The sequence below is a fragment of the Pinus tabuliformis genome, chromosome 6 (assembly GCF_031772625.1).
Source record: "Pinus tabuliformis cultivar Carrire ecotype Pingquan chromosome 6, CPIR1, whole genome shotgun sequence".
Classification (NCBI taxonomy): domain Eukaryota; kingdom Viridiplantae; phylum Streptophyta; class Pinopsida; order Pinales; family Pinaceae; genus Pinus; species Pinus tabuliformis.
Window position 1 is genome coordinate 748,992,686 of NC_142292.1, and position 288,358 is coordinate 749,281,043.

At 38.9% G+C, this 288,358-nt stretch overlaps 2 protein-coding genes and 1 pseudogene across 5 annotated transcripts; 1 reads left to right on the forward strand and 2 right to left on the reverse strand.

Moving 5' to 3' along the window:
- Nucleotides 1–22,440: 22,440 nt before the first annotated feature.
- Nucleotides 22,441–87,416, reverse strand: LOC149260905 (AP-1 complex subunit sigma-1). Of its 4 annotated transcripts, none has more exons than XM_089421364.1 (9): nt 87,242–87,416; nt 83,497–83,551; nt 76,162–76,285; nt 25,085–25,171; nt 24,833–24,924; nt 23,490–23,598; nt 23,289–23,324; nt 23,042–23,128; nt 22,441–22,912 (listed from the first exon to the last, which is right to left on the reverse strand). In XM_089421364.1, the coding sequence occupies exons 3-9, from the start codon at nt 76,162–76,164 to the stop codon at nt 22,841–22,843; spliced, it is 486 nt and encodes a 161-aa protein (XP_089277490.1). In that variant the 5' UTR covers nt 76,165–76,285; nt 83,497–83,551; nt 87,242–87,416; the 3' UTR covers nt 22,441–22,840. The 4 variants fall into 4 exon arrangements, with proteins under 4 accessions (XP_089277490.1, XP_089277497.1, XP_089277498.1 ...); XM_089421371.1 differs by lacking the exon at nt 83,497–83,551 and adding an exon at nt 85,664–85,778; XM_089421372.1 differs by lacking the exon at nt 83,497–83,551 and having other exon boundaries at nt 76,162–76,268.
- Nucleotides 78,047–78,802, forward strand: LOC149260906 (uncharacterized). Its single transcript, XM_089461439.1, has one exon. It carries the CDS (start codon nt 78,047–78,049, stop codon nt 78,800–78,802), a length of 756 nt encoding a protein of 251 aa, XP_089317565.1.
- A 9,550-nt stretch (nt 87,417–96,966) lies between the features above and the next one.
- On the reverse strand, nt 96,967–208,831 carry LOC149260907 (auxin response factor 19 pseudogene; annotated as a pseudogene).
- Nucleotides 208,832–288,358: the final 79,527 nt, after the last annotated feature.

The following is a 288,358-nucleotide window of genomic DNA, read 5'->3' on the forward strand; positions in this document are numbered from 1 at the left end:
GCTCAAACTCTCCAAGAGTCTTAGCCACATTGAGATCCTTTAGTACCTCTCGTCCTCCTGCAGCAATTTTTACTCCAACCTGAGCCTTTTGTGGGTATCTAGGATGTTGAAGATAGGATGAACCCACTAGTCAAATGGGTCCAATATCTACACGTAAAAATTGATAGTTATTCTTGGATACATGAAAAATACAAAAAAAAAAAAAAAAAAAAAATGTAAACCTCAAAAATAAAAATATTCAAAATGATTTTTTTTTTACTTCCCCATTGTGCGCCTTCAGGAAGCACGAGCTCTGGGTCTCCGCAGAAATCCATCCTGGCATATGGGTAGTATTCGATCATAATGATATGCATGCTTAGCCATTGGAAGAAGATTGGTGTGAAACTCATGGAATATGGGCCTACATGTCTAGACATGAGATCCACCCATTGTCTCATATGTGGAGCCATGGGATCTGGAAGCTCAAGTGAAATATGTTGTGGATGGAGTAATGGAATCTGCTTCAGGGTGAATGAGATAAAAATAGAACCACACCCAAATTTTTTTGATCATCCATATTTCACCTCGGTGACTTGTTCCTTCATTTTTTCCAACATCCCCTCACTCCAGTTGAATATTGTCGGCTCTATGCACTCTAGTGCATATTTCATTTGGGACCTATTAGCCAAATGCAAGGTGGCATTGTTGGCCAATCTAGCAATGATGAATAGGATTGTCCTAAGGAGCAAGCAAACCACATCCTTTATCTCGGTTTTCCCATCATTTATTGGTTGGGATCAAGGTCTATCGTGTGCATAAATATAATCCTTAAAAGTCTCTCCACCCCTTCTTGAACCAGATAGCTAGATAGGAGTGCCTCTCCTCTTTAAACATGCTAAGAAGTATATTTCTTCCACCTTTATGTTGAGCATATGTGCTCCAAGCCTAAAAGTTTGTGCCTGAACATCCCATGCCCGAACAAGATACTCCAATAGTTCCATTTGTTGTCTCATCCCAGGAAGCCAAAAGAATTTAAGAAGCCCACGGTTTCTCAATGCCTGAATGGTGGTTGGATCATTGGAAGCATCCATGTCTTATTATTCGTGTTCTCTTTGTTTCCAAATCAGAGCCATTTCATTTCGATAGATACCTGAAACATGACAAGAAAGATCATTATAATAAATCTCATGCAAAAAACTGAGAGAAATTTGAGTGAAAAGAGTAAAACAAATTTTTGAAATGTGCCCATCTTACCCTACTAAAGGGAGATTGTTCATTGCAATGCTCTCCTCAGTTGAATTTTTACTGGCCCGACACACTTTTCGAAATTGTTGGGGTGTGCTAAAGCTAGGGAGAAAAATTAAATCTCCAAGTCACCCAAAACTTGAAAAAAAAATTGATGAAATGAAAAAATAGAACCGCGAACAGAAAGAGGAAGGTGAGATATCCTACTTGGAAGTGATGACACCGAAAATGATCCACTGGATTGGCTGCAATCAACTACTGAAGATCGGGGGAAAGATGCACTCAGAGCTCACTCACCAAGAGTTAAAATGTAAAATGGTAAAAATGAAATTACTTTTCACCTATTTATGGTCACTTTTATGATTATTTTATTAATATTTTATTATTTTGACCTAAATTTGACATAATTTTACCATGAATTAGATATTTTTAATCTTTTGGTGGTGTTTTGAGTAGATTAATAGTTCTTTGAAGGAATTAATCACATTTTGAGTTGAAACACATAATTTTGATGAAGGAGCATACTTTTATCACTTTTTCGAGCTCTATAAACTTATGAAAAAGGAACCCCCTAGAGTCCTCTTTCAACTCTTTTCAAACTCCCTAAATATGAAAAGATTGCCGAGCACTTGTATTTTTGAACTCGTTAAGGCAAATGAAAAGATGTCTACTCAGTATCATTTTAGCCCTTTTCCAGATTGAGATAGACTATTTGTGAAAAAGGAATACCTTAATCGAACATGGCTCAGAGGTCCTCCTGGGTATCTTTTTATGGCTTTTCAGACTCAAGAGACTATTTACAAAAAGGAACTTTTGGATTTTTCTTTTTCTCCTCTTTTTCAAACTCTCTAAACATGTAAAAGGAGTTGAGTTACATCTTCAATGGACTCAAAAGTATCAAATAGCGATAGGACTAGTCAAACATGATGGGATTGAACCACTCCTTCTCAGGGTTCATTAAAAATACTTATAGGGATTCATATGAAGGATGAACTTACAGATCAAGCATATGTTATCCTCCTCAAGCTTGTCAAAAATAAATAGGTACTAGAAATGGTTGAGGACAATGGGAAAACAGGATACTTCACCTATTAATGGTAGTGAGTCTCTCTTGAACACGACACTCTTTCGCTTCATCTCCGAGGCTGTTGGGTTGGGAAATATGCTTGTATTTTTGGTTCATCACACCATATCAGAGTCTCCCATTCAATTTTGGGTCAATGTTTCCAACTCCATACAGTATTGCTGATATGTTCAATAGAAGTCCTTCAATTGGTATCTGTTGCAATACTCTTAAGCCTACATTTATGTCTTCCATTCCTAAACCAGCTCCACATCAGCACCAATTTGTTTTAATATTGGTACCTGTTTCATGTCATTGATGGTGGATACATCAAGGCCCTCTTGTGATGGGTTGCTTCATGTTGACATCAGCTCATTATCTAGGAAGTTGACTTAGAAACTCCCTTTGGTACCTTGGGGATTGCATACATCAATGGAAATTTTCCTCGCTCTCGGCGACAAGTTCTCATCATTGGCCTTTGACTGGAAGATTTTGTGTGATGTTTGACTTCAGCTCATATATTCATACCATAAGGATTGTACTGCAGTTCCTTGAGATCCATTAGCATCATCGGTGGTTTCTATCACATCTATTAATGGCTTACATCATTGGTCGGTAATGAGATGGTGTCTACCATGTTCCACTTCAACTCATTCATTCGCATGGTTAGACTCGTACATTGGACTATTAAGTGAACGAGATAGAAGACCTCCGATCTAGTTTCATCCATCCAGGCTAAGATTTCGGAATTAATATAAGATTACAAAGTATGATGGCTATGATCATCCAGACAAGTCATACAAGCTTGGGTCATCAGAGGACGATACTTCTTGATCATTTTACATGTAATGTTAGCTTATGTGATGAGCATGGGTATGCCTCCCTCAGCAAATATATCATGATGAAAATATATCGTAACAAATGATGATCTCAACCAATTTTTCTTGATCCAGACTCGTCACAAGGTAAAGCACTTCAGTCATCAACTGTTGCTTCTAACTTTTCACTTTAGGGGGGGAATCTGTTATAGGCCATTTTGTCACATTTGTTCAATAGCCCTACAAATCAGATCAATCAACATTCGTGAACATGTTGTCATCATTCCTTTACAAAGCCCTAAGCATGACCTTTCCAAAAAGTATAATTTTATGGGATTAACTGCTCAAAATCAATGTTTTTAGCCCCAACGCACCCTGTCCCTTTGGACACCTGCATTCAGCGCTGATTTCTCCCTTCTGCACCTACGCTGATTAGCACTAGTTTCTCCCTTTTGCAAGTGTGTCGATTCTAGAAATCCAGGAAAATTAAAAGGATCTCTGAAGCTTCCCCTTCCAAAAGCTTCCAGGGGTTGTTTTAACCATTTATCATGGGTAATAAGCTTGAATCCTATCTGATCCTACCTTGGACACTTCACCTCTTATCCCTTGAGCTCATCCTCCCATCATATGTGGATCTCAAGTCCATAACGGTAAATCCTAAACTACCTTCCTTCTCCTATAAACTTATTGTCATCCATAGCATCAGGGTTTTCTTTTGGAGATTGATCATGCCCTTATATTTCTACCTTGAATCTGAAGGAGTCATTATTTTCATGCATTAGGGTTGACATTGAAGTGTGCTTTGTGACAAGGAAGGGCAAGTCAACTTAGGGTGAACTCTACAATATCAACTTCTATTTGTGGTTGTAAACTCTCTCATATTTATATTAATACAAAGAGTATCATGTTTTCTTATATGTGTTGTGTTATGTTTACATTCATGTATTTCAATGCCTTGTTGATTCATTGAATAGAGTAATTGAATTATGCTACATAAGTGTTGTGGATTCTTTGCTTGTTTTAGTCATGTGTGTAGGTTCTAATTATAGAATTTGAAACTACAATTGGAGCTTATAAGAAAGAGAGAAAGAAAATCTTGCGATGAATTCCAAATAGGATTATTTATCATTCTTCAATTTCTCTAAGGAAAATTCTATGTTTTTTTGTCTTATGTTGTTCTAGACCAGCCCACTAGGTTTAGGGAATTCACCTTTGTCTGCAATCGTAAATTCTGCATGGTAAAAGTCATGACCCATATTATATTGTGAGTAATGCATCATGGGTTGTTATAATAGCTCCATTGTTTAAGGTCAAAGTCATGATTCGAGTCCCCATATGTGCTTGAGACCAAAAGACAAGATGTAAGAAACCCTCCTGGGAATATCTTGAACTTCCCACTAAAATTTCCGAGTTTGTTGAAGTTTGTCGCTAAGGCATTTAGTCAAAAAGTTTGCATGCATATGGTTGTAGGTGCATTCTTTCATATTTTATTTTAAATGAGCACACAACGCCAAATAGACACTATGAAAATACTTTAGATCAACAGTATCTAATTGGTTTTAATTTCAGAGAACATAAATATCATTGATAGAGCTTGCCACAACAATTTTAGAAGAAATATGATGATAAATGACAGTAGTCCTTACACAAACCCTTAAGTTGTAGGATATAAAATCAGTAGATCAATCTGGAAACTCGACCTTCAATGACATAGAACTCAGCCTCTTTGATGATGGAAATCATACTCCCAAATAGTGAATGTAAATCTAGAAATAATACTCCTAAACAAACAACTCAAACTCTAGTATATGATTCAATAATCACCTCTGTAAGTATGCACTTCGTCCCCCAATAGTTTGACAAGCCTCAGAGTCCAAACGGGGAATACCCGTCCTCAAGATGAGAAGATTCTCTCAACCACTACTTATAATGACTCTCAGCCCCTCTAATGACAATCTTCTCAACTTGGCAGTGAAATAACGATTTCATCCTCCTTGATAACTAATCGCGGCTCCATTTTGAATGTTGTCTCGGACACCTAGTATTACAACCCTGAACACACCCCCAATGCAGTAACACTCAGCAGTATGCACAGGTTAGGACCATGAAAATTCAAAGGTAAATTTGCCCTTAAGAATTAGCTCATCTCCTCTAGAGAATGGCCACTCATAATAGAAGGGAATTTGGCATGTATAGAGAATGAGGAATAGCAAAAGACAACTTATAAAATCAATTAATAACACTTCCAAAATTGCTTCCCTTTTTGCAAATACCTTCTCCTTCATCAGCAATGAAGTGCAATGTTGGAACCTGAGTGATTTCGTTCCAATACTAGCTAGGGCGTATAGTTTCAACATTGAAACCAGCAACCAAAATGAGGATTTCCAAAAACCATAGACTGTTTTCTCAATAGATTCTCCAAAAATCTATTTTTCAAGTGAACAAATACAAGAATGAGGAGAAACTCCTCATTTCCTTTTTTTATAACTCATTGACCATTTTGTCACCCTTTTAATTTTTATTTTAATAAAGTGACTTTAGTGGATTTTCTCACTTTATAATTAAAAGTGACTTTTCAGCCTATGACCCATGTCCCATTTTACTCCACTTAGCTTTAATAAGGTTTTCTCCTAGGTGAATTGTGTTCCCTTAATTCATTTTCCCCGCCCTAGCCTATAAGAACTTAATTATACTAGTGGAATCTTCCCCTTAAAGTCTCCTAAGAAGATGAGTACATTACACGAAATAACATGTGGTTATCCCTTCATGCCCTAAATCTATGTCCTTTAGATTATGCCAATTATTTCATGGACTAGACTTTAGAGAGTGGAGAATCTTGACTCATAGTGTAGGTAGTAAGTGATTGGCTATTGGTTATAAAATCTATATAATAGTAACCTCCCCTCTCATTTGGGCAACAGTCTAGAGAGTTTGGTCATGTTCTCTTGATGCACTTCTAAGCCATTTATAAGATCAAAAACAAAACAAATCTTATTTTTTGTTAGACATAATCTTGGGTATGCTCTTCTAGTGTGGTAAGCACAATGTCCAAAATCAAAACCGACTTCCTATTTTCTATAAGAGTTTATAGTTTTATTTTGAATCTAATGAAGCAATGAAATTGTTGATTCTTAAAAATTTCTAGTTTATTAAACTCCTAAACATTACTAAATTCTTTAAACTAACATTTTAATAAAAATTAATTTTAATTTTTTTCTAAATAAAAACTATAAATCATTATTTTAATTTATAAAAATAATACTTTTCATATGTTCTAAAAAAATCTATTAATTTTTATTTTAAAACAAGTTAACATGGTTACTTATATTAATATAAAAAATTATATATTAAAAAATTATATTTAATAAAAACATGTCATTTACTAATAAAAATTTGAAATTCAATGTTCTCCATTGTATATATCTTATAAAGTAAATATATAAATATCTATAAAAACATGTCATTTACTAATAAAAATTTGAAATTCAATGTTCTCCATTGTATGTATCTTATAAAGTAAATATATAAATATCTATAAAAACATAAGACTAGAAAACGATACAAATGCAAAGGTGAATTGTTTATATATATAATTTAATTATTTATTAATAATGAAGGTAATGATTATTAGTTATCATTTGTTTATGTGATATAATTCTTTATTATTATTAAAAAACATGTCATTTAAAATATTTGCTAGCAATTTACAAATAGCTAATACTATATTCTTATTAAATACTTTCGCATCTTAGATAACATCATATGCTTTCAAATAACATTCAACCTTAATTTATATTTGAGACCGCATACCACCCCTTTTGTTGCACTTGAACTTTTTACGTATATATTATTTTCATTAGCAAAGCACATATTTTTATTTTTATAAGTATCTAATTTTATTTTATAATATAAATAAAATAAATTATGTCTAAATGCACAGAGATTTATGTACATACATAATATTTTTAGAAATTAAAAACCCATTACTTCTCATTATAAAGTTTAATTAATAAGATCATTCCAATTTTTTTGGGGTTGGTAATCATATATTTTATATGAAGTAAAAAGTGAGAGGTAAGGGTGCTTGTTCACCTTTATCAATATTAATTTTGATTTATTAAATTCTAATGTTTAATTAGATTTATTAAATTGTAATGTATAATTAATTAGATTGTTTTATTTTATTTATATATTAAAAATATATTGGAAAATTAAAAAAAAATAATAATAATAATAATAAAATTTTAATTCTTATAATTTTCACTTAGAAATATCAATATTATGAAATTAAGTATAAATAATTGGTTGGTTAATTTAATTAGTATAAAAATAATAATGAAAAACAAAAACATTTAAAGTAAAAAGAAAAACAATTTTCAAACACATAACATATCAATTTTATTGAAAACTTTTAAAAATTAACTAACTAGAAAAAATAATAATAATCTAATATTCAAACTTATTAATTTTTATAATAATTACTATAATACATGTTAATTTAAATGATTATTACAAGCATATATATCACTCGCTTTCTAAAACAATTGATATAAAAATAACAATAAATTTCTCACAATCAAACATAGAGTACAAAACCATGACCAAACAATTATATCCAAGTCATTTCCACTTTAGTTAAAAGCTATTGTTAGAGATGCCTTTACACTTGATGGCCTTAGAATAAATGTGGAGGATTCTATTAGTCAAAAATATTATTCTAAGGATGTGGATTGTTAAAGATCCAACTCACATGTGTTAGCTTATTTCTATTAAATCACATGCATCTAAGAATCCATAAAGCCAAAATTTGACGATGTGCCATTATAGGTAGTGAATTAACACTTAGTTTTGATCTAACTCACACTAAGAGACTTGTGTTAATTGAATTAACTCATTTATCACGACTCCAAGGCTATTAAACCCTTATATGGTTCCTCACCCTCATGTATTTTATCAACATAATTTGGTGCTTAGGTGGCTGTCATTGTGGGAAACTAAAAGGAAACAAGGAAATCAATAGTCAAAAAAGGTACTTAAATGTTGAAGAATCTAGGGAAATTAGAGTTAATGAGATTCTTCTTGTTCATGATAACTATTTGTGAGGCATTTTTAACTTTTCCTTATTAGTGCAATCTTCTCTTGATATTATTAGAGTGTGTCTTCTTAATTCATCAAATAGCTACCAAAACAAAAAGACAAGAACACAAGATGTTGGCTTTCTGCCTAGGCCAAAGCCTCTCACTTTTTGAGAGGAAAACCCGCACAAAATTCTTCTTATAGATATTCCAATTGACAAATACCAAGACCGTAACCCTTGACCTATTAGGTCACTCCAAGACCAAGACACCAATCCTCTTCTTTGTCAATGTTGAGATCATCATCATTGCTACACCATTGAGGCCATCACAACTGCACCACTGAGGTCATTATATTTGCACCATTACTATTCCTTCACCTAGATCATTGCTGCAGTCTTCACTGGTATCATCACCATGTCTTCATCGATGCACTGAGATCTTCATCATGACGTTGTCTTCATTAAGATCATTATGTCGAGGTCATGACTGTGTATAGTATGTGGAGAGAGTATTATTATGGGATCACAATTATGCCAACACAGTGTTCAGTATCTTAGATATTGTATCATATCCATCTTTCTTCATAACAAATATGTCAAAACAGTGATCAACACTCAGGTCGTTATCATCGCATCTATACCAAGATAGTGATTGTGTTCTTTCCTTGCAATCGAGACTGTCATCAACGAGGAGGATAAGGCTGTAATTTGCTTTACTGAAATTATCCACAAAATTGCAAAGGTATCCGAGATGTGTCCTCCTGTAATGTGAGCTTTAGACCGTTGTACCCATCCAAGAGAATCTGAGGTTTTGTACTTATCCCAAGTTTCAGAGATGTCCGAAAATTATTTGCCTGTAATGTTGATCTTACACACCTATTTATAGTGGTTAGCCTTGTATATAAGCTGACATGACTTCTTTTTACATCGTTTTGCTCGCTAACTTCTTCAAGAGGATTGTGCATGTATTTGGAGGGTTGATCTGGACACTAAGTTGACTCAAATACATATGATACATGCCCAAGAAGGGTTCTTCCTATATGACATTGACTCTTTTACCTTTAAACATAAATCCTAAGGCTCTCAATGGGAGCCACTAACAAATAAACCTCTTGCTCATGAAACCCATGCAGCAAGGCATAATAATAAAGTCATTTTCTTGTTTACAAAAAACATAATTACCATGTCATGAAGACCGAACCTAGTAACCCTTTCTTCAACACCCCCTCTTAACTAGGCAAGTATTCATAATGGTACTTGGTCACTCTCAATATGAAGATTTTCTCATAAGAAGAATTGGATTGGTAACCCATATGCATAGCATCATAGTAACCAACATTGTTTCCACAGCAAGGCCTTGACTGACAGCTCTATCTCTCATCAAATCAAAGCACAATGTTGGTGAGACCAATGACTATAGACACCTTCATCATTGTCTCTCAAGGTGCAGACCCACCAGGGTGTTCAATGAGTATGACCCGCTAGGAATATTCTTATCTTGGGTTCCCATCCCTCAAATAATATCGATCCTCTTGCATACTCTTATCTTGGATTCCCTACACATCTTGAAAGAGCATTGAATGCCAGATGATTACGCAATCCTCCATTATTTCTTCCAAAGTGAAGACAAGAATGTTGTGTCTATCTCTCCCTCTCAACTAGGGAAGATATGCCCATTCCTTGAAGGAATGTACCCAAGCTCCCTCTTAATCAGGGACTTGTCAGAGCTCCCTCTTAGCTAGGGACTTTCCTATACATCAGCAACTTCTTCGTGGGTCCTTCAGTTGCTTGATCAAATTCTCTTCTTGATGTCATGAAATTCAGTTAAGCTTCTTCCTTGTAGGGGAACAACCATCAATCACTTTCCTCCTTAGTTCATCATGTCATTCCTTTCTTCATGGAAAGTGGCATTTTTGGTACATACCTAGAACCTTCTTCATATGGCTACTTCTTTCTCATCATGCTTCTTTTAGTAATTTTCATCCACCGCATGAATGCGAATTGTACTTGTACTCACAATTCTTGTTCTAGTAGCCATGCATGAACTCATCCAGATATTATTCAAGAAATCAAAACATAATATTAAATCAAATCACACCTTAAAAGATGGCTCTTCATCATGACATATTCCTGTAGGTATCAAAATCCTGCATACATGTTGACACATCTCTCAAAGATATTCATTGTCAAGGGTCTCCATCTTTTCCATCATAGTCTTCATATCTTTTCAAGATATTTCCTAGTCAAGTCCTCTTGGTCTTTTGGATGTTGATCGTCTTCATCAAGGTTGCTTATATCACGGTCTCTTCCTTCCTCACATATTCTATTCCCGGGAGCTTTCAATCAGAGTTTCTTTAAATTATAGTCAACCACCTCATACTTCATACGAGGACTTATTATGTTGATTTCATCTAGTGTGACTTATGCCTTCGTGCATCTTTTTAGAGGAGGAGATCCTTTTTTCTCTTGATCATGCTTCTTAAGATAGAATTAGTGATCCATGTTACCTACAACCATACGACATGACATTATAAATTTAAACACAAGCATGCATACCTCATTTCACCTTTAGGTCATCTAGGCTTCTTTCAGCAGCTTCCTTGATTGAAGTGTCTTCAACCCCTTGATCTGCTTCTCCTCTTATGTCACCATAACATCATCCATGAATTCCACAAGTTGGAGTTCCTGATGAAACACTTGCTTCCTCTCTATATTAGTGAACCCTCTGATGAGGATTCTATCAGACAATCTTGAGGATATTGTATATCCTCATCTGACAGATGTTTTCTTTTTGACTTGATGTATGATGAGCCTTGTCCTGGATGACTTCTTCCTTTCCTGCAATGTCTAACGAGGTTCCCAAGAGCTATATCCTTCATTTTTGACTTCCATGGATTTTTTCCTTCATGATTCCCATGGTGATGTCACGAGATTTTTCTTCTAATGCTTCCATGATGCCACGATGCATCTTATTATCATGGTAATATCTATAACACAATATTTAGGAGCTCATATTAGGACCCTTTTGTGAGGGATACCATCACTCATAGTAGAGATATGTTACTCCCTCTTTCCTTGGCCCTTTTCTTCAACTCCCTCCATCTTTTTGGCGATATGAGCTTTATTTTCATAATATTTCCATAGCACTGTTTTTTCTTTGTTCGAGCACCGAACTTCCTTTTCCTTTCTGCAAATGTTTTAGTTCTTTGACCTTCAACACTTTTACCTTCAAAATTTATTTTCCTATCTAGCATAGAGACCACAAGTTGAATGAGGTAACTTCCTTACCTTACTTATCAGTTAGTGTATCAATGATTGATCATTTTATTATCATCTTTCCTAGATCTCCCAATTGAGATCTCGTGAAGATATTCCTTCATTCTTTGATACCTTCAATCAAGTCTAAATGATATGACTTTGTAACGAATAAAATATATATAAATAATGTAAAATAATGTAAACAATAATAATCGTAAATAATGATTAGTTAATTAGTAGTTAGGTTGAAGAGACATGTCTAAATGAGACATGACTCTTCATGAAGAGACACTTGCCTGATATATAAGCAAGCCTTTCGTTCTCATTTGTAAATCATTATCGTTCATCATTCTTATTCACATATTTAATATATAATATTTGTATCCTCATGGATATATTTATATTCCAAGTCTTTTGGAGTAATTAATTTGTAGAAGGAAATTTGTTCGCTTCATTTGGTATCAGAGCAGTTCAGTCCTCTAGGTTTCTTAACCAGTGCACAAGCTCGTTCTTCGATCCAGGTCCTTGGCTATCGAAATTGGTCAACCTTGTTGCCATACAATTGAAGCATTTTGCTCAGAATTTGGGAGTTTCTCCTTTTCTCCGTTTTTCTAGGCCTCTGGCCATTAAAAAAAAAAAAAAAACCGCTAGTTGGAGGGTCTCCAATTCACTAGTTGACCTTTGGCCATAAAAATAAATAAATAAAAATTTAAAAAAAATATATATATATATAAAGGTAAATAAATTAAATAAGAAGAAGAAGAAAAAGTAAATAAATAAATAAAAGAACATAGAAAAATCAAATTATATTAAAAAAAAAAGATTTAAAATCACGTGGTAGAAGTCCATGGTTTTAGAAACCAACCCATGGTAATTGTTCATGGTATTTAAAAAGTAAAAAAGAAAACAAAGCTTGTGGTTTTAGAAACCCATGGTATGCTAATGTTTTTACTTTTTACGTGGAAAACATTAATAGAGGTTTTAGACACCAACCCATGGTAATTGCCCATGGTATTTAAAAAGTAAGAGAAAAACAAAGGGAACAAAATTTCTTTACGTGAAAGGTAAGTTTTACTTTTTACTTTAAAAGTAGGGTAAACATCGTGACCTTGTCATATGAAAAGACGTGACTTTTAAATTAAGTGGGGTGACATTAAAAAAAGTTATCAAGCGAGTAATTAAGTATATAAAAAAATGGGACCAATTTATTATTAAAAAAAAAGTGAAACTATTATTATTATAAGATAATAAGATTATTTTGAAAAGGGGTCTTAATATAAAGAAATGCATGCATATATAGAAGGCAACATTATAAAGGAGAATTTTTTTTTTAAAGGGTATTCAAGTTTTTTACAATCCACATTAAGGGAGAATATTTGGAAAAAATAAATAAATAAATAAATAAAAATCATACATGAAAGTTAAAAGAAGTGAAGAAAAAGAAAAAATATGGAATCTTTGAGTAATGAACAAAAAAAATCAATCGCAAGAGATATAGAACAATTATTGACAATAATTAAGCGACAGGGTGAGGAGAGAAAGAGAATGGAATCCTTCTTCCATTCTCTACATCCATCATCACTTCTACAGAATGATGTTATCCAGTGTACCGAGAAAGTGCAGCTAAAAGATCAAGAGTGACAAAATAGCCAAAAGTCAACAAAACAAGAAAGTGTTAGAACACAAACATAAAGATCTTGTGGATATGCATTACAAAGAAATAATGGAAAAGGACAAAGAAATTTCTCATCTCAAGGACCCTGTCGAAAAATTGTTGGCGTAAGTGAAGAAGACTAAGGTCACAAAGAAAGAGCTCAAGAAGCACTTATCAGAACAAGAAGAGGAAACCTTGCATTTAAAAAACCTTAATAAAGATTTATTAGAACAAGTAAGAGATCTAAAAGATGAAAATCTTAATATTCAAAACATTGAAAAAAAGTTTGATAAATCAGAAACTGAAGAAATTTTACGACTAAAAAACCATAATCAAAGTCTACTCACTCAAATTAAGAAGCTTAAAGATGATAAGAAAGCATTAAAAGATAAGTTTTAACAATTCACTCAAGAAGAAGCATTGAAATCTCCAGTCATAACAGTCCAAGTTGAAAATAAGGGAACGAATATCGATCCAGTGAATATGACAACTCAAGAAGACAAGTCAGTTGAAGAAACGGCACACTTAGATGTTGCAGTTTAGGTAATGGACATCCCAAGTGAATGTTCCATAACCAATTCAACAACATCTTCGCCAGAAGAAAATCTAAAAACTCCATATCAACATCTGAATCACGAGAGTAGACCAATCAACCATGTTATGTATCAGTACCATTCAGACCAGAAACAACAAATTGATGTTCCAGATAATAATGATATAACCTCAATCCAGTCTTATGCTAACAAGTCATTACAAAATTCCAGTGATCAGAATACTAAATAGAAGATTAATCTGGGATGGTCTGATCCCTTATCAGTGCGACAATTCTGTTTGTCACTAAGAAGATCATATCAACTTGTATCGATGAGGAGGACTATCCCGCGAGAGAAAGACATTCGAAGCCGAAAAAGAGATCAAGCCTTTTTCATCGATAAGCTTTGAGGACAAAGCTTTTTGAGGAAGGAGGCAATGTAACAAATAAAATATATATAAATAATGTAAAATAATGTAAACAATAATAATCGTAAATAATGATTAGTTAATTAGTAGTTAGGTTGAAGAGACATGTCTAAATGATATATGACTCTTCATGAAGAGACACTTGCCTGACATATAAACAAGCCTCTCGTTCTCATTTGTAAATCATTATCATTCATCATTCTTATTCACATATTTAATATATAATATTTGTATCCTCATGGATATATTTATATTCCAAGTCTTTTGGAGTAATTAATTTGTAAAAGGAACTTTGTTCGCTTCATACTTTCTTTACTTTATTTCAGAGAGTATATCTTCTAGCATTTCATATATCTATTTTATGTCTCCTTTCTTGCTACATAGGGATGAGAGGACCTTAAGAGTTTCATCTCATGAATTAGGAGACCTTGATATGTTCATTGGCTTATCTTATGAGGATTATGAGGATTATGACAATCACCATCCTCCTTATTCCAAACAAGGATCTTTGATGACCCATCCAACTTATAGATCTCCTTGCAATTATTAAGTCATTTTACCAAATTGATTAATGAAAATACTTACTTGACATGTGAAGATAAAATCTTCACCTTGATCATGTTGAAGATGCATTGATGCTTCCTTCAGGTGATCTTCGAGTTGATGTGATTTTATTGTATATCCTTGTGGTCTTGTTGTGATGCTCCTTGCTGGTGTAAAATCTTGTAGGTCCTTTCTTGAGTTGACTAGCATGAACAACTAAAATCGCTTTTACAAAGATCTCCTTTGAGACCTTCTAGCATTGTCCAGCACCAAGCACCGAAACTGCTCCAGACTATAATTTATTGAGATCTTTGTGGTATGACAGAGATTGTAATGACACCCAATTTGTGGCTAGCACCGAAACTGTGAGAGGTACTATGTTTTCTTCTTTTGACTGTGATCTGAGTTCTAAGCACTAGCATTGAGACTTCACTTTGACTGAGATTACTTGATCCAGGCACCGAAATTATCCTAAATTGTCTTGCTGGTGTAGCTTGTCTCCTTGATTATATAGACAAAAACCCTTGTTGTTGTAGAATGATCCTTCAATTTTGACAAAGCTCTTCAACTTGCTTTGATGCCCTTCTTAAAGTTGATCCTTAAATGTCTCTTTTTGCTACCCTTTCTTTGACTTCAACACCTTAGCTATGATACCATGTTGAAGAATCTAGGGTAATTAGAGTTCCCTCTCATGAATTCAAAGGAGACCTTGATATGTTCATTGACTTCTCTTATGAGGATTATGACAATCACAATCCTCCTTATTCCATGCAAGGATCTTTGATGACCCATCCAACCTATAGATCTCCTTGCAATTATGAAGTCATTTTACCAAATTGATTAATGAAAATACTTACTTGACATGTGAAGATAAAATCTTCACCTTGATCATGTTGAAGATGCATTGATGCTTCCTCCAGGTGATCTTCGAGTTGATGTGATTTTATTGTATATCCTTGTGGTCTTTTTGTGATGCTCCTTGCTGGTGTAGAATCTTGTAGATCCTTGCTTGAGTTGACTAGCATGAGCAACTGAAATCCCTTTTTCAAAGATCTCCTTTGAGACCTTCTAGCATTGTCCAGCACCAAGCACCAAAACTGCTCTAGACTATAAGTTATTGAGATCTTTGTGGTATGACAGAGATTGTAATGACATCCAATTTGTGGCTAGCACTGAAACTGTGAGAGGTACTGTGTTTTCTTCTTTTGACTGTGATCCGATTTATGAGCACTAGCATTGAGACTTCACTTTGGCTGAGATGACTTGATCCTGGCACTGAAATTACCCTGAATTGTTGTTGTAGACTGTCTCCTGATTCTATAGACAAAAACCCTTGTTGTTGTAAAATGATCCTTCAATTTTGACAAAGCCCTTCAACTTGCTTTGATGCCCTTCTTGAAGCTAATCTTTGAATGTCTCTTTTTGCTGCCCTTTCTTTGACTTCAACACCTTAGCTCTGATACCATGTTGAAGAATCTATGGAAATTAGAGTTAATGAGATTCGTCTTGTTCATGATAACTATTTGTGAGGCATTTTAAACTTTCCTTATTAGTGCAATCTTCTCTTGATATTGTTAGAGTGTGTCTTCTTAGTTCAGCAAATAGCTACCAAAACAAAGAGACAAGAAAACAAGATGTTGGTTTTCTTGCAGGGCCAAAACCTCTCACTCTTTGAGAGGAAAACCCGCACAAAATTATTCTTATAGAGATTCAAATTGACAAATACCAAGACCATGACCCTTGACCTATTAGGCCACTCCAAGACCAAGACACCAATCCTCTTCTTTGTCACAGTTGATATCATCATCATTGATGCACCCTTGAGGCCATCACTACTGCGCCATTGAGGTCATCACAGTTGCACCATTATTGTTCCTTCACCTAGATCATTGTTGCACTCTTCACTAATATCATCACCATGTCTTCATCGATGCACTGAGATATTCATCATGACCTTGTCTTCATTAAGATCATTATGCCAAGATCATGACTGTGTATAGTATGTTGATAGAGTATTATTGTGGGATCACAATTATGTCAAGACAGTGATCAGTGTCTTAGAGAGTGTATCATCTCCATCTTTCTTCATAACAAATATGTCGAGATAGTGATTAGCACTGAGGTCTTTATCATCACATCTATACCAAGATAGTGATTGTGTTCTTTCCTTGTACTCGAGACTGTCATCATTGAGGAGGATAAGGATATAGTTTGCTCACTGAAATTATCCACAAAATTGCAGAGGTATCTGAGATGTGTCCTCCTGTAATGTGGGTTTCAAACCCATGTACCCATCCGAGAGAATCTGAGGTTTTGTACTTATCCGAAGTTTCAGAGATGTCCAAAAATTATTTGCATGTAATGTTGATCTTACACGCCTATTTATAGTAGTTAGCCTTGTATATACATCAACATGAGTGAGGGAACCGTTGTGTCTTTTATTTGAGCCGACGTGATTGTTTTTTACATCATTTTGTTGGCCAACTTCATCAAGAGGAATGTGCTTGTATTTGGAGGGCTGATCTAGACACTAGGTTGACTCAAATACAATTGATACATGCCCAAGAAGGGTTCTTCCTATATGACATTGACTCTTTGACCTTTAAAAATAAATCCTAAGGCTCCCAATGGGAGCCACTAACAAATAAACCTCTTGCTCATGAAACCCATGTAGCAAGGCATAATAATTTTTTTATTTTCTTGTTTACAAAAATCCTAATAACATTGTCATGAAGATCGAACCTAGTTACCCTTTCTTCAACACTAAATTCAATGGAAGATGCTTTCACAATCACAAGCTATGCGTAGTAAAGTTTTAGCATTGAGCATTGGGGACTCGCTAAAAGTACCAAAACTATCAATGGTCACTTATCGAGTCAATGAAAAAAAGTCGCTAATATGACCCCCACCAACATTCAATTCTTATCAACATGTTTGTGATTGTGTTCATGCTTGCAAATGTGTGTTAACACATGCAACAATGATCGATGCCATTGGAAGATGTTTTCACAATCACAAGCTATGCATAGTAAAGTTATATCATTGAGCATTGGAGACTCAATAAAAGGGCCAAAACTATCACCACTTGTTGGGTCAATGAAAGAAAGTCGCTAATATAACCCCCACCCACATTCAATTATTAGTGACATGTTTGTGATTGTGTTCATGCTTGCAAATGTGTGCTAACACATGCAACAATGATTGAGGCCAAGTGCAAATCCTAGGTAACTTTGGCAAAACAAATATCCCCACTTGTAGCATCGACACTTAAAGAAATTGAATCCAATCATGCAAATGGCTCCCTTGTAATGTTAAGTCTAGGTGTGTTAGCCTCATAGTGATAAGAAGTTAATTCCAGAAAAAATCAAAATTAAAACCAAAAATCACTCTTAACATGACATAACTAGGGCACAACAAAACTAGTGGGGTGGAACAAAGCCATGTAAGAACAACATTTAAAGCTACAGATCTCACCTTGAAGTGAAAATGGATTTTACACCACTTGGAAAGTAACTTAATGGTCTTTACAAGAGTCCATCTATGGTGAATTTACGAGAGTCAATCTATTGTGAGGAATTGTTATTGAACATAAGCAGAATGATGAATTGTGGGTCTTTACTAAGGGAATGATGGTGAAGGTGGTAAAATGGCCTCAGGATTTGTTCAAATTGGTCTAACTTACGTTCATCCTTAGTGGTCCATATGTGCCAAACTTGCAACAAGGTGTTGAGATTACCAAATATGCATGGATATCATGAAATCTACTAGTGATGTGTTCTAGATCCATTTGAGCAAGCCCTGTAGGTCACCAACTTAACACCTTTACCATCCTTAGAGGTGAACGCACCACGTTGGCAACAAGGTCTTGAAATTATTCAAATACACTAGGCAATTATGAAAATTTTTAGTGTTGTGTTCTCCATACTAATCCAATAGAGTTGTTAGTCCATGACGATCAAGAAGTTTGAATGAGTTGGTTAGAGCCTAGAAATATATCAAATGATGTCAAGGTTAAATTCATGTGTCAAATCAATTCATACATTTTCATGGCCTTTGCATTGGTTATCACATTCAATTGTTCCACATAAGCCTCAAGCATTCACTCCATTGGTCTAATTGTTGTGAGGGCCACATCCCCAACTCTTCTCGGCCATTGCATTCATCGCCATGTTCAATGGTCCACAATAACCTCAAGGATGCACTAATAACCACTAGACTAGCAATTGTGTGGGCCACGTCCCTTTTTATGAAGATGGTGGAGAGGAAATTGAGGATGACATTCTTGTTTGAAGCTACACATATCACATTAAATGGGCTTAGGTTGATGAGGGTCGAGAGTTTAGATGCTATAGAATGTGTACATACATTTTCGAGCTTTTAAACTAAAGTAGTTCATTGCATTTGGTATTTTTGGTGATAAAAGTAGTCATGTTGGGAGGCCTAAACTTCAAAATATAACTTGAATAATTTGTTGCTTAGTTGAAACAAGCATGGTCTGTAACTATGCTCTCTTGATTAGCAAAACAAAGTTATTGCTTCATCACAAGGTAGTGTCTCTTGAATCTAGCATGCTCGAAGATGGTCAATCTGGAAAACTCTCCAAAAAATAAATAGGCTCCACCACATCAGAGCCCTTTGAGGGATCCAAGAATCTGAATTAATGTTAGATGGTATTCCAACTTGGTCAACACATTTTCCTAGAAAAAAGGTATTCCTTAAAATTTGACATTGAACAAATTTCACTCTATCTAAACTCTAAACCACATTCAAATAAATTTGTTTAAATCTGAATATTACCATTTTTTGTAGATTAGATGTGTGCATGTTCATTTCACAAGTTAAACTTCCATTGCAATCTAAACTGTTAAATCTAGATGCCTAAAAGTTGGCATGTAGCCTGAACTCACCAATGAGGCCCCTCAAATCACGATGAAGAACTTGACTTCCCATAGAACACCTAAAAAATCACTATGGACAGCCCAAACTTTGTTGATTATCGCAACCAGTGACATTTCAGCTTACCCACCCTCTCAACATGTCCAACCTAAACTCAAAATTCATAGTTGTTTGATCTCAACAGTCTGAACTTAACAAGAGAAATTAATCATTCTATAACATGATTAATCAGCATTTACAGGAGTGTAGGCACCAGACAGCCAAGGGATTTTAGCTTTCGTCTTTTGATACAACGGAGTCTGCAACAGCGACCAGTATCTAAAACATGTCCCTTCTCCCTTCAAATGTGGGCATTACTGTAACCTCTTACGCAAATTTTCTGACATGCAACATAGTCATTTTTATTTTATGTTTTATTTAATTTTAGTCTTTTTATAAATGTAAATTTATGTTTAAATTTCTGAGAAATTTTGAAAATACCCCACCACCACAACTAACCAAAAAATAAACCATTCACTTAACAATGAAAACATGCAAGCACTTGCTCAAATGGCACCCCCAAAATCCTCTGTTTAACCTTTATAAGTTAACAATTACACCAGAGGAACATAATATTAAAAAAAAACAAAAACAACTTATGAGTCTCACTTTCTGAAAACACTTTAAAGTTATAGACAATAATATGAACATATTTTCAACTTTTGAACCATATATTTTATATTTTAAGTATATTTTTATTACAATATAAGATTCTCAGATATGTTTAATAAAGCTGTCAAAATTTATCATATATTTTGAAATTTTAGATTATACATATTTTTGAACATAATGGTAAATTTTATGACCTAGATCACGAGAACAGGCCAAAGAAGTTGTTTTTATACTTTTACCTCTTAGTATGATTTGTAGCGATCTTTCTAAATTAATAAACACATCTCCCTAGTTAAAAGGCATTCTTTGTAAGTTGATATCGATTTTCGAAATTTAGTCAATTTGAGTCTCTCTGAAAAAACCATATTTAAATGAATCCGTTGAAATCTAAATATTACAATTTCTGTTTGTTTAGATGTGTGCATGTTCATTTTCACCAAGTAAAATTGCTATTACAATCTAAATTCTTTAACCAGATGTTTGAAATGTGTCATTGCAGCCTAAACTTGCGATTGAAGTGCCTCAAAATCAGGAACCTGAACTCTCCCTAAGATGCCTGAAAAATCACCATCTGCTCCTAAACTTTGTTTATTATTGCAATCGTTGACATTTCAACTTACCTACTTTTCAGCACGTCCAACATGATTAATCAATGTTGCCTGAAAAATCACCATCTGCTCCTAAACTTTGTTTATTATTGTAATCGTTGACATTTCAACTTACCTACTTTTCAGCACGTCCAACATGATTAATCAATGTTGCCTGAAAAATCACCATCTGCTCCTAAACTTTGTTTATTATTGTAATCATTAACATTTCAACTTACCTACTTTTCAGCACATCCAACATTATTAATCAATCGTTGACATTTCAACTTACTTACTTTTCAGCACGTCCAACATGATTAATCAATGTTGCCTGAAAAATCACCATCTGCTCCTAAACTTTGTTTATTATTGTAATCATTGACATTTCAACTTACCTACTTTTCAGCACATCCAACATTATTAATCAATCGTTGACATTTCAACTTACCTACTTTTCAGCACGTCCAACATGATTAATCAATGTTGCCTGAAAAATCACCATCTGCTCCTAAACTTTGTTTATTATTGTAATCATTGACATTTAAACTTACCTACTTTTCAGCACATCCAACATTATTAATTAATGTTTACCTACTTTTCAGCACGTCCAACATGATTAATCAATGTTTATGGCTATGTGGGTACTAGATAGCCATTGAATTTATTTCTCACCCTTTGGAAACCTCAGCCACTGTCTGCATCTAAAACATGTCCATTCTCCCCCACAAAATTTAGACATCAGAGTAATCTCCTATGCAAATTCTCAAGCATCCATTTTTTAACATGCAAGTAGGAACTTTTATTTTAATTTTCATTTAATTTCAGCTTTTTCCAGATAAATGTGTATATAGTTGTGTTAAAGTCCATTAAATATTTAAAAATACCCCCAAAAGAAACACTTCACATTTTCAAATGAAAGTGTAAATACTTGCTCAAATAGCACCCCAAAAATCATTTGTTGAACCTTTATAACCACAATTACACCAGAGGAACACCAAGAAAAACTATGCGTGACCTTGATTTTCTTATCTTAAAACATTCAAAGTTATGGATATGTTTTAAATTTTTGAACTATATATTTTCTATTTTAATATATGTCTATTTTAAATATATGCTTGATCTATAGGTTTAATGGGAGCATGGGATTTTATCACATATATATTTATACAGTAAGAAATTCTATATTATACATTTTTTCAAATATAATAGTAAATTTTATAACTTGATCACCAAGAAGAGACTAGAGAAGCCTCTGTTATACTTCTCCCTCCTTGTATGATTTGTAACATTGCTGCGACTTATACTTTTCCTCGTATGATTTGTAACATTGCTGCAATTTATGACATTCATATAACCAGACTTCATAACTTAATCACCAAGGAGCAAATAGAGAATAATCAATTTTTGTCACATCGATAATAATTTGTACGACTCGGCAAATACTCTTAGCCTCTTCTTAGAGAATAATTTCAAATTTTGGAAGTTAAAGAACAATATTTATGACTTTAAGAGAATAATTTTACGCCTCAAATATTAATTTTTATGACTGGAGAATGATCATAGTTTCTTCATGGAGAGTAATTTCAGATTTTTGGCATTAGAGAACAATTTTATGACTTCAAAGGATAATTTGTGTCTCTTCTTGGTGATCGAAGTCATAAAATTAATAATAATAATGCCATAAGCTGTAGCAATGCTTCAAATCACACTAAGAGGAAAAAGTATTAACAGAGAAATTGTAGACAAGTCACAGAATACAGACTCATTGCAGTAAAATACAGAGACCTAATCAAACTAATTCAAACTGGCTATTGCCTGAGAGCCCAAATAACTAATAATTTGGGATACCTAATGGAATAACTCTGTCCTTCAATGTATTATTATTAAGAACATTAGAGATGAGACCTACCAGATTGTACAAGATATGCCAGGATATATGAGAACTTCATAGATACTCACAATTCTTAAAGGTACAACCGTGATCCAATGAATTGTTTGCAGCTTTAGAGGTAAGAGCTGCCAGATTGTATGAGAAAAACCAGACTAGAAAAAAAAAATCATATAAAAACCACCGCATAAAAGGTTCTAAGAATATTTGACAACATGGTTCTATTTGGTTGCTTGAGCAATGATATTGCTCAAGGAACTAGCCTGTTCTTTTGCACTCTCCACAAGAGAATCCTGCATTAAAACAAAAAATATAATCTTAAAAAAATATGAAAAGAAAGCTTGCATTTAGTACAGGTCAGATCTGCATTCCCTCTGCAAAATAAACACCTAATACTAGAAACAGATGTGAGGACATCACACCTGTGCAGCTATGACACGTGCAACCGTCTTCTTACTTGACTCTTGGAGCTCCCCGGCAATCAGAAGTTCATCTAATATATAATAGGCCTGAAAGTAGTTCGAAATCATATAAAACACCTATTCTTTCCTCCTTACATCAATTGATCTCTACATAAATTTACAAAAAGAAAATTCCTCTCCCAAAATCAGTTCAAGTATCAAGAACAATTGAAACTTCCAATATAAGCCAAGCATAATTATCCCTTACCTTATGAAAATTGAAGATGAGATCTAACTCACAAACCTGCAATTCCATATTGTTAAAAACTGTAGACAAGAAACCCAACTCCAAATAAAACCCAGCAAATCAGAACATTTATGCACTGCAATTCTAACTATATGATGCTTAACAAAACAAATTTGTGACAGCTTCTACTTTGACAATAATTGCTACTTTAAAGTAACTCACACTCCCAAAGTATCGATCAAGTATCTCGACAAAATGATGAATTATCTCAAGGACCTCCAGCTCATTATCATCTGCATCAATGCACATGCAGAAATACAAACTGGCATACCTGTCATCATAATAATATACACAACATTAATCTACAGTGTCATTCACGTAAGAGTTTACCCAGAAGGATGCCATTGCTTCTCTTTCAACTCTTGGAAAGGATGCATCAACGAATTAATGTTTTCCACTAGCCAGATGTGTTATGACAGAATCCAAAGTTCCACCAAGTTTTCCACACACAGGGATGCAGGAGCAGGGAAATGCATCTGGAAGACACGTGGAAGCACCGACCCAACCCCAAACTCTAGGGAGCGTCATAAGGGGGTCGGGGTCTCCAGCATAAGGGGGGCCACCCAAAATACTAAAAAAAATCAAATAAAATAAATGACGACTAAAACATAGATCATTAAATATCTTATACATAACAACGCACTAATAACATATAACATATAATAAATCATAAATGAAACATGTAATTGTATAACATAACATAATAATTACAATTTAAAACTTATCTATCAACGTTGTATTTCTCATTATATTTAGAAAATTCGCAAGACATAGATCTAAGTATTCAGGTCACTGATCTATGAATGGGTCAAATGACAAATGAGCATCACTGCTAAAGGAAAATGCCCCATTACCATCTGTATCTAGCTGCTGCATGATAGCATAAGACCAACCATGGGAATGTCAATATCTGAATTAGAATCATATGCATTCTCGAGAATGTGCAATGGCACACCGACTAACCCAGGTTGTGCCTCATCAGGTCCCTCCTCATCTATGCAATAGTTTTACATTCATGTTATGTTTTATTTTGCTTTTTTAACTTTTCTTCCTCAAAACAGTGGCTTTTGGCCAAAAGAGAGTGTGGGATCATGTCATTTTTTGAGGTAGACTTTCCCTACCATGTGCCCTTGCATCCCCATAAAAAGGGACGTGGAGAACCATCCCCTCTTGAGTACCCACATCCCAGGAGCATGAGGTGTGCACCCCCTACCCTTGGGACTGCATCCCCATGTAACACTGACAAAATCCCTTGCCTGCAAAACTTTTCCAACCATATTGAGGGAGATCCAGTAAAAGGTTGGCGATAATCAAATGCTCTATTCATTAAAAGACTTGCTCTAGAAGTTATAATATATTTGAGTCCCAATGCCCCATTCAGCCTGGCTGGGAAAGGGCATTCAGTATGCTAACTCACTCCTCCCAACCTAATATGAAAAGCAGAAAAAGAGAGACCACCACATCACAATTGTTTGCATCAGTTACCAATATTTCCCCATATATACCTTTTGTATACAACTTTGAAACCTCTCCATTCAATGAAATTGCAGAGCTTTGGACCTCTTGTAAGTATCACTCCGCTAATTTCACGGATTATCTGTACAAAGAAAATGTCACTCATCTCTGAGATGTAGCACAACAAATGGAAAAGGAAAAAGATATAAAATTTTAAATGAAGTTACAAAACAGACAAAAAAAAAATTAGTTCAAATATTAGTCTGACTGTAGACATGCATATAAAAAACATCACTCTTTACCTTGGAACGTTCCTTCTGTGAATAAGGAGAGTACCACTTTGTCAATCTCACTTTGCCCTGCCGGCTGATTAGAAGCACAAAGTGAATCTGGGAAAAAGTTGGAGAAAAGAAGCAACCCATGAATTTTACTGTGCACTCTTAAAATATTATGAAATAGAAAACTTCTAACCAGTGAGAAAAATTATATTATTATTCAACCAAACAATGGCCATGTGAAATCTCAAATATTGCATACATTCATGGAGACTGTTAATAAAGAGGCTAATACATAAAGGGAGGAGAAAAAAAATATGGCTCCGTTCCTTTTGAATTTGTGATACATTCAGCTACAGGCATTATCACTGAGTTGGTTGAATGGAAGCATTAGTCTCCAGCAGAAAGAAGCTTGGAATCACACACTATACGAAGGCACTATCTAGTTATTTCAAAAAGCCTCCATTTTCTGAGGGACTGAAGCCAAAAGCATTACCATTTTAATGGTGGGGATTTGTCACAGTTCACAGGGATATTGCAGAGTCCAGACTAGCATGTGGCATTAATATATTGCAATAATTCCCCACAGAAATGTGTGACACTGATTGCGATGAAAGGTATCATGCAGGTAGGCTTTTAAGACCTGCACTGGTCCACTCTAACCTTATCTATGTTTCCCTAAAGTTTGGGGATAGCAGGACAGGGATACAAGGTTCTAAATCAGCTGAGGCACAACCTCCAATTTTCACAGGAAGAATGAGATGGGAGAGTACAAATTAGTCCAAAATACTGAAGTTAGTATTTAATGATGTAAAAATATATATAGAAATTTATTTTTACAGATACAAAAATATAGAGAATAAAATTTTACAGATCTTACCAAAGATTTTTCAGAACTGGAACAAGGACTGCCTCTTCTAAAGTTTAAACTACAGAAAAAAATAAACCATGTCGCTCTTAAATCAAGTGCATTTTCAATTTCATACTACATTATTTTAGTGGAAGCTTGCACTGAAGTACTTTACAACATTGGTTAGGGTTATGCCAATTTAGAAGTTCTGATCACTCTTTCATCCACATTTTCCTTTTTTTTACCATAGTGAATCAGTAACTTGTTGGAGTAATCTGAGAGAGGCCCAAGATTAAACCTAGCAGCTGTCACTATAATACCAAGAGTATATCCAACAGCCCGTAAGCCAGATATACCACTTTCATTCATATTTTCAACGAACTGTGAAGGAAGTTGGAACTGAAACAAGGGCATTGAAGGTGTGATTTGATTAAAATCTAGTAAGCTTATCCTATAACATTTTGCTAGAGAAGTAATCCCTATACAGACTTTTAAGTTTTATTATGATAATAACCATTTATTATCATATATTCCGTTTTAAATTGAATCGTGAAAAAAAAAGAACCATCCAAATTTAAAACAGAAATATCTTCCACCCTATATATTATCCAAAAAATGATCAAACCCTCTCAAGCTGAATAGAAATATTTAACAAGGTTATAAACACATTTGCATTTATGTGACCTAGAGCACTTGGAAGTGATTCAGCAATAGAAATCTTGTTAATAGGTCTTGACACTGTTGAAATTCCATGGCAAGTGCAATAGAATACAATTTTCTGCCTGATAATTACTTCCTAATGATCTTCAAACAATATTTTTATAAAATCTCAACAGTAAATGCAGTGAAAACAGTTAAGATCGTAGAAAGACAGCCATGCACAGCAGACACAAATTTTCACTCGGAAAACCCAGCTTTGGGAACAAACCCAGCATCTTTTCTCGAGGAGCAATGTCTTTTCAGCAAGGTTTACAAATCAGCAATTTGTCTAGAAATCTGTGCCAATATACACGTTAAAGTACCAGCCAAACCTGGTCAAACCAGTCAAAATACTCAGAAGTCAGTGCTGGTCAAACCTGCAGTCAAATCCTCAGTCAACGCTGGTCAAATATGCTGCCAGACTTGGTCAAATCAGAAGTCATATCGACAGTCAAAGCAGCTGCATAAATCAGTCAATGCTGGTCAAACTCAGCTTCTAAGTGCAGAGAAGAAATGATGAAGAGAAAGAAAAGATAGACCTCAAAAATCAGATTTCTCTTTTTGCTCAGACATGCTCTTGCTTGATCTTCAAATGAGATGTCACAACATCTTATTTATACATGTCCAAGGGTGTGCAACCCAAGGTCCATTCGCTAGCCAACTTGACTTCTTCTTGGGCCGACTTTTCTTAATAATATATAAAACATTACACAATACATCCAGGGCCAACTTGAAGACCATTTAGTCATGCGGGAATAACTTTTGATGCTACACAAAAAAATCAACACTCCCTCTTAGCAAGGGAGGTATTCTCCTTAGCTGAAAACAGATTTCTCCTTGGCTGAAATTTCTCCTCCACTAGAACAGTTCATGAATGAGCTTGCTATGTTGATGTAGTGCTATGTTGCTAGGAAACATGGGTTCGGGAACGAGACGGGGACGATACATCATTTTTTGAAACAGGGTGCGTGGGTTCATCGGGGTTATATTAGAATTTATATATAAATATAATATATGTGAATTTGTATATTTTACAACTTTAAACAAGAAAACTAAAATAATTTATGATTTAAACTTTAAATATTTAAATATGCACATCATTGAGCATTCAACATTCACAATGAAATTTCAAAATTTCTAGTTTGACATCAAGTGCAAATTGGAGTTTACATATTAACAAGAATCATCATATATGTCCATTGTCATACTACATTGAAAATTTGCCTTAAGGCCATCTCCAAATAAGAAGCAGGAAAATTTAAAAAACTAAATAGCTAAAAGTGAAAAATGGCTTCCTCAAGCCATGTCATCAACATCCATGTCATCGGCATCACTCAAATCTTCAATTAGCATGCTCTCCAGGTAGGAATCACTCTCATGTCGAGGCTCCTGCTCATTGATAGCAACTGGAGGTAGCTCAATAAGGCCATCTAGTTGTATCTCCTCGTCCACACACATAGCGTCACTTGCGTATTGGTCCCATCTCTTGAAAGGACACTCCTTGTATCCGGGGTCTTTTTGAGATACGAGACAAAGTGTGCTATGAATGTACACTAAGTTCTCTGCCTTCTTTAAGCCCAATCTACTTCTCTTTACTGAATGGATAAAGGCATAAGTACTCCAATTCCTCTTGCAAGATGAAGAACTAGCTACCTAGAATATTAGGGGAAGCCCATTAAATTAATTAAAATTTTAAAATAAAAACTAAAATGAACCCCAAAGAACCCGATTTTGGGCTTCCAAGTACCCATCATCAGGGTTCTTTGTACCTGTCAAGACAAAAGAACCCAATTTTTTTAATGGAGAACCCAATTCTTCATAAAAGAACCCGGTTCTTATGGGTTCTTCTCAAAAGAACCCATACCCGAATCTGGTACTTGGGGACCGTACCCGAATCTGGTACTTGGGGATGGGAACACGGGATAGGTTCAAGAACCCCACCCCCGGGTTCGCAAACCCGTGCAACATAGATGTAGTGTCTCCTCACGTGCACATCTATTTATATAGAGCTCTAATGTAACGTTAAGAAGCCCCTCACCACAAGAAGCCCCTTCAACATTAGAATAGAATTTTTTATTCCACTGGTGGGTTAAAAACCCCCATTAGATAAACAAATCAAACCTAATCTATAAAAATAGATCACTCCATGCCAAAGTAGGCAATGTGAGTATCGCAAACCATTCACCCCTAGCCATCAGCATAGCCCCAATGGATGAATGTATCATTCTCCCCTAGTTAAATCAGCATGACCCTATGGATGCCAAATCAGCATGGTTCCAATGGAAGAATGTTTGTCCTTGGCCATTCACCCCTAGCCAAATCAACATGGCCCCATGGGTGAATGTATCATTCCCCCACGTCAAATCGGCATGACCCTCTGGGAGAATGTTTGGTAGATGCTGCAATTAAACAAAAACAAAAAAACATCAACACTCCCTCTCTGAGAGGGAGACATTCTACATCACACCAAACTTGTCTCGAAAGCATACAAACTTCCCCCTAAACAGAGGCTTGTTGAGAATGTCTACAATTTGTTTGTCTATAGATATGTAATAAAGCTTCACTGCTCCCTTCTGCACCATGGTCTCAGATGAAGTGATATGTGATCTCAATGTGCTTCGACTTGTCATGAAAAACTTGGATTCTTCAAAACCTTAACAAAGCTATGATTATCACAATAAATCAAGGTCGTCTCTAGCTCCTAATCAAATAGTCGATCCCAAGCTAAAGCAACACCCTGAGATGGTCTTTCTGTCCACTGCACTGTCGACCCAATAAGAATTTGCATATCCCTACAGCCTCACTTCACTGCCTGAGACATATGTCAAACAATATCCAACTGTACCATGCAAGTACCTCAACACATGCTTTGCTACAACCTAATGTACATGCCTTAGCTCAACCATAAATTGGCTCAGGGTATTCACTGCAAAGCAAATATTACCAGGCACATCAAAGATCCAAATCTAAATTTGAAGCAGAATCATTGTTTTACAACCCGGCCGAGTCAACTCCGAAACGGCCGTTTCGAACCGAGCCATTACCAAAATCTTTGACCCGGCCAGCAACCCGGCTCGGTTGACCGAGTCAACTATGACTCGGCCGAGTCATCCAATGACTCGGCCGAGTCATAGTTGACTCGGTCAACCCGGCCGGGTCATGTATTGACTCGGCCGAGTCAATGAAACTACAGCTAGGCAGCGTAAAACATGAAATTTATTCATTTTTTTGTGATTTTTGGTAAAGTTAAAGAACTACAAGTTCTTTTTGAGACAATATTTCAGGATTATGAGAGTTGAGACATAAGATCTTGATAAATTACACCTCAGATTTGAAAGAAGCTTAATGTCTGTACATAAAATGTTTGTATTACCACCAATATTATATTGAGGGCAATAAGAACCACTACAATTACATATTGAAATTCAGATCCTCATTATTCCTTAAGGTGATTTGATTACTCGTTTTCTAATTGCCTCCCTTTAAGAAATGAGTGGATACTATCAATGCCTGTGACTCTGTTCACTGCTTGGCTCAGCATGATGACAGTGAAGTGTATTTCTTGCCTATTTGACTCATATTTCAATAGTGAGCACTAGGAAAAGTCTGTTTGAAACTTTTATCTATATGTCACCTCAAGAGATTGGAATTCTTTTATCGTTCAATAAATTTTGGTAAATATCGAAGGAACCATTTCAATTACATGCTGCACTCAAATACTGCCTTGATGCATCTTTCCATGCACTCTGCAACAAATGATATTGATGCAATTTGGATTAGAATTCCAAGGTTCAGGGAGACACTGATAAAGAACTGAAGTTTATCTTTATAGTTCACACCCATTTATTGGAGACCAAGGCCTGATTACACTATCAAGATATTAATGAAGACTAAAAGTATCAGTCCTCTTCCTCTTAACTTCATCGACAATTCATATATACAATTATATTAATTTCCTAATGACTCATCCCCTTCCTGCTTGCTGCTTGCCCAGCACCAGAATAATTGTCCATCCCCATCAATATTTAAAATTATGTTTTTTTATAAAAAAAATAAATATTTAATGTATTTTTTACAACGACCGAGTCATTGAAATCGAGCCGGCCGAGTCATTACCGAGTCGGAGTCGGAGTCGGAGTCGATCCTCGGCCGAGTCGGAGTCCGAGTCCGAGTTGTAAAACACTGAGCAGAATCACTCAGCTTCTTCAGATTGGTCACCATAGGTGTAGCCATGGACTTGCAATCCATCACACCAAGTCTCCTCAAGGTCTGAACTATGTAATTTCCCTGTCCAAGAAAGATTTCATTTGATTTCTACCACGTCTCCAATCCCAAGCAATAATGCGCCAAGCCAAGATCCTTCATCTTGAACTCTGTGGCCAACTCCCTCTTGCACCCAGCAATGAGCCTCTCTGCCCTAGTAAGAAACAAATCATCAACATACAACACCAAAATCAAAGGATCACCATCAACAAGCATGAAGTAAAGATCAGGTTCCACGTGACTCTTAGTGAAGCCCAAACTCATCAAGTATCCATTAATCATAGAGTACCATGCCCTAGGTGTTTGTTTGAGTTCATACAAAGCCTTCTTCAATCTACTAACATGGAATCCTTCCCATGTATCACAAAGCCCTAAGGATGCAACATGTACACTTCCTCCTCAATCACACCATTGATGAGCGCAGTCTTTACATCCATCTAATGTAACATCCAACCCATAACAGAAGCAAGTGAGAAAATAGTTTTGATGGAAGTATACCTTGCGACTGGAGCAAATGTCTCATCATAGTCCATAACCTCTTTCTGGGAGCACCATCTCACCACAAACCTCGCTTTGTACTTCTTGATGTTGCCATTTATTGCATGCTTGATCTTATAGATCCACTTGGAAGTCACTACAAACTTCCCCTTTGATTTCAGAACTATCTCCCACACATCATTCTTCATAATGGATTGAAACTCCTCCATCATGGCCATCCTTCCAAACCTACTGGCCCACTACCACCTCAAAACTGAAAGGCTCAGAATTAGAGATGTGGCTCATCAATGCCATATAGCTTGCCAACTTTTGTGGCGTCTACTCTCCCTGAAAGTGCCCCTGGGAGCTGCATGCCTTTTTGCAACATGCAAAGTGTCAAGAAGCCATGCCGACCTCTTCTTGGTCACTGCAACATCTCTAGGTGGGACCACTAGCTCTATTGACTCCTCCTGACATTCTGAAGGATGAACAACGGGACTAGAGGGATTTGTACCTGCATCCTTTGGATCCTTTTGCTCCTCACTATCAATATCCATATGAGACTCTCTAGACCTCCTAAAAGCTACCTCCTCATCAAAAGTAACATCTCGACTGACCTCAATCTAACACTGTCCTGGAATGTAGATCTTGTAAGCCTTCAAAGTCTTGTTGTATCCCACAAAATTACCCTTCTTCCCAGAAGCTTCTAACTTCTTCCTCTTCTCCTTGGGCATGTGGATGTATACTGGACAACCAAAGATCCTCAAATGACTGACCTCTGGCTTCACTCCTGTGAATGCCTCCTCAGGAGTCTTGTCCTCCAATATCCAGTGAGGACTCTTATTTTGAACATAAACTATTGTGTTGGATGCCTCTGCCCATAAGAACATGGGTAAATCTTGATCATGAATCATTGCCTTGATAGCCTCCACAATGGACATGTTCTTCCATTCCGCAACCCCATTATTATGAGGGTTGTAAGGAACTATCCACTCCCTCTTGATCCTTTCCTCCTTGCAAAAATCACTAAAGGCCCTGGAAGTATACTCTCCTCCATTATCTGACCTCAAAACCTTGATCTTCTTCCCTATCAAGTTTTCCACCTAAGCTCTAAACTCCTGGGAGTCTGGGACTTGTTGAAGACCTCATCCTTGGTCTTCATGAAATAGATCCACATCTTCCAAGAGAAATCATTGATGAATGTCACATAGTATAAGAATCCACCCAAAGATGGTACTATCATCGATCCGCATACATCTGAATGTACTAGATCCAAGATTCCTTTGGATCTACTATCAATGCTCAAAAAAGATCCCTTGGCACCCTTGCCAAGTGCACAACCCCTGCAAACAACCTCATGTTCTGCTTGGAGTTATGGAAAACCTGTAATTATCCTCCTCGTTACTGGAAAAGCCATGTAATGTAGGTGAGCAAATCATCGATTCCATAACTCACATAAACTGTATTGTCATGTATCAGTGCCTGGGTTGGACATCCCAACAATCTATACAATCCTCCCTCTTGAACACTAATCGTTCCTGCTAAGTCTATGCTTGACCCATTAGGCCATCTGCCATACAAGAACATGACCCACAAATGAAACTATGTAACCCCTATCATCCAATTCTGAAATAGAAAGTAGGTTCTTCTTCAATCCCGGTACAAACAATACATCTCTCATGTGCAGAGAATCTTCAAACTCTAGCTGAAACGATGTTGACCCAATTCCCTTCACTGCATACTTGGTCATATCTCCAAGTTCCACCTGCAATAATGAATCCTTCCCTATCAAATTTGAGAGAGAATCTCATGAACCTGTCATGTGCCTGGAAACACCATTGTCCACCAACCAAATATCACTACTGTTAGTAATAGTGCCTGTAAGAGCAAAGACAAACAAATATTCCTTTCAAAGTTCATCTGCAATCTCATCAAGCTTAGATTCCTTTGTCTTTTTCTATAATAGATGGTCATCATCATCATCATCAACATCAATTGTTGATGCATGCTACTCTCCCTTCCTTTTCTTCTGAGGACACTGTCAAGCATAGTGACCAGACATATGACAATTGAAGCACTTGATCTTTGAAAGATCCTTCTTCTTCTAATCTTGAACAAAAGTTGATCTTCCACCTGTATTCTTCTTATCAAAGTTTCTTCTTCCTTTTCCTTTCCTTGCAAGAGTTGCAAGGGCTTGAGTTTCTTCATCCTGAGGTCTCTGCAAGTCGTTCTAGGACAACAATCTGACCTCCTCTTAAACACAATCAGTTCAAAGTTGATCAAACTTGGGCAGCTCGGCTCGTGTGCAAATAACCTATACAAATGGATCCCGTGAAGAAGGAAATCCATTATCAGTCACTGTGACAAGCTCTGTATCATCAATGGTATTTCAGATGATTGTAAGTTGACCTCTCAATTGAGAGACTCTCACGAAATAAGTGGCAATTGAAACTGATCTGGACATCATGATACTATGGACTTGATGCCTCAAGGCTAATTTCTTGCTAGTGTTTTTACTCTCGAACAATCCCACCAAGGCATCATACATTTCTTTGGCAGCCTTCAACTTAGCAACGTGTGGAATCAAATGGTCTTTTATAGAATCTATCAAGATCCTCTTAGCCTTTGCTTCATTCTTCTTATGCTTGGCTTTCTCCTCATCATCTTGTAGTTCTCAAACATTTCCTTCACATAACTCTGAATCTCATTTTCATCCAAGGCAAGGAGTATTCTGGTCTTCCAAGATCTCAAATTTATAGCACCATCCAACCTGTCTTCTACTCTGAGACTAGGCACCATCTTGACAAAAGATCTGAAGTCTGAATAAGCTGTTGAATACAGTAATCTGAGGCTGAAATCAATGGTTGATCTTCAACGGTACTCTGATCCCATGTTCAAATTCTGGGCAAGTGCAGTAGAATACAAATTTTTCCTGATAATTACTTCCTAATGATTTTCAAACAGTATTTTTATGACACTACTATCATTTAATAAGTATACTCAAAAAATCTCGAGAGTAAATGCATTGAAAACAGTTAAGATCATAGACAAACAGCCATGCACAGTAGACACAAAAATTTTCACTTGGGAAACCCAACCTTGGGAGAAAACCCAGTAACTTTTCTTGATGAGAAATTGTCTTTTCAGCAAGGTTTACAAATCAGCTATTTGTCTAGAAATCTGTGCCAATATACAAGTCAAAATACCAGTCAAACAGCTGCTGGTCAAACCAGTCAAATACTCAGAAGTCAATGCTGGTCAAACATCCTGGTCAAAATGCCTGCAGTCAAAACTGTGGTTGGTCAAACATGTGGTCAAATCCTCGGTCAATACTGGTCAAATCTGCATCCAGACTTGGTCAAATCAGCAATCAAAGCAGCTGTATGAATCAGTCAATGCTGGTCAAACTCAGCCTCTAAGTGCAGCAAAGAAATGACGAATAGAAAGAAAAGATAGACCCCAAAAATCAGATTTCTCCATTTGCTCAGACTTGCTCTTGTTAGATCTTCAAATGAGACGTCACAACATCTTATTTATACACGTCCAAGGGTGTGACAACCCAAGGGACATTTTCCTTCACTGGCTGGACCACTTGACTTCTTCTTGGGCCGACTTGTCTTATTAATATATAAAAAATTACATAATGCATTTAGGGCAGACTTGAAGACCCTTTAGTTGTGCGGAAATACCTCCCGATGCTACACAAAAAAAAACAGACCCCCTACTTTCAATTAAATGTTTTCAAGAAATTTAAAATAGTAAATTAAATGGAAAGTGTGGGGGGATGCCCATGCATCCCAAGAACATAAAACATGTATCTTGTGCATATCTAGTACATTTTCTAACATACTATTCCCTGGCATCCCCGAGTCCCTAATCCAAATTGGATCCTAAAACACTCTCTAAGTTTTCATGACTATTTCAAATTATGCTAAAAGACTCAAGTCTTAGAACAATCAAGCTATCAGAAGGAATCCTCGTGACAGTTGCAATTGTGGCCAGAACAGAGCAACGAGGACCCTCAGTCAAGCACGCAGACCATTGGCCCATGGTACAGCGCAATGGCACAAAACTGGCAAAACCAGAAGCTAATTCAGAAAATAGAGGTGGATTTTGATAAAGCGCTAATCGCATATCGCAGGGCATCCCCCTCAGTGAAGGAAAGCCCCAAAGCGCCTGGACCCAAAATGTTGTGAAATGCGGAAAAGTAACCGTTTCGGTTCCGCAGCGCGGGATTCCCCAAACCGGCAGGATATCGAAAGGCTTCGAGGCAGTAAGCAGTCCCACGCAATGCCATACACCAAGCAACACGCGTCCGGCGGATATGAGAGAAAAACGCCCGCATCGGACGGGTAAACATCATGCAACTTACCTGCCCGATATGAGCGATGACCGTAGGATCTGGGGGGCCTAGATCAACGGCGGAGGCGCATCCCAATAAATGACCGGATTTGATAGGTGATAAAGCAAGATTACAGGGGATTTGAAGTACGACGTGGACGATGAGTTGGCAAAAGAGTCGATTCACGGGCAGTCTTGAAGCAAACGGAATAAACGGCCATTCAAATATGATTCAAAGAATCTGACACTCAATTCGTTAGGAAACAGGTGGCCACCTCCCTGCGAAGCGTTACCCAATGATGATGACGCAGAACAGAGGAAATCGAACAGACAGAGGCAAGGAAACCAAAAGGCCGGGAAGCGGAAACGAACAGTCAAAAGAGCAGACTGGCTTTAAAGCCATGAACTGACAGGAGCAGTAACACCCGGAGGAGTTAGTTAGTAGCAAAAAGCTAAGAGCAGAGAACAAAGAGTAAGAAGCCGAGCTAACCTGAAGGCAGCATCGAGCCAGACAGAGCTAGAGTAGAGTCAAAGAGTCTGTGTACTCCAGAAGGCTTGAGAGGTTCAAGCAAACTCCTCGACAAAGGAAATAGTGCATGATATTAATTTGCAACAAGATGCTCCATTGCCTAATATCAATGTACAGGTTGTCCGCGCTAGAGAATGTTGAAATCAAGAAGCAGGTACAGGAGCTGCTCGAGAAAGGGTTCATAAGGCCTAGCACATCGCCATGTGGATCTCCAATTGTCTTGGTGAGAAAGAAAGATAGCTCATGGAGAATGTGCATTGATTACCGAGCACTGAATAAAATAACGATCAAAAATCGTTATCCCCTTCCTCGCATAGATGATCTATTAGATCAGTTGAAAGAAGCTGTTTACTTTTCCAAGTTAGACTTGCATAGTGGATATCATCAGGTCAAAGTTGTAGAGCAAGATGCATGGAAGACTGCTTTCAAAACAAAGCAAGGATTGTATGAGTGGTTGGTTATGCCTTTTGGCTTAACTAATGCTCCTGCTACTTTCATGAGAGTAATGAATGATGTACTCAGACCTTTTCTTGATGATTTTGTTATTGTATATTTGGATGACATTCTTATATTCAGCAAAACGTGGGAAGAACATTTAAAACATGTTAAGCAGACTCTAGGTGTTTTGAAAAGAGAAAACCTTTATGTTAAACTCTCAAAATGCGAATTTGGCAAAACATATTTGAATTATTTGGGTCATATAGTAGGGGGTGGTGAATTGAAGATAGATCCCTCTAAGGTTGCAGTCATTGTAAACTGGCCTAAGTCCAAATCTGTTACAGAAGTTAGAAGCTTCCTAGGAGTAGGACAATATTGGAGAAAGTTTATTTCTAACTTTCCCTTAATTGCAGCTCCCTTACATGCTTTAACAAGATTAAACAAGGTGTTCCAGTGGGAAGGCAAACAGCAAAAAGCCTTCGACACCTTGAAAGAAAAGATTAGTACAGCACCAATACTAGCACTGCCCGATCTTCAAAGACCATTTGAGATTGAAACAGATGCCAATGACTATGCCATGGGAGCAGTGTTGATGCAGCACTGTAAACCCATATGCTATCATTCTGAGACATTTAATTCTGCAATAGTTAACTATCCCACATATGATAAAGAATTGTATGCATTAATACAGAGTGTGAAAAAGTGGAAACATTATTTATTGGGTAAAGAGACATTTATACACACTGATCATCAACCACTTCAATATTTACACTCCCAAACTAAATTGCAGCAATCAAGACACTATAGGTGGATTCTACAACAGTTTCATCTTGTCATCAGATATAAAAAGGACATACACAATAAAGTTGCAGACATGTTGTCCAGACCAATTATAAATGCATCTACTATACTTAAGCATAGTTCAGTATTGCATGAAAACTACATTGAACAATATGCTCAAGATATAGATTTTAAAGATGTATATGCAACTTTAAGTCAAAGCAAACAAGTAGGAGAATGGGACTATCATGTTAAGGACTAGCTCTTGTATCATTTTGGGAAGTTATGCATTCCACAAACTGAAAGAGTAAAGATAATTCGAGAAGCACACATTTTTCTAATATCAGGGCACTTTGGTGTAAGTAAAACAGTTGCACAGCTGCAAAGATTTTGTTATTGGCCAAAAATGAATGAGACAGATTCTAGATATGTAAGAGGATGTACCATGTGTGCTAAAAGCAAGCCCAGCAATAGAAAACTAGGCTTGTACACTCCACTACCAGTTCCTTCTCATCCTTGGGAAAGTGTTTCCATGGACTTTGTTGGAGGACTGTCCAAATCTAGGAAGGGTCATGACTATTTATATGTTGTTGTGGATAGGTTCAGCAAAATGTGTATTTTAATACCTTGTAACAAACAAATTACAGCGGAACAAACTGCAAAGTTATTCTTTCAGCATGTATGGGTTCATTTTGGATTACCCACTTCCATTATATCTAATCAAGATACCCGATTTGTTGGAAAATTTTGGTCGAGTTTGTGGGAATTGATGGACACCAGACTGAAAAAGAGCACAGCTTTTCATCCACAAACAGATGGCCAAACAAAAGTGGTCATCAAGACAGTGATCCAATTGCTCAGAGGCTATTGCAGCAAGCATCCCAAGCTTTGGGATGAACATTTATGTTATGTGCAGCATGCTTACAACCGAGCTAAAAATTCTTCTACACAAAGATCTACTTTTGAGACCTGTTTTGGTTTCACACCCAGGTCGCCCTTGGATTTTGTCTTCGGCAAAGACATAGCAGTTGATGGACACAGTGATGTGGACAAGGCAACCAAGCTCATTGAACAAATCCAAGAGATTCACCAGGCAGTACAGGAACAGCTGGAAAAGAGACAAGCCAAGTACAAGGCAAGGCATGACAAGCATCGAATGGAGCATAGTTTCCAAGTTGGTGATTAAGTCTAGCTGTATATCAGCAAAAATAAAATGCAAGGTGAAGGTAAGAAGCTGAAGCCAATAAGGTATGGACCTTTCAAAATACTTGAGAAAATTGGTGAGAATGTTTTTTGCCTTGATTTACCAACTTACATGCACATCTACTTAGTTGTTAACGCAAATAGCTTGAGACTATTTGAACCTTCATTAATTGAAGATCTCGAAGAGCAAAGCCAATTGCCTTCTATTGATGATCTGTTACCTGAATATCTTAATGAGTTGCAGGAAGATACAGTTTTGGACAGGAAAGTGAGAACCACACACAGAGGGAATGTTGAGTACCTTAGGATTGGACTCAAAGGTTCAAAGCCAAGCAGTGCGAAATGGATAGAAATTGAGTAAGCGAGGAATCTATACCCTCGATTGATGCTTAAAAGAAAAACCAACTTTTGATGGTCCAAAAGCTTTTTCAGTGGGAAGGTCATGATCTGAATTGGATCCTAAAACACTCTCTAAGTTTTCATGACTGTTTCAAATTATGCTAAAAGACTCAAGTCTTAGAACAATCAAGCTATCAGAAGGAATCCTTGTGATAGTTGCAGTTGTGGGCAGAGCGGAGCAACGAGGACCCTTGGTCGAGCGCGCTAACCGTTGGCCCATGGTAAAGCGCAATGGCACAAAACTGGCAAAACCGGAGGCTAATTCGGGAAATAGAGTTGGATTCTGAAGGAAAGCCCCGAAGCGTATCACAGGGCGTCCCCCTCAGTGAAGGAAAGCCCCAAAGCGCCCGGACCCGAAAACGCTGTGAAATGTGGAAAAGTAACCGTTTCGGTTCCATAGCGCAGGATTCCCCAAATCGGCAAGATATCGGAAGGCTTCGAGGCAGTAAGCAATTTTAACTGAGTCCTGCCCGATGCCATACACCAAGCGACACGCGTCCGGCGGATGAGAGAGAAAACCGCCCGCATCAGACGAATAAACATCATGCAACTTACCTGCCCGATATGAGCGATGACCGTAGGATCTCAAGGGCCCAGATCAACGGCAGAGGCGCATCCCGATAAATGACCAGATTTAACAAGTGATAAAGCAGGATTACAAGGGATTTGAAGTCCGACATGGACGATGAGTTGGCAAAAGAGTCTATTCACGGGCAGTCTTGAAGCAAACAGAATAAACGACCATTCAAATATGATTCAAAGAATCCGACACTTAGTTCGTTAGGAAACATGTGGCCACCTCCCTTCGAAGCGTTACCCAGTGATGATGACGCAGAGCAGAGGAAATCGAACAGACAGAGGCAGGGAAACCAGAAGGCCGGGAAGCGGAAACGAACAGTCAAAAGAGCAAACTGGCTTTAAAGCCATGAATTGACATGAGCAGTAACACTCGGAGGAGTTAGTTAGTAGCAGAAAGCTAAGAGCAGAGAACAAAGAGTAAGAAACCGAGCTGACCTAAAGGTAGCATTGAGCCAGACAGAGCCAGAGTAGAGTCAGAGAGTCTGTGTACTCCAGAAGGCTTGAGAGGTTCAAGCAAACTCCTCAACATAGGCTTGTCATACTACTGTGACCCTTAGAGGTCGAGTTCAGTAAGGAGAGTCTATGTACTCCAGTCCTACTGACTTACATCTGTTAAGTGAGACTCAATTTGAGTTCACTGTTGTAAAACTCTACTTGAAAACATAATAGAGAGGCCACCACTGAAGGTTGGACCAGGAGACGTAGCCCAGGAGCATTGGGTGAACTCCTCATTAAATTTGTTGTGTTTACATGTTTGACTGTTATGTTTTCTCTAACTGCCTCAGTGTCTATGTATTCTAGCAATCTTATCGGTCCATTGCATAAAGTGACATAGGCACATCCATGCACATGAGTCTGTAATACCTTTCATTCTTTGTCCTCGATAGATTCCAGATCAATCCCCAAGAATATGGGGAAGATAGGATATGATCCCAAAACACAAGAACACACTAAGTAGCACTAACAATTCTCAACACTCCTTGAACTTAGCCATAGCCTTGGATTTACCCAATGCCACATGCAACATCATTTGATCCTTTATATAATTAGTTCAACAAGAATCATTTGATTCACAATGTTCTATACACGGCCCAACACAACATCTATCCCTGCAGGTTTGGGTGCTTAAATGTCTTTGGAAAGATATGACTTCAAGATGCTTGATTTGTCAACAACTAGCCACAGAAATTTATGCTTTATGCACATATTAAAAATAGACCGGGAGTTTTTCCCCTGCTGCCTTCCTAGAGGAGGAATTATTCTCCTTCATCTTCCCATATCACCAATGTCTTTTATTTGAGCAATTGAATTCCCTTCAATGATAACAAGAAATTTAGCAAATATTTCTAGCTCTGTTGGACTTAAAACTAACAAGACTCTTTTGCTCGGTAAATTAGCAGTAACTAACACCTAACTGGCCTCACACACCATCTAATTTGGTCTTTATATCTTGCCATAATTAGCGGAACAATGTTGGCTGCATCTTTCAAATTAATCCTACAAAGAAAGCATGAAATTTTCACCATCTCTGGCATCTCCCAATGCACCAATATGATTGCACTCCTAAGAATGGAGTATTCAAGCAGTGTGCACTGTGAATCCACAATAGCAATCAATGTTATAAAAGCCAGAACTGGCCAAAAAATCAGGTTGAAAAACAGATCAATGCAGGTTCGTACAAATTGGAACTAGTCAATTCGGGACAAAACCAGCCAACTCATCAATCTGGTTTAGAAACATGTACAGACCCTAAAGGGGTGACTCAACTGAATTAAGAACCATTCAATGAGGTCTACATGAGGATCAATCAGGATTGGAAATAGCCAATTTGGGACAAAGCCAACCAATTAGTCAGTCTGGTTTAGAAACTGGTTCGAATGTAAGTTGCATTGAAACGGATATGGATACGGGATTTGAAACGGATACGACAAATTTTCAAAAAATCTGGATACGATACGGCAGGAAACAAAACATATATATATAAGAATTTCAGACTACCATTCATCTTTTAGAATCTAGATTCTATAGCTAAAAATACATAATCAATTATCATCTATCATCATCATCAATTCAGCATAAACATTGTCATCATCATTAATGATTATTATAACATTCATTATTCAACATATCATCAAGTTTCTATTTCAAATTTCAATCATGAGCATGACAAGTTACAATGTCATCACCAAAATTAATAATGCACACTACATAGTACAAAGTACAAAATGAACTATGACTGGCAGTCTACTATCGTTATTCATAATTCATATAGTTGTTCAAAAGTTTAAAAATTAAAAGTTAAAACACCATCATAAATTACATTTACATATCATCAAATATGTCTTCATTCCTGTCACGAAGAAGTTCCACATCCTCTGCAAAAGTGGGAGCATTGTTGCCATGTCCACTTGAAGATCCACCTATTGGTGACTCTGCATCAAACAAAGTCATATGAGACCTGGCATTCAATGTCATATCCAAGTCAAGCAACTCTGGTTCCACATCCCATAATTTGGCGACCCAAAATTTGTATTTGTCTCTCTTGAGTGACAGAAGGTGAAGGTTTGAATAAATGTACACTAGTTCCTCAACCTTCTTAAAGCCCAATCTGTTTTGCTTCACTGAATGGATGAAGCCATATGTACTCCAGTTCCTTTCTGCTAAAGAGAAACTAGCAACCTGTGATAAGATCTTGATGCCCAGTTTTTGGATATGTGGAAATTCCCCACCATAGTAGTTCCACCAATCAATTGGACTCATTGCCCTCTTGTCCCGCATACAATCAATATCAGAACCCCAACCTTCTAATCCACAAAATGAGCAAACTATGCACAAATCCGAAGCCCAGTTTCAAGATCTACAAAAAGATTTCTAAAAGCATTTTTAAATCCTTGTGAGACTTATCAGTCTTTGCTTGGTGCGGCTCTTTTTGGATCACTTAGAAACTCTACAGAATAATATTTTGGATTCAATGCATATGTCAAAAAGTACAATGGGGTGGTCATCTTGTTCCACCTTTGGTCAATATATCTTTTACTTCTCTGTAAAAGAATTCATCTGGATCATTCTCCTTGGAATTTATAACCAACCTTATCTTCTCTATCATGGAATCAATGCCCTCAAACACCTCTCCCAAATTAGGCATATTTGTGTCAAACATACGAAGCAAATCCACAATTGTCTTACTAAATGCCAAGAGGTACTCCACCCTATCCACCATTCATCATCAACAACCAACTTTTTCACTGCTTTTGTTCTATCAGATTGGGATTGCCTCCATTGATTCCAAAGAGAACTTCATATACCATTGATTGTAATGCATCTTTCACCTGCATAAGCCTTGTTAAGACTATGATGTGAGAAGCAAAACGAGTCTCGACAACTTGCAAGTGCCAAATTGCCAATGTTTCAATAAATTAAAAATCATAATTTGATTGAATAACTATTATGATTCACGAATCATGACATTTGAGAATCCAATTTACATATTTGAATTTAGAGTCATAGAAATTAGAATTTATGAAATAAACTTTAAAGTTTAGGTACCTTAAGGAGCTCCAACTTCGCAAATTCCCTGTAGATGCCTTGGGACATGTGGTGGTTTGTGATGAAGGCTTGAATTTCTTTTGCCTCTTCAAAAATAACTCGAATCCACTCAATTTGCTTCCCCATCTTGCTCAACATGAGGTTCAATGAATGTACAGCACAAGGGGTCCAAAAGATGTGTTGATATTTGCCTTCAATAATTAGGCTTGCTGCTCTACACACCATTGCATTGTCAGTTATTACCTGGACAACATTTTCTGGCCCCACCAATTCAATTGCTTCAATCAAGATGTCAGCAATGAATTGAGAATCTTTCATCTGCCCCTCACAATCCACTGCCTTCAAAAACATTGCCCCCTTTGGGCTCTGAGCAATCACATTGATCAAAGGCCTATTACTTTGATCTTTCCATCCAAGGTTCAATGAATGTACAGCACAAGGGGTCCAAAAGATGTGTTGATATTTGCTTTCAATAATTAGGCTTGCTACTCTACACACCATTGCATTGTCAGTTATTACCTGGACAACATTTTCTGGCTCCAACAATTCAATTGCTTCAATCAAGATGTCAGCAATGAATTGAAAATCTTTCATCTGCCCCTCACAATCCACTGCCTTCAAAAACATTGCCCCCTTTGGGCTCTGAGCAATCACATTGATCAAAGGCCTATTACTTTGATCTTTCCATCCATCAAAATGATGGACACCCTTGAAATGCGCCATGAATTATGAATGGGGCTTAATTTAGCCTCCAAATCTAACTTTCCAGCAGTCAGCATCGTGGTGCAAACCTTCTCATATCCGGAGCTCTTGAACCCTTTTGGGGCTTCATTCACTGCTTTTATCATCTTTGCCTAGTAAGGAGATCGCACAAGGTTAAAGGGAAAGCCATTTGCATAAATGCATTGACCTATAGCTGCAATTGTCGTCTCTTGAGCATCATTATTAAAACTCCTTTCAATCGGTCCCAAATTAGACCACTTTGAAACAACAATTCCAGGAGAATGAAGTGGAAGCTTTGATGAAGATGCTCCCAACCAGTGTTTTAAAAATCGGCCGTTTCGAAACCGAAACGGCCGAGTTGAACCGAGTTATTGCTGAGGGAATTGACCCGGCCTTTGAAACGGTCTGGTTGACCGAGTCATGTGTGACTCGGTCAACCCGGCCGGTTCCGATATGACTCAGCCGAGTCACAAGGGAACGGCCAGGCACGCATAAACCACAATAAAATATTCATTTTTTTGGTATTTTTGAATTGTTTAATGAAGTTTATGGATCCCAAACTGTTATAATAATATGCTAAATGTTTTTGGGGTCCATTTCCCCCTCCCAAACCCTATTTAAGACACCCAAATGCTCTCATTCACTCACAGCAGTCTTATGCATTTGAGTGAGAGTCTTCTTTGAGAATTAGTGAGCAGTTCTTGAGCTTGTTTTGGAGCAGCAGTGAGGAGTCTTGGAGGAGCATTGTAGCTGGAGTGAGGAGCTTCTTGGGCAGCCATTTGGAGCAGCATTGAGGAGCTGATTCTTGGAGCAAGCTTGAGGAGGCAGTTTGTGCCTGGAGGTATTTTTTTCCACCTCTATAAATCTGTTTTTGCTTAGTAAATTTAGGTGCATATCAAGAAAGCTTAGAGAGTGTTTTTTGTCAAATAAATGAACATTGAATCAATGTTTTTTTTTTTTTTTTCATTTTCAGATTGTTTTCCTAGTCAAAAAATGGCACCTAGAGTAAAAGATCCTGCTTGGGCATATGTTGAAATGGTTGATAGTCAAATGCATTGCAAATTTTGCCATAGGAAAATTAAAGAAGGTCCTGGGGGCATTAATAGGCTGAAACAACACTTGGCAGGGATTAGAGGCCAAATTACCCCATGTACCTCACCAGAAATTGGGGAGATTAGAAAGAATTTGTTGGCCAGCTTTGAGAAATTTAAAAAAGATAAGGCTAGGCAAAAAGAGATACAGGCTGAAATTGGGAGGAAGTGGGAGATACAAAAAATGATGGCTACCAACCCCCACTATGATTTTGAGGGTTCTTCCTCTATCCCTCAAACTGAGGCATCCAACCCTTTCCGTTATGTTCCTCCCTCTTTTGGTTCTGTTCAAGATAAGGGAAAGGGTAGAATGAATTTGAAAAAGGGTGATGTGACTATCAAAAGTTATTTCACTCCCTCCTCTCCATCAGATGCACATGGTCCTGAAGTTAGTAAAGGTCAAATTCAGCCCACTTTAGATGACCATTGGAAGCAAGAATTGAGGGAGACTGCTTGTGAGTACATAGCTAGATGGTGGTATGATGCTGATATCCCCTTTAATGCTGCTCGTTCACCATATTATGAGCCTATGTTTGATGCCATACATGCTGCTGGAAAAGGCTTCAAAGGCCCTACTATGCATGAGCTAAGGGGGTTTTGTTTGCAGAAAGAAATTCAATCCATTAATGAGTATTTGCAAGAGTTCAGGGACTCATGGGCAAGAACAGGGTGTACCATCATGTCAGATGGATGGACTGATCAAAGAAACCGTACCATCATAAACTTTCTTGTCTTCTGCCCACAGGGAACCATGTTTTTAAAATCAGTTGATGCATCTAATAAGGTAAAAGATGGCCACTTGTTGTTTCAGCTATTGGATCAGGTTGTTCAGGAGGTGGGGGTGGCTAATGTTGTTCAAATCATCACAGATAATGCCTCTAACTATGTTCTTGCTGGTAAACTGTTAGAGGAGAAACACAAGACCATCTTTTGGACCCCATGCGCTGCACATTGCATAGACCTCATGCTTGAGGATATTGGAAAATTAGATTGGGTCAAAAACACTGTAGATCATGCCAAAAGCATAACAAAATTTATCTATAATCATACACTGGTTTTGAGTCTCATGAGGAAACACACTGGAGGCAAGGATATTATTAGGCCTGCCATCACTAGATTTGCTACACATTTTTTGACATTGCAATCTATGCTTTCCCAACATAGAAACTTACAAAAGATGTTTTCCAGTGATGAATGGAATCAAAGCAATTGGTCTAACAAACCATCGGAGTCTGATCAGCTGGAGATACATCGACAGGTCACATCCTTCAGCAATGCATCAGGTACCTTTGGGAAGAACCTAGCAAAGATTGCAAGAGAAGCAGATGAGCCAGGTAAACAAAAATTTCAATTTTCAATTTCTTAATGGTTTTACTTTTTTTATTAAAGTTTGTTAAATCATTTATAATTTGAAAGTTAGATATAATTTGTAATTTTGTTGAGCTTCAGCCTTCATCTAACTCATAATTCATTACACTCCTATGTTTTTTGCAGCACAATGGTGGGAGGCCTTTGGTGGCAAGTGCCCTGAATTGCAAAGGTTTGCAATTCGTATTTTGAGTCAAACTTGCAGTGCATCTGGGTGTGAGCGCAATTGGTCTGTCTTTGAGAGGATTCACACAAAGAAGAGAAACCGTTTGGATCAAAAACGGTTGAATGATCTAGTTTATGTCCAATACAACCTTCAGCTCAGACGAAACCAATTGCTGAACAAAAGACCTGATTCAGATCCCATTGTGTTGGAAGACATTGATCCAACATCAAATTGGGTAGTGGAGAGTCGTCCGCCAGAGTTTGATCCTGATGAGGATCTTGATGTAGATATAGATATGGAGACATCAGTTGAACTTGAACCTGTTGTTCAACTTCAGCCTGTTCAGTTGAATGCAGATCCCAATCCACCAGCCTCAGTCTCACAGCCAGCAAGGACTCCAGTTGTAGGTGCTTCCTCTGCTCAGCCACGACAGAAGCGCAGCCACATATCTACTCTATCTCAGCTTGCATCTGCTGCACACCCTGCTAGTGGTACTGGTACCACTTCTACAGTTGCAGTTGGAGACGATGATGATGAGGAGGAGCCATGGGGCCCCCTGTCTGACTCTGATGATGATGATCCAGAGATTGGTCGAGATGATCTTGGCTCCTCTGGCAATAGCTACTAGCCAGTAGTACTAGTATTGCAGTCTGGTCACCATCACAGTTTACTTTTGTTGTACAGGCCATTTCTAGCCTCCTTGGTTATTTGTATTTTGTTTTGAGTCTTTGATCATGTATGACAGTTGACTATGTATTGCCATTGGGTACCATTTTGATATAGTGGATTGGTTCATGAGCCTACTTTGATCATATGTTGTCTTCTATCTATATTATAATGCTGTGTGTTTGGAAACATGAATGAAAATCTTTAAAATTATGTTTAAAATATTTAAAATTATGTTTTTTAATAATAAAAAATAAATATTTAATGTATTTTTTACAACGACCGAGTCATTGAAATCAAGCCGGCCGAGTCATTACCGTTTCGGAGTCGGAGTCGAGAGTCGATCCTCGATCGAGTCGGAGTCGGAGTCGGAGTTTTAAAACATTGCTCCCAACCTTGTTGGGTGTTTTAATTGAGAGGCAGGATTTTCCTCATCTGCCTCGTCTTGTTCTTTCTGATATTTTGCAAATTTTTCCTTGCTTAAACCATTTCCATCTGTCCTATTCTCTTTAGGTGGGCCACGACATATTCGAACCCCATTGCCTTTTAACCCAAGTAAATGTGCTTTAACCCGTGTGTATGATCCCTTATACTCCTTTTTACACACTGCAAACCCATGCCAATGACCCCCCTCATTGGATCTTCCCAACAGTAGTTGCATATTTCCAAAGTGGTGACTTTGGATCAACTTTAGATTCAATTCATGTTCCACTTCCTCTGCCTCGCGAATGGCTAAAATCGAAGTTGCCATGAATGATGATGATGATGTAAATGAAACTACAAAATAAAATTGACAAATATGTATTTCAAAACAAGTTACAAACTTACAAGCCTTGGAAAAGAACAATCATTATTAGTAATTTAAAACCAGCGATTGGACTTGTGTATATATTACATAAATTCGACGCCAGTTGAAGACGAGATGGTGATAATTCTATTAAAAATCCTAACACCTTTGTATGAAATTTTTGTTGATATGACATTTGAGGACATGGTTATATCTACTATAGTGCTTTCCTATTTGAATTGTTATTATACTCTATTCATGCTAACTGTGGACACCATTCAAAAGCAATGTCCATGCTTGGATAGTAATCTATTTGAGCTTCTAAAACTGTAATTACAGTAATTTGAGAAATCTTGATGTCAATCAGTAATGGAGGCAGCGTAACAGGAGATCTAATTGGAGTAGGCCTCACAACGATTTTGGGTGTCACAAAAGACAACTTCACAAACCTAATACTATTATTGGTTTTATACAAATTGAGTTCCTTGTTTCCTTTGCCACTTACTTCTTGGCTTGTTTCCTAAAGAAAATAGTAAAGAAGTTATAGCAGGTGACACAGACAACCTATTTATTGGCTCTGATGAGACACAGGTAAAACGATCAATGAAAATCTGAGGTGTAACAAGAAAAAATTGTTAGTACAAGGGAGCAATGTAACATGAAATCTAATTGGAGCAAGCCTCATGACATTTTTGGTGCCACTAAACACATCTACACAATCCCCAACACTATTGTTGGTTTCCTACATTCTGAATTCTGTGTTTTCTTTGTTGCTTCTCGTCTAGTTGGCTAAAGAAAATGACAAAGAAGCTATAGCAGCTGACACAAATTATTGTTTGGTCTTGATGAGGTCAAAATTAAAATTCATTGATGAGAATCCCAACTCTAATAAGAAAAAATTGTTAGTACAAATAATGATGAATGTATTGTTGTACAAAAGAGCTACCGTGCAAAGCTTTTAAATGAGTCACAATGGCACTCACACTGCACAGTCAACGGCTCAGCTCCCGAGTCACAATGTCACTCACACTACACAATCGACAGCTCAGCTCCTGAGTCACAATGGCACTCACACTACACAATTGGCGGCTCGGCTCCTAAGTCACAATGGCACTCACATTTGGCGGCTCGACTCTTGAGTCACAATGGCACTCACTTCAGCGAAAATCGCACTCACTCCAGTCGGCGGCGACGAAAATGGCACTCACTCCGGCAACAAGTCATAAAAGGTGTAATAGGTTAGGTTCCAGCTCAGTAAAATTTTCAATATGAAAACCAAAATAAAAAATTGTTTCCAACGGCCATAAATTGGGATACGTTTTCCTTAAAGGCAAAGCAAATCGCAATACGTTCTCCTATGAGGCGAATACGATTCAGAAAACTGCAAAAATTATTAACTTTTAACTGAAATGGGACGTTTTTCCCCAAAAATGCCTAAAAATCGTTTTGAATGCCTACCTATCGTTTTCAAAAAACAAAAACACCCCAAATATGTATCCAAGCAATTTTTCTGGCGTTTCGTACCAGTGTCCAAATTCGAAACAAAGAATGGCGTTTTTTGGGTGTTAGGTAGGCATTTCCGACAACTTAGGTTTGAACCCTATGGAGTGTGAACTGGTTGGTTTCAATAACACTAAGCTAAAATTGCCTCAGTAAACAACTCAAACTTGACAAAGACTTAATCAAAACTCCAACAAAGAGTTTTGAATGACCTATACTTTTGTTCTTTGATTATTCTTTTTATAGCGATGCTCAACCAGTTTTAGGCTCAAGCCCGCAAACGTATCAAACATTAAAAACTTGCAAGCACTCATAAGTCAAACATCTTAGTGTTCAATTTTGATACCTTCTTTAAGCTCCCATTTCAATTCCTCCAATCTAAACCTCATTAGCATGACAACTTTTTAAACCTATGCTTTTCTTCTCCAACATAGCATTGCTTCCTTGACCATCACTTCCTTAGCATCACACAAATGAAGCATAATTGAATTAGAAGTTCATTTTTTGTTTTTTCCAAACTATTTAGAACCAAAAAATAGCAAGAATATTACTTGAAATAGCTAATTAGACTAGATCCTCTAATCTTGAGGGTTTTATTAAGAATGCCCAAGGATCTGAGCCATTTGCAGTGCTTATATTGCATCATGCACTTCCTCTTCTACTTGGAGCTAGTGGGTTAAGGAAAATATATCTACTAAGTGGTGGTTATAGTTACAATATTGTAACTACTACATGTGGCCAGCTAAAATCCAACCATAATACTAGGAAAATTTCAGTCATTTTCAGCATCTCCTAGCATAACAAGATCTTTGTATTACCACTCATGGACCCTAAGTTGTTGGAATCACGATTGCCATTACACCAAAACCTGCAAGTGTTAGTCAACAATCATATCAATAGAGATAAGGATCTATGAGAGGCAATTAATCCATGTCGCAAAACACACATGGAGCGTTGGTTTATTCAATGTCCAACAATCTCCCCATAGTACGAGCTGAATGTGTATTGAACTCGTGACCTGCGCTCTAATACCACTTGTTGGAATAATGATTATCGTTACACCAATACCCATAGGTGTTAGTCAACAATCACATCATCAAAGGTAAGGACCCATGAGAGGCAATTAGTCCATTTCAAGAAACATGTGGGGAGCTTTGGTTTATCCAATGTACAACAGTCGTTGCAAAATCATATGAAGTTTTGCAATCTTTCTGAATTAGGAAAAAACATCTGGGTGCCCAATTATGTTGCCTTCCTCAAGATCCTCCTTGAGCTCTTCAATCTAAACCTCATATTATTAAGGTAGAGCATATCATTTCATAAACCTTTAATTGGAATCGATATTTTGTTTACAGAGAACTATTGAGTACCATTGATGGTCCTGGGAGCTTATCGAGCCAATGAGAGTGGATTGTTATCATTGTCCCTATTACTACAAAATCTAGCACTCCAGTACAAAGCCTCACAATGTACTCTAGATTGAAATCAACAATGGGAGAGTTACCAGTGTCACCTCAACAACCACTGCCCTATTTTCTATTATTGGATGCAATCCCCATAAGGGATGTTGCCCAAGCAAATCTTAGGGATTAAGTACCCAAGTGGTCGTAGGCCAAATACCCCCTAAGGGTTCTACTACAAGATTCACCCAAGGACAAGTGTTCAATGGTTAGGGTTCTAGGTGAATTAAGGTATAAATTCAAGAGAGCTAGTTCAAAGGTTCTTATGCCTAAATCTAGATGGCTTAGTTAGCCCAAAAGAGCCTCAAATAGGTACCTAAACACATGCAATCAAGAACATATACTTTGTTGTTATAAACTAGGGTTTTAATCAACAATTTACAGCATGCAAAAATTATATAAGAGAAATAGGAAAACAGCCCCAGAATATATGATAAACGAGTGTAGAAAATTAGGATTGATCAATGAGTAAAACAGAGAGGAATTTACAACAATTTTCAGTAATTGGAAAGAAATTTAACAGCCAATTTTCAATAGTTGGAAAGAAATTTAACAACAATAAAAACCCTAGACGTCAGCCCTAATTAATGGCTGAAAAATGGATGTAAAATGATACTTTTGCTTTTCCAAATGAATGCCTACAAATTAGAATGCCTACAAAGTCTAATCCTACAACAATATGATCCAAAGCAAATAATGCTAAAAATGATGATTTTGTTGTAACATAACCCTAATTTACTCTATAATTACGTAAAATATAAAAATTTAGGGTTTTATTTTTCTTTTACAAAATTGGCACAAGAGATAGGACTAGTGCCTTTCTCAATCAAGGGCTAATGAAACCTACGAGCAAATAAATCATGGAAGAGGACCAATGGAAGTGATTTCAAGGAGAGAGAGAAAGACAAACCTATGTTTCTCAATTCCTTAAACCCTAATGTCCCTCTATATTCTTAGGAGATTAAAAGGAAGGAAGCTACACCTAGGTTCCTCAAAGGAAACTTAATGAATATCTTGATCAAGGAAATGTTAGAGCCATAAAACATCAACAACACTTTGGTGAAAATTTCATTAATCCCTAATCCTTCAACAAGTACAAGACGGAAGAAATACTTACATAAAATTATCATATATCATCATGGAATCACCCATAATCATCCAAGAGATAGAACCATCCAACAAGGTATCCTCCCCAAAAAGTTCACTACATTAGTGCTCCATAGCACACAAGAGCTAGTGCACATTGATCTCCAAGTGTGTGACAATGATCCAAGGAGATTTTGACTTCCCTCTATTAATATGAGGGCAAACATATATATGAGGAAAACCAAGTCAAATTTCTCCTGATTTAGTCCAAAAGCCCTAAAGTAATATTAAACTATGATTTCAAGTTGGATAGTCACAAGTCGACCCCCAAAGATAGCTAACTCGATGATAAACATAAACCTAAGCCTCATTTAGCCCACACATGTGGACTAAAATCCCTCCAATGGTAACACCATCATCCAAAATATTTGTGTCTCATCATAACGTGCAAATGATGGTTCAAAGTGGGGCATCGCATACCAAAGATCACATCTCGTCAAAATGGTGTCCAATCATCAAGCAAGACTCCCTCGTCAACAAGTCATTCTCAAAACCTATCCATGCCATCAATCTAAGCACCATAAAGGGGATGCCATGGAGCTAGGGCACGACATCATCATGTAGAGTAGTGTACCATCCTTTCCAAAGGGGTTCCAAGTCGCCTTCGTCATTAAATTTCCTCAAAAACAGGGCAACATCCATCAACTATGTGCAATTCTAGCCTGGGGCCATTATGTCAGCTCTAGGATACATCAACTCTCTAAGCAACGTCCTAACTCTAGAGTGCAGCATTTCAAGACTTGAAGGGAGAAAGGAGAGTCATCAATTGTGTTGAAGGTCTCAAAAGGCCAATGCTCCTCAATAAATGGTCAATGTCCTATGTCAATGTGCCCAGTGGAGTCATCAAGTGGGGCTAAACATCCACTTTGAAGTGTTAGAGAAGCATCATACAATCCCTCAAGGGATGGTAGTTGTATGTGGGAGCAAAGATCTAGAAACATACTCCCAGAATCAAGTGAGATCAACATCATAGATGCACAAACCATAAGAGCATTTGAATGGGGCATATTTGTGTTAAAGGCATCTAAGTACTTTACACAAGCATCTCCATCAAATGTCTTTCAAGCTTAACACTTGTAAACAAGTTACCTTGCTTAGGCAAGGGAGGGTCATCACAAGGCCCTATTAGACGCTTCCAACCCTAAGGGGAGCAACAGTTCATGGCTCAACTAATCAATCAGCAGGTGCAAATGATCAATGACCTATTTTTACCAGCCCTCTTGTGCATCTTTTCCATCATTAATTTTCACATATATAGCTTGGATTACAAGCTTCCATTGACTCATCATTGACCCCTTAAACATGAAGCGTTTCCTTGCTCATCAGGGTTGGGATATTCAAATTTCCTTTCATTTAGATAGCTCATGCATTAACAAGGAAAGGGTGAGGGCTAATGAGGTGGGTAGAGCTTAGGCTAGCCTTTTGTCCACAAACTTTCATTTATCAATACCAATTTTTTGCATTTTAAGATATGGCTCATGCTTTTTCTTTTCTTTCTATTGCATCGACCTCTTAGGGAAAAGTTTCCAAGCCCCTACTCAAGGATGAGGAAAACATGGAACCAACATTGGTGACAGATAGCAATCAACCCAAAGATGGGATGTGGATACATGGAGAAGATGGAAGGTGTTAAGTATGGATTACCATGGACACGCAACATCAATCAAAGCCTCCTATTTGTACCCCTCATAGACAATGAAATAAATACCTCAAGGAAGGTCAACACTAGACTAGCGAGAAGTGATAACTACCCAGGTGAAGCAAGGGAACAAGTGCACAGTCATAAGAAAGTCTATCATCAAATTCAACCTATGATCCATACTAGAATGCCCTTATACATTAAATGAAAGCACTTGAATACAAAAATGGTTAGTGTACCACATATTTTGATGATTGACATTCATTAGATGAGCAAGCTAGATGAAGAAAGCATTGAACAGAGAGTGGATGAGAAGCATCTAAGACTAGTTGCCAATGGATCATGACAGAGCTGCAGGCTGGCAAGCTAAAACATTAGGAGAAAAAAATTCTCTTAGGGATCAATCAAAAACCATTGTAGTTGTTAAGTTGTGCTAGGAAGTCATAAACGACAACTGCGACATGATGTCCTACCTCTTGATAGGTGGTGAATGTTCAATAATCAAAGTATTTGGAAGCATAGTGCAAGATTTTCTTGCATCCCAAAGATAGCAAGCATATCAATTTGAATCATTAAATGGAATAGACCATTGGACCTTGAGCATGCTATCGACAATGACAGATTGGATAGGTCATTTGCAATGTGTATATACCTAATTTGTCTCACATCATGAGCTTCCTCTTTCACTTGAAACTAGAGGGTTTGACAGAATTTGTTTGTTAGATGTAGTTAGAATTATTTCTTGAGTTTCCAATGAGGAGGTCAATAAGGTTGTGAATGCAGTACAAAAGAAATATTCTTTAGCATCTCTAAGAGTAATAAAGATGTTGACTTAACGATGTCCTAGAGCCCAACACTCCACTTTCAACCATATGGTTAAATGGTGACTCAGCATTCATACTTAAACCTCCAACCAAATAAAGAAGTTTTAGAATTTTGCCAAGATCTTTCTTGGTTCCAGGCATTTCATCATTACACTTTCACAAATTACTTGAATGTGGCCTACCCCTCCTCCCCGTCACCTTTTAGGTACATATTTGAAAGGTGCGGGAAGGTTAAGTTGTAACACCCACTCAAGTGCTTCTTTTATTAAAGTAAGATTCTAAAATTCATTGTTACAAATTTATGTAGTCAGGGTTGACATTTATAATATAATATAACAATAGTGCCTTAGTATTCTAGTAGTTTCAGGTAATTCGAGTATAAGTACCCAACAAGGGATGATATGAATTTGGCAAAAAAACCAATGTTTTCCACTCAAAACATACACATAATCTCAACATCTCAACATAAATTTGACCTCAATTATTGGCACAACATTCACCATAAAACAAGAACGAATGAATCAAAGCAATAGCCAAATGCTTCATATAGAGAATTTCTTAATTTTCTCAACAACCCTTGATATTTCAAAAATTCAACAAGTTATTGGAATCAATAAGGCTAGGTGGGTTCATATGCACCACGATTGTTTCTTTGCATCATAATATTTGTTGAGTTGGCAAAAAGACAATAATATAAAATATTTAGTTGGGTTTCATCTCCATAACCTTTATGATTTCCATACACATCTCTTAATAATTGGAACAAACATTCATAAATCTACAAGAAGATTTGTGTAAAGGAAAAACTCTCTCTAAACAAGTCCCACACATAGGAACATTTTTTATGGTTATTTTTGCATATTAAAAGTCAAAAACTTTACGCTATCCTTTAGCTCCAATGTAGCTAAATTTGAGAAAAGGACTCTTCGGTGATGCAATGTGGAAGCCATTTTGGAAGTTACTGACATTTTTTAATCATAAATTGCATTAGAGATCACTACACATGAGAATAATTTGCAATATGAATGACCACAAACAATTTTTTTTAAAAACAACCATGCGTTTATTGTAACGAGGTCAATAACGTTTGATAGTTTGTGATGGTCTTCCTTGTGAATTTTTTAAGGCAATATGAAAAACTATAGGTGATGATCATTGCTCTATGTCCAAGGATGCCTTTGCTTCAGGCACCCTAAGGACATCTTTCAATCAAGCTCTTATCAAGCAAAGATACAGTTTGGCTGTGGTGACCCATTACTCTTCCCAATGTCTCCTATTCGATATTGGTTCAAGTGCTGACCCTCTAGAGGCACGAAGTAGCTTCAACAAATGTCAAACAAGAACAAATAAGAAGGAAAATTTATTCTAGACAAAACGACTTGCACATGGGAAGCCATGGAATGGACCAAAGAGACAAGTCAAATTATTCATTTCTTCAAATTGATTTCAACAAATTTTGTGATAGAGTTGATTGGTCCTTCAGTTTAGACATGCTTCAGTGCTACAATTTTGGCTCTAGATGCATTGCCATGGCTAACACACTTTTCTCCAATGCTTCAACATTTGTTATTATGAATAATGCTTCACAACTCACATCCAACTTCATCATTCAACTAGGCAAAGCTTCCCACTTGCCTCCTATTTGTATGTTCTTGCTACTAATGCCTTGGGCTATTTGTTGGAAGAAATCTAGGGTCAAGGAAGAATTTGAGGTATATCTCTTCCCAACGAATCAGAGATGGTTAACAACCACTTTGTTGATAACTCCCTTTTGTTGGTTCTGATGGATCAAGGGTAAATTAGGCTACAATGGATTGTTTAGAAGAGGATTTTGCTAGGAAGTTTGAAACTGACTTCACAAATGTTTCCAACCTTTCCTCAAGCACCTTACTAGTGCATGCATGGCTACTAGAATGTGGAGCCACATAGCATATGACAAGGGTACGTGAGTTGTTTGACAAACTATCCAAGTGGGACTCAAAACTGCATGTAGAGTTTGGTGTTGATTCCAAACATGCAATGAAAAGGGTTGGAACAGTGGTATTCCAGGTTGAGCAAAGACGTAGGCTAGAAGTGAAGGACGTGCTACGGGTGCCAAAATTGAGGTGGAGTTTTCTCTCAATCTCTATGATAGAGACGAAGGGGTTTTGTGTAGTGTTCCAAGATGGACAAGCACTAATCAAACCCAGGACATCTAGCTCTAATGAAGAATGTGTCATCGGAGTTAAAGAGAGCAACCTATATAGGCTAAAGGACTAGCCTATTCAAGCAATGGCAAGGAGCAGAGCAATGACAAAGAACAAGGACCGTGAAGCTCCAAAGGTTGAGAAGTTCAAAGGGAGTTAGCCTTCAGGTTCAAGTGGAGAGGAGCAGTCAACAAGTTCCTCCAAGTCTATCAAGAAGGTCTCTTAATTTTAGATGACCTTACAAGATGTTCAAGAGCACAAGGCTTCTAGGAACCAGACCAAAGGCAATAGGACTTTGAGGATGTTTCCAAACTAGGTGGCAAGAAAGGCTTCCAAGTCATAGGGAGCATCCATTGCCCTAGCATCAAATTCAATTTCAAGGGATCGAAGATCGATCTAGGGCCTAATCTGCTAGATCGGATCCAAGGTATATTGTATTCTGTTATTTTCTCAACTGGGAGATTATCCTAGTACAAGAGCCCAAGTAAGTTTTGAATATTACTTGATTGGACAAAATCTATTTCTATCATTGTGATTAAGAATGGTTGTGTGAAATTTGCTTCTACTAATTAAGTTAAGAATCTAGTTGTGCTTTCATTTAGTAGATCTATAATCTGCTAGGTCAGTGAATTGTCGAGTGCTAGGTAAGGAAAATCAACATTTATGCTGGAATTTTTATGGATCTAGGATCCCAGATTTGCATATTTTGCAATTCTAGTTTTGAGCCAAGGATCAAGTGCATCATTGTGTGAAAGAAACTAGAGTGCATTTGACCATATTGATTCCAAGAAAATAAAAGGAATATTATCTAGAAAATCAGAAGATCTTGCTTATGTTCGTAGCAACTTGCAACTGGATTTAAACAATGTGGCTAAAGGTTCATCCCATTCTTCTACTCTATTGTTGAAGCTTGTTCTAAATACATCAGGGGATGGAGATGATCTTGATATTGACAGTGATAGAACTAGGCTTGAATCTAGTAGTGATCATGCTTTTAGTGGCCTCATTGCCTCAAGTGCTCTCGAGTCTTGATGATATAGATATTTTTTATGTAACAAGTACACCATGGGAACATCAAGAATAAAACTTGTGTTCTTGTTCTAGTTTTCTTTCTAGATGCTCAATTTAGTAGAAAAATTAATGTTATGTTTCATGGACAAGTTTTTAAATCTTGTACACGATGAAATGTTTTTGAAATATATGTTTAATCATGTTGGCATGTTAATTCATTTCTATCCTATCTAGTTAATGAGGTTATTGAATTTTGTTCATATATTTTTTCATTTTCAAATTTTATAAATTGTCAAGACTCAAACTTAATGCCAAATTTTATTACCACACTTTTGACTATCGAATTTTTGTCGAACTTCAAGTTCGTCGAACTCAAACTTGAACTTAGTACTTAGAACAGCACACACCAACCTTGGTGTGATCTTGGTGTTTTCTTTCACCTTCAGGGGCTCATCTTGATTTTCAACCATATACTGACACAAATTCCAACCTATTCTTGCAAGATGTTTGATGTAACTTTGGTTTGATTTGCATCCACGCACAAGGGGAGATTTATGTTTTTTTGAGATGATATAGTGGCTGCAATGGCTCTTTGATTTCACTTAGCATTGCACCTTCATTTCTAAAGTAGGGCACGAAGAATAAGCTTGATATTCATGAGTAATAGGTTTCATTTATCCTATGTTCTCTTTGGCATTTTGGGATCATGCCTTATTCGTTAAGCCCCTTGACTTGAGAATCACTAGTTCAACATACATTCTCAAAAAAATTGTAATACATTCAAATTGAGGAAATTCTATAGTATGTGGCAGAAATGTAAATTTTTTGTTCCATCTCGTCACAGATAGTCATCCCCTTGATTCACCTAGTAGGTACATCAAGTAAATATTCTAGAGTTCTCTTGCAGCCCACAAGGGAGCCAAATTGTTACCACTTGAAAATGCATGTCTTATTTCGCATTTGCATAATTATTCTTCTCTTTCCAAGCACAAAAGAAGATTCTTGGAGTTCAGTGATAGTTATAGTTTGTGGGGAGATTTAGAGAACACGCACCTTGTTCTATCTTATCTTGCTAAAGCACCATTCATCATCCAAAGCCAAGACCAAAGGTGTGGAGTATTTTTGGCTGCATGTAGCCTTTCTCGGAGGCATAACACTTGACACATGTCAGGAAGAATGGTTACATGGCTTGTATGACCATTTGTTGGATCATTGGAGTGTCGTATTCCTAGGTTTAAGACAAGGCTTGAGATAACATTGATGATTGATATGAACAAAAAAAGGGGTCCTTAGAAAATGAAGGCCCTTCCACGAGAGGTGTCCAAATTCAGGTTATGGTGAGGCCAAACACATCCCAAAAGAGGAAACACCCACATTTTAGGAGTTTGAAAGCATGATATGTGGCAAGGGGAGAGCCTAAAGCACAAACATGCCTCTAAGAAAGGTGCCACGTCAGGCTAGCAACGTTTGAATAGTCAAAAACATTCCTTGGTAAGATTACACTTTATTGAGGCATAATCCACATATTTGGAGGCATATTTCACCTTTTAAATATTTGAAGTAAGATTACCTTGTTTAAGTCATGTTCTACATATTTCAAGGAAAGCCATTTGCATGAAGAGATGCCATGCGGCATTGTTGACATGGTCTAGCCCTCAAACAAAGAACAAATGCATAGTTTAAGAGACATAAAAATGACAAGTGGCAAGTGGTCCTATTCAAAGGGAAAATAAGTGCCAAGTAAAAGTTAGACCTATAAGTTAAGTGAATGCCAAATGGAACATAATTATTACTTGAGTAGGTGTTTTATGGTTTGAACTTTGAAGGCTCTCCACGAAGTGCACTAGGGTTAAAGAGGCCCTAACCACCTAAGAAGGTGGCCTAGGGGGTGCACTCTAGGTGAGAGAACAAAGCTTAAGGATTAAATATCATTTTCTCCACTCTAAAACCTAAAAAGATTAAACCATAATTTAGGAAGGCTAAAATTCTATAAATAGAGGACAATTCCATTTGTTGAAGGCATGGTTGGAAGATATGAAGTTCCCCTACAAGCACTTAGTTGAATATCTTGGTAGCATTGGAAGAAGGATGAGTTCAAGTTGAGGTTTCTTCATCTCTTAATTCTTTCATGGATTATTAAGAATTTTGCTAAAATTGCCATTTGTTTCTTAAGGGAATAATATTTGTAAGAGGGCAATTTTGTCCCAAAAGAAAAGATTGAGTTTGAGATTGTTATACCCTCCCTAATCCTTAAAGAAATCTTGAACTATTAAAGGATCTTGTTGTTGTCATTTCTAGCGTTCAGAGAAATGCTACCTTATTTATTTATTGGTTGCACATTATTGTTGGTTGTGATTTCATAGTTGCGATGGTGTGTCTTATTGAAGGGCTCTCATTTGTTCTTGCATAATCTGAAATATATTTGAGACTAATTATAGCACATTTATGATAGCTTGAGTATGTCTTCTTGCTCAAAATCAAACCCTCTTGTTCATTGATCTTAACTCCATAACCCAAATGAAAAGAAATTGGTCTTGGTATATTTTAACATTCATTTCATTCTAAATAAAATCTCATAGAACAATCATTTATATGGTTCCCCCCTTGTCCTACAGATGAACCAACCTTAAGTGAGTGGAAGAATTGTTGAAGCTGCAATGGCCAACCTTCTTAACTTCCCTTATGGTTGCACTTTGTTAAAGGACTTTGTAACATTTGAAGTGCAACTTTGAGAGGTAACAAATCAAAGGTCTAAGATACAACTAAGGAGCTTAAGTTTCACATGCACCCCACATCATATGAAGAAACACGTCCCTGGCATAGTGTCAACACTTATGGAGTAATTAAAAGCTAATACTTCCTCTCTAAAAGCAAAGAAGGAAAGTGTTTTCACCAACACTAATATTTTCCCTCCAAATCTCATCCAAACCAGTGTTGTTAAAAGCGCGATTAAATCGCGCTTTTTTCCCTAAGCCGATTTAATCGCGCGTTTTATGGGAAAAAAGCGGCTAAAAAAAATTTTCCCGATTTTTTCGAAAAAAACGCGCTTTTTTGAAAAAATCGCGCTTTTTTCGAAAAAAGCGCGCTTTTTTCCGAAAAAAGCTCTGGGTTGCCAGGACAACGCGATTTTATAAAAAAAAATTGGTTTTTCATTTGGTCATTTGGGTTTTTTCATGCAATTTTTTTGGAAAGAAACAAATAATTTTTGAGCGGGGCAGCTTAATGATTAATTCTAGGCCCTAGTATGGATATGCTATTCATGGTAATGTTAAATTCTTAAAGTAAAAGTGACATTCTCCTTAATCTTCATTTTCATCCTTTTACTTAAATTTTTAACATTACCATGAAATGACTCAGGATGTTTGAGAGTGGTTCCAGCCTCATTGGATTTCATATGGAGAAAGTAGAATTTTAGATTTCATTTAAAATCCAGCAGACTTATCAGTTTTTCAGGATTTCAGGATTGGGAGATTGTAATGTTTCCAGGTGACACCACCTGCTCGGGCTACCCCTGCCACCAGTAGAGGACGTGGTCTACCTCCTATAGCTCCTACTTCTAGTTCTTCAGCTTCTAGAGCACATCAGACTCCACTGCCATCTCCACCAGCACAGGCACCAGCATCTATATCTAGAGGGAAAGGGAAAATTGTGGCATTTTCTCGCAAGAGGGGCAGAGGAAATCAATAGGATTAGACCTCATTTTATTGTATATGACATTATGACATGATGAGATACATTATCATATTTTTTGTTGATATTTTGAGGCTGAGTTGGGACTCAGGAGTCAGGACCTACTATTCAGGACATGATTCAATGTTATGTGTGATTTTAGCACTAGAAATGATATTAAACATCTTATATATTAGTTTTTTTATCATATTTATGTGTCAATGTATTTATTTTATGTTGTAGATGGTTTAGATATTAAAAAAATTGAAAAAAAATGAAAAAAAATGAATATTTTTGTACCAAACGCTTTTTTCCCTTTTTTTCCGCTTTTTTCCCGCTTTTTCCGATTTTTTCCGCTTTATTCCCGGCGCCGATTTAATCCCGCTCGCGCTTTTAACAACATTGATCCAAACCTACCATCTACAAAATTGAATCTATCACAATCTTAAAATCAATCACCGACACTTCGAAAGGAACCATCATCAAAACATCATTCTCCTTTGTCAAGGCATTCCACCACACTTCCCCAACATAACTAGAAAGCTCACAAATGGAAAAGTAGCTAATGCAATATGGTTGACGTTTATCCTAAGAGGTACATTGTCCCTCAATGAAGATCTAGGCATCCTACAATCTTCGAGTAAACCATCTAGGCTTCTTGCAAGCTCAATTTGAGGGTAAGGATGTATCCTTCCTTTGGCTCTCCTTACCCACCCCCAAAGCTAACTCTTCTCTTATTTTTGAATCAAATTTTAGAGCAACAACCTCCTTACTTCCTTGAATCACTGAAGTAGATATATGTGATCTAGAGGGCCACACATCCTCATCAAAGTTCACATCTTCCCTCACCACAGTCTTCTGTCATGTTGGAATGTAGATCCTATCAGATTTAGAATTCCCACTATATCAAATAAAACAATATAGCATCATAGCATCTCAAACCTTCCCTCTACTAGTGGCTTGACCAACGGGGAATCTAAATGAACATGACCATGGACCATCAACAACCTACTAAATTCCAACATCCATCATATCAATTTCATGGGCCAAAATCTTCAAACAGCACATCAAGAGTTATTCAATACTTCTTGCAAGTGGATCAAAACTATCACAATCACAAAGATAAAAATTTACACAAATCTCAACCATCCTAAAATACCACAATTATAGTGCAGACAATAGACCACACAAGGCCTCCAACAAACTGTAAACATGGGTATCATGCCCATGCACCTCAAAACATCTAGCAACTTAAGAAAAACCTTCAACACAATCAACTCCCTCTTTTCGAGATCCTCTAATAAGTAGAGGCAAAGCCTCATCAAGATCTCAGATCATCGAGAAGGTGATCTCAGTTAGGATACTCACTCATCTACACCTACTACAATCATTGTACTCCCAATTGCTTCCCTCTACTACTTGACCTTCCCCTTTTTCTCTAGACATTTGTTAACATAATGTCCCTTCTAGTAACACCTAAAACATTTCACATTACTCAAATCCTTCTTTACGTTCACTTGATTCTTCCTACAGAAAGTTATCTAAAAGCTTCTCAAAAGTTGGCAATTTCTCGCTAACACAAACACACTAGGTGAAGGGTTTAAGATGAGGCAAAACCATTCAAAGAAATCAACACCAACTCCTCATCATCCAATTTTTTTTCAATGGCAGCCAATTCATCTTTCAATTATGTGATAATTTCGAAGTGACTAACCATTGTATCTATGTCATTCGTACAGATGATTGAAAGCTTGTTCTTCAAGAACATCTTCCTAGAGACACTCACACTTTGGTATAATGCAACCAAAACATCATACATCTCGTTACCAGTCTTCTTCTCTGCAATGTGAGTGATCAAATGATCCCTCACCAAATCAAGAACGATTCTCTTTGCATTGGTCTCCCTAGTATGTTTGGTGAATGATTTCTAGTAGGTGTGGCAATTTTCGTCTCAACATGCTCTCAAAGGTCAACCTCTTCCAATAACATTTACAACCTGCATTTCCAAGGTGTAAAATTGCAAGTACCTTCCAACCTGTCCCACTCTTTAAAGACCAAGAGTAATCATACCTGCAAAATCTAAAGTAACAGTCAGCAAAAATAACAACAAAACAACTAGGTTATCCTCCTAGGGCTCAAGCACTTCAACCCCAGCACACCTAAGGTTTCACGCATTACAACTTGTGGTAGGTCAAGCACCTCTCACAAATATGAAACAACTAAAATACCCAACTGCCTCTTCACCTGAAAGTAATCTAAATCAAATCAGCTCTAATACCATCTATAAATTTTGAGAAATACCATGCTAAATGCAAATTCAGAAATTTCACCAACACCTTGAGGTTCCCCAAATGTATTTCTTGTGAACTATCAACCATAGGGCTGAATCTGAAATATAAATCACAGCAATGTTCCAAATACATAAGGCAGCCTAAGAAAAGAAACACTGCACAATTGTACTTAAAAGAAACTATGTTTCCAGCATGTAGGGCACAATCCCCAACATATAACAAATCTAAAAATAACTTATAAGCAAGTTTGTTACAGCCTCAAATTGGCCCACTTAGCTTCTACGCACTTGTCAAATCACTCAACAAAGCCTGCTAACTGTTCATGATAAATCAGCATACCAAACAGCCATAGAAACTTATGGACATATGGCAAGTAATGCAAAACAGAGATTTCAACTTTTAACTACAGGTTTCCCAAACCTTAACCTCTAAACATTGTGAATTTCAGCCATAGGACTATTATGAAACATAATTATAACAGAAGCAACAGCAGATAGTATTTCAACACTTGGCAACCCCAATACAACAGGCAATTCAAGAGATAAGATATCAATGTGTTCCAATAAGTTTCATCCCTCTAGCGCAAACTCATCATGTATATAACAGATCTGAAAAACACTTATAAGTTATAACAGCTGTAAATGCAATGATAAATCTGCCCTCACGTCTTCAATTATAATGTTAGACCATTTAAGGTATACCCTTAAATTCTGTCAAATCAGCAAGACATGAGTACTATAAATTATAAAACCATGAAGAAGTAGATGGCTAAAATCAAATCTATAAATTATGCAAGTATCGGACAGGTTGAAGGTTCATTAATATGCATAGAGATGAAGTTCATCTACATACCAGAGCCTTATCCAAAGGTTAGTACAATCCTTTACCTTTCCAAAACCCTAGCTAGGAAAATAATAAAACTTTAGCTCACACCAAGGAGCTCCAACAAGCTAGCATCACACAAGCATGTCCTCCAAGGAAAGATGTCTCCTCTTCTTCAGTTCAACACGTACAACCTAGCATTTCTCCTCAAGACCCTAATATCCAAATATCCAACAGATAAAACCCTAACCATAGCATTCAGGATGCTTCAAGAAGCTCCAAGAAATCTTAGCAACTCTAAGAGAAGAGACATAAAGTACAAAAAAACATCCAGGAGATAAAGAGAGTAAGCTCCCAACAAAGATGTCTCTTTCAATTTCATAACTTCTCCTAGAATTTCATCATGAACCCTAACACCTTACTCCAAGAAGACCAGTACAAAGAGAAGAGTACAATTTACGATGATGTGAAAGGACTCTCTTCGTCCTCTATATATATGAGAGGTAAGGAGGGCTAACAATATATATGTGGGCTGCAACCCTTACAAGCAACCTACAAGGCCACAAGTAGTTTGACATATGTGGAGCACTACCCTCCAAGGGTAGACATGTCAAGCTTGAAGGTGATTCCATCCACAAGCAAGGCTCCAAATGAAGGGTGCTCCATGAGTTGTGTTTACTGCTCCTCCTATTAGACTCTAATGACTCCAAAAAAAACTCTTAAGACACGTACTCTATTGTGTCCACTCCCCCTACATGAATGTTGTCACAATGCAAGTGTCCCCAACTTAACTCCATGCAAGCATCCAAGCTACCCCATATTGTTTAGGGCCCAAGGCCCTTCTCCATGATGCCAAACACTCCTCCAAAATAAGGCAATCTCTAAGCAAGCAACCTCCTCCATGTGGCCAACATGTAGAATGTTGTTTGTCTAAAGATTTTTACTTCTCTAAGGAAGAATTCCATGCAAGCATCCACTAAATAAGCCATCTCCAATGTGCAATCCATCACAAACATCCAGGGGTTGATCATACACCATGTACCTCAAATCACATGAAGCATCCCACAAACATCATGTAAATTGTTTCGTAGTAAACTCCAGAAGCTAGCATGAAGTATACTTCATATATATAGAATAATAAAGTTACAAGTATATACAACATCTTATTACAAATTGGTAAAAGATAGTCCTTCAAGCTTATCACAAGCTATGACTCTCTAAGGAACCCAAACCCTAGCTAGGGTATCCAATATCAAAAGCAAATTGTAATTAGTAATACAAATGCCTAGCAAGGCATCCCACCAAACTATTTAGCCACATCAAAGTCTACACAACAAGCTAGTATCAACACCAATAGGTCCACCCTTGATTTTTCTCCAAGCTCACCTCACACTAACTCTCCAAACAAAGTGCCCCAAATCTTCTCTAGGGTTTCTTTGCCACAAACCCTAGGTCATCCTCACATTTAAGTCTCCCCTATTTCCTTCATAAACCCTAGTGCCTTCCTCCCATGCATAGAGACTAGTACAAAGTTTCAAAGAAAGCTCATTTTCAAACACAACAATCTAATCACCTTTCACATGCTTTTTGTATGATGACACAACTAAAGTCTCTCTCCTCCATTTTATAGAATAGGTGAGGGAGGCCAACAATATTAAAGTGGACTAGGTCCACAATCAACTTGATCTAATCCACAAGATAAGGTCTCCAAGTGACGCACTCCTCTCTAATGTGTACACATGCCAAGATAAGGCTCCTTGAGTGGTGCAGTCTCCAACCATAAGCTCCACGTGTCAAGCACTCCTCATCACAAGGCTCCTCACTCTCCAAGACAAGCATCTGATGCTCTAACGCTCCTCAACAACATGTGTCCTAGGTCCACAAACAACCAAGCAATGTGACCTCAACCCAAGCATCCTCAAGTCAAGCACTCATCCACCTAAAGCCTAACATTTTTCCTCCAAGGTATCAATGCCACATAACCATGCAAACCACAGTCCTTATCAACAGAAGGGCCATGTGAAAGATATCAATGCCACATAAGATGACCACCTCGTTCAAGGAGCATGTCACATCTAGCACCAGGTCCAACATCAAGCAACCACCTATAGAAGACTCTTCAACTACTATCAACAAAAAGGTCGAAGATAGAAATAAGGGGTTGGGATTTCACCATGCACACCACATCACATGAAGGCACGCCTAGCATGGTGTAAACACTTTTGAAATAACCAAAAGCTCACACTAGTGAACCAATGCCCAGTTGACAAAAGCACCTATGCTTTTAAGAAATAAAACACAAGAACAACATGTATACTTCTTTAAAAAGTAACTATTTTATAAGTTATCTTTGGGAAGCACGTTAAATTGCTCACTTATATGTTAATAACTTCATCTTTGTAACAAGCAAATAGAGCTACACACAAACTTAAGCTTTAGGGGCACATGATGCCTAAAGGCATGTCACCATACAAAACTCTATGATGATTGGAAAAATTCACAAAAATATTTGCTTCATACTCCTCAATATTTCCTCCTAAGAGGTCATAGTTTCAAATCCAGAGGGAGGTAAAGTATGTACACCTCCAAAGACTATTAATCAAATCATTGTGTAGAAGGGGGTCCTTTGTCCCACAAACAAGGGGGTCTCATACCGCAATGTGGTGTTTGGCTTAGCAGTGACCTTGAAATTAGAATACTATTATTATTATTATCTATTATTCTCTAATAATGGAAGTTCCATTTCAAGCCCAATGTTGGAATTATCAATGTGTCTATACATTAGCCATTGGTTATGTATCATTATGTACTTGTAGATATGGCTATATCCATATTCTTTACTCTTTTATTGTATTACTAGGTTTGGTTAAGGCCAACTTAGTCAAACTAGATATGCAAGCTCAAGAACCCTCTTTGTGTGTGTGCCCTTATTATGTGAGCCCATAACCCCTCTTAGGAGGATGCCTCACTTGAGTTGTGTATAAAATGCACAACACAAGCTCTGCTTTGTATCATCTCATCTAGAGAACTTCTTGTTCTAATACACACTATGTTATAAGCAGAAGGGCACTTATATTTTGGCACTTTTCTCTTGTGATGGGTATTTTTTTAGCACACTTGTGCATTTTTTGTTTCAATGCACTTGTGTTAGGCTTTTACACTCTCTCGATTCTCTAGAGTAACCATAGGCTACTCAATTTAATATACATAGTGTTATAAGATCAAGGGGACTTATATTTTAGTGTCTTTCTCTTGTGATTGGCATTTTCTCTTGGGCACACTTCAAGATTTTTAAGTTCAAAATGCTTAGTTTTGGCTTTTGCACTTTCTCTATAGCGCACTTGTGACGAGGCAATTTCAAAAAGTGGGAGAAATTTAGTTCCAACAATTCTCTTGTTGACCCTTGTAAATCTCATCATGGTATTAAAGCAGATATAAACCTTACTATTCTCTAGGCTAGTCTAAAAACTCTTAGCTAGTGGCATCATATCTCATGGTACAAAACTACAATTTTCCCATATCATCATTTTTTAAGGTTCTAGAAGTATAAACCTGATGTTGGTGCACCTAATGCATCTACCTTATCGAGCACATTTCATTATGCACTTTCCATATTTATTCAAGTATAAACCCTAATTTTTTTTTTGGATCTTATAAAGGTCTTGGAGCACCTAATGGATCCATCTTATTATGCACATTTCATTATGAACTTTGAGTGTTGATTCTCCTCTACTTCAAAAGAATGGATTGCTACTTTAGAAGCTACCAAGCATGTGACAAAACACCAACACCTTTTCTCTAATTATCAACATCCACACAACAACAAGAAAGTGATTATCATTGATTACTCAACTCTGCCAATTTCAGGATGTGGCAATGTTCTCATTAACATTGCCACATTTGGGGAAGTCAATGTTCTAGGAGCATGACATAATCTTTTGTCTATTTACCACATCACTCACACCAATAAAATGGTGGAATTTTGGCTAGATCAATAAGCATTAAAAGACATTGATGATGGTCTTAAATTGGTCACCTCCAGAAATTGTGATGAATATGACCATATGTACAAGTCATGGAAGCCTAGTTGTCCTTCAACATGAATAAAGATTTGTTGCTACAAGTTGTGGCACCAACATTTGGTTTATAGGAACTCTGGGTCCTTACCACATGAGTCATTTAGAGAGAGTTGATGAACTTCCATAAATTGAACCACCTAGCAGTCTCTGTGAGGGATGTATACAAGAGGAACAACACCATGATTTCGTTCTTGAAGTAAGCCATGGATCTCAACTTCTTGCAATAGTTCATACTAGCATTTGCAAGCCTCTAACCACTCAATCTCTTTAGCGAGTTGTGTACTTCCTTACTTTTACTAATGATTTTTCTCGCCCTACTTGGATATATATTGTTAAATTCAAAATGACGTTTTAAAAAAATTCAAGGATTGGTTGCAGAGAAGTTTATACCAACAATACCACAAAACATTTCTCAAAGATCACGAGATCTCTTATAGCATGAGACTTGTTATCGCAAAATCTAGTAGGCCTAGTGCAAAGCCTCACTAGGCAACCTAGGTCTTATGGCAACAAAGAGATTAGCCACCATTGTCACCTCAGTGGCTTCTCTTCAGCTATTTAGTGGTGGATGTTATCCCCACAAGGGAGGCTTCCCTAAAGAAATCATCCAATGAGATCTTCAAGAAACAAGACTCAAGGGTGTTATAAGATCTAATGGTTATGAAGGTATTTGAAAGGCCTTGATGGCCATGATAAGAGATACAAGAAATCAAACACACTTTCCACCAACCCCAATGGACTAGAAGAGGCTACTATAAACTAGGTTTTTTTTTATATGCAAGACAACAACATGCAAAGGCATATAGCAACCAAGGGGTAAGCCAAGTGGACGAAATGGGCAAGACTTCAAGGAAGATGGCCATAGCCACGGTACCAATGGAAGGAGTTCCAACATCTCTAAGTACTATAATGAGAGAAGGGAGATATCATGGAAGCATAAATTTCCCATTTCCTTGGCCTATTTTTTCCACCCCTGTAGTGCGCCTTTTATGTTAATGATTTATCTTTCTTTGTTGCATAGCTTAGGAGGCCCAAAAAGATGCAGCACTTTCTCTCATTAAGCGTTGGGACATTCAGAGTTCCTTTATTCAGATAGAGCATGAAATGTTGAGGAACTAGGTGATGGTTAATGAGGGGGGTAGAGCTCATGCTAGGTTTTTTCCCACGTGCTTATCATGTCACGACCATCTATTGCATTTTTCTTTTCCTTTATTTGTGGCTTCATATGCTTTTATCCTTCTTTTAGTTGCATCAAACTCTTAGGGCTAATTTCTAGGCCCTGACTCAGGGATAAGGATATAGGGTGCTAGTACAAATGAAAATCAAACCAAAGAATGGATGTGGACAATAAGAGAAACATGGAAAGTGCTAAGCATGTGTTACTTTGAGGCACGCTATGTCAATCACTACCTCCTATTAGTGCCCTTCCTAAAGGAAGGACCTGAGGAGAGATCACAATGGAGTAGGGGCAAAGGATAACCTCTAGAGTTAAGCATGAGAATAAGGGTACAATCAAGAGTAGTCAACCATCCAACTTGGCCTATGATCCATATCATTATCCCCAAAACATTAAATGAAAGCACATGAATAGAACAATGTTTAATGTACCTTATGATAGATGACCCACCTTCCTTTCAAAAAGCATGCCAGATGGGAGAGAGCATTAACCAAAGCATAGATGGAGAGTTCTAATGTAAAGCTATCTATGGGCCATCATAGGGCTGCTAGCTAGCTAGTTGACAAATGGGAAGAAAATTTTTCTCCAATGGGTTACCCACTTTTGGTGGGTAATAAGACTCTTTCGAAAGTAGAATAAAGCTATTTTGGAAATGGTTTAATGTATGCTTCAAGGCAAGAAAATGGAACCTAAATTATGGGGAGAAGAAGTTGTCTACACAACTCATATCATCAACCAAATTCTCGCTTCTACATTTATAGGTATGACACCATATGAAAAATGGTATGGCTCCAAATTCTTAGTTTCGCATTCTAGAATTTTTGGATCAAGTGCATGGACCCATATTCTCAAGGGTAAGTGAATTAGATTAGAACCCAAGACTAAGTGTTGTATTCTTGTAGGTTAAAAATTTCAAAAGCATATCATCTATATTATCCCTCCACCCATCAAGTGATAAAACAAAGAAATGTAGTATTTGATGAAGTCTTTTCTCACAATACAGTAGGATCTTTCCCACTGCTTTCTACAAATGTTTTGTAAATAATTTTTGTCGATCTCTCTCTGCCAAACTCTAAAGATGATTCTATTCTTATGATGCTTCCTCAAGCACTCTATCCCCAATAAAAAGTCAGACAACCACTGATGGTGAAACTCTTTCTAACTTACCTAAAGTCTCTTCTATAATGATTGTGCTTCTGAATGCTCCTCTAGTTGTGCAACTCAATAATGTTGAAGATACTCCTCCATTTACTGTAGAAAGGCCAAGCCCTATTTCCAAAAGAGCATTCTCAAATCTTTAAGAATTTGTCACTTTCCTTTCTAAAGATAAACTTGGTTCTCATAGGCATTTACCTACTACATAGGTTCTCCTCGCCAAGGTAAACATCAACAAAGACCCTTTTACTTATAACCAAGACCAAAAACTCCTCTGAATGGCAGCCAATTATTGTTGATGAGAATGAGGTTTTGATCAAAAAACAAACAAAGGTGTTGGATCATTTACCTAAGGGTAAGACTATTGATAGTTGTAAATGGGTCTATAACACCAAATATGGCGTTAACAAACAAATTGACAAAGCATGAGGCCAGTCTTGTAATGGTAGGTTTCTCACGAAATGAAGGTTTTGACTACAATAAAAACCTTTTCTATGTTTGCTAGGATGAAATCTATCTATATGATTCTAGCTATAGTTGTTTCATCGAGATGGGTGGTTCATTAGATGGGTGTTAAAAGAAAAAAATGTTTCATGGTGATCTTTGGTAAGAAATCTTTACGCAACAACCACCAACCTCTATTGAAGAAGGTCTAATGCCATCAGCCTACCAACTTAAGAAATCTTTATATGTACTAAAGCATCTTCTATAATGATTGTGCCTCCTAATCCTCCTCTAGCTGTGCAACTCAATAATGTTGAAGATATTCCTTCATCTACTCGAGAAAGGCCAAGCCCTATTTCCAAAAGGGCTTTCTCAAGTCTTTTAGAATTTGCCACTTTCCTTCCTAAAGATGACCTTGGTTTTCATAGGCACTTACCTACTACATCGGTTCTCCTCACCAAGGTAAACATCAACAAAGACCCTTCTACTTATAATCAAGGCCAAAAACTCCTTTGAATGGCAAACAACTATTGTTGATGAGAATGAGGTTTTGATCAAGAAACAGACAAAGGTGTTGGATCATTTACCTAAGGGTAAGACTATTTAGTATTGATAGTGGTAAATGGGTCTCTAACACCAAATACGGCGTTGACAAACAAATTGACAAAGCATGAGGTCAGGCTTGTAATGGTAGGTTTCTCACAAAAAGAAGGTTTTCTACGTTTGCTAGGATGAACTCTATCTATATGATTCTAGTTGTAGTTGTTTCATCGAGATGGGTGGTTCATTAGATGGGTGTTAAAAAAAATGTTTCATGGTGATCTTTAGTAAGAAATCTTTATGCAGCAACCACTAACCTCTATTCAAGAAGGTTTAACGCCATCAACCTACCAACTTAAGAAATCTTTATACGGACTAAAGCAAGGATCCATAACTTCTTTTCAACTATGGATTCCCTCATTGCTAGAGTGATCCTAATCTCTACATTTGTCGTCAAGATAATCTAATCATTATTATGTGTGCACAATGTGGATGATCTAATTCAAAACAATACCTTGACCTCCCAAGTTAGAGAACTAAAGCAAAGGCTTCAGAAGTCATTTAAAATCATTGATCTTGGTCTACTTCACTACTTTTTAGTCATTTAGATTACTCAGTGAACCTTTGCGATGTCTCTCTCAATCCCACTTTATTCTGAATTTGTAGCAATGCTTTAAGATGGAGGATTGTACACTGATTATCAACCCTCTTGTCACTAGGATAAGATCTTAGGCAAATTGTCCCTCTATTATATGCTACTATCTATCACTGTTCAGTGGGCAGTATTCTCTACCTTAATTCCTCTACTATGAGAATGTGTTCTTGGCATTCTACAAGCACCTCATGAGAGACCATGGCAGCGGATTAGTGTATTTTGTGTTATTTGAAGGGCACCACTCATATGGGTATTAACTATGCAACAAGGACCCCTATTCATCTTCAAGGATTCAACGGCACAGTTTGGGCCACTGATCTTGATGGGTGTCATTCCACCTTTGGTTACTTGTTTACTCTTGGTTCTAGACCGATGTTATCGTGCTCTAAGGAGCAACAAACTATGGTTCTATCTTCTATGGAAGTTGAGTATGCCAATGCTCTCCTGGATAGGAAGCACCTTGTTCAAAGATGATTCTTGATTAGTTGGGTCTTCCTCAAAAGGGCCCCACTCCTCTATGTTGTGACAATCAAAGTACCATCAAACTAATTCATAATCTTCTGGATCATCAAAAGTCTAAACATGTTCCACTTTAGATGCACTATATCCATCATCTCTATGCTCTAAGATGTATTGTGCATGCCTTTGTTCTTTCAAACAATCATCTTGCAAATATTTTGACCAAATTCTTATCAAGGCCCACCTTCACTAGATTTTTGCATTGGTTTGGCAGGGGAGACTTTCCATATAAGTGGGGATGATGTCTTGTAATGGAGTCTCTCTATGGCCCCAATTCAGCATAAGGGGGAAGTTGGAATTCCTATACTTGTAATTATGGATAAATCCACATTCTTTGTTCTTTAATTGTGTTTCTTGGTGTGGTTAAGGCCAACCTAATCAAACTTGGTATGTAGATTCAAATACCCTCTTGGAGCATTTGCCCTTATTATGGTATCCTATAACCCTTCTTAGGAGGAAGTCTCACTCAAATATCACTAGATGAGATGATAAAAATGAGAGATTGAAATATGTATATGTGTTATTAGGTATGCCTAATGCCAACCTAGTCAAACTTGATATGTTGACTCAATAACCTTATTGGAGCATTCTCCCTTGTTACGTGGACTTATAACCCTTCTTGGGTCCTCACTTGAGTTATATACAATTTCACAGCTCAAGCTCTCATTTGTATCATAGAATCTAGTGATCTTCTTGAGCTAATATACAGAGAGTTATAGGCCCAACAACACTTATCTTTTGGTGTTTTTCTCTTAGGCATACTTGCATTTCTGTTTTCAGCACACTTGAGCTTGGCTTTTTCACCCTATAGTGCACTAGAACCATCTCTCTCTAGTGAAATTGTAAGGTGCCTATTTTAAAAATTAGGTGAGAATTGATTCCATCAATTCTCTTGTTAACCCTTATAAATCTCAACACCCAAAGAACACGTAATTTTGTAAAACCATTATCAAAGTGTCAAAGATGTTTAATTGAGCATCATGATGTCACATAGTTTGTGACCTCCTCCAAATGGTGTAAAAGATAGGCAGCAACTTATGTATTCTCTCCAGTCCCTAAAGGGGAGTTTGCTGGGCAGTACCACGACCTGAGGAATGACATGCTGTCATGCACAAATATGGCAGTACCGTGATCATACAGAATATTGTGGCAAGTAGCTGACATGGGAAGATAAAATGAATGTTTGAGCTATCAAACTTTTAGCTACAGGCTGACCTGCATATTTTTGTGCATTGATCAAATAATTGTTTTCATATCAACATCTCCTGTATCAAGCAGTAATACACATTACAATGTACACAGAAAAGATGGATGGATGTTTGACAACTATCAAAAAGTGATGACAAGAATAGTAGAAGGCATGGTGCTATAGAAGAAGACAAAAGCACAAGCTATGTCACCAGGTTGGGGAAAAGTAAGATTAGTGATGATAATATGAAACAGCAAACGAAGTAGTCCAGAACTGGTGAATACTTAAAAATCTGTCAACACATATCCATATAAATGATGTAGCAGAAATACTTACGATTTAACATGTTATACTGCGAGAATTATCTGAATTACCGATACTGTTGAAAATGTAGCGAGCAAGGTCTTCTGGCTTGTGTGCCTTAGCCAGTGAAGACCTCGAATTCTCCTCATGAGTTAGACTGCAGTTAGGATGAGATATTTCCAGTTTATTGGAATAAACATCAAGTTAACATGTGTAGAGTTGAATCTTCAGTTATGTACGAGTCTTCACCAGTTTGACTACCAAACGAGGTGGCAGTTAGCAGTTCAGTTAGAGCAAATTAGTCTTCAGTCTTGATTGAAGGAAGGATGAGTTAACAACTCTAGTGTTGATTGGATAGAAAAATAGTGTTACTCTCAGTTAACTTGTCAATTACAACTCTAGTTTCTAAATTGAGCTAGGCCCCTTGCAAGCTCGAATTGGATCTATAAAGAGAAAGACGAAGACACAGGAAATCATAGTTTTGTGCACATGGTTGTGAGACAAGACAGCTCACGAGTTTTGTGAGAGGAGCCTTGTTTGTGGAGAATGCGGAGAGCTTGTGTCCTAAGGAATAGGAGATCACAAGTGCTCAAGGATTTAGGAGATTGATTGCGTGCAGATTTGAGAAAGCTTGTGTCCTAAGAAGTAGGAGCCACAAGTGTGCTAGGATTTAGGAGCAGGAATCAAGGGTTTGCAGGGCAAGTCCAAGCTAGTTCAGCGAGAGAACAAGTGTGTTCTCAAAGAGACAGATTGCTTTGTAATAGATTCAACTGCTCCAAGACAATCAATAAAGTCACATCAAGCAAGCAGGTTTTCCCTGTTGGGTTTCCTGAGAAAAGTGTGTCAATAATTTGTGCATGTGTTTTTATCTCTATGTTTTTATTTCGCTGCTTATAAGTTGTTAAGAAACTCTGTATCATGGTGAAAGTCGACTATTGCAGTTTTCAGTTATTCATCTAAGTAGTTGCAGAGTCTCATGGAAATTTAACAGATACAGGCTAACTAATTATATTTCAGCATGTCATCTGTTCCTTACAAGCTTTCTACTAATAGTGCATCAAACAACCATCTGAGAACAGTTTTGAAAGTTACAAAAGCACAGGCTATGTCACAACATTGAAGAAAAGTGAGATTAGTGAGGATATTATGAAACAGCAAAAAAAGTAGTCCAGACTCCAAAGCTGGTGCATATTTAAAAATGCGTCAACATGTATCCATATAGACAACGTAGCAGAAATACTCAAGATTTAACATGTTATACAGTGGGAATTATTCGAATTACTCACTGATACAGGCAAACTAATAATATTTCAGCATATATTTCTGTTTCCTTGGTACTTACAAGCTTTCTACTAATAATGCATCAATCAACCATCTGAGAACAGTTTTGAAAGTTGGCAAATTATACTACTGGGAACACTTTTATATAGAAGTTACAGATCAATTACTAAAATAGGGTCAGCAAATTGCTCAGCAGCAGGATGGTAGGCTTCTTTCACCAGAGGGTGATAATAATATTACAACATCCTTAAATACCAATTATAAAGATTAACAATCTACCCTTGCAATAAGATCAAAGAAAAGACTTACCATCGTCACAAAGATCCTCCGCTCTCAATACAGGGGTATCCACAATGCAATGAGCTAGAATGCAAGTTCACTTTCTGTAAGGTTGAGATATTCTCAGAAGTCCATGCCTGTCACTCGCAGAGATCTACAAGAGATGTCAGAAAATATCACATGGAAATACAAGACAAACTACCAAAACTAAGATGAAAGTATCAAAAGCGTAGGCACCTGTAAGTGAAGAGAGGTCTAAAAAGGTTTTTTTTTATATAGATCTAGTTTGAACTTTGAACTTAATGTGAGTTAATTTTCTAAAATGTATTACCTGGTTAGCCACTGTTCCAATGAATGGTTTAGTTAATTTCATCCATTTTAACCTTTTGTTCTAAAAAGATTCGGGCTCAGGCTACCCTTTTGAAAAAGCACAAAATGTTTAAATTTATGATTGCAATTGACTGCAGAGAGTCATATATGTACATCTAGAAATATAAGAGACGCAGTGCCAAGCCCTTGCTTCGTTTGCTAGTTTTCATTTTAATATGAAAAATAAGGTAACAGCAAACAATAAGAAGATGATGCCAAAAAAAATTAACGCGATGCCCTAGAAAAAAACATGTCCTAGATGCAATGCCACAATATTTCATTATTTGACTATTCCAAAATGTCAAGAGCCAATAATAAATAGCATAATACAACAGAAACCATAAAAAGTGAACAGAAATGAAAGAATAACAACCTCCAAAAGTAACAATTATTTGGAGGCTCCACACAAAGTTGAAAGCATTATGGATGGGATGAATGTGTCTTGTCATTCACTGCAGGTTTGAGGAAACCAATAAGTTTACAAAAATAGGTTGACAAGACTATATTTTACTAAATATAAATATAACAGGAATTCGGAGTTGATCTGTGATTTGGCATTCTTAAATGCATTATGAATATAACCACAAGCAATTAACTTCAAAAATGTAATATCCTCTTAAGATTAAATTGCCCAAGGGAGGACGCAGTAGCCTATTTAACCCTGTAGGCTATAGTCATTTGAAAAGGGGGAATCATTATTTAATGTTACTTAAGTAACATTAGATAATGATAGTTGATTTGGGGCAAATGGAGGGAAACTTGTTATCCACTCAAAATTGAAATGAGGGAAAAACCCCAAAAGGAATTTATAAAAAGGAGAAGGTAAGGAGAAGGGAGATTCATTATGATCATCATGGATTATTGATCTTTCCGATTTTGGGCTGAGGCTCTTGGAGGGTTTTAAGACCACATTTTTCTGATTGATTTCAGTGGTGAAAGATTCCACCCTAGCCAAACCTCCTAACTTTATTACTACAGGACCAAACTCTGCTTAGCATAACCATTTGAGGTAGCAAAAAGGGCTGGACTTAATCCTCTGTGGCAGCAAATTACTCTCCTAGGCAGCAGAGCTTTCCCCATACTGCAGATTGTTTTTCTAGGGGAGTGAAGGCCCTCCTGGAGACTGCGAGTTGATTTTATGTGGCAGCAAAAGTTTCTGAGGCAGCATTCATCCACTTTGTGGCAGCAGACTGTCTTCTCTGCAGCTGGAACAAGCCCTGTAGGAGAGTGAACCAGTCTCTGTGGCAGCGAGGATGAAAGAAGGGCAACAATTCAGTGATCTGTGGTAGCGAGGAACAGAAGCTGGACTGAGGCCGCAGAAGAGCAGCATCAGGTTGAGTTCTGGGCAGCAGTCAGTCTATGTGGGTCATGTTCACAGGTGCGGCTGATTGAGGCTGAGGCAGCGAAGGTCGACTAAGGTATGAAAGCAGTAAATTAGGTACACAGCACAGTCCAACAGCAAATCTGAACGGTATCAGTGTCCTAAAGTGAAGTTTGTGTGATCATTTGTTGAGTAACAGAACGGTAGATAGTCTCATCTGTAACCATGGAAACTAATTTGTGTTGTAGCCCTATTTGGGAATCTGTGGAACTCGTGCTGCATAATTTATTGACCAAGTTAGCCCTAAATTACAGTGATTGCTTATGGTTGTTTGAGACAGGGTTGTGGGAAGCCCTGGAGGTGCCAAAGGGCTCAAAAATGCAGACCTTCCAACGAAAGCTTAAGGCCCTCAAACTCGGAATCAAAATATGGAATAGAGAAGACTTTGGGAACATCATTGAAGTAAAGCGCAAACTAGAGGAAGAGATGGAGAAGGTTCAAGTTCAGATCATTCAAGAAGGGAGATTTGAAGCCTTAGCGTTAGAAGGTCGCCTAATAAACCAACTTGAAGAGCGACGTCAGCAGGAAGAATCCTTGTGGTGCCAAAAATCTCGGATTCAATGGATGCATGAGGGAGAACGAAACTCTAAGTTCTTCCACCAATCTATGATTAGTCATTGCCAGAACTATCGCATTACATCTCCCACCTCTAGTGAAGGAAATTGTCTAGAAAACCACCATGATATGGAGCAAGAATTGATCTCCTTCTTTTCGAATCTACTAGCAATAGACGTGCAAGATAGATCGGAGGGCACAGAACGGGTCACTCAATGCAGCCCCCGATTAGTGACAGATGAACATAATGCGGCCCTAATGCGCCAAATATCAGCCGAAGAAGTGGAATTCGTAGTTAAAGATATGCCTGGAAATAAAGCCCATGCCCCTTATGGGTTAACCTTTGAATTCTTCAAGGCGTGTTGATCCTTCCTGGGGGGCCAAAATAGTTGATCTAGTAGAAGAATCTAGGCAAAATCGACAAATATGGTCTGCTTTGAATGCTACATTTCTTATTCTTGTTCTGAAATCCAATGCTATCAAAGACCCAAGTGGCTTTCATACCATAGACCTCTACAATGTGATCTACAAGATTCTCTCCACTTTGCTCGTTTGTCGCCTGAAGCCTATCCTACATCAAATCATCAGCCCGGAGCAATCTGGCTTCATGGAGGGCAGACAAATCCTTGATGGCATTGTGTCTGCCCATGAAATTATCCATTCCCTTAGGAGTAGTAAGCGGCCTAGCACGCTGGTGAAATTGGACGTTTCTAAAGCCTACGACCGCCTAAGCTGGCAGTTTTTACTATTAGTCTTGAAGGCGTTTGGCTTTGCAAAGGATTGAATCCATTGGATCCATTCTATGATCTCCACTCCATTTTTTTTAATTCTTCAGATCTTTGGTACCTTCAAATCTTCGCGGGCACTACGGCAAGGAGACCCCATCTCCCCATTCCTATTCATCAATTTTGTGAAAGGATTGGGATGCTTAATCGGTACTGCGGCACAAGGAAATGAGTTGAAGGGTCTTCACCACCCAGGTACAGATGTAACCACGACTCATTAGCAGTTTGTAGATGACAATTTGTCGTATAGAAAACCTTTTGTCCAAGAAGCAGTCGCATTGGATGGGATTGTAGCTGAATTCCAAGCAGCCTCGGGTATGATCATAAACAAAGACAAGTCTCATCTTTATTTTTTCCATACTTCAAATCCTGTGCAAAATAATCTTGCCAAAATCTTGGGATTTTCAATTGATCCTCTCCCACCAAAATACCTTGGTGTTCCTCTAGTTGTTAATCCCTTGCATATAGCATGCTCAAAGGACATTTATAATAAGCCCCTGAAAAAGTTGTCCAATTGGACCTTCCGTGTGCTTAACTTAGTTGGACAAACCACCCTCATCAAAGCAGTCCTCCAAGTTATCCTAGTATACCAACTATCGGTCCTCCCAGCCCCCAAAAGCATTTATAAAGACCTAGTTCAATCTATCGCAAGTTCCTGTGGCAAGAAGCTAATCTAGAAAAATAGAAATGGTCTCTAATGGGCATGGGATAAGCTCTACCACCTGAAGGCTCTTGGTGGCTTGGGCTTGCAGGATCCAGAGGATCTAAATGCGGTGATTGGTGCCAAGCTCTGGTGGCGATGGATACAAGGAGGCACAGAACAATGGAAAAAAATTTGGACCCAAAAATATGGACAGGGTAGATCTCAAACTTCTCTTCTCCAAGATCCCTCCACGCCTACAGGATCTGCCATCTAGAATTTGGCTAGCCGAAACAGCTGTCTCATTCGTGATCACTTTTTTTGAGAAGTCAGGAATGGTTATACTACTCCTTTTCTAGAAGGAATCATGGCAGCAACTGCCACGCCTAGACCAAAACGATACCCTGCAAGGATTAAAGGAGATGCTGGACCAGCAGAATCTTAGGACAGTGGCGAACTTCTGGAAGGATGACCCTAACCAATCGGAATGGCGTGCCTGGAAAACAGATCGAGACTGGCAGTTGGAGGGACCTCCTAAGAGCTAGGCATCCCTGAATTAGATGCTTCTAGAGAGATGCATCCCTATTTGTCAAGCCCTGGACAAGCTCAAATGGGGTTACAAGTCCTGGGCTCGTTCTCAATTAAAGAGGCCTATCTTATAAAGGCCAACATCCATGACCTGCCACAACGAACTCTTAGGGAAAAAGTTCGGAAATGGAAGTTATGGCCAAAAGTCTCCCACTTTTTATGGTTGGTTGGACATAAGCGTATTCTAACATGGGATTGACTGATCAAAAAAGGTTTTGTCGGTCTGTCTCAATGCCCGTCATGTAAGCAACAAGAAGAAACAATGCATCACCTGTTGAGCGCCTGCCTAATTGTGGAAGTGGTTTGTTTAGAGGTTGGCAATTTGTTCGGACCATTGGAGTGGGCTTACGATGATCTGCTTTCCACAATTGTCAATTGGCGACGATCACGCTTCAAGAATCCTATTGTTAACAAAGCTTGGGCTTCCTCCTCTAGAATATTTGGAATGAACAAAACAGAGTTATTTTCCACAATCAAATCCCCTCCAACTTTTCTATATGGAAAACTGTAAAATAAAATCTTCATAAAACCATTCTAGCAAAAAAATGGGGTGACGAGGATTGGAAGGCGAGTCTAATTGAAGCAGCGATTCTCTCCTCTCTCAACTTGTCCCCCGAGATGACATTCCAGCATTCCACAATTGTGAGAGACACCCCAGCTACCTCGCCATCCGTCTTTACAAAGCCCCCTTTGGGTTTCACAAAAATCAATTTTGATGGGTCCTCTAAAGGCAACCTAGGCCTGGCTGGATTCGGAGGGGTGATCTATGACTCCCAAAGCTCCCCAATAAGCATATTTGCAGGGTACTATGGCGCCACAACGAACAATGTCGTAGAGATAACTGGCCTGGAGAAAGTCCTCCTCCTTGCTCAAAGCCTTGGTTTCTCTAAGATTCAAATATCAGGAGATTCGAAAATTATCATTCATATGGCACAAAAGCTCGTTGATGGGTCCCCTCCCTCTAAGTTGGTGCATAGATGGAGATTGGAGTCACAACTAGCCAAGATAAAGACCCTCATCAACAGTTTCTCATATGTTATTACAACGCACTCGTTGAGGTCAGGTAACGAGGTTGCAGACTGGTTGGCAAATTGGGGTACAATGGCAAGACAACAGGACATTGTCACATGTTGGCACTCAACTTTGAGCTCAACTGACCTTGATCCTGGTGAGAAGGTCGCCCTCTCCCAGTTAATTAATGAAGACAAAGCTTCCCCCGATGAGGGTGGGCAAACATGTGGCCAACTGGCCTCGAGGTTCTCCCCACAAGGCACGCAACGGGTAGCTTCATGATTATAACCAATGTAATAAGACGGGGCATCTATCATCCGAATAATACAAAAGCATTCATGGTTGATATAATGAGGTGCGGGGTTAACGGCAAGGGTGATTAGTCTCGGGCGATGAGTGTGGGTTGCAGGGTGGTGGGTTCAAGCGTCAGTTGCCATGGTTTTCATGCGTACCCACTAGGGATATGGGCTAGTCGGCGAAATGAAACAGTACCTAGTCTTGTTTCAGCGGGTCTCAAGGAGGGTTCCTAGGCCTTCATCTGGGACCCTGGGGCAGTACTGTGAAGAATTTCGGGGTAATGTTTCAGGCTTGGCTCTGAGTGCGAGAGCTCTAGCTATAGAGGACAGCGTGGTGTCTCTTCCGGCCGAGCCCCTGGTGAATTATAGGTATACCTATCTCTTTATCTATGGTCTTTCTATGCAAGTCTACTTCTGGGCGTGTTTGGTTTTTGGCCACTGTTGTATCTCCTTCTGGGTGAGCGGAATTGGATTTGCGTAAGCTTTTGGGTGTGGAATCCTATTGATGCAGTTACTCCTGAGGCTATTCATTGTTTGTGGTGGGGATGTTTTATCGTTGGGCTCTCCGACGGTAAACGCCTTACGCTTTGGGAACCTATTCATATTTTGTCCCTCGTTTATCTTGTCAATCTGAGTGTGTTGTTATCTAATCTCTCTTCAGCCCCGCTTTCCTCTGGTTTATACCTCAAGATGGTCGTCAATCTATTTCGGTCTTGGTTGCGCTCTACTATGTTGGGTGTCTCAGCCTGGGGAATAGGGTGGTCGCAATTATTGAAGTCGAGCCTCTCCTCCTCGGGTGGTGAAATTAGCTTGGGGTTGTTCATTAGTCAAGCCACCCCTGTTCTATGTGAGTCTTGTCTTGCCTTTGGGTGTAGTTCCTTGTATTTGTGGTGGGTCTATGGGTCTCTTGGTCGTGTTTCGGTGGGCAGCTCTTTCTGAGCTGTTGGGATCCCTCCTATGCACTCGTTCAGAATTTATATCCATGCCTCGTCAGAGAGGTCGGCCTCGCCGCAGAGGAGGGTAGCAAGGCCCTGTAGTGCACCAAGCCAACAGTCATAGCTCATCCTCGACTAATTTTGCAAGTGAGGAGCGTGAGGGGGAGGTGGCCCATGATCACGGTCGCTCACAAGGTCTTGTGGATGCACCAGCTACGTTGGAATCGCCTACCAAGCAGCTCCGAGAAGTCCAAGCCAACCTAGACATACTCAGGGAACATCGATATGAAGATAGGAACGAGTTGGTGGCGTATATGTACGATATCCAATTCAGCCAAAGTGAGATTCTGGAAAAGTTGGAGAACGTCCGTCGGAGCCAGCGTCGCACCAATGTCCGTTTCCTTGACTTGGAGGCCCAAGTAGAGCATATTGACTTCCACATGGATGAGAGATTGGGCTTATTTGCAGCACCTCTTGTGCTTCCTCCTCAGCCACCTCCGTGATATGATGATTATAGATTCTCCGTCTCTTTTGTCTTCTTTTTGTCTTGTAAGGCTAATCAGCCTACCGGTAATAATGGTTTTATGGACATATCTTTTGCATACTCTGACTCTCCTCACTAAGAAATATGGTCGCAGTGAAGCGAAGGGAGCCATCGAGATACATTTTGTACTATGCTTTTCCATGATAATATAAAAGAGAACTTTTGATCGACAAAAAAATATCTAATTCATCCTTCTGCATGCTTTTGTTAACATATATGCATCAAAATATATAGAAATATATATTATATAAAATAGCGCACCCAATTCACTCCCGACCCAGGAGCTTTTGAAAATGCCGCTCCCCGCTCCCGCTTCCTGCTCCCAAGCAACCTTGGATTGAGAATCCTATTATACTATTTGTGCATTTAATTAAAGATCACTATCGTCTTATAGATTGATGGATATGATTACACTGTTATAAAACACAATTTTGTCATATGTTTCATTGATTCCCTAATTCAGAATTGCATCCCCAAGAGGAATTCCAACAAAGGGACATCACAAAATAATTTATCTTATTCTATAGATGTCTGCTAGCATTTAGTTTTCTTGACTAAGAAACAGAAATATAAAATTGCGGAAGATGAAGTGAAAAGCTTCTCATCTAGTAAAAGAAGATATAACACTTGACACCAAAGTCCATCTAAATTTGTACACACTTGAAATCGGACATAGAATCCAGTTTTATAAGAGAAATTAATCTACATTTAATTCACAATAAAGGTATAGATACTTTAATCTAAAAAATTTATAACATCCACTGTCGACAATAAAGCAGGATCAACATTAAAAATGAAATCATTCTTTATGGACTCTGATAAGCATGTGTGTTTTCAAAAAAATCGGAGTTACAAGCATAATGCCAAACTATTGATATATAGAGAGAGAGTCTAAAACATAAAACATAAAGATAATGTTTAAAAAAACGTGTTTTTATGGTCCATTTAATACTAGCTTAAAAATATGTGTATTTATGGTTCATTTAATAGTAATACTAATTAATATTTAGATCATTTTAAAGGATCTATCTAAACTACAACTGTGTAGAAATTAAAAATTGAGAATTCTTTTTCTATTGATATATGTGAAATATTCTGATAAATATATTGAGAAATCCATCTTAGAAGATTCCATCCAGCACTCATTCTCATCGTTGCAAGTCTATTTATACCCCACTAATGAAGTGTGTAGACCATCAATTTTGCCAGTTTATTCCTATGTGAGTCTCCCCATCCTCTACTTCTCACGTATCACCAGATATGAGTCTTCAAGACTACATTAGGAAGAGAAGAGGATCCACATCATGAGCTCTGTTAGTTGGAACTGCCAGCACTAGTATAACATCTTTGCTGGTGGGGTCTCCCTTGACTCAGCTTCTCACAATTAATTCCATTGTCAGAGGTTGGTTCATTTACTCTTTAGCTACAGTTTAACAAGTTTCACATATTGTTACACTGGGATTTACTCCTGTCCCCTAAACTCATTTTACCGAAGTTAAAATAAACAAGATCAGTCCCCTAAACTCATTTTACCGAAGTTAAAATAAAAAAGATCGGTTTGTTTGTGAGAATGTTGCTGCATTGCAAGTAAATGACAGGGTGGAATAGTAAATTTTGGAAAATGAATTTATGATGTGAAGTATGTTCCCATAAACAGGAATAGGCAGGAACGAGAAACGAGAAACGAAAAATGGGGCTAAAGGGTTTCGACTCTGAACCCCTTTTAAGCCACCAACTTATTGCATTGTTTATTGTTTTTCTCTTATACAAATTGCTGCAAACTAATTACAGAACCCCCAGAAATACAATTCTGAAGATTTCGCATTGATTTGCAGCAATTAAGTCTTGACAGCTTGCAAATCCTGTAAAACGCCTCCATTAGGTAGATCGAAGGCAGATTTGGCCAAACATACGTCATCATTCCCATCGCACAACCCTGTACCTTTTAGAAAACAGAGCCCTATGAACAGATCGCAAATAAATCTCACGAGAAACCCTATATTTTCTGGGCGTTCAGCAGTAAAGTTGCCCAAACGAGGGATTTCTCGAAATTTGACAGGAAGAAACAAATTTCCATTAATTATAACTTTTAGAAGCCATTAGATCTCTACTGTTTTATTATCTACAAATATATTAGGGGAAATTTGGCTCTTTCTGTTGAATTTGGAGGATAAAACAGTAGAGATCTTGTTGGGACTGAAAGTTATAATCAAATGGAGCCCAAATAGTGCAATTAAAGAAAACTCCACAATTTCGCTTTAGTTCCCATCAAAATTCACAGATTCAAACCAGAGAAGACACAAATGAATCCATCAAACTCTGATTATATATCATCAAAACGTAGATTTCTCTCTTATAATCATAAATATGTTACTCCGCATAATGAATGACCCTAAGCATGAAATAGATAGGGCGGATGGACATTTACCTGATAAATTCGTAGACAGTGGAATTGTTCTTCCTCGCAACTCGGAGTAGCACGACTGAATTGATCTGACGCTTCGAGGAACACTATATATCTGTTTTGTGTACTGGTCGCAATTCTGTTTTATTCCATTACATGTGAAAGTAGCAATTGTCCCAAAAGATACAAAGAGAGGCCGATAGAATTATTAAATTAGAATTGTTGAATTTCTCTAAAAGAGATGTTGGTTAAGCCTAACAGATGAGCAAGTTGAGCTGGCTAAAGACCTTCTAATTGTTTTTTCATTATTCTAAAATTATATTGATAATTCATTGGTTTTATTTTCAAAAGCTGGAAGGAATTTGAAGAGCAGGTATAGAATTGCTTTGTGAAATTTAATCCCAAAATCCTTGATTTGTAGATATATACTCAATGAAATGTTAATTGGTTGAAACCCTACACAAATATTTGATATAAGAAAATAAGCCGATGTCCACCATGTCCACCTTTCGAAAAATTTCAACCTTTCAGATAGATGAAATCTTCTAAATTTTATTTTATAGATGTGCCAGAAGTAAATTACATTGATGTTTCAGCGATGCTAAAATTTTGAAGGTCGTAAGGTATTATGTTGAAACAACTCACCCGATGTAAAGCTTGAAGAGCAGTTTAACAAATGACTTTCATCTGATTCTACACAAGTCGCCTCTTCCGAAATTAAAAGTCAACAATAATGCACAAGACTTAAAGAAGCCATTTAATTGTTTTTATTGGCAAATTCCAGGAATGCTGTTAATAAGATTCACAGAAGGCTAAATTCCACAAAAGATTAAATTAAACAAGAAATTAATATAGTCTGAAAAGAGGCATCTCTCCCTAAAACACCAAACTCCAACGAGATTAAATTCTAATTGAAGTTGGTGGGATAAGTTACAGCACAATTCACTTCATGGCAAACCAAAATTAAATCAGTAGTAATGCCCACCTGGCCGATCTTGTAATCAAGTGGCTTCTAACAATGATGTGAGAAAATAATATGAAACAAGCCTGCTAGTGCCATTTGTATCTAGCTGCCAATTCTTGCGCACATCGAAATTCCATTTTACCTTAAGAGTTGTTATGAAAACATAGACGCTCAAAATCAAAATATGGACACACCATTGCCCACAGCTTTCATAATCCACTTCACACTGCCATAATCCGCCTCACACTGTGTTTCACCGGAGACTAAAACCGCAAAATTTCCTAAACTCTCGGCCTTTAGGGTCTCCAAAGCATAAGATCGTTTATTTAAATAAACCTAAAAACCCAAATGAAAGTGTAAAAAACAACCAAAACAAAAGACAATTCAGAGTTGGTCATTTATTATTAAAGGACAAAGAAGGGGAAAAGAAAATTATAAAACAAATATTCCAAAGGTTAAAAGCCACGGATCCAACCGCTGAACCAAGTTTTAGCCACAACCCATTTCGCCTTTCTAACAATTTAAATCAAAATCTTTAATCTCCAGAGCTAATGCTGTAGATCATTCTACAAGTAGACAAATTTATGTAACAATAATTAAAAGAAGAAAAGACCCAGAAAAGAATGATCGAAACCCACCTCAAAGAATTCAATGCCGAACCGAATATGGCAGACTGAAAAACTCTATTGCCGGGTGAGAAAACTTTATGCAGACGCCATTAAAACGAAATCGTCAGTATTCAATGTCAAATCCTTCACTTCCTGTTATAGATCGGAAGGGCCAGACGATTCAAAAAAAGATAAGAAAATAAGGAAAGAATATCAATCGTGCATAATTTTTAGATGGGATTAAAGTTAATCATGGTCTAAACAAGCTCTAATTTCATCGGTAAAATGGTAAAAAATTTGGCATTATTTTAGGGAAACACGGTGGAAATTTTTGAAAATCTAAATTACAGCTATCAAGTTTCCAGATTTTGGGTGCACCAAGGTTCTAAAAAAATCCATTTATACCATAAAAAAAATAATTTAAAAATTGTCATAGTTAAATTTCTTGAAAAAATATTGACCAAAATTCATCATGGCCTTGGTAGACAATGCATTAAAGTTAAATAGGTAGACAATGCCTTAAATGTTTTTTCGGAGGAGGATTAATGTTAAATGGTTTTTTTTTTAATAGGATGGGAAATTAGCAACCTCCCAAGATATATGCAACAGTGTGGACCAATAACCGGTAGACAATGACTTAAATGTTTTTTTCGGAGGAGGATTAATGTTAAATGGTTTTTTTTTTTTTAATGGGATGGGAAATTAGCAACCTCCCAAGATATATGCAACAGCGTGGACCAATAACCACAAGAGATATTGGCTTTTTTAGTGCATTTAATTATGTTGAAATCACCTTTCAATTTTAGAATAAAACTTAAAACCACTTATGGCTAACTAAAAACTCATCTTTCTTAGATTTAAAGAAACAAGTTAATGACCCAAGATCAGAGGCATTTAGCGAGAGTGGAAGTATGCCCCCTTATGGATCACTAATGAGTCATTTCAAATGGCACGGTTTTCCTTGAATAACAATGATGAGTCAATCCGCACTCACAAATAGTAACTAATGATAGTTGTCCTCATTAGTAGTTAACAAGGAATTTTCATTACATTTCCTAGTTTTCACTTGATTTTTGTTAAATCTTAAGGAGATGATAGCATATTTTGTATTCACTTTGTGATAGTGATTGGGTGGAAAGGATGCTACGGATCCACTTGCTATAGAAACAGTTTTTGTTGCCACAACTTTCACAAGTTGTTGATGTTAGAAATACTAAGAGGGGGTGAATAAGTGTTTCATGCCAAATCAAATTTTACTTAGTTTATGCTTTCATCTTCAAAGTTATATGAATCAGCATTTCATTAGTAGCACATTATGCAGTAGATCTAGGCATATTCAGTAAACCATGAACAGCATTAAACATGAGAGCATGTAAACCATAAGAAAGCAACGCGTCAACAACACATAGGAACATCGGAATTTTAGGTGGAAAACCCAACTAAGAAAAAACATTGTTGTTATTGTCTCTTCTTATTATTATTATAAAGAAAATCTTCTTACATCTTGCACTGGCACAAACTCTTACCAATGTGCAGGCTCCTACACGCTGAAGGCTACCACCTCCTCTTGTTTCTCCAGCGACCACTGGAAGGAAATTACTACTCCCTCATCAAATTTATTGGCCACTACCGAAAAGAAGCTATGACTCCCTCACTGAAGGCCCCAACCATCAATACCTCTGTGGACCATGTTTTAGAATATTTCACACTAGATCTAGCTGACTCGAACACAACTCAAAACCTACAAGCCATGTTTCATCCAATTTTCAAACTAGACCCACATACATATTTAAGCTCAATCACTAAATAACTAATTGAATACCAAAACCTCTTTGCCATTAATCATTTATCAACATACAAATCTGCTCAATAAATCATCAAACCATAGTTCATCAATATTGTCAAATACCAAGCCAAACTCTTTGCTCATCAACAATGTCAAATACCAAGCCAAACTCTTTGCTCATCAACGTTGCCAAGTACAAAGCCAATTTTTTTGCTCAAAACAAACATGTTCATCAAGACATCCTTAGCAATCAGCAACAAAACAACCTTCAATAAGGCCAAACCCTCTTTGCAACAATTACAACAACAAGATCCCTCATAAGTCATCCACTGTAGATTTTTCTATAGATACAACAGCTCATGTGATATACTAAAACATAAGACAAGAATCTACTATACTCTTCTCAGCAGAAACAAAAATGATCAATGAAAACAATACGCAGGAGGAAGAATATCAATCGCACATAACACAATATTTCTCTGGGGAAAGCCATTGCTCAAAACCCCAACTATCTATATTGCATTAATGAGAAGAGATGAGAAGAAAATACAATGCCTGTTCACACTAGAACAATCCCTGCACAAGTATGATCTAACTCTCTGCCTTACAAGCTAGCTTAAGCCAACAGATCCAATTTTGTTGCATGTCAAGCCCCTACTTCCTTGCGCAATTCCTGAGAGAATTAGCCCATATTTAATTGGGAAATCTTTCCTCCATAACTGCACAATCCAAACATAGGTCATCAATTGATTGCATGCACCATCTATACAACTCGGAAAATTATACAAGTGATAGTACATTGTCCCAGCACTATAATCTCAAATGGGTCTTTCTATGAATTGAGATGCATGAGTTATTTATGAGTGAACCTTCAATTAGCTGGTGTGGTATTGGGGATGCAGTGGTGCACTACTCCACTACTAGACCTCTACTAGTTCCTCCAACAGTTAGAACTAGTTTAACTGACTATAACTCAATTAGACTAAGTTATCTAATTACAGCTCCACATAACTCAATCTGGACCCTAAAATTTATGGATCACTCTACATGACTCTAAATAGACTTCCAACTCAAAGAATAGAATTACAATTTAATTCAAGGATAAATTAAATTGGAATTTCTTGTTGCTATTTTTAACAGCCATCACAACATTGATCTGAGTCTCAAGACATGTAACAATATGCAAGATTGTTCTCGAGCCTTTATTTTCATACAAGTAGCAACAAACCCAAACCATAAAAAGTCTTTGACCAAATGAACATCAATCTTTTGCAACTAGTACATAAGTAACCAACACATCTCAGACTCATAAACCAATCACTCTTGCACATAATAGCAACATCATGAAGACTTCAATTTGGAATGAGACCTTTATAATAGTCTCGTGTTCATCAAGGACAAATAGCAACATAGGTTTCTAACACAAGCAACCATATAATTATTTTCCATACATTTCATCTCATAGGACACACCAAATTCATGAACCTTTGACCAAGCAAATCCTCTCCCCTTCATACTCAAAATAAGTCAATGAAAAAACCATAACATGGAAAACATCCATCTTCCATTCACTATGAGATCCAAGTGCTCAAGCTACAGCAAGAACGCCAATATGCATGTTGTCACTAGACAGGACAGATGACGACATAGTTGCTTGTTGCCGATTTGCACGCCTTATACCCAGAAGTAGTTGTGATTTTTCATCCCTTATAAAAAGGACAGAGTCACCAGCAAAAAGTCTCTTCGCACTCACAAATACACCCCATCCTGTTGTTAGAAGATGCCTCTTTGGCTTACCACGATAGATATGTCTGAATGTCCATGCATGGTTATGCAAATCCCTGGCCACAAGTTCTTGAGCTGGTAGTTGCATCGTATAATCTAGTGGTTTCTTTCTGCAGGGCTGTTTTCTGCCTTTCCTGTAGACGACATCCTGTAGAAACGCCTGTAGAGTGCGACAGGCGGGAATTTTTTAAGGAACTGAAGAGATCTCGAGAATAAAAGGCAGAAATCGGTGGAGCACCATTGTTTAACTGATCTGGATGGTGGACATGCGCTTCAGTTGACCGCAGTTGAACAAAGAGTGGTGAGAGTTTCAGCCGAGCGTCCCTTGAATTACTACGTGACTTGTGGTGAGGTGGCAAAAAACATGCGCGCTGGCTTTTTCGAACTGAAGTGATGTTATGAACTGCATGTCTTCTATTTGTTAATCAACTGATGCCCTGTTCACTGGAGTTCAACACATCTACCATTGCTTGTGTTTCTCAACTTCCACGTGAATGGCTATCCACGCAAGCTACGTGATTTTTCATGAATGCTAGAGGACTGGATGTCGGGTTAAACTTATTCTATTCGTGGCTTAATTCCACCATCCCATCAATTCATGCAGTTTTCGAATTAAATCTATGCAATAGAAGAATGAGATCAGTCACATACCTCGAAGTTGAATGGCTGCCGTGAGTTGTTGTGGGCTGTCATTGCTGCATGCATTTGATTTTATGGTTGCATGATGGCTTGGTTGCTGATTCATGGTTGGTTTCCTTGTGCAGGTGTCCTCTGGCCCGATGCATGCAACAAGAGTTCATTTCCACGTTCAGATCTGCACCCTCAAACTGCTGCCATTGAATTTTCACAGGACCAGAACTTGTTTTCGCCATTTCTCCCAAACGGTGAAGCGGATTGATCTGAAACTCGGTGAGCATGTTCCTATCATCATTATGCATCTCCCATAGCAAAATCGTGATCAATGGATGCACGGATTTCGAGAAAAATGGAAAATGGCTGAAGATTTCAGAGCTTGATTTCTCGGAAATCGTGCATCGGAATCGGCTGAAACTGCTTGGGTAGGTTACCATCACTCACATGCATATCCCCATGAAACAGGTTTTGAAACGGATGCACGGTTATGGAGAAAATGCAAAAATGGCTGATGGTGATGGAGGCTGATTCCTTGGAAACCGTGCACCGGAATTGGCTGAAACTGCTCAAGCATGTTGTCATCAACCTTGTACAATTCCCCATAAAACGGTTTGTCAAATGGATGCATGGTTTTCAAGTTATGGCAAAAACAATTTTGGCTCTAGGTATTTTTGCTTCAAGGCCTTTGCATGTGTTTGCATGGTATGACAAAATGAATTTTGGCTGTGATGCAAGTATGGAGATGATGGAGGAGGAGTTGGAAGATTGCAGGAGGACTTCTGAACCTTTGAGGAAGATACCATGCTTGCCAAACCACTTTTTGAAATGCATGCCTAGTTTCCCACAACTTCTACAGGAAGTTCCTGTAGAAGCACAACGAGAAGCACAAGGAGGTGAAAAAATGATGGAGAAAGGCAAGGGATGGACACACAAGTGCTTGTAGGCCTAATCAACAGATTCCCACCATCAGATTCACTTTTGAAATTGGATTTGGCTCGTCCAAAGGTTCTACAAGATGTTTCCTGTAGAAATACAGAGCTTCCTGTAGAAGGCACAAGAACAATTACTTTGACCTTGATTTGAGTGCTCCTCCTCTCATGAAACGTCCTTCTTGCAACCTGCAATGTCATTGCTGCAACATGAAATTATTCAATGGAGATTAGCTTTATTTTTCTTTTTCTTTTTCTCTCTTTTTTTTTTTTTGAAAAACAACTAGGGCGCCTCATGGAGGTTTTCACCCTAATTGCCTGCCTTGGGCGCCTCCAAGGGAGGTTTTCACCCAAAGATCTTATTCTCTTTTCTCTTTTTTTTCCAACCCATTGACCGCCTCATGGAGGTTTTCAATCAATGAGCCAATCTAAGGCGCCTCCGAGGAGGTTTTCACCTTAGATTTTTATTTTTCTCTTATTTTCATTTTTTATTTTTTCTTTTTTCTCTTTTTTTTTTTTTTTTTCTAACCTACCCTACTTGAAAAACAAACTCATTTTCAAGTATAAGAATACTTCCAATGGAGCCATGTGCACATCGAGATTAGAGACAAGATGATGTAAAGGCTCGGAATGCATGCTTTGACAACTATCCAACTTTCAGAGACAAAATGATCTGCCTTTGAAAGTACAAAACATAGCTGAGGAGGAGAGTACTGTTGCAACTTAGTGACCTTCTAAAACCATATCTCAATATAGCTTTGATATCCTTGGTCATCTTGCTGATTTGGATCATTCTTCATGTCACCTTCTATCATGACCTTCTGATCTTCCTCTTTTTGTTGATCTTTCTCTTGAATACATGGAAGATTTGATGATAACCATGAGGGAACTCTCTCGATCTCTGATTTAGATCTCTTCTCTTCATCAAGTGCAGCCCATGGTTCTTTGATCTCCTCTTTGGAATCTTCTTTTGCTTTTGGTCCTTCAATGTTGTCAATAGATTCTCTCTTTTGCAACACTCTTCCTGAGCTTTGGTGAACATCATTGAGCTCAAAAGGAGTCATTTGCACATGTTGTGCCTCAGCTTTGCAATTGGGTTGAGCTGCTCCATTGCAGGGTTTTGGAAATGGAGGTACGGGTATTTGAGTGGAGGTGTGAAATTGAGATGGAGATGGATGGCTTTGAGGATGAGCAGGTGGTGGAGGAAAATGAGCGGGATGAGAGTTGTACTGGGGCCTCCACTCCTGATAAGGTGCATTCCACTGAGGCTGTGGCTGAGCATAAGAGTGAAATGAATGAGCAACTGGTAGGGCGTAATATGGATCTGTGAAGGAACAAGGAGGATATGACCAAGGAGGAGGTGTAGACCAGGAAGGATGAGCAGGGGGATCCCAAGAAGGCATGAAAGTGGCTTGATAAGGGTCATAATAGGTCTCGGGTATCCCTTGCAGTTCCTGCTGGTAATATCTAAGTCCATGTGGCCTCCTTTGGTTCATATAATAGAGTGATTCAGTGGCTCCCTTGGCTCTTTGATATGCAGCTTTGATTCTGGGCAAGGAAGGGCACTGATCTGTAGGATGGTATTCTTCACATACAAAACACACTTCTAGGGAGTGCATTGGACATTCGTTCCTAGGATGCTTTTTAAGGCACCTAGGACAAAAAATGACCAAAGCCCTCTTGGCTTCTTCTTGCTTCTTTTGGATCCGCAAGGTATCCAGTTGCATGGCAAGAAACTGCCTCATGTCACTCTTGAAATCTTCGATCTGATTTGCAAATTCATCTTTGGATAAGGGACTGCTCCCAACATTTCTGCTTGTAGCCATTTGCTTCAGAGGAATGTTTCTTCTTCTTCTCCCCTAGAGGTTCTTCAGATATGTCTTGATGTCCACCCAGGGGTTCTTTCATCACAGCCATCAAAGAAGAACGTTGGCTGTGTGAAGCAGTGGGGGTGTTGTGCAATAATTTTTCTAACTTATCTCTACTCCTACAAGGCATGAAATGAAATCTTTTTGGTTGATTTTTGCTTTTTCCTACTTCTACTTGCAAAAATGAAATAGATTGAACTGCAACTAACTATCTTGCGAAAATGAAAATGCGGAATTGAAATGAAAGCAGGAAAGGACTAATCTATTTTGCTCAAATGAAATTGCAGGAATGAAACGCTAGGCTACGCTTGCGAAATTGAAATGCTAATCTATGCTTGCAGAAATGAAATTGCGGAATTGAAATGCTAATCTATGAAAGCAAGAAATGCTAATCTACTTTTGCATAAATGAACTTGCATAATGGAAATGAAATAAACTACTTAGCAGAAGGTTGTAGTAGAAAATAGAAGAATAGCAACAATCACCAATACTCTGCCGCTTCCCCGGCAACGGCGCCAAAAAGATGGTGGGCCCCAGTATTGTAGCAATAATGCTACAACTCCTGGAACTCCCTTCTTTAATTTTATCAACCCGGTAGTTCGTAACAAACTTGGAAGCGACGGTGCTGTATGCACAAGTACTAGCTCTTGGCGCAGCTGTCACTTGGTCAACTGGCACAAGTCCGCTAGGGGCTCAAGCCAACTTCTATGAGCTCTTAGAAGAAGCTTTTTAACTGATGGACGAAAGCTAACTCAAGGGAAGCTAATCTACTTGCGAAAAGAAACTGAAAGCCAAAAAGAAACACAAACCCTAGCAAACCCTAATTCTACCAACTAGTCCTACTGATGCAAAAATGAGAATGCAAACTATGAGAAGAGATGCCATTACTTCTAGGAAGGTAAAATGCATGTGTCTAAGTTATCACTATCTGAAGAAAACATCTTTTTGTATTTTTGATTAAGTTGTTGAAATTATCATGCATGTGCTTCTAACTAGTTTTCCACTGTGCAGGGATGGATCAAGGGATGAAATGCTTTGGGAAAGGTTGGGATGGTACAGAGAGGGTCTAAGGGATCCCCAGTATTCTTTCTGAGAGTTTCACAAAGTCTGGACGACATGCAACCGTGTTCATGAACTTCTACAGGAAGTCTGCAGGGGCTTCTACAGGAAGTTTCTACAGGATGTTCTGTAATTCTTCTACAGGATGTTTACAAATTGGATTTTTGAGGATGGGTGGTTGATGGAAGATGCATGGATGGTTATGGAGGTAGGATGGGGGTCTGAAGTGACCAAGGAACTGATGGATGGAGTGGTGAGATGATGTGGAAGGCTGACTTGCATCAACGAAGGTTTAGGCAATGGAAAAGCAAGAAGGTAGGGTTACGTGGCAAAAGAGCAGATGGGAGATGAAGAAACAGACTTGGTGATGGAGGAGCTGACCTGAACGAGGCTCAGATGAACGAGGAGGTGATGAAGGTGATAGAGATGCCCTGCACAATGCTCATTCGAACGAATCAATGAATTCTTGCAAACAAACCAAGTCCTAGCTAACTTAATCCAACTGTAAATGAAATGAATAAACAGCAGCTTTGTTTGGAAAGAGAACCATATACATCACGTGAGCAAGAACATGCCAAAAGATCTAAATGCATAACAAACTCCTACCAACCTATTACAAACATGAAAAGCTACTTGAACCATCAAAAGAAACCTAAGTAACAAAGCACGAAGTAAATCTAAAGAGCAGATTTTATTTCAAGAACGCAGCAAACACATAAAGATAAACAAGGGAGGTACTGGGCGCTTGAGATGGGCCCAACCCCAAGAGCTACAGCCTCCCAAGATAGATTTAGAGCTGGTGCCAAGCTGGATCCATCTTTATTAATCAAGAAATGAAAAGTTACATCAAAACTGTCCACAAGGAGAGCTTGAGCATGAGCTGAAAGCAAAGCTAATCTATTGCATAAAAATCGAACTACAAAATGACTAACTACTGGTTGAGACAAGTGACTAACCACTAGCTACAAAATGACTACCCACTAGCTAACCAAAATGAGGCCCTAAGCCTTCTTATTTATACAATTTGAGGACCCAACAGTCCTCCTAAAATTTAGGGACTTGGCTGCCCAAGACTTGTAGTTAACAGTAGTCCTACTTGACTTGCTTGGCTGCCCTTGTGCTCATTGATTTGGTGGCCTTTGAACTCCGAGCTGATGGTGGAGAATTCGAGGTAAGGGCCCATAAATGAGGGGGACACCTTCCTACAAATCCTCTAGCTTGTTCTCCCACGAATTTGGCTGCCAAGTGCTCATTAAGACCTTCAATTTTGTCTCCAAATTGACCAAAAAGGCTACACAAAGCACCCATTAGACTTGTTGGCATAATGACTAACCAAATTCACTCTATTAACATAAAAATAATCAAAAACATGCAATAAACAAATGAGAATGGTGGACTAAGCCAAATTAGGAGGTTGAATGAGCCCAAATATTTGTCCATTTTTGGGGCTCATCATCACCCCCCTACTGAAAGTGTTGCTCATCCTCTGAGCGACCAATCTCTCTCCTCATCTTTGATGGCCCTGGTGGCTTCCTTGGCTAATCATCTCGGCCAATTTCTCCTTTGGCTTCCTTCTTTCAAACTTCCTGTAGAACCAGTTCGCTGGCTTCCTGTAGAAACAGTCTCTGTCTTCTTGTAGAACCAGTCCTCTGTCTTCCTGTAGAAACAGTCTGCTAACTTCCTGTAGAACTGTCTTCACTGTTTTGGTCTGCGCGGCTGAGGGTGCCTTTTTCTTGAACTGTGTTGTTGCTCCACTTGTTGTGAAGGATTTTGCTGTTGCATATGAAGATGGTGTTGATCCAGCTGTTGTGATGGCACCTGCTGCTGAGTATACAGATGTTGCTGCTGCTGTTGCTGATTGGAAAGGTGGTGTTGCTGTTGTGGCCACATAATTTGAGGTTGATACAATTCTGACTGTTGGGACTGTGGAATACTGAATTGTAACTGATGTGACTGCAATGCCTGTTGGGCTGAATTCAAAGGCTTGGTTATGTCACTGCTCCCCAGTTTTTGTAAGGTAGCAGCAGCCGTAGGACGATAGTAATCTGGCTGGATGGCTGAGTTTATTATATCAGGTCTCTGATGCATGTTCATCCATTGGAGTAAACCAACACCAGGCATTGTAGGATTTTGAGAATTAACAATACCAGTCTCCTCCCCAAACCACAGTGAAGATCTCTTGATGGCACTCTCTATTTCTGATTCTTCACCCAGCATTCCTGGCTGTCGTGGGCGCTTGGTCCTGAAGAAAGGCGGAGGACAAATGAAAAATGGAGTGGCAACAGGCTCAATCTCCCAGATAGAAACTCGATTCTGCCTTTCACCAGCAGTGGATTCATCCCACCCAACCTGGATATTACGCCACTGTGAGTTTGGCCATTTCATAGAATCAAGATCACTGATCCCTGTAATGGTACCCATATATCTGCGCACGCCTGATTCCTCAGTTTCAGACATCATCCTGAACCGCATGCCAAGTGAAACCTGGGTGCCATAGATTGCTTTGTTGTACTTAGACAGAGGAATGACAAACTCTGAAGGGCTTGCCCTTGGATTGTAGAAAACGGTAAATGGGCTATGGTTTGAAGCAGCATGCGCTGCTACAGCAAGAACGCCAATATGCATGCTGTCACTAGACAGGACAGATGACGACATAGTTGCTTGTTGCCGATTTGCACGCCTTATACCCAGAAGTAGTTGTGATTTTTCATCCCTTATAAAAAGGACAGAGTCACCAGCAAAAAGTCTCTTCGCACTCACAAATACACCCCATCCTGTTGTTAGAAGATGCCTCTTTGGCTGACCACGATAGATATGTCTGAATGTCCATGCATGGTTATGCAAATCCCTGGCCACAAGTTCTTGAGCTGGTAGTTGCATCGTATAATCTAGTGGTTTCTTTTTGCAGGGTTGTTTTCTGCCTTTCCTGTAGACGACATCCTGTAGAAACGCCTGTAGAGTGCGACAGGCGGGAATTTTTTAAGGAACTGAAGAGATCTCGAGAATAAAAGGCAGAAATCAGTGGAGCACCATTGTTTAACTGATCTGGATGGTGGACATGCGCTTCAGTTGACCGCAGTTGAACAAAGAGTGGTGAGAGTTTCAGCCGAGCGTCCCTTGAATTATTGCGTGACTTGTGGTGAGGTGGCAAAAAACATGCGCGCTGGCTTTTTCGAACTGAAGTGATGTTATGAACTGCATGTCTTCTATTCGTTAATCAACTGATGCCCTGTTCACTGGAGTTCAACACATCTACCATTGCTTGTGTTTCTCAACTTCCACGTGAATGGCTATCCACGCAAGCTACGTGATTTTTCATGAATGCTAGAGGACTGGATGTCGGGTTAAACTTATTCTATTCATGGCTTAATTCCACCATCCCATCAATTCATGCAGTTTTCGAATTAAATCTATGCAATAGAAGAATGAGATCAGTCACATACCTCGAAGTTGAATGGCTGTCGTGAGCTGTTGTGGGCTGTCATTGCTGCATGCATTTGATTTTATGGTTGCATGATGGCTTGGTTGCTGATTCATGGCTGGTTTCCTTGTGCAGGTGTCCTCTGGCCAGATGCATGCAACAAGAGTTCATTTCCACGTTCAGATCTGCACCCTCAAACTGCTGCCATTGAATTTTCACAGGACCAGAACTTGTTTTCGCCATTTCTCCCAAACGGTGAAGCGGATTGATCTGAAACTCGGTGAGCATGTTCCTATCATCATTATGCATCTCCCATAGCAAAATCGTGATCAATGGATGCACGGATTTCGAGAAAAATGGAAAATGGCTGAAGATTTCAGAGCTTGATTTCTCGGAAACCGTGCATTGGAATCGGCTGAAACTGCTTGGGTAGGTTACCATCACTCACATGCATATCCCCATGAAACAGGTTTTGAAACGGATGCACGGTTATGGAGAAAATGCAAAAATGGTTGATGGTGATGGAGGCTGATTCCTTGGAAACCGTGCACCGGAATTGGCTGAAACTGCTCAGGCATGTTGTCATCAACCTTGTACAATTCCCCATAAAACGGTTTTTCAAATGGATGCATGGTTTTCAAGTTATGGCAAAAACAAATTTGGCTCTAGGTATTTTTGCTGCAAGGCCTTTGCATGTGTTTGCATGGTATGACAAAATGAATTTTGGCTGTGATGCAGGTATGGAGATGATGGAGGAGGAGTTGGAAGATTGCAGGAGGACTTCTGAACCTTTGAGGAAGCTACCATGCTTGCCAAACCACTTTTTGAAATGCATGCCTAGTTTCCCACAACTTCTACAGGAAGTTCCTGTAGAAGCACAACGAGAAGCACAAGGAGGTGAAAAAATGATGGAGAAAGGCAAGGGATGGACACACAAGTGCTTGTAGGCCTAATCAACAGATTCCCACCATCAGATTCACTTTTGAAATTGGATTTGGCTCGTCCAAAGGTTCTACAGGATGTTTCCTGTAGAAATACAGAGCTTCTTGTAGAAGGCACAAGAACAATTACTTTGACCTTGATTTGAGTGCTCCTCCTCTCATGAAACGTCCTTCTTGCAACTTGCAATGTCATTGCTGCAACATGAAATTATTCAATGGAGATTAGCTTTATTTTTCTTTTTCTTTTTCTCTTTTTTTTTTTTTTTGAAAAACAACTAGGGCGCCTCATGGAGGTTTTCACCCTAATTGCCTGCCTTGGGCGCCTCCAAGGGAGGTTTTCACCCAAAGATCTTATTCTCTTTTCTCTTTTTTTTCCAACCCATTGACCGCCTCATGGAGGTTTTCAATCAATGAGCCAATCTAAGGCGCCTCCGAGGAGGTTTTCACCTTAGATTTTTATTTTTCTCTTATTTTCTTTTTTCTCTTTTTTCTTTTTTTTTTCTAACCTACCCTACTTGAAAAACAAACTCATTTTCAAGTATAAGAATACTTCCAATGGAGCCATGTGCACATCGAGATTAGAGACAAGATGATGTAAAGGCTCGGAATGCATGCTTTGACAACTATCCAACTTTCAGAGACAAAATGATCTGCCTTTGAAAGTACAAAACATAGCTGAGGAGGAGAGTACTGCTGCAACTTAGTGACCTTCTGAAACCATATCTCAATATAGCTTTGATATCCTTGGTCATCTTGCTGATTTGGATCATTCTTCATTTCACCTTCTATCATGACCTTCTGATCTTCCTCTTTTTGTTGATCTTTCTCTTGAATACATGGAAGATTTGATGATAACCATGAGGGAACTCTCTCGATCTCTGATTTAGATCTCTTCTCTTCATCAAGTGCAGCCCATGGTTCTTTGATCTCCTCTTTGGAATCTTCTTTTGCTTTTGGTCCTTCAATGTTGTCAATAGATTCTCTCTTTTGCAACACTCTTCCTGAGCTTTGGTGAACATCATTGAGCTCAAAAGGAGTCATTTGCACATGTTGTGCCTCAGCTTTGCAATTGGGTTGAGCTGCTCCATTGCAGGGTTTTGGAAATGGAGGTACGGGTATTTGAGTGGAGGTGTGAAATTGAGATGGAGATGGATGGCTTTGAGGATGAGCAGGTGGTGGAGGAAAATGAGCGGGATGAGAGTTGTACTGGGGCCTCCACTCCTGATAAGGTGCATTCCACTGAGGCTGTGGCTGAGCATAAGAGTGAAATGAATGAGCAACTGGTAGGGCGTAATATGGATCTGTGAAGGAACAAGGAGGATATGACCAAGGAGGAGGTGTAGACCAGGAAGGATGAGCAGGGGGATCCCAAGAAGGCATGAAAGTGGCTTGATAAGGGTCATAATAGGTCTCGGGTATCCCTTGCAGTTCCTGCTGGTAATATCTAAGTCCATGTGGCCTCCTTTGGTTCATATAATAGAGTGATTCAGTGGCTCCCTTGGCTCTTTGATATGCAGCTTTGATTCTGGGCAAGGAAGGGCACTGATCTGTAGGATGGTATTCTTCACATACAAAACACACTTCTAGGGAGTGCATTGGACATTCGTTCCTAGGATGCTTTTTAAGGCACCTAGGACAAAAAATGACCAAAGCCCTCTTGGCTTCTTCTTGCTTCTTTTGGATCCGCAAGGTATCCAGTTGCATGGCAAGAAACTGCCTCATGTCACTCTTGAAATCTTCGATCTGATTTGCAAATTCATCTTTGGATAAGGGACTGCTCCCAACATTTCTGCTTGTAGCCATTTGCTTCAGAGGAATGTTTCTTCTTCTTCTCCCCTAGAGGTTCTTCAGATATGTCTTGATGTCCACCCAGGGGTTCTTTCATCACAGCCATCAAAGAAGAACGTTGGCTGTGTGAAGCAGTGGGGGTGTTGTGCAATAATTTTTCTAACTTATCTCTACTCCTACAAGGCATGAAATGAAATCTTTTTGGTTGATTTTTGCTTTTTCCTACTTCTACTTGCAAAAATGAAATAGATTGAACTGCAACTAACTATCTTGCGAAAATGAAAATGCGGAATTGAAATGAAAGCAGGAAAGGACTAATCTATTTTGCTCAAATGAAATTGCAGGAATGAAACGCTAGGCTACGCTTGCGAAATTGAAATGCTAATCTATGCTTACAGAAATGAAATTGCGGAATTGAAATGCTAATCTATGAAAGCAAGAAATGCTAATCTACTTTTGCATAAATGAAATTGCATAATGGAAATGAAATAAACTACTTAGCAGAAGGTTGTAGTAGAAAATAGAAGAATAGCAACAATCACCAATACTCTGCCGCTTCCCCGGCAACGGCGCCAAAAAGATGGTGGGCCCCAGTATTGTAGCAATAATGCTACAACTCCTGGAACTCCCTTCTTTAATTTTATCAACCCGGTAGTTCGTAACAAACTTGGAAGCGACGGTGCTGTATGCACAAGTACTAGCTCTTGGCGCAGCTGTCACTTGGTCAGCTGGCACAAGTCCGCTAGGGGCTCAAGCCAACTTCTATCAGCTCTTAGAAAAAGCTTTTTAACTGATGGACGAAAGCTAACTCAAGGGAAGCTAATCTACTTGCGAAAAGAAACTGAAAGCCAAAAAGAAACGCAAACCCTAGCAAACCCTAGCAAACCCTAATTCTACCAACTAGTCCTACTGATGCAAAAATGAGAATGCAAACTATGAGAAGAGATGCCATTACTTCTAGGAAGGTAAAATGCATGTGTCTAAGTTATCACTATCTGAAGAAAACATCTTTTTGTATTTTTGATTAAGTTGTTGAAATTATCATGCATGTGCTTCTAACTAGTTTTCCACTGTGCAGGGATGGATCAAGGGATGAAATGCTTTGGGAAAGGTTGGGATGGTACAGAGAGGGTCTAAGGGATCCCCAGTATTCTTTCTGAGAGTTTCACAAAGTCTGGACGACATGCAACCGTGTTCATGAACTTCTAGAGGAAGTCTGCAGGGGCTTCTACAGGAAGTTTCTACAGGATGTTCTGTAATTCTTCTACAGGATGTTTACGAATTGGATTTTTGAGGATGGGTGGTTGATGGAAGATGCATGGATGGTTATGGAGGTAGGATGGGGGTCTGAAGTGACCAAGGAACTGATGGATGGAGTGGTGAGATGATGTGGAAGGCTGACTTGCATCAACGAAGGTTTAGGCAATGGAAAAGCAAGAAGGTAGGGTTACGTGGCAAAAGAGCAGATGGGAGATGAAGAAACAGACTTGGTGATGAAGGAGCTGACCTGAACGAGGCTCAGATGAACGAGGAGGTGATGAAGGTGATAGTGATGCCCTGCACAATGCTCATTCGAACGAATCAATGAATTCTTGCAAACAAACCAAGTCCTAGCTAACTTAATCCAACTGTAAATGAAATGAATAAACAACAGCTTTGTTTGGAAAGAGAACCATATACATCACGTGAGCAAGAACATGCCAAAAGATCTAAATGCATAACAAACTCCTACCAACATATTACAAACATGAAAAGCTACTTGAACCATCAAAAGAAACCTAAGTAACAAAGCACGAAGTAAATCTAAAGAGCAGATTTTATTTCAAGAACGCAGCAAACACATAAAGATAAACAAGGGAGGTACTGGGCGCTTGAGATGGGCCCAACCCCAAGAGCTACAGCCTCCCAAGATAGATTTAGAGCTGGTGCCAAGCTGGATCCATCTTTATTAATCAAGAAATGAAAAGTTACATCAAAACTGTCCACAAGGAGAGCTTGAGCATGAGCTGAAAGAAAAGCTAATCTATTGCATAAAAATCGAACTACAAAATGACTAACTACTGGTTGAGACAAGTGACTAACCACTAGCTACAAAATGACTACCCACTAGCTAACCAAAATGAGGCCCTAAGCCTTCTTATTTATACAATTTGAGGACCCAACAGTCCTCCTAAAATTTAGGGACTTGGCTGCCCAAGACTTGTAGTTAACAGCAGTCCTACTTGACTTGCTTGGCTGCCCTTGTGCTCATTGATTTGGTGGCCTTTGAACTCCGAGCTGATGGTGGAGAATTCGAGGTAAGGGCCCATAAATGAGGGGGACACCTTCCTACAAATCCTCTAGCTTGTTCTCCCACGAATTTGGCTGCCAAGTGCTCATTAAGACCTTCAATTTTGTCTCCAAATTGACCAAAAAGGCTACACAAAGCACCCATTAGACTTGTTGGCATAATGACTAACCAAATTCACTCTATTAACATAAAAATAATCAAAAACATGCAATAAACAAATGAGAATGGTGGACTAAGCCAAATTAGGAGGTTGAATGAGCCCAAATATTTGTCCATTTTTGGGGCTCATCAGAGGTCTTTTCCTCATTTGGACACTCTCATCTCATCACATCTCTCTCTCTCTCTCTCTCCTGCGCAGAAAAGAGGCTCTTCTCCTACTGCATAGACAAGGACTCTTCTCTCACACATGTGGAAGGAAGACGCAGAATTTAGGGCTGCAACTACAGATCACAAGTTTGACCAGTGTTGACCATTAGACTCTCTCTCAGAACTTTGTTGTAGGTGGAACTAACTCTCCTCATAAGGCCGTACATTTTGGTGAAGGAATCAAGGTATTCCGATGGTCGGTTTGCAAGATATTGTCTGCCCTAGTTTAGGGCTGATCTAGGGTTTGTTGCTGCTGATGTAAATTAGATTTATGTATTATATCTCTCTGCTGAATTATTGAAGATAAAGGAAGATTTGATCAAAAGGTTTACCCATACTGGGGTTTGTCCCTAGCTAGCCACCTCATCTTGTGTCTCTTGTCTTGGCTTGTTTTCTGTCAATCGTTTAATGTTCTATCTGCACTTTACTTAATGTACATATGATTGCTAGTCTGTGGATAATAATAATAAAAAGAAGTAAACTGCTCTAAGCATAGAACATACCATAACTTAACATGGTATCTGAGCTGAGGTGAAGACAAAGCCCGAGCAAGAGCAAGAGCAATCACCGAAGAGAAGATTGGCAAGGCTATCCTAAAAGAACTATGGGGTCCTCAACACTCTTCCCTACCGAAGACAAGCTCTGTGAGAAATCTGACAATCACGGATGGAAGGTGTCTCTCGATCCAACCTTAGAAGATCAAGGAGTGTTGGACCATGTGAGAGGCAATATTGTTGAGCCTCCATCAAATGCACCCGCTGCTGCCAGGAAAAAATGGAAAACCGGTGAAGTCAAAACAAAGAAGATCATCCGGGACTCTATCGACAAGTACTTGGCGGCCTACATCTCCGACCTGAACACCTCCAAGGAAATCTACGATAGACTGGTGAGTTTATTTAAAGTTAATGATGCAAATCAAGTCTTGCTTCTTAGAAATAAGCTGAAGGAAATTAAGAAGGGCAAAGATGAGAATATGCAAGCATACTTCTTAAGAATCACTGAGATCAAGAACAATCTCCTATCTATTGGGGAGATTATTACTAATAGGGAAATGGCACTCATGACTCTTAGAGGATTACCATCCGACTGGTACGTGTTCAGGACTACTCTTCTCAACAATAACATAATTCCTGGATTCGAGGAATTAATGGCAAGATGCATTCAAGAAGAAACAAGGATAGAAGAGCAAGAAATGCCCATGCCTAAAGGTCCTCCTGCTGCCTTTTCTTCTCATGCTAAGAAAAGAAAAAATTCCGGGACTAAATAAAAAAGAAAGGCTGGACCTAAAGGTGGGAGAAAAGGATGATGTTACATTTGCGATAAAGTAGGTCACTATGCAAGGGAATGCCCTGATAGAAGGAACTCTCACCAGGACGACAATCAAAATCCCTCTCATGGCAATCAAAGGAATGGCAGATCTAATGGCCGAGGTAAAAGGAGTGTTGGAAATCAAGGAAGAGGACAACCATTCAAGAAGGCAAGAAATTCCAGGTATGAATCTAACACTGTTGACAATAAGCAGGATGAATATTATCTACCAGCTGCTCTATCTACCTCTGCTCCTCCAGACTTGCTCGGAAATTGGCTTATTGATAGTGGTGCCTCAAGGCGCTTCACTGGTTACAAAGAAGTTCTCCATAATCTGATAGAGAAAGAAACTAACCTGGAAATTGTCCTTGGAGATAATATGAAATATCCTATGAAAGGTGTAGGCAATGTCTCTCTTAAATTGAATCAAGGTAATACAATCCACTTATAGGATGTATTATATGTACCTGACCTCAAAAAGAACCTTCCATCTCGGCAATGGAAGACAAAGGCTACAAGGTGACCTTTAGCAATGGCAAGGTACATGTATGGAAAAATAATGTTAAAGATGCCTTTACTCTTGGGTTTCGTGTTGATTCATTATATCAGGTCGGTGGAAGTCCACTAGTAGTCATGTCTTGTGACACATCTCTTTAGTCTGAACTTTGGCATCAGAGGTTTTCCCACCTTTATTATAAAGCTCTACTCGATGTAAGACAAATGGTGACAGGGATGCCCAAATTCTGAGTAGAGAAAGAAGGTGTATGTTTGGGATGTGCCGAAGGAAAGCTCAAAAGGGGACCATTCCCCTCAAGCCAAAGCAAGACCTCTGATATATTACAGTTGGTTCACTCAGACATATCTGGTATGATGCCTGTGAACTCCTTGGGAGGATATTCATATTACCTTACTTTTACAGATGACTATTCTCGAAAGACTTGGATATACTTCTTGAAAAAGAAGGATGAAGTGTTCTCTTGGTTTCGACACTTCAAAGCCTTGATCGAGAATCAAACCGAAAAGAAGATCAAGATCTTAAGGATTGATAATGGGATTGAATATGAATCTAACAAGTTTCATGACTTTTCTAAAGAGGCTGGCATTAAGAGGGAGACTACTACACCATATACTCCTGAACATAATGGTGTGGCGGAAAGGAAGAACCGTACGATTATGGAAGCTGTCTGTGCCATGCTCCATGATCAAAGACTTCCGAAATTTCTATGGGACAAAGCTACAAACACCATCGTATATGTACAAAGCCGATGCCCTCATCAAGCATTGGGTTCCAAGACTCCTGAAGAAATGTTCACCGGTAAGAAACCTGACGTATCTCATTTTAGAATTTTTGGAAGCCCTGTATATTTTCATGTGCCGAAAGAGAAAAGGAATAAATTGGGTGCATCTAGAAAGAAAGGAATCTTCGTGGGCTATGGTGAAAATACTAAGGGCTATAGAATCTATGTAGCCAGTCAAAGGGAAGTCGTGATTAGTCATGATGTCACCTTTGACAAAGATATGGCTCTCAACCAGGTGAACAATCTTCCTACTTTAAAGAGCTCTTAAGAAGCTCACACTAGGGAACCAAAAGAAAAAGATGATGTAACAATGCCCGATGTGGATGAACCCATGGATCCTATTGATCCAGCTGAGCCTTCCTCTTCTAGTAAGAGGCCCTCTTGGCTTAGGGGACTACTCGATGATGCTAAAGGACACACTGCACCTCGAGGAACCTTCCGTGAAAGTAAGAAACCTAACAGGTATCAGGGATACCTGACCATCATGAGCACGATCATACAAAATGAGCCTTCATCATTCTCAGATGTCGTCAAGCATCAAGTATGGAAGCATGTTATGACCGAAGAATATGAGTCCATTATGAAGAATGATGTCTGGGAAGTAGTTCCCAAACCCCAGGACAAGACAGTTGTCATTTCTAAATGGCTTTACAAGATAAAGCATGCAGCAGATGGAAGTACGAAAAAGTATAAGGCTCATTTTGTCGCTCGTGGCTTCTCCCAGAAGGAAGGTATAGACTATGATGAGATATTTGCACCTGTTGCCAAATATACCACCATCCGCTCGATCATAGCCCTTGCAGCTTCACAAGGATGGAACCTACATCAAATGGATGTCAAGACTGTGTTCTTGCATGGTTCGATCAAAGAAGAGGTCTACGTGGAGCAACCTGAAGGATTTGAGATTTATGATCGAAAATCTCATGTATGCAGGTTGAGGAAAGCTCTCTATGGGCTGAAGCAAGCACCTCGAGCATAGTATGAGAGGATCGATAGCTACTTGATGAAGCTGGGATTCACTAGCAATGAAGTCGATCCTAACCTTTACTTTAAGATTGAAGATGACAAGCCTCTCATACTGGTGCTGTATGTGGATGACCTCTTTCTAACAGGTGTAGACCCTCTCATTCACAAATGCAAGAGGGAGTTGGCTTCTGAATTTGAAATGAAGGACCTAGGACTGATGCACTATTTCCTAGGACTTGAAGTCTGGCATAAGCCAAGGGGAATTTTCCTATCTCAAGGAAAATATGTGGTGAAGATATTGGAAAGATTCGATATGGTGGACTGCAAGCCTGTTACTACCTCAATGGAGCTTGACTTTAAGAAGTTAAGCGGTAGCGTTGCTGGACCTGTTTTACGAAATGCCACCGAGTATCGTCAACTCGTAGGAGCATTAATGTTCTTAGTGAACTCCCGTCCAGATATATGCTTCGCAGTCAACACGTTGAGTCAACATATGGTTGAACCTCACCACATACATTGGATTAGTGCCAAGCATATGTTAAGATATCTTCGTGGCACAATTACTTATGGGTTAAGATACACTATCGGAGATGTGAGACTACTTGGATACAACAATGCTGATTGGGCTGGCAATGTGGTGGACCGTAAGAGCACTTCCGGGTGCTGCTTCTCCTTGGGATTTGCTTCGATATCATAGATGAGCAGGAAGTAGAAGTCGGTGACTTAGAGCACCACCAAAGCAGAGTATATTGCTACTAGCATGGCCTCTTGTGAGGCAGTCTGGTTGCGAAAGCTCTTGAGTGAGCTGTTTGGATTTACGTTGGATACCACCGTGATCCTATGTGACAACCATAGTGGGATTTGTTTGTCAGAGAATCTCGTATTTCATGATCGCTCAAAGCATATCGATATTAATTACCACTATATTCGAGATATGGTGCAACGAGGAGCAATAAGGCTCCAACATATTAGTACAGATGAACCGGTCGCCGACATTCTGACAAAGCCCTAGGGAAGGTAAAATTCCTGACTTTCCAAAAACGACTTGGTGTCGTTCAAAGACCCTCTAATGAGGGTCCTGTATGAAGTATTGAGCCCTAGGAGCTCCGGGGGGGCACGGGGTACTTCTTAAAGCGACATATGACCATAGGGTGACTCACCATCCCCTGGTGGTATACGTGTACAGGGTGAAAGAATCAAAACTTTCCCTGTGACACCCCGTGGCGATTGTGTAGCAGGATGATTAGTTCTCCTGTGAGGTCTGGATGATGTGTTCTCCATGACAATTGTGTAGCAGGATGATTAGTTCTCATGTGAGGTCTGGATGGTTTATTCTCCATGACGATTGTGTAGCAGGATGATTAGTTCTCTTGTGAGGCCTGGATGATGTGTTCTCCATGGTGATTGTGGACAAGATGATTCACTGTCTTGTGGGACGGGATGATTCGCTCTCCTATGGACAGGATTGATTAGTTCTCTTGTCGAGGCGTCCTACCCATGCAGTCTGGGACTCATGGGAAGTACCTCTCATCTTATCAATGAGCAGGGAAATGAGGATAGCGACCATAGTAGTATCGATGGATGCATCGTTGTATCTACCGTACTCCCTATGCTAGGATGACCTTCATTGATCTGGGATCAATGGTACTGGTCTAGGACCAGTGGTAGGAGTTGTACCCACTATGACATTGACTTCGTGTCGGTTGAGGACTGGTCTAGGACCAATGGTACACACTCTGAGACTGACTTTAAGTTAGTGGAGGATGGTATGATACATCCTCGATCATTTCTTCCTCTTCATAGTTTGGACAAAGCAGAGCAGAGCAGAGCATATCAAAACATGGCAGAACAGAACAGAGCAGAGCATGCAGAATAGAGTAGAGTAGAGCAGGGGTCAAGCTATACAGGGTAGTGCATTTGATGGATGAATAGTAGCGACCGACGGATGAACTGCAGATGGAGTTCTGCCTAGTTGAGAGGGAGTGTTAAAATTGGAAACTAGGGCCAAACTCCATGTGGGTCATCTTATTCATGGCTGATAATATTTTTATTAGATTCCTCTCATCGAGAGGTGTAGGATTGATCTAAATATCATCTGATTCCGATAAGTATTTATGGAGATATAAATTTATTTTGATTATGGAATAATTATCAAGCCGATCTACAACTCATGTAGGCTCAGAAGCCCAACAGACGCATCTATTCATCATCAACATTTGTATATAAATACAAGAGGTCTTTTCCTCATTTGAACACTCTCATCTCATCACATCTCTCTCTCTCTCTCTCTCTCTCTCTCTCTCTCTCTCTCTTGTGCAGAAAAGAGGCTCTTCTCCTACTGCGCAGACAGGGACTCTTCTCTCACACGTGTGGAAGGAAGACGCAGAATTTAGGGCTTAAACTACAAATCACAAGTTTGACCAGCAATGACCATCAGACTCTCTCTCAGAACTATGTTGTAGGTGGAACTGACTCTCCCCAGAAGGCCATACATTTTGGTGAAGGAATCAAGGTATCCCGACGGTCGGTTTGCAAGATATTGTCTGCCCTAGTTTAGGGCTAATCTAGGGTTTGTTGCTGCTGATGTAAATCATATTTATGTACTATTTCTCTTTACTTAATTATTGAAGATAAAGGAAGATTTGATCAAAGGGTTTCCCCATATCAGGGTTTGTCCCTGGCTAGCCGCCACATCTTGTGTCTCTTGTCTTGGCTTGTTTTATGTCGATCGTTTGATGTTTTATCTGCACTTTAATTAATGTACATGTGATTGTTAATTTGTGGATAATAATAATAAAAAGAAGTAAACTGTTATAAGCATAGAACATACCATAACTTAACAAATGCACATATGGATGTCCCTAAAGTGAAAGAAATTGATCTTTACACATATTCCTCTAGTGATGACAAACCAAACTCATTTGATAAAAAAACATATAGGTCTCTTCCCTATGTACTTAATGAAAATATGTAGTCATTGAACTACCAATAAGCACATGTGCATCTATGAGTAGATCCCAGCAAACCAGAACCTTTGCCCAATACTTTGCCTGAAAAAGAACTTGGTGCATTCCCTGGAAACATAAACCATACACATTCTAAGTCACCAAGATATGCATCTTTAAACTCAAAAATATAATTAACAGTGTGCTCATTTCGAGAAGAACATAGATCTATGCATACACCCTGCAAAAGGAACCTTCAACAAACACACAATCTATGTATACATCCTTGCTTGATGTCCTGACTTGGCACACCCTCATATAAACCAATATTTGCTCATCAAACGCACACCCTAGTTTATCGAACTCCTTTTCCTTTTATAGCCTCATTTCCTTGTGATTACCAAGGGAAAACCCAAGGATTTGTTGATGGTAATCTTTGACAAGATCAAAAAGACGTTGCACAACCTTCCGCATAAGAATACCTTGGGAAATTCCATGGTTTTCCAAAGGGTTTTTGTTTTTCTTCACTTGCAGGTAGTAAATCTACTTAGCCCTTCGGTAACTGCATTATAACGCACCTCTTACACTAGAGACCTGTGTTACCCTATGCTATAATGCTCCTCTTGCTAGAAACCTACGTTATCATGTTTTCAAGTCCTAAATTCAACCAAACTTTACTCAAACTATTTCCATCATTTGACATGTTTTCTTCATCACCTATAGGACTTGTTCAAACCTTGTCAAGTCTTTATGACACCTCAACAACCTCTTGTTGAAAATGCAGTAAGAAAATCTAGTTTTGACTTTGCCTTGGTCAAAATAGATTAAAATTTGAATTTCCACATCAGCAAACAACTTGGATGATGTTAACTTGTGTGACATGGCTTGTGTCACCCAATTTACTAAGTAAATTCAAGTTGGAGAGGTTAGAGTTAAGTTTTGCATGATTGATTGCTAATTTGTAGCAATCTATTTCAGTTAATTTGAGTTATTGTCAGAAGAACTAGTGGAGGTCAAGTTGTGGAAGTGGAACTTCAACCACACTCAGTGATCAACCAATTCACTGATCAATCAACCCAAAATAATTGTTGCATGCATATAATTCGAGTTACCCTGTTGAGATGGATATTCCAAGGCAGTGTACTATTAGTGGTAGCATATTCCAATGTGTACAAGTGGTGCATGCAGTCAGAGAATGACCTAAAGCAATTACGCAATTCTAGAGTGTGAAATTCGTAAAAAAATTAGGGGCAATTTCGCAAGGGAACAACGCAAGGAAATAGGAGGTTGGAGGGCTTGAAAATTGGCTAAGTGTTGGTCATAGTTAGTTAGTCAGGCAAAGGGATAGATTATACACTTGCAGGGTGTGCTCAAGCTTGAGCAATCATATGTATTTCTTCTCTGTTCTCAGATTAATGCAATGTAGATAACAAGGGGTTTTGAGCAGTTGCTTTCCCCTAGATAAATCTATGTGCATGTGTAATGTTTCCTTTTGCATGTATATGATTCTTGTTCTAGATGGTGAATTTACTCCTGCAGATTAGTAGAGTAGCTTCAAGTCTTGTGATTTAGTAAATTTCATGAGCAGTATTGAATCTACACATTAATTTCTACATGGTATCGGAGTTGGAATCACTATAGAGCATAGATTTCGAAGTTGTCATTGCAGGAGATTCGAATTTGTAGATCAGGGTTGCAGGTTTTCTTCAAGACTGAGAAGATGGCTTTCAATGGACTAAGGCTCAAGTATTCCCTTGAGGGAAGCTCGAATTATATTGCATGGAAGGATCGCATGGAAGCAGTATTGGAGGATAATGGGTTGAAGGAATTCATTGATAATGATATTCTGAAACCAGCAACATCTGATGCTAAGGATCTAGCAGAATGGAAGAAGTGTGTTTCCAAGGTGAGGAGGATCATATTGGAGGGAGTACGAGACCATATTGTCTCAAATCTCCACAATAAAGATACTATGTATGCAATGTGGCAAGCACTGATAGATTTGTTTTAGAATAGTAGTGATCACAAGAAATTGGCACTCAAGGAGAAACTTCGAAATATCAAGATGTAGACGAATGAGACCATTCCATAGTACCTGTGCAGGTTTATACAGTGATGTGATGAACTTGGTCAAGTTGGTGTTACTGTAGTAGAGGATGACTTGGTGATCTTAGCCCTTCTAGGCCTCCACAAGAGCTGGCACAACTACCAAGATTCAGTGAACAAGAGGGAGAAACTACCAAATTGGGAATTCTTGTGGTCCGATTTGGTACAAGAGGAAATAAGGCGAAATACTAGGGACGAGACTTCATCCTATTAAAGAATGTAACTAGGATCGGTCTTCATAAAATGTATTTATCAAAAGAATTTTTATTATTGGTATAGTGACTTATTAAAGCATGGGTTTCATGCTTGGGTCATCATTTTATTAGTCAAAGTCCCAATTGTGAACTCCTAGGATTAATATTGAGTCATTAGAGTCATTGTATATTTTATGAGACCTTTCGTGGGTTTTTGAACGTTGTAAAAAGAGTTAATTTTGAGTCAAAGATGAATTATGTAACCTCTGCACCAAGTCATCCTCAAGGAGATCAAGTCGGCCTCAACTGGGCAATTCGGCCTCACTAAAAAGCCTATATATTGGAGCAGGTCGAATTCATTTGGACACACTCTCTCTCACAAGTTCGATATCCAAGAAAGAGCTGGGAAAAGTGCGAAGTTGAAGAAGGAGGCTAAAAGGAGTGCAAAATTGGTCAAGAAGGAAGGGAAGGACAAAATCGAAGTTTTGGGATCTCCCTCTTTCTCTCATGTGGGCTAATTTAGGAGATCGAAGTCTCTTTGTCAAATTTGAAGCTATTGTTGTTGCCTGAAGCTGCCAAGTCGAAGTTACTGTTGTCAAAATGTTGTTGCTGCTAGGTCGAAGGTTGGATCGAAGAAGGAAAGGTTGACTTGGTGTGGAGGAGGTATGTGTCTAGGTTGAAGAGTCTCAAGCAAAACTATTGAAGGAAGAGATTTTTGACTAGGTTTTCACCTAGGTAGGGGTTTTTCCCTGACAGTGTGCCTACATCTTGTGTCTTGTGTTTTTGTGATCTTCATGCACACATAATTTGGTAATTGCTTGATGAAAGATAATATAACAAATAAGTAAAAGAAGGCAACATAATTCACAAATAATTATGAAGAAAGAGAAATCTAACCCTATTCTTACTAGCATTGATTTCTCAACATGGTATCAGAGCTAAGGTCGGAGAAGATTGAAGATCACTTCATTAGCTTGAAGGAAATGATTACTCCTTTTATGATAAGAATGGGATTCAATATTACAGGAAGATGGATCAAGAATATTGTCTACTACTTATTCAACAAGGTCAAAAGTCAAGGGTTCTTAACTGCACTTACATGATCACTTAATGATGATAATGCATGGATCATTGACAGTGGAGCACCAAGGAATATGATAGGGGAAAGTAAACAACTTCAAATTCTATCAAAGGAAACATCTTCTCATGCAATGGAATTGGGAGACAACAAAAGCTATGTTGTTAGAGGTCTGGGATCAACATCTTTGAAGCTAGAGAATGGAGCAAAACTACATCTCAACAACATACTATATGTTCCAGGTTTGAAAAATAATTTGCTTTCAATTTCTTGCTTAGAAGATAAAGAGGATAGAGTTGATTTTGTTGATGGAAAGGTCTTAGTTTGGGGAAAAGATTCAAGTATTGATAAATCTAGGGTTATTAAATTTCATGAAGGAAGTTTGTATAGAGTCATTACACCACCTCCTCAAGCCCTAGTTCATATGGAAATCAATCCCATTTATCTATGGGATAGAAGATATGGTCATATTCACTACAAGATCATTCCCACTCTTAAACATATAGTTTATGGCATCCTCGATATCGAAGAAGATCACGAAGGAGTTTACAAGGGATACTCTTTGGGAAAACATACAAGAAAACCATTTTCGAATGGTGAAACAACGTCTAAAGAAATATTAGACCTCATACATTCCAATGTGTGTGGGCCCATGTCTGACAAATCACTTGGAGATCATATTTACTATGTAACATTTATTGATGATCACTCTAGAAGGACATGGCTCTACCTTCTCAAGAAAAAAGATGAAGTATTTGAGAAATTTAAGGAGTTTAGATGTGAAGTGGAAACCCTAACAGAAAGGAAAATAAAGACTTTGAGATTCGACAATGGTGGGGAATACACTTCTAAAGAATTGATTGAATATTGTAAAGAAGCAAGAATTAAGAGGGAGCTTATTGTTCCCTATTATCTCGAACAAAATGGAGTGGCCAAAAGAGAGAATACGACAATTGAAGAAGGTGTATGAACAATGCTCCTTGATCAAGGCATACCAAAATTTCTATGGGGAGAAGCAACAATGACAATTGTATATATTCAAAATAGTACCCATAAAATTCTTGAAAATATGACACCCAAGGAACTATTCATAGGGAAGAAGCCAAGTGTGGACCATCTCTAAATCTTTGGGAGTCTCGGTTATATCCACATTCCAAAGGACAAATGAAAGAAGTTAGATTCTACAAGCATCAAGGGGGTGTTTGTTGGCTATAGTCTCTCCTCAAAGGCATATAGGATCTACAACAAGGAAGGGAGACACATTGAAGTTAGCAGGGACATTATATTTGATGAAAATCAAGCCTACAAAAGATCCAAGGACATTCATATTGATTCTGATGATGAAGATCTACCTATATTTGAAGAAGAAGAAGTACAACCCGATAATCCTTCTACAATTCAGGAAGAAGAAGGACCAAGTGAGGCTATTCAACCTGTGATCATACCGAATGCAAGGAAGAGGCCAAATTGGTTAAAATCTACTCTTGAAGATGTTGAAGGACATGGTGCTATGAAAGAAACCTTTATAGAAATCAAAAGGCTAAATGGATATTCTGGATATGCTACAAATATGACAAGACTAATTGAAGTCGAACCATCTACATTTGAACAAGTTTCTCATCAAAAAGTATGGAAGAAAGCTATGCAGGAAGAATATCAATCCATCATGAAGAATGGGGTTTGGGAAATTGTTCCTAGACCTAGTGACAAATATGTTGTCACCTCAGAATGGATCTATAAGATCAAACTTGGTATTGATGGAAGTATATATAAATACAAAGCCATACTTGTTGCAAGGGGTTTCTCTTAAAAGGAAGGCATTGATTATGAAGAAACCTTCGCACCCACTGCAAGGTATACTACCATTGGATATTTGGTTTCATTGGCTACTACAATGGGATGGGATATCCATCAAATGGACGTGAAGACAACATTTATAAATGGGACCATCAATGAGGAAGTATACATTGAGAAATGCAAAGGCTTTGAGGTAAATGAAAAAGATACTCATGTTTGTTGACTCAAGAAGGCCCTATATGGTTTAAAGCAAGCTCCTAGGGCATGGTGTGCAAGATTGAATGCATACCTTCTAAGAATTGGGTTCGTGAAGAGTTCCATTGATCCAAATCTCTACATCAAGGTTGTGAATAATGAGCCTGTAACAACCCTATTGAAAATTCCATGTAATAAAAGTTAATAAAGGCAAAAACAATAACCATGGTTGATGGGACACTTATTCCAAGTTGAATGTTGGGCAAGACATCATAGGGGGTGTTCATTTGGTTTATCATGGCTAAGGAAATTGGCAAAGGCAATGGCTAAAGCTTTGGAAAGGCAAAATGGCATTTTTGGCACATTTATTAATGAAAATAATGGAAATTAGGATAAAAGGGAGGTGAAAGGTCACAAGTTGCATGTGAGGAGGAAATTGAAGGAAAATAATGGAAAATGAAGAAAATAGAGGTCTCATTAATAAAAAGGCTTATGAGGATTAGCTGGTAACATTTTGCCTGTTCAATTTTGGAGCTCTCTCATTACTCTCTCTCTCTCTCACTCTTGGACACTTGGAGTTTTCTTGGAGCACTTGGGCATTGGATCAAGGAAGTCAAGAAGGCAAGAGGAAGCGAATATCAAGCAAGGAGAGGTAAGATCAAGTAGCCATAATAGGACTCTTTGCATGTATTGATTTGCATGTGTGATTTCCTTACTAGATTTGGCATGCATGGTATTGCATGTGGTTCTTTGTTGTTATGGCATGGGTTTTCCAAGGTCTGACAATGTTCTTCAGCCTAACCTTGCCATTTCCTGATAGCCTTAATGAGACGGGTTTTCACACTTCGGTTGAGCTGGATTTCCGGATGGATTCGAAGTTGAGTGGGGTAGATCTTCGAAATTACAAACACATGGCCTAGTGGTCGGTGAACCAGACTGTGGATCACGGTAAAGCCACTGGCCTAGTAACCCCTAAGTTAGACTGTGGGTTGCGGTAAATCCAGGATTGTGTGCCTCGGTGGGCCTAGGAATCCTTGCCGGTGAATGGTGGGATATTCAATAAAGCCAAGAGGTGGATTTCTCTCTATTGGGCCTAATAGTCCTGGGATGGGATGTACAATAAAGCCTGAGAGTGGGTCCTAGTGCAGGAGAACTCCAGTAGCATCCATGCTTGTTTGGTTCTTTTCGATTGGTTATGAGTCCCACATTCATGCTTGGAATATGGCACAGGGGTGATTGGTTGAAGAGAAATTTGGTTCAGCTAATCTATGGCTAGGTGGAACGTGGTAGTCCCATCCTCAGTTGGTTTCTATATTCATTAATGAGAAACTCATTCTGTTGGTTTTTCATGTGTAAATGTATTGGTCTATATGTGGATTCTATGGTTGATGTATTTATGGTATTTTTGTTGCTACTATGTTGGTTATGTATATGTTTTATGACAACAGCTATGTATGGCTCTCATCATGTTTTTACTTGTAAATGAATGGACAATGTATCTATGACCTAATAGATGATAATGCAGCAAATGACATGAGGGAACAATGGTTCTTAGTGATTCTTAGATAAGTACGAGATCACTATGCTTAGATCTATTGTTTACACATGTAGATTCCATGTTTGTGATATGTTTGACGAAATGCCTGTTATGGCTAGTAGGGGTTTGGTAAGGGCTTGTTCAACTAATTGCTTTTGTATCATTGTTTCCCTATTATTTTACTGCTTTGAAGATGTCATTCCATTCTGGGTAGTGACCTAGGATTTGGGCTTGCAAAAGTGACTCAAATCTTGGGGACATTGGCACAAAATTGGACAAAATGGTCCCTGGACATTGTGTTAAAATTGGCAACTAGGGCCAAACTCCATGTGGGTCATATTATTAATGGAAGCTGATATTTTTCTTGGATCCTTCTCATCTAGAGGTGTAGGAGTGATCTAAAGATCATCTGATTCTGATAAGTATTCATGGAGATATGAATTTATTTGTGTTATGGGACAATTAATCAAGGTCGGCCAACAACCAAATAAACCCCATTTGTGCTCAACGTTTTAGTATAAATAGAGGTGGCCTTCAAGTCATTTCAAAACACTTGGGATCTCTTCCTCTCTACTTGTCTTTGGGTTTTAGTAGGAGGAGAGATCCTAAGCGATAACGCTGCCCTAATCCAGAGGGCAGAAACCAGAACTGTCGGAACTGCCAGAACTGCCAGGAATAGTTGGAATTACCGGGAAAAGTCAGAACTGTCGAGAATAGCTGAAATTGCTAGAACTGTCGAGAATAGCTAGAATTGTCAGAATTGTCAGGAATTGCCGGGAATAGTCGGAACTGCGAGAACTACCGAGAATTGCTGGAATTGCCAAGAATAGCTGGAACTGCCGGGAATTGCTGGAACTGCCAAAACTGCCGAGAAAAGCCGGAACTGCCGAAACTACCAAGAAAAGCCAGAATTGCCAGAATTGTCGGGAACTGCTCGGAACTGTCGGAACTACCGGGAACAACCAGAACTACCGGAACTGCCGGGAACAACCGGAACTGTCGGAACTGCCAGGAACTGCCGGAACTACCCGAACTTTCAGGAACTGTCAGAGCATCTATCTCTGAAGGGGAGCAACATGCAAGGGACAACTAACTAACATTGGGACAATTATATGGTACTTAGCAGCATATACACCAAGCATGCAATGTCAAATCTAGCATGCAAGGGACAGCTAGCATGCAACAACAAGCATGTTAAGGACAACAAGCATGCTAGGGACAACAAGCAAGCAAGGTACAACTAGAGCATAGGTCAGTACTAGAACATGGTGTAGTAATGGCACATAATGTAGTATTGTGATGGGTACAATCATGATTAATGAAGCATGATGAGATGCAGCATAGTGATGATGGGTGCAGCATGGTGTAGCACGATGAGGTGTAGCATGATGACGAAATGCAACACAACAATAGGTGAAGGAGTCACCTTGGAGAATCAGTTGAAGCAACATGTCTTCAATTGATCTCATGTAACATCTTCTTAGAGATGATCTATGCTCTTATCTAGATAAGTCAAAGTGTTGACTTTTGTTGTAAACGTACTCTCTCTCTCTCTCTCTGTTGAACTATTGAAGAACATATAAGAAGAATTGATCAAGGGTTTCCCCACATTAGGGTTTGTCCCTGGATAGCGCCACATCTTGTGTCCTCTTGTCTTGGCTTGTCTTCTGCGATTTATGTTTATGTTCTATCTGCACTTTACTTTAATGTTGATGTGATTGCTAATCTGGAAAAGGTATTGAGCTAACTGTGAAAATTGAAATAAATTGCTCTAAGCATAGAAGATACCTAAGTATGAGATCCCTGTGCTTAGATATATTGTTTACAAATGTAGATTCCATGTTTGTGATATGTTTGACAAAATGCCTGTCATGGCTAGTAGGGGTCTGATTAAGGGCTTGTTCAACTAATTACTTTTGTATCATTGTTTCCTTGTTATTTTACTGCTTTGAAGATGTCATTCCATTTACCTAGGATATGGGCCTGCAAAAGTGGCTCAAATCCTGTGGATGTTGGCATGAAATTGGACAAAATGGTCCCTAGACACTATCTTGCAGGCCTGTGAGAGCGTCCAGAGGTCCTTGGACACTGGCATGCCCATAGCATGAGAGCATCCAGAGGTCAAGTGATCAAAAACTTCAGTGGGACCCAGGGGCAAGCTGCCTGAAGTGTTGGCATGGTTCTCAGGGGTCCTGTAGTTGATGTGGAAGTTTTGTATGTTGTGTTTCCATCGATTCCATTTCCTTAAGGTCACATAGGAGGTTGAATCCAATCATAGTAGCCTCTCGTCACATGTTTACCCCGGTTGGTCGGTTACTTGGGTAGATGTGGGAGGAGGGTGTTACAGAGTGGTATCAGAGCATGGTTCACCCCTTGGACTGGATGGTTGTGTGTGTTGGTCATGCATGCATGTCAGTTGCATGTGTGTCTCTTACACTTGCATTCCATGTGTTTGTTTCATTGCATAATGTTGATCATGGTTGTAGTGATGTTGTCATGAGGAACTTGATGTTGTTATTATGGAGTGCATTGTCATGAGTGTATGACTGGTTACATGTTGTTATACGTTGCTTACATGTTGTTATATGTCACTTGGTTGCATTATTGTATGTTTGGTTACTTATATCATTCTTGTAGGTTTGGTTACAAGTATTGTTTGCTTAAGCTTGATTACATGCGTTCATGTGTGTGTGTGGTTGATTACGCATTGCTTAGGCATGTTGATGTTTGCATGTGGCCATGTGTATCGTGGCGTAATGGTTGTTGTCATGCAAAAGGTCATGGTGTGTGTAATCGATATGGTCATGCATTGATGACTGGATTCTAGCTAGAATGATGTTTATGTGTTGATGCACTTATTTGAACATGTATATATGATGTTATGATTATGTTATACACGTGTCACGCTGATTTGGATGATCTTGCAAATGATGTATCCTCCCTAAATTATACTAAGGTACGTTGGTTTATTATGATTTGGTTTATCTGACATAAAATGCCTTGCAGGAAAGAGATCAAATGACTAGCAAGATGGTAGACTACAAAGACTCTCCATATGAATTGGATGAGCAGCGTGGTGGGCACTCTTCTGATTTGGAAAACACATTGAGAAGCTTGAAGGAAGAGATAAGAGTTATAAGGTAGGCAATGACAAGATCATACAAGCACAACAGAAACAAGCAGAGGTTAATGCAATACTCCTTCAAAGTTTGTCAGAACTACAATGACAAGGGCCACTTCGGATCAACCATGGATAGGAGGACAAAACTAATGGGGCATATGGAAATAGGTTTCCTGGTAGACACAGGTCGGATAGAGATAACACGGTGAGAGATTTCAGGTTGTTGGACACTCTGGATAGGAGGGGTGATGAGTATAGGTACTATTCTAGTTTTGGTTCTGACAGGCATCATGATCGTCATTGTTATCATCCTTATAGGAGTGATAGGGGATACTTGCTAGATGAATTTAAGAAAGCAAAGCCACCTACTTTTGATGGAGATGTGAAGAAGTCGGAAGATGGAGAGGCTTGGATACTTGGGATGAACAAATTCTTTGAGTTGTATGAGTACACAGATAACATGAAGGTTATAATTGTTATCTTCAGCTTGAAAGGTAAAGTAGACATTTTTTGGGAAGACGTGAAGCGGGTCAGAGACATCAAGACATACGACTTGAGTTGGCATGAGTTCAAGAGGATTTAAGGAAGAAGTACTTGTCAGAAAGGTACTATGATAACATGGACAAAGATGGGGTCAATGACAGGTGAAGAGTACATGACCAAGCTTCAGGAGCTATTGAGGTATGTATCGTATCTTATAGATGAGAAGGCTAAAGTTCAACAATTTGTTAGTGGTTTTCCATTAGAATTTAGAGATCAGATTGAGTATGATGAGTCTCGATTACTTGAGGAAGTTATTGGGAAATTGAAGCATTGCATTGAACAGTCAAAGCGTAAGAATGAATCTCAGCAAGGATGGAAAGGAAAAGATAAAGGTAAAGGTAAATAACAGCCTAAGAGAGCAAGGCCTCAAAATGCAGAGGAGAAAGAAAATGTGGCACGTCCAAAGAAGTTTAATGCAGCTAGACAAGGACATGGATCATAGTAGCAACATAGAGGTAATGGCATTGTACGATTAGAGTGCTGGACATGTGGTGAGGAACACCTTAGGAGAGATTGTCCGCATAATAAAGGTGGTAGGCCTAAGATTTACAATGCACAGGAGGCGCAGATTGTTGGGGACGTGGGCCAGAGTATTCCTCGTATTTATGCAGTCGTGGACAACAGACAGGCTGAGCACCAGGAATTTATCATTGAGATGGACGGTAAGCTTTATGATCAATTTATTTGTATTTTGATTGACCTTGGATCTAATTATAGCTATGTTAGTCCTAACTTGGTGGATAAGTGTGGTTTGAGTAAGGAATTTCATGCAGAATCTTGGTTAGTGCGTTTGGCTACAAGTATAAAGAAGCGAGTTCATCATTGGGTAAGAGCTTGTGCATTTGATTTGAATGGTATGCCTACTGCAACACATCTGAATGTATTATCGTTGGGATCATACAATATGTTGTTGGGCATGGATTGGTTGTATCTTCATAGGACCAAAGTGGATTGTTAGGACAAATCCATAGGGTGTGTTGATGACAATGGGGAACCAAGAGTCTTATAGGGTAAGAAGAAAGCCACATTAGTTAGGATGGTGACAACTATGCAGGCAAATCATAATCGCAGGAAAGGGTGTTTATTATTTGTAGTGCACATTTCTAGTGACAAGGGTAAGGAAGTTGAGGCCATAGATGTATTGAGCAGGTACCCAGTTCTACAAGAGTTCAAGGATGTATTTCCCGAGGACATCTCATAGTTTCCACCTCACATGGAGGTAGACTTTTCTATTGAGTTAGTGCCAAGGGAAGCTCCAGCATCAAAGGCACCTTACAGGATGAGCACACTAGAGTTGGTTGAGTTGAAGTTGCAGTTAAAGGAAATGTTGGAAAAGGGATGCATTAGACCAAGTGTATCACCTTGGGGCGCACCGGTATCGTTTATGAAGAAGAAATGTGGTATTCTCAGATTGTGCATTGATAACAAATAGTTGAACAAAGTGACCGTCAAGAATAGGTACCCATTATCGAGGATTGATGATTTGTTTGATCAGATGAAGGGAGCAACATTGTTCTCTAAGATAGACTTGAGGTCAGGATACCATCAAGTATGCATCAAAGATGAGGACATTTACAAGACAATTTTCCGGACTAGGTATTGTCATTATGAGTTTGTTGTAGTTCCATTCAGTTTGACTGATGCTCCAACTACATTTATGTGCTTGATGAATAGTGTGTTGTGTTCATATTTGGATAAGTTTGTTATTGTGTTAATTGATGTTATATTGGTATATTCTAAAAATGAGGAAGAGAATGCCGAGCATTTAACAGTAGTGTTGAGGTTGTTGAGAGAGCATCAGTTGTATGCTAAGCTCAACAAGTGTGTTGGGTCCCTATAATACTAGTGATTCCCCCATTACTATTGTCATTGTAGCCCTTATTGTTATTATTGTGCTCCTATTGTCCCCATATTGTTATTAGTGTGCCCCATAGGAACCCACTATTGTTATTGTTGTGCCCTTATATTTTATTGTTATGTCGGCTTTGATTATATTATGACCCCTTAGACTCCTATATATAGAAATGAGGTTTAGTCATTTGTATCATCCAAGAATTGTTCATTTGTGTAATGTAAAGGAGGTTGCCCCCTCAAAGAGGTTGATTTTGAAGTCGTTGACCTATCTTTTCTATCTTTTTGTGAGCTGGTTCATAACATTTGGTATCAAAGCTTTGGATTTTAGGGTTTCACTGCTCCAAACAGGTCATCATGGATTTTTTTTATTTTTATTTTTATATTTTATTTTTTATTTTTTTACGAAATTTCAGAAGCTAAAAAAACTCATCTGAGCCAAAATCTCGATGATCCTCGAGTTTGAATTTGAGATCTTGTCTCGCTATATTTTCGGAGATATGATCTAAGGAAGTTAGGGTTTTTGCAAGCTCCCGAATTACATCCCAAACATGTGACATTGGGAAAATCTTCATAATTTTCTCTCTGAGTATCAGATTGAAATTTTGTAAGAAGTTACAGAAAGAGGACATACTGTAGTTTTATGTGCATCGTTTTCAGGTCCAAAAGTTGAAACAGGGACTCGTGGCACTTCGTACAAGTTCGCTCTACTGAAAAGTGTATAATCAGGCCATCTTGGGATATTGGGAATAACTCTTTCTTGGAGAATCCAATTTCGATTAGACTAGTGGCATTGGAAAGAGGACTCAGAGAGATACCACAGTTCGCAATTTCAGACCTTGGAGATCCGAAATTTTAGAGATACATCAAATTCAATATTGATCTCCTACAAAGTGAAAAAAGGTGTGTAGTTTTTTTTTTTTTTTTGGTGCATAAGTTTGGTTTGAAAAATTAGTTTGAAGGAATTCAAAGGGAATAGTGAAGCATAATTATCATTAATTGATGCCCCGAAGAAAGAAAATGGAAACACCTAGTAAGCAACCTGAAATCTCTAGCATGACTCATGAAGAAGAGGAAGAAATGCAACATGATATATCAAAATTACGAGACCAAGTGCAAAAAAATTCACTCTCACAAAAAGTAACAGAAGCTAAGATGGATGGTTTAAAGAAAGGCATGGAAGCTAAGATGGATGGTGTGGAAGATAAGATGGATGGTTTAAAGAAAGGCATGGAAGCTAAGATGAATGACGTGGAAGCTAAGATGGATGGTTTAAAGAAAGGCGTGGAAGCTAAGATGAATGACGTGGAAGCTAAGTTGGAAGGAAAAATGGAAGATTTGAAGATAGATTTGACAATGTTGCAAAAAGAAATGTTTACTAATGGTGAAAGAGTAGTAAAGAAAACTCATGATGAGAACAAAAGAAATGTTATTCAATATTTCATAGACTCTAACGCTGGATTGAAGACTCACCATGTTCCAAAGATAGATATGAGGAAGTTTGATGGCAAGGGTCCCATAACATGGATACTACAGATGGAGCAATATTTCGATCTCCATAATGTGCAAAACACACAAAAGATACGCATTGTAATTTTATATTTGGAACCAATTCAGTTTGTATGGTATTGATGGCTTTGCCTTCGTAAACAAATTGTCACTTGGGCAATTTTAACGGAAGAAATGATAGCACATTATGAGGATACAAGAAGCAACACCTTTTTTAGCCAATTGATAAATCTCAAACAAAAGGGTTCAATGATGGAGCACATTGAGGACTTCCAAAAATTGAATACAAGGGTAAAAGATATTCCAGAGGAGCATAAGATTGATTTGTTCATATGGACTTTTTTGGATAACATCCAACATGAGGTTTGCCTTTGGGAACTTGATTCATTGGAGAAGGCATTCAGGTTGGCAAGAAAAATGGAAAGCAAAATTATGGCAACCACGAAGCCTACCACTCACAACTATAAAGATGGGAATGTTGTTGCCCCTAGCCTTCCACAACCTACAAGGTTGACACCACAACAATTGGAAGAAAAAAGAGCAAAAGGATTTTGTTACAGTTGTGTAGCAAATACACTAAAGGTCATAAGTGTGCTGAGAAGAAATTATTTTGCATAGATTGTGAAGAGGAGGAAGAAAAGGAACAAGAAATGTCAAAAGAAGAGGATATACACCAGGAACAAACCCTAGATAAAGAAGAAATGAATCCGACCATATTTTATAATGCATTTATTGGAATTACCACTCCTCAAACTATCAAGATAGAAGGACATATCAAGAAGAAAAAGGTAATAATGTTGATTGATTCAGGAAGTACCCATAATTTTATTCATTGTAAGATAGCCAAGGAATTGAATTGCTTCCTATATCCAGCACCAGAGTGTCAAGTGATGGTTGCAAGTGGAGGAACCATAGATTTCTCTGGAAAGTGCCATAATATCAAGCTATCCATGGGATAATATGTATTGAATAGCCCAATGATTTCCATTCCAATGGGTGGTGTTGATGTTGTACTAGGATTAAAATGGCTACAATACTTGGGTACAATAGCTTTTAATTTTCAGAAAATTTTCACGAAATTTTGTTCGGAAGGAAAGTAAGTTGAATTAAGGGGTATCACAGGGAAACTGGGAAACATAATCAACTCTAACGGAATGACAAAGCTTCTAAATAAAGAACAATGAGGCGTAATTGCACAATTATGTTCGCTGGAGGTTCCCACATCGAAATCATCTATTTCTCTAGATCTCCAAAAAGTCTTGGACAATCATTCCAAGGTATTTGAGACTCCCAAAGGCCTCCCACCTATTCGTGATCATGATCATGCTATTCATTTGATTCCAGGAAGTGTTCCTCCAAACATCAGGCCTTACAGATATCCCTATGCCCAAAAGAGTGAAATCGAACGTATGGTTGCAGAAATGCTAGAGCCTGGTATAATTCAACCTAGTCAAAGTTCTTTTTCCGCTCCAGCAATATTGGTGCACAAGAAAGATGGATCATGGCGCATGTGTCCGGATTATAGGGAGCTCAACATGCTCACTATTAAAGATAAATTTCCCATTCCTGTCATTAATGAATTATTGGATGAATTGCATGGATCAATTTACTTCACCAAGTTGGATATTCATTCAGGATATCATCAAATTAGAATGAAGACTGAAGACATTCCGAAAACAACATTTAGAACTCATGAGGGTCATTATGATTTTTTGGTCATGCCTTTTGGCCTTACCAATGCACCTTCTACATTTCAAAGTTTGATGAATTCCATTTTCAAACCCACCCTTAGAAAATTTGTGTTAGTATTTCTTGATGATATACTAATCTACAACAAGTCTTGGAAGGATCATGTTCAACATGTTGACAGGGTGCTCAAACTATTGGAGGAGAAATAATTATATGCAAAAAGCTCCGATTGTTTCTTTGGAGTACAAGAGGTGGAATATCTGGGTCATATTGTACTCATGAAGGTGTTAAGGTAGACCCTAGCAAAATTAAAGCCATTAAGGAATGGAAAATCTTCACATCCATAAAGCATCTACGAGGATTTCTCAAGTTGACAGGGTATTATCACAAGTTTGTTAAGAATTATGGGAGAATAGCAGCACCTCTAACAACATTATTGAAGAAAGATGCATTTTTTCATGGACTCCAAAAGCAACAAAGGCCTTTGAACATCTTAAAGAGGCAATGTGTCAAGCACCGGTCTTAGCTAAACCTGACTTCACAAAAACCTTTATTGTGGAATGTGATGCCTAAGGAAATGGAATTGGTGTTGTTTTAATGCAAGAAGAAAGACCCATTGATTTCGATGTCGTCCAATCAAAGGAAAGTATTTACACAAAGCTATTTATGAGAAGGAAATGTTGGCAATACTACATGCACTTAAGAAATGGCCACCCTACCTAATGGGAAGACATTTCAAGGTAAAAACGGATCATGATAGTCTCAAATACTTTTTAGAACAAAGATTATCTTTAGAAGAGTAGCAAAAAAGGGTCACAAAGATGTTGGGTTATGACTTTGAAATCATCTACAAAAAAGGGATGCAAAATGTTGTGGCAGATGCACTCTCAAGAAAGCATGAGGATGTGGAAGCATTGCTTTGTGCCATTTCTATTCTCCAACTAGATTGGATAAACGAAGTAAGGGATGAATGGAAGAACGACGAAGAAGTGTGGGCACTCATTCAAAAGTTACAATAAGATCTCGGTACATCTGATACATTCAGCTGGAAAAATGATTGATTATGGTACAAAGATCGCTTATACCTATGTAAGAATTCCCAACTCAAACAAAATATTCTTATGGAATTGCACACTTCTCCCTTGGGAGGGCACTCGCTATTTTTAAAAACTTACCACAAGGTTAAGAAGGGATTTTTTGGGGATGGCCTTAAATCGGATATTCAAAAGTTTGTGACGGAATGCTTGGTTTTCCAACAAAATAAATTTGAAACAATTAAGACCTGAGGTCTATTACAACCTTTATTCATTCCAAGCCAACACTAGGAGGAGGTTTCAATGGATTTTATCATAGGTTTACCCAAGTCCGAAGGAAAGAGTGTCATCATGGTGATAGTTGACAAACTTACCAAGTATGCACACTTTTGTGAATTATCTCATCCATTTAAAGCTAGTACAGTTTCTACTGCATTTATGGAAAAGCTTCAAAGCTACATGGAAACCCAAATATTATTGTAAGCGACAGTGATCCCATTTTCACTGGAAATTTTTGGACAGAATTATTTTCTTGTCTCGATATTCAGTTACCTCATAGGTCATCTTATCATCCTCAATCTGATGGGCAAACTGAGATAGTAAACAAATGTTTGGAAGGATATCTTCATTGCTTTGTCTTTGATAAACATACACAATGGGTCAAACTGTTGCCTCTGGTTGAATGGTGGTATAACACTTCCTTCCATACTGCAACAAAACTGACCCCATTTATGACACTTTATGGATATCATCCACCATCCATCACATCATATTTAAGAGAAAATTCTAAGGTTCAAGCAGTTGAAGATTAGCAAAATAGAGCGAAACAACAGGCAGATCAATATCGCAGCGAAAGAAGTTTTGATGTCGGTGACTGGGTATTCCTACGACTACAACCATATAAACAAATGCCCCTGAAGCAAGCTAAGAAGGATAATAAATTATCACCAAAGTATTATGGTCCATACAAGGTGTTGCAAAATATTGGTATTATGGCATACAGATTGGAGCTTCTTGCAGCTTCCCGAGTGCACCTAGTTTTCCATGTTTCATGTCTAAAGAAGGTTATAGGTGATAAGCTCCTAGTTCAAACAATATTGCCAGAAATTGACGAGGAAGGAAAAATCATATTGGAACCTGAAGCAGTGATAGAAACAATAACTCGACAGCTACAAAATTGATCAATTTCGAAGTATCTCATCAAGTGGAAGAACTTACCCATTGAAGATTCCACATGGGAGGATAAGAATTTTATACAGAAGCATCTAGAACTACTCAAGAGTTGAAGACAACACTTTTTTGAAGGAGAGGGGCATGTTAGGTCCCTATAATACTGGTGATTCCCCCATTACTATTGTCATTGTAGCCCTTATTGTTATTATTGTGCCCCTATTGTCCCCATATTGTTATTAGTGTGCCCCATAGAAGCCCATTGTTGTTATTGTTGTGCCCTTATATTATTATTGTTATGTCACCTTTGATTATATTGTGACCCCTTAGACTCCTATATATAGAAAAGAGGTTTAGTCATTTGTATCTTCCAAGAATTGTTCATTTGTATAATGTAAAGGAGGTTGCCCCCTCGAAGAGGCTGATTTTGAAGTCGTTGATGTATCTTTTCTATCTTTTTGTGAGCTAGTTCATAACAAAGTGTAGTTTCTTTCAGGTTGAGGTACACTACTTGGGGCATGTTGTCTCCAAGGAGGGCTTTTCAGTAGATCTAGAAAAGATAAGAGCCATCATGGAGTGGGTAGCTCCTAAGAATGTAGATGAGGTGAGATCTTTCATGGGGTTAGCAAGCTATTATATGAGGTTCATCAAGAACTTCTCACAGATTTCTTATCTTATCACATCATTGTAGAGGATGTTGAAGAAAGTGTAACTAGGTTCAGTCTTCATAAATGTAATTTTGATCTTTGTACTTGTAAAAGAAAAGAAATATTATTTTTGTAAATTATAAAATGAGTTTCTTGCTCATTGCATAGGTCTAGCACATGTTGAAGTGCTATAGGAAAGTCAAAGAGTCAATGCCATTTATAAATAGATCTTCTTGAGCATATGTAAAATAAATATGAGTGAACCTAGTGTCTAGCAACCCTCCAAAGCCAAGCACAATGCTCTTGAAGAATTTGGCTAGAAAATGAATAAGAAAACAGTCATGTCGGCTCAAATAAGATGACACACCTCTTCGTTGGTTCAATTCAGCTAAATATGGAGGACGAACTACTATATATACCCAGCTAGGGTTTGCGCAAAAGATGGGTACAGAACTCAGATGTCTCTAAAATTTCGGATGAGTTATAGGAAGTATAATGGCTCAGAAATCTCAGATAAGTGTAGTAGTTCAGTGTTATGAAGGGAGAACTGTTAAGTTTAGGTATGTTCTATGCTAGAGCAATTTATTTAAATTTTCGCAGTTAGCAATCACATCAGCATTACAATAAACTGCAGATAGAACATAAATATAAAACACAGAAGACAAGCCAAGGCAAGAGGACACAAGATATGGCGCGAGCCAGGGACAAACCCCACAATGTGTGGGGAAACCCTTTGATCAAATCTTCTTTTATCTTCAAAGTTCAGCAGAGAAAGTGAGAGATAATACATTTACAATAGAAGTCAATACATTGACTTTTGATATCGCATGAGATCAGTTGAAGACATATTGCTTCAACTGATTCTCTTAAGTGACTCCTTCACCTATCTTAGTGCAGCATCTCGTCCATTTGTTGCACCTAGCCATGTGACACCATGTTGTATTAACACAGTTTTGAACCTGATGACAGAGCTGCTCTCATCTGCTCTCATCATCATGCTGCTCATTATTTATCCTGCCCACTGTGCTACATCTTCCATCATCATGTTGTTTCATTCATCATCATTCATCACTTAATGAGAGGATTATACACCATGACTGTTCCGAGAGGCTGAGATGATCTTTGTACCTTCATATTAGTGTCACCAAGATCAAGTTTGCAAGATCATCTTCTATACCACCATTCACTGAGTTATGAGAGTTATATCGAGATCAAGTCATGATCCTATAACTATCATAAGACTGTAATTAATAACATATCACAGAGATCATTCCTTACCATCAATATATACATTGGTCACCAAGTATAAGTAATCATATGTACATTAATATCCTTATAGATCTGACTGGGATATCATCATGATCTTATATACTAAAATCTGCCGAGAATGTGCCTCTGTTTACTCATGCGAAGATCTTAGTGATTGTCTGCGTTGGAGGTGTCTTTAATCCGTCTGTCCTTATACACATCCGAGGTGGAGATATACTCTTAAGCACTTGCCCTAATGCGGATCTGCTTTTGGGTTCTATCCCTTCTTGTTTGTGGGTCCTGGCATTCATATTCACATGAAATTCCAGAGATGAAACTTCTCTGTCAGCGTGAACAGGTTTCCTGTGAACAGGTCTTTCTTTTGACTGCATTCTCATTTATCTGAATATTAGTGTTATCATGTACAACGCATATGAGACTCATTGATCTGTGTAATAGTGTCAACATGTACAGCGTGAATATTGACTACGTGAATATCTCTGATGACGGTGTGAACAATGACTATGTGAATATCTCCCATGACTGCATAAACATATTTGTTATGACTGCGTGAAACCAGCGTATAACACCATAGCGTATCCACATCGTATATCATTCACTATGAACAGTGTGTATGTACAGCGTATAAGGTCTCCATGATTTGCATATAAGAAGTCTTCATGATCTGCATAAAATCCTCATCATGAACTGTGTATAGGTTTCCATGAACAGCGTAAGAATGTCTTCCCTTACTGCGGTTAGGAGACTCCATTATAGGACTGCGTTCAGAAGTGTTAGGGCTTCTTGAACAACATGTAGGCTAGGGCATCATCTGCATATAAGCTAGGGCATCATACTTGGCCCAACATACTCTTTAACGTTTCTCCTTCTCCAAAAACCCAAGACGTGGAGAGGAGATCACTTAAAGAGTGTGTCTAAATGACATCAAATCCTCTTATATTTATACTAAAATGAGGGTGATGAATAGACACGTCGGTTGGGCTTCTAGAGCCTACATAAGAGCTGGTCGGCTTGATAATAATTACATAAACAAAATAAATTCATATCTCCATAAATACTTATCGGAATCGGATGATCTTTGGATCAATCCTACACCTCTCGACGAGAGGGATCCAATAAAAATATCAGCTGCCATAAATAAGCCGACCCACATGGAGTTTGGCCCTAGTTGCCAATTTAACAAGAACGATCTTTGTGTTTTTCAGTAATGTCTCATAGTCTTAATGAAGCATTCTCAGTCTCGCCATATGTGTAATACAAATCTCTCAAGTATTACAATCTCGGCATAATCAATGATGGCGAAAATACAATAACGGTCTCGACATACCTATGATGAAGAAGACCTTGGTACAGGAAGAAAAACATAGTCTTGGCATAGTTATGATGATCCCATAGTAACATGCTTTGTCTTGGCATCCATTCTAAATGCTTTCATAATCATGATGTGGACATAGTGACAAGGTAAATATTGGTGCAACTCTCATACATATATGGACCTCATTGATAGAGTGATGATCTCAGTGAGAGTGCAACAATCATCTAGGTGAAGGTGCAACAATGGTACAACTGTAATGGAATAATGATGACCTCGGTGAAGCAATAGTGATGAAGATGATCTTAGCAATGATAAAGAAGAGGATTGGTGTCTTGGTCTTGAAGTGGCCTAATAGCTCAAGGGTCATGGTCTTGGTATTCATCAATTGGAATTTCTATAAGAAGAATTTTGTGCGGGTTTTCCTCTCAAAGAGTGAGAAGTTTTGGCCCTGGTAGAAAGCTAACACCTTGTGTTCTTATCTATTTATTTTGGTAGCTATTTGATGAACTAAAAGAAGACAAACTCTAATAATAACAAGTGAAGTTTGCAATAAGATGAAAAGCTAAAAACACCTCACAAATAGTTATCATGACTAGAAGAATCTCATTAACTCTAATTTCCCTAGATTCTTCAACGTGGTATCAGAGTTATGGTGCTAAAGTCAAATGAAGGGTAGCAAAAAGAGACATTCAAGGATCAACATCAAAGCAAGTTGAAGGGGTTTGTGTTTTCAAAACCTACATCAAGGATTTAAGGATCAGTCTACAACAACAATATACAACAACAAGGGTTTTTGTCTATATAATCAAGGAGATAGTCTACAACAACAAGAAAATTAAGGATAATTTTGGTGTCAGGATCAAGTAATGTCAGTCAAAGTGAAGTCTCAATTCTAGTGCTTAGAACTTAGATCATAGTCAAAAGAAGAAAGTGCGGTACCTCTCACAATTTCGGTGCTAGTCACAAATTGAGTGTCATTACAATCTTTGACATACCACAAAGATCTCAATAACTTATAATCTGGAGTAGTTTCGGTGCTTGGTGTTGTACAATGCTAGAAGGTCTCAAAGGATATCTTTAAAAATGGATTTTAGTTGTTCATGTTAGTCAACTCAAGCAAGGATCTACAAGATTCAAACCAGCAAGGGGCATCACTAAAAGACCACAAGGATATACTATAAAATCACATCAACTCGAAGGTCACCCGGAGGAAGCATCAGTGCATCTTCAACATGATCAAGGTGAAGCTTTTATCTTCACATGTCAAGTAAGTATTTTCATAAATCAATTTGGTAAAATGACTTCATAATTGCAAGGAGATCTATAGTTTGGATGGTGTGGTGTAGGAATATCCTCTCTGTGGACATAGATGATCCCTCTAGCCCAAGAGTGGGTCTAGTCATAAACAAGACAATCTAAATGTAAATTTCATTATATTAGAATCAAATAAGAGGGCCTACCTCTTATAGCGCTAATCCACTTGATGTTGATCTTGCTTCCTTGCTCTAGCTTCCTTCCGTTCAAATACCTGAAACAAACATGATAGCATAAAATCGAATTCAATCTACTTAAAAGGTCAAGGAGTTTTAAGCTATCAAATGTAATATTACACACGACATAGGAAATAAACCATTAGTTGTATTAATATAAACTTCAAAGAGAAATACAACCGAAGCCTTGACATTGGAGATCTCCTTTGTGGTATCCAAGTCCTGCTACATGCCTTTTCAACACTGTGTTCCTCCTCTAGCTTGACATGAAATTGCTTCCAAGATCTAACTCTCTTTCCTCATACTTTAGCTACCAAAGACTAGTCTTTTGTCATCTAAGACTAATCTTCTTCTATCAAAAGCTAAATATTTCAGAATTTTGCAGCTAGTTTGTATATTTTGTGTGTGTAACCAAAAAGGGTAAGAGGAAGTGGTTTATATAGAGAGAAGAGGATAAGAATGAGATCCACTCAAGGGTGAAGAAGGTCTTATCTCCTTGGGAAGGTCCGCTTTTAAGGGGGAAATAACCTTATATGGAGTTCTCGGCCCTCATCCAACCGAACGAACATCCAACACATCGCCACTAGAAGTTTCTAGACGTGAAAATCTGTTTCCTTTTATAAAAACTTTCTAGAAGTAGACCAACGCGATTATTGGGCTAACAGTAGTGCTGATCGGTACGGGTGACAGTGTAAAATTCTACCATTAGTGCGGGTGAGATACTGGGAAAGAGCACTAATCTTAAAAACTGGGTTTTAAGAAGGATTCTTTGGAAATGTTCTCAAGGAGTGGGGACTACTTTCTTCAAACTTCAAGGGATGCAAGAGCATAGGTTTCATGGTGAAAGTATAACACGGTAGTCACTACTAGGGTTTTCCGGGATCAGGAACGGGGAGTGACAGGAGAGTGACAAATTACTGTGTAACAGATGCCCCCTAAAGCATGAAGTCAGAGCTGAGAGCGATGGCTGAAATGCTTTAAGACAGAGCAAGGACTTGGAATACCAGCATCGGAAGACCTGGAACTCAAACATACATGTACATATCTGAAATCTGATAGTCATGCTTGATAAACATGGGAGGCATATACAATACATGAATCCTTTGTATAGGTGCAACTATCCATTAAGAAAAGGATCATGTGCATGGATCCTCGTCATGGACGCAACCATCTGACTTAAGGGATCATATGGAATAGATCCACGACATGGGTGCAGCCATTCACATAGAGAGGATCAAAATGAAAATACCCACAGTATGGTCGCAGCTATTCGACTGAGCAAGATCAAAATGATACCCATGGCATGGTCGCAACCATCCATCTAAAGAATCATGTATATAATCATGAATGACTCATCAATCCTCGTAACCTAGACTTTTGTGATCTAAGCCCAGGGTCTTGCACTCCAACATGACCCGACCAAAATACAAATTCTAACATGTGAATAGACGTGCTGAAGTCGAACATGCTAGAAAATCACTTGATTACTGGCCAATAATGTGAACCATTAACAAGCGTGAGAGAAGCCACCCATAATGCCAATGGCTCTCAAGGTATTATCAGTACAATTCACGAAGTGTGAATAAGCAATTGAATTTGAACACTTGTGAAGTCACTCGATCGAAAGCCAATGATGAGAACTTGTCGTCGAGTGCGAAGAACTTGCCATTGAGGCATGCACGCTCTAAGGTACTGGAAGGGAGTTTATAGATCAAATTCCTGGATAATGAGCTGAAGTCGACAGGAAGTGATCAGTCGAAGGAAGGTCATAATGAACGCTTCATCATCGACACGAAACGGGGAACACAATGAATGAGAGTAATCCAAGATGGTGACAAATGATCAGACAATGTACAGGTAAGAAGACTTCTCTTGAGCATGTGGATGACATGACTCTAGATTTTGGTAGCATTTGACATCATAGGATCAGAGGTCATGGTGACATGGCAGAGATCATATGAGAGGTTTAAAATGGATAACCCAAAACCCAGGGAGGCAAGTGACAGAGTGAGGATGTCCCAAAACCTGACACGAAAAGTAGATGAGTGTCAATGTTCAAGAGTGACATGCTATCTCGAGTGAAGAATACAATTGATGAATACTTCCAATTTGCCCCAACCATTTCTGGCAAGTACCCCAGTTATTTTTAAATAAGCTTGACGGGGATAGCATATGCTTTTAATATAAGTCCATCCTTCGGATGGATCCTACCTAGTAAATTTTAACGAGCCCTAAGAAGGATAAGCTCGGTCTTGTCATAATGACAAGCCCTATGTCGTTTAATCTTTTAACGAGTCAGACAAAGGTGAAACTCAGAATCTTTTTCATGTTTAGTGAGTTTGAAAAAGACATGGAAAAGAAAACTCCAAGGGTCCATTTTCGTAAAGTTGTCTCTCGAACCTGAAAAGGTAGAAAACAATATTCAGGAGAACCTCCTAATCATGATTGACTAAGGTATACCTTTTTCATAGATAGTTTTATCCCAACCCGAAACAGGGGTAAACGTATACTAAGTAAATGATGTTTCACAACCTTTAACGAGTTCAAAATCACAAGAGCTCACCAATCTTTTCATATTTTGAGAGTCAGAAAAGAGCTCAAAGATGACTCCCTGCTTTTATTTTCTTTAACGAGTCTAAAAGGGAAAAATACTCGGCAATCTTTTCAGTTTTGACAAGTCAGAAAAGAGCTTAAAGGTGACTTTTCCTAGAGGAACGAGTGGTATAAAGGATAGCAACTGGTTCCGGAAATTGTGAAACTGCTCAAAAACTAAGAGTTCAAGGGGCTGGCTAGTAAAACTACTCATCACAGCGGTTCCTCAAGAAAAGGTAAAACAACCAAGTGAAAGCATATGATGGGCCAAAGAGATGTTGGCGATGGAATGAAACAACCAAGGCTCATCTAGCATAAATTCGCTGATAAAAATGACAATCACGAGATGTAAATCGAGCATGGGTTCATTTTTACATAAGCTTGAACCATGGGGAACTCTGCTTGAATTCGGTTTCATGTTTACACAAGCTTGAAACGAAAACCTGTGCTTGAGTTAAGTTTGCATGCCCCCAACATAATGACTCAATTCGAGGTACATGCCCCCCAAGCTTTATTTCATTCAACTACGTGGATGGAATGAAGGTTCACTTTCGAGATCCAGGAAAGACTCGACTGGGATTTTACGAGAGCTTAATCAAAGACTCGATTCAGAAAAGGGAGTTGTTTCATTTTAAACAAGGTTGACACAGTAAAAGAACTATCCTCGGACATTTGTTTCTTTTGTTAAGGAGGTAGATACAGGAAGAAACTATCCTCAGACTCCTTGATTCATTTTTTTACGAGCTTGACACAAGACAAGGAACTATGCTCACACCCATTGCTTCATTTTTTAACGAGTTTGACACAAGACAAGGAACTATGTTTTGACACTCTCCTTGATTCATTTTTTAACGAGCTTGACACAAGCCAAGGAACTATGCTCAGACCCCTTGTTTCATTTTTTAACGAGCTTGACACAAGACAAGGAACTATGCTCGTAGCCCTGATCATGGAACATACAAGAACATGTCTCCCAAGAGGTCCTCACTAGACGAGAGAACTACACTCTGGGAGGAATACATGTCCACTGGTACCAACGACAAATCGGGTTCCAATGCCCCCAGTACATAATGTACTATACCATCTGTGTGATCATCAGCAGATGTGGAGAAAGAATGGGTAGCCACATAATTGACCTGTTGTGGGGAAGGAATGGCTTGCAAACAAGAACCAATAGGGGACGATGGTTGCATAGGAGGCACCTGGTGACCAATGACTGACAATTGATAAATGGTCACTATTCTCCATTCGCATGGAAAACAAACCACATAGAAAAGCAAAGAAACAAGAGCTCCCATGACGTAAACATAGTCACGTCCAAGGAGAAGATTGAAATCTAAGGAACCTTGGACTACCATCATGTCTATATAGATGGTCTTTCCTCCTAAAGTAATAGGGAACTTTGGAAGGATCCTTAAGGGCTGACTGGTTCCTCCGTTGAAAGCCAACAAATTCTAGGTGATAGGCACAAGCTGTTCGGAACCCAAAGCTTGACAAGTAGTATAAGACATGATGCTAATAAACACTCCTTCATCTAATATAGTGCCATTTACTACCATATTATAGGCTTGTATTGTGATCTGGAAAGGCACATAAGATGGGAGGAAGAATGCAGTCAATTGACTCCAATCAAAAGAAACGAAAGAACTACTTGGTGGGGGTATCATAGGATTGCCCCCATGCTTTACAAGAATAGGAGAAGGACTCTCCTGAACATCTGGGATAGGAGGGCCACTCTTAGACTCATGAGAATTTGAGGAGACGAGAAGAACATGAGAAGTATGATCACTTCGCTCTTTGGGAACAGAGTGAACAACTGAAGGCGGAGCCAAGTCGACACTCTTTTCGACCAATGGTTGGTTGGGAACAAACACAAGAGAGTCATGCTCAGGAAGAGCAGGATGGGCAAGAGATGAATCCAAGTCAATCTCTTTACCAACTAGGAGAGGGTTAGAAGAAATTCTCTGATAACCAACAGGGAGTTGGGGTTGAGGCTCTGTAAGGTTTTCCAGAACTTTGGAAGCTTTATCCATAAGAGGACAAAGGTGAAGAAGATGCTCTCCTTCACATAACCTACAGGGGAATTTAATTTTTCCCTTCTTCTTATCGTTGCTATTGATGGTGTAGCATTGACATGATATCCAGAGGTCGATGGGGATGGTCGATCCAGATTTTGAGACCATACCTCTAAGACTCTAGGAATACCAGGACAATCTTGAAGGAGATGGTCACCCTTGCATAGCCTGCAAGGGAATTTGACCTTTTGTGGATGATTGGAAGGTGTGTCTACAAGAGGTGCATTTGGAGTAATAGTTGCACGGTTGGCCTCTTGCTTATGTGACTTCTTCTTCTTTGTTTGCTTCTTCTTCTTCTTAGCTTCCTGGTTACTGGATTTCAAACTTTCACCAGGTGAAGTAGAAGAGGAAGGTGAAGAAATAGGGGAAGAAGGTGAGAGGTCAACCTTAGAATTAGCATGATGTGGTTCAAAAGGCTAGACAGGAGTTGGGCCAGTTGGGACCACCGAGGTAAAAAAATAACCAGATAGGTAAACCAATGGTTAACCCAGGGAGGGACAACGTAGCCATATAAGGAGCAGCAACATTTCCAAAAGAAGGAAAAGGACCAGAATTCCCATTCGAGGGGAATCATTGATTGGTAGACTATGGGAATGTTGCCATTGGAATCAACCTTTAAAGAAACGTTAAGGAAGATAACTTTAACCAGGAATGTTGCGTGGGCAGTTAAATTTAAGACACTGAAACAAAGCTTTTCCTTTTCTTATTTTAAAAGTCGAGAAAAGAGCGAAAGGTGACTTTAGTCACTTTCGGAGTTAACGAGCTCGAAAGGACAAGTGCTTGATGATATTTTAAATTTAAAGAGTCAAAAAGACCAAAATGATTGCTGAGGAGAATCTACGCAAAAGGGATTACTAGGTAACCGTGAACTACAGAATACCTTTTGGCGAACCGAAAAACATGAGCAGGCAATCTCCCCGAATGTTATGTTCGGTGTATCACGTTTACAAGGCGGCAAACTCGCTTCCTATGGATAAAGGATTGCAACCTATAGGGGTCTCCCTTTATATACGCGACGGTACGGAGAGCACAAGTTCATACTAGCGATGTCTAATGCCGAAGGGAACGACAACTGTTAGGTTTAAAGACGTCTGAACACGTCTCTAGCCTAGACCACTAAATTTGAGCGTTAAGTTTCAATGCTTCCTTAGGTTAATTCAATCAATTTTGATGGTTGATCTTGAATTAGATTTCAATTCCAAGGTCCTACCGCTTTCATCTGAAAATTCCTATATGCAGCTATATGAGAAAAGAAATCCTTCTTCGATGAAAGTTAACGCTAATTGAGGGATAGAGAATGCACAATCAATGCAACAATCAAAGAATGAAATCTTTCACTAATACATGTCCTAAATGCACTTAATCTTCCCTTAACAACAAAAGAAGTTTCATTTCATTTCCAATGCTTATGATGATGCAATTCTAGCTTCTCAATGACGCTACTAGTGCAATATTTTCACTTAAGTAAACTAGAATGATGTTCTTCTTTTCATAAAATGCAAAAATGAATCTTCCACATAAAGCACTTTAATGAAAATTTTCACAATTCCGAACAAACAAGCATTGCTGAAATCCAAAGCATGATAAATGAAACTAAAAACAACTTCTTCCTTGAATCACACAAATCAAACACACAAATGCTTCAATCGACAAACCAAGCAATGTAATCTATGCTCAAAAAGAGAAAAGAGACACTCGAAATAAGAGAACAAACGAGACTCTTTCACTCATTTAATTGAAAATGAAGCAATGAATATGTTGCGAGTGAAAGATGGATTAAATGAAGCAACAAATCAGAAACTTGACACAATGAGTAAATAAACAAATGAATGGTAATTGACCTAGATGCCCTAGGGTCATAGAAACCATCCAAAAAACTCAAAAAAATCAAGCAACGAAACTTCAAGCCAATCAATCAATCAAAACTAGCAAACAAAGCATTCTAGTCACTTATGGGCGGAAGAAGAGAGTCCGAGGCTCAAGACACACTGGCACTAGAATGGGATAAATTATGATTTTTCTTAACTTGGAGACCGACACGCTTTTTGGGCTGAAACTAGCGCTGATTGGCCCACTTTTTGGGCTAAAATTATGTTAATTAGCACGACCGGCACGCTTTTTGGGCTGAAACTAGCGCTGATAGGCCTGATTGGCGCGACTACTTGGCCAAAAAGAGTGTTGATCGAGGGATTCAAAGAAAAATAAAAAAGAACTTCACACAAAGCCGGACTTAACACATCAAAGGGTGGGCTAGTGCATGTATGCCTTCAAACAGGTCAATACAGATCTAGAAGACCATAAATAAACAAAGTAGGCACACAAGTAGAAAAAACAGAGTGATGAAAAGGAGATGTATTTCCCCAGCGGAGTCACCAATTTGTGGTGTAAGAATATCATCTCTGCAGACATAGACAATCCCTCTAGGCCAAGAGTGGGTCTAACCGCAAACAAGACAATCCAATGTAAATCTCCTTAGATTAGAATCAAATAAGAGGGCCTACCTCTTATAGCGCTAATCCACTTGATGTTGATCTTACTTGCTTGCTCTAGCTTCCTTTCCTTCAAATACCTAAAACAAACATGCAATATTACACACGACATAGGAGATAAACCATTAGTTTTATTAATATAAACTTCAAATAGAAATACCACTGAAGCCTTGACGTTGGAGATCTTCTTTTCGGTATCCAAATCTTGCTACACGCCTTTTTAGCACTCTTTTCCTCCTCTATCTTGACATGAAATGGATTCCAAGCAAATCTATTTCCTCATACTTTAGCTACCAAAGACTAGTCTTTTGTCATCTAAGACTAATCTTCTTCTATCAAAAGCTATAGATTTCAGAAATTTGCAGCTGGTTTGTATATTGTGTGTGTAACCAAAAAGGGCAAGAGGAGTGGTTTATATAGGTAGTGGAGGATAAGAATGAGATCCACTCAAGGGGGAAGAAGGTATTATCTCCTTGGGAAGGTCCACTTTTAAGGGGGAAAGAACCTTATATGCAGTTCCAGACCCTTATCCAACCAAACGAACAACCAACACATCACCACTAGAAGTTTCTAGACGTGAAACTCATTTTCCTTTTATAAAAAGTTTCCCGAAGTAGACCAACACGGGTATTGGGCTAATAGTAGTGCTGATGAGAGTGTAAAATTCCACCATTGGCATGGGTGAGACACTGGGAAAGAGCGTTGATCTTAAAAACTGGGTGTTGAGAAGGATCCTCTGGAAATGTTCTAAAGGGAGTGGGGTCTACTTTCTTCACACTTCAAGGGATGTAAGAGCATAGGTTTCATGGTGAAAGTATAACACAATAGTCACTACTAGTGTTTTCCGGGATCAGGAAAGGGGAGAGACAAGAGAGTGACAAATTACTGTGTAACAAATGGGTCATCAAAAGTACTTGCATAGAATAAGGAGGATTGTGATTGTCATAATTCTCGTAGATAAAAGAAGTCAGTGAACATATCAAGGTATCCTCTGAATTCATGGGAAGGAACTCTTAAGTTCCTCTCATCCTTATGTATCAAGAAAGGAGACATAAAAGAGATATATGAAATGCTAGAAGATATACTCTCTGAAATGAAGAAAATAAGGTCATATCACTTAGAACTGATTAAAGGTATCAAAAGAATGAAGGAATGTCTTCATGAGATCTCAATTGGGAGATTTGGGAAAGATGATAATAAGATAATCATCATTGTTCTAACTGATAGGAAAGGTAACAAATGTCCATGAACACGAAGGTTACCTCATTCAACATTTTGTGCTAGAGAAAGACAAGTTGATGGAAAAAGTATTGAAGGATAAAGGACCCAAACATGTGCAGAAAGAAAATAGAAGTTTGGTCCTCAAACAAGACAGAATAATACAGCGAAGAATATAGAAAAATTACGGAAGCTCGTATCACTAAATAGATGGAGGAAGCTGAAGAAAAGGGCCAAGGAAAGAGGGAGTAACAGATCTCTACTATGATTGAAATGGTATCCCTCACAAAAGGGTCCTACCATAAGCTTTTGTTATAGATATGACCATGATAATTAGATGCATCATGGCATCATGGAAGCATTAGAAACAAGAGCTCGGGACATCACCATGGGAATCATGAAGAAAAAAAATCCATGGCAGTCAAACATGAAGGATATAACTCTTGGGAACCTCATTAGACATTAAAGAAAAGGAAGGAGTCATCCAAGAAAAGACTCATCATACATCAAGTCAAAAAGGAAACATCTGCCAGATAGGAATATGCAAGATCCTCAAGGTTCTCTGATAAGATCCTCATCAGAGGGTTCATTAATCTAGAGAGGAAGCAAGTGTTTCATCAGAAACTCCAACTTATGGAATTCATGGGATGATGGTGTGATGACATGAAGCAAATCAAGGGATTGAAGATCTTTTCAATCAAGGAAGCTGTTGGAAGAAGCCTAGATGACCTAAATGTAAAATAATGTATGTATGCTTGTGTTTAATATTATAATGTCATGTCATATGGTTGCAGGTAACATGGATCATTACTTCTATCTTGAGAAGCATGATCAAGAGAAAAAAAGGATCTCCTCCTCTGAAAGGATGCAAGAAGGCATAAGTCACACTAGATGAAATCAACATAATATGTCCTCATATGAAGTTTGAGGTGGCTGACTACAATTAAGAAACTATGATTGAAAGCTCCTGGGAATGGAATGTGTGAGAAAGGAAAAGATTGTGAGATATGCAACCATGATGAAGGCGATCAACATCCAAAAGACCAAGAATATTTGACTAGGAAATCTCCTGGAAGTATATGAAGACTCTGATAAAAAACTTAAAAGATGAAGACCCTTGATAGTAAGATATCTTTGGGAGATATGTCAACATGTATGCAGGATGATGATACTTACAGGAAGCTATCACGATGAAGAGCCATCTCATAAGATACTGTTTGATTTAATATTATATTTTGATTTCTTGAATAATATCTGGATGAGTTCATGCAAGGCTATTGGAACAAGAATTGAAAGTACAAGTACAACTATCATTCATGTGGTGGATGGAAACTCCTGAAAGAAATATGATGAGGAAGAAGTAGCCATATGACAAAGGTTCTAGAAATGAAGAAGGCCACTTTCCATGAAGAAAGAAATGACATGACGAACTAAGGAGGAAAGTGATCGATGGTTGTTGCCCTACAAGAAAGAAGCTCGACTGAATTTCATGACATCAAGGAGAGAAGTTGATCAAGTAGTTGAAGGACCCACGAAGAAGAAGTTGTTGATGTATAGGAGAATCCCTAATTAAGAGGGAGCTTGGTCAAGTTCTTGGTCAGAGGGAGCTTTGGTAAATTCCTTCAAGGAATGGGCATATCTTCCCTAGTTGAGAGGGAGAGATAGACACAACATTCTTGTCTTCAATTTGGAATAAAGAATGGAGGATTGAGTAATCATCTAGCATTCGATGATGTTTGAGGATGTGTAGGGCATCCAAGACAAGAGTAGGAAAGAGGATTGATAGTATTTGAGGGTTGAGAACCCAAGATAAGAATATTCTTAGAAGGTCATACTCAGTGAACACCTGGGTGGGTATGTACCTTCAAATACAATGATGAAGGTGTCTATAATCATTGGTCTTGCCAACATTGTGCTTTGATATGATGAGAGATAGAGTTGTGAGTCAAGGCCTTGCTGTGGAAACAATGTTGGTTACTATGATGCTATAGAGATGGGTTACTAATCTGATTCTTCTTATGAGAAATTCTTCGGATTGAGAATGACCAAGTACCATTATGAATACCTCCCTAGTTAAGAGGGAGTGTTGAAGAAAGAGTAACTAGGTTCCATCTTCATAAATGTAATTTTGATATTTTTACTTGTAAAAGAAAATAAATATTATTTTTGTAAACTATAAAATGAGTTTCTTGCTCATTTCTTCGATCTAGTACGTGTTGAAGTGCTATAGGAAATTCAAAGAGTCAATTTCATGTATAAAGAGCTCTTCTTGAGCATATGTAAAATAAATATGAGTCAACCTAGTGTCTAACAACCCTCCAAAGACAAGCACAATCCTCTTGAAGAAGTCGGCCAACAAATGAATAAGAAAACAATCATGTCGGCTCAAATAAGATGACACACCTCTTTGTTGGTTCAAGTCGGCTAAATATGGAGGACGAACTACTATATATACCCAACTAGGGTCTGCGCAAAATATGGGTACATAACTCAAATGTCTCTGAAATTTTGGATGAGTTACAGGAAGTACAGTGGCTCAAAAATCTCAGATAAGTGCAGTAGTTCAGTGTTACGAAGGGAGAAGGATCTTTGTGTTTTTCGGTGATGTCTCATAGTCCTAATGAAGCAGTCCCAGTCTTAGCATATGTGTAATACAAATCTCTCAAGTATTACACTCTCAACATAATCAATGATGGAGAAAATACAATAATAGTCTCGGCATACCTATGATGAAGAAGACCTTGGTGTAGGAAGAAAAACACAGTATTGGCATAGTTATGATGATCCCACAGTAACATGCTTTGTCTCGACATGCATTCTAAACGCTCTCATGATCTCGGCATAATGATAATCATGATGTGGACATAGTGACAAGGTAGATCTCGGTGAAACTCTCATACATATAGAGACATCATTGATAGAGTGATGATCTCAGTGAGAGTGCAACAATCATCTAGGTGAAGGTGCAACAATGGTACAACTATAATGCAATAATGATGACCTCGGTGAAGCAGCAATGATGAAGATGATCTCAGCAGTGATAAAGAATAGGATTGGTGTCTTGGTCTCAGAGTGGCCTAATATTTCAAGGGTAATGGTCTTGGTATTCGTTAATTGGAATCTCTATAAGGAGGATTTTGTGCGGGTTTTCCTCTCAAAGAGTGAGAAGTCTTGGCCCTGGTAGAAAGCTAACACCTTGTGTTATTGTCTCTTTGTTTTGGTAGCTACTTGATGAACTAAAATAAGACACACTCTAATAATAACAAGTGAATATTCAAAATATTCCTCACCCATATGGGCTTTCCCCCTCCCTTCATCAACTAGATCATGTGCTGCATCAACTTGACATCCTTCAGTGTCCTCATTAATGGCTCTACTTCTCATTTTTTTCATGCTGAGAGGCGCCTTCGACAAGGATGCCCTCTTTCCCCTCTACTCTTCCTGATATTAATGGAGGGCCTCAGCAGACTCATTGCAATAGCCAAGAGGGATGGTCGATTACATGGGCTGAAAATGAATGACCTCTGCTACCTCACCCATCTACTTTTTGTTGATGATGTCCTCATTTTCCTTGATGACAGCCAGTGGGACTCATCTACTTTCCATGACATCCTCAAACTCTTTGTTATGGCCACTGGATTGGATTTGGATCATAATTAAAATTGAGAAGAGGTTGAAAAAATGGAATCATCATTTCCTCTCAAGAGCAGGGCGCCTTGTCCTCATAAAATCTGTCTTGGAAGCCACCCCTGTATACTAGATGACATTGGCTTGGATCCCTAAAGGAATTCTTGCCCGCATACAAAGGATTTGCTGCAGATTCCTTTGGAATGGATATAAAGAGGGCAAGCCTTATGCATGGGTAGGATGGAAGCAGATCGCTCTACCAAAAAAATGGGGTGGTTGGGGTCTAAAATACCTCTCTATTTTTTCTCATGCATTAGCAGCCAAGATGGGATGGTCCTTGCTAGTTTCATAGAATCTCTGGACCGAAGTCACATATCACAAATATATCTGGCCACACTGGCCACACACAGGGATTTCTATTGTTTGGAAAGCTATACTTCATTCTATGCCCAACATCAGAGTGGGTCTTGCCTGGAAAATCAATGAAGGCATATGGTCTGAATAGGCATGGATCCATGGACGGGTGGGGGCAACATGCATCAACTACCTCCAGAGCTCATACACTTCCTAAACCAGAGGCAAATTAAGGTGATCGACTAGATAACAAACATGGAGAACAACTCCATTTTTAAACAAGCATGGTTATCTGCTCGACACCTGGGCATCCTTGATCACTAGCATCAGAGCTGGGAAGATATATTAATGCCCTAAATGAAGATCATGTATGCATTAAGGAGGGACCTGATGAGCTCATATGGACCTCGACAGAACATGGGAAATACTCACCCAAATCAGGCTACCCAAACCTCCTCTTGGACCAAAACCACTTGTTCTTTTGGACTGGTGGCGAAAGATTTGGAAGCTCAAAGCACCTCCATGATCTAGACTCTTTATGTGGAATGTGCTCACAACAAGACACCTATCAGATAAAATCTTATGTGCAAAACTCACTATGGGCTGCATTGGTGTGTCCTCTGTACACATGTGGAGGAGACTAATGAACACTTATTTTTATTCTGCCCAATGAATGTACAACTGTGGCAACAAGTAATACACCTCCTCTCCAAGCAGGGCAGATGGCACGACCTCTCGATCCCTAAAGCATGGAACAATTGGATTGATGAGCAACATGAAAAAAAGACTTGGTGCTTACCTCTTCTCATATGTTGGACGATCTAGCTGACAAGGAATGATATCATTTTTAAAGGAACACCAGCACGATGGCCGCTCATAACAGCTAAGATCAAATCCGCTTATCATGAAATCCCTGAGGAGCCCCAGACTACTACATCACAATCTCATACCTCTGAGACTATAGATCGATCCATCCTGTGGGCATATTTCGATGGAGTAGCCTAATCTCAAGGATGTGGGGGGGTATCCTACTATACCTAACTGAACAACACCATTTCAAAATACAATTGGGATTGGGGGAGGGAACAAACAACTTTGCAGAATTGATTACTCTAAGGAACCTAATGCATTTTGTGCTGGAACACTCATGCATTAATCTACATATATTTGGAGACTCCAAAATCATCATAAACTGGTTCAACAATATAAATAACTGTCATGCTCATACACTTAGAAACATTCTGGATGAGATTATGGTTTTCAAGGCACAATTTAACTCTATCACTTGTCAACACATTTACAGGGAACATAACGAGGCTGCTAACAAATTATCCAAGGAGGCCTCGACACACCCCAGAGGCTTGTGGATGATTCAGGAACAACTCGGAGTAGAACAATATCAGTATTACCATCGGCCATACATAGACAGAGCATATACTCGAGCGGACAATGCCTAAATTTTGGATTGTTTTTCTATTGTTGATACACAATATCATTTTATGTATATATTTATGTTTTTAAATTTATCTGCATGCTAGACACAATGAACACCCTGTGAGGTGAATATGTACAACTCTTCTTGGTATGGCTTCGGCCAAAACTTATTATTTTTTGAAAGATACTTGAACTGGCCTTGGCCAACAATTTATGCATATGCCACTGGTATCTACTATATGTAATTTTTCAAATTAATGGAAGATTACAATTTTTCCTTGGGAAAAAAAATGAAGATTGGAATAAGAAGAAAAGTTGAAAACACCTCACAAATAATTATCATGACTAGAAGAATCTCATTAACTCTAATTGCCCTAGATTCTTCAACAGAGGAAAGGTAAGAAGTTTGGATAGACGGAAGAGTGTGAGGCCTGTTTTGAGCAGCTAAAGCAGTTGTTAACACATGCTCCAGTGTTAAATATTGCATATCCAGACAAGGAGTTTGTAGTATGCACATATGCTTGCAAGAGAGGATTTGGTGGGGTCCTTATGTAGGATGGATAGGTGGTATGCTACAAGTCGCAAAAACTAAACGAGCATGAGAAAAACTACTCGACGCATGATTTGGAGTTAGTGGTAATCATACATGCATTGAAGATGTGGAGGAACTATCTTCTTAGCAGGAGGTTTGTACTGATGAGTAATCATATTGCGTTGATATTTGTTTGACCATCCAAATATGAATGCCAGACAAGCTAGATGGTTGGCCATGATCAATGAGTTTGACTTCGAGATTAGGTACATCAAAGGCAAGGAGAACAGGGTGGCAAATGATCTTAGTGGACGAGTACAGGTACATCAAAGGAAAGGAGAACAGGGTGGCAAATGCTCTTAGCAGACGGGTACAGGTAAATCACTTAGCAGCTATGAGCTCCTATGGGCAGACTTACATGATAATATCTTGTAGGCATGTTTGCAGGATGTCAGTTTTATGGAGATTATGCACAAGTTGTAGCAGAGTACAGGTGCAGGTACATGTAGTAGTACATGTACATGTATATGTGCAAGTACATGTACATGTAGTGTTACAGGTACATGTACAGGTGCAGGTGCAGGTGCACATGCTATGGACTATTGTCTTACATGAGACAGATTGATTAGATTTAGAGACAGGATATATGTATGAGATAGTTGTGATCTTAATAAGGTAATCTTGAGGGAGTTTCATGCAAAATATTATTCAGGTTACAAAGGCTACCAGAAGACATTGACTACAGTGAAGAAATTTTATTGTTGGCCGAATCTGAAGAAGGATGTAGCAAAGTTTGTGGCTAGGTATTTTGATTGTTAGAGTGTGAAGGCAAAGCGTAAACATCTAGGCAGAATGCTACAACCAATTGTGATTCCATAATGGAAATAGGAGGTCATTTCCCTGCACTTCATCACAAGGTTTCCAAGGATAGTGAGACAACATGATTCCATCATGTTTGTTGTGGACAGGTTGACAAAGCTTGCACACTTCATTCCAGTGAAGTCTAAATTCTCAACTAGCAATGTAGCGCATGTATTCATCAAAGATGTGGTCAAATTGCATGGTGTTCCAAAGAAGATTGTGTCAGACAGGGATGAAAAATTCACTTCCTTGTTTTGGAAGGAGTTATTTGCAGGTTTGGGCATAGAGTTGGTTCAATACAAGTTATCATCCGCAAACGGATGAACAGACAGAGAGGGTCAACCAGATATTGGAGGACATGTTGAGGATGTACATGATGCATCGACATCGAAAGTGGGAATAGTATCTTCCACTAGTAGAGTTCGCTTACAACAATTGGTATTATGAATCTTTGAAGATGAGTCCATTTGAGGCATTGTATGGGTGGAGTCGCAATACTCCCATCAGTTGGAGTGATCCAGTTAACATGGTGTTGATTGGATCGGACATGGAACAAGAAATACAGGCTATAAAGAAGAATCTAAAGGCAGCACAGGATAGGCAGAAGAGCTATGCAGATCAAAACAGGTTGTTCAAGGAGTTATAGGTTGGGGAATAGTTGTACTTGTGCATCAAACCGAATAAGAGCTCCTTACAGATTGGATCATGTGCCAAGATGGAACCACAATTTTGTGTACCCTTTGGTATTGTTGAGAGGATTGCGGCAGTAGCCTATCGACTTGCACTACCTCCGATAATGAAATTCCATGATGTTTTCCATGTGTCATTACTTAAGATGTATGTTAAAGATGCTGATAATGTGATTGATTGGTCTGTATTGCAAGTGGAACCAAATGGATAATTTAAGTCAGAGCCTCAGTGTATATTGCAGAAAAAGGTGCTCATGCTTCGGAATCAAGCAATCAAGCAAGGTAAAGTGCAATGGAAGCACTTTGGGCCCGATGAAGCTACATGGGAGATGGCAGATCAAATGCAGCCTATGTATACTTGTTTGCTAGTTGAGGCAAAGCAGTTTTGGTATGGTGTTTTGGTACATGTCTTTGGTATATGTATGGTGTTATGGTGTTTTGGTACATGCTTTGATGATGTTTTGATATATGTACATATGTATATGGATATAAATACCGCCATGAGCTATGTTATAAATCTCCAATAAGCAGTATAGGTGTCATGTTGTCATGTTATTATGATATCATGTTGTTATGTTGTCATGTGGGTTGACATTCAACAGGGTGATCATTGTGAATACTGCATTGAGCTATGTCATAAAGATCCATGAGTAGTATGTCTTCTTGCCAGTGTATTGATGAGGTATATGTGTGATTGAACACTGAGGACGGTGTCCCCTAAGGGGGGGGGGGGGGTTCTGTAACATCCCTGGTGAAAATTCCATGTAATAAAAGTTAATAAAAGAAAAAACAATAACCACGGTTGATGGGACACTTATTCCAAGCTTAATGTTGGGCAAGACATCCTAGAGGGTGTTCATTTGGTTTATGGTGGCTAAAGAAATTGGCAAAGGCAATGGCTAAGGCTTTGGAAAGGTAAAATGGCATTTTTGGCACATTTATTTATGAAAATAATGGAAATTAGGAGAAAAGGGAGGTGAAAGGTCACAAGTTGCATGTGAGGAGGAAATTGGAGGAAAATAATGGAAAATGAAGAAAATAAATGCTCGATTAATAAAAAGGCTTTTGAGGATCAGTTGGTAACCTTTTGTCAGTTCAGTTTTGGAGTGCTCTCATTATTCTCTCTCTCTCTCATACTCTTAGACACTTGAGTTTTCTTGGAGCACTTGTGATCTAGGTGGATATTGGTGGCCTCTCGCCTATTCCATTTGGACCCCCAACATTGTCTCTTTTAGTTTTTAGTTTCCTTAATTGTAGCATAGTTTACTATTTTTGGCATTTTTTCGGGTCTTGAACTTCCCGAGTCATTTTGAGGCCCTAAAGACATTTTTAGTTAAAACGGAGAGACCATAAAAGTCCCAAACTAGCTTACTAATTTGTTTTAGGCCTCCTCTTTGAGTTCTTCAAAACGCGGTATTATGATAGCCAAATGGAGATTGTATGCCAAAGATATGACCTGGGAAAGTTGATGTACTAATTTACCCAAATGGGGCCCACTGTTTTTGCGCTTCATCTCCTAGGGTTAGGTTTTCGGATGTTTAGGGTTTTCCATTATTTCTCAATAATAAATAGGCCTTTCAACCTTATTGTAACACAACTCATAGGTATGTAGCCACCACATCTCTTCTCTGAGATAAGCTACCATTGCCCGAGCTAGTTTATTTCCATTTTGTTTGTAAGCAAATTTCAGTGATTGATATTAATGAAATGAAGTGTTATTTCTACATCATCTCTATATTCATGGTTATATAGGTGATTTTTCGCGTTCATGTTTAAGTTTGGATCAATGGTATCAGAGTGGTATGTTCTTTCTCGTTTTTCTTTGCATGTCCCCAATGAGGTCGGGATATAAGGAGTTAGGGCTCAAACTAATCGAACCCTTGCAGGACCAACCTTGCAAATCTCGACAGCCTCCCATGGCGGAAGAGAAGAAAGACGAGGGGGCAGGAGATCCTTTCAAAATCTTTCTCGAAGAAGCCCTCGAGCGACAAAGGAACGCGATGATGAACGGGCTACCTAAAGGCGATGCATCTTCTTTTAGCAGCCACTTTGGAAGTGCCACACCCTTTAAGGTATAAGTTAACTTTGAAATCCCCATATTTGAAGGTCATATAGATGCGGACACCATAGATAAATGGTTAAATCTTCTAGAAGGATATTTTTATGTTCATCATCTGTCCAACCAAGAAAAGATTACTTTTTCACTTCTCAAAGTCGCACGCCACGTCAAGGACTGGTGGGAAACTTATTGTGAGAAGAAGTATGAAAGTACACCCTCACTATTTTCAGCTGCACCCACTTGGAATTCGTTCTGGGACGTTGTCAAGGAGAAATACTACCCTGTCAGGAGCTATGGGGATAAACACATAAAGTGGACCACGTTGCGGCAGGGAAGGGACCAAGATGTGTCAGAGTTTACCAATGTTTTTCATACCCTTCGCATGCAGTTGAGTATCAAGGATTTTGAGCGACATTTCGTACTCAAGTACCGTGATTGTCTACATAGGTACATCCATGACGAGATGGAGTTCCTGGACATCTCCTGACTTGGCACGACATACCGATATGCTATCAATATTGAGGAGAAGTTTAAACAAAAGAAGAGAGACTTTGGATCTGCGAATTTGAAGGAAGGGAAAGGCACAGCCAAACATCAGAGCAAAGGACAAAGCCAAGGCGAGGTCTCCATGGACAACCCGTCGAAGCCGCAAGAAAAGAACAACACCTCGAAGATAAAGAAGGACACAGGAAAATGGTGTGAGTTCCATAGGAGATCCACTCATGACACAAATGGGTGTCAGGCCAAGCAGTCATTGGTGGCCGAGATGAAGGCTTCCGAATCAGACACATGTTCCAACTTTGAGTCATAACCCGAAAAGAGGAATGACAAAGAGAAGCAGATTATTGACGCAGAGCATAGTGCTACTATGGCCACCACCAAGATCTAGAAGAATGAGCCTAAATATCCAGAGGAGGGGGAATGCCTCTTCCACTCATAGATGTGGGTGAAGGGTTCTCTACTGTAGTTCATTGTCGACAGCGGGATCTAAAAGAACCTCATTTCAACATAGGTTGTGAAGCGACTGGGTCTATTGACTACAACACATTCGCAGTTGTACACCAATAGGTGGCTTCAACAAAGATGAGATCTTCGCGTCAACCAACAATGCCACCTTCCCTACAACATCAATGCATTCATGAATGAGGTACTGTGTGATGTTGCTCCTCTTGAAGTTTGTGATGTATTATTAGGAAAACCATACTTGCAGAAGTGACATGTTGTATATAAGTCTAGACTTTTCTTTGTGATTATTAGTTTGGGAAATAACTTGTACAGTATACCGGAGGTAGCCTCGCCTACCTTCGTCTCTTTGATCTCTGCAAAGCAATGCAGTAAGATCATTTCACAAACCAAGAATTTTTTTTTCCTTATGATTCACCCTCGAGGAAAGAAGAATATTGTGGCCACAGCTTCCAAACGGGGCTCCTCTGCACAACAACAACAGATGGATATGGTCGTGGAGGAGTACAGGGACATTTTTGCCTCACCTACGGGGGTACCTCCACACTGTCAGGTCAAGTACTCCATCAATTTGACCCTAAGCGCGCCGCTATCCAATGGACCAATCTATCGACGCTCTGTTCTCGAGAACGATGAGATCAAGAGGCATATTCAGGAGTTGTTGCAAAAAGGGCACATAAGGCGAAGATCATCACCTTGTGGGAGCCCAATTGTATTGGTATAGAAGAAGGATGGGACCTGGAGACCCTATATTGACTATCGGGCGCTGAACAAGATCAATGTCTGGAGTAGGTACCCCATCCCACAGATTGATGACCTTTTGGACCAGCTCAAGGGGGTCAAATATTTCAACAAGATCGACTTGAAGTCTGGTTATCACCAGGTGCCTATTGAACCCTCTGATGTGTGGAAGACTGCCTTCAAATCCAAGAAGGGCCTTTTTGAATGGTTTGTCATGTCATTCAGGTTAACGAATGACCCCACAACCTTCATGAGATTGATGGATGAAATATTGCGACCCTTCACCAATGCTTTCATGGTGGTGTATTTAGATGACATCTTAATTTTCAGCCGGAGTTGGGAAGAGCACCTCCACCATATTCGACATGTCCTCCAAACCCTACGACAACACAAGTTGTGTGCCAATTTGGATAAATGCACTTTTGGCATAACCCAAGTTCAATATATGGGGTACATCATTGATGAGCAAGGTGTGCATGTGGACCTAACCAAGATACGAGTCATTCAAGATTGGCCAACCACATCCACTACAGTAGAGCTCCGCATCTTTCTTGGCCTTGCCAATTTCTACCACAGGTTCCTGTTGGGGCTCTCCCATATCACTTGGCCTTTAATTCAAGTCACTAAGGGCGGAGCGAAAGCAAAGTTATTTTGGTCTGAAACCCAACAAAAGGCATTTGCTGAATTGAAGCAACACCTTTGCTCTGCACTAGTGCTCACATTACTAGACCTGCAGCAACCATTTGAGATTGAGACACTTGCCTTCGACTATGCTATTGGTGCAGTTCTTACTCAACAGGGGCATCCCGTGGCTTACCACAGTGAGACACTTTCAGACACAGTCCGAAAGTATCCCACCTATGACAGAGAAATGTATTCCACTGTGCAGGCTTTTCGTCAATGGAAGCATTACATATCGAGGAAGGAAACGGTCATCCACATAGACCATCAGCCCCTGCTTTCATACAGACACAAGGGAAGTTGCAGAATAGTCACCATCAGAAATGGTCCATATACCTGCAACAATTCCATTTGAACATTAAGTACAAGCAGGACAACACCAATAATGTTGCAGACTACCTCAGCCGACCACCATTCATGGTGCTCAACTCTTGTGGGCACGAGACTTCAGGGTGGCCACATCTTTACGAGAGCAATCTAGAATTTGGCAACACATACCAGACACTCTTGGAAGGTAAGCCAGTTCCAAATTTTCACCTCAAGGATGCACTGTTATACCACTTGGGACACATCTGTGTTCCTTCTAGCGAGCGTGCCAAGATGATTTGGGAGGTGCACTACAGTAAGGTCGCTGGAAATTTCGGAGTAGAGAAAATAGTTGCAGTACTGCAGAAGTATTTTTATTGGCAGAACCTTCGTCAGGATTGTGGGAGGTACATTAAATCCTGCACTGCTTGCGCCATTTCCAAACCAACCATCAAGAAGGAAGGCCTATATACTCCTCTTCCTACTCCTAGTCTACTTTGGGAATCCATCTCCATGGATTACATGTCAGGCCTCCCTTCTACTTAGCTTGACAACGACTGCGTTTTCGTGGTTATCGAAATATTCTCAAAGATGGACATTATGGTGGGCTACAAGAAGAGTATCATAGTAGAGGCCACTGCTAAGCTCTTCTTTGAGCGAGTGTGGGTACACTTTGGGATCCCACAATCCATTGTCTCATATCAGGACAACATATTCCTAAATGCAATTTTTTCAAGTCTCTTGTCGATGTTGGATACAAAACTCACTAAGTCCACGACTTTCCATACCCAAACTGATGACCAAATAAGTTGTCAACAGGATGATCGTACACATTCTGCGCATGTACGACTCGAAACATCCATGCACATGGGATGAATGCCTACCCTATGTCCAATAGAGCTACAACAGGGCTCTCCACAATTTAAAGGGCCACAACCGCTTTCAGGTATGGCTGGGATTTCAGCCATTATGTCCCATGGATGTGGCCATACCATTTGCAGCTACTCAGCCAAATTCGGCTCATGTCTAGTCTGAAGCTGACAGGGCTAAAAGCTTCATTGAGTGCATTCAACACATCTTCCAACAGGTCCATGATATATTGGATAGGGCCAATTCTAAGTACAAGCAGTGCCATGATTAACATCAGGTGTCGCACAAGTTTGAGATGGGCGACAAAGTTTGGCTACATTTGCAGAAGGAGCGCCTCGTTGGACCCCACCGCAAGCTTCGCTCGCTCCAATATGGGCCATAGACCATCACCAAGGACATAGGGGACAATGCCTTCGAGCTCAACATTGAATCGTTCCTTGGTCTGCACCCAATGTTCAATCTAGATTGCCTTCAGCCATACTTTCCATCATTGTTGGACACATCCGACATTTCAAAACAACCCACACCAACAAAGCTAAACCCAGACTATATGGAACAAGCCACAATTGATCAGATCATGGACACACAACTCAAGAAGACTCACCAACAGAAGATCCAACTATATCGGGTTGTCAAAGCTAGCCAACTCTTGCACCAAGGAAAGTGGCTCACCAAGGACCAAGTTCAACAGAAGTTTCCCCATCTCATGGAGTAACTCAACACAATGGGGACCATTGCTTCCTAAGGGGGGAGGACTGATCCAGGTGGATATTGGTGGCCACCCACCTATTCCACTTAGGCCCCCAACACTATTTCTTTCAGTTTTTTAGTTTCCTTAATTGTAGCACATTTTAATATTTTTAGCAGTTTTTCGAGTCCTAAACTTCCAGAGCCATTTTGAGGCCCTAAACAACGTTTTTAGAGATAACAGAGAGACTAGAAAAGCCCCGTCTTAATTACGCTTTTTGTTTTTGGCATCATCTTTGAGATATTTGAAATGAGGTATTATTATAGCCAAACAAAGATCGTATGCCAAAGTTACGACCCCCGGAAGTTGATGTACCAATTTACCCAAACATGGCCCACAATTTTGGTGCTTCATCTCTTAGGGTTAGGTTTTTGGATGTTTAGGGTTTTCCATTATTTATCAATACTAAATAGGCCTCTGAGCCTCATTGTAACATAGTTAAGAGGCATGTAGCCGCCACATCTCTTCTCAGAGATAAGCTACCATCGCCGGAGCTAGTTTATTTCCATTCTGTTTGTAAGCATATTTCAGTATTTGATATGAAATGAAGTGTTATTTCTACTGCATCTCTGTATTTATGGTTATATCTGTGAATTGTTGTGTTCTTGTTTAAGTTCGGATCAACTTAGACAATGGATCAAGGAAAGGAAAAAGGCAAGAGGAAGCGAAGATCAAGCAAGGAGAGGCAGGATCAAGTAGCTACAACAAGATTCTTTGCAGGTATTGATTTGCATGTGTGATTTCCTTGCTAGATTTGGCATGCATGGTATTGCATGTGGTTCTTTGTTGTTATGGCATGGTTTTTTTCAGGTGTGACAATGTTCTTCAACCTAGCCTTGCCATTTCTTGATAGCCTTGATGAGATGGGTTTTCATACTTCGGTTGGGTTGGATTGCCCAATGGATTCGAAGCTGAGTGGGGTGGATCTTCGAAATGACAAACACATGGCCTAGTGGTCCTTGAAATGAACTGTGGATCATAGTAAAGCCATTGGCATGGTAGCCCCTAACCCAGATTATGGGTTGCGGTAAATCTAATATTGTGTGCCTCAGTGGGCCTAGGAATCCTTGTCGTGAATGGCAGGATATACGTAAAGCCAAGAGGTGGATTGATCTCCATTGGGCCTAGTAGTCCCGGGATGGGATGTATGGTAAAGCCTGGAGAGTTGGTCTCAATGTAAGGCCTAGTGATTCGTGGATTAGACTATGGATTACGGTAAATCCTGAGAGGCTAGGAGGCACTCAAATTCCTCATGGTGTAGGTGGAGAACTACAGTAACATCCATGCTTGTTTGTTTCTTTTTGGTCAGTTTTGAGTCCCACATTCATGCTTGAAATACGACACGAGGGTGATTAGTTGAAGAGATATTTGGCTCAACCAATTTATGGTCGGGTGGAACGTGGTAGTCCCATCCCCGGTTGGTTTCTATATTCATTAATGAGAAATTCATTCTCTTGGTTTTTCATGTGTAAATGTATTGGTTTATATGTGGATTCTATGGCTGATGTATTTATGGTATTTATATTGCTACTATGATGGTTATGTATATGTTTTATGACACCAGTTATGTATGGCTCTCATCATGTTTTTACTTGTAAATGAATGGACAATGTATTTATGACCTAGTAGATGATAATGCAACAAATGACATAAGGGAACAATGGTTCTTAGCGATTCTCAGATAAGTACGATATCCCTATGTTTAAATCTATTGTTTACACCTGTAGATTACATGTTTGTGATATGTTTGATGAAATGCTTGTCATGGCTAGTAGGGGTCTGGTTAAGGGCTTTTCAACTAGTTGCTTTTGCATAATTGTTTCCATTTTATTTTACTACTTTGAAGATGGCATTCCATTATGGGAAGTGACCTGGGCTCTAGGACTCAAAAAGTGGCTCAAATCCTAGGGACGCTGGCACAAAACTCGACAAAATGGTCCCTGGACACTGGCTTGCAAGCATGTGAAAACATCCAGAGGTCCCTGGATGCTGGCTTACAGGCCTATGAGAGCATCCAGAGGTCCCTGGACGCTGGCATACCCATATCATGAGAGCATCTAGAGGTCAAGTGATCAAAAACTTCAGTGGGACGCAGTGGAAAGGTGCCTGAAGTGTTGGCATGGTTCTTAGGGGTCCTATAGTTGATGTGGAAGTTCTGCATGTTGTGTGTTTATTGATTCCACTTCCTTAAGGTGACATAGGAGGTTGAATCCAATCACAGTAGCCCCTCGTCACATGTTTACCCCGGTTGGCCGGTTACTTGGGTAGAAGTGGGAGGAGCATGTTATAGAGCCAATCATTATTCTATTATACGTGGATGGTCTATTCATTACAGGATTGGAGAGAAGAATACATGAACGCAATAAGATGCTGGAAGCTGAATTTGAGATGAAGGATCTATGACTAATGCACTATTACCTAGGTCTGGAAGTGTGGCAAAATCTTGGGGAGATATATTTGGGGCAAGGAAAGTATGCCATCAACTTGTTGTAGAAATTTGGGATGATGGATTCCAAGCCAATGACTACTCCTATGATCACCAATCTCAAGAAGTTGAGGAGCTCTGACTCAAGTCTCGTGGATCCTACCTCCTATCATTAGTTGGTGTGTTCTCTGATGTATTTGGTAAATACTGGGCTAGATATATGCTTTGCCATGAACATTCTTAGTCAGTTTCAATTGGAGCCTCATCATGATCACTGGATAGTTGCCAAGCATATATTGAGATATAATTGTGGCACGATACATCACTACCTAAAGTACAATATCAAGGAAGTCAAGTTGATTGGCTTCACAGATTCTGATTGGGGTGGCAGTGAGACCGATGGAAGAAGCACTGCCCGTGGATGCTTTAGTTTGGGATCTACCTTGATCTCATGGATGAGTAGAAAGAAAGATCCCGTTGCTTTAAGTAGCGTTGAAGTAGAGTACATGGCTGCATGTGAAGTAGGAAAGGAGGTTGTATGGTTGAGGGAACTTCTGACATATTTGTTCAAGAAGCCTCTAGATCTGACTGTGATAAACTATGATAATCAAAGTTACATCAAGATTTCTATAGATCTCGTGTTTCATGATAGGATGAAGCATATCAAAAATAAGTTCCACTACATTAGAAACTTGGTGCAGGATGGGATCGTGAAGCTACAATATGTCCCAACAGACGATCAGGTAGCTGATATACCAACAAAGTCTCTTCCTAATAAGAAGTTTGAATATCTGAGAAGCATACTTGGTTTAGTTGATATTGTTGATCTTGTTGATGATTATAAAAGTTTGGAATAGATTTGTTGAGGCTTTGTGTGTGAGACACATTGCCTAGGAGGACATTTGGCCGACACTATGTGTTGATGTCTAGTTCTCGAAGTGGGGAGGGTGGCGTTGGTCATGGAGCTTTGACCTCTGATACACACCTAGATCCCTGGTTTGATGGTTAGCAAGTAAGCCTGATGGTACCTAGAGAGGCTGAAAGCTTTAGTCCATCTTAGTCCCACTAAGATAGATTGCCTTGGTCAAGAATCTAGTTTGTGGCATTGCGGTGCGTAAACTATTGATAGACCTTCAATATATTGCACTGGTCAGGAATCTAGTCCATGGCATTGCGGTGCCTAAACTCTTCATAGTTCATATAGTTTGAGATCTTCCGTGCACTTGTTATGAATACCTCCCTAGTTAAGAGGGAGTGTTAAAGAAAGTAACTAGGTTCGATCTTCATAAAATGTATTTATCAAAGGAATTTTTATTATTGTTACAATGACTTATTAAAGCATGGGTTTCATGCTTGGGTCATCATTTTATTAGTCAAAGTCCTCATTGTGGACTCCTAGGATTAATATTGAGTCATTAGATTCATTGTATATTTTATGAGACCTTTCTTCGGCTTTTGAACGATGTAAAAAGAATTATTTTGTAGTCAAAGATGAATTATGTAACCTCCACGCCAAGTCGGCCTCAACTAGGAAATTCGACCTCACCAAAAGGCTATATATTGGAGCAGATCAAATTCATTTGGAGACACTCTCTCTCACAAGTTCGATATCCAAGAAAGAGCTGGAAAAAGTGCAAAGTTGAAGAAGGAGGCTAAAAGGAGTGTGGAATTAGTCAAGAAGGAAGGGAAGGACAAAATCAAAGTTTTGGGATCTCTCTCTCTCTCTATCTCTCTTATGTGGGCTACTTTAGGAGATCGAAATATATTTGTCAAATTTGAAGCTGTTGCTACTGCCTGGAGCTATCAAGTCGAAGTCGCTGGGGTTGAAGTGTTGTTGCTGCTAGGTCGAAGGTTGGATCGAAGAAGGAAACACTAACTTGGTGTGGAGGAGGTATGTGTCTAGGTTGTAGAGTCTCAAGAAAACTATTGAAGGATAATATTTTTGACTAGATTTTCCATTAGATAGGGGTTTTTCCTTGGTAGAGTGCCTACATCTTGTGCCTTGTGTTTTTGTGATATTCACGCACACATAATTTGGTAATTGCTTGATGAAATATAATATGAAAAATAAGTAAAAGAGGCCAACATAGTTCACAAGTAATTATAAAGAGAGAGAAATCTAACCCTAATCCTACTAGCATTGATTTCTCAACACATCCAAGGGCAAGGATGAGGAGAAATGTACCTTGATTAGAAAGGCAAAGAAAGGTAAAGGGAAGAAATCCCAATCCAAAACATAATCTAGTCAAGGGGGCAAGAAGAAAGACTTGTCTGGAATCAAGTGCTTTCATTGTCATGAATTCAGACACTATACCATGAAGTTTCCAAACAAGAAGGCAAGCAAGAAGACCACAGGAGGAGCAACAGGTGAAGCTTTGGCTTCATAGTTCGAGCTTGATTTTACTCTCATCGCATGCATGGAAAGCACAATGATGGGAAGTGTGTGGTATCTTCACAATGGTGCCTTGTTCCATATGACAAGGAACAAATATTTTTTTAGTGATTTGGAGGAGAATGATCTCTAGATGCACATCGGGATGGGAGATGATGGAAGGTACAACGTGACCGGGATTGGTACAGTCACCTTTCAGAGGGATTCAGGATCCCCTCTTAGGCTCAAGGATGTGATGTTTGTTCCGAGTCTAAAGAAGAATCTTGTCTCTGTTGTAGTTTTTGAAGATCATCGCTACGATGTGATCTTCAACAAAGGAAAGGAATTCTTGAGACACATAGCCACAAGACAGGTGAAGCAGATCAAGGTTGGAGTGAAGAACCCCTACAATCTAGATGTGGAGGATTGTGCTATATTGAGCACAAATGCAGAGAAGGTGCAAAGCTGCGATGTCGGTGAACTTTGGCATAGTAGACTTGGCCGTTTGCATCATGGCACTTTGAAGATCATGCAACAGATTACCACAAGCCTCCCCAAAGGAGCACAAGAGAAACAAGGCATGTAAAGGGTGTACCTTGGGGACATACACTAAAGCCACTTTCCATGATCGAGATAGAAGAACACATGTAGTCATTGAAACGATCCATCTGATGTTTTTGGGCCTTTTTCGACAGCCTCCATTGCCAGGCACAAGTATTTTGTCATCTTTATTGATGAATATTCACAGAAGTGCTGGATCTTCTTCACGTGGAATAAGGATGAGACTTTTTCCAAGTTCTCAGAGTTCAAGGCACTAATGGAGAAAGAAATGAGCAAGAAGGTGAAGACTCTGAAGAGTGATAATGGAGGTGAGTTCATGTCGAGTGAGTTTAAAGATTTCTGTGTAAAAGAAGGCATTCAACGAGAGTTGAGAGGAAGAACTGAAGCATTGTTGGAGCAGAATGAATGATGTTGGATGACAAAAGCCTACCTCTATACTTGTGGGCAGAAGCATGCAACAATTTATTTGCAGAACAAGAGTCTTCATTGGATTGTTGGCATGATCACACAAGAGGAGGCTTTCTCGGGGAGGAAGTCAGATGTGCCGCACTTCATGATCTTTGGAGCCTTTGTCTATTGCCATGTCTCCAAAGAATCAAGGAAAAAGCTAGAGTCAATAGTAGAGTTGGGGGTATGGTTGGGTTACACAAAAACTCCCCACAACTACCGTGTGTATTTTCCATCCCTCAGAATGACAATGGTGTGACGATATGTCAAATTTGATGAAGAAAAATCCACATGGTGCTCTCTTGAGAGGGAGCTTTAGATCCCACTAGATGAGGAGCTTTTAGCTCCAAAGGAGGAGCCTTAGAATGTTGTGGAGCAGCCCCAAGTTGAGGAGAAGAGAGTGGAAGCAGCCATTAAAGCAAAAACATCCAGAGAAGGCAGGAAGAGAACCAAAGAAGTTGAGAGATTTGTGAAGGATGTGAGGGAGAATGTGGGTGCTCTTTCAAATCAGCGTAGTCAGAGAAGGTCACTAGATTGCTACACTGGCTACATGACTCTAATGACCGAGCTAGTACCGACTGAGCCATCCTCCATTAAGGAAGTAGTAGAGTAACTTGTATGGGTTGATGCAATGGTGGAGGAGTATGAATCCATTATGAAGAAAAATGTTTGGGAAGTGGTCCCAAGACCAGTAAACAAATCAGTTTTGGGTTCGAGATGGATCTTCAAGGTGAAGTAAGAAGAAAATGAAAACATTGAAAAGTACAAGGATAGATTTGTGGCCAAGGGGTACTCTTAGGTGGATGGGATTGAATATGAGGAGATCTTTGCCCCTATAGCAAGGTACCCATCCATCAGATCAATCCTTGCTTTGGATACGTAGATGGGGCGGAAGATCCACCAGCTGGATGTGAAAACAACATTCCTTAATGGAGTTATTGAGGATGAGGTGTATATCAAGCAACCAGAAGGCTTCAAGACTTTTGATCTAGAGTATCATGTGTGCAGACTCAAGCAAGAATTGTATGGTCTCAAGCAAGCATGCCATGCTTGGTACACCAGGATCAATAACTATCTCATCGAAAGTGAAGCAGATGCAAACCTATATCATATTTTGGTAGAAGGTAAATTGTTGATTATTATTTTATATGTTGATGACTTGATCCTTATTGGTGATGAGCAGCTTATCATATCTTGTAAGGTAAGGAGGACCTTGCAAGAGAGTTCAAGATGAAGGGCATGGATCTCATGCACTACTTTCTTGGATTGGAAGTATGGCAAGGTGATGGGGAATTGTTTGTCTCTCAGGGAAATTATGCCAACAAGATACTTCAGAGGTTCCACATGGACATGTGCAAACCCATGGAGACTCTTCTAGCGACCAACTAGAGGAAAGAGGATGCCACTTCAGGTGAGGAAGTGGATGTGACTGTTTACCAATAGTTGGTGGGTTCACTCATGTATCTTGTGAACACACGACCAGGCATGTGCTATGCAGTCAACCAACTGAGTCAAGCTATGGCTAGGCCAACCAAACTGGTTTGGAGGTCAACAAATCATGTTCTACAGTACCTTAAAGGCATTACCCAGTTTGGAATTTGGTACAGATGGATAGAGGGAGTGAAGTTGTGTGGCTTCACCGATGCAGATTGGGTGGGCAATCTTTTAGACTGGAAGAGTACATCAGGTGGGATTTTCAGTGTTGGGTTCTCAACAATTTCTTGGTACAATAGGAAACAAAGATCAGTGGCACTCAGCTCAGCAAAAGTTGAATACATAGCTACAAGTCAAGCAACATGTGAGACGATCTAGATGAGAAATATACTTGTTGGATTTTTTGGTCAGATGATGGATCCTACTGTGATTTACTGTGATAATAAGAGTTGTATCAAACTCTATGAGAATCCTGCTTTTCATGATCGATCCAAGCATATTGATATCTAGTATCACCATCTACGGGATTGTGTGTAGAGGCGGATTATGTTGTTGCAGTACATTCCAACAGAGGAACAAGATGCAAATATTTTGACAAAGGCCTTGTCAAGAGGGAAGTTTGAGTTCCATAGGTGCAGGATAGGGGTGGTTGATAATCCCTTTCTTGTTGAGAGGGAGTGTTGAAAATGTAGCAAGAAAATCTAGTTTTGACTTTGCCTTGGTCAAACTAGATTAAAATTCGAATTTCCACATCAGCAGACAACTTGGATGATGTTAAACTGTGTGACATGGCTTGTGTCACCTAGTTTACTCAGTAAATTTGAGTTGGAGGAGTTAGAGTTTAGTTCTGCATGATTGATTGCTAATTTGTAGCAATCCATTTCAGTTAATTTGAGTTATTATCAGTTTAACGAGTTCTTACTTATAAAAGAACTAGTGGAGGTCAAGTTGTGGAAGTGGAACTTCAACCACACTCCGTGATCAACTAGTTAATTGATCAATCAACCCAAAATAATTGTTGCATTAGAGAATTCGAGTTACCCAGTTGAGATGGAGATTCCAAGACAATGTACTATTCAATTGTAGAATATTCCAATGTGTACATATGGTGCATGCAGTTAGAGAATGACCTAAGGAAATTACACAATTCTAGAGTGTGAAATTCCTAAAAAATGGGGACAATTTCCCAAGGGAACAACACAAGGAAATTGGAGCTTGGAGGGCTTGAAACTTGGCTAAGTGTTGGCCAGAGTTAGTCAGTTAGGTAGAGGGATAGACTATACACTTGCAGGGTGTGTTCAAGCTTGAGCAATCATATGTATTTCTTCTCTATTCTCTAATTATTGCAATATAGATAGTAAGGGGTTTTGAGCAGTTTCTTTCCCCTAGATAAATCTTTGTGCATGTGTGATGTTTCCTCTTTCATGTCTATGATTCTTGTTCTAGATGGTGAATTTACTTCTGCAGATCAGTAAAGTAGCTTCAAATCTTGTGATTTAATAATTTTCATGAGCAGTATTGAATCCACACATTAATTTCTACACCTTGTACACATCAGTAAAACTTCCTCAACCATTCACATGTGTTACCTTAATTTTCTTCTTTTTCAAGCAATTGCGAACCTTTTCCATCCTCATACAACTGTTCCAGACCCTGTGCAAACTTTTACAACTCGAATGCAAACATCAAGACTCATGCAAATGTTCTGCAATCATTAAGAGTCATCATCCATCCATGACCTAGCCCGACACATCAATATTGCATACTTACCAACAACGCCATAGTGTGACAAGATCAAGTGTCATAGCGTGACAAGATCACGATCCACGTTGACATCCAAGTTGATATAGTGTGATGAGATCACAGTGCAGGTTGACATCAAGGCCAACGCATTAGGCCATAATGCCACAAATCTCCCCCTTTGGACTTGATGTCAACCTCTTGGAAAATACAAAGTCCTTCTCTCCCCCTTTGACATCAAGGGTAAAGGGAAATACTAGGTTGAGAGAAGTACTCCCCTTGAAATACAAAGTTAATGGAGACTGATATTTTGATAGAATCTAATGTTTCTTCTAATCATGCCCCCCCTAAGCATATGTTGGGACTACAATCATCCTTTTTATTCTACCAACACTTCTCTGTCTTCTTGCTAGGTGCAAGAGACTAACCAATTGCTGCCTATTGGTGAACAATGATATGCAATATAAGTAAAAATCTCCTTGGAGAAAATAATGGATGAGGCAAGTACATATGACTGATATGTTATAATTCTATAAGCATGCCTATCACCAACCCTCAACTCATGACTATATTGACTCAAGTAACATTATTTTGTCAAATGACCACACTTTTACAATGCATGTAGGACCCAATCAATGTACCAAAGGATGAAATAACACTGCTACATGTCTATTCACATGTGCTCTCCTTTATGCATAATCAATACAATGAGATATGATAAATAGATGAGAATCCATGAACAATAATACATGATATATGATAGCACATGTCTACTCCTAACACCTCAGCCATAAACAAGGATATCATTTGCAACATATCAATGTAATTTCAATGAGGACCTCACAAGTCATAACAGCAAATAAGACTAATCAACAACATATCCAACAATGAATTAGAAACCACTATCTGCAGCATGACACGATGACAATAGAATAGGTATACTCCTCATCATGAATATGCCAACCAACAATAAGCAAGAAAACAATCATCTGATTTGCAATGAGGCACCATCAACAACTCATGAACTCATTAGAGGTCAGTACACTCTCGTACACACTACAAACATCATATATTTAACAACTATAGAATCCTCAAACTCGTGCAATAACCCAATGTTAGAATTAACAAGTTTCTCTAAGTATTATCTTTTTCTTTTTTGCTAGCAAGGGACCATACTACCAACAATGAATCACGGAAATATTGGAACTATGAGATGCTCCCCCTTAATATGTCATATCTTCTCCTGAACACAATAACTTTAGTAGATGCAACATTAGTACCATAAATCATCTACATCAAAATAATATGTATAAAAATAACACATGGAGTCATCATTGAAGATGAACCATTGAAATAGCACACATGCATCGCTCCCCCTAAGATCATGCACCTTTAATCCTATGGACCCGATTCACTTTTGCGGTCCTTTTAGAAATATGCATCAACTACAATAGACTGCAGTGGGGACTGTCTTCCCCTATTCTAAATCTAAAGAGGAAGAGATTGAATTCTTATTTCTAGTTGGAATTTTGTTTAGTACATATACTTTATCTGCATTTTTTATTGCTTTCGTTATTACTTTTCCAATGTCTTCTTCTATAATTTCGCATCATGTTGAGGTAAATATAACTAAATGTCATTTATCAGTTATTTGACCCACACTCAAAATGTTCTATTTTAGTCCTTCAACCAATAATACAATAGCTGCTTTTGTATTTTTAGCATCAAGATCAACTATACCTTTTCCTGGTATCTTTGTCGGTGCACTGTTACCAAGAATTACTTCATTACCCTTTGATTTATTGAGAGAGATGAATTTTCTCTTATTCCCAAACATGTGATGAGAGAATGCACTATCTATGTATCACTGATCTTCTTCTTATAATGCGCACAAATCAAGGCCACACTTCACTTGTTGTTCTTCATATTCTTGACATGATGAATGTTGATGGATGCATTTTATTCAAGTTTTTTGATAATTGTATTCTTGTCTAGTTTCTTGTCTTGGATGGGTTCTATTTTTTTAATCTAAAGTGTCTAAATGAATTCACTGACTTGGTCCTGCATTCTTTGCTCCACGTCCAAATTCACTGCATGTATACCACCTTACATGACCAGAGAAGGGAACAAGAGAATCATTGTATTTTGCTTTGTGTTTTTACAATCAATAGCTTTATGCCTGTAATCGTCCCTCCCACATTTACCCACTTTAACTGCCCTGCAATGGTAAACATGAGCTGAGTGATTACTATGACATGAGGCAAACTCCAAGTTCAAATGATTGAAGTGGGGCCTACAAACTTAAACCTTTCTGACATCCCTCAGTGACTACAACCACTCAGGAGCCAAATAGCCACCCCAGGTGATCAATCCCTGAGTTGGAACCTTTTTTCTATGACTTTGCATCCCAACCGCACCCTTGACACATTGTGCATGTGGTTATGAGGCTATAACCACACACATAAGGCTGCTTCCATGCGACTGTGACCTAGAAATCCCAATTCTATGCTTGCGGTTCTGAGATGAGAGCCACTTTTCCAGGCTAGTCTCCAAACCACTGCCCAGAACTGCATGTAACCTTCAAGAAACATAATTAAGATGATAATAATGCCAAACATTTAAACTTGAAGCCATAACTTGATCCCGACTTCCTAGTACACATTAGACATTTCGTCAAACATATGGTAAACATATAAGTTACAAGTCATGAATGCATATTTGATCACAAACCATTGTTCCTCATCTGAGAATCACCAAGGACATGTGCCCTCTTTAATTAACTTTAATAACACTTTCTATCTCATGCATTCATCAACCATTTATTACTTATTAGATCATGAACAAGAGCCATAGCTAGAACACATCATAACAACATGCAAATAACCAACATATAATCAGAATAAAGACCATGAAAAATTTGTCATGTAATCAATATAATAACAAGCACATGTGTTCATAAACCATAATGAGGAAAATAACTTGTATTACATATGAAAAGGCCAACCAAGTTACGGACTTCCACATACCACTCGACCATAGATTTGGCTGAACCAAATCTTTCTTTCAGCCAATCACCTTCGTGCCATATTCCAAGCATGAATGTGGGATATCATGGGATAAATCAAGACATAAACAACCAGGGAATCTAGAGGTTAAACCACCTCCATCCTCAACCTATCGTGATCTCGCCTAAATCGGTCCTGAGATAAAAAAAACTAAACCAAACTTGGATGGCTCAGAATTCCTTTACCATCCCTTGAGGAATTTTCCTGTCTCCACCCACCTGTCGAGGGCTTCCCGAGAAAGCCATCTCCACCCCCAATCCCGTGGAATTTTTTTGAGACCACCTCACCCCAATCCAAAATCTTCCGGTAATCCAAGGATCAACCAATAATGAATCCCAACACACCATGGCTATCCAAGAAATGGCAAGGAAAAGCTAAAAACATTGTCAAACCACGCACAACCCACGTCAATGACAACAAATGAACCAAATAAACAAATGGATATACCATGCATTCACATCTCAATTAGGAAATCACACATGCAGCTTGTTAACTGCAAAGTCCTCTTGCTAAAGTTGTTGATCCAACCTTCTCCATGCTTTCCTTTGCTTCCCTTTGCCTTCCCGTGCTTTCCTTTTGCTTGTTTTCTTTCTCATCTCAGAGCTCTCGCTCTCTCTCTCTCTTAGCTATTTCAATCCAAAATGGCCAAAAATATGAAATTTTTTTCTATAATGTATTTTTGTCATTGGTTTTCCTTTTTTCTTCATTTCCCTTCATTTTCCTTCTAATTTCCTTCTCATGCATGCTTTTGTCTCTTCACCTTCCTTTTTGGACCTAAGGGACTATTTACGAAATGGAACATTTGGAGTTTTATTTTTCACCTCTTTTTCAAACTCTCTAAACATGAAAAAGATGCTAAGTTTTACCTTCACTGGAATCATTAAAACATCAAACAACAATGGACTCATCGTTCATGATGAGACCGAACCAATCCTTCTTTGGGTTCATTAAATATTCTTAGAGGGTTCATATGAAGATCAAGCATTTTTTATCCTCCTCAAGCTTGTTAAAAAATAAAGAGGTATTGACCAGTATGGTTAGGGAAAAAGGGAAAATAGGGCACTCCATTTGTTAATGGTAGTGAGTTGATATTGACATGACACTCTTTCATTTCATCTCCGTGGTTATTGGGTTGGGAAATATGCTTGTCTTTTGGTTTATCATACCATTTCAAAGCCCTCGCTTTTGGTTTTGGGTCAATGTTGCCAACTCCATTCAGTGTCACCATTGTGTTCAAGAGAAGTCATTTAGTTAATATCTACTACAATACTCTTAAGCCTTCATTCCATGTCTACCTTTCCTGATCCAGTTCTGTATCAACATCATTTTAATCATTCTATCTCAAATCATCATACTTGTTTCGTGTCGATGACGGGGGATACATGAAGGCCCTCCTGTGATGGGTCACTTCCTGTCGACATCAGCTCATTATCCAGGAAGTTGACTTAGAAACATCACTTGGTACCTTGGTGGTTGCATACATCAAAGAAAAGTTTTCTTGCTCTCGGCGACAGGTTTTCATCATTGGCTTTTGACCGAAATATTCTATCTGGTGTTCGACATCAACTCATTTATTCACACCATACATATTGTACTAGAGTATCTTGAGAACCATTAACATCATTGGTGGTTTTTCTCACATCTGTTAATGACTTACATCACTGGCCAGTAATCAGATGATGTCTTCCATTTTCGACTCCAACTCATCGATTCACATGATTATACTTGTACTTTGATTGGTCGTGTGAACGAGAAAGAAGGCCTCATATCTAGTTTCATCCATCTGAGCTACGTTTTTAGGAGTAGTACAAGATCACAATGTATGATGGCTATGATCATACAGACAATCATCCAGTCATGGATCCACCATCAGTGATCTGTGGACGTATCTTTTGGTCATTTACATGTAATGATTATCTTATGTGTTGACTATGGGTAAGCTTCTCTCTACAAAGTTGTCATGATGTAAATGTATTGTAACATATGATGATCTCGTCAGTTGTTCTTGATCCCGACTTGTCACAAGGTAAAGCACTTCAATCATCAGCTATCATTTCTAACTTTGAGCTTTAGGGGGGAACCTATTATAGGAAATTTTGTCACATCTGGTCAATAGGCCTTCAACTAGATCATCAACATCCTTTAACTTCCTTTTCATCATACTTGCACAAATCCCTAAGCATGGCTCATTCTAAACCCTAAGTTTTTGCCTAAAAGCACCTTGTTTCAGTCATTTTAAGGACCAATCCACCCTGGCCTCTTATTGGACAATGTCGACTACCAGGTTGCCCTGCTCTACACCTGCGTTGATCCCCAATATGTTTCTCAGTGTTGGGGGTGCGCTGATTCTAGAAATTCAGGAAAAAGAGAAAGAATCTCGAAGCTTCCTCTTCCAGAAGCTTCCAGGATCTATTGTAACTATTTACCTCAGATAAAAGTCTTGAATCCTATCCTATCCTACCTTGGAGTTTTCATCCCTTATCCCTTGAGATCATCCTCCCATCAAGAGTGGATCTCAAGCCCAGATTGGTAAAATGATAAGAATTCATGAACTACTTCCTTCACCTATATATTTACTGCCATCCATAGGCAAGGGGTTGGATTTTGGAGAGTGATTCTACCCTTATGCTGTTGATGTGAGAGATATATTCCATGCATTAGGTTGATTAGAGGTGCACTTTGTGACAAGGAAAGTACAAGTCAACTTGGAGGAGTTGTTTTACAAGATCAACACCTATTTTTGGTTGTAACTCACTTCATTTCTATTAATGAAAAGAGTTCTTTGATTTCCTATATATGATGTTATGGTTTCACATATTTCAATACCATGCTGATCTATTTAATAAAGTGATTATATGATGCTACGTAGGTTATGTGGATCATTGGCTTGTGTTATCTGACTGTGCAGGTTCTAATAATAGCTATCAGAGCTAGGATTGGAGCATTCAAGCTAAGGAAGGAGTGAAGCATATGACAAATTCTAGGTAGAATTCATCCCATTATCTATTTACTTTAAGGAAAACATTAGTTCCTTTGTCTTTTTGTTGTTCTAGGTTAGTCCACCAGGCCTAGGGAAGATACTTCTATCCGTAGTCGTAGATTCATCATAAGAGGTAGCTTTTCAAATTAAGTGACACACATTGTCTAGTATGACATACCTACCGCACGATGATCTTTGAGTCACCTATTGATTTAAGAACTCCAACATTGACGTTAATGGCCTTCTATAAGCCCAAAATGAGTGCTTTATATTCCGCTTTGCTATTAGTGCACTTGAATTCCAAGCGACTTGAGATAAGGTGTTTTGTCTGTCACATTTCTACTAAAACACAACCAGCTCCAGAGCCCTCATGTGTCTTTGAACCGTCAAAACAAAAATACAAACATCATATGTACAAGAGCTACACCCTACACTAGTACTTCTAATACTACTATCTATTGTACAAAGGTAATTTGCGCCAGTTGGACTAGGAAGGAGTTCTAACTGTGTGTCTGGTGGGATTAGGGAAGGTCAAGCAAGGTAAGACCCTAGGTCAGTCTCCAATAAGCAATTACCAAAGTTCATATCTATGAAAGCAATAAGTTCATTTTTTACCTTGAAGGGTGTGACAAGGTGCTTCATGTAAGGTATTGTACCTAGATTTGATTATTCCTTCCCTTATATGAAAGCCATAGATGTGACTAGTCGGTAGCAAAATACCCTTGTAATTTGATGGACTGGTCTCTACTCAACAATACATCATAGGCTTCCGAGATGTCCACAATTACTATGTTTATGCACTGGTAAACTCGTTGATAAGATAATAGGAAGATAAGCACATTTTTGAGTTCACTAATAGCATGGAAAAGAATCTTGTCCAACATAATGATTTGTGCACCTGTCTTATCCCATTTCGCATTGATTTTCTTAGCTACAAATAATGGCATTATGTTTACAAATGCACTAGAATCAACTAAGCAATTGTGTACATTGTAATTAAAATTTTTGAATGTCAATAAAAACAAAGAGCAAAGTGTGTTAGCATCTAATGTTAATGCATTAAGAACAGATTCCAGGGGACCAGAAGACTTACCAGATACCTTCTACGAAGAAGCATTGTTATCTGAGGTAGTGTTCAAGAGCTCGGACAAATAGTTCCCACTAGCTCGTGATCCTTGTAAGTTCGAAGAGTGAAATATCAACGTGAGATTTATTCATGTCTTCGACTATGTTATAATCAAGGGCAACAAGGACTGTCAAAGTGTCTGGAGGAGTAACTTGATCTGATACTTCCGGAATAGTAGGCTTAATTCTGTTGTTGGTGGAAGTACTTTTTGCTATAGCAAGGTTTCCAGACTTGCTCTGAGTGTTATGAGCTGAGTTGACAGACGGTGTGATCTTCATTAACAAATGTTATTTCAATTTATACCTCGTCATTTCTTGTTTGGAAACTGGCCCTTGGCTTCTCAACTTATATCGTCTGTTCTGATTTTGAGTCGGGTGCTCACTTAGTCGCAATTCTTCGACATTTTTCTTTTCAACTGTGTATACACAACTGAACCTATTTACTGTGTTTCCAACACTTGTAGTTTCTTTAGCTGCAACAATTTCTTCCTTCTCTTTCGCTGACTGAGTCTGCTAATTTGAAAGTATTGTATCAATGATGTGTGTAGCTAGAGCATTCACGTTGTGATTCCATTGTGGGCATGTATTTTTTGAATGATACTCTTAATGAAACAAACAATATTGGTCCATGCCCATGCTTTCAATGTTCAACATGACGTTTGAGCTTTGTACAGAATTGGCTAGATGATTTCTATTGTTGTCGGAGTTGGAAACCCTTCTCAAGAAGTTGAATTTTGGGGGCTTGTTGCTGACAGTGGTCTCGTTTGACCTCGTTTCAACTCTGCCAACTCATTGGAAAGAGACTTGATGATATAGGTCAAGCTTTCAAGACCGGTATCTTCTTTATCTTAGCCTTATTTAAGGAGTCCTGAGACATTTTTCCTGTTTCCTTGGAGTCCTTTGATGATTCATCATCCACGCTGACTCCATTTATACGGAAGTCCTTTACAACTGCAATGGCATCTTCGTTATTTTCACTAGAGTTCCATTCGCAGTTCTCTTAACAAACTATGCGATGCTTGTCAGTAAGGCAAAAGTGTAATAGTCAATGGTGATGGAGTCATGAGGTTTCTTATCTATAGGAAATATGTTCAATATGTGATTGAACCTTTGATAAAATCTTAACTTTTTCTTTCTTCTCCATCTTCAGATTACCCATCTCTTTCAATAACATGACAGGGTTTTCTCGTCCGTAAACTTTTCAAGGAACACATTTTTAAAGTCCTTCCAGTTCTAGATTGAGTTTAGAGGAAGACTGTGGTACCATACAACTGCTCTACCATCGAAGGTACAAGGGAAAAGTCTACATGCAACATAATTGTAACGTACCTCAAGCATTTGCATATGTAGGTAGAAGTTGTCTAAATGGTCCTCTGCTTTCATAGCTTTGTCAGGGTCATGATCCGAACTTAAACAGGAATGTAACAACTTACATATATAATCATAAACACAGAGATGTAGTAGAAAAACACTTCATTTCATTAATAGAAAAATACTGAATTATGCTTACAAACAGAATGGAAATAAGATAGCTCGGGGGATGGTTGCTTATCTCTGAGAAGAGATGTGGTGGATACATGCCTCTGAGTTGTGTTACAATGAGGCTCAATGACCTATTTATTATTGGAAAACATGAGAAAACCCTAAACAACCAAAACCCTAACCCCAGGAGAGGTAACACCAAGAGTTTGTGGGCCATGTTGGGGTTAGTTGGGCAACCAACTTCCTGGGGTTGTAACTTGGTCATATTATCTCTGTTTGGCACGTACGTTACTTTGTTGGAAATTTCTCATTGCAGGCCCTTGCCTACAATGACAAGTTTACCGCGGATGCCAAAAAAACGCCATTTAGGGGGTCAAAACTGCTCCGAAAGTTCAAGACCCGAAAAACTGCTAAAAATAGTAAATGCTGAAATGAACAAGGAAACAGATGAAACTGACTGGGGGGTCTAGGTGGAATAGGAGGGTGGCCACCAATGTCCACCTGGATCATTCCTCCCCCCATAGGAAGCAATGATCTCCATTGCGTGCAAAGCTCCATGAGGTGAGGAAATTTCTGTTGAACCTGGTCCCTTGTGAACCACTTGCCCTGGTGAAGGAGTTGCCTTGCTTTGACAACTTGATATAACTGTATCCTCTGTTGGCGAGTGTTTTTGATCTGTGTGTCCATGATTCGATCAGTTGTGGCCTATTCCATGTAGTTCGGGTTGAGCTCTGTTGGTGTGAGATGTTCTGCAATGTCAGATGTGTTCAACAATGGTGGAAAGTATGGCCGAAGGCGATCTACATTTAACACTGGGTGCGAACCAAGGAATGGTGGGATGCTGAGATGAAAGGCATTATCATCGACGACCTTGGTGATGGTGTATGACTCATATTGGAACAGGTGAAGCTTGCAGTGGGGTCCATCAAGGTGCTCCTTCTGCAAACATAGCCAAACTTTGTCACCCACTTGGAACTTGTGTGGCACTCGATGTTGATCATGGCGCTGCTTGTACTTAGCATTGGCTCTATCCAATATATCATGGACCTGTTAGCATATTTGTTGAATGCACTCAATGAAGCTGTTAAACCTTTCAACTTCAGACTGAACGTGATCCGAATCTACATGAGTGGCTGCAAATGGTATGGCCACATTAATGGGGCATGATGGGTGAAATCCCAGCCCTACCTAAAAGGGGTTGTGGCATGTTAAGCTGTGGAGAGCTCTGTTGTAGCTGTGTTGGACATAGGGGAGACTTTCATCCCACATGCGTGGATGCTTCGAGTTGTACATGAGCAGAATTTGTACGATCATCCTGTTGACAACCTTTGTTTGGCCATTAGTTTGGGGATGGAAAGTCGTGGACTTAGTAAGTTTTGTATTGAGCATCAACAAGAGAATTGAACAAAATGCACTCAAGAATTTGCTGTCCCGATCTGAGACAATGGACTATGGGATCCCAAAGTGTACCCACACTCGCTCAAAGAAGAGCTTGGTAGTGGCCTCTGCTATGATACTCTTCTTGTAGGCCACCATGATGGCCATCTTAGAGAATTTTTCGACGACAACAAAAACGAAATTGTTGCTATGCTTAGTAGAAGGAAGGCTCGACATGTAATCCATGTAGACAGATTCCCAAGGCCGACTAGGAGTAGGTAGAGGAGTATACATGCCTAGCTTCTTGATGGTTGGTTTGGCAATGATGCATGTGGTGCAGGATCTAATATACTTCCCAACATCCTGACGAAGTTTTGACCAATAAAAATACTTCTACAAATACCACCATTGTTTTCTCTACTCCGAAATGTCCAGTGAACCGACTGTAGTGTGCCTCCCAAATCATCTTGGCACGCTGACTTGAAGGAACACAGATGTGTCAAAGGTGGCATAACAATGCATCATGAAGGTGAAAATTTGAACTTGCTTCCCTTCCAGGAGTGTCTGGTATATGCTGCCAAATTCTAGACTGCTCTTGTAAAGATGCGGCAACCCCGATGTCTCGTGCCCGCAAGAGTCGAGCACAGTGATCAGTGCCATGATCGGTGGTCAACTGAGGCAATCAACGACGTTATTGGTGCTACCCTTCTTATACTTAATGTTCAAATGGAACTGTTGCAGATAGGTGGACCATTTATGATGGCGATTGTTCGTCAACTTCCCTTGTGCTTATATGAACTATAGAGGTTGGTGCTCTGTGTGGATGACTGTTTCCTTCCCCATAATCTAATGCTTCTGTTGATAGCAAGCTTGCACAATGGAATTGTTAAATTGGCAACTAGGGCCAAACTCCATGTGGGTCGGCTTATTTATGGCAGCTGATATTTTTATTAGATCCCTCTCGTCGAGAGGTGTAGGATTGATCCAAAGATCATCCTATTCCGATAAGTATTTATGGAGATATGAATTTATTTTGTTTATATAATTATTATCAAGCCGACCAGCTCTTATGTAGGCTCTAGAAGCCCAAACGTCATGTCTATTCATCATCTACACATTAGTATAAATATAAGAGGATTTGATGTCATTGAGACACAATTCTTGAGTGATCTCCTCCTCTCCACGTCTTGGGTTTTTGGAGAAGGAGTGAGACACCAAGAGAAACACGCATTGGCCCTAAGATGATGCCCTACCAATGCAGTCATGAAAACCTATCACGCAGATCATGGAGACACATAAAACACAGCTAATTGAGGAAGTCTCAACACTGTCCAGACAAGAAGGTTCTATACGCAGAGCTCAAGCCCTAAACACAGTACGCTGTCCAGTCAAGGAGCTTCTATACACAGAGTTCAAGCCCTAAAGTTATTGATCTATTCGCAGTTATGAAGCCACAACAAGGTAAGGATCAAAGCGTGTTAAACGCAGTCATGGTTTGGGCATTATATATATACGGTGGGTATTATATATATACACGCTGGGCACTCAGAAATATATACGCAGTCAACGCTGGAGACTTACGTGTTAAACACAGTCATAGTTTTACGGTGGGCATTATATATATACACGCTGGGCACTCAGAAATATATACGCAGTCAACGCTGGAGACTTACGTGTTAAACGCAGTCATAGTTTTACGGTGGGCATTATATATATACATGCTGGGCACTCAGAAATATATATGCAGTCAACGCTGGAGACTTACGTGTCATACGCAGTCATGGTGAACGCAGGTCATACGCTATCATGGTGAATGCAAGTGATACGCTGTCAATGATAAACATTGTCAATGTGTGGATGTTAACGCTGGGTTCACGCAGTCTCATATAAATGCAGCCGCAGTAAATAAAAGAGCTGTAGTGATAACATAAGGAAGACCTGTTCACGCAGCTAAGGAGACATGTTCACAGGAGACATGTTCACGCAGCAAAGGAAGATCTGTTCACGCAGGCAAAGAAGACCTGTTCATGCGGACAGACCAGATCTCATATGTCATGATAAAGCCCTCGCATCTCCGTAGCCTCAACATAAATAAGGACACAGCAAAGATCTCAGATAAAGGTATATTCTCGCCGCTCGGCATAATCTCAGTTAATATAGCAGAGAGATAAGGTAGCATGAAGTCTGGACAATCTCGGTATAACAAGGATTAGTCTTGACATTAAATGGCACTCCTGTAGCAGACTCTGAATAGTCATTGGACAACAATGATAGATTTACTCTATCAGCTCGATGAAGATAATGTTATACGCTGTCTCTTCCATACATATTTATTACAGTCTTGCCATGACCTGATAATGAAACAAGGGTTTGATGAAGAGATCCTCTGACACATAGAAGGAGACTATATCATCACAGCATGAGGCAGTCTCAGAAGAGTGATTATGATCATAGTCTTGATCATGACTGTAATGATCATACATAGATGTGATCTCATAGTCTCAGAGGAACTCAGTGCAGCAAGTGATCCTAGTGATACTACGGTAAAGGCCTCTATGGTGTAGCAGGAATATGTTGCAACCGTGATGAAGATTATGGTATTACAGTAGCGATTAAGATGCAACATAATGGGCAGCATGATGATGAGAGCAGCTCAGTCATCAAGGTCCAACACTGTGATGGTACAGCATGGTGCTGCACGGTAAGCGGCAGTTAATGGACGAAATATAACTCTATGATAGGTGAAGGAGTCACCTTAGAGAATCAGTTGAAGCAATATGTCTTCAACTGATCTCATCATAATAGGAAATGATCTATGCTCAGATCCGGATAAGTCAAAGTGTTGACTTCTGTTGTAAATGTATTATCTCTCTCTCTCTCTCTCTCTCTTTCTCTGCTGAACTTTGAAGATAAAAGAAGATTTGATCAAAGGGTTTCCCCACACATTGTGGGGTTTGTCCCTGGCTTGCGCCACATCTTGTGTCCTCTTGTCTTGGCTTGTCTTCTGCGATTTTATATTTATGTTCTATCTGCAGTTTATTGTAATGTTGATGTGATTGCTAACTGTGAAAATTTAAATAAATTTCTCTAGCATAGAACATACCTAAACTTAACATGGTATCAGAGGTGAGGTGAAGACAATGCCCAAGCAAGAGTGAAAGAGCAATCACCAAAGACAGTTGGGACAAGACAAAAAGATCAATGGGTTCTTCACAATTCACTTAGGGTGAAGTCGAAGCAAAGCATATTATCAGAATGGCACAACAGAACCTCTAAAGATCACTTCATTGGGAAGTTCGGATCTAAGGGTGGAAGGAAAGGTAGATTTCTTGGTTATGAGTTCGGCCCTTATGCGAATAGCAGAGATGTTGGTCATCCAGGAAATGGTCGACTCTTCCACGAAAGCAAGGAACCCCAAAATCTCTTTTATGTACCTGATCGAACCTGGTGTCTATCTCGGAAATGGAAGTCAAAGGTTACAGGGTGGCACTTATCGATGGAAAGGTACGTGTTTGAAAATAGATCTTTTAAAGATGTTTTTGAGTTCAGGGTTGTATCAAGTTGCAGGAAGTCCACTGGGGACCATGTCCATTGACTCAACTCCGGAGGTATGTGAGTCAGATGGTGACTAGGATGCCTGAATTCAAAAAGAAGCATGAAGGTACATGTCTGAAATGTACCGAAGGAAAATATTATAAGGGGACCATTCCCCTCTTACAGCAGGTCCACAGGCTTGGAACAACCCAAGGAGTTTGAGACTCATGATCAGGAATCTCATGTATGCAGGTGGAAGAAAGCCCTTTATGGCTTGAAGCAAAACACCTCGGGCATAGTATGAGAGGATTGATAGCTGTCTAATGCAGCTGAGATTCACTAGGAGTGAACCGATCCAAACCATTACTCAAAGGTTGTGGATGATAAGCCTCTCATACTAGCACCTATGTTTGACAGGTGTAGACCCTCTCATTTATAGGAGACAGAGGGAGTTGGATTCTGAATGTGGAGCCTGTGACTACCTCGAGGATCTTAACAAGAAGTTATATGGTAGTGATGTCGGACCTGATTTGGGAAATGCCTCTGAGTTTCATAAACTCATTTGCGTTGATGTTCTTGGAGAACCTCCGTCCGGACATATTTGTTGCAGTTAGCATGGTGAGCTCATATTTGGTTGAGCCTCACTAGATTGGTGCCAAGAATCTTCTAAGATATCTTCAGGGCACAATCTCTCATGAATTGAGATACACTGCCGGAAATATGAAACCACATGATTATTCGAATGATGAGTGGGCAGGCAGTATGGAGGATCACTAGAGCACTTCTCAGTGCTGTTTCTTTTTGCAATTTGCCTCGATATCCTGGATGAGCAAGAAGCAGAAGTCGGTGACCCTGAGCACCACCAAGGCAGAGTACATTGCTAATAGTATGGCCTTCTGCGAGGCAGTCTGGTTGCTGAAGCTCTTCAGTGAGCTGTTTGTACACATGATGAATACCACTGTGAATCTCTGTGACAACCAGAGATGGGATTCGATTATTGAGGAATCCCGTATTTGACAATTGCTCCAGCAGATAGACATCAATTACTGCCTTATCTGGGATATGGTAAGTCGATGATCAAGGAGGCTCCATCGAACTGAGATGATGTACAGGACAAAGCCTCGAGGAAAGATCAAATTTGTGATTTTCCCGAACGACTTGGAGCCATCGAGAGACCTTTGTAAAAGGGTCATGCATGTTGCATACATTGAGCTCTGGGAGCTCTAGGGGGCTTGCAGTTCTACTGGAGCAACATACGACCACAGGGTGACTCACCCTCCCCTGGTGGTCCGCGCTGGAACAAGATGATTCGCTCTCTTGTGGGACAAGATGATTCGCTCTCTTGTGTAGCAGGATGATTAGTTCTCCTGTGAGGCCTGGATTGATGTGTTCTCCATGGAGATTGTAGCAGGATTGATGTGTTCTCCTGTGAGGCCTGGATTGATGTGTTCTCCATGGCGATTGTAGCAGGATTGATGTGTTCTCCTGTGAGGCCTGGATTGATGTGTTCTCCATGGCAACCTGGATTGATGTGTTCTCCATGGCGATTGTAGCAGGATTGATGTGTTCTCCTGTGAGGACATGATTGATTAAGTTCTCCTGTCGAGGCATCCTACCCATGCAGTCTGGGACTCATGGGAAGTACCTCTCATCTGATCAATGAGCAGGGAAATGAAGTTAGGGACCATAGTAGTACCGATGGACGCATCGTTGTATCTACCGTACTCCCTACGCTAGGATGTCCTCCATTGATCTGGGATCAATGATACTGGTCTGGGACCAGTGGTAGGAGTTGTACATGCTATGACGCTGACTTCGGGTCGGCTGAGACTGGTCTGGGACCAGTGGTACATACTCCAAGACTGACTTCGTGTCAGTGCAGTACTGGTCTGGGACCAGTGAGAGTGGTACATACTATGACGCTGACTTCGGGTCGGTTGAGACTGGTCTGGGACCAGTGGTACACTCTCTGAGACTGCGATACTGGTCTGGGACCAGTGGTAGGAGTGGTACTTACTATGAAGCTGACTTCGGGTCAGTTGAGACTGGTCTGGGACTAGTGGTATGCACTCTGAGACTGACTTCAGGTCAGTGGAGAATGATATGACTCATTCTCGATCAATTCTTCTTCTTCATAGTTCAGCGGAGATGAGCAGAGCAGAGCCAGCAGCGCTGAGCAGAGCAGAGCTAGCAGAGCCGAGCCAGCAGCACTGAGCAGAGCAGAGCTAGCAGAGCCAGCAGCGCTGAGCAGAGCAGAGCCGAGCCAGCAGTGCTGAGCAGAGCAGAGCTAGCAGAGCCAACAACAATGAGCAGAGCAGAGCCGAGCCAGCAGAGCTGAGCAGAGCAGAGCTAGCAGAGCCAGCAGCGCTGAGCAGAGCAGAGCCGAGCTAGCAAAGCTGAGCAGAGCAGAGCAAAGCTAGCAGAGCTGAGTAGAGCCAGCAGAGCTAGGCAGAGTAGTGCAAGGCACTAATGGCAGAGATAGTACAGTCAGACTTATGGATCATCGAATGGAGTTCCCCCTAGTTGAGAGGGAGTGTTAAATTGGCAACTAGGGCCAAACTCCATGTGGGTCAGCTTATTTATGGCAGCGGATATTTTTATTGGATCCCTCTCGTCGAGAGGTGTAGGATTGATCCAAAGATCATCCGATTCCGATAAGTATTTATGGAGATATGAATTTATTTTGTTTATATAATTATTATCAAGCCGACCAGCTCTTATGTAGGCTCTAGAAGCCCAAACGTCATGTCTATTCATCATCTACACATTAGTATAAATATAAGAGGATTTGATGTCATTGAGACACAATTCTTGAGTGATCTCCTCCTCTCCACGTCTCGGGTTTTTGGAGAAGGAGTGAGACACCAAGAGAAACACGCATTGGCCCTAAGATGATGCCCTACCAATGCAGTCATGAAAACCTATCATGCAGATCATGGAGACACATAAAACACAGCTAATTGAGGAAGTCTCAACACTGTCTAGACAAGAAGGTTCTATACGCAGAGCTCAAGCCCTAAACACAGTACGCTGTCCAGTCAAGAAGCTTCTATACATAGAGTTCAAGCCCTAAAGTTATTGATCTATTCGCAGTTATGAAGCCATAGCAAGGTAAGGATCAAAGTGTGTTAAACGTAGTCATGGTTTGGGAATTATATATATACGGTGGGTATTATATATATACACGCTGGGCACTCAGAAATATATACGCAGTCAACGCTGGAGACTTACGTGTTAAACGCAGTCATAGTTTTACGGTGGACATTATATATATACACGCTGGGCACTCAGAAATATATACCCAGTCAACGCTGGAGACTTACGTGTTAAACGCAGTCATAGTTTTACGGTGGGCATTATATATATACACGCTGGGCACTCAGAAATATATACGCAGTCAACGCTGGAGACTTACGTGTCATACGCAGTCATGGTGAACGCAGGTCATACGCAGTCATGGTGAACGCAGGTGATACGCTGTCAATGATAAACGTTGTCAACGTGTGGATGTTAACGCTGGGTTCACGCAGTCTCATATAAATGCAGCCGCAGTAAATAAAAGAGCTGCAGTGATAACATAAGGAAGACCTGTTCACGCAGCTAAGGAGACATGTTCACGCAGCAAAGGAAGATCTGTTCACGCAGGCAAAGGAGACCTGTTCATGCGGACAGACCAGATCTCATATGTCATGATAAAGCCCACGCATCTCTGTAGCCTCAGCATAAATAAGGACACAACAAAGATCTCAGATAAAGGTATATTCTCGCCGCTCGGCATAATCTCAGTTAATATAGCAGAGAGATAAGGTAGCATGAAGTCTGGACAATCTCGGTATAACAAGGATTAGTCTTGACATTAAATGGCACTCCTGTAGCATACTCTGAATAGTCATTGGATAACAATGATAGATTTACTCTATCAGCTCGATGAAGATAATGTTATACGCTATCTCTTCCATACATATTTATTACAGTCTTGCCATGACCTGATAATGAAACAAGGGTTTGATGAAGAGATCCTCTGACACATAGAAGGAGACTATATCATCACAGCATGAGGCAGTCTCAGAAGAGTGATTATGATCATAGTCTTGATCATGACTGTAATGATCATACATAGATGTGATCTCATAGTCTCAGAGGAACTCAGTGCAACAAGTGATCCTAGTGATACTACGGTAAAGGCCTCTATGGTGTAGCAGGAGTATGTTGCAACCGTGATGAAGATTATGGTATTACAGTAGCGATTAGGATGCAACATAATGGGCAGCATGATGATGAGAGCAGCTCAGTCATCAAGGTTCAGCACTGTGATAGTACAGCATGGTGCTGCACGGTAAGCGGCAGTTAATGGACGAAATATAACTCTATGATAGGTGAAGGAGTCACCTTAGAGAATCAGTTGAAGCAATATGTCTTCAACTGATCTCATCACAATAGGAAATGATCTATGCTCAGATCCGGAAAAGTCAAAGTGTTGACTTCTGTTGTAAATGTATTATCTCTCTCTCTCTCTCTCTCTTTCTCTGCTGAACTTTGAAGATAAAAGAAGATTTGATCAAAGGGTTTCCCCACACATTGTGGGGTTTGTCCCTGGCTTGCGCCACATCTTGTGTCCTCTTGTCTTGGCTTGTCTTCTGCGATTTTATATTTATGTTCTATCTGCAGTTTATTGTAATGTTGATGTGATTGCTAACTGTGAAAATTTAAATAAATTGCTCTAGCATAGAACATACCTAAACTTAACAGGAATACATTTCTTTGTCGTAAGTGGGGTACTTTCGGACTGTGTCTGAAAGTGTCTCACTGTGGTAAGCCACTGGATGCCCATGCTGAGTAAGAATCGCACCAATAGCATAGTCATAGGCATCTGTCTCAATCTCAAATGGTTGTTGCAGGTTTGGTAATGTGAGCACTGGTGTAGAAAAAAGGTGATTCTTCAACTCGGAGAACATTTTTTGTTGGGTTTTCAACCAATTATTGTGGATGTGTTGCAGGTTATAGGCCCAGAGGCTTCAAAACCTCTACTAAAATGAGTTTCTTTTGGCTCCTGCTTTTGACAATGAAATGCAACAGAGAACCCTTCACCCACATCTGTGAGTGGAATAGGTGTTCCCCCTCCTCTAGACCTCCAGGCTCAATATTCTAGATCTTGGTGGTGGCCACGGTGGCACTGGGATTGACATCAATGATTTGCTTCCCTTTGTCAGTTCCCTTATCAGGTTTTGATTCAGAGTCAGAACCTGTGTATGATTTGGAAGCCTTCAGCTCGGCCACTAGTGACTGCTTGGCTCGACACTCACTTGTATTGTGAGTGGAGCTCTTATGGAACTCACACCATTTTCCATGTCCTTCTTCATCTTCATGGTGTTTTTATTTGCTTGAGGCTTTGACGGGATGTCCTGGGTAGCCCCACCTTGGCTTAGTCCTTTGTTCTGTGGTTTAGGGGTGCCTTTTCCTTGCTTTGGATTTGCAGATCCAAAGTCCCGATTCTTCTGTTAAAACTTCTGCTCAATCTTGATAACGTACCAATACCCCTTGCTAAGCAAGGAAATGTTCAGGAACTTCATCTCGTTTTGGATGTACTTGTGTAGACAAACGCAGTACTTGAGAAGCAAATGTCACTCGGTATCCTTGATACCTAGCTTCGTGCGAAGGGTATGGAAAATATTTGTGGAATCTGGCCCATCATGGTCCCTTCCTTGCCGTAGCATGGTCCACTTTATGTATTTGTCTTCATTGCTCACGACAGGGTAATATTATTCCTTGATGGCGTCTCAGAAAGAATTCCAAGTGGGTGCGGCTGAAAACAACAAGGGTTCACTGTCGCCCTTTTCTTCACAATAGGTTTCCCACGAGTCCTTGACGTGTGGGGTGGCTTTGAGAAGTGAAAAAGTAATCTTTTCTTGATTGGAAAAGTCATGAACTAAAAAATATCCTTCCAACAGATTTAACCATTTATCTATGGCGTCTGCATCTATCAAGCCTTCGAATATGGGAATATCGAAGTTAAATTGTACCTTAAAAGGAGTGGCGCCTCCAGAGTGGTTGTTGGATGAATATACATCACTTGTGGGTAGCCATTGAAGGATTTGGGCAAAGTTATCCATCATCGCGTCCCTCTGTCGCTCGAGGGCTTCCTCGAGAAACATTTTGAAAGGATCTCCTGTTCCCTCATCTTTATTTTCTTCTGCCATGGGAGGTCATCAAGTTTTCAAAGGCTGATCTTGCAATGGTTCAACCATGATCAAGCCCTAACTCCTTATACTTTGACCTCGTTGGGAACATGCAAAGAAAAATAGAGAAAGAGCAGACCACTTCGATACCACTAATTAGAACTTAAACATGAACTCAAAAACTTACAGATATAATCATAAACACAGAGATGCAGCAGAAAAACACTCCATTTCATTAATATAAAAGTATTAAACTATGCTTACAAACAGAATGGAAATAAGATAGCTCTGGCAATGGTAGCTTATCTCTGAGAAGAGATGTGGCGGCCACATGCCTCTGAACTGTGTTACAATGAGGCTCAAGGGCCTATTTATTATTGGAAAACATTAGAAAACCCTAAACAACCAAAACCCTAACCCCAAGAGATGTAACACCAAGAATTTGTGGGCCTTGTTGGGGTTAGTTGGGCAGTCAACTTCCGGGGGTCGTAACTTGGTCATATTATCTCTATTTGGCATGTACGATACCTTGTTGGAAGGGTCTCGCTGTAGGCCCCTGCTTATGATTATGGGCTTGTCGCAGATCCCCAAAAAATGCTGTTTAGGGGGGCAAAACTGCTTCGGAATTTTAGGACCCGAAAAAATACTAAAAGTAGTAAATGATGAAATGAACTGGGAAACAGATGAAACTAACTCGAGGGTTTGGGTGGAATAGGTGAGTGGTCACCAATATCCACCTGGATCAGGTCATACTTCGTTAACAACTACTTCTGGTGCCTCAAAATCTTGTGTAAAACACCTAGCAGAGCAAGTGGGTTCTGAGACATCCAATCCCGATCTTGGTTCGCCATATCTTCATCTTTGTGCTCCTCCTCTTCGTCAGAATCTGATGGATCTTCTTCCTCCTCTTCATAACTGCCTAACCCATGAAAAGTATCGTTTGAGAGTACAATGTCGTCTCCATCACCACTGTTGAAAAATGGAGGCTGCTCCGATTTCTTTGTGTTCTCCATAATCTCTGCTAACTCTTTAAGGGTTGTGAGAACCAAATATTTGACTGTAGAAACGACTGTCTGGTAGAAGTGGTTATTATTTTCTTTGGAAAATAAGGAAGATTCTGTACTCCAGGGATCAATCCAATAGTCTTTGCGAACTTATTGGTTATAGGTCGGATGGCCCGAATCTACTCGTAAAAGATTTCACAAGTTCTACCAAGACCAAGTTAAGAATATCCACCAACTTTAGAAATATGAGAAGGGGAGGTGATGAGAATATTGTTGCCTTGCCTTAAATAAGTATGATGAGGGTGGGTGAAGTTATCAACCATACAAATCTGGATGCCATCCTTCTAGCGCCAAAAATGTTGACAGTCATGGACTTGCAAACATTCAAGGGGTCTCCCCGATATGTGGTCCCAATTAGACCTCGCATTGTTTGGGATATGAGCCCCATTCGTAATATGACCCGGTTACCATTTTCTTAAAGGTTTTCCTTGGTTCTAACTGTTAGCAAGAGAGAGGAATGCACATGTGCCTTTGAAAAACAAGTAGGTGTGCCTAGTGAGTGTTCTATTGTAGGTGTGTCAAGGTTCCTCTATTGAAGAGGGAAAGGAAAGCAAGCCTTTAAGAGAGAGGTAATAGTACCACCCTAGCAGAGACACACATGAACACGAAATATTCGTTTAACATCCAACGGAATAGTCCACAAATATGCGATGGTCATTGTGACCAGTACAACACATTCTCGATATGATAAGCACTAAAATAACCGAAATAGTTCAACTACTTTAGTACATGTGAAAAAAACATGAATCATAAAAATTCACATAATTGTCTTACAAATATTCATAATCCATGCATGAAGAACATACTAGCCATCATGATTCGTATATTGAGTAAAAGTCCCAAGACACATGTATACATCAAACACCACTAGCTCCAATAGTGGAGCGTTAGAGCCACCACTTGCTCCTCAAAGGAACTAGCTTGTCTCTCTGATGCCTTGCAGGAGGAGCCAAGGTGAAAAAGTCCTTTTTTCATACAATGAGGGTGCATATATAACCAATGGGTAATGCTTCACCTCCCTTGTGACTCTTTGACTACCCTCATGATTGTTTTACTTCCTATTACTTTTCGAATTTACATGAATCTTCATATTCTGTACATGTCCTTTGGACCTTCACTTTACAGTACATTTTCAAATAGGAATTTACATAATCCACAAAAATGATGTGGCATATGATGACTCATGACATGACACTAATGACATGGATTGTATGATGACATGGAAATTTCAAGTCATTCTTGTTGTTTCTTGCTATGTGTCTTCTTGAGAATGTTCTTCTGTCCATGTCCATATGGCTTAGAGATAAGGAGTCTTTAGTGTTATCAGGTCTTGAGATGTGGTCGCAAACTGGTGTCACTTTGCTTTCTTCTGATTGATCAACTTTCATATTCAACTATCGAGGTGTCTTCTAGCATGTTCCCCTTCATATCCTTCTTCATCATCTTGTCATGGTGTGATAGAGTACTCTTATATGCAATTCACTCATGATAAGATGACATTAGTTTGATAAACCCCTATTCTAAGATGTTGCATGATGATCCACTTAAGGAGTTGGAACCAAGTGGCAGGTTGAGGAAGAGGCTCACTGATTGCATAATTGCACAACTCAGGTAGTTAGGGGTCATGCTTGAGGGTTGAGACTACAAAATGCACATTTTAGGTTGGACTGGGCATGATGATTGTGCAGTTGGGGAGCTTAAGGAGCCAGGATGATGACTTGATGACTGAATTTTCCCATTGCGCAGTGATGGAAGGACAAGGAGGCCATGTTACTGCACAATTGTGAAGTTTAGGAGCTAAAAGGTTGGGCTTGAGGATTGAGATTGTGCAATTTGCCGTTCAATCTTGGCTGGAGGGCATGATTTCGCAATATTGGAGCTTAGGGGCCGAGATTGAGCATTGAAACTGCATAGTGCACAGTCGATGGAGGCAGGGTTTGCGCATTACGTACTGCCAAGAGGCAGGGTTGTTTTAAGAGGGCTGAGACTGTACAATGTGCAGTTCAGGAGGGCCAGATGAGGCTAAGTTGCTTGGTTGGGAAACTTTTTGAGTTTGACTAAGTGTGGGATCCATGAAGTTGATGTGAACAGAGATAAGACTTGACTGTGATCACACACTTAGAACACTTGACGATACAACATAGATAATCCAAAACACATGAACGAAAAACTTTCCTCAGTGCAACAACTTTGTGACGACAAGTGCGACACCAACGATACACTTTACAATGACCGTGACGACACTTGTACAAAAATGCTTAAATCTTTGGAAATGAGTGTGACCCATGTTTACATGGTAAGACCAATTCATTTACATAAATATTACCGCTTGAAATCACCAAAACAAGCTTTTGTACATCGTGCGACACTTAACATGTGAAAATACAACACTTTGATTTTCTTGCAAATGGGACCTAAACACTTAGAGAAAATGCATGTGATTAATCCTAATGTTTGCGACGACAATATACAAGATCAACGTAGGTTCCGAAATTTGGGTGTAGGCCAAAATTTTGGAGGGTGTTGTAGTAGGGAAAACATTAACATAGCCAAGGAATTGCAATTTGACACATTCTCATTACAACAATCCCACTTACCAGCTTCTCTTCCCCTTAGCCTTGCATAACACAAGGAATGAAATCTTTTTCTTTGCTAAATAGTCCCTCAGGTTATCCCCCTTACCTCCAACGCTCTAATATAAGTTGGCTAGGGAATATTTATGTATGGAATCAAGGAATCTTAGTTGTACCCTAGTTATTAACAATAAATTTAGCCATGGCTTCTACATTCATTCATGGCTGAAAACTATGGCAATAACATACACTCTTAACACTATCATATGAATGATAGAATGAAATATTTTCCTGAAGGTCACAAGAGTTCCTTCCCCACATTAACAATAGGCTTCCATGATAAATATGTCCCCACCTATAAGCTTAGGAAAATAACACACGACACATGAGACAAGAGGGTGGAAACATTAGGGAATAAACACTTGACATCAAGAATAAAATAATAAAATATTTTTTATTTGATCAATACTTCCCTACTCATTGGCTTATTTCGCCAATGACGCTCTTACGAAGTTCTAACCACAAGATCCCATTTTATCATATTATTATTGTTAAATATGGATTTGAATTTAATAAAATGGTAATTTACTTACCAACTTGTCACATATTTATACATTATGGCCAATGTTCATGTGGGTATTACAATTATTGTTGCAATCATGCATGGGTTGACTATTGTTTTTTAAAATAGAAAACAATGTCAAGCAACCATATCAGCCATTGATGTATGTAGATGGTTGGATTATGTGTATGGATTAATCAAAGTAGCCTTTAACTCAACGTGGATGTTGATCTTGATGAATGTAATTTTTCTGTGCATGTAAGCAATTTGAAAAACCCATGTTTGAATGATCATAAACTTCCTAATATTAGTGTTGGGAAATGTTATTTCCCTTCCACAAAGTGCAAAAGCATAAACACAGGAGAATAATTATTAGGTCAATAATCATAAACATTGCTTAAAATATGGGCACCTATAAGGGAAACCAAATATCACCCCTTTGTAAGATAGAGGAAACTTGCTTTTATTTTGTTTTATTTTTTATTTCCAAAAGTTTTAATATTTCCACACTAATTATATTTATTTATTATAATTACAAAAATAAAAGTGCATAGGCTTGCAATTCCTCATGTTGTAATCCGCGTTAGAGATGGTGAGGGTGATGGTATTGAAGTTGATCCTATGGAAGAAAATGATATTAATATTATAGACAATGAAGGGATAAAATAGGTTGATAAATGATACCTTTGTTGCCATGGATGAGAATGCACTCGTTGATGAGATCTATGATGATAGTCACCATGTACCCCTTATTAGCGCACAAAAACCTTAACACAAAGAATCAAAGACACGTCTTATTTTTATCATTTAGTAATTGGTTGACTTGAAAGCATTGAATGGTATTTGAAAGACGTGTATGACATGGATCACATGGTATGCAAAATTATATAATTTTTTGTCTATTTTTGGTGATTGTAACATATAAGATCCAATATCCATTATTTGTTGAAAATGGCAACAAGAAATGCTAAAAATAGAAGTGCTAAAAATAGCACTGCTATAAATATCAGTTTGGGTACCAGTGTTGGATTGAGCAATAGGGAATGAAAAATGGAAGTGCTAAAAATAACATTCTATTTTTAGCAGTTCGGGATGGATTCCTATTTTTAGTTAGTCCCTGGACTAAAATAGGAAGTAAAATTCAAATTTGAACCTAACAACTATTTGAAAATAAATTAATTAATTCTCCATGAGTTAATTAGTTGTGAAAAATCAAACATGAAGTCTATGCTAGGACATGCAACACTTTATCTATTAATTGAGGAATTTATCTATTAGTTAAAGAGATAAGGATGAGTTCTAATTTGAGTAGTAATTAGTTGGCTCAGTTAACAAAGTCAAGTCCAGTTATAATTGATTTAAACAATTTGTTTAAATTAATGTGAGTTCAGTTAGTTAATGCATGCTTGCATATAACTGCTGCACTTTAGATAACTGAAGATTCTCTCATGAATGACTCATGCATGTCAGTTCAGAAAGAGACCCAGTTGAGATCAAAGAAGGGATAGTATACTATCAGTTGGATGAATATTTTTCCTACAAAGGAAGCACATCCATGATGAGGATTTATCTCTTTCAGGACTGTGTAGTTGGATCAGAGGTTGGTGAGTGTGTGAAGAGGCCAATTCACACAAGTGGCTGCACTGGACCCCAATCAAAATTGCACAAAATAAATAGGAGTCTTGGAGGGCAGACTAGAGGTTAGATAGAGGCCTCTGACTGTGTATGAGCAGCATAGGTATTGCAGAGAGAGCAAGATAGCTTTTGAGCTGATTCTTTTTGTAATACTTGCTATATTTCCACTTGTATGATAATACAGAGTTGGGGTTTTAGGCTGAGGTTTTCCCCGGGTTATATCTTCTGTGTTATGTGTGATTGGTTCCTTCTTATCAGTTATATGTGTTCTTATTGATGTTTCTCATGTTCGATTAAGATTTTGCTAAATTGTTTGTATAAGTAGATCAAGTGTTTTGCTTTAGTATATTGCATTACCAGGTGATCTACATGTGGGGATTTCTACATGGTATCAGAGCAAAGGTGATTAAAGAAGAGAACGATATACTGAGAGGAGATTTCAAAGTTTTGAGTTTTGGGCCGAGAGTTTGCAGAGCAGATCTGAAAATTTCTGTACAAAATTTTCAAAAGAAAATAGCAGATTTGGATTTCTTGCAGAAAAATACCAAAAAAAAAAAAATCGGCTGAATCGGAGTTCGGAGGAGGGAGATATCGCTGATTTAAAATCAACTCTTTTTCCAAAAAATAAAATAAAATTCGTGACGGTGGGAAATATGAAACAGATTGGTATGCTAGCCAAGAACCTGTATGCCCTTGAGGTACAAGATGCATGCAAAGCCTTGAAGAGCAAGGCAAATGTTAGATACTTGATGGTTGAGAGGGAGAGTAAATTACCTCTCAACATACAACGCCAGAAGAAGTCTCAGACAATTGTGGAGAAGCCACAATTGGTGAAGCAGCTTCAGGAGATTGTGGAACAGCCATAACTGGGGAAGCCGAGAGGAGACAGAGTGGAGGCATCCACTCATGCAGAGACATCCACTAGGAGGAAATTTTGAGCCAGGTGGGCAAATGGATCACATGCAGCCATACCTCTAGGTAGGAGGTGGGGCGATGTGGAGTGATCATCCCAAGGAGGAGGGGCATGATCCTTGAGGTACCCAACCTCTTTGATTCGATTTTACTACAGGAGCCACGATATAGAGTAGTAGGACTGATTGATTGGGTAGAGATAGATGCAGATGGAGCGACAGAAAGAGCTACAATGCAAGAGTCCCAGGACTGTGTAGAGCTAGCAGGTTGCAGCAATGCAAGAGGCACATGAGTGTTGCACCAGTGCGGGATGGCATAGAGAGGTGTGCAACGGTGTGAGATGCATGGAGTGTTGCAGTAGCTCAGAGGTCAGAGAGGGAGCACTTGTCAGTAGCAGGTAGAGCTTCAGCATCAGAGTATGTTTCTAGCCCAACAGAGAGGTCAGTTAGGAGTTTTTTTGTTCCGAGAGTTGCTGGAGCAACCACACTTGGTAGAAGTGTTGCATGTAGAACATTCCAGAGGTACAAGATTAGGTTTGAGTTGAATTTCTTTCTTGTTGAGAGGGAGTGTTGAAAATGGCAACAAGAAATGCTAAAAATAACACTGCTATAAATAGTAGTTTGGGTACCAGTGCTGGATTGAGCAACAGGGAATGAAAAATGGAAGTGCTAAAAATAACATTCTATTTTTAGTAGTTCGGGATGGATTCTTATTTTTAGTCAGTCCCTACACTAAAATAGGAAGTAAAATTCGAATTTGAACTTAACAGCTGTTTGAAAATAAATTAATTAATTCTCCATGAGTTAATTAGTTGTGAAAAATTAAACATGAAGTCTATGTTAGGAAATGCAACAATTTATCTATTAATTGAGGAATTTATCCATCAGTTAAAGAGATAAGAATGAGTTCTAATTTGAGTAGTAATTAGTTGGCTCAGTTAACTGAGTCAAGTCCAGTTATAATTGATTTAGATAGTTTGTTTAAATTAATGTGAGTTCAGTTAGTTAATGCATGCTTGCATATAACTGCTGCACTTCAGATAACTAAAGATTCTCTCATGAATAACTCATGCATGTTAGTTCAGACAGAGACCTAGTTGAGATCAAAGAAGGGACAATGTACTATCAGTTGGATGAATATTTTTCCTATAAAGGAAGCTCATCCATGATGAGGATTTATCTCCTTTAGGACTGCGTAGTTGGATCAGAGGTTGGTGAGTGTGTGAAGAGACCAATTCACATAGGTGGCTGCATTGGACCCCAATCAAAATTGTGCAAAGAAATAGGAGGCTTGGAGGGCAATCCAGAGGTTAGATAGAGGCCTTTGACTGTCTATGAGCAGCAGAGGTATTGCAGAGAGAACATGATAGCTTTTGAGCTGATCCTTTTTGTAATACTGGCTATATTTCCACTTGTATGATAATATAGAGTTGGGGTTTTAGGCCGAGGCTTTCCCCGGGTTATATCTTCTATGTTATGTGTGATTGATTCCTTCTTATCAGTTATATTTGTTCTTATTGATGTTGCTCATGTTCGATTAAGCTTCTGCTAAATTGTTTGTAGAGGTAGATCAAGTGTTTTGCTTTAGTATATTACATTACCAGGTGATCTACAGGTGGGAATTTCTACATTATTTAGTATATTAATTTATTTTTTCTTGTAGATTGTTGGTGAATATTCTCATACCACTCTCTATTGTTTGACCTTGCACGTATTGAGAATTATGTGCCCTTATGAAAGATATAAGAATGAAGTATTAAACAACTAATGCATGTCCTAACAATTATAGTGTATACCAACCTAGATCCATCTTAAATCCAAATCTACCAAGCACCTAGAGAGATGAAATCTCTTGAGATGCAAGTCCCTTTTAGAGTGAAAAGAGATTTGATCCCTCTCAGCGCTTGGTAGATCTAGAATTGAGATGGATCTAGGCTGGTTTACTAATAATTTACAAAACATAGAATTTCACTTTTAAAAGGTTATCTTATCTACTTATTTCCAAAAAATATAAACTTTTAACTTTGAAATCTTTCTATAAAATTAAAATATATTTTTTAATTAATAATAATTATAACAAAACCAATATCCCATTTTATCATTAAAATGACCTCCTCACCCCTCTCATTTCAATAATTAAAATGAATCTCGAAAACACAAACAATTACTTTTAAAGTAATTTGTCTCTCTCTCTCTCTTTTAAGAATGTAGTAAAACCTATCATTACTTATTTGTTAATGGGTAAAAATGATTATAATTTTTATTACTATTGATAATGTAAACTAACTCATCATTATTATTCCAAGAAAACCTCATTAGTTAAAATGGTTTATTAGTAATTTATAAAAATAGATTTTCACTCTTAAAGATTTAACTTATTTACTTATTTCTAAAGAATATGGACTCTTAACAAATTAAAAATAATTTGAAATCTTTCTATAAAATTAAAATATATGTTTTAAGTAAAAAAAATTATAACAAAACTAATATCCCATTTTAATGTTAAAATGACCTCCTTAACCCTCTCATTTCATTGACTAAAATAAATCTTGAAATGATTGTCGAAATTTTTATTTTCTCAACCTAAATGAATATTGAACCTATAAACTGAAAAATGCCAAAAACAAAATTAATAAAAGAAGAAGAGAAAGAGTTAAAATCAATCTTAATGAATCAACCACTCAACTAGAGACACAGTGAAATATTAGCCAAATGTAAATAATTAAAAGAATACACAAAATGGGAAAATCTTAAAAGTGTTGCACACAATACTCTTCAACTACGTGTAAAAATACCGTCTTCACTAATATTGAGTTCCAAAGGCTTTGACCAATGGATCTTCAACAATCTAAAATGTCTTTTATAATTATATTTTTTATGATTATCATGCCTTATTAAATACAACCTTTGCAAGCAAGTGATTTAAATGGTAAATTTGACCAAATTTTCATAAAAAATGTCAAAACTAATGATCTTCACAAAATTAAGCATAAATCAAGTGAATAGATAAAGATACTTGGTGTTTTAACCTTTTATTGTTTCGATTATGATTACTCTTCGACATAAATGTTTAACCATGGAACATTAGCCGAAAATTACTATTATAATGTGCTGGGCTATAACAGATAGATACCACTCAAAGCCCCTATCAAATCTTTCTATTTGGAGAAACATAATATTCTTGCTTTTAAATAGCCTATTTTAAAAAAGAATACCATGGGAAAAATCATAGATTAAAAATACTACGGTGAAAACCATAGGTGAATACAATGACTAAAAAACATATTTTTATTTCATTTTAAAGTATCATTTTTTTAAATTCTTTTATTTGTATTGTTTATAGGAGAGACAACATCTCTTCCCTACTGGGCGGGAGATCCCCACTTTGCACAATTAAAAAATGAGTAATTTTATTTAAAAAATAAAAAATACTGCATTATATTTTAAAATAAAAATATTATATTTTAGAATATTTCAATATTATATTCAAAATCTAGAATCCAAAACTGCCAACAACAAATAAAATTTTTACTTTAATTATTATTTTATTTTTATTTTTATTTAATATGGCCAGTCAAAATGTTAAACAGGACAAAACATGACAGGACATTACAGGATCTCTATCATACTGGGCTGGAGGGCACCTCTCAACGCAATTATCAATAGAATGCAACAAAGTTGGGATGCTTTGATTGTGGAATTAGTAGATATGCAAGTTTAACATACAAATAGAGGCATGAATGAAAATAATTGAAAGCACATGAGGCATTGCATGCCCTTCTCATCATCAAATATATTTTGCAATAGATCAAGAATAATCTGCAATTATCCAAGATTAGTCCCTTCTAAAAATATCTAGACTAACAATGTCTAAAAATTATATTTCTAAAATTATCTCAAATTGACAACTAATTGTCCAACTAGATTAGTGATCTAGGAAGATCCCAAAAGGCTCAAAATTCGAAGTCCTCAAATTTGACCAAAACCAACACCAAGTCGTAGATTTCGGCGAGAGATTTTGGACGACACAAATGAAACCTCAGTCCGACTCCTTATGTAAAAGTTATGCCCATCTGATGTTTAAGTCAAACAACTAAAAAAAATTGCAGGTGGCCCACAAGGTGCCATGTGGCACTCCCACAAGCTGCCACATGGTAGCCTTGTCAACAACCAAAACAATGGTATGGTCGGTTGACTGGGCATGACATGGCAGAATTTGGTGATGACATGTGGCGATGACAGGGTTGACATGGCATAATTCACGGCCCAATAGTATTAGGCCACATGACCCAATCCAATGGTGCCATGTGCCCCCTAATTGGCAGCCAAGTTGGACCCAACCAACAACTTGGTGGCATGGGCAAGTGGACGGTCAAAACATGGTAGCATTGGCTAAATTTAACAACGGTTTAACGATATAACGATTTGGTGATTAGACCAATATAACATATGTTATAACTAACAGGGTCCACGGTTGGAACCCTCAACCAACAAACTAATTATAACGTGCCAACCAAAATGCCAACTAGTGGGGTTTTGTTAAGACCATCAACACGGGTATATTAAAACCCATACCAATGTCGCAAATGAGGGAGGCTGGAGGGAAGAGGCAGAGCATAACATCAAAAAGTGGAACTCAACATTGCGGGAACCTTAACGCACACGAAACCAGGAGGGTGTGTTGTACAAGAAGGAATATTCTAGGGGAATAGTCCTAAAATATTATAAGGGAATATTCCCAAAATATTCTAGGGGAATATTCCTATAATATTTCAAGCGAATATTCCGAGAATATTTCATACAAAATTTGTTGTGGAATCCTGGGGATTCCTTGGGAGTACAACGTTGACAGTGGTAGAACCTAATTGAGTTTATACTCATTTTACTCAGACTTTCGCCACAATTTCATTGGTGCAGTTTGTTTTTGGACATGAGCAACCCATTTTTAGGTCACTCCCAAGATTGTAGGTATAATGTTGTATTTTTCCCACCCTCTGACATATCACGTGCATTCGTGCCATACTAAACAATACCTCTAATTTTACTACATATTGGAAAATGCCTCTAAAAATCACATTATTTAACCCCCTACTAATACAAACCCAATACACCTTCCCAATTTAAAAAATCCCTACTTTCACTAGATATTATAGGTATCCTTTTTTTCATCAACATTTTTTATACCCCTTTATATTTTTTCATTAACTTTGACCTCCATATTTTATACTTGCCAATATGAAAACCCTTTACATCCTAATATATGCTCAATATATTATGTCATTTTTTCCTCAATATATATACCCTAATATGAACCCACGTGGTATGGTATTACTCCCCTGGTGAAGCCCTCATGATTTTTCCATGTACTTATTTTCATTTTTGTTGAGATGGATGAAGAGGCCTCCCCATTATTGAAGCGGGGCCTAGAGACGTAGTCCACGTTGGACGAACTTCGTTATCAAACTTTGGGTGCATTGTATTTATTGTCTCCTTTATGTTTCTTCTTCTTTAAGTGTTTGCATATATGGACTTTACATGCTCTTTCATGTAATTCTGAAAACATTAATGAAGTAAAGATCCTAGATCATGTTTGGTATCAGATTGGTCTTCTTGTTGATGTGAATTGCGAGTGTGGAAAATTACTAGGGCCAAACTCAAAAAGGGTGAAGGAAAACTTAATTCTTTTGACCCAAAGCTTGGATGTGCAACATGAAGAAGGAAAATAAAAGATGATGATGCTTGTACCAAGAATGAGCAAGCTTTCCATAAATCTTTCCACAACATGGAAAATAAGGTGCATAAATTGTTTTCAAATTATTAGAAGGAATTGTTAAAGAAGGAAAATAAGAAGAAAGAGAAAACAAAGGACAATGCTTCAATAAATTGGGGAAATAGAGGAGAACCTCTTAAACCTCCATCTCCATCTTCAAGTGTCTATTCAACTTATTTATCTTCTTCTCATCAGTCTAATAGGCAACATAGAGTTGCTTCTACAAAACCTTTTTTTAAGTTGGATGTGAAATTTATTTTTCCCATGTTTAACGAAGAATATAATGCAGAAAAGTTAAACAATTGGATGAAATGGATTGAAGTATATTGTCAAATACAATAGATCAAAGAGGACGAGGAAAAGATTCAATTAACATCTCTTCGACTAGGAGGCATCACTCTTGTATGGTGGGAGAACAAAATTCAGAAAGGTGGTAAGAATACTAGTAAACTCCTTTCTTCGTGGTCTAAGTTTGTTTCTACATTTAGAGGGAAATTTTATCAAACGGGAGAAACCCATGATAGAATGACAAAATTTAAGACAAAGAAAAGGTCAAAATGTTCAAAGTTAGAGGAATTTAGGAAGCAGGTATTGGCATTGGGCATTCGTTTAGATTCACCTGATATTTTGATGAAATATTTTGGTGCTTTACTTAGATATCTATGGCATGCATTGATTTGTTTGAACCGACTACTCTCGATGCGACTAGTGTGAAAGCCATTCATATTGAAATCGGGGGTAAACATGGACATAGATATCATCTAAAGAAGTCATCAAGCCTCAGAACAAAAAATTCAAAGGCAAAGGAAAGAGAAAAGAAAATAAGACAATAACCACAAAGAAAGAAGAAGGGAAGCCATCTTGCATGCATTGCAAGAAAGAAGGGAACGATGAAGAAATTGTTGGAAGATGCATCCAAAATTGAATCCAAAGAAGTATGGCGGAAAAGGGAAGCAAAAAATGGTTGCTACATTGCAACAAGACCTTGGATCTGATTCCGGTGACGAGACAAAGATTACAACTATCGGCATGCAAGGTAAAAATTCCCTTCATGTTTATTCAAGCTTTGGAAATCATGCTAGTTCAAGTTTTACAAATGACTCTCATGTTTATGAATGAAAAAGAAGCGAATTATTCCATATTCGGGTTGTATCTAAGCATACCCAAATCAATAAATTGTTTTACCTGGGGTCTCAAGTTAATTTGATTTCAGACGCAATTGTTACGAAGTTGGGTATGGAAACCAATTATCATCCAAAACCCCACCTTCATGGTTGGGTATATGACAATGAAAAACTCAATGTAACCAAGCAATGTGGGGTTAGGTTTGCATTGCTTCAAAGTTGACAGATGAGGTTGATCTAGATGTTGTCCCACTTGATATTTGTGGCATAGTATTCCAAATCCCATATTTGTATGACAGGAAAGTGGTCTTTTTTAGGCATAAGAACAAATACCATCTCACCAAGCATGTGGTGGATTATATTGTCAGAGCTCACCCGAGGAAGACCAATTCAACCATTGTCACTACAGGACAGATGAAAAGGCTCATCAAATCCAGCATGAAGTGTACGCTCATGGTTGTGAGGGAAAAATATGTTGAAGCATTTGATGCTTTCAAAGGTTGTAATCCCTCTCACAAGAAAGAGTTGTATGATATTGTCTCTAACTATGATGAGATTTTTCAGGAACCAAGTGGGTTTCCTCCTAAAAGGGAGATCCAACATGAAATGCATCTCCAACAAGATGCCTCTTGCCAAATGTGGGCATGTATAGGTTATCAATTGTTGAAATGGAAGAAATCAAGAAGTAGGTGCAGGACTTGTTAAACAAAGGAGTAATTAGACCTAACTCATCTCTGTATGATTCACCAATTGTGATAGTGCCAAAGAAATATGGCACATGGAGGATGTGGGTGGATTATTGGGCTCTCTACAAGATCATGGTGAAAAATCTCTACCCTCTCCCTCGCATAGATGATTTCCTGAAGCATGTTGTTTATTTCACTAAGTTGGATTTGTGCAATGGCTACCATCAAATCACAATTGTAGAGCATGATATGTGAAAATCTGTGTTCAAGGACAAGAAAGGGCCCTTTGAGTAATTGGTAATGCCAGTTGGACTTTGCAATGCCATATCTACATTTATGAGGGTAATGAATGATGTATTTTGGCTTTTTCTAGATGATTTTGTGCTTGTGTATCTATATGATATTCTTATCTTCAGTAAAACCTGGGATGATCATGTAAATCATGTCAAACAAGTGCTTGATATTTTACAAAAGGAGAAAATGTATGTAAAATTGTTCAAATGTGAATTTGGAAAAACTTTGGTGTATTTGGGTCATGTTGTTGGAGGAGGTCAACTAAATATTGATCCTTCTAAAGTTGATGTAAATGTTAAATGGCCTAAGCCTATTAATGTAACAGAAGTAAGAAGTTTCTTGGGTGTTGTTCAGTACTGGAGAAGCTTCATAGCCAACTTCTCTGTCATTGCATCTCCTTTGCATGCCTTGATTAGTGTGAAGCAAAATTTTCAATGGGGAGGAAAGCAACAGAAGGTTTTCAACACCCTAAAGCAACAAATCAGTATTGCGCCAGTACTGGCCTTACCTAACCTTCAACAACCATTCAAGATCCAGATAGATTCCAATGGTTATGCGATGGGTGCAGTGTTGATGCTACATCAGAAACTTGTTTGTTACTATTCAAAGACTTTCTCTCAAGCTATTGTAAACCACCCCACCTATGAAACAAAGTTGTATTCTTTGGTGTAAAGTGTTAAGAAATGGAAGCATTACTTGATTAGGAATGAGACTATCATACATACAGACCACCTGCCTTTACAGTATCTCTAGTCACTAACCAAGTTGCAATAGGCTCGTCGTTTCAGGTGGATGAGATTCCTTTAACAATTTCATTTGAATCGAGTACAAAAATAGTACAATTACCAAAGTGGTAGATATACTCTCTAGACCTCCTAACATTTCTGCATCTATTGTTTTGAAAAATGCTTCTTTATCTCATGAAAGCTATGTCAAACAATATGTTATTGGTGTAGATTTTAAAGAAGTTGATGAGAAGATAACCCATGAATCACAGGTGGAAAACTACCATTTGCAAGGCAAATTACTTTACCACCTTGGCAATCTATGTATTCCTACAAGTGAAAGAGTCCATGTAATTCAAGAAGCTCACACTTCTCTTGTGTCTAGTCATTTTGGTGTAGGAAAGACTATGTATCACTTGCATAGGTTTTGTTATTGGCCTCAGATGAAAGAAATTTTAACCAAATATGTAAAGGGGTGTGTGATGTGCTCTATTTGTAAGCCCACTAATAGAAAATTGGGGTTGTACACACCACTCCCTATTCCTTCTCATCCTTGGGAGAGTATCTCCATGGATTTTGTAGGAGGGTTGCCTTTGTCAAGAAAGGGTCATGACAATTTGTTTGTCATGGTGTATAGATTTAGTATGATGTGTGTCCTAATGCCATGTAAGAAGCAGATTACTATAAAAGAAAATCGGTATTAATCATATCAATAAATATTTGTCGATGCGTTTCAAACCAACCAGTGTGGTTCGTCGTTAGGAAAAGATGAAGAATCAGATCAAGGCAACGAATTAAATAGATAGATAGGTCATTCCAATGGCTATAAGGAAACGATTAAATTTGACTGGGTCAAAAAATAGGAAAACAATTATTTTTTCATAATTCAATTTAAGTCAAACATATATAACTAAATATTAATATTATTTTTCTTTTTGACTAAATTAAGAAAAATGAATATACAAATATTATTTATATATATATATATATATATATATATATATATATCAAAATTAACTTTTATCTAGACTAAGAATTAGGAGAAAATTAATTCTCTTTAATGATTTAATTTAAATAAGTAAGTATATATATATATATATATACCTTAACAGTCGAGTACCTAAAGGTCCTTATGGTCGAGTACCTAAAGGTCCTTAACAGTCGAGCACCTAAAGGTCCTCTCCTCTCCCTCTCCCTTATGGTCGAGTACCTAAAGGTCTTATGGTCGAGCCCCCTAAAGGGTCCTTAACAGTCGAGCCTGCTTACGCATCTTTATGGTCGAGTACCTAAAGGTCCTCTCCCTATGGTCGAGCCTGCTTACGCATCCTCTCCTCTCCCTCTCCTTAACAGTCGAGCACCTAAAGGTCCTTATGGTCGAGTACCTAAAGGTCCTTAACAGTCGAGCACCTAAAGGTCCTAATGGTCGAGTACCTAAAGGTCCTCTCCTTATCAGTCGAGCCTGCTTACGCATCCTTATCAGTCGAGCCCCCTGTCGGGTCCTCTCCCGTTGGTCGAGCCCCCTCCGGGTCCTCTCCCGGTGGTCGAGCAACTAAAGTTCCTCTCCTTATCAGTCGAGCCCCCTGTCGGGTCCTTGCTTCCCTAACGTCAAGCAAGCAAGAAATTTCAATTTACTTATTGGGTGGGGGGGCGTTGGTCGAGCGTGCTCCGCATCCTCTCCTTATCAGTGCATCCTTACCAGCGCATCCTTAAGGAAGCATTATTAAAATATCAGGAAATATTATTCTTATTATAAAGTTTAATACATTAGAGATTATAAACTACCAAAGTCAAAGGTAGAAAAAAAATAAATATAAAAAATAATAAGTATAAAATATAAAAAAGGGGGAAATAATTTGACAAAGGGAAACAAAGAGGAATAAAAAAACTTAAGGGGGAGAAATCAGAAGAAACAAAAAACAAGGAAATAAAAATGGAAATCAAGAAAATCGACACAACAACTAGACCAAGAAGGAAAAACTAAGAGGAAAGGGCAGGGATCCAACAACTACTAATTTTCCATCCATCATCCTTGTTTAAATTACTCGACCTCCTTTCAATTTCAATGGCTTCCCTAAACTTACGGTGATGAAAATGAGAAATCTTCGCAATAACTTTAGCCTCCTCAATGCATATATGATGCTTTGTCTTCTCAGCATGTTCAACTAAAGCTAAAGAGTGGGTCCTCCCATGCTTAATGTCGGTTGCGTGTTCCTTAATCCTCTGATTTATGGACCAGTCAGTTTCACCAATGTATGAGGTTCCACAAGAACACAAGATAACATAAACACCTTTCATGTCCATGGGGTCCACCATGCCTTTAACATATTTCAAGGAACTTCTAATGGTGTTGAGGGGTCTAAAGGTTGAGGGAACATTATGCTTCCTCAGGATTCTCGCAATCCTATTTGTGGTCCCTTGGATGAAAGGGAGATGCACCCCTGAAATGCTGAGCAAAGTGTTCGACTTTTATTTTAGCATGTATGGGTCCATTTTAGACTACCCACATCCATTGTTTCAAATCAGGACTCTCGATTCCTTAGAGAGTTTTAGATAATCTTGTGGAAAATGATGGACATGAAGCTAAATAGGAGTATGACATTCCATCCACAGATAGATGGACAAACATAGGTCATCAACAAAACAATGGTTCATTTTCTCTCTCGGTATTGCAGCAAGCATCCTAAGTTGTGGGATGAATATATCCATTATGTGCAACATGCATACAATAGGGCTTTGCACTCTTCTACTCAAAGTTCACCATTTGAGACATGCTTTGGGTACCTGCCAAAAGATCCCTTATATTTGGTCTTTTGGAAGGATGAGGATTATAGTGAATGAAGTGATGGAGATAGAGCTCACAAGTTCATTAAGCAAATCCAAATGATTCATCAAGTAATGCAAGAACACTTGGCGAAGAGTCAAGCACGATACAAAGCTCGATATGACAAACACAAAATTGATCTCCAGTTTTAGGTTGGAGATAGGGTATGGCTCCATATTAGCAAGGAAAAGATGAAGGGAGAAGGAAAGAAATTGAGACCAATCAGATATGGTCCTTTCACCATCTTAGATAAGATTGGGAACAATGCTTATCACCTTGATATTATAGCATATACACAGATGTATTCTGTGGTTAATGTTGAAAACTTGAAACTTTATGAACCACCCATGATCATGGATACATAGGAGAGTGGTCAAGTGCCATAAATGGATAATTTTCACCAAAGTACTTGGAAAATTTGCCTAAAGATATCATCTTAGACAGGAGAACCAAGACTTCATGATGGGGAGACGTGGAATACTTTTGAGTGGGCTTCAAAGGAATGCATCCTAGTAAGGCATGATAGATTGAAAAGGAGAAATTGAGGGAGAAATTCCCTCACTTGCCTATTGATTGATGAGGCTTTTATAGGCCCAAAATATTCTTAGTGGGGAGGAATGATCTAGGAGGATACCAAAATGATCAAAATTCAAAGTCCTCAAATCATAGTGAAACTAACACCAAATTGTAGAGCTCAACGAGAGATTTCCAATGATGCAAACAACACCTCAATCTGACTCCATATGTGAAAGTTATTCCCATATAAAGTTTAAGTCAAACAGCTAATTTTGTTTTGTAGGTGGCCTACAGGGTGCGACGTGGTACTCCCAAAGGCTATCACATGGTAATCCTATTAGTAGCCCAAAAAGTGGTATGGTCAGCTGGTTGGCATGACATGGAAAAATCTAGTGATGAAATATGGTAATGACTGGGCTTGACATGGCATAATTAGTGGCCATGTGGCACCTAGATAACGGCCAATTTGGTCCCAACTAACAACTTGTCAACATGGGAAAGTGGATGGCCAAAACTTGGCAACATTCGCTAAATTTATTGGGGGTTTAACAACATAAAATTTCAACGATCGGAGTAATATAACATATGTTATAACTGGCAGCGTCAACAACAGACATTTCGTTTTATATAGAAAAATGTGGGTCTGTTGGGTTAGAACCCATGACCTCATCCCCAACCAACAAAATAATTATAATGTTCCAACTGGAATGCTAGTAGGAAGGGCTTTGTTAATTCTGCCGATGTGGATCTATTAAAACCCATAACAATGTTGCGGATGAGGGAGATCGACGAGTGGAGGCTGAGTGGAACGTCGAAAGGCAGAACTCAACACTAGGGGAACCTTGACGCACACATAAATAGGAGGGTGCACTGTATGAGGAGAAATATTCTCAGAATATTCTATACAAAATATGTTGTGGAACCTTAGAGATTCCCTGGGGGTTTAGAGTTGATAGTGACAGAACCCAGCCGAGTTTATACTCATTTTACTCATAATTTCACCATGTTTTCATTGGTGTAGTGTATTTTTGGATATGAGCAACCCATTTTTAGGCCACTCCCAGGATTGGAGGTATAATGACGTATTTTTCCTTTTACTCATTCTCATTTTTGCTAAGATGAATGAAAAGGCCTCCCCACTATTGAAGCAAGGCCCAGAGATGTAGTCCACATTGGATGAACTCCGTTATCAAACTTTGGGTGCAATGTCTTTATGGTCTCTTTTATGTTGCTTCTTCTTTAAGTGTTTGCATATATGGTTTTTACATGCTTTTTCATGCAATTATGAAAACATCAAATGAAGTAAAGATCCCGGATCAATTAGTTATCAAGAGTAATTACATTTATCACTCCCCCTTAGTTGTAACCACTACTACCTCCTGGTCTAAGTCTCAACTAGGCTCATAATACTTGAGATCAATTAAAAAAATAATTTTACTTCCACAGGTTGGTGCAATTATCTTCATATCTATGATGTACATGTTTTCTTTTTCCTCCAAACTTTATATCCCGTGTATTTATTCTTCTTCTTTACACTTAGCTTTACTCTGGCTATCTTCTTCAATATTTCTTTGTTTTTCAGTTTCATCTTCATCTAGTTCTTCTTTTTCATCTACTCGTACCTAAACTACTGCTAATTATGTTTACATGTATAAGATAAAAGACAATATCTTCATGTTCCTTCATCTCCTTTTCTATTGTCGTGAAAGCTTCAACAATTTTGATGGTTGTATTTATATTTTTCGTTCCTGTTACACAACATTTTGTCACTGTCCCTGTACTCCCCTTTCCACGATCTTGGAGGACCTATACAGTGAACCCTACATGCTTTCCCATCATGAAGAAACTCCCATTATGTCCCTCTTCATGAGCAGAATGATTCCCTTTTGCATCATTTCCCAAGAATCTTCCTTTTACCCAAGTTTACAAGACCGGCGCTAATGACCCGTTTTCTCCTCGCGCCGATTTGCAGAGATTAAAACCAAGATTAGCGTCGTACGATGCTACTGAGCCTTTTCTCAGTCGCACTGATCCTCTTTTGGAAAGTTTTTTAAATACGGAGTCAAAGCTTCCAGGTCTAGAAGCTTCGTAATGGAAATCTGGTAAATGGTTAGGTTGGATGGAGCTGAGGAAGTCAGTTTGGGTTCCTTTCCCCTATTAGTATGGAACCAATACAAGAGATAAGGCCTTCACCCATGATAAGAGGAACCATCATCCCTCCATCCAAGCTACATAAACCCCTCCTTTTACAAGCGACACTAGTTCAGTCTTAATATTTTTGGAGCTTGAATAATCAACAAGTTATCATAGATTGTAGCTCTCTAGTTTATGTTTGAGGGAGAATAGTGTGTTTGGTTTGGTTTGAGACTAAAGGGAAGAAGCCTTAAAACTTCCATCGTTGGGGCTATCCATGAAATGTTAGAAGAAGTGTGGGAACCCGGATACGTCAGAGGATACCAGCAATGTCAAGGCATTAGTTGTAATCTCTTTTTGAACTTATATGAATATAACTATTGATTGATTTCCTGCATTAAAGTGTTATCTTACATTTGATGGCTTAATGTTCCTTGACCTATTAAGCAGGTTGAGTGCAATTTTTATGCTTCACGTTAGTTGTAAGTTGTTGCTTGTTTGCTTGTTTAAGATATTCGAAGGAAGGAAACAAAAGGTAGCTAGAGTAAGGAAGCAAGATCATCACCAAGCGGAATAACGTTCTAAGAGGTAGGCCCTCTTATTTGATTCTAGCTTAAGGAAGTTTTCCATAGATTGTTTGTTTGTGGCTAGACCACCTCTCTCGAGCTAGAGGAATTTTTTGTGTCGCGCTGAGAATTTACCTGCACCACAAATTGACGACTCCGTTGGGGAACCAATCCTTCTGTTTGATTGATTGTCATTTTATGGTTTTGTGTGAACTTTTCTAGTAGCACCATTTCCCTTTAGTTTTCTCTGCTTTGCCTGGTTTACTTCTTTGAGTCTGAAATTTACAGTGGCAAGTCTGGTTTTAGCCTTTAAATTTTTTTATTTTGTTCCTTGAATCCTTGGTCAGCGCGTTTATTTTTCTGACAGTCACATCGATCAGTGTGAGTTTCTCTAAAATAGTCACGCCGACCCTCTTCTGGCGCTTGTTGTCAGTTAGGAAGTTGCACCAATTCGTGTAGGTGAAGATCAGGGGTTTCCCCTAGATCATAACTAGTGTGTCTTGCCCTCTTGATTTTTTCCTTTTAGCTTGTTCTGATTGTGTTCTCCCTGACTGGAAATCTTCATTGGCTTGGTTTATGTGCTTGTTTGGTTTGCCTTTTCTTCACTTGGTTTCTTGAGTCCTTGGATGGTTTATAGCCCTAGGGAATCTAGGTCGTCATCCATTCAGCTGTTTGTGTCCTCAGGAAGTCAAGTTGTTGGTAAAGTTTCTCCTTGCATTTCATTTTTAGTCCTTTTGTTGCTTTGATTTTCATTTAACAAGTTTGAAAAGTTTCGTTTATTGATTAAGCATCTCTTTTCAGGCATAGATCACATTGCTCATCTTGTTTTTGGTTGAGTCTTTGCATCATTAGTTTGGAAGGAATTCTCTTTTGTGCTTTGCATTTGCTTGAGGGTGATTGTTTTGAAAATTTTTCATTGAAGTGTTTGTGAAAGATTCGTTTTATCATTTCATTGAAAAATACATAATTCTAGTTTGCTGAATCAATATGTTAAATTAGCTAGCATCATTAAAGACTAGAATTGCATCGTCATTTGCATTGGAAAAGAAATGAATTCTCCTTACTATTGAAAGGACTACTTGAAGTGCGTTTGATAGGAAAGATAGGAATGGGAAAGAGTTTTTTCATTATTTTGTTTTCAAAAAGTGAAGTAGTGAAAAGGTCATTTTGATTTCAATTGCTTGTTTGTTGCATTGAGTGTGTTTTCTACTCTCATTAGTGTAAACAATTCATAGAATTGAAAGGGTCTTGTCTCATTTAGCTGCATTTAGGAGTTTTTCGAATCACATCGATAAGGCCTGAAAACCGAGACATAATTTCAAGATAAAATTTAGAATGTATTCAATTAACCTAAGGTGCATTTGAAACCTAACGATCACATTTAGAAGGTCTAGTCTAGAGACGTGTTCCGACGTCTTCAAACCTGGCAACTGTCGTTCGCTTCGGCACTAGACAATGCTAGTACGGACTTGTGCTCCCTATACTGTCACGTATATAAAGGGAGACCCCACTAGGTTGTAATCCTTTATCCATAGGAAGTTGAGTCTTCCGCCTTGTAAACGTGATACACCAAACACAACATTCAGGGAGATTACCTGCCTGTACTTCTCGATTCGCCAGGAGGTATTCTGCAGTATCCTTTTTGCCTAGATTATCCTGAGTAGTCATTTTGATCTTTTTGACTCCTTAAATATAAAAGATCATCCGAGCGCTTGTCCTTTCGAGCTCGTTTCAAACCAAAAGTGATAGAGTCACCTTTGCTTTTTTCTCAACTCTTAAAACATGAAAAAGCACCAGTTTGTTTTTTCATCTTAACAAATTGTTGCCCATGATCATATAACATTCCTGTTAGTCTTTTCCAGACCACGTCATGAGAATACCTTTAAATCCATTTTAAAATCCTTGGAACCAATCTATCTCTTCTGGTTAATTGAGACAAAGTCATCGTGGCTGACCCATTAGGTTCGCCTAGTTCCTCTTCCTCTCCTCTGTTTCAAAGATTGTCTAAGGAGCCTTTTCCTGAATTGCCGTAGTCACTTGAGGACCAAGGTGTTGAACGTGGAATTGTTCTGAGCATTCAAACTTTGTCATCCCATCCTCCCCCTCCCTCAGATACTGGGTCACTTTCCGACATTGGCCTGGAATCTTCGGATAATCCTATCCAAACTCCTGAGAGTCCACCGAATTTTGAAGGTCAGTTAGGAATGGTTGTTTATCCTCCAAATCCTTTTTTCGATCCTGTTGTGATATCACCACAGCGTCCATACAGTCCAGATGATCAGCCCAGTATTCCTTTGGAATTATCCCTTTGAACATCTTCGGTAGTCCGTCGTCATTTTTTTTCACCCATGGAATCAGAAGGTGAAATCCCAGTCTCCTCTCCGGGTCACTCGGAAGTTTCCACTCCACGCATTATCGAGAACCAGGAATATCCTTTCCCTCCTGAAGGTTTCCCTTACAGGGGAAGCATTCCGACTGGTGTTCATCTTGAGTTACCACGTAATTACGCGACTTTAGCTCAGTTAGTTCAGGTACGCCTAGTGCCTCATCGCTATATCATAACCCTATTTGGTCATCTCGCACTATGTCTACCTTAGGTCCGTTCATTCAGAACCCGACCTCCCAACTGATGGTGCATTCTGCAGTTACTTCAGTTCTAGTGCAACCCAATGTTCTGAATCCTCTTGTTTTGTCGGTCCAAGTCACCTGTCCGGTTAAACCGATGGTCCCGAGTCGTGTCTCTCTCAGTTCTTAGATCCTTCTAATAAGTGGACAGGTTGTACCACCGCTTGGGGGGAAAATTCTGAATGTTTCTATGATGTTTGGCACAACCAATGTGAGTGGCTCACAAACTCACATGGTTGGAATGAACCAACCCTCTTTGGGTGCCATTCTAAACCCTGTTGGTCCTGCCAGATTGAGTAATGTCCAGTACCAACAGTCGAACCCTGTTGGTCCATCTGGGTTAAGTAGCGTCTAGTACCAGCAGCCCAATGTGGCTTAGGTTCAATACCAACCTCCTTATGTTCCATATGGTTCACAAGCAATGGTTAATTTGCCTTATATACCCTAGCTAGGACCTTATGTTCAACCTGGTCCATCTGACACGCCTATTGGATATGGCTAGATATATTTCAGGAACTTTCAAGGTGTCACTCCGGGAACTATTCAAGTACCCTTGCAACAACAAGGACATCTTCTGCATCAGAAAGGGAAACCTTCATTGTAACAAGGGCCATCCATACAATAACAAGGGTAGATAGTGCTGCAGCTAGGACAACTGCAACAATCTCAGGGGCAACCTTTGCAACCGTTGCAGCAAACCGTGTAGCCGCAAATGCAGTATGTTCAACCATCCTCCCATCCTGTGTCCTCGTAAGGTCAACCTCTGCAGCCGCAGGGATAGTCTTTATAGTTGCAAGGTTAGCCCTTGCAGCAACAAGGTCAACCCGGGCGACAACAACCCTTATACTCATATCAACAGGGTCAACCTTTGCAAGGGCAGGGTCAGGGTCAAGTCCTGCAGCAATAAGCCCAAAATCATTATGTCCAAGGGCAACAGGTTTAGAATCCTTTTGTCCAAGGGCAGCAGGTCCAAAATCCCTATGTCTAAGGGCAGCAAGTGCAAAATCCTTATGTCCAAGGGAAGCAGGTCCAAAACCCTTTTGTCCAGGGGAAACAGGTTCAAAAACTTATGCTCATGGGCATCAAGTGAAAAATCCATATGTCCAAGGTCAACACACTCAACAAACTTTTACCCATATGTTGCTTATCAGTAGCCTATGACTAGACAGTTTCAAGGTTTTCAAGGTCAGAATCCTCCCTACGGGCAAGGAAAACTACAGTGGGGGCCAAATCAAATGCCATATGGACAAAACCCTCCCCTATGGGGACAAAATCCTTACTATTAGGGATGGGTTCCGCTAGCTGGGCCCACTTATCGGCCTCAAATGCCTTTCAATACCTAACTGTCATTCTTGGCTACACTGGAGTTGCCAGATGTGTCTAGGCTTACGAATGACCCGATTCTTCATTCCTCATACTGGCCTCCAGTTCCATCCAAGATCCCAAGCGATTGTCCGAAGTTTGAAGGAAAAGCGAAAGAGGATCCACAAGCCCATGTGATGACATATCACCTTTGGTGCTCCTCGAATTCCTACGTTGATGATTCCATTCGTCTTTAGATTTTCCAACAAACTCTTATATGTGCTGCAACTAAGTGGTATATTGAGCTACCTCGAAATAGATATCACGACTTTAACACTCTCGCCATGGCCTTTCTCACACATTTCCAGTTACCGGTTCACTATGAAACTGGCACCCATTTGCTAATGTCGCTCAAGCAAGACACTACAACCCACATCTCCGATCACATCCATGAATGGAGGCGTAGGCGTCGCCTGATTAAGTTTGATATTGCTGATAAGTTGTTGATCGAGTGGTTTACCAAATCATTTGTCTGCAAAATTGCTGAGGACATTGCTATGGGTGGATGCATCACTGAGGAACAAGCCATCACGCGTGCCTAGTATCTAGACCTCGTTTATTCACAATCTGGCACGTTATATGATATGTTACCCGATGCGTTTAGACCATCATCTGATCTGGTGACATCTAAGTCTCTGGATACACCTCTTGTTGATGGAGTAATTGGTTCAGTGACCCAAACCCCCGCAAAATCTTCTTCTAAATAGAAGTCAGCCTCCAACACTACTTCCAATGATTCCTCTCGTAATTCACCTAGCCCTGGTAATACCTCAAAGGTTCACACTATCCAGTCTACCGCAATAAACAAATCCTCTAAAGGTAAGAAGAAAGGCAAAGGCAAGAGTAAAGCCGATGCCCCGAAACAAGGCCTTCCTAAGTCATTTGTTGGTGATGCTTCTCAACGAAAGCCTAAGTATCCATGCCTCATCTGTGAGGAGGATCACTATACTAAGGATTGTCCTAGACGATCCGAAGTTAGTCATTTTCTCAAAGGGACCCCAACCGTCCTAAAAGAGCCCTTTCTGTCCCAACAAACCCAAATGGTAGACCAGCCTCAGTCGTCCTCTTCCTGAGGTTCACAAGTGTTCATGATGAATACACCGATTAACGTGGCTACCAGGTTAAAATATTATCAAACTCCTACCGTAATAGCAGGGAAAGAGAAAGAAGGTGCTCCTTCTTCTTCTACCCTGTCTAGTTCTGGTCCTCTCCATATAGAGTGACCTAATCCTGATTCCGCCATTTGACTACCCTCTCGAGGTGTGCTGCGAAAGTCCTCGTACAATCCAAACACTTGAGCTGCTCAACATTATAACATTGTTGAAGATTTTTCTCAAGCGCCATCAGCTATGTCTGCTATCGAGGTCCTTCAAAGCAATCCTTCTCAGTGGAAATCATTATTGTCGGCTATTGGGGTATTGATCCAACTGACTCTAATCTCATTTGTTTTGATATGGAAAACCATGTTTTGCATTTACCTCATCAGATTGCCTTTCTCATCTAGGTGATCATAAATGAGAAAATCATTCATAGGATTGTCATCGATGAAGGTGCTTCTACCTGCATCATGTTTGTCACTTGTTGGAAGGCAATTGGTTCTCCTACTTTGAACTAGTCCCCTAACACTTTGGAAGCTTTTGACAGACGCAATTCATGACCATTCGGTGTCCTTCCCAACCTTGCCATTACTTTGGAGGGCAAGATAGTACACATCGAAGTAGAGATCATTGACACTAATCTTAACTATAATCTTCTACTCGGATGGAGCTGGACCCATGCCATGCATGTTGTAGCCTCCTCCCTTTTCCGTGTGATTTGTTTTCCTCATCAAGGGAAGATAGTCATAGTCGACCAACTGTCCTTCTTTGCCTCTTCCTCCTCGGATGGCAATGTTCCTTATGTAAAGCACACCGGTGCTCCTTATGAGAGTGTGGGGGAAGGACTCTTTAAAGATCCTTCCTTAATGGGTATTTTCCGCTCCCACCTCCTCATGTTGCCTCTGTCGACATGATATCGGTCAAGTCTGATCCTTGGGTCATTCCCTCACCAGATCTTGTTGATACGTGGGGCGAGGTTATGCTGCTACATCTTGCCGAAATTAATTATGTGGAAATTGTTTCGGCTTCACCTTCGGTATCCTCTGATTTTTCTGTTTCGAGTCCATCTCTCAATGCGTATTGTCACTCCCCATGGTTTGTTTCTAGCCCAACAGTCATGTCTATGTGTCTTGAGAAGTTCTCTTCTCCACTGCCTACTGACATGTCAGTTTCTCCTGACATTGTCAAGACATTTCAACTAGGGGCACCTTCATCTCTTCATGGATTCAAGTTTTTTCTCCCTCCCTAGGTTTTTACTGATTGCCCATTAATGAAATGGGGTTGTCATCTTATGAATCATCACCCTCCCTCGCCTAGGGGGCATGGGGGCATAACCTTATATGAGTTCTACTCTATTATTTGGCCGAGTCTACGCTTACTCGTCATGTCAACAGTAAAAATCTGGTTTTCACCTCTGTTGATTGATTACCTGAGTCCGAGCATGGACTCTCTCAAAAAGTATTATGCATGAGTCATCTTGCATGGCTACTTTTGTAAAATAGTGTGTTATTCATTTTTGTGCAGTGTGGTTTGGTGTGTTGTTTTTCAAGCAAATTTCCTGCTTATTATGTTTCTACCTGCTTTGCAGATGTCTGTGTCTCCTCACATTGGTTTCACTGATGTTGCTTGCCGTAGTACCCAGAATCTATCATCCACAACATGGGCCATTTATGACCTCCATTGTGAGTTAAGTGATCTTCAAGGTATTTGTTTAGGTTGAACAACTAATAACATTACTGAGTATAGCGTACTTATCGAATTGTTGTCAGAAGCTATTTCTCTTGACATCCGGGAATTGGTTGTCAACCTTGATTCATAACTTGTTGTTCTTCAACTCAACGAGCAATATTCCATTAGAAAACCTCAAATATTGAGAATGTATTTGCATATTCGTCTATTGGAGAGAAATTTTGATTACATTACATATCATCATATTCCTAGGCATATGAATACATTAACTGATGCATTAGCTAATTATGTGTTGGATAGACATTTGCGAAACATGTGAAAATACAAAACAAAAAATTCGTGCCATAGTAAGCAAGGAAATATAGCATATATATATATATATATATATATATATATATAGATATATGTCAATAATGTTTGCCATACATCCAAACCCCAAAAAATAATATGTATGTTCAAGTACATCCGTGGCTCGCAGGCCTAAAAAATGTAAACTGCTAGACCTATGAACTACTCGACATGGTGCTCATTGTAGGAGTCAACAGTTAGCGGATCCGGTCTGATACCCCCATTGTGTGCCTCTGATACTAGCGTGGGATGTCACCCACTTGGGCATACTCTGGGATACCATGGGTCAATCCCTCGAGGTTCTGCACGATCTCCTCCTCCTTATCACTTCCTTCCTGATAGGGAGCGATATCAAACTACAGAGCGACTCGTCTGGAAATCAGGGACATCTCGACAGGATGCTTTGGTCCCACATCTGCATTTACAAAATCGAAATGTCATGAATGCATGTATTTCAAAAACAATAAAAAATCAAAAATTAAAATTGTTTGTTTTTACCTCCATCGTCATAATCTTCCCCCTTTGGAAGCGGCATATATTGATTGCCACGGAAGTCAGTACCGCTATAAGGCCAATCCTCTACTACGATCAGCTGACGCCGTAGCCACAAAAAGAAGGCGGGCTTATATGACATATGTTGGTCCTCGGTGATTCTAGGCATCAATGCACTCCAACGGACCATCCGTGGGTCTCATGGAAATGGCGGTTCCACCTCAGTAAGATGGTAGTGAAATAGTGGGACTCGCTCCAAAAAGAAGGTCACTAGAATAGAACCGTAGCAGAATTGCTTCAGGTTTCCCACCCTGGTTTTAGATAGCTGTCGCTTCATGTTTATCTTCATGGCTTCCGCCCAGTTGAAGATAGTCAGTGCCTAAAGTCGATAGCATACTAAAACTTTGACTTGTTGGACTCATGTTGTTCTTGAGTCCCAACCACTCTGTTGATGGTCAACAGTAGCACTTTTAGCACAATATCCTAAACACTCATGATCCCTACTTGCTACTCTTCAATTTTAATGCTTCAGGGTAGTGTTCTGCGAGAAACATGTTTACACTTGCCCCAATAGGCCGGGACCCATACAGATTGACTGGTTCCCCTCTTCAGGTCAGTCCTGTGATGAAATAAATGTCAGAAGTTTCCAACTCCAGTTCTTGGTCCCTGATCATAAAAGCTTCCCGATTGACATCCCAGAGATTGATCAAATACTACAACAACTCAAGTTGAGCCTGAAGACCTGATGTGAGGAAGAATTTGAGGAGCCTACAGTTCCTTAGTGCATTAATGCAGTTTGGGTCCACCATTGCTTGTGTATCAATGTCCTCATGCTCACGTTCGCTCCAATCTACCATTTTTCGTGATATTTTCCCTGCAAAAACCATATAATCAAGTCAACAATCATCCTTGGCTAAATAAATTTGTGTAAAATCAGAGGAATTGGGGAAAAAACTTCAAAATTTTGTGTTCACGGTGCTAGCGCAATTGTTTTAAAAACAATAGCACCGACGACACGCTTGACAGTGTTAATAACCCCCAATCGGCCCGATTTCGTGCCCAGAAATCGCGCCGACCGAGGGCAATTTTTTTTTGCTAAATCCTCCTCAAGGAATCCAAAAAACAGTTAAAAACAGGGAAAACAAGCATAAAAATGAAGCTAAAGGTTTCGGCTCTTACCTACAACCAACGGATCGTCGAATGGCCACCCGAATCTCTCACAATCTGCTCTTGAAAATCTAGGGCACAACTGGGTGAAAAGGTCTCCACACAATGTAAAATGGTAAAATGGTAAAAGTTATTTACTTTTTCCTCCTTTTTTTCATTTTTCATGAAATATTAGGGTTTAAAAAGTATGTTTAACCTATTTTTACCTCAAAAATCGGATAATGCTTTTGTGCAGTGATAGGTGAGAGATTATTGATGATGGTACTAGAGTCATGTTTAAGCTCTTTTCATGACTCGTAAAACTCAAATGAAAATATCGCCAAGTATTTTTCCCTTTTTCACTCGTAAAAGAGAATAAAAATTGGGGGTCCACTTTTAAGCTCTTTTCCGACTCTTTAAACGCGAAAATATTGCCGAGCTCTTGTCATTTTGAACTCGTTACAGGCTGTGAAACGTTGTTTACCCAGTATAAGTTTACCCCTTTTTCGAGCTGGGATAAACTATTTACGAAAAAGGTACTCCTTGATTGAAATGGTCAAGTGGTTCTCTCAAGTATCGTTTTCTACCTTTTTAGGCTCGAGAGACACAAATGTATGATAAGGGACCATGTGGAGTTTTCTTTTCTATGTCTTTTTCAAACTCTCTAAACATAAAAAAGATACTGAGTTATACCTTTGTCAGATTCATTAAAACATTAAATGACATTGGATTTGTCACCATGACAGACATGAGCTTCTTCTTCCTAGGGATCATTAAACCTACTAGGTCAGATTCATTCGAAGGATGAACTTACAGTGAAAGCACATGCTATCCCCTTCAAGTTTGCAATTAAAAAATAATTGGGGTACCTGCCAGAAATGGTGGGGGAAAATGGGAAATTCTATCAGTTGTGTCGGAAACTCACTCTTGAACATGACACTTTCTGCTTCGTGTCGGGTTTGGATATCCTCTTTTCATCATTGAACTTCCTGGATTGGGCCATTCATTTTTTCCTTCCATTTGATCTCTGCCACATCATCATGACTACTGATCCTATGGATCCAAAAGATGCGAAACTACGGAGTCGTGTCACCGATATGTTCAAGAGTTAGTCCTTCTGCAGTTACACTTACTCCTTATTCTCTGTATCATCTGAAATCATTACATCCCTTTGTCTCATGTCGATGATGTGGGATACATCATGGCCCTCCTTCGACACAACCACTTCCTATCGATTTCAGCTCATTATCCAGGAAGTTGGTTGAGAGACTCCCTTCCAGTACCTTAGAGCTTGCATTCCCTAATGGAAAGTTCTTCACACTCGACGACAAGTTCACATCATTGGCTTTCGCTCGGGTGATTTCACGGGTGTTCGACTTCAATTCCTTATTCACATTCCATGGACTGTGCTGCTGGTATCTTGAGAGCCATTTTCATATTGGTGGTTTCTCTCATGCTTGCTAACAGTTCACATCATTGACCAGTAATCAAGCAACTTTATAGCATGTTCGACTTCAACACATTCATTCACATGTTAGGATTTGTACTTTGATAAGGTCTTGTTGGAGCGCAAGACCCTGGGCTCATATTACGTAAGTCCAGGTTGCAAGACATGATCATATTGATATACATGTCTCTTTCAGATGGATGGTTGTGACCATACCATGGGTTGTTATATGTGATCCTTCTCATTATTGGATGGCTGCGACCATACCTTGGTTTCGATATGATCCTCCTTACTGGATGGCTATTCCCATGCCTTGGATCCATTTACATGATCATTCTCTGGAAGGTTGCATCCATACCACGATTCATGTATCATTTGTCAGAGTTTTCAGTGATGTATATGTACCTATGCTTTCTTGCAGGTTTTCCGATGACGGACTCCAGCTCCCCGCATCTATTTGTAAAGCATTTCACCCCTCACTCTAGTTCGGCCTTCATGCTTTAAGGGGCATCTGTTACACAACATTTTGTCACTGTCCCTATACTCCCCGTTCCACAATCCTGGAGGACCTCTATAGTGAACCCTACATTCTTTCCCATGATGAAGAAACTTCCATTATGTCCCTTTTCATGAGCAAAATGATTCCCTTTTGCATCATTTCCCAAGAATCTTCCTTTTACCCAGTTTACAAGACCGACACTAATGAACAGTTTCCTCCTCACGCCGATTTGTAGAGATTAAAACCAGGACTAGCGCCGTAAGCCTTTTCTCAGTCACGCCGATCCTCTTTTGGCAAGTTTTTTAAATATGGAGTCGAAGCTTCCAGATCTAGAAGCTTCGTAACGAAATTCTGGTAAATGGTTGGGCTGGATGGAGCTGAGGAAGTTAGTTTGGGCTCCTTTCCCCTATTAGGATGGAACCAATCCAAGAGATAAGGCCTTCTCCCATGATAAGAGGAACCATATCCCCTCCATCCAAACTATATAAACCCCTCCTTTTACAAGCTACACTAGTTTCAGTCTTCGTATTTTTGGAGCTTGAATAATCATCAAGATATCATAGCTTGTAGCTCTCTAGTTTATGTTTGAGGAATAATAATGTGTTTGGTTTGGTTTGAGACTAAAGGGAAGATGCCTTAAAACTTCCATTGTTGGGGCTATCCATGAAATGCTAACGGAAGTGTGGGAACCCGGATATGTTGGAGGAGACCAACAATGTCAAGGCGTTGGTTGTAATCTCTTTCTGAACTTATATGAATACAACTATTGATTGATTTCCTACATTAAAGTGTTATCTTACATTTGATGGATTAATGTTCCTTGACCTGTTAGGTAGGTTGAATGCAATTTGTATGCTATCACGTTTGTTGTTGTTGTTTGTTTGCTTGTTTCAGGTATTCGAAGGAATGAAACGAAAGGTAGCTGGAGTAGGGAAGCATGATCATCACCAAGTGGAATAACGTTCTAAGAGGTAGGCCCTCTTATTTGGTTCTAGTTTAAGGAAGTTTTCCATAGATTGTTTGTTTGTGGCTAAACCCGCTCTCTCGGGCTAGAGAAATTGTTTGTGTCTGCACTGAGAATTTACCTGGACCACAATTAATTCTATTGTTGCAGTGATAATGAATTTTCCATACTTGCTTTCATCTCCATCATACGTGGGCTTTTCAAGCCATTCTTCAAGAAGTTATAATTCAACGTCATAATCAAATTTAACATTTATTGCTAGGTTCTTCTTGCTTGTTATTGTTGCCACAAAGTTGTTTTTAGTTTCATCATCTTCAACTTCAATTTCACCTTCCACGAATGTATATGCATTGTGGGCTTCACTTTCTCCATAATGCTAATCATCTTCTTCTGCTTCTACAAGCTCATCCACAATGTCTCAATTATTTATGTGATAACAAAATATTCAGTTTCTCTTGTTAAAATAACAGTTTCATAAACAATTGCAATGCTCTACTTAACAATGTTGCTCCTCCTTTCACCACATATCATTTCTAGAATATTCCAAGCTTCTTTGGACCTAGTTATTGTTGCAATTTGGGGAAGAATGGTGTCATCCAAACCTCGTTGAATGAGAAACATGATGTTGCATCATATTTCTTATTGGATATAAGTTGATCCTGTTAACACCCAGGTTGTTCCCTTTGACTCCCAAGGGAATGCGGCCGGGGTAACCACTAACCAAGCTTTGGATTACAGTTTCTAGCCAAACTGTAATCAGAGAGGGCTCTCTCTTTCAGATTTGTCTTTGTTTTGTGAAGATTTTAGGCTAGTTATGGATTCAGTTTTGTTTAAGGTTTTTTGGTTGAGTGATGTCTTTCTGTACCTAAGGTGGAAATCTTCAGATAGTTTAGTCCATTGGGCAATGGAGTCTGTGGCTATAGGTTGATTGAAATATTGAGTGAGATTGTTGAAACTACAGGGCCATTTAAATATTTCATGAAACAAACTTGAAATTGTGATAATGAAACATGATTAACCAGTGGAAAGCAGTCAAGAATTTTCCACTAAGCTGGGTGTGAGGAAGAAATATATTGCACAGGAGCAGATTTGAATTCCTGAACAAATATCACTGTGAAAGGTATAGTTTAGAAGTGCAGCAATTAAGAATTACACTCTTATAACTATAACTGAGGAAAACATACATAATAGCTTAGATTGAGTTCAGGGTATTGTATGAAATAAGTCCTGAAACTATTCTTTTTCCTTTGCCATTAAACTGTAAGCAGAACATGAATGGATTATGAAGAAAACAACAAACATAATGAACAGGTTAAAGAAGAAACTTATTGTTCCATGAAATACGCAGGAATCCTGTAGCATTCAGCAAGCACACACAACGCATCAGACAACCCAGAACTTTGGAAATTCCATCAGCTTTGTATTAATACTCTGAAAATTTACAGCATAAGATCTCTAGAAGAGATAATCAACAACCCCTGCAAGCTTATGCGAGGGGGAATATATACAATCGGTTACATAAAATATCTGAACTGCTGAGTCATTTGAGAAATAAATACGTTCACCAACTTTACAGAATAGCAGATAAGGAGTTATTACTGCTCTAAATACAAAATGAATGCTCTTTAATACTGTCAGAAGTCTTTTTGACCTTTGGAGGCCACTGAGTCGGCTGAAGGTACGCTGTCAAAAAGGTGCGTATATCTTATCCTTTGCTTGCTGCCGCTGTCTTTTGCTGAGTCACTTTTCAGCTGTCTTTAATGATGTTTGACTTTTGCTGAGCTGTAGCTGACTGGGATGGAACATCTGAAGTTAATGTGGCAAAATTTGGAGCATTGCTTGCCACCAATCCTCCCTGGGCATTTGGTGTCTTCTGATCTTCACCAAAGTCTCATCTGCTTCAGTATATCTGTAGAAATTAGGAGGAGTCTCAAAAAGGTGGTGGATTTCATTTTCAATAAAAAATATATTTTCAAGTTTTTTCAGAAGGCTCTGCCCTGTTGGAGGCCCTGCCTCTTCAGAAGTACTGCCAGATGCAGTAATTTGGTTTTCAATATAATTTGACATTCTGGTGGCATATTGTTCTCGAGAGATCAGTCTTCCTGCACCGTCTAGTAGGCTGGGCAGTCCCTTTGCTTGCAATGCTCCCATCTTGGCCTTATACTCATCCACCTCAGCCTGGATTTCATAGCACTTCCTCTCCACAGTTTGTACATAATTTCTGAGAGTGAGTACCTTTTTAACTGTAAGGACAGCCTCTGTTCTGTTGACAATATTGATGGCTGCCAGTTCTTCCTTTGTCTGTCTGTTCAAAAAATCTATCAATCTGTTGGCCAGCTCCGGCCTGTTTCCCAGCACTATTCTGGCCTTTTGAATCTCTGTCTGTGCTTGGCCAATCAAATCCATCTGCTCATGTACAGTCTTAATTGATTTCCATTGCTTGGTGATGGTTTGGTCAATGCGGGCCCACAAAATTCTTTTGATTTCTGCTATAGCAGTCTCTAGCTTGAGCTCCTTCTCCAAAATCTTTATTTTTTCTTTCAAGGCCTTTATTTCTCTGCCTTGTTCTGCCACAGTCATTTTAGATTTATCATATTTGGCATCTAATTCTGCCAATTTTTCCTTGGCCTCCTTTAACTCATTGGCCTGGATCTCCATATCTTTAATGGCCTTGGTCAGCTCTTCCATGCTTGCACTGGAGTCCGGAGCGGTTGTCTTTGCTGCTTCTGTTGTTGCTGTTGCTGTTACAGGGGCCACTGCTGCCTCTGTAGTTGTTGCAGTAGTTGAAGTGGTTGGAGGAGCTTGGGATGTGGATTCCCCCTGCTTATCTTGTAGTAAGCCTTCAAGCTCTTTCTCCAAATCAAGGACCTTTTGGTTGAGCTGCATTATAAGGTCCAGCTGCTCATCGGCCTGCTTTTCCTTCTGTAATTCTGCTGTCTGAGGGTGCTCTGTGGGCAGCAGCTTCAACCTCTTCTTTAGTGCATTGAGGTCATCTTCTTTTTTCTTCATGAGGGCCCTTACGCCCTTTGGATCCTTAGGATCATGTCCTAGGTCTACAATGATGTCTTCCAGTGATTTTATTCTATTGTCCTTGGCCATGGAGGACATTCTCTCAAAATCCAACTGAATGTTGGTATTTTTCAGTGATTCTTTCAATTCATGGGCCATAGATGCCCTGTCCACCAAGGTGGCATAGACCATCTCTCCAGTTTGCTTGTGGAGTTCTATTTGGTCCATGGGATGGATGTCTTTGGCCATGACCTCCACCCTTGTCTTCACATAATCTGCAGCTGATTTTGGATGGGGCACTGTAGGTTTGAAATGACTGAGGATCATTTTCTCCTCTTGAATGTCATATACAGACATTAGCCTTTCTTTCTGGGCTGGTGTTGCATTTAGAAATTGTTTATAGACTTCCACCCTCAGCAAGTCATTTTGTGCCTTGATTTGCTTGAAAGAAGCCTTAGTGCTTTTAGGCTTCTTGCTCTGCTGAGTGGAGGATGACACCTCCAAGCCAAGCTGCACTCCCTGCTCCTGCTGAAAGGAGCTTGTACCTGTATGCTGGCTGCCTTCTCCATCTTTCCTTGAACTATCAAGGACTTCTTCACTGATTTCCTCTATCTCTGGAGAATCAACCCTTTGTCTCTTGGCCTGGGGTTGTTGGGAGGATCCACTGGCAGGAGTGGACTTTTCTCTATCTCTTTTCATACCCCTCTCCTCATGTACTGGGGTCTGCAAAATTGGTGCTACTGGTGGCTCAGTTTGTGGAGGAGGGGTGTGCTCTTGTTGCTGCCCTATTGAGGGGGCAGGCTGTTCTTTCACTGTTTGCTCTTCAGCACCCATTATTCCTTTACCTTTGTCTGTGCCTGGTGCTGCTGTGGAAGATATCTGTGTGGTTGGTGCAGCTGCTGAGGCCGAGGTACCTTCTCCTACTGGTTGCGGTCGCTTGAAGGGTACCTGCTGCACAGAATCTAGGTCAAGAGTCTTTTCCAAATCCTTTACATTCTTTTGCATTAACTCTTCCTCAGTCAATTTTTCAACTAATGTATCTGGCAGCCATTCTTGCTGATTAGCATATTTTTCAATGTGAGGGTACTTGCAGTGCTCATAACCTAGCAGTCTGTATTTGACTCTCCTAGCAGTGATGAAGCCTTCAGGGTCATAGGGGACCCACCGGAAGCTTTTTGAGAGCATGTACTTGTCTTTGAGGATTAGCTCAGCATCTCGCCAACCCTCTTTTTTATTCATGATGAAGGGGCCCAGGTGGTGTTTGAACTTGAGATGGGCTTTCTTTTTGGAGCTGTGAAAGTGAGTGAGATCAGAGTGAATGAGCTGTCTATAATACTCCAAGGCAAATATCCTCATGGGCACATATTTTGGGAGCCTGTATGGACAGAGCTCACAGCCATAGATTCTGATGACTGTATGATCTTCATATAGGTACCAATCACCTATTTTGTAATTCTTGGAAAGCTGCAGGACTTTCTGCATATCAAATGATATTCTGGGAGGAGGGGACTTCATTAATAAACAAGAGACTGGGTAAACAAACTGATCAATAAATTCACAATATGAATATGGTGACTTTTGCACTTGATGGAAGACAGATGTCCAGAAGATAACAGATCTTCTTTCCCCTCTAGAATCCAGCTTTTTAATGTAGCATGGAAAGGCCTCAGACTGATAGTACATGAAAAGGTGATAGATATAAGATGAATACTTGAAGACACCCTGTCTGTCCACTTTGCACAACTGATCATGAATCTTGTTAGCTATAAACTTGGCAAAATTATATTTGCGGGCAGGGGGTTGGCCTGGGCTGTAAGCAGCTAAAAATACCAGCATTGTTTCATCCACATGCTCACTGGTTCTGTATCCCAGCACGTAGGCAATCATGTCCAACAAAAGTCTGCCTACCTCAGTAAAATAGACATCCAAGTAGGGAGGTGGCCCTGTAGGCTGGCGGTCAGGCCTCATAAATGTCTTGGTGATTTTCTGAATATCCTCACTGGACATCTTGGCACCAGTGTCCAGCAGATAATTCATGGAGAAAGGGAACAACAGCTCAGTCTGATTGAAGTTAAGCATCTGGTTAATGGACTCAGCATTAATGTAAAATAGGATGCTCCCAGATGGAGACTTTACAGCTCTGTGTTGCACATCATAATTTTCAGCACATAGGCGAATAATCTCTGGAAAAATATTGACAGAGGGGAGACAGTAGTGTGGCAGATTTGACTCCCATATCCCATATGTGTCCTTGCCATTCAGGTAGTCATCTCTTAATTCCCTGAAGGTCTGCAAATGGTCCCTATCAGTCACACAGTCTTGGATAAGGTAGTCCCTGTCTGCAAGAGGCAAGGACTCCAGGTCTTTATTTGGTGCATTTAAAGGAGCAACACTGAGGGCTGTGGGTGCAGGAGCAGCCATTATGCAGTTTGTGAATGGAACAAGGTAAGTGTAATGGTTTGCAAGGTTCCTCAAGGCTTAAGTGACAGGCATACTGTAGATAATGCTTGAAATTTTCTTCAAAGTGGAATAAGCAGGCTTAGCAGACTTGTCTCTGCTGTTTTTTTGGTAAATTCACAGGGATTGTGAATTAATGAGGATGATTGCAGAGGGTGTGCGGGCTTCAATTTGGTGACATGCAGACTTGGGCCTCCACCCGGCAAAAGGGAACAATGCCGGGCAACTCAGGGCTAAATTTGTAATTTTCAAGCCGTGAATTATCGTTTGAATATCAAATTCATGGAGATGGGGCAATGTGGGTTGATTTAATTGCAAATTAAGTAGTAGACAGTGTGCAATTTAGGATTTGACTGATGATTATTGGAGAATTCGCATAGAAATGGCATGCATAGGGGCGAAACAAGGAACTTGTGGTGAATACCTGGAAAAATAGCACGGAACGCCTTCGGGCCGAACAGGGGGAGCTCACTGCAGCTGGATTGACAAGTTATGGCAGCCGCAACTTTGAATTTGATGGTTCGGAGGCAATTTCGCGGTGAACAGGTTAACAGTGGCTGCGTCCTTTTCGCGTGAAAATGACGATAAACGGCTAGTTTGGGCGTTTTTAACGACAAATTTGGACAAAAAGGGTCATTGGCGCTTTTTCCGCCAGTGACGTCAGCATGACGTCATGGCGGGCCCGAGGTACGGAGGGTGACGTGGACGCTGAGCTGGAGGCCAGCGTGGCTGGACACGGTGGCGGGCGGAGGCGGTGGCAGGGCTACGTGGAGGGCCACGGGGCGCGGGGGCGGGCGGAGTGGCATTACGTCATGGTGACGTGGGGGCCGACGCGACAGTGGAGGGGCGGTATCGGGGAGGGTGGTAAGCGGTCTCCCCGCACCACCTTTGGGCAAAGGCGGTATCGGGGAGGGGGGCTCCGAACAACCCCGCCGCTTGCCATGCGTCCTGGGTACGGCCCCCAATACCGCCATCTCCCCGGAGGTTAAAGGGCGACGGGTCGGGATCTAAAAACGACCGCCCACCGTTGGATCGGGGGCGGCGGACGATCGACGGTTGGCGGGCGCTGTTGATCAATCGCGCAGTTTTGGGTTGGGTCCCGCCCGACTATTAAAATATTCAATTTAATATTTGTGGCGCGGGACTATAGGTTTTGGGGTTTTTGTGGGTTTTTCGGGGTATGAGTTAATCTGTGGGGGGAAAAAGGACTAAAAGTGGGTTTAAGCAGAGGGAAAGGGGTTTTTGTGAAATTTTTCGAGAAGAGGGGAAGTGAGGGCTTAGTACAGGTTATTACTCTGACCAGAGGTTAGAGTGATCCCAAGGCCGGGTTGACCATAGTCCCTGGTGGACTATTGTCTCCCTTAGACAAACTTATTTAGCTATAGTGCTAAAAAGGGGGGAATATTATACATGTTTAGGGGTTTATACACCATGGTGTTATAATAGTAGGGGGAAGGGAAACATAAGGGATTTAGTGTAGATACAGTCAGTAGTTAGTACTGGGGGAATGAGAATGGGAAATGGTGTTTACTAAGCCTTTTGGGACTCAAACTTAGTTAAGAAGTAGATCAAAATGAAAAGATTTTTAGACAAGAAATGTGGCTCTTAAAGAAACAAGAACCAACATAAAACCTTGAATTCTTTCATGAACACAACTGGTGTAGGGATGTTAGTGATGAATGTGAAAAGGGGGGAAAAGGAAGTTAGACATGCTCCATTGTGTTGCTGCAAAATGATAGAGAAGAGGAGCTTTTCTATCCATTGATGCTTTCTTTATTTTGACCAGCAAGATTCAGTTGAAAGGAATGACATTTCTGCAACCCCATCTACCTACCCATCTACTTGCCTAGCATTTTTTGTTTCTTCCTGGAGGGTGCACTTGGACTTGCAGACCCTTATGTGCCTTTTCTTTTCCATTGGCTTTTTCTTTTGATTTTCTATCTAGAACTACCCTTATTGCTTCCAAGGCCCCAGATTAAGCAGTTGGGAACCTTAATTCTCTACCTAGCTATTGGTCTGCCAAGATTAAGCAGTTTGGACAGACTTCTTTCTCTATTCTACAACAGAAAATTGAAACATGGCATGATCCAGATTAGGCTGTTGGACCATCCATCAAAATTGAGTCACTATCAAGCTATGTACATACATTGTCCTCTTTTGGAAATATGGGATCTTTGCATCACCAAAGCAGAGCATATTTGGCACTTCCATTTGCCAATCATGAAATATGAAACCTATTGGTATAGGTATCTAACAGATCCCTTTGATCTTGTTTCAAGGCCTTATAAGCTACCTTACTTGAGGTTTCTTCAAACCTATTCAATACATTATCCCATGACTCTTTCACACATAGCTTGGTACTCATCTTAATGAATCAAAATTCATAATTTTTATTAGATAAAATAGGAGGTGGTGGAAGATAATAATTACTAAAGAAGTCCATATTCATAATCTCTTTGCTTGTGGAAAAATGAGAACTTTGATTATATGAATCTGTTACTCCATGTTATAAATATCTATTAACCATTTTCTTTGACTTTTTGTTTATTTACTCAGCTATAATAAAAAATATAGAAATAGAGGCAAGAATGAAACCAATTGAAAACACATTGGGCATTACACGCCCTTCTTATAATTAAATAGATTTTACAGTATATAAAGAATAATATAAAACTATCTAAGATTAATATCTAGTATTTTCTAAATATATATGATTAACAATGTCTAAAAATATATTTCTAAAATTAAATCAAATTGACAACTAATTATCTGACTAGATTAGTTGCCAAGATTAATTATTTCTAACAAAACTGGTCATGTAACAAATAATTATGCCCTCCAAGGTTCTTCATCATTTCCCATAATTCCATGTTTCCAATGATTATTGAGGTACAAAAATATAACACAATTTATAGATTATCACACACAAAAGAGAATTGGGGATGGTTTTATGCATATGCTCAGAGATGGTTTTACATTTAGGGACATTGAAGTAAAATGACCTATTTTTAAAGAAGAACATTGTAATGTTATATTTTGAATGGCACTTGATAGTGTCAATCTATTTGGAGAGCTTAGATCCACATCCTCAACTTGACCAATTTTTTTGTATAAACAATAAGTTTCTTCTTGGAATGTTAATAAAGAGAGAGCACATAATGATTTTCTTTTTTTTAACAAGATCCGAGGGTAATTTTTATTAAAAAAGCTTGAGCATATAACTCAGATGTATTACATGGAAAAATTATATAGTGATACTAATTCCAGAGTTACTATTTCTATCTTTACTCCTTACAAGACTTATAAAAGCGCAAAAAATGATTAAGCAATATATATATATATATATAGCAAAAAATGATTAAGCAATATATATATATATATATATATATATATATATATATATATATATATATATATATATATATATATATATATATTATATATGCTATGTCTAGTTATGTATCTGATGATCCTTGGGGGTGATTCCGTATTCATATTGTTCTTGGTGATTCCTCTCCATTTGAGTGTGGATCTCATCCAAAAGTGGGTGCCAAAATTTAACTTCAATATTCTATTTGTAGATGCATGATTGAAAGGAATGCCTTCCTTCCATAATAGGGGAGATTACCTGAAGGATTGATATGAAACAACGATTTTTGATGTTTCCCCTTAGGGCAGTTACCTTCTAAGATGATGCTGAAAAATGGATAGTAAACAAAGGACACATAGAGTCTGACAAATCAAGTTGAGTCGACCCTGTGATATGGATGCTAAGTTTCAACAAAGACAACTTCATAGACGCCTCTCCATCATGCAAAAGGCCAATAAATAACAAACCAACAACAAAAATGTCTCTAGATAGGCTTTATCAGTGTTGATTCCAAAAATGGCTTAAGAGAGGGGGAATATAGAAATCCACAAGGGGGATAGAGAGAGAGGGTTGAGATTCTTGGGAGAGCAGCAAGAAGAACACAGGTACTAGAGAGGCAAAGGCTAGGCCACCGAGGAGACTAAAAGGAGATAAATAGTGAACCCAAGCAAACCAAAAGGCAAAAAAAAACCACAAAAACATCCACAGAAAATAGGAGGGCCTAGGGGTATAGAAAGTTAGTAGAGGTGAGAGAAAAAATATTGGGATGCTCAGAGAAGGAGGAATACCTCTAATATAATCGTTCCAAGAGGAGTTCCATAGACCCAAAGATGGAAAGTTAACTATTATGAGGCAAGGGAGAGGGAAAGCCCATACAAATGCTTTATAAGTCATAGTTTGTAGGCGAGCAAACCCTTCATCCTTTGTCAAGTACTTACAGACAAACAATGTACATACCTTCATTTGCACATGAAATCATAAGAGGAGAGTTTCTCCACCATGAAGTAATATCCCACTTCTCTTGCTTATCTCGACGATTCCCCTTATTTGCAATCTGTCATGATGACTGAGAGTAATTTACCCTTGTGCTTGGGAGTATGGGGTTGAACACACAGAAGCCTCGTCCGCCCTTAATATGCACTTGTTTCCTACACAATGAGCTGATGAATCTAGAATGTGACTATGGAAAGAATGGGCATGTGTACGTTTCGTGGAGTGCTCTAAGGAGACTAGAGAGGGGGCCATCCATTGTACTATCACTTGGGTTATCAAAAATGCACTTTGGATAATTCATATAGAGGATTAAGGGAGAGGGACCCTTTGGGTCTAGCCTTGATAAACTAATTCTCCTTCGGGGAGAGTAGCTATAAGTTTGGCCATTTCATCTGCTATTGAATTATTCACCCTTGGGACACAATAACGTTGATTCATGGGGATGAGGAAGAGTAAGTTAAGGATCCTTTTGATTATTTGAGCTAGCTTGAGATCATTGGGAAGCGATCTATTTAAAATTATGGGTAGAATGAGAAGTGAATCTCCAATCATGATATCTCTTAAATTTTTAGTTGCACTGCTTGTTTTATTCCCTAATAGAGAGCATATGATTCAATGACGTTGTTGGTCACCTCTCCCAATCCCTAAGAAAATTTGATTTCTTGGTTCTTCTTAAGATGAAAAATCACCACCCCCCCTCCCGCCCCTGTCGCCCCTACATAATGTTGGCATTGATTGTTGTAGATACTTATTTTTATGAATGTTTACTACATATGATTTCAATTTTGTTTGTGTTACATATTTCATATGTATAAGGAATTTAATTATTTTTATTTTAAAATAAGCAAGTAAGTACTAAGTTGGAGACATGGATGTACATCTTAAGCATATTATTGATGAATTTTTATGGTTATGGACGAACATCCTATGTCCAACATCTCCAAATCAGTAGGTCAAAAACAATTTCAATTCCACAAGATAATTACGCAAACAATTCATGATGCTCTGGGGTTAACATATGCTTGTGGTTTGTAAAGTGCATTTTAACTACATATATCCTCTATTAGTTCATATGCTTTTTGGATGTTTTGGAATTCAATTAACAATATTTTATATCTTGTTGGTCTTCAAACAAAGAGTAAAAATCGTTGTGTAGTATGTGATCCCGCAACAAGATTTAGGCATTCAATGAGTTTAGGAAAGGTGATGTATAATGAGTGCACACCTTTCCTCCCTATGAACCATAAGTTCAAACCACTGAAAATAATTTTTTTAATGGATAGAAAAATAGAGTGAAAAATGATGCTTAAGCAATGAAAAAATTCCTTTGAGAATATTCATCGTAAGCCATTAATTTTAATTACATTCATATTTTTAAATTGTTCTAGTTTTCTTTATAATACATGCTTATAAAATTTGGAATTAGAAATATATTTTTATTTATGTTTCCCAAAGATTGATGTAGTCGGTTTCCATGAGCTCTGAAATGATACAACATCCATTTAAATTGGGTTCCTTGCTATGAGCACTTACAAGTAGTGTAACAATCCTGAGTTGATTTTCCGTGTAAATGGAAGGATGTTATAAAGGTAAAATAAGACCAAGGTCATGGGACACGTATTCCAAGATGAGTGGGGGGAAAACATTAAAGTGGGCATCACTTGTGGTTAACTATTGGCTATGGAAATTGGCATTGGCATTGGAAAACGGCAATAAATTTAAGTAGGAGAAAAGGAAGATGAAGAGACAAGAATATGCATTCAAATGAAATAAAATAAATAATAGAAATAAAAATACGTCTTCAAGTAGGAGATATAAATATAGAGTAATATCTAACTCTCTAGGAAAATTCACAACGATATGTTGGGGATGTGAAAAAGAAGGGAATTACAAGAAGAATGTAAATAAAAAATGCTGAGAAAGGGATGGTTTCTGATGACAATCCTTCTACAGAAGAAAAAACCTCCTCAGATAAAGGAGGCGGTGTGCACTTGGCTTCTTCATGTAAACATGTGGATCATGAAGCATGACTTGTAAACTTTAGTGCATCCTTTCATATGAATCCTCACAAAGAGTGGTTTTGTGAGAATATAAGATATGATGTTATTGATGAAAGATAATCAAGCCACTAAGATGAAAATGGGTTTGATTATATTCTTGTGCATTTTGTTCCATAGTAGAGTGGAGTAGATGAGAGTGGATAGAGATATGGAAAAACATAGAGGGTTTGTGTTATGTAGTAGCCCACAGGCCACAAGTATCACTCCTTTCTATTTTCAACATTTCCTTTCAAAGAAAGAGAGAATAGAGTAGCCTCACATTCCAGCTAGGTTTTCTCCTGAAAGCGTTTCGCATGTCATATCTTGTGTCATTGTCATTTTGTGAGTGATTTTTTTTTATTTGTTCTTTATTTTCTCAATTTTATATATAGTGCAGGCATAAGAAAAAACATAAATTTAATAATCCATAAATTCTGAGGAAATTAACCTTTACAAAATAGATATTTGGATTTTAGTAAATCTTTATTAGATCTATTGTGACAAACTATAAAGTGGAATATCCAAGGTGGTTTATTGATAATATTAGTATTAGAGTTGGTTTATTTATGTATATTGTGGTGAGGTATTGGGGATTTTGATTGGTTTAAGAAAAAATCATAAAACCTTAGGCAAGGCTAACAAATCTATTAATAACCCTCGAGATCTAGTAGAGGATAGATTCACAAGACTAGATGAGTAGGTTACAAATATTGGTTGTCATATGAGCCTCCTCATGGAAACTCTAGAAAATAAGTTTGGAATCAAAGAAGATGGAGATTTAAACTAGAGAAGGAGTCTAAGAGAGAACCCAAAAAAGAGAAAACTAGTTTGAGTTCCATGAACCATTCACAATCCTTGTTCAAGATGGAAGAGAATATTTAAATCAAGACATATCAAGGAGACATTGATGATTTGAAATTAAATCAATGGTTGCAGTAGTTAGACGTTTATTTTAGCATTCATCACATAGAGGAAGAACATAAAATTTCTTTCACTTGTTTGAGGCTAGAAGGGCATGCCCAGACCTAGTGGAAAATCCACATAAAAACCTTGAGGTTGGATGGGAATCCTCTAATAACTAAGTTGGAGGATTTAAAAATCTCATAAATTTTGTATTCTTCCATATTGAGTGTGTAGAGGATGAGTGGATGCCGTGGCATTAATTTAGGAAGAGATAATGGTAACATGTACAAGAGTTCACAACAAAATTTAGGAAGATGGCAATAATGCTAGGTATCTCTCCCAAGAACCCAAACATACTCCTCAAGTATCTGGGGGGTCTATGCATCCATATGCATAAGGAAGTGATGTTATTAAAACCCATAAGGGTGGATGAGGCTTGTGTACAGACACGACACCTAGAAAGCATAGGCTCAAGGAAAGGGAAAACAAGTGGTTCTATTGACAGTGCTAGATACTGCCAAAATACAGGGGATCTCCCCAATATGAGGTCCCAATTAGACCTTAAAGAATTTGGTATAGGAGTCCCATCTAGCTATATGGTCTGACCACCATTGCAAAATTTTTGGGAGTACACCTTGGTTACAATCACATACACAAGACATCAAAAGTACCTCTTTGGGGCAACAAGTATGTAAGATTTTTGTGACACCAAATGTACGATGCATAGGAAACTTCCACGTCTAGTAAAGGAAAATGAGCCTCTAGTTAGGGAAATAATAGTACTATCCTAAGGAAGACCTGAGAGAGAAAATGATTTTCTATTACTTGCAAATTAATTCACTAGATAAACAACAATCATGAAAGCATAACAACACTCATTCAAAAATATCCATATCTAAGTAAAAAAATAGTTCATTAGTCTTAGTATGTGATTACGCCATCACATACCGAAAAAATATCAAGAATAGTCCTACTACATTCATGATACATGAATGAAGAAGTGCTGGATTGAGGAGCTTCTGATTATAAATAAAAGATTCCGAGTACACTATTACATAGGTGAAACACTAGATCCATTAGTGGAACATGAAGCCACAACTTGTTTCTCTAAATAATGATTTATCTCCTATGCAATACAAGAGAAGCCAAGGCAAGACTCTAAGAATGCAAGCCATTTATTGAGTTATGAGGAGCTATTTATAACAAATGACAATGGTTTTTGAGTTTTCCCATGACTCTTCAACTTCTATGACCTATGGGATTCTATACAACCTTTCACATTCTATACATGAACCTTTACCTTTCACATGTGTCTTTTCACTTTTCACATGTGTCTCTTGGACTTCATTACATAAAACTTATTACAAAAGATATAATACATATAAGACGATGGCTATATGGGACAAAACTACTAATAAGACAAAATGTTACTAAATTGACAAGTCATTTTATTCTTCATGGTGCTCATTGGTAATGTGTGTATGCCATGCTCCGAACTCCATAACAATGACTTTGATCTAAACCGACAAGTCCGCTACAAATCACATCTTCACCTCCAGTGCTTCTGCCAATATGGAATTGGAGCTTGATTGTACAATTTTCCATAGCCATGAAAATTTCATGTGGGCCTGAGCTGGTGCAATGGCATATTGTATAATAATGTCTTTAGTGATCTCCAAGCCTTCTTGCTATGATGTTTTCTTGATTTTCTCAATGTACTGCCTCACTTCTTGAAATATGATTTCCCTACCTCTTATCTCTCCAGGTGATCCTACTTAAGGCATCTCGTGTTTCTGTGCTAGAGGCTCTAAACCGTTATGCAATTGACTATAAGTAGAAATAGTGCTAGCTGATTGTTCTACAAGATGGATATAATTATGATGATGGAGTCTCAGTTTTACTCTATCTATTTTAACAGTAACCCTGTCCTTTTTAACCAATTGTTTTGAAACATATGGATATATGGCAACACATTGTTGAAGTTGATCAACAACTCTATTTTCCACTTTTAGGATCTTTAAGACTTCTTGTGCTTTCTTCTATATACCAACAAAGGGTACCACTACTTCATGTATATGTATCATCTCATCATACAGCTGCATCATGGTATCCTCCATTAGCCCCAATTCCTCTTGTATGGCTTATTGCTGTTAAAGTTGTGGGAATATAGTCACTTGTTTTCTACAATGAGTTGTTCCACTTGTTGCTTTACTGCAACCAACTCTATCTTCAGTCAGACTTTCTCATTTAACAAATACTTTGAGTTATCTCATGCTGCTGTAGAAAAAGCAACATTATCCTCCATGATTGCCCGGGGATTCCTCCTAGTATTTGTAGCTATCATCTTTTCTATGGATACCAAGGTTGGATTATGAGGATCATTTGGGAAATATCTTTGCCTTTGTTTCACGATAATTTTCTTGAGCTAATCAAATGTGAAATTACACACATCCATGACATTGTCTTCTAGTGGAGGTGTGATTCCCATCTCATCAAATGGGAGATGTCTACCTGTAAGAGGAGGTTCTGCCAGAGAGCCCGGTTCATCATCAATGGGATAGATGGCATCATATTCCTCTAATTCTTCTTCTATTTCCTAATTCATTGGTTCTTCCTCCATCCTTTGTGTTTCTTCCTCCTCCTATGATTGCCTTTTTCGCTCTTATTCTACTCTCCTTTTTCCCTTTTCTTTCTAAGAAAATCATCTTGCTTCCTCTTCTCCTCTTCTTATTTTTGCATCTTTGCCTCTAATCCTCTCCTTTCCTATTCAGATTCAATAACTCCCTTATTCAATGGATCAATTTTACATTTATTTCTACTTTCTACTATTGGGTCATACTTGACCCTTTTCCTGGGAGCTACAATATTTACTTGAGCATTTGATTGTGGTGCCTCTAGTACCTGTACATCTTGAGCTGGTGGAACTTGGGGTGAATCGACTTCAATTCCTGGATGTGTCTTTCTCAATGCATTGTAGTAGTTCTTCACCTTCTCATCTTCTGTGGTAGTCATTGATGTTTATCCCCAAGAAAAACCAATCTTTTCACAATGCTACTTGCACACTATCCTGGGCTCATATACGTGAAAGTCCTTGACTACAAAGTGCAAGTGGTCTAGCTCTTGTATTTCCGCCTCTGACGCCTTATGGCTCTTTAGCTCATACAATTTAATCCTTAAAGGGAAAGTGGGCCAAGTGACCTTCTTCCTTATGTGAAGAACTATCGATAACCCTTTATTCAAATGATAAGCCACTTCTTGCAAGACCACCTTATTAGTTACATATCGCGGCATGATATGAGGAGAATTTGACATCCAAAGCATATAATATATGTACCTTTTGACACAACAAATAAATCCACAATATCATGTAATGACTCCATCACCTGGTCAGTAATGTAAGGAGGATCGATCTCATATATCATTTGAAATATGATTGTGAAGAAATGCTCTGCCAACCTGTTGTATGCCACTATGAAACTCAAATCTGACAACACCTTGCAATGGAAGTAAATTGGAAATTTATCCTGTGGGGTCCAGTTCCAAAACAACCATGGGAATGCATATTGTGCAAATATCCCATCTAATATAAATGTAGACATATAAAACTCTGGTGCCTGATTTTTCCTTAAAGATGCTTTAGCCTGCCCAACATGATGTTGCAACTCAAAAGAAAGTATAACTTCCCAATTAAATATTTTTCCATGGGTGACAACCAAGTTAGGCATAAATATCAAGTTCTTCGCAAATAATTCAACGTTCTTTCACCCATGCAACCTACAACACATAACAATAATGTACTGATACACATACTGGAGAATCCTAGTTGGGTAAACTACAAATGGGCGGTGTCAGAATTAGGAAGGCTCTCGATACTAAGATTTGATGATGTCACTTTTGTCGAGATCAACCCTTCTAGTGTAAAAGTTTTTATTGGAATACTCTATGGGATTTAGCATCTTATAATAGGTGTGCATGTCCTCTTTGTAATAGGTGGCAAGATGACCACCACTTTCATTACAAAGCACTAGATTTGAATCATACATGTGTGAAAGAATCCATTCAATCACTTCTGCAGAAGGTATGAGTGGGAACCTTCATGTAATCCTGTGTATCCTAGACCACTTGATGTTAATATATACTTCCAAATCTTCCAAATATTCAAAGAGCTGTTTCTGCATAAATGTGTCTCCGATGTCTTTCCATGTGACCTCAATATATTTCTCTATGAAGCACTGTGTATCTGTAAGAATAGGAATGGTAGGATTTGTAACTTCTTTTGCTTCTTTAATGCTCTCTTTTGAAGCTTCTATGGAGGTCACTCAACGTGTAACAGGAGGCATCGTTCAAACAAATGATGAATGAGTAATGAGACTAGTAGATTGAACACCCGTATGTGGAAGCACACTCATGGAGACAAGGATTAGTTTATGAAATATTTTATCTATTTCAAACAATAACTTCGCAGATCATATTAAAAAATACATCAATTGTAGCTGAGATTATAAGCCTATCAATGATGGGACATGGTCACTTATACAGGAAAGAAATATGCATTAAAACAAGGAGGGCACACTGTTGAAGCACGAAGGGAAGTTCAAGGATCATTCGAGGCTTTGAGGTGCACTCATGCACTTAAGAAAGAGAGAGAGATCATCAAGGGCGCATGGTGCACTATCAAAGCATGGAGGAAGATCATTCGTGAGTTCAAGGTGTGCTCATGTGCTCAAAAAGGCTAAGAGGGTGAAATGGCGCACGCTGAAGGGACGAAGGGGTCATGATTTAGGCCTTTAAGGTGTGCTCATGCACTCAAGAGGACAAGGAGAGTGCAAGGGAACATGCTAAAGAGACAAATGGGAAAACACTCATGTGTTTAGGGTGCTCTCATGCACTTAAAGAGGGCGCAATTCTTCGTGTTGAAGGAGTGCGCTCTTGATAAAAAACTTATCTTTTTGGGCGTAGTTTTCTGAGATAATTAGGTCTTTTCTTCCAGAAGTTCGCTATGTCTTGGAATGGATTAAGGAAAAGTTTAACAATAAGACAAAATGATAGAAATGCTGAGAAGAAATATCTATAAGTTCTTATAGATTCTGTCGCAATCATGATTGGGCTATGAAGAGTTATAGAATGTGAAGTGTTATAACCTGCGACATAATTTGACACATGTAGAAGCAAGAATGAACTGAAAATCCAACAAAGAAATTGAAAATAAATGAAAATCCAGCAAGGAAGACAAGATCGGAAAAACATCAAAGGAAATTAATATAATTGACATGCAAAACTTACTTGAAATGAAGATTGACAAAGAGCTCCTTGATCCAAAGAAGTGCGTTGAATCCAAATGAGAGTGATTACGAGAAAGAATAATTCACTGGGTTTATTATAAAAATATTACATACAAATCCATTCCATTCATGCTCACCACTTGTCGACGGATGGATGAGTTAGTTAAGCGAAGTAAAGTGGGCTCCTATTTTCTAGGAATGTGCCCACATGCAACAAAAAAGGCACATGCATGAGATTGAAAGGGCGCAAGTCTTCATGTCGAAGGAGTGCACTCAAGTGAGGGAATAATGGCTGGGCATGAAGGAGTGCACTCTACAAGGGTGCAGTTGTTCAACTCGAAGGAGTGCACCCGATAAGAAGGCAACTCTTCATCATCTTGGAGTGCGCTTTTCCTAAAGAAAGTGTTTTTTTTGTTAGTGTGTGTTGCATGGAGAAAAAATATAGTTACTACGTCAAGAAAAACTATGAATTCACCTATCCTTGGACAAGATAAAACAAGCACTTCTAAATGTAAGGTGACGACACTTAGAAAACATTGACTTAGGAGGATGCGACACTTAGTGACCACACAAGGATAGTCAAGCAAACAATGCAACGACACTAGGTACCTTGGAACGACAGTTCACATAGGCTCCAAAATCGAGTTAGGAAAAAATTTTGGAGGGTCATTGTCGTAGCGACAAAACTTGGTGACACACTGGGAGAACCCCAACTTCTCTATTTTAGTTTCATTTATGCACAAAGTCTCAATTTTCCAGGAAGTGTTGGTTTAATAAGCGAGTTACCTCAGTGCCCCATTCTACCCGGTTAAAGACATAGTCTTCCATGTTCCATTACTCGGCATAACACAACATGGGACAAGTCAAATCTTTTTAATGATAATAAGGGTAATATAGAGCCATGGTTCAAAGCTAATCAGAGTATGAGTTTTCATCTCTGGTTTTGCTCCGCTATCAGTAGGCCTGGATAGTACCCTGACAGAGTGACTTCAGGAACACAAGCGTTGCTTCGCTGCTAGTGAGCCTCTAAAGTACCCCGATGAAGTCACTTTCTTCACCTCTTTGTGCAGGAAGCATTTCTATTCTTTCACCCTTTATTTCTTTATTTAACAGCGTTTTGCTTAGGCTCTTATTATTTTTTAAATAAGGTGGAAGAGGGATCTTGACTTATTGAGAGCATAAGAGGTTTCTCCTTCAGAGACAAGTTTATAAACCTCTGATAGTTAGTCCAATAAATATTCAGCCTCATCTTTCTCCATTCATATAGATAGGTAAGAAGAACACTAATAACAAACAAACTGTGTGTAGGAATGAGAATCCTAAATGGATGTAGACATTACGGTTTTCTTATGGTTTCCTTGTTGAAGGATCATATTTTCCATCCAAAAAATATTGACTTTAAAGATGTAAACCAAATCACAGAAGAGGATAACATATAATCGAAGGGTTCCATGTTAACAAAACTTTACTTTAAAAAAATATTAGCCACCTTTTCTTGAAGCTCAAAACCAACTTTACGTAAGGACTAATAAAAAAAAGGCGCAAAAAATAAGAATGCAATGAATCTAACTAAATGAAATCTATCCTATCCTAAACTAAAAGTTATAGAGTTGGGTTAAGTAAAATGGAATTTCCAATGCAACCATAGAAGCTGCTCTCAAATTTTGAGTCGAAAGATGTGAGCATGTAAGATCAAAGTGAGATGCAATGCACTGAAAAAGATAAAAACCAAAACATCCACACTGACAGGTAAAAGAAAAAAGTGAAAGCACAATGGTGTGACACACTTAACTTCTCTATCGAAGAAAATACTCCACAATAACAATAATTTCCAGGTTCACAACCATACAAGTCTCGATTGAATGCATGAAAGAACATGCCATGAGACATGGTTACTAATTGATAGGACTCTTAAATCCACTCTACAATAAGATCATGGAAACAACCTTTAGGTAAACTTTACCAAGAAAGATTAACCAAAGACAAATCCACATTATAAGTGATATCAACAAGTTCACCAAAATACGTGTTGTCGTGCGAGTTAACATTTTTAATGGATGATGTAGAAGGGATGTCCGATTGAAGGATCTGACAATTGCTAAGATCATTCTTTATTTCCATATTACAGATCAATGATTTACATGGGGTGGGATGTAAGAGTCTGATTAATATTTTGATCTTGAGGGTTTAAAAATTGAACATGAAGGAAATAAGAACCCCTCAAGAGAGAGTCAATATCCCATGAGATGAAATTAATGATAAGATTCTGCGAGAAAATATTAAACTGACCAAAATCACAAGTACTATCAAGGTGACAGGAACCTAACATAACCATCAACATAGGATAAAGTGTCCCATCCACCTAAATTGACTTCGAACTCCAAAAATATTGAAAGTTAGAATGAGAAAGCACGTTCAATTGCTTTTTTGAACAACATTCAACATTCAAATCACAAGATTCATAAACTAATTGAGGTTCATCGGAAATATCTTCAATATTACGACAAAAATCCTTAATAATAAGCATGTGATCTTATTGAACAAAAGGATAAATACTTGAAAGGAAATATTCGATAATCACATCAGACTCCAGTTGAAACTTCTGCAAATATGAATCTTCCCTTGAGAACAAAGATTCATCCATAAAACTTGAAAAATCATCACCATACAATTCAGAAAAAAGGAAATATTTGGGATGATGGTGGTTCAAGGATTCAACTTGATTAACATGTTTAAGGTTAACAAGGGGATTATATAGATTCGAAGATGATTACTTGATAGGATCAGGTAAATAATCATCTAGGGAAATATGTGAAAGGAAAGTTAATTCTTCATCAGTAAATTGATCTTCCGATTTACTGATCAGTTCAGGTTCAAAACATGGAACATCAAAAGGATGGGGGAAAGGAATAAAAGGAATATTAGGTTCTTATTTAGGATGTTGAAATTCCTTTTGAATAGGAGTTCAAGATGAATCAGATTAAAAATATTTTCTTGAGATCTTCACTAAGAAACAAAACTTTTCATCCACAAAAATTTCCAATCCACATCCTCATTCGAAAATTCATAGCAAACATGACAGAACTAGTCAACAAAATGTTCAAGGGATTCATTTGATTCCATTATAAGATGATATATTTCATTAAGGACATCTTGATATTTATAATTGTTGAAGACACGACGAATGGTATTAATAAAATGCTTGAGAGAAGAGATAGAAGCAACAGGTGAAGAATAACACCATGGCTTAGCACTACTGTCCAATAAAAGGGTAAACAACCTTGCGAGGATATCTTCAGAATAAACACCATTTGAAAAACACAATTGAACAAACTCAATCATGTAATCAAGGATGGTTGTTGTATCCTTTCCATCAAATTTTAGATTTGACCAGTTACGTAAAAATTCCACGAGGATTGAAATATCTAAAGCTTAGGAAAAACACATCGGGATTATGATTTAGGATGAAGACATTAAAGGTAAGAGATTCAAACAGATTTCACAAGTTCAACTTGTCATCTAGCTCTCCTTCTAGCACCAAAATGTTGATAGTGCTCGATACCACCAACATATAGGAGATCTCCCCGATATGAGGTCCCAATTAGACATCACATCGTTTGGTGTAGGAGTACCATCCGACTATATGGTCTGATCACCATTGCAAAGGTTTTAGAGGTACACCTTGGTTACAATCACATACACAAGAGATCAAAAATACCTCTTTGGGGTAGCAAGTATGTAATATTTGTGTGACACCAAATGTAAGATGCACAAGAAACTTCCATGACTGGTAAAGGAAAATGAGCCTCTAGTTAGGGAAGTAATAGTATTATCCTAAGGGAGACTCGAGAATGAAGAGAAAGGATTGTTGATTACCTGTAAATTAGTTCACCATAGAAATAAAAATCATGAAAGCATAACAACAATATTTCAACAATATCCGTATCTAAGAAACAAAATAGTTCATTAGTCTTAGTATGTGATTACGCCAACATATACTGCAAAGATACCTATATTCATGATAAATGCATGACTAAGTTCTGGCTTGAGGATCTTCTCACTATAAATGAAATATTCCAAGTACATCGTTACATAGGTGAAACACTAGATCCAATAGTGGAACATGAAGCAATAACTTGCTTCTCCAAAGAATGATTTATCTCCTATACAATATAAGAGAAGCCAAGGCAAGACTCTAAGAATCCAAGAAACTTCCTTAAGTTATGAAGAGCTATTTATAACAAATGACAATGGCTTTTGAGTTTCCCCATGACTCTTCAAATTCTATGACCTATGGGTTTCTATACAACCTTTCACATTCTATACATGAGCCTTTACCTTTCACATGTGTACTTTCACATTCCACACGTGTCTCTTGGACTTCATTACATAAAAATTACTACAAAAGACAAAATACATATAAGACAGTGGCTATAGGAGACAAAAATGATAATAGGACAAAATGTTACTAAATCGACAAATCATTTTCTTCTTCATGGAGCTCATTGGTAATGTATGTATGCCATGCTTTGAAATTTGTAGCAATGACTATTATCTGAACCTAAAAGTCTGTTGCAAACCACATCTTCACCTCTAGTGCTTCTGTCAATATGGACTTGGAGCTTTCCATGTACACTATTCAATAGCCATTATAGTTTCATATGGCCTTCGCTGGTGCAATGGCATATTGTAGAATAATGTATTTAGTGATCTCAATGTAGAAAATCCTGTAGATTCACAAGCTCATGCAATTTACTAAAGCACAGGACAAGAATCTATTTCTACTTTCAACCAGCAAAAGCCAATAGATCGAAGAAAACAATAATCAACAAGAGGAAGAACATCAATGGCACATAATACAATAAATATCTGAGGAAAGCCTCAGTTGAAAACCCCACTATCTGTATTGCATTAAATTAGAAATCCAAGATGATAATACAATGCTTGTTCTCACAAGAAAAATCCCTGCACAAGTATAATAAATCTCCCTCCTCACAAGAAAGCTCAAGCCAAACCTTAGCCTCTTCTGTTGCTCTCCAAGCCCATATTTCCTTGTGCCCTTGGGAAAAGAATTTGGATGAATACAATATGCTCTTCTCAACCTTGAGCTTAACCTGCAAAAGTATTTCCTATCCTCCGCGTCATAACTTCCTTTGTCCAATACTTGGCCAAATTTCCAAGCCTCCAAGCTTCTAATTCTTTGTACCATTCCTGAGGGAATTAGCTCGTATTTAAAGGGAAATTCCTTATCCATAACTGTGCAATCCAAAATTAGGTCATTATTTGATTGCATGCATGATATTTACAACTTAGTAAATCATACAACTGATAGTACACTATCCATGCACTCTAGTCTCAACTGGGTCTTTATCTAAACTGACATGCATGAGTTTCTAATGAGAGAATATTTAGTTAACTGGAGTAACACTTTTGGATGCACTAGTGCACCAACTGACTGTTAAATCTTTATTAGTTCCATAAAAAGTTAGAACTAATTAACTGACCATAACTCAGTAAAATGAGTTATCTAATTACAACTCATAAATTAAACTCATCTTGGACCCCTAAAAATTAGGGAGAACATATACATGACTTCCAAAATACTTCCAACTCGAAATTACTAAGTTAACTAAGTCAAATTAACTTAGTAAACTATTCCAAGTTGCTATGAGAAAAGAATTACAATTCCAATTCAAGGACAAGTTAAATTGGAATTTCTAGATTCTATTTTTAACATTTCTTGTTGCTATTTTCAGCACTCCCTCTCAACAAGAAAGGAATTCAACTCGATCCCGATCCTGAACCTTTGGAATGTTTTGTATGCAACACTTCTCTCTAGTGTTGTTGCTACAACAACTCCAAAAATAAAAAAAAACATCCAACCTCTGTCATTAAAGTCTTTGACTGTTATTGTCTCTATCGACTGGAAACTTTGCACTTCAGCTAACTCTGCCTTTATGCATTGTTGTCAACTCTTCTCTATGCTCTTTAGTATCTGACTACTCTAGCCTCTGTCACTATGATCTCTGACTGCATCAAATGCCACTGATTCCCCCTGCTACTATGTACTTTGGGTTCCCGTATCAAGGTACGATCCATGAGATAAAACCTCTTAGTGGACCCTGCCCAATTTCAGCCCTCTTGGGACTATCAATTCACATTGTCCCACCTCACACTTGAAGGTATGGATACATGTGATCCCTCGGCCCAACTGGCTCAAAATTTCCCTTTATTAGAGGTGTCTGCATGAGTGGATGCCTCCACTCGGTCTTCTCTCAACTTCTCTAGTTGTGGCTGCTCCACAACTTCCCGAAGCTGCTTCTAAGGCTTCTTCTAGGGCTACATGTTGAGAAGTAATTTACTCTCCTTCTCAACCACCAAGTATCTAACATTTTCCTTGCTCCTCAAATATTGCATGCATCTTGTACCTCAAGTGCATACAGGTTCTTGGCTAGCACACCAATCTTTTTCATCTGTTCCGCAGTCACGAAATTTTCTGGAAAAGAGCTGATTTTAAATCAACGATATCTCCTTCATCCGAAATCCGATTCGGCTGAGTTTTTTTTTTTGAATTTGGGTATTTTTATGTAAGGAATCCAGATATGCTATTATTTTTTGAAATTTTTTGGAAAAAATTCAAATTGTCTCTACAAAATCGTGGCCCAAAAAACAAATTCTGCTTTGATACCACGTAGAAAATTTCTACAAATCTAGCTTTGGTACCATGTAGAAAATCTTGTAGATTCACAAGCTCATGCAATTTACTAAATCACAGGACAAGAATCTACTTTTACTTTCAACCAACGGAAGGCAATAGATCGATGAAAACAATAATCAACAAGAGGAAGAACATCAATGGTACATAACACAATAAATATCCGGGGAAAGCCTCAGCTAAAAACCCCCACTATCTGTATTGCATTAAATCAGAAATCAAAGAAGATAATACAATGCTTGTTCTCACAAGAACAATCCTTGCACAAGTATAATCAATCTCCCTACTCACAAGCAAGCTTAAGCCAAACCTTAGCCTCTTCTGTTGCTCTCCAAGCCCCTATTTCCTTGCGCCCTTGGTCAAAGAATTTGGATGAATATAATATGATCTGCTCAACCTTGAGCTTAACCTGCACAAGTATTTCCTATCCCCCACGTGATGATTTCCTTTGGCCAATACTTAGCCAAATTTCCAAGCCTCCAAGCTTCTAATTATTTGCACCATTCCTAAGAGAATTAGCTCATATTTAATGGGAAATTCCTCATCCATGACTGTGCAATCCAAAATAAGGTCCTTCTCTGATTGCAAGCATGATATTTACAAGTCAGTAAATCATACAACTGATAGTATACTATCCCTGTACTCTAGTCTCAACTGGGTCTTTCTCTGAACTAACATGCATGAGTTTCTGATGAGGGAATCTTCAGTTAATTGGATTAACACTTGTGGATGCACTAGTGCACCAACTTGTTAGAATTGGTCTGGTCATCCCTCCATCAGAGATCAAAACTCTTTTTGCATTTCATGTTTAGGTGTCCCATTGCTTTCGATCAGTTTCATTTGGCTAGGGGCATGCCATTGTCTGACAGAAGGGTTTGATGTTCTTGTCTCCCTCATGCTTGTACCTGCCCGGGCTAGTCAAAATTTCTCTATGTTCATCAAAGTTCATTTCAATCATTCATAGTCATTATGCTATTTTGGTCAAAAAGAGTTATTTTAAGAGTCTAGGTCTAGTGGTTGGTCTTCAAACATGTCGAATAATGCCCGCAGGCCATGAGGATGGTTTTCGAAGAGGTTCCTAGTTCAAAAGCTCATCATCAAACTCATTTGAGGACATTTCTTGTTCAAAACTCTGTTTTGAATAAGAAATTGTCGAATTCATTTTTTGTAATAATCATGTATTTTTCCGCCATGGAGTTTTGAAAGCAGGCTCTGGTTTTCCTTTGCCAAACATCAACGCCAACATCCCTATAAAAATCAACCAATTTCATCATTTTGAGTCCAGAAAATCAATGAGAAAGCCAAAAGACAGAGTTTCATTAAATGAAAAAGTTCCAAAGTCAAAAACATTATGAAGGAAGAAGTAAAACTTTAAACCATCTTGTCAAGATATTTCAAAACTATTTATCCCTTTGCAACAAGTGTCTTTCATAATCCAAGGGAGAAATTGTGTTTTGAAAGTGCAAGAGCAAAACAGTGAGTGGAAGAGGCCGATTGTGTGACTTGGAGGTGGCGCGGTGCATATAGTAGGTGGCACGACGCACATAGAGCGCGCGGCGCATTGGGAGTTTTCACCCAGTGTAATTTATAACGGGCGTGGTGCATATAAAGGGCGCGGCGCACTGGGTTTTGAGCGCGGCGCATATAGCCTCAAGCTTGAAACTTGCTTGGAATTTCACCAATTCGCCCATACCTTGCATGAATTCGCCAGGTAGGCCCTCATTCTTGCTATTGCTTTGAATTTGGTGATAAGTGTGAGTGGTTTATGGGTGGTAGCATTTGAAACAAAATCTAAATCCTCCCTTTAAAATACATTCAAAGGAAATTTGTTGTGGGGTCGTGACTTATTGATTGGTCGCCAAGGACTCTCCCCTTTCCTCATTTCCCTTTTTGTTTCCTCATTTCCTACCCCCCCCCCCCCCCCCCCCCCCATCAAGCTCATCAATCCAACATTGCATTCAAATCCCAAAACTACTAAACCCCTATTCCCTATCCCCCCACACATTTGTCAACTATAAAACCCCAAAACCCTACCTTATAAAATCCCCAAACCCTCCTACATATCCTTGAACAAAATTCCCCCCCCATAACCCCTATTCACATCATATTATTCCCCTTCCTAACACTCCCTTTTTACATTGTTCCCCTTGGTGGCAGATATCACAACAACACTCAGTTTCACTACCATCATCAAAGAACGACAAATTTTTGGGCACAACATAGGTTTTTTCTCCCTGTGCGCCGCGCCGCTTAGGATTGGGAGCTCCAAATCACAAATGGTTTGCATTTTTGGATTCAACATGAAAAATCATGCCTGCTGGTGCATGGACAAGAAGTTTGGGTAAGTTTTGAGTCCCCAGGAGGTCAAAAACACCCTAAAAATGACCTCTCTGCCCCTAATATCACACACAGAAAGCAGTCTTGGGAGATTGAGGTTTTGGAGGGGCAAATGGGCACCAAATTCAGAAATTCCACTTGGGTTGGAAAGTAGACAGGTAGGGCTTTCCAAAAAGTACACTTGGGCTCAATTTGGACTTCAAAAAGTGCCTCAAAATCAGCACCAAAGTAGCGCGGCGCATATAGAAATTGGCGCGACGCACAAAGGTTTTTTGCCCAATTTTTCATCGTCTAGCTCAGAAATTCGGCCAGTTTGACTAGTTTTGCTTTGTGATGTAATTTTTGACTTATCTTGATGTAATTGAGTGAACATGATGTAATTTTGACACTTAGTTACTTGTTCTAGAAGATTCATTCACTAAAGAGTGAAAATTTAATGAATGAATCAATTTCTTACCTTATAGAGGCAAGTTGTTTTGACTGCCTAGATTTTAGTGCTTTGTTTAGAATTGGTTGAAACAACTCCTAGAAGGATGAGCTCGACCCCTAGAGGCAAGGGAAGAGGTTGGCTTGTCTATATTATGTAATTTCTAAGTCATTTTTAGGGTTGGACTCTTGGGAAAATTTTGGCACTCTATTCTACATTCACTTTCATCATTTTTGGCTAAGGAAAGACTAGGGTTTTGCAACACTGTTTGGGATCCATGTGGCTTTATGTTTTGATGGTGTGCTTCTATGAGTAGTTGTAAGTTTATCTAGTGTTATGTGTATCATTTTCAAGCTTCTTATTCTGAATCTGAAACAAATGAGTGATTAAGGTGGAATCCATAACTGTTATGCTCTGCCTTTGAATTTGTTTAAATTTTCATGTTTTCTTCAGTTTAAGGAGAATTCTTGAGTCTCTCTTGCTCTCCTTAGCTCCTCGCCTGTCTGATCTACCCATCTCACCTTCTTTAAAGCATCAAAATGATCACCTTCCTTGCCCCAATCAGACCTCTGCAGAAACTGTGCCTCATCCCCGAGCCCAAATTTGCCTTTCCCATTTCTTCAACAAAACCCTCACAAAACGAAATCAAATCCCTGCACTTAATACCTAGCCTAAGATCAGTTGCAAACTTAGTCATCTCGAGCCTCATTGATTACCTTTTGCCGAGATTGACCCGGAGAGAGCCCTCTCCTGTCCTCGTAGGGCTAGCTACGAGGTTGAGCGTGGTTTGATGTGGACCTAGAACCTTGTCTTTTCAGCCTGAGACAAATCTAGGCTCTAACACAACTGACTGTTAACTCTCTATTAGTTCCACAAATAGTTAGAACTAATGTAACTGACCATAACTCTGTAAATTGAGTTATCTAATTAAAAATCATAAATTAAACTCATCTCGGACCCCTAAAACTTAGTGAGAATATATACATGAATTCCAAAAGACTTTTAAACTCAAAATTCGTAAGTTAACTAAGTCAACTTAACTTAGTTAACTACTACAAGTTGCTATGAGAAAAGAATTACAATTTTAATTCACAACTTAATTCAACGAAAAATTAAATTGGAGTTTCTGGATTCTATTTTTAACATTTCTTGTTGCTATTTTCAACACTCAATGCCTTCTTTCTCTGATGTTTGCTTGATTTCCTCAATGTATTGCCTCACTTCCTAAAAGATTATTTCCTTGCCTCTTATCTCTCCAAGTGATCCTACTGAAGGCATCCCGTATTTATGTGCTAGAGACTCTAGTTGACTATAAGCGACAATAGTGCTAGCCAACTGTTCTCCAAGACAAATATAATTATGATGATGGAGTCTTAGTTGTACTCCTTCTATTTCAAAGAAAATCTTGTATTTTTTATTCAATTGTTGTGGAACATATGGATATTTGGAAGCCCATTCCTGAAGTTGATCAACAACTTTGTTTACCAATTTCAGGAGCTTTAAGACTTATTTTTCTTTCTTTTGTATACCAAGAAGGGGTGCCACTACTTCATGCAAAAGTATCATCTCATCATACAACTGCATCATGGTATCATACATTGGCCCCAATTCCTCTTGTATGGTTGAATGCCATTTTGCTATGTTAAAGCTGTGGGAAGATAGTCACTGGTTTTCTGTAGCGAACTGCTTTGCTTGTTTCTTTACTACAACCAACTCTTTCCTCAATCATGCATTCTCATTCCACATATACTTCAAGCTATCCCGTGCTACTGTAGAAAAAGAAACATTAGCCACCATGATTTCCTGGGGATTCTTCCTAGTATTTGTAGTTATCACCTTTTCTGTGGACACCGAGACTGGATTATGAGGGTCATTTGGGAAATATCTTCACCTTTGTTGCACAATCCTTTTCTTGAGCTGATCAAATGTGACATTACTCACATCCATGAATATGTCTTCTAGTGGAGGTGTGATTCCCATCTCACCAAATGGGAGATGGCCATCTGTAAGAGGAGGCTCTGCAAGAGAACCTGGTTCATCTTCTATGGGCTAGATGGCATCATCTTCCTCCAACTCTTATTCTATTTCTCGAGTCATTTTTTCTTCCTCCAACCTCTGTGTTTCTTCCTCCTCCCTTGATTGCCTTTACCACTCTTCTTCTACTCTCCTTGTTTCCTCTTCAACTTCCTATTTCTTTCTGAGCAACTCATCTTGCTTCCTCTTCTTCTTGTTGCATATTTGCCTCTAATTATCTCCTTTCCTTTTCAACTTGAAAATCTCTCTTATTTAATTGATCTGTTATTGAATGTTAGTTTTATTGTGCTAATTTCAATTACAAATTTATAAACAAATGCTTGTCCATTCTTTCCTGTGCATAGGTTTCCTTAAGTTGTTTGTGGATGTAAACAAGTAAATTTTATCAAGTTTTATGTGAAATGCATGAGCAAAATAACATAAAAAACAAGTGTTGAACATCAGCAATGAAAAGTACAAAAAACCATCAATTTGAACACTAAACACAATGTTTTGATGAAGGAGTTCACCCCTCTTGGGCTACATATCCTTGGTCCAGCTTCCATGGCTTGGGCCTCTGTATTAGCTCAATATGGAAAAAATGTTGTTTACAAAGTTCTATTGCTCTTGAAACTTGTTTCATTGTGTTCAGCATGTCGAAATTGGCTAGGAACATCTTTTCCTGAGCTCCATTTGGTCGAAATTTGCTCTAGTTATGCTCAAAGCAAATTTTCCTAGGAAAGCTCCTCTAAAATTGGGGAAACTCCAGTTAGCCCCGCTAAAGCTGGAGAAACCTCCAAATTTATCGAATCCACTGAACATGCTGCCAAGTTAAACTCTGCTTAACTGGTGGTTTAATTATGGGTAAGCATGGATTAGCGAAGGTTTAATGGTGGATTAGCGCAATAAGCATGGTTATGTTAACTGTTACCCCGACGATCTTGGAGGAGGCAGATTAATCGTCGCAGTTTTCGTTAGTGCATTGGCCACTGGTTCTACTGACCACAATTGTAGTGTTTACTACCAGAGTTTGATGCGTTCATATGGGACTTCTTGGGGTTGCGGTTATAGTTCGTTGGAGCCACCAGTTTGTATTAACCGTGACCGCCAGAGCATTCACATGGGAGGGCTAGCCCTCCTAACCCCCAACCGTCGAATCTTAAAACTTTAAATAGATGTGGAACTCTATACGGTTAAGAACCACTAGCGTGACTCAATGGTAAGTCATGAAGTTTGTTGGGGGTAGGTCCAAGGTTTGACTCCCCTGGCCTACCACAAAATTTTTGGTAGACTGTGTGCCGAGTCGACCTTTAGGGAGGGACACGTGGTGGCCTCCGGGCTTACCACTTGTCCCCTCCTCATTGGTTTGTTCTAAGACAATCATAATATGCCATGTCACGAAAATGAAAACCAAGCAAAACATGACACTTGGCGAACTATAATTAAGTTGTTGACCATCATTGACCTTGCACAGTCGCCTGCCATGTCAGCAGTACAGACTGATGATTGTGCAATGACTGTGCATTTTTTTTAATTTTTTCTGTTTGGAAAAGTGAACATAACTCAATATCTTCCTCATGCAAACTCGATTTTTAGTGAAACGAGTTGCGTTGGGATCGTTTCACCGAGACGGACATGGTCGTTCAGGTTTTAAGCCATTATGAAATTTTTTTGAGATAAATACTGAGCGCCTAATCATTCCTACCCAATGGAATCCTTTTGGACCCCAAAGATACTATCAGTTGTTCAACAGGTGAGGGTACAACTCCCTCACCTTCTCGATCTGCAACCATTTGGCTTTAGAAGGCTTTTGTCCCTTGAGTCCCACTCTAAGGTATTCGACATTCCCTCTCTTCGAAGTTCTGGTTCTTCTGTCAAGTATGAGATCCTGCTAAAGTTCATCAAGATATTATGGCGAGAAATCATCTATTGATGGCAGCTAAACATGCTCTCCTTGATCATGAATCAAAGGAGGTTAAAACAATCTCAAATTCTCAACATTAACAACATAGTATATTTTCATATAAGGAGGCAAATCAAGCTTAAATGCATTGTTACCAATCTTTTCCAAAATTTTAAAAGGACCATAATGGATTGGCTTAAGCTTTTTACCTTCCCCTTGAAGTCTCTCTTTGCTAATATATAACCAAACTTTGTCTCCAACTTGAAATTTACAAGACTAGGCATGATCAACGTAGTATAAATAAGTTATTCATAGTGGGAGAAAAAGTATGGTTACAATTGAACAAGAAGAGGCTACAATGTCCTGGTGAGAAAATCAAGGCTTTATGATATGGACCCTTTAAGATATAGGAAAAGTTGGGAGATAACACCTATACACTCAATCGACCCTCTATGAAAATATGAAACTTTATGAACCTTCCATGGTGGATCAAGAAGAGGAACAATTCCTACCTTTTGTAGAGTACTTAGCATTAGATGCTTAGGAAAATTTGACAAAGGATAGAATTTTGTAGAAGAGGTCAAAAACTACAAGATAGAGGCAACATGATCTTTGGCAGGTTGGGTTGAAAGGACAACTTCCAACCAAGGCTAAATGATACTTTAGGGAGAAGTTAGAGGAAAAATTTCCTCACCTCATTTAGCAAAATATTTTTGAGACCAAAATGTTAGATATGTGTTATATTATTTGCACAACTACTCTCATGCAATGTACGTTGTGTTAGGCGCAACAGGGGGGTTGTAGGGCTTGTGGGAATGACCCCCAAAAATATCTTTTTGGACAGGCTTTTGCATCTATTTTTTGTAGTCTTTCAACACATGGTTTTCACCTTTAGTATTTTGTAGCGCATGGTGGTTTAGCCCATGGTTTGTAGTTTTGGTTAAATAACTACATTTTTATTCTAATATAGGGTTTTCTTAAAAAAAAACTTTTTGGATTTCCCAATTTGGTTTTCCAGGGTAGAATATTTGTGTTGATGTGTGTGTTTTCCATTGCATCTTTTCTATTTTATTATGAATATTTTTGCAACAATTAATTGTACATGGTTAAAACCTACACTTGTTACTAGATAAATTTTGGTATCAAGGGGAAAATTTTGTGACTAAGGGTTTTTGCTCAGGCCTTGTTACATTGTGCTGTAGTGGGATATCTGTGGAATTAATTCTTGTGGTGAAAGGAAATGGTGAGTAGTTCCAAGATAGATATTGAGAAATTTAATTGGAAGAGCTTTGAGTTGTGGAAGATCAAAATGAAATATTTGTTGGTGAACAAAGATTAGTTGATCATTGTGGATCTAAGTATTTCACCAATAGTGATGTTGGTAGGTAACTAGACCAGGTTGGATTGAAAGGCAGAGAGTACAATATGATTGTGTCTCTCATATTTAGTATTATTGAATGTTTCAGAAGAAGCTCCAATAAAGGCATTGTGGAACAAATTAGAGAGTTTGTATCAGTGTAAGACCCTAATGAAAAAATTATTCCTATGGAGAAAGTTGTATAACTTGAGGATCAAGGATGGAAAATCAACAAAAGAGCATCCAAACACCTTTAAAATTGTGGTAATTTAGCTATTATCTGTTGATATTAAGATTTACATGAAGATAGGTGTATCTATTTGTAGTGTTCATTACCATACTCGTAGGATATTTTGGTTGTTCCCATAGGTATTAATGCAACTACTTTAAGTTTCGACGATATAGTATCATCTTTGTTATCAAAGGAGATGAGATGGAAATATATGGAATGTCATAACACATATGCCTTGTCTATAATGGAATGCTCCTAGAATAAAAATAGAAAGAAGTCTTCAAGTATGATATCTAAATATATAGGAAGATATAAATCTCTAAGAATTCATAAAGGGATGTTGGATATGCAAAAAATAAGGGCATTACAAGAAGAATGTAAATCAAAAATTGATGAGAAATGGAAGGGTTATGATGACTCTCTTTCTACAGAAACAAAAAAATCCTCAGATGAATGAGGGGAAGTGTACTTGGCTTCTTCAAGTACACATGCAGATCATGAGGCATGGCTTGTCAACTTAGGTGCATCCTTTCATACGACTCCTCATAGGGAGTGGTTTTACAAGTATGAAATATATGATGTTGGTGATGTTTTCTTAGGAGATGAATCAATATCCATAATCATAGGATGGCAATAATTTAAGTTGAAGCTCATGGGTGGAAGGACTATAACACTCCTTAGTGTTTTGCACATCCCATGATTAGATAGAAATTTGATTTCTGTAAGTAGGATGAGAATTGCAAGTGTAAAAATAGTACTTGAAAAGGATATCTGCGTGATGGTTTGAGAAGTAATGGTATTTTTGACGATATTTTAGATTGGAACTTTGTATGGGATATTGGGGCATCAATTACTGGGACATATTGGAGAGAAGGGCCCTTGGGTAATTTTTGGTAATGATATGGTAGAAGGTGTATCTAATTTCTCTCTGGATTTTGACTTCTGTGAACATTATTTATATGGGAAGCAAAATTGGGTAAGATTTTCCGCTGGTTGTATGAGGTTAGGGGGAATATTACAATTGGTGCATTATGAGATGTTTGGACTTGTTTCAATTCCATCACTGGGTAAATCTGTGTGCTATGGCACATTTATAGATGACTTATTAAGGAATACATGGATTTCTTTCCTTAAGAAGAAATTTGAAGTGCTTGAAAAAGTCAAAGAGCTTAAGGCTCTTGTGTAAAATAAAAAAAAGAAGATGAAAATCAAGGTGTTGAGGATAAATAATGGTGGAAAATTATGTGGGAATGATTTCAAAAGATTATGTAAGAAGTGTAGAAAGGAAGAATACCACTCTATACACACCTCAGTAGAGTGGATTTGCAGAAAGGATGAACATGACACTTATGGAGAATGCAAGGGTCATGCTTAATGGCATCGAGTTAGGATAAGAAATTATGGGTAGAGGCAATGGACACTGCATATTACCTAGTAAATACATCATTCATCAACATTAGATGATAAAAATCCACATGAGATATGGATTGGTAAGAAACCCTCTCTTAAATATCTCAAGGTTGGTTTGTGATGCTTATTGCATGTTTTCAAAAGGAGAGTGGACAAAAACCATGGCCCTGGGACATTTTTCCTTCCTTCTAGGATTGGTCATTTAGCATATTTGGTTACATTGGAATAGAACCATATTTGATAATTAGGTTCCAAATATATGACATGTGGTGCAAAAATTAAAACAAAAATCAATGAAGTAACTCAACACAAACGAGGTAAAGAAGAAGAATATGATTCTAATTGGGCCCATGGTTGATACTTCGAAGGCTTGTGCTTTTTTTGATGGATCTAACAATCATGTAGGGGATTTTTCGAAGTTGGAGTAGTATTTCAACTAAATAACCATCTGTTGATGGTGCTAGACACCACCAACATACAACATGCCTCCCTGATGTGAAGTCCCAATTAGACCTCACACCGTTTGGAGTAGGAGCCCCATCCGGAGTATTGACCTAACCACCATAAATGTAAGGTTCACCTTGGTTTTAATGAATAACATAAGAGATTATATACATAACACTTGAACAAGCAAGTAAGATGACATTGTGAAACACTGATTGTAATGTATAAAATGAGACTTTCACTAGGGGGAGACAAAAGTGAGCCTCTAGAAGGAAGTAATAGTAATAACCTAAGAGGCACACGAACAAAAACAGATTCATTAGTTATATAGAAAAATATTTCACATAGACACAACGATCATTAAACCACATACAACACACCTTCAACAAGATGAGTATTGATGCCACATAAATCATTCAATTTCATTAGTACATGTGAATGAAACATATATAGAAAACGTCTAAAGAATAGTCCCATGACATTCCCAATACATGCATGAAAAATGTGTAGGCTCCTCGAGATTCAATTATAAGGTGAAAGATCCAAGTACATAGTGTGGTGTAGGTAAATTCTCGATGTGGACAGAGACAATCCCTCTAGCCCGAGAGAGCGGGTCTAGCCACAAACAAACAATCTAATGTAAACTTCCTTAGACTAGAATTGAATAAGAGGGCCTACCTCTTAGAACGCTAATCCTCTTGATGATGATCCTGCTTCCTTGCTCCAACTTCCTTTCGTTTCTTCCTTCAAATACTTGAAACAAATACACAAGAGACAACAACAAACGTAATAACATACAATCACATTCAATCTACTTAAAAAGTCAAGGAGTCTTAAGCCATTCAATTTAATATGACACTCAATGTAGGAAAGAAACCATTATTTGTATTAATATAACTTCAGAAGGAAATACAATGAAATCCTTGACATTGTAGGTCTCCTCCGACGTATCTGGATTCCCACACCTCTGCTAGCATCTCATGGATAGCCCCAACAATGGAAGTTTAAGGCTTCTTCCCTTTAGTTTCAAACCAAACCAAACATACTATTCTCCCTTCACAAACATAAACTAGAAGGCTAAAGCTATAGATATCTTGCTGGTTATTCAATTTAAAAAAAAAAAACTAGTTCAACTTGGAAAAGGAGGAGTTTATATAGCTTTGATGGAGGGGAGATGGTTCCTCTTATGATGGGAGAGGGCTTATCTCTTTGGTTTGTTCCATATTAATAGGGGAAAGGAGCCCAAACTGACTTTCTCGGCTCTATCCAGCCCAACCATTTACCAGACTTCCATTCACGAAGCTTCTAGACATGGAATATTCGACTCCATTTTTAAAAACTTGCCAAAAGAGGATTGACGCGAGTGATAAAGGGCTCACTTGCACCGTTTCGTGCTAGGCCTAGTTTCGAACTCTGCAAATTGGCGCAAGGAAGGAATTGAGCACTAGCATCGGTCATGAAAACTGGTATTGAAGGAAGATTCTTGGGAAATGATGCAAAAGGGAATTGTCCTGCTCATGAAGAGGAATGTAAAGGCATACTCTTCATGATGGGAAAGCATGTGGGGTTCATTGTAAAGGTCCTCTAGGATCGAGGAACGAGGAGTATAGGGACAGTGGCAAAATGTTGTGTAACAGATGCCCCCTAAAGCATGAAGGCTGAACTAGAGTGAGGGGTGAAATGCTTTACTTATGGCCTAATTGCATTGTCATTGCTTATTATTAGTAGAACACTATTAAACATTGTAACTTCACATTATGGACATGTGGACCTATGTGTATGTAAATATTATGAATGATTACTATTATATTGTTAACAATGGATGTTATGTGATTTACTTCTAGTATGCAAGTTTTAATTGAAGAATGTTGGTACATGGATATCAAATTTACTGATATATTTTAATTGCAATCACATGTCAATCACATATCATAGAATATGGTTATGCATAAGCTCATGTCGTAAGATAACCTATAAGCTAAATAAGTCATTTGATAGCCTGTGAAGTGTGATATTATGTGGTCAATGTCATGGACATTGAATGCAAAATGGTATGATAAGTATCATCCTTATGTTAGTTTATATTGGCTCAAATGTATTTCTATGATACTTGGGCAAGTGCATATTTTTTAGATGGCATAATTGGATAAAACTATATATTCTATGACAAAGCTCTTAAAACATAATGTGACAATATGGTGCATGCTATTTAAACACACACATGTAGAAGAAAACAAGTAAGATAAACATTCATTGCATTTATTATTCACAATAATTTACATTTATACATTTCCTTGTGACCCTTGGTCTTCACATACCAAGTGGTCTCTTGGACTTAGGTGTCCAACATTCCCCCCCTAATCCAAAGGGGTATATATGAGTCCACAAAGAGAGATATAATATAAAAACACAACAATTCATGACAAAAATAAGTTAAACGTGCTCTTTGATATTATGGCATAAGGTGGGAGAACTTGAGGTCTCAACCAGTGGTGGTTTAAGGATGACCACCAACACTAGAAAACGTAGTACAGTTCTTGGAACTCTTCCAAATATGGCAAGAAGCTGAAGTCTTCTGCTAGAGTAAGTGATCCTTAATGATTTGAAGAGGAAGACCTTCAACCTGGAAGAAGGGAGGTGTACAACCTAGGATTAAAGAAAGCCACTAGCCAAAGGAATGCATAGTGCGATTCCCAAAACTCTTCCAAATCTGGCAAGAAGTTGAAGTCTTCTGCTAGAGGAAGTGATCCTTAATGTTTTGGAGAGGAAGACCTTCAACTTGGAAAAGGGAGGTCTGCAACATGCAGTGGTTTAAGAAACCCCACCAAACAAAGGCATGATTAGGGGCTTCTGTGTCTTTGGATACAACTCTGAATCTAGGTATGGTTTTCTCTGGCTGTAGGCTCAGACAACAAGTTTAGTTGTGGCTCAAGCTCACTTGATTTATCTTTGAAACTTGTAGATGACCATAAATTCCCCCTGTTAGATACAAGGTGAGAAGATGGAGAAAACTCAACTACAAGACTTTTTAATATTAGAGAATAATTTTGGCATATGACTGAAATATCTTCTTGGTTGTTGAATCCCATTTCCAAGAAACGATCCATCCAAGGTAAATATTTGTTCTTGAAGGAGGCTTGTTTATGAAGAATTTGTTTGAATTATGAGTGTGATGACCACAATGATTACAAGGATGAAGATAAAAACAATGATCTTTGATATGGCCAACTCAGTCACAATGTTGGCATTTGCAAATATATTGTTGTGGAGGAGGAGCAGGAACATGTGAATATGAACTTTCATGCAAAAACCCAACACTAAGAAACTAGATGGCTTCGAGTAGTCAGGAGTGTGAAGAGAAACCTCCTTATCATATCCAAGACCTGTTTTATGCTTGTTGTTGATAAGCTCTTCCCAAGGTCCGATGATTGGCTTGGAAAGTGCAAACTGGCCTTTTGCATCGACATGCAAATCTGCTCTTGAAATGGGCACACGATGAGAGTCAACTTTAATGTTACTAGTTTGACCACTTTCTGGTAGTTGATGGGAGTTTGTCTCAACCTTGAACAAAGGATTGTTTTGAACAAAAAATAGTTTAGAATGACAACTCTTTTGCTATAGTTCATCTCACTGTAGTTGTGATTCTAGTTGCAAAAATTCAATGTTTTCTTGTGCATATTGTAGACATGTTTGAACATCAGAAATATTGTCTTGGCTAATTTTAGCTGTGATTTCAACAATAGATAGCATTAGAGTGCTTAATAACTCTAGAAATTGATCAAGTTTGTCCATTTTTCAACAAACGACGTATGTTTGCTTCAACTGAAAATGCACCAATAAACATACAAAAGGACAAACAACTTTCAACGCTAGATAGTTGCAACTACATAATTAGTAGCATGTGAAAAGTTTTTGTAAATCAACACTTTCAATCTACCATAAAAAATTGCATTCTTTGCTCGTTTACCAACTTTTAAAGTAGATGCAAATGATGCACTTGATGATATGCAAATCCAATACAATTATACAACGCTCACTGCTTTAGCAATCAAGGCTTAACACATGGAGCTTCGACGTTCAATACAGAACTCAAGGCACATATAAACCCTTTACCAACCATTACAAGGCATATATGGCTCAATTCAATCCAACGTATGACATACCAACAAGAATTAATGAACATATAGGCCCATTATAAATATATTTGATGCAAAATAGTCTAATAATGCATGCTGCCTACCAAAACCAACCACCAAAGCCGACCACACTGCTTCAACGCAGAGGGACCGACCATCAACCAACTGGAACAACACCAGGAGTTTTAAATCACTACTTTATACAATGCCAAACTATTATATTCCCTTTGACCTTTAAATCTTCAGCAGGCATAAGAAGAGATAGCGCAATACATTCAATGCAAGTAACACACAATGCACTGTTTATTATAATGTCCTTAAAGGTGTGGGAAGGAGCAAAATATGTCCTGGCAATGGAACCAACATACAATTAATTAATCAATAATCCAACCTTCAAACAATGATTCAACGTTGGAGGAGAGGAGGTGAGGTGACCGTTATAGTTATGAGGCTTAATGGCAAGCTACCCATTGCATATGAGACCAAAAAGATGCTTTTCAATCACCGATTTCAACCACATAATGTTTACCATTTGAAGTAAAAATTTGTCGGCATTGCAGAGGCCATGCGTTTTTATCACAACTGAAAATATGTTATATTTTCCTTAAGTCAATGTCGAATAATATGCTATATTTTTTTTTATGTATACACTATTATGAATAAACAAAACCCACTGAAAAAATTAGTTCGAGAACACAACTGAAAAGTCTCTCGCATGGGTCAAAGCAATGGTTAAAAAGGAATTCGAGCATTAATGTCACCATAAGAAACAACATTTACAGGTCGAAATTCCCTTCAACTCAGAAGTAACACTCTATATGCCTTGAACATAGAAGTAACACACCATACACCTACTTTAATCAATGTAGAGAGGTATAAATTACACACGAAGATCGTTATTGAAAGCACACTGCAACACGATATTCAACGCAATGTATGGAGGCATATGAATAACCCTTTATATTCCGGACCAACGTACGCATATAACTCAATGAAACACAAATAAGTTCATGCTTCAATGTATTCAACATTCTTCCATATATTTCGTGATTAGAGTGTCAGAACCCACAGGCTCAGTGCGTAGATGTATCACATGCATGCAACATTCAAAGTTTCCTTCCAAAACACATCACTCAAACTCCAAATTTCACAGAGGAGGTAAAATATGGAGATGAGGATTTTGTAGAGGAAACAATTGGGACTATAGAGAATGGGGAATAACACCTAGAGAATATAATGAATATAAAAACAATGAAGAGACCACAAACAAAACATTTACCTCAAAATTGATGCAGCTAGATAGAGTGTGGGGATAGGTCGAGCACTTTTTTCTTTTTTCTTTTGAGTCGACTAACTCAGGAACCCGAGTCTTATGGTGGACAAAATAATAGATCTGCAGTGTTGATGAGATTACACAGATTGTGATATCTAGGGATTAGGTAGACCATAATCAAAGACAAGCGTTGGGTCAAATAAATTAGCCTTTCAAGTAACACAGGGATAGGGATATGTAGAGCATTAGGTGCACATGGAACGTTAGGTAAAACTTATGAGATAGATATGTAGAAGTGCAGGGCTGATGCGCACAGAAAAGGCTAGAAAACCAATGGTTCAAACTAGAGTAGGGTCAGAATTCTCTTGCTTCGAGACCATGTTAAACACACTCATGGAGAAGACAACAGGTAAGATAAACATTCATTGCATTTTTTTTTTCTTTTTTTTTCTTTTTCTTTTTTCTTTCTGGATAAAGGCTATTCTATTAAAAAAGATAAAAATATTTACAAAGAGGATTAAACCTCTGAGGGGGCCGTAGCCTGCCCATCACCAAAGAGACTTATGCAGATAGCAAACTTCATTCCTTTTACATAATTGAGAGTTTTAGAAGCAAGAATTGAAGTGAGCTTGAGAGACAAAAAACTAGACTGTCCTATAGTTGATCTATGCTTCAGAGGTAGCTTATCACTTACACAAATACTATCCTTTAAAGCTGCTATTACAAAAAGATCCAAAACCTGACTTTTGACCTGAAGACTGTAACAATTCATGCTGATATCAAAAGAAGCCGGAGACATGCACAGAAAGGAACATGGAAACATAACTTGAGTACCAAAAATCAGAAGAGGGACTGCTGTCATGGCATTCAAGCCAGAAGTCTTTAATCCTGCGGAGGAGAGCCTATCGCGTCCACGTTTGCCTGGTTGGGGGAGCCAATCCAGGTCACCATTTCATTGTCTTCAGCTCCCATCATACTGCCTTCTGGGGGAATAACAAGATTCAGAACGCTTCCAGAAAAGCGCGCTGGTTCACAAGCAAGAATTTGCTCTTGTGGTGAAGCTGACTGGGGTTGAGGGGCTTCCTGAAGGCCATCCTCATTCTGCTTGGAATTGTCATTGAGGACTACTCCAGCCATGTCACCCTGAAAATCGCTTGTATCCTGAGACTGAGACTGAGCCCTGGAGGTGTCATCCGAGCTCATAAGCTCATCTTCCTCCTCCGAGAAAATTACAGTGATAGTGGCTGAGATTAAAGGCTTATTGAGCCTACTTCTGAACCTGAACCGGGTAGTTTGAAAGGAGCTATTCAGAGAGGGCCGAGAATGATCAGAGGGCGGAGAGGATGGAGAGGCAGAGGCTAAAGGAGTGATGCTTTGAGGGGCAGAGCCACCGCGACGCCGAGAAACTCCACGAGTACCAGAATTGCTTCCACGCCGGGGGACGCCGCAACGTCGAGCCATTGCAGGGTGCGCAGGCGGCTTGGGTAAATAGGATGACCGAAACTGGAGGGAAGGCGACCAGACACAGGCGGAATAAACCAAGTTAATAGACCAGACACATGCGTAATAAACCAAGTTACTAGACCAGACACAGGCGGAATAAACCAGGTTAAGAAACCAGGCACAGGCGGAATAAACCCAATTAATAGACCAGACACAGGCGGAATAAACCAAGTTAATAGACCAGACACAGGCGGAATAAACCAGGTTAAGAAACCAGAGGGGCTTCCATACACCCTGAGCAGCGCATGGGTGCAGAAAGCATAACGAGCAGAGGAAAACAGGATTGCAAATGTCAGCTGCAAACACCAGAGAGCACGCCATGTTTAAATCACTTGGCTGAGGATCTCGAACCGAATGAACATTAAATGCTGTGACCAGAGCCTTAATTCCACATCCTGCTCCTTTCATATCAGCTGATAACGAATTGTGTGGACTGCCGGATCCGTCCAAGTGTTTGGACAGCTGCCGTGTTTGCATGCATTGTATTTAACATGCAGTAATTGCACCCGCATCCGAGGAACATTCATTGCATTTATTATTCACAATAATGTACATTTATAAATTTCCTTGTAACCCTTGGTTTTCACATACCAAGTGGTCTCTTGGACTTTGGTGGTTGTTCACATTCCACACCAACCCTTAGCGAATTAGGTGTCCAACAAGAGTCATTTCCCATAATTTATGTTTCAAAACTTAGAGTCATGGGAGAACTTTGTTAAGTCACACTTTCCTAGATGTGTAATGGCAACTACCAATTTTCTATTGGAGATGCTTGGTCAAGGTAGTTGCCATTTCTAGTATAATCTAATAGAGGAGGGATAGGATTTGGAAGATGAGAGTAAATTAGGGAAGTAGGTTTTTTAGAGGACTTGAGAATGCTATTGGGTTTTAATCATGTAGTTGTAATTCCAAACTTTCTTTTTGTTGTTTGGTATTAAATACTTAACTAAGTTACGCTAATATATGTCAATGCTTCATTCATTTTAAATTTGTTTTGACTAATTGATTTCTATTGTTATGATTAAGTGTAAACAATTTATTTATTACATTATGTGGTTCATTAGACTATTAACTGGGTTTAATCACATTTGTAGTAGATATGTTGTTTTCATTAGTACATGTACGAGATATGTATGTGTTAGTTATGCATATGTTCCTTGTGCATGTATGTTAGTATTATGATAATCTATTAAAAATGCTTATTTGTCATCAGTGTATAATGCCTTTTTTTTCCTTGGAAAAGACACAATTTCATTCATAGTTATAAATAAAAATCACATTTTGTATGTACACAACCAAGTGTGTATTCTGAAGGATTTGCTGAAATCCTCTTGGTCGTTGAAACAAATACAAAAATATTTAAAAAAAATGCATGTCCTGACCTCATGGGTCTTATATAGTCTAGTTACATCAAACAATAAACTTGTTATAATAATAGTCATATAAAATATTTCAGATACAACCTTTGAGGCTTCATACAATTGTATATATCAAAACTAACTAAATATAAAAAGAGTCACCAAAATAGAAAATTAAATATGAGGTATGTGGTCATCCACATAGGATCTGTGATAGAACCAAAAGTGCTCATCATTCATAAATTCTTCTATGAGCCACAACCCCTAATCAAGTTGTAGGCCTTCCTTACAAAGCCTATTTGCTTCCCTGTTGCACTCCCTTAAATGTGCATACAAGAAAAAGAACAACAGTGTGTTTTATCCTTTGCAAATCCTCTAGAATGTGAGAAAGAAGTAGACTACGACATTTTTCAACCCCATGGACCCAATTTATAACTAGAAAAGAATCACCAAAAACTTGAAGTTGTCACATCCTTTTTCTTGTGTAAAGGCCAATAAAGAATGACAAGAAAGAAAATTTTCCAAATTGTTTGATCCCCTCCCTAAACCCATCTTGACATGAAAATAATGTTGCTCAACCAAATGTAATATGAACCCTAGTGAGCCCTGGTATTGCACCAAGAATGTTGCAACTCCCAAGTGCTCCTGAACTCAAATTATCAACCTAGGGTTCGTAAAAACTTCGAGGCGACAGTGTTATATGCACAACAAATAGGATTCCACTCATGCCACCCTCAGTTATGAAACTAGATCAAAAAGTGCTCAGAGAACCTTTGTCCTACTGAATTAGAATGAAAGCTTGTTGATAAAGGGACAATTGGAAATTTCTCCTAGATATGAAAATAGAAATGCCATTGACTCAACTTGTAAAATCTTAACTAATCAATTCATGAAAGGAAAAAGGATAATCTACTTGCAGAAATAAATCTATGTTATCTTACATAATTCATCAAATTACCTCATCTACTTGCAGAAAGGAAACTAATTTATCTTGCTCATAAATCAATAACCTACTTGCATTACAAAGAAAATAACTCTACTTTGTTTTTCCATTGAAAAAAGGAAGGTTTGGAGTGGACTAGGAGCTTTCCCTGATCATAATATCACAACTAGCGGTCATTATGTATCTATGCTAAGTCATAGTTGTAGTGGGGATCGAAACTGATGAAGGAAAATTCCTCTATAAGTTTTCTAACACTAATATATTTCCAAGAAATCATAAACACAATCTTTTGGGGTTGTGGTTGTGAATCCTTCCACTCATTCTCCCACAAGAGAGGTGGTGTAGAGGCTGCAACCATAGGATTTTATAGGTTAATATCTACTAGAATGAAAGAAACTATGAACTGATTGGAACCAAGAAGAAACATAAGTACAAGAAGAGGGACCAAAGCCTCTGGGTTGCACCCAAACCCAAGGGTCTTAGCCCTCTAAAACTAACTTAGATGTAATTTAAAATCCAACTTTTCATGATAAAAAAGTGTAGGTATAATACATCACATAAAAGTTGAAAAATAACAATGTCAAACTTGATGCTCAATAGCTACACCTAGCTGAACAAAATCTTCAAATCCTAATGAGCTCTTCTTCTAGTCTATCTATACAAAAGGGCAGCTGAAGCAACTCCCTTGAAAGTAGGAATGGTTCCCTCCTTGATCTTGAACATGGTGGATATTTTCCCTCTTGATCTTCACTTGGACTAGGAGTCACTTAGCTGCCAATGAACTCAAACTGTTGAAAGGGGATATGGTGATCCCAAGCCGAGTTTAGGGAGTCAAGGAGGTGGATAAACCCCCTATATTCTCTCCTAGTTGTCTCCATTAAGACCTTGCATAGTAATAGCCTCAAAAATGCCTCATTTTCTTGAAATTAAACCACATTAGGCCACATACTATGGAAAATAAATTTTTCTCCTCTTACTAAGCATAATATAACAAAAAATGTGAATTAATGTAAGAGAAGGATAGTTTTAAGGCTGGAGGATGGCATATTGATCTTCAAAATGTACCTATTGATGGGACTCATCATCACCCCCCTGTTGAAGGTGTTTCTCATCCTTTGAGAAACTCAATCATCCATGTGCATTTCCTTCATGGCCCTGGTGGCCTCCCTGACATCCCAAGGCTCCTTAGATGGTGTGCCCTCTTGGGGGTAAAAACCTACATTCCTCTCTATCTCTCTCCATTCCTTCTGCTCTCTTGCTTCATTACTCCTTCTTGTAAGCCTAGTAGCAAGGGTGGATTGATTTGGAGTCCTATCCACCTGACTTTCATCCTATGCATGATCCACTTATATAATAGTGTTATCTCCAAGGCATTCCTTGGCCTTTCAGGAGAGTGATATTCTCTTATCTATAAACTATGGGGTAAGGCATGCCATCTCCTCTGGCAAGTTTGTATACTTTATGTTCCCAACAACCTGAATGTGTCTTCAAAGTGTAGAATGGCTTGCTCCTAGGTAGCAGTGTTAAGTTATGGTATGTTTTATGCTTATAACAGTTTACTTCTTTTTCTTATTATATTCCACCGATTAGCAATCACATGTACATAAAGTAAAGTGCAGATAGAACATTAAACGATCGACAGAAAACAAGCCAAGACAAGAGACACAAGATGTGGCGGCTAGCCAGGGACAAACCCCACAATGTGTGGGGAAACCCTTTGATCAAATCTTCTTTTTTCTTCAATAATTCAGCAGAGAGAAATAGTACAATAAATCCGATTCATATCAGCAGTAGCAAACCCTAGATCAACAGCATCAGCATTAGCGGCTTCAAACTAGGGCAAACGATATCTCACAAACCGACTGTCGGATTGACTTCATTCCACCACCAAAAGTTTCGGCTTCCAGAGGAGGTTCAGATGAACCTACAACACAGTTCAGATGAGGAGATCTTCTAGGCCACGCAAGTCAATCTTTACTTCTGCAGTTGCAGCTTCAGTTTCAGCAGTTTCCGGCTTCAAACTAGGGTAGTCGATATCTTGCAAACCGTTCGTCGGATTGACTTCATTCCACCACCAAAAGTTGCGGCTTTCAAAGGAGATTCAGATGAACCTATAGGGCAGTTCCAAAGAGGAGATCTTCTAGGCCACACAAGTCAATCTTTACTTCTGCAGTTGCAGCTTCAGTTTCAACAGTTTCCGGCTTCAAACGTGTGAGAGAGAGAGACCCATTTCAGCGCAGTAGAGAAGAGACTCATATCTGCGCAGTAGAGAGAGAGATGTGATGAGATGAGTGAGTCTAAATGAGGAAAAGTCCTCTTATATTTATACACAACGTTGGTGGGTGAATAGATGCGACTGTTGGGCTTCTGAGCCTACATGAGTTGTAGGTCGGCTTGATAATAATTCCATAATCAAAATAAATTCATATCTCCATGAATACTTATCGGAATTGGATGATATTTATATCAAGCCATGAATAAGATGACCCACATGAAGTTTTTCCCTGGTTGCCAATTTTAACACTCCCTCTCAACCATGGAGAACTTAATCTGCAATCTGTCTATCGGTCGTTACTATTCATCCATCAAATGCACTACCTTGTACAACCTGACCCTTGCCCTGCTCTACTCTATTTTGCCTGTTCTACTTTGTCTTGTTCTGCCATGCACTGATCTGTACTGTTTTGTTTTGTTCTGCTCTGCTCTTGCATTGTTCTGTTCTACTCTGCTTTTGTCCGAATTATGAAGAAGAAGAAATGATCGAGGATGTATCATACTGACTCAAAGTCAGTCTCAGAGTATGTACCACTGGTCCTAGACCAGTCTCAACCGACCCGAAGTCAGCGTCATGGTATGGTACAACTCCTACCACTGGTCCCAGACCAGTATCATTGATCCCAGATCAATGGAGGTCATCCTAGCGTAGGGAGTACGGTAGTTACAACGATGCGTCCATCGGTACTACTATGGTCCCTAACTTCATTTCCCTGCTCATTGATCAGATGAGAGGTACTTCCCATGAGTCCCAGACTGCATGGGTAGGATGCCTCGACAGGAGAACTAATCAATCCTGTCCTCACAGGAGAACACATCAATCCTGCTACAATCGCCGTGGAGAACACATCAATCCAGGCCTCACAGGAGAACACATCAATCCTGCTACAATCGCCGTGGAGAACACATCAATCCAGGCTGCCATGGAGAACACATCAATCTAGGCCTCACAGGAGAACTAATCATCCTGCTACACAGGAGAGTGAATCATCCTGTTCCACAAGAGAGCGAATCATCTTGTCCCACAAGAGAGCGAATCATCTTGTTCCAGTGTGCACCACCAGGGGAGGGTGAGTCACCCTGTGGTCATATGTTGCTCCAGTAGGAACCGCAAGCCCTTAGAGCTCCCAGAGCTCAATGTATGCAACATGCAGGACCCTTGTACAAGGGTTTCTTGCCGACTCCAAGTCGTTTGGGAAAATCACAGATTAGATCTTTCCTCGGGGCTTTGGCAAGGTGTATCAACCTATACATCATCTTAATGTGATGGAGCTTCCTTGCTCATCGACTTACCATATCCCAGATGATGTCTATATGCTGGAGCAATTGACGAATACGGGATTCCTCAATAATCGAATCCCACCTCTGGTTGTTACAGAGAATCACAATGGTATCCAATGTAAATCCAAACAGCTCACTGAAGAGCTTTCGCAACCAGACTACCTCACACGAGGTTATGCTAGCAACAATATATCCTGTTTCGGCGGTGCTCAAAGCCACCGACTTCTGCTTCCTGCTCATCTAGGATATCGAAGCAGATCCCAAGGTGAAACAGCACCCGGAAGTGCTCATACGGTCCACCACACTGCCTGCCCAATCAACATCAGTATATCCAAGTAGTCTCACATCTCCGGCAGTGTATCTTAATCCATGAGAGATTGTGTCCTGAAGACATCTCAAAAGATTCATGGCATCAATCCAGTGAGGCTCAACCAAATATGAGCTCACAATGCTAATTGCAAAACATATGTTTGGACGGAGGTTCACCAAGAACATCAATGCGAATTAGTTTTTGAAACTCAAAGGCATTTCCCAAGTCTGGTCCAACATCACTACCATATAACTTCTAAAAGTTAAGATCCTCGAGGTAGTCACAGGCTTGCAGTCCATCATACCGAATCTTTCCAATATATTTACCACATATTTTCCTTGAGATAGGAAAATTTCCCTTGGCTTCTGCCACACTTCAAGTCCTTGGTCCTTCATTTCAAATTCAAAAGCCATCTCCCTCTAACATTTGTGAATGAGAGGGTTTTCACCTGTTAGAAATAGGTCATCCACATACAACACCAGTATGAGAGGCTTGTCATCTTCAACCTTAAAGTAAAGGTTAGGATAATCTTCACTCCTAGTGAATCCCAGCTTCATCAAGTAGCTATCGATCCTCTCATACCATGCTCGGGGTGTTTGCTTCAGCCCATAGAGAGCCTTCTTCAACCTGCATACATGAGATTTTCAATCATAAATCTCAAATCCTTCAAGTTGCTCCACATAGACCTCTTCTTTGATAGAACCATGCAAGAACGCGATCTTAACATCCATCTGATGTAGGTTCCATCCTTGTGAAGCCACAAGGGCTATGATCAAGCGGATGGTCGTATATCTGGCAACAGGTGCAAATATCATAGTCTATACCTTCCTTTTGGGAGAAACCTCGAGCAACAAAACGAGCCTTATACTTTTCCGTGCTTCCATCTGCTGCATGCTTTATCTTGTAAAGCCATTTGGAAGTAACAACAGTCTTGTCCTGGGGTCTGGGAACTACTTCCCAAACATCATTCTTTATGATAGACTCATATTCTTCGGTCATAGCATCCTTCCATACTTGATGCTTGACGGCATCTGAGAATGACTAAGGCTCATTTTGTATGATCGTGCTCATGATGGTCAGGTATCCTTGATACCTATTAGGTTTCTCACTTTCACGAAAGGTTCCTCGGGGTGCAGCATGTTCTTCAGCATCATCAAGTAACCCCTTAAGCCATGAAGGCCTCTTCCTAGAAGAGGAAGGCTCATATGGAGGAGGATCAATCGGATCCATGGGTTCTTCTACATCAGGCATTAATTCATCATCCTTTTCTTTCGGTTCCCTGGTGTCGGCTTCTTGAGAGCTCCTCAAAGTCGGAAGATTGATCACCTTGCTGAGATCCATATCTTTGTCAAAGGTGACATCATGACTAATTATGACTTCCCTTTGACCGGCTACATAGATTCTATAGCCTTTAGTATTTTCACCATAGCCCACGAAAATTCCCTTCTTTCCAGATGATCCAAATTTATTTCTTTTCTCTTTCGGCACATGAAAGTATACAAGGCTTCCAAAAATTTTAAAATGAGAAACATCAGGTTTCTTACCGGTGAATTTTTCTTCCGGAGTCTTGGAACCCAATGCTTGATGAGGGCATCGATTTTGTACATATACGACAGTGTTTGCAGCTTCAGCCCATAGAAACTTAGGAAGACTTTGATCATGTAGCATGGCCCGGACAACTTCCATAATTGTGCGGTTCTTCCTTTCTGCCACACCATTTTGTTCAGGAGTATGTGGTGTAGTAGTCTCCCTCTTAATGCCAACCTCAGGTATGCCTGAGTAAACCAATTGTAATATATCGGAGGTCTTGCTTTGGCTTGAGGGGAATGGTCCCCTTTTGAGCTTTCCTTCGGCAAATCCTGGACATACACCTTCTTTCTCTACTCAGAATTCAGGCATCCCTTGCCATCGCTGAAGGTTACCTTGTAGCCTTTGTCTTCCATTGCCGAGATGGACACTAGGTTCCTTTTGAGGTTAGGTGCATTTAATACATCCTGGACTTTCTAGCCTTCTTGAATGGTTGTCCTCTTCCTCGATCCCTAGCTGTCCTCATACCTTTGCTGTTGAATTTTTCATTCCTTTGATTTGCCATCAGAGGGATTTTGATCATTGTCCCGGTGTGAGTCCTTTCTATCAGGGCACTCCCTTGCATAGTGACCTGCTTTATCACAGATGTAACATCATCCTTTTCTTCCACCCTTAGGTCCAGCCTTTCCTTTTGATTTAGACCCAGAATTATTTCTTTTCTTAGCATGAGAAGAAAAAGCAGCAGGAGGACCTTTAGGCAAGGGCATTTCCTGCTCTTCTACCCTTGTTTGTTCTTGAATGCATCTAGCCATTAATTCCTCGAAACTAGGAATTACATTATTGTTCAGAAGAGTAGTCCTAAACACATACCATTCAGATGGTAATCCTCCGAGAGTTGTGAGTGCCATTTCTCTGTCAGTAATGGTTTCCCCAATAGATAGGAGATCATTCTTGATCTCGGCGATTCTTAAGAAGTATGCTTGCATACTTTCATCTTTACCCTTCTTGATTTCCCTCAACTTATTTCTAAGAAACAAAACTTGATTTGCATCATTAACTTTAAATAAACTCACCAGTCTGTCGTAGATTTCCTTGGAGGTGTCTAGATCAGAGATGTAGGCCACCAAGCGCTTGTCGATAGAGTCTCAGATGATCTTCTTTGTTTTGAATTCTCCATTTTTCCATTTGTTCCAGGCAACAACAGATGCATTTGATGAAGGCTCAACAATATTGCCTCTTACATGGTCCAGCACTCCTTGATCTTCAAGGGTTAGATCGATAGACATCTTCCATCCGTGATAGTCAGCTTTCTCACAGAGCTTGTCTTCGGCAGGAAAGAGTGTTGAGGACCCCATAGTTCTTTTAGGATAGCCATGCCAATCTTCTCTTCAATGATTGCTCTTGCTCTTGCTCGGGCTTTGTCTTCACCTCAGCTCCGATACCATGTTAAGTTATGGTATGTTTTATGCTTATAACAGTTTACTTCTTTTTCTTATTATATTCCACCGATTAGCAATCACATGTACATAAAGTAAAGTGCAGATAGAACATTAAACGATCGACAGAAAACAAGCCAAGACAAGAGACACAAGATGTGGCGGCTAGCCAGGGACAAACCCCACAATGTGTGGGGAAACCCTTTGATCAAATCTTCTTTTATCTTCAATAATTCAGCAGAGAGAAATAGTACAATAAATCCGATTCATATCAGCAGTAGCAAACCCTAGATCAGCAGCATCAGCATTAGCGGCTTCAAACTAGGGCAAACGATATCTCACAAACCGACTGTCGGATTGACTTCATTCCACCACCAAAAGTTTCGGCTTCCAGAGGAGGTTTAGATGAACCTATAGTGCAGTTCAGATGAGGAGATCTTCTAGGCCACGCAAGTCAATCTTTACTTCTGCAGTTGCAGCTTCAGTTTCAGCAGTTTCCGGCTTCAAACTAGGGGAGTCGATATCTTGCAAACCGTTCGTCGGATTGACTTCATTCCACTGCCAAAAGTTGCGCCTTTCAAAGGAGATTCAGATGAACCTATAGGGTAGTTCCAAAGAAGAGATCTTCTAGGCCACACAAGTCAATCTTTACTTCTGCAGTTGCAGCTTTAGTTTCAACAGTTTCCGGCTTTAAACGTGTGAGAGAGAGAGACCCATTTCAGCGCAGTAGAGAAGAGACTCATATCTGCGCAGTAGAGAGAGAGAGAGATGTGATGAGATGAGTGAGTCTAAATGAGGAAAATTCCTCTTATATTTATACACAACGTTGGTGGGTGAATAGATGCGACTGTTGGGCTTTTGAGCCTACATGAGTTGTAGGTCGGCTTGATAATAATTCCATAATCAAAATAAATTCATATCTCCATGAATACTTATCGGAATTGGATGATCTTTATATCAATCCTACACCTCTCGACGAGAGGAATCTAATAAAAATATTATTAGCCATGAATAAGATGACCCACATGAAGTTTTGCCCTGGTTGCCAATTTTAACAAGCAGTGTATTTGGGTGCTAAAGTAACATCATTGGAGATGGGGCAATGGTTGCTAATGACAACCCTTGGGCTTACTAGCTCTGCCCTTATATACAATGGTTCCTTTTCCTCCTTTTGTCATTACCATTTTCACTTACTCAACTCTTGTCTCCTCATGATTCATCTAGGAGGCTAAAGCCATCAGTTGCATATCTACCAATATTGAATTGGGATCTCAAAAATTAATATTTGTCAAAGTGAGGTTGTGCATGTAAAATTCAACCAATTTTTCTTTGTCTTCCATGTTAGTTTGGCTACAAAATTCAACGAACTGTTTGTAGTCCTGGAAGGGTAGAGATCCATATTGTGCCAAAGTTTTGATTTGGAATTGCAGCCACTATTTTTTTAGAAAGAGGGCATAAGAATTTGATGGTTGTCTAAATTGCAGTTCTTCCATGGAGATACTTTCCATGGTGGAAAGTTGTGTTTCTTTCTCCTGCAACCTCTCTCTCAACCTCATGTTTTCTACATGTAGTTTCTCCTTCATTATAGACTCTCTCATTCTTAGCTCACTTAATTCTTTGCTCATTTCAATGACCTTTTATTCCATGAGGCCTACATCCTCTACCTTCTTAGATTTAGTAATTTTCATCCACCTGTGGGTTCTACCTCTCTTTATCTCTAGCTCATAAAGGAGCGGGATTAAAAAAAATTCAGCGATAACCCTTCCTCCTTCAGTGAATTTTTAGTAGGAGCTCAAGTTAGGTTGTGGGCTAGGTTCTTGGAGCTCTTGCAGGTCTTTTTCAATAGTCTTTGAGGTGGTGGCTTCCTCTTGTGAGTCTTTCTTGGGATCTTGTAGCTTCTTCTATCCTGCCTGCAGCAGACTCTGTCCCTCATGTAGCAAAACCTATCTCTCCTACAACAAACCTTGATCCTCTTGTAGCTTATTTTTTTCCTCTTGCTCAAAGGTAGATTGTGTCCTTAGCTTCTTAAAGGTGACAAATCTAGTGGTAGGCATACTCACAGGTGCTATGGGTGACTTGGTTTTGGTTTTAGGAGTGACCTCCTCAATTTTTCCCTCACTGTGTCCTATTTCTTCCTTTTTTCTTGGTGACTCACCAGTGATTATAGGAATCCTTGTAGGAGTTTGTGGATTCCCTTGTCTAATTCTAGTGCTCTTCTTGGTTTTGAAATACATTTGACTTGGTCTTGATTTCTTCCTCTTGGGCTTGACAGGAGTGCCCAATGTAGCTAAGGTTGAAACTACTTCCTATTTAGTGTCTTCTGCTCCTTGGGGTGGAGAAGTCTTCTCAGGGCTTATTATTTATTCTCCTTTCTTCTCCTCCTCTTCTCCTTTCATCTCTGCTTCTCCTTCCTCTGTCTCTACTGCCTCTTTTTCCTCTGTTTTTCTTTCTTCTTCTTTTGTTCTTTTTTCCTCTTCCTCCTCTATCTTTTCTCCTTCTTCTTCCTTTGTTTTTCCTTCTCTTCCTCTAACACTAGAGGTTGGAGTCTCTCCTAGTGTGAGGGTTTTTGTTTCTATGAAAGTCTCCCTATCCATGTCCACAAATTTGTTCCATATGACAGGGATTCTCAAGTGGTTCAGAGCATCTACCACTATTAACTTGATGAGGGCATGGTGAGCTAAATGCTAGTGTTTTCCTTCCCTTACCTTCTTACTCATCTCCATGATTGACTGCATAAGGAAATGAGGGACACTAAGTCTTTGTAAAAGGGGTAATTTTGCCTTGAATCTCAACTCTTGGAGCAACTTGATGTGGTAGGCATAAACCACACTTAATTTCCCTTCACAACATATGTATTTAAGGATATGGTAAGCTACCTCATCCCAAGGGTAAGGAAGACTTTATCTTCTCACTCCATTCATGTATTCTATAGGCTTCCATTTTGAAAGGAATTTTTTTTTCCTAGATGTGACACTTACTTGCTTGTCTTCTTTGCTCCATCTAATTCTTAGAGGCAAGGTGGTCACTCTGCTGATAGTTTCAGGAATGAGAGAGATGGCCAACCCTCTGAAAACATTTGTGGCACTGTCTTCCCCTTGAGAGTGTAATTCCATGGCAAATTCATGGGCAAGATCATCATCATACCCCTTTAGTAGCTCAAAGAAACCCAACCACTAGAGCTTTCTGAATATGTCAACTACAATAGGGTGTTGGTGAATTCTCCTGGTGTTTGAGGGTTCCCTTCTATTAAATACCCCCCCCATCTCTTCTCTATTACTCCTTGATGCCATGTAGGCGTGGAATTCAAAAAATTCGAGCAGTCTAAATGGTGAAATAGTGGCACAAAAAGTGGTGAAACAGTGGCACCGTGCTTAGTAATAGTGAGGAAGAAGGGTGCTTGAATTGATATCAACCAAACAATTTTCTTTTATCTTAACCACAACAACTTCCAAAAGGCTCTCCTACTAATATATTGACTGCTATGTGCTCTTAATTTCAAGTAGACTTCCCATGAAATTAGGTGTAGAAACAAAGGAGGGTATCACTTTATTCCTATCAGAGAAATTATGGGTGTGGATGAAGGTTCTGAGACAACATCGAGCCACTATGACTCCTTTTCCTCCTCTCAACTCCTCATGTAGATCCTCTTAGCCCTCCTCTAGCAATTGCAGGCATGTCTGTAGCTTTCTCCTGTAGCATTGTGCAGGTAGGTTTCAGAACTCCTTAGTGGCACTCTAGGTCAGTCGATGCACTATCTCATCCTTCCTCCATTGGTTTTTGGAATAAGTGATGGTGAAAATGAAGTCAAGCCAACACATATTATCCTTTTTTTGGTTAAAATCTTAGAGCGCTATAGTGACTTGGCATTAACACGAGTTTCCTCTTTTGGACCATTGTCCCCAATAATTGTAATCATCTCTCCCTCATCATGATTATCACCCCACACTTCAAGGACACCACTTCATTTTCATTTGAAATTTCCACATTGCATGGGTGACTTAACTCACATTTGAGTTTACTAGTCGAGGGTTTCCAAGTTCGTTGGCCACCTCCAACCTATTAAAACACCTTTTCTTGCTTAAAACAAATTTTTGTCATTTTTATGCAGAGGGAGGAGGTTAGGGTTGCAATACCTGAACCTACCTATGGATTGAACTGTTGCATATATTTACATGTTGGATCTAGACCGCACATCATTATGATTAAGGGAGTTGACATCTTTGACTTATTTCCTCTGCATGTCTTTATTTTTATGCTACCTTGACTGTTGTTGTTGTGTGTTTATAGGTGCCTCTTCTGATATCCAAGTTGTTGTTGCTGTTGGAAAGCTTCCCTGAGAATGAGGTGTCTCTTCATAGCTACAAATAGGGGTTCATCATCCCTTCTGGTGTTGAAAAAAACATAACACCAGTTATTAGTGTGTGGCTGTATAGGCTGCTACAAGAAGAGTTTCTTCTTGTACAAGTATTTTGTTCTCCCCTTGAAGTCTTCAATTTTCATTAGGGAGATGAGGGAGATGATGATGAGCTACAAGGATAGGGTTAAATTCATGGAGGAGTAGTGTAGACACTGTAGAGATAGAAAATGGTAGCTTTTGTGTTTTTTCTTAAGGTAGGACATAGTGGAGAATTTTGAGCAAGTTTTTGGTGAAATGAGTGGATGGGTGATGGAAAAGTCATATGAGGACATTTTTTTATAATTTCTCAGATTCAGGATGGTATTTTGGATTTTTTTCCTCCTCAGATCTCCCTCCTGTAGCTCCACAGGCTCCTCTTGTAGCATTACAGCACCTTCCTGTAGCAATACAGTTCCTTCCTGTAGTATACAGAGAGGAGGTGAATTTAGGATTTCTTGATGATGGGATGGTGGAGAGAGATAGAAATGTGAATGGAGAGGATGGATATGAGGTGTATGAATAGAGGAATGATGATAACTTGTAGGTCTTGGCATGAAGCCATGAAATATGTCACTGTGTACAATTCTACAAAACAAAATAAATGTTAGCAAATATGATATCAACTTCTTCCTTATTCTCTTTTCTTTTCTCTCTTTTCTCTCTTTTTCTTTTTCTTGAGACACACAAGCTACATCAGAGGAGGTTTTCAATTTGCATGCCTACCCTAGGTGCCTCAAGGGATGTTTTCATCTAGGGATATTTATTATTTTTTCCTTTTTTTAACTCCTGGGTTGCCTCAGAGAGGTTTTCAACCCTGAAGTTGGCCTCACATGCCTCATAGAGGTTTTCATCCAGGCCTTTTATTTTTTATTTTTTTAAATTTCTAGGAGTGTTGTGGAATGGAAGCTATGAAAATCCTAATCACATTCAATTCTTTGCTAACTGAATTGATAAATTCCTCCTTGGACAAAGGCCTTCTATATAACTTCAACCTGTAACCATTTACAAGCAAGGGAATGCCTTCCTCATCAATGGTTATGATCTGAACAAATTCATTTTCATGACACTTTTCCACTAGATATGGTCCCAACCATCTTTTCGTTAGCTTCCCTTTAAAATCTTTGAACCTAGAATCATATAACATGGCCTAATCCCCTTCTTGAAAATTATTTTCCTTAATATGCTTGTCATTCCAAACCTTCCTTCGTATTTGTATGACTTCAATGTGTAAGAGAGCTTGCATTTTGAACTGCTTTAAGCCATTCATTTTGAGCAGCCTTTCTTGTTGTGTTATGGTGACATCTCAGTCCAACTGAGATTCCATTCTCCAAGTGTTATATTCAAACTCAATAGAAAGAGGATTTTTCTTCCCATGAACAAAATCATATGGAGTGAATCCAGTGGTGGTTTTCCAAGTGGTATTGTAGGCCCAAGTGGACTTTACTAGTCTCTCTTCCCAATATTTCTTGCTACTGCTAACAACCTTGGTGTGGATGCTCTCCAGTGCTCTGTTTGTGACCTCTACTTGCCCATTTTCTTGAGGATGATAGGAAATGGAGGTCTTGTGCTTGATATGGTGTTGCCTCACGAGATCCTTAATTGAATTGGATGTGAATTATTCTCCTTGACCAATGAATACCTCCCTTGGATACCCAAACTTGCAGAAGATGTTTTCCCTTAAAAATTCTGCCACTTTATGCTCACTTGCTACTTTGACTTCCTTTGTCTCAGCCCACTTTTTTAAGTAATCAATGCACACAATGATCTACTTTTTATGCCTTGATGGTGGATCAATTGGACCAATGAAATCCATGCCCCATTTGTTAAATGGATCTAATGCCACTTGAGTTTGTAGGGGAATTTCATCCCTGGGTGTGGTTTTGCCCATCCTTTGGCACTGATCACATCTAGTGGCATATCTCCTTGCATCTTGATGTAATGTGGGCCAACAGTAACTAGCTTGTAAAAGTTTAAAGGTTGTCCTTTTTGCATAAAAATCACCTCCACAAGGACCATCATGAAATGCTAAGAGGATGTTAAATACCTCCTCCTCTCTTACACATCTCCTCAATATTTGATCTGGTTCCAATCTAAAAATATTTCCCCCAATCCAAGTGAAAGGAGAGCTTTTCCTTACAATCTTGCTTTTCTCCCTGGATGATAGATTAGGAGGAAGCCTCCCAACAACCAAGTAGTTTGCTATGCCATAAAACCAATGATAAAGCACCCAGATGTCAAAGAGGTTCTCATCTAGAAGTTGATCATCCACCATCTCTTCATTACCTACAAGCAAGGTTAACCTGGACAAAAAAATCTGCAACCACATTTTCTTTTCTTGGTTTGTCAATAATATTCAAATCAAACTGTTGTAACAATAAAACCACCTAATTATCCTAACATTAACATCATGTTTTTTAATCAAATATTTAATGGTTGCAATCTTAGTCTGAAAAAAAATTGGTACCCAGTGATATAGTGCCTAAAATTGTCTAGAGAATGTACTACAACTAATAGCTCTTTTTCAGTGACAGTGTAATTCGTCTTAGATTTAGAAAAATTCTTACTAATGAAGTAAATAACATAAGGCAACTTATCCTCTACTTGTTCAAAGGCTCCCCCCACAACTTTATCTAATGCATTAATATGGATCTGGAAAGGAAATTCCCAGTTGGGACCTCTTAGGATGGGTGTAGTGGTCAAATTTTCTTTCAACACTTCAATGGCCTCTTGACAACTTTTGGTCCAATAAAAAATTGAAAATTTGGCCAATAAACGAAATAAATGTGAAGCCACTTTGCTAAAGTCTTCTATGAATCTCCTATAATACCCTGCTAGTCCCAAGAAGCTCCTGACATCCCTTTACTTTTGAGGGGTAGGGACCCCTTTGATGATGGCAATTTTGTTTGGGTCTACCTGCATCCCTTCCTTGGATCTGGAATGACCAAGGATAATCCCCTCATTCATCAAGATTTCTCAGGGCTTATAGAGAGATTAATTTCCATGCACTTATTCAAAATCTTGCATAGGTTAGAGAGAGATTCATGGAAGTCATATCCATAAGGAGTGAAATCATCCATGTATATTTCAATAGAATCATGAACCAATTCAGTAAAAATAATCAAAACTGCCCTCTGGAAAGTAGCAGGGGCATTGCACAAACCAAATGGAAGAAAGCTATAAGAAAAGGTACCCCAGGGACATGTGAATGTGGTCATGTCTTGTTCTTCAGGGCTAATATGGATTACTAAATCCATCCAGGAAGGAGAATAATTATTCCCTGCAAGGCCATCTTGATATTGGTCAATGAAGGGCAAAGGAAAATGGTCCTTCTTTGTAGCCTTTTTGAGTTCCCAGTAATCCACATAGATTCTCCACTTCCCATTCTTCTTAGGAACTAACACAAGAGGTGACACCCACTCACTATCTGAAATGGGGTATATGAACCCTGCATCTAGTAGTTTTTGCAGTTCTTCTTTCACAATGTCCTTAAGATATAGGTTCATCCTCCTCTAGGGTTGGCATACAGGCTTGCATCCCTCCTTGATGTAAATATGGTGAGTACAAACTGAGGGATGCACACCTTTCATTTCCTTATAGTCCCAAGAAAAAGCATCCAAGTGTTTCCTCAGCACTTTGCACAATTGTTCTTCTTGTAGATTTTGGATGGGCCAAACTCTATAATATTGACATGGTTTGGAATTGAGTCAATAGGGCATAAGTCAGCCCAAGGATTACTCTCAGATTATTTCATCAACTCATCAATTGGTATGGGAGTGGGAGGTTGATTTTGAAGGATATGGTCAATGAGATCATCTTCATCAGGTTCCCCCCTCCTATAAGGATGTCCAAAGTGCATATTGGGTGAGGGGTCGTGTGATATAGTTTATATTCTTCCTCCTCCTCTAACCACAATGTTAAGTCATGCTAAATAGAAGTTTGAGCAGGAGGATACAATACTATATGTTTAGACAAATGTCCATTCTTAATGGTCATGTTCCCAACCCTACAACTAATGTAAGAATCAATAGTGGCTAACCATGGCCTTTCCAAGATGAGAGGATAGCCATTAAACTTGGTTTTGGGTTAGAGAATTAGGAAATCAGTAGGATAATCCCAAGAGTCAATGGAGACCATAACATCTTCAACAACTCCCACAAGAGATACTGTGGATCTGTATGCAAGTTGCAACACTATGGTTGTATTTCTCAAATCCTCTTGGAGGTTTAGTTTTAGCATGGTTTCCTTAGTCATCACATTGGTTGTAGCCCCAAGATCAATCAGGGTGTTAGGGAATATAAGACTATCAATGTGAACATCTACGACAAGGCTTCCAGGGTCTAGATATTTTAGGAAGATCACCCTCCCAGGCATCAAATCAGATAATTGCCCAACAAGATTTATGGTGGGGGTGTGCCTTTTCTTCTCCTGGTATTTTTGAAACATTTTTCCTTGATGAGCTTATTATAGATGAGAACATATTTAATAGCCCAGAGAAGGGGTATTTTAACACACAAATTCTTTAATTCTCCCAAAAGTTCAACCTCTTCTAGGGTGTGTTGGCTAGGTTGGATCAACCTCTCAGGAAAAGTAGGTGGATTGACTTGAGGAACACTCTCTTTCCGATCTTCTTCAAGCTCTTCAGGTGGAGAAGGTGGGTGGTTATTTGGAAGCACTCTCCCAGCCTGAAGGTTGATCTCCTGGATTTCCAAAAGATAAGAAATATAATATGTCTCTCCACTATAGACCTATTGTGCTTTCTTGTTGTTCGAGTTCATATTTGGTTGAGCAGGACTTTTAGGTTTCTTAGCTAGAGTAGGATGAGTAAGCATTGGCTGAGGTTGGGGTGGAGGTAGTAAAGCATGAGGTTGGTTAACTTGAGGCCTACACCCTTGTGATGGGTTTTCCCATTGAGAAGATTGGGGTGGATATGGATGAAAAGGTTGGTTGAAAGCTTGAGGAGGACATTGAGGAGAATAAGGCCAAGAAGGAGATGTGGACCAAGATGGGTGAGTGGAAGAGTACAAAGGTTGCAAGGGTGCATTCTGATTTGGATTATAATAATAGTAGTGTGCACCTTGCATGCCCTGTTGTGGTCGAGGTCCTTGAGGTATTCTTTGATTGATGAAACAAAGTTGCTCTGACCCCCCTTCTGATCCTTGATATACAAATTTTAGTCCTGACAAAGAAGGGAACATGTCTGTTGCATGATTTTCTTCACAGACTAAGCAAACCTATATGACATTTAATGGGCACTCATTCCTAGGATGTATTTTGGTGCATCTAGGGTAGAAAATAGATACTGCCCTTTTTTATTCCTCCTACTTTCTTTTGATTTTCATGGTATCCATTTTCAGTGCAAAGGTATGTAACATTTCACTCTTGAAATCATACGACATGTTACCTATCTCATTCTTAGTGGATGTTGTGGAGGGAGAGGAACTCACCAAGCCTTGACTAGCCCTACCCTTCTTCTTAGAATCCCTACATTGATTCTTGAACACATTTTTAATGTCATCATAAGGTAACTGATAGTTATCTCCTCAAGACAATATGTTGAGGGTTTCCAACATGTCTTCCCTGATCCCTTGGAGAAGAACTAGTTTGAGTGAATCAGGATCAAGGGTGCAATTGGCCCTCCTGTAACTGAGTTGAAATATCTTCTCATAGTCTTATAGGGATTCATCAAGTCTAAGAGTCATCCTAAAGATTGCTTCCTTGGTTTCTTTGGACCTACAGTAGTCCCTGTACTTGTTATTGAAAGCTTGTTGCATTTGGGCCCAGGTTATGAAGCTACCCCCAGGCAGACCCATAAACTTGCACAAGGCTACATATTTAAGGGTAGAGGGGAATAACTTCAGCTTCTGCTCATTAGAGGCATAGTCATAGTTCCTACAGACAACAAAAAATTCAAACATGAAGGTATTAGGATCCTCAAAGGTTAAGCCATGGAAGTGTGGAAGGGAAGTAGGGCTTATGTTCTTCATTCTATCCTCTCTATTGGTCTCTCTGATAGGGAAAAACTCATTGTCCCTGTTTTTAGCCATATTTTGGGTAGGTGAAGTGGGTTCTTCTTCTTCCCCAATAGGTTCTTCAAAATTTCTAGGTTTCTCACCTAGAGGGTCTTCTAACTCCCCTGTAGTCAGAGAGGGAAGCTCACAGTCACTGAAGAAGAGTGAAGGTTGATTGTTTGAGTGTGGGGGGTTTTTGGTAAGAATTTTCCTTTATTATCCATACTCCTACGAGGCATGAAACATTTTTTTCTACTTTTCAAAAAACTATATGAAAAATAGAAAATAATGCTTAAAAAGAAACATCCACTTAGGCACCTCCTCGGCAACGACACAAAAAAGTGGTGAGCCCCGGTATTGCACTAAGAATGTTGCAACTCCCAAGGGCTTTTCAACTCGAATTATCAACCCAGGGTTCGTACAAACTTTGAGGTGACAGTGCTATATGCACACCGGATAGGATTCCACTCATGCCACCCTCGATTCTGATATTAGATCAAAAAGTGCTCAGAGACCCTTCCTCCTACTGAATTAAAATGAAAGCTTGCTGATAAAGGGACAATTGGAAATTTCTTATAGCTATGAAAATAGAAATTCCATTGACTCAACTTGTAAAAGCTTAACTAATCAATTCATGAAAGGAAAAAGGATAATCTACTTGCAGAAATAAAGTTATGTTATCTTGCAGAATTCATCAAATTACCTCATCTACTTGTAGAAAGGAAACTAATTTATCTTGCATAATTCATCAAACTACCAATAATAATTTCATGTACCATCTACCTAGTTCATACTTGCTCATAAATCAGTAACCTACTTGCATGATAAAGAAACTAACTCTACTTTGTTTGTCCAGTGAAAAAAAGGAAGGTTTGGAGTGGCCTAGGAGCTTTCCTTGATCATAATATCACAAATGGGGTCATTATATATCTATGCTAAGTCATATTTGTAGTGAGGATCGAAATTGATGAAGGAAAATTCCACTACATGTTTGCTACAGGCGATTGCTACAAGAGGCCTATAATGCTACAAGCATGCCTGTAATGCTACAGGAGGGAATCCGAGTGGTTTTCGAAGGTGAAAACGTTGTCTTGAATATATGGAGAGGTGGATAGTAGTTGAAGCAAATGAAAGGAGGTTGGGTTGAGCCCTTGTCCAAGCTTAGGACCTTTCAGAGGCTTGTGTTTCACTAGGATGAGTGCTCTCGGTGACCTAGGCAGAATGGCTTATAAAACAGGGTTTTGGGATAGAGTTTGGAAGTGGGAGGAGAAGATGAAGGAGCTTAGGATGGAAGTGGTGAAGGTGCCCTTCCCTGCAGATCAACCAACCATGCAATCAATCACATACATGCATCCATTTATCATTAACAAAATGAAATAACTTATGATGGAAAAGATGAGTTGACTTTAAATAACATATAATTCATGTAAAACCACTAATCTAATCACTAAAATTGCTTCTAAGCTACATAAAGAAAATGTAAGATAATAAAACTAACACTAATATATTTCCAAGAAATCATAAACACAATCTTTTTGGGTTGTGGTTGTGAATCCTTCCACTCATTCTCCCACAAGAGAGGTGATGTAGAGGTTGCAACCACAAGATTTTATAGGTTAATTTCTACTGAAATGAAAGAAACTATGAATTGCTTGGAATCAAGAAGAAACATAAGTACAAGAAGAGGGACCAAAGCCTCTGGGTTGGGCCTAAACCCAAGGGTCTCAGCCCTCTGAAACTAACTCAAATGCAACTTAAAATCCAACTTCTCATTATCAAAAAGTGCAGGTCTAATACATCACATTAAAGTTGAAAAATAACAATGTCAAGCTTGAATCTCAATAGCTACACCTAGCTTAACAAAATATTTGAATCCTAATGAGCTCTTCTTCTCATTTATTTATACAAAAGGGCAGCTGAAGAAGCTCCTTTGAAAGTAGGAATGGTTCCCTCCTTGATCTCAAACATGGTGGATCTTGTCCCTCTCGATCTTCACTTGAACTAGGAGTCACTCGATTGCCAATGAACTCGAACTAGTGAGTGAGGATATGGTGATCCCAAACCGAGTTTAGGGAGTTAAGGAGGTGGACAAACCCCCTAGATTCTCTCCTAGTTTCCTCCATTAAGCCCCTGCATAGTAATAGCCTAAAAAATGCCTCATTTTCCTGCAATTAAACCACATTAGGTCACATACTATGACAAAAACCTATTTCTCCTCTTAATAAGCATAACATAACAAAAATTGTGAATTAATGTAAGAGAATGATAGTTTTAAGGTTGGAGTATGGCATATTGATCTTCAAAATGTACCTATTGATGGCACTCATCAAACCCTCCTCCACACATCAATTATTTCCCATGCTTAACCCCAAGGGAGAGATCTTCCAGATTCCTTGAGGATCACAAGTCTATTTTGAGGAATATCCTTGGCCCTTGGGTAAAATGTGGCATAATATCTAAACCCTCAACAACTACTCTCTCTAGAAGGGAAGGCTTATCTGGAAAAACTATTTATTCTATGCCAGCCAAACTCTCCGACATATAAGCAGGGAAATTGCTCTAAAAGATTTAGTATCCCTGTTCTGAACCCAAAGCCTCCACCTCTCCTCAAATATAGGCCTTTTCCAGACACAACCTTGGTCTAAAACATAACTACAAGCATTCCAAACCTAGCATACAAAGGTGCATTTTGCAAAAATATGTTTTATGGATTCACTGCTTGACTTTCATAAATACCAACATCTAGGGCCAATCTTGAGATGATTGTATAATTTCTTAATATAATTATTATGTTAATTGATTTGACTAGGTTAATTGATTGAACATGATTAAGTGTTATTACTAAATTGATCTGTATATATATATATATATATATATATATATATATATATATATATATATATATATATATATATATATATATATATATCCAAGTGCTACACTTTAATTTGAATGAATAAAGTTGGTGTGAATTAATTATTATTGATTAAGTTAGAATAGGATGCTAGAGAATGTTGGAGAAAAGGGGGGGGGGGGTGGTTGCCTTGAATGATATGTTGAGCTTTATGAAGTGAATGCACTAAAACAAGGGATAAATGGATTGATTTGGAGAGGTAAGTGGTTCCCAACATTAGGAGAATTGATTTTGGTTTTGGGAGGGAGGAGAAATAAAATCAAGGAAGACAATGTTATGGCAATTTTGCACTCAAACTTAGAAATTTAAGTTGGTATTCTAAACATACTAGGGTTTTGGTTTTGATACATTTTGGAATGGAGGATGGAAACTCCCTAAGGTTTCTTGGAACCGGGGAGATAATGACATTGTTCCGAGTTTGTTTGGTAATAAAATTTGGTGAGAGTAGTTGACAATATACAATATACACGAAGCAACTCAGTAGGATTAAAGGAGGGAAAGAATTAGCTACTTGAGAAGAGGTATATTTTTATCTTAGTCCCTAATTTAATTATAGTCAAATTGTTAAATTATGCTATCAATAAATTGTTAACTTATGTTGTTGATTTATGATGTTGTAACTAAATTTTATGTCATAAATGGATATTTATTATACCTTTTTCTTTGTGATTGGTGGAATCGACAACTAGGCCAGGTTCATAGTCATGTTACATAGGTTCTATTTCGACCACTACCACTATAACCTCTAGGTGTATCCACATAGACCCATACATGCTACATGTGCTAGTCGAGGCTTAAACCAACAATTTTGCAAGGAGTGCCTTAATAGTGCACCCTATTGCCAACTAATCTACACTCAAGGGGATTTTTAAATTGAAGGGCATTGGGGTGGGCTTTGATCCACTTATGTGTGCATGGGTCACAATATATGTACTATACTGTAGGATGTAATGCAAATTTAATTTAGAATATTAATCAAATTATCATAGAAACTATTGAAATTCATATGGAATTATAGAGGCAAAGAACATGATCCAGGTTTAAACAGGAACGCAACAAATTATAGAGATAACCATAAATACAGAGATGTAGCGGAAACAATACTTCACTTCATTAATGTAAAATACTGAAATATGCTTACAAACAGAAATGGAAATAAACCAGCTAGGGCGATGGTAGCTTATCTCTAAGAAGAGATGTGGCGGCTACATGCCTTTGAATTGTGTAACAATGAGTCTCGAAGGGATATTTATTGTTGAGAAACGATGGAAAACCCTAAACATCCAAAAACCTAACCCTAGAAGATGAAAGCCAAACTGTGGGCCCCCTTTGGGTAAATTAGTACATTAAGTTCCCCGGGTCGTAACTTTGGCATACGATCTCTGTTTGACATTCATAATATCTCGTTAGAAAGATCTATCTAAGGAGTACAACTTTGGGAAGAGCAACATCAATCTATTGACCCATGTTGCTCCCAGTTTTCCAAAAAATCGTCGGTTAGGGCCTCAAAATGGCTCCAGAAGTTCAGGACCCAAAAAACTGCTAAAAATAGTAAACTGTGCTACAATTAAGAAAACTGAAAAGCTGAAAGAAACAATGGTTAGGGTCCAAGTGGACTTGGCGGGTGGCCACCAATATCCACCTGGATCATTCCTCCCCCCTTAGGAAGCAATGGTCCACATTGCTTTGAGTTCCTCCATGAGATGAGGAAACTTCTGCTAAACTTGGCCCCTGGTGAGCCACTTGCCCTGGTGAAGGAGTTGGCCTGCTTTGGCAATTCGATATAGTTGGATATTCTGCTGGCCAGTGTGCTTGATCTATGTGTCCATGATCCGATCAGTTGCAACTTATTCCATGCAATTTGGATTTAAATCTGTGGGTGTGAGCTGTTATGCAATGTCGGATGTGTCTATTAATGGTGGAAATTATGGCCGAAGGTGGTCCACATTGAACACTGGGTGCATGCCAAGGAATGGGGGAATGATGAACTCAAATGCATTGTCTCACACAACCTTGGTAATGGTGTAAGGACCATAGTGGAATGGTCTGAGTTTCCGATAGGCTCCGATAAGGCATTCCTTTTGCAAATGCAACCAGATTTTTTCACCCACCTGAAACTTGTGTGGCACCCGATGTTGATCATGTTGCTGCTTGTACTTGGCATTTGATTTCTCCAGAATGTCGTGAACTTGCTGGCGAATATGTTGGATGTGCTCAATGAAGCTGTTTGCTTTATCTGTTTCGGACTGGACATGAGTCGAATCTGCGTGAGTAGCTACAAATGGCATGGCCACATCAATGGGACATAGTGGTTGGATTCCTAAACCCACCTGAAAAGGGTTGTGGCCAGTCGAGCTGCGGAGAGCCCGATTGTAGCTGTGCTGAACATAGGGGAGGCTCTCATCCCATGTGCGTGGATGCTTTGAGTTGTACATGCGCAGAATGTGTACGATCATCCTGTTCACAACCTCTATCTGGCCATCAATTTGAGGATGGAAGGCTGTGGATTTAGTGAGTTTGGTGTCCAGCATTGACCAAAGACTGGACCAAAATGTACTGAGGAACCTGCTATCCTGATTTGAGATGATAGACTGTGGGATCCCAAAGTGTACCCACACTCGTTCAAAGAAGAGTTTAACATTGGCTTCTACTGTGATATTCTTCTTGTAGGCCACCATAATGGCCATCTTTGAGAACCTGTCGATGACCACGAAAACACAATCGTTTCCATGCTTAGTATAAGGAAGGCCCAACATGTAATCCATGGAGATGGATTCCCAAGGTCGACTAGGGGTAGGAAACAAGGTATAGAGGCCTTGCTTCTTGATGGTCGGTTTGGCAATGGCGCAGGCAGTGCATGATCTGATGTACTTCCTGACATCTAGTCGAAGATTCGGCCAATACAAATACTTCTGCAGCACCGCCACCGTTTTCTCGACCCCAAAATGCCCAACAGCCTGACTGTAGTGTGCTTCCAAAATCATCTTGGTACGCTCATTTGAAGGAACACAAAGGTGACCTAGGTGGAATAACAGGGCATCTTGAGGTGAAAATTTGGAACATGTTGACCCTTCAAGAGTGTCTGGTATGTGTGGCCGAATTCTGGGTCGCTTTTGTAGAGAAGTGGCCAATCAGAAGTCTCATGCCCACAAGAGTTGAGCACGGTGGTTAACACCATGATTGGTGGTCGACTGAGGCAATCTGCAACATTATTGGTGTTGCCCTTCTTATACTTGATATTTAAATGGAATTGTTGCAGGTATGTGGACCACTTCTGATGGTGATCATTCTGCAATTTCCCTTGGGTCTATATGAACTGCAGGGGTCGGTGGTCTGTGTGGATGATCGTTTCCTTCCCCAAAATGTAATGCTTACATTATCGGCAGGCCTGCAAAATGGATTACATCTCTTTGTCATAAGTGGGATACTTCCGGACTGTTTCTGAAAGTGTCTCACTATGATATGCCACTGGATGCCCATGTTGAATAAGGACTGCCCCAATAGCATAGTCAAAGGCATCTGTCTTGACCTCAAATGGTTGTTGCAAGTCTGGTAATGCGAGAATTGGTGCCGCGCAGAGGCAATCTTTCAACTCTGTGAATGGCTTCTGTTGAGACTCAGACCAAAAGAATTTTGCTTTCGCTCCTCCCTTGGTGACTTGACTCAAGGGTCAAGTGATATGAGAAAATCCCAACACGAACCTGCGGTGGAAGTTGGCAAGACTTAGAAAGTTGTGGAGCTTTGTTAGAGTGGTTGGAGATGGCCAATCTTGAATGAATTGTATCTTGGTTGGATCCACATGCACCCCCTGTTCATCAGCAATGTATCCCAGATATTGAACCTGGGTCATGCCAAAAGTGCATTTCTCCAAATTCGCACATAACTTGTGTTGCCGCAATGTTTGGAGAACCTGTTGGATGTGGTGGAGGTGCTCTTCCCAATTCTGGCTGAAGATCAGGATGTCAGCCAAGTATACCACTACAAATGAGTTTGTGAATGGCCACAAGATGTCATCCATTAGCCTCATGAAGGTTGTAGGAGCATTCGTCAATCCGAAAGGCATAACCAACCATTCGAGAAGGCCCTCCTTGGCTTTGAAGGCAGTCTTCCACACATCAGAGGGTTCGATTGGTACATGGTGATATCCTGACTTCAAATTGATCTTGTTGAAATATTTTCCCCCCTTCAGTTGGTCCAGGAGGTCATCAATCCGTGGGATCAGGTACCTATTATGGACAATGATCTTGTTCAGTGCCCAATAGTCAATACAGAGTCTCCAAGTCCCATCCTTCTTCTGTACCAACATGATTGAGCTCCCACAAGGTGATGAACTCAGACAAATGTGACCTTTCTGCAATAGCTCTTGAATATGCCTGTTGATTTCATCGTTCACCAGAATGGAGCACCAATAGATTGGTCCATTGGGCAGCGACACACCTGGGGTCAGATCGATGGAGTGCTTGACCTGACAGTGCAGAGGAACCCCTACGTGGGAGGTGAAGATGTCGTTGTACTCCTCCATGACCTTGTCCATTTGTAGTTGTCGTGTGGAGGGGCCTTGTCTAGAGGTTGTGGCCACCGTATTCTTATTTCCTTGAGGGCATATCATTAGGAAAACAATTACTACAATGTTTTGCAGTAACCGAAGGGATGGTAGTAGGTGGTGGTACCTTCGATATCCTGTACAACTTATTTCCCAAAGTAACAATAACAAAACGGGGCCTTGATTCATACACAACATATCACTTCCACAAGTATGGTTGTCCTAATAATACATCACAAACATCAAGGGGAGCAACGTCACACAATACCTCATCCTTGAAGGGCTTGATGTTGTATGGAAGGCGACACTGCTGGCTTACATGAAGATCCCATCATTGGTGAAGCCACCCGATGGTGTATGATTGTGGATGTGTTGTGGTTGGTAAGCCCAGTCGCTTCACAACCTCTGCCGAAATGAGGTTCTTTTGTCTCCCGCTGTCGATAATGAACTGTAGCAGGGAGGCCTTTACCCACATCTAGGAGTGGAAGAGACGCTCCTCCTCCTCTAGGTCTTCGGGTTCCTCCTTCTGGATCTTTGTGGTGGCAATGGTGGCATTGGGCTCCGCAGTTGATAATCTACTTCCCTTTGTCATTTCCCTTGTTGGGTTCTGACTCAGAGTCGGAACATGCATCTGATTCTGAAACCCTTAGCTCGACCACCAGTGACTGCTTGGCCCGACACTCACTTGTGTTGTGAGTGGAGCTCCTATGGAACTCACATCACTTTCCTGTGTCCTTTTTTGGCTTCGCGACACTGTTCTTTGCTTGCAACTTTGGTGGGTTGTCTTGGGCCGCCCCACCTTGGCTTTTTCCTTTGTTCTGTGGTTTGGGGGCACTTTTCCCTTGATTTGGATTTGCTGATCCAAAGTCTCGCTTCTTCTGTTTAAACTTTTGCTTGACCTTGACGGCATATCAGTATGCCATGCCGAGCGAGGAGATGTTTAGGAATTCTATTTCTTCTTGGATGTACTTGTGCAGGTAGCCACGGTATTTGAGTACCAAATGCTGCTCCGAATCCTTGATACCCAACTTTGTGCGAAGGGTATGGAAAATATTTGTAAACTCTGGCACGTCTTGGTCCCTTCCCTGCCGCAGCATGGTCCACTTTATGTATTGATCCTCATAGCTTCTGACAAGGTAGTACTACTCCTTGATGGCAATTCGGAATGAATTCCAAGTGGGTATGGCTAAAAATAGTGAGCTCGTACTTTCATCCTTCTGCTCGCAGTAGGTTTCCCACTAGTCCTTGATGTGGGGGGCTACTTTGAGAATATTGAAAATAATCTTTTTCTGACTTGAAAAATCATGAACAAAAAGTTATCCTTCTAGCAGATTTAACCATTTATCTACGGCGTCTGCGTCTATTTGACCCTCGAAGATGGGGATTTCAAAATTAGCTTGTACCTTAAAGGTTGTGGCGTTTCCAGAGTAGCTGTTGGAATCCGATGCATCGCCTCTGGTTAGCCATTGAAGGATATGGGCAAAGCTATCCATCCTCACGTTCCTTTGCCGCTCGAGGGCTTCTTCGAGCAAGATTTTGATAGGATCTCCTGCCCCCTCGTCTTTATTTTCATCTGCCATGGGAGGTTGTCGGGATTTGTGAGGCTGGTCTTGCAAAGGTTCGACCAATTCAAGACCTAACTTCTTATATCCCAACCTCGTTGGGGACATGCAAAGAAAAACAGAGAAAAAGCAGACCACTCTGATACCATTGATCTAGATTTAAACAAGAACGCAACAAATTACAAAGATAACCATAAATACAGAGATGCAACGGAAATAATACTTCACTTCATTAATGTAAAATACTGAAATATGCTTACAAACAGAAATGGAAATAAACTAGCTAGGGCGATGGTAGCTTATCTCTGAGAAGAGATGTGGCGGCTACATGCCTTTGAAATTTGTTACAATGAGGCTCGAAGGCCTATTTATTGTTGAGAAACAATGGAAAACCCTAATGTTAAAATTGGAAACTAGGGCCAAAACTCCATGTGGGTCATCTTATTTATGGCAGCTAATATTTTTATTGGATCCCTCTCATTGAGAGGTGTAGGATTGATCTAAATATCATCCGATTTCGATAAGTATTTATGAAGATATGAATTTATTTAGATTATGGAAAAATTGTTAAATTGACCAACAACTTATGTAGGATTAGAAGCCCAACCAACATGTCTATTCAACCTCTACATTCTTAGTATAAATAGAAGAGGAATTGAAGTCATTTGACACACTAACTCTTCATGTGATCTCCTCCTTTCCACGTCTTTGGTTTTTTGGTGAAGGAGAGACATGTAGAGGATACGCTAGCCTATGTATGAATGATGCCCTAGTTCTAAACACAGAAGCCCTAGAAACTGTCATGGAGAAGTTTATACGTAGCAAGAAGAAGGCTCATCATTTCGTTTACAATTGATGC

Excerpts from the sequence above, each read along its gene's own strand:
- LOC149260906 (XM_089461439.1), top strand. The coding sequence starts at position 78,047 with ATGGAAACTAATTTGTGTTGTAGCCCTATTTGGGAATCTGTGGAACTC.
- LOC149260905 (XM_089421372.1), bottom strand. Across the intron at positions 23,599-24,832 it reads TTCAAAGTTGTATACAAAAG|GTATGCCAGTTTGTATTTCT; the intron begins GTATATATGGGG and ends TTATGATGACAG. Across the intron at positions 23,129-23,288 it reads TCATCTTCAATTTTCATAAG|GCCTATTATATATTAGATGA; the intron begins GTAAGGGATAAT and ends AACTACTTTCAG.